Raw genomic sequence first — 288,358 nt, 5'->3', positions numbered from 1 at the left:
TTATAGCAGAAGCAGTGTTCTTCAATAGTTATTAACTAAAAAGGCACTCTTCGTTTGAAAACTTTTCCTTCCCAAAGTCTTGGTTACCTACCATTTTTTTTAAATTATTATTTTATTTAAGGAGAATCAGAAGAATCTTTATTTGCATCAGCAACTAGCCATAGCAAAATAATAAAATAAAATAAAATGTACTGAAGATAGAGGTTAAAAACTATACAAAATTCATTTTGGAAGTTTATATCAATAATCAAATAACAGATCTTATTCTAATTGCCCTCACTAAAAACCTTGCAGTTTTTGCTGTCACCTGATCATCTTGATCTGCTAAAAGAAAGGATACAGTACTGGTAGTATCTTCTGTTTTAAAAGCATACTCAGGGGCTCAGCTTTTCATTTAGAAATTCCTTTTGCACAAGTTGATAGCATCTTTGTAATCTGGCTAGTGGCAAAGGAAGTTTGGGACAATTCAAAACAGCATCTACTATATCCATCCAATGTATGTAAACTAGCACTGTTAAAAATGTACCCATGCCTCTCCTGGTGTTCTCCTCTGTCACCAACTTCAACAATATAATCACAGATCTGTGCAGTTAACACAGTGATGCTCACATTTACTTATGCTGGCATTCCAGACATCCAAAACACTGCTAGAAAAAGCATCCTCCATAAATTAGCTGTCTGAATCAAACGGATATGGAGGAACTATGAAAACTAGCTCAAAGAACCCACTAAGCTGAAAAATTATCTTCTTTTGTAGGATATTGGTATCTGAGTGTTATCCACCATGGTAAGCAAAATGCAAACAAGGATGATCACGCTCTTTAGGCGGTTACACCATCGCTCAGCATTTTAATTTGTAGTTAAAGGTGAAACTACACTGTCGTGTCAAGTCACCTACCAACCTCACAGGGTTGTTGTGGAGATTAAACAAGGAGGAGAATCATATATACCACCTCAAGCTCTCAGGAGAAAAGGTGGTCCATGATGCAATAAACAAAAGCAGTGAAGGAAGGCTTGCTAATCTTAATGTACCGTATTGTTTATTTAATACCTTGAAACAGATGTTAGCAAGTCTTCTTTCATTGCTTTTGGCCAATCTCAAAACCCAAGCAACTAAACCAACTATCAATTGTTCTACTGCTACTACTTATCCTAAGGAAATGATCCGTTTCAAAAGCAGAATGACTGGCCAGAACTTGCAGTCACTTGCAAGTCCTGAAATGTACTAAGTGGTACCTCTACTTACGAATTTAATGCGTTCCGAATGCACATTCGTAAGTAAAAAAAAAAGTAAGTTGAATCCCATAGGAATGCATTGGGAGAAAAAATCTGTAAGTCGAAGCAACCCTATCTAAAAATTCGTAGGTACGTAGAAAAAATCCTATTTAAACCGCATCCAAGATGGTGGACGGAGCTCCGTTTGTAAGTAGAAACATTCGTAAGTAGAGTTATTCGTAAGAAGAGGTACCACTGTACATATTCTAGAAGTCAAACACCCTGGGTATCCCATGCACAACAAAAAGTCTCAGAGAACCAGATGCATGATAGTATAATTTAGATGTGTTTTAAATGTAGAATTCTTTTCACGGGAAAATAAAGGCAATGCTAGGACTTTGATATACAAACTGAATACAGTGGTATCTTGGTTCTTGAACTTAATCCCTTCCGGGAGTTTGTTCGACTCCCAAAACCATTTGGAAACAAAGGTGCGGCTTCCAATTGGCTGCAGGAGCTTCCCGCACTCAAGTGGAAGCTGCGTCAGAAGTTCGGCTTCCGAAAAATGTTCACAAACTGGAACACTTACTTCTGGGTTTGCGGCATTTGCTAGTCTATTAGTTTGGGAGCCAAGCCATTCAACAACCAAGGTACCACTGTAATCCAAGGCCTTAATTTCAAGGATTGTCCTTAAAACTTTTATCTATGCTTTAAAAAAAACAATTAAAAGACTTCTCTTGCACTTATAAAGCAGGGGGTCATCTTCCAGGGAATTCTGCCTATCCTCAGCCCTCTCCGGACGTCTGCCTGTGATGTGGTCCCCTGAGAACCAAGGTAGCAACAAACCATGGTTTAGCTTTTCAAAGATGAACCTGTATGAGCCTCATGCACAACCCTCCCTTATCTCGGCTCCTCTAGTGATGAGGAGAAACTGAACTGGGAGAGAGCAGGGGGCTAATTCTGAGAAACGAAGGAGGAGGGATGGGTTTTCGGGGGGATAGGAAACATCTGGATAGTCCTTAAATTTTGGGCTTTACACAATAACTACTGGATACACATTGAATGCGGAAGACCTAAATACTAAAAGTATTTTATGAATCTTTAGCAAAAGCTTCTTCTTTAAACAGCTGCATAATGTTTGAGCCATTTTTAGCATATATATATTTATAAAAAAATTCAGGTAAGGCAATATGGAAGGTTCTAAGCTGTTAGTAAAGCTGTCTTCGCCTAGGCATTATCCAAACATGACAGGAATGCTTTTGCCCACCTATGAGCAGAGCTGCCACACACAAAACATATTTCTACTGCTCCTTCTCTTGAAATAGTGTGCAAAGGAAGTGTGAAGATGGATTGGATGATGGATTGGATTAGTGCTTGCATCAAATACTAATGTTCCCTGCCGAGAACTTGCATGATTCTGTCCAAGAATTAGCTCTGTTCTAGGAAAATTAGAGGCAATTTTTAAAAATGTAACGAAGTGGTACCTAATGAGAGGAAAACCAGTGTACCTGGTGTAAATAACACAAAAGGAGTAGAAAAATTCCTTCAGTAGCACCTTAAAGACCAACTAAGTTTTTATTTTGGTATGAGCTTTCGTGTGCATGCATGTAGCTGCTTTATATCAGCTTTATATCAGTATATTATAAAAAGATACACTGTATTTTTGTATATCTCTGAATAAGTATCAATAAATAAATTTATGCACCCCCCCCCAAGTAATTATGAAATAACAGTAAAAAGAGCAAAATAGACATTGACGGCATCTAATTCATGTGATGGGAAACTCTGTGTGATCAAATATAAAGCTTAATCTTTCAGTTCTCTCCCCCCCGAATCCCATGGCTCTATGGATATCAGTTTAAAGTTTCTCATGATTCAGAGTGATGAAAAACTGATGTAAACATGCAGATAGATAGATAGATAGATAGATAGATAGATAGATAGATACACACGCACGTTGGGAGAGAAGGAATGATACGTGCTGCCAGTTTATAAAAAGATATGCAGATCTCTGGGACATCAAGATTTAAATAGATTCCCTCTAGCGCCAGAAGGGCTTAAAAGCGATAACAAAGGATAAACATGCAACATAAACTTGTGCCACTAAGGAATAGCAGCAGCTTAGGGCTGATCCACACTTAGTGTTTGCCCAGCGCTTTCCAGGGACAGGTCCGAGATTTAAAATCTCTCTGTGTTTGAGTGCACTTTCTTTTGCCCCAGACCTTTCCCCACGAGAACCTGCTCTTTAAAGCTGAAGCGCAACAAACAGCCGTTCAGGTTTTCTGAGACTGCCTAATAAATATCTTCCCTAGTTTGGCCCCTAGTCACACACTTGGTCAGCAAGGGTCCACCTTAGCTCATTTTAAGAGACTGACAGGTGCCCTTGGGGTAGCAAAGCAAGAGAAGGTTGATACCCCGGGTATAGGGCAGTATATAAATCCAATAAATAAATAAATAAATAAAATAAAGGGGCCCCATGAATCTCCCAACCATGATTTGCCTGACAAAAAAGGCTTGCTCGGGGAATATGGCTAGAGGCTTCTGCTTCCATCAGAAGAAAACCAGTAGCACCCAAGGGATGACAGCAAACACAAAGTGTCAAGGGCAAAAAAACCCCACCAGAAAGCAATCCACAACAGACAGAATCCATCCCTTCCTAGCCTAATGGAGTTTGATGCCTAACTTTGGCTGGGTTGTGCCCGATTCCAAGAGACTTGGCATTTAAGAACAAAAACAGCATGAATAAATTATCAAAACTCCATCAGTGTGTAGCAAGCCTGCACTACTGTTCCTTCTTCAGAAATTTGCTGCTTGCCAAAAGGATGTCAACACTTCTCCCCAAAGACATATCAGCCCGGCTTGATACATTGCCAATAGATAGAAAAAACACTCACAGAACAATGCAAGAAAAATCCTATTTAATATAATTCTACGTAAAGAGCTAGCTGCGATCAGATCTGTTACAGAAGTCTTCACCAGCTACAGAGCTGTCATGTTTAAATTAGTGCCAAAACTAATTTTATGTTTCACCTAAAACAACAACAACCCTATAAAATGCCTAAATTGATTTTTTATTCCACATTTATAAACGTTTGTCCATTTCCTTAAACAGCTTCAGCTGGCAAGGCAGAATAAATACTTTGATTGGAGGTTTTTAAGCAGAGGTTGGATGGTCATCTGTCATGGATGCTTTAGCTGAGATTCCTCACTAATTTCTAACACTGCACAGAACAATATGCAAGTATAGTTATCTAATGTGAAATAATTTCTCTTGAAAGAAATCTCTTCTGTTACAGTATATTCTTAAGAAAGTTGCATATCTAAAAGTTCTTCTGATTAGCTGCATTCTAACTGCAGTCATCAATGCATTTCATGCTTGTGTGAAGCATTTTATTTTAATATATAAATCTTTTTTTAAAAATAGCAAAAAACATTCACAGGTGAAAAACTAAGAAGAAAAAGAAATGTCAACAAACCAAGGGACTGGCACTGTTCCATCTTGTGTAAATAAGTTACAAAGCAGCATTTCAACGCTCTAGTAAGGTGATTAGACTTGTACCAGAAGAACGATGAGAGAAACAGAGAACTGATCCCACAGAAGCTGCACTCATCCCAATGGTATTTGTGGAGGGAAGCAAGCAATGGTAGTGGTTACTGGGGGCAGTATGGCAGGTGGACTCCACCGTTTGATATTCGCCAGGTGCGATTTGCTACTGATGTGGGTCCAATTGCGACCTCTGGGCACCAGGGTGGCAACAGACATCTCCATTGAGCCAGCTGACTGGCACACAGCTCTCCATCATCACATCAAGGAAAGCAAGTGCAGGGCTGAGTGCCATAGATATTGGACTGTGATGCAGCCTTTGCAGAGGCCACCCAAATGGAACTCACCAACCACAATTTGTCTTGAAATATTGTTTGCTCAGGTGTGTCGCCTGAAAGGCTCTCCAGGTCCTTTCCAGACTTCCTGATTGCCGTATCAATGAATCCCTAGGAGAACTTCTTTCCAATGTTAATGCTCTGTGTAAACGCTGTCTGAAACTACCGGTATGTGGTGGTGGTGGTGTTTAGTCATTTAGTTGTGTCCGACTCTTCGTGACCCCATGGACCAGAACACGCCAGGCACTCCTGTCTTCCACTGCCTCCCGCAGTTTGGTCAGACTCATGTTTGTAGCTTCGAGAACACTGTCCAACCATCTCGTCCTCTGTCGTCCCCTTCTCCTTGTGCCCTCCATTTTTCCCAACATCAGGGTCTTTTCCAGGGAGTCTTCTCTTCTCATGAGGTGGCCAAAGTCTTGGAGCCTCAGCTTCAGGATCTGTCCTTCCAGTGAGCACTCAGGGCTGATTTCCTTCAGAACGGATAGGTTTGACCTTCTTGCAGTCCATGGGACTCTCAAGAGTCTCCTCCAGCACCATAATTCAAAAGCATCAATTCTTCGGCGATCAGCCTTCTTTATGGTCCAGCTCTCACTTCCATACATCACTACTGGGAAAACCATAGCTTTAATTCTACGAACCTTTGTCGGCAAGGTGATGTCTCTGCTTAAATTTTGCTAATCCTCAGGAATGTGACACGACATACCTTGACCTGCCGGAGCCACTGTAACCCCACCTCATGTGCGATGTATTTCTGATGCTTCACCCTTGTGACACGGACATTTGTAAAGGGGATGTCCTTCTACTCCATGCCAAAATGCTAGCCTGTAAAAAGAGGTGACTCACTTTGTTCTGGGTCCCTCACCTCCTTGCAAGGGGTGAACTCTGGGGGAACTCTTTCGCCAGATCCAGCCTCAACTCCTTCATCTCTGACTGATAATGAACTTGGGGGACTTTGAGTCCCTTAAAGGGGGAGTTAGACCATTAAAGGCATCCCTCCCTATTTTCTGGAATCAATTGTTACTTACTGGATTGCCTACAAATAAACCTTTTGTCAATTTCACTATAAATTGCCTCTGATTTTGATACCTACCTACATGCAGTGCTGGATTTACGTATAAGCTAAACAAGCTATAGCTTAGGGCCCCACTCTCTTGGAGCCCCCCAAAAAACTCTCTTGGAGCCCCCAAAATGTAAGGTAAAAATAAATAAAATAAAACCTACAGACAGCAACAGTGTTTTGTGTTGTGTCGGCTCCTATGATGGAAGGAGCTAGCCTGCTAGCCTGCTCCCCATGGGCGTAGCCAGGATCAAAACTAGGGGCGGCACGCCAGCCATGCCCCCCACCCCCAGCCACCCGATTGGCTGGCTGGCAATGACGTGCCTGGGATCCCCCCAGGAGGCGTGGTCAATGTCCACGCCCCCCAGAGGGAAGGGGGCCGTTTCCAGGCGTTGCCAAGGGGGCACCCGGAGCCACCCGCACTTGTGCTTCTGCCTCGCCCGCTCCTTTACCGGCAGCGGTGACTAAAACGGGACAGCAGCAGCAAAGCTGCCTCCGTCAAGGGAAACCTGGACCTGGACCTGGACCAACTTCAGGCCACACTCCTTCAAGTCACAGCGAGCACAGCACAGAAAGTGCTGCCCCACAAAATGAAGTGCCACAGAGCATTGTGGGGCAGCACTTTCTGTACTGTGCTCGCTGTGACTTGAAGGAGTGTGGGCTGAAGTTAGCCCAGGTCCAGGTCCAGGTCTCCCTTGACGGAGGCAGCTTTGCTGCCGCCGCCGCTGTTTTGCTTCAGCCGAGCAGGCTGAGGCGGAGCACAGCTGGCAGCGTCTCTGCCTGTCGTGCTGTGCTCTCCCTTTTTTGCTTCTGGGGGGGCAGCTTCCCCTCCTGCCCCGTGCTGGGTACGCCCATGCTGCTCCCTCAAATATCACTAGGGTGCCTACATTCTGCATGTGCAAATGGCTTTAGATACCTATTAGGTCCATAAATTACTATGTAGCATGTATTCAACACAAAAAAACAGTGACAATTTGTTGTTGACAAATGATAGCTGGACAGATAAAGGGCCCCATTACCTTCAGTAGCTGAGGGCCTCATCAAACCTAAATCCTGCCCTGCCTACATGCTGTTTAATTGTTGCAAGTAAATCAGATATTCGGTATTATAGAAATACTATGGCAGCTCCAAAATGTAACTATGTGATCATTTTACTTTTTCTAATGAGGCATTGCTTCATAAACTAATAACATCATGAACGAGTACAATAACTGTCAAACTGGGCAGTTTCAAAGTAGAATGTAATGTTTAAACCCTGCTCAGGGCATGAGTTGATGTGGGCACATCAATATCTCCCTTCAGAGCTTCAGAGCTCACAGGGAAAAAGAGGAAGATTCAAGTGCAAAGTCGTGATAATTTGTAAAGTGGTCAATCACTTCTCCCCACTTTCTTGCCCCTACCATTGAAGTTAATGAGTGCAAACTCCCTCTTCTTTGTTGTTCCGTTACAAACCTGTAAACTAGTTAGCTCAAGATAAACTCCTAGGGAAAATGCATTTGTATGCAAAGAACGGAAAGTTTCCTCCTGCCACCTGTTCAAAGTGCCAGAAGGACACTGTGGGGCCCAAGCTCTAGGTGCGATATTAGTTCTTGGCACTTCTACAGAAAAACATGTGACCGAGTAGCTGCAATTTCCACATGTGACTGTATTTGTAAGACATTTTTCCCCACCAGGTGCCGGCCTAATAAGGAGCTCATTTTACACATGCTGCTGAGCAGCTACTTGTTGGCAGAAATGTTTTAGCCACTATTCCCCGGACTACATTTCAACAGAAGGCTGGTGCAGTTTTCAATTACATATTTCCTTGACTCTGCGGGTTCCATTGGTCATTCACGTGCCCGCTCCAAAAGTTCTCCATTTATGTCAAACCTCTAAGAAAACTTCAAATTATGAAACATGAGATCCACATGGAAGAAGGGCCACCTGCTTGGTTGATTAAACTGTTCTGCTTTTAGCTATGCAGAAACTCATTTACTCCAAGAACAACAGAATGTATTAGGACTGTTATGGAAAATCAGTCACGCCAAAATGTTAATGATTTCACTTTTGTTCTTCAACAAGGAAGCGTTAACATTTAGTTTACTTGAAAAGTGTTTTTAAAAGATCTGCTTGGTTATACTAGGGATTACTGGGTTGTTCTTGTTCTTGTTTTTATTATGCAATTTGTGTTTGTATTTTTATATTGTGAATTTATGTTGTAATCGCCCTAATATCTGGAGGTATGGGGCAATATATAAATATCATCATCATCATCATCATCTTGCAGGTAGGAAGAGAAGAGGATATTTTCAACAGTTTTCTCTTCCCCCCGTGAGCCCTTTATGGCTCCCAGAAACTTGCTCCGGAGAATTTTTCCAGAACAGGTGACGCAGAGGGAGGGAGCCGTCAGTGAAAACCACCACTCTTCCTTCGGCCTCTGCAAATCTCTATTTGTGGAGAGTTAAGTCTAGATCCAACCCATAATGTTTTAGTCTTTTAAATGAAAGCTGTTCTGGAAAATTTATTTGAAAAGTTGGGTTGAAGAAATGTTATAGATACATCACTGGCAGGCTTTTAAAATGAAACCACCACAAAAATGGCCACATAAACCTAAGCAGAATCTGAACTGCTGATGAACAACAAAGTGTTGTCACGATTCTTCACCAAGACTATATGGATTTTTTTTGGGGGGGGGTAGTTGTTCAAGTACCAACAGATATGCATGATTACTCCAAAAGCCAACTGCTTACTATTAGACTAATGAGCATTATATTGTTCTGTACAGTATACAGTTGCATGCAACTTGCGAAAACTGTTCTGTGTTTTTAGTGCAACCGGTGGGAGGGGACTTGCTTTCTTATCAAGATTAAGGAGTGAGACAGGATTAGAAAACATCGACCCACTAAATATAGCCTCATGATAGCTGCAATTTAAAATCACTTCAGCACATAATTCAGGATAAGCCTACAGCTACAACTGCATCTTTGCTAGGGCTCCAATCACGATGCATATCTTCATTACGCCTAGTTAGGTTTTAGAGTTTTCATGCCAACAATACTGTTCTAAGAAAAGTCCTTTGAAACAATGTGCATCTTTGTTTCAAACAACTCAACATAATAGCAACAATTTTGCTACTAGATGCCCTTGACTTTTTGAAGCCATATAGCTCTTTCACAGAATCTTGTTAGCTTAGCGTCTTTTACGAGCCTATTGGCATGTTTCAGTTATAAGAATGCTCCTATCCAATGTTAGGGGTATCCCTTTTGTAAATTGTATTTCCTCACTGAAATATGTCCATATCAGTCCATTACTTCAAGTAGGAAGCATGAATGGCAAACCTTGACTCATTTATAACCTACAAAGATTACGCCTTGCAGGATAAATGTCAACAGTTTTTGATGTCAAACAAAGATAAACCTCCAATATGAAAACGAACTACTGAGGATTACTCACGTTTGTAGTTGAAAATCATAGGATCTGACCTCAAACAGTTTAAGAATCTTTAATCCAGGAGAGCATCTCTGCATGGGTGGGGTGTTTTTTGTTTTTTTAAAACAACCCTTTGGGCTGCAGGTAGTCTTGCAGTTCAGTTAAATCTTTTTGTGTTGGCATAATTCACCATGTGCTACCGGTGTAAACAAAAAGGACCATAAATGTACGGAGCTGGGGTACAAAATCTGCTGTGATCCCAAGTCTATGCAACAACCAATCAATTGTCTGGCAACTCTGTTGGCTAGAGCTTGGTGCTGACAACACCAAGGTTGCAGGTTTGATCCCTGTGCGGGTCAGCTACATATTCCTACATTGCAGGGGATTGGTTGGATTAGATGATCCTTAGGGTCCCTTCCAACTCTATGATTCTATGAAACGGAAACTACTGTTTGTAACTGGGTACATTTACCAACGTTGCCTATCTTCCATGCAGTGTTAGCTCTCAGCTTAGAGCATAGCGCTTCTTTTGTCTTCAATACAGGAATGCGCTTGGAGAAAAGTTCAAAAGTGCATCTTGAAATATCTAATACAGATCTGCACATGGTGAAAAGCTATGCTGTGAAGGGTTTGTTTTTAAAAAAAATAAAAAACACCCCTGTCACAGTGGCCGGAGCAGGCTACTTCAGAGAAACGACGCTACGCAGCTCTGCATTTTATTACTTTATTGGTGCTGCTTATTTACAGTGCTGAAGTCATTGCTATTTACACGGAACGATGGGGTCATTATGTTGCAGAACCTCCGAATGGCTTTTGGCGCGTCTTTCCCCAACACAAAAGCCTTGGAAGACCCATCCTCTTTCCCCTCCTCTTTCTGCGTAATTCCGGAGTTGGGGGGATGGGTCTCCCCCCCTTATTTGCCCCTTCCTGTCCCACCTGGGACCCTGGCTCCGCTACCTTGCCTGAGCCTCGGACACGACTTCCTGCTTCCTCACTGGAATCGGAGCTCCCTCTGCTTTCCCCTGTGCTCGGGGATGGGCTTGAACTCAGGAGGGGAGGGACTTCGCGATATCCCCTGTCCCTCACATCCACCCCCCTCCCAAGCTCTCCTTCTCCCCTCCCCAAGTCCCCTCCAGGTGTCGGTGACGACTCGAAGCCTAAGAACTCAGTACTTTCCGAACCCGTTGGTGTGAACACCTCCCCCCAGTCCTGCGAGCCCCCCCTTCCGCCTGGGAGGACTGGAATCCCAAAAAGTCCGTGGCGTCCGAGCTAGTGGGGGTAAAAATGTGCTGCCAATCGGCTTCTTCCTCTGACTGGGTGGAGCTCGGTGACACCCATACCTCGTCTTCTGGTTCCTCAAACTCCGCTTCCCAGCGCCATGGTGAACTGCTCTCCCGTGCTTCCCCCTCCTCCCCCTCCCTTTCCATGTGCCAGGGCTTGGGCCTGTGGGGAAAGAGGGCGTGAAATTCTTCCACCAAGAATTCCTCCTGTATCTGAGTGGCTGGGACCCATTCATTCTGAGACGGTGGAGCGTCCTCCCATGCCATGAGGTACTCCAGGCCCCCCACCCCTCTCCGTGAATCAAGGATGGCCGTGGCCTCATTGAGTTGCTCCCTGCCTCCCCTCTCCCCCCCTCCCTCGGGGGTTTGTTCGCTGCCTCTGAGCCTGCTGCTTTCCCTGTACGGCAACAGCAGCGATCTATGAAACACTGGGTGCACCCTCATTTCCTCTGGCAGTGCCAGTCTGAAGGCCACTGGGTTGACCTGTTGCGTGACCGTGAAGGGGCCCAACCGTCTGGGCGCCAGCTTTTTGCACCTCCCTCTGATGGGAAGGCCCTCCGAGGACAACCAAACCTTGTCCCCCACCCTGATGACCTCCCCTTGTCGCCTGTGGCGATCTGCCCCCTTCTTGTACGCTTCCTTGGCTCTCTCCAAGTGTTCTCTGAGCTGCTGGTGCACCGTCTCCAGTTCCTCTGCCCAATCCTCAGCCTGCGGGTCCCCCTCCTCCTCCTCCCCCTCCCTCTCTGGGAAAGATCGGAGGTCCCGCCCATAATTGGCCTTAAAGGGCGACACCCCTGTGGAGACGTGCACTGCATTATTGTAGGCAAATTCTGCCAGTGGCAGGCGATCCACCCAGTCTGTTTGCCTCTGGCTGACGTAGCATCTCAGGTACTGCTGCAGAATGGCGTTGACCCTCTCCGCCTGTCCATTGGTCTGCGGGTGTCTAGCCGTCGACAAGCTGACCTCCACCTGCAGGAGGTTCATGAGCCGCCGCCAGAACCTGGAAACAAATTGGCGGCCTCTATCCGAAATAACTCGTAAAGGTAATCCATGCAGTCTGAAGACGTGGTCAACAAACAGTTTGGCTGTCTCTTCTGCAGAGACCGCTCTGGCACACGGTATAAAGTGGCACATTTTGGACATAAGGTCCACCACCACCAACACTGCGGTCTTGCCTCTGGAAGAAGGCAGATCTGTGATGAAGTCCATGGACACCACTTCCCACGGCCTGTGTGGTGTGGCTAAGGGCTCCAGCAATCCTGCTGGTGCTGCTCTGACCACCTTTGCCCGCTGGCAGGTGTCACAGCCCCGTACATAGTCTCAAACATCTTCCCGCACCCCTGGCCACCAGAAGTGTCTCATGACCAGGTGAGCGGTTTTGTCCCTTCCAAAATGACCCGCCGTTGGGTTGTCGTGCAGCTGCTGGAGGACCTTACGTCTAAGCTGGGTGGTGGGCAGGTACAGTGCACCCTTGTAGAAAAGCAGCCCCCTGCGTTCTGCAAAGTCTTTTGCCTGCTCCCTCCCCCCTCTCAGTTCTCTGAAGATGCGGTTGGCAAATTCATCCGCTGCCGTTAGTGCTGTGAGTTCTGCCTCGCTCACCACTGCTGCTCCGCAGGACCATGCTGACGGGGGGAAAATGTGCCTGGGTGCCGGTGGCGCCTCCTCCTCCATGTACTCCGGTTTGCGGGAGAGGGCATCCGCCCTGACATTCTGCTCCCCCGGGATGTAGTGGATGGAGAAGTTGAAGTTCGAGAAGAACTCTGCCCACCGTATCTGCCGCTGGTTGAGCACCCTGGCAGTTCTCCAGAACTCCAGGTTCTTGTGGTCTGTGCACACCTGGATGGGGTGCTTGGCGCCCACCAGGAAGTGTCTCCAATGCTGGAACGCAGCGTGGATCGCAAGAAGTTCCCTATCAAACACCGTGTAGTTGCGCTCTGGCTGGGTCAGCTTCCTGGAGAAGAAGGCACAGGGTCTCCACTCTCTGTTGGCGTCCAGTTGCAACAAAATGGCGCCCACAGCTCTATCTGAAGCATCTGTCTCAACGCGTAGGGGCGCATCCTGTACCACGTGGAACAGGTTCTGGTCTGAGGCGAACACCCTCTTGAGGCTTTCAAACGCTGCTTGCGCCTCAGGTGTCCACCTGAACTTCTGCTTGCCTCTCAGGCAGTCAGTGATGGGAGCCGTAACGCGAGAGAAGTTCTTGATGAACTTCCTGTAGAAGTTGGCGAAGCCTAGTAGGCGTTGGGCATCTTTGCGCGTCCTGGGGCTGTGCCAGTCCAGGATGGCCTGCACCTTGTCCTTGTCCATCGCCAGCCCCTTGTCTGACAGCTTGTAGCCCAGGAAGTCCACCTCTTTGGTGTGAAACTTGCACTTCTCCAGCTTCACATACAGGTGGTTCTCCTTCAGGCGCTGCAACACCTCCCTGACATCTTTCACATGCTGCACTGGGTCATTGGAATAGATAAGGATGTCATCTAGGAAGACCAAGCAGTTCTTGAAGAGGAGGGACCCCAGGACGTGGTGCATGAAGGCCTGGAAGCATGCTGAGCCCCCTTGCAACCCGAAGGGCATCACCAGATATTCAAAAGAGCCCAGAGGCGTGAACATCGTGGTTTTCCATTCATCGCCTTCCCGGATCCTGATCAAGTTGTACGCCCCCCTCAGGTCTAGCTTGGTGAAAACCTTGCCCCTGCACGCCGCTGTCAGGAGATCATCCACTCTGGGCATGGGGAAAGCCACTGGCTCTGTTACTGAATTCAGCCGTCTGAAATCCACCACAAGACGGCGCTGTTGCGTGTCTTTCTTGTCCACCCAGAAGACCGGGCTGCCCCCTGCTGCCTTGCTTTCTCTGATGAACCCCCGCTTGAGGTTCTTGTCGATGAAAGCGCGCAGATCCTCCAGTTCCTGATCTGACATGGCGTACAGCTTGGCTGGGGGTATAGTTGCCCCTGGCACCAGGTTGATCTGGCAGTCAAAAGGCCTGTGTGGGGGTAGGTGGTCGGACTCCGCTTCGCTGAAGACCTCCTGTAGGTCCCAGTACGGCTTGGGGATCGCCTCACCCCCTTTGACGTGCATGGTGGCCACCGTGGCTATCGGAGGCCCCTCCCCTGGTTGGTGCTGCATGCAATGTTCCAGACAAAAGTCCGATCCAAACGTGATGCATCTCTGGTGCCAACTGATGGAGGGGTCGTGGCGCGCCAGCCAGCTCATGCCCAAGACGATGGGGGGGTCTGAGATGGTGGTGACGTTGAATGCCAGTGTCTCTGAGTGCCTTCCCACCGTCATTCTCATGGGGGGGGGTTGATGAGTGATGGCCCCTCCCAGCAACTCTCTGCCGTCAATGGTGGCTACGTGCAGGGGAAAATCCAGCTGCAGAAGCTGGATCTGGTGCTCTTCTGCAAAGTTTCTCGAGAAGAAGTTGGCTGAGGCACCACTGTCAATTAGGGCGAGGACCGTCAGGGGATAGCCATTTGGGAGCGTTAGCGTCACTTCTAGAACCACTCCTGCTCTGGGAGGGGTGGGCTGGCTCTGCTCCTCGCTGCGCGGGTGGGTGGGCTGGGGCTGTTGTCTGCTGACTGCGCCTGGCTGCTGCCCCTTGTCTCCTGCAGCCAGGCTTTCTCGTTTCCCTGTTGTGGTGCTGCGTCAGTGGGGGAGGGCACTACCGTTCCCGCCTTTCCTTGCCACTCCCTGCGATGTGGGCAGTCTCTGACGAGATGCTGGGGGGAGTTGCAGAGAAAGCAATTCCCGCCCCTTCCCTCCTTGCGTCTTGGCGCCGCTGGGGTTTGAAAAGCCCGCGCGCGCGCGCTATCAATCTGCATGGGTTCCTGGTCCTGGCTGGCCCCAGGCGTGGCTTGAAAGGGTTGTTGGGGGAGTGGCTTCTCCTGCGACCGTGGGAACCAAGCCCGCTTTGCGCGCATTGCTTGCTTGTCGCTCCACCGGGATTCCTGTCTCACCCCCACCGCCAGAGCCGCTTTGCTCAGCTGATCCATATTACTGGGCTTTGGACCTCTCGAGAGCTCATCCTTCACCTCCTCATGCAAGCCCAAGTAGAACGCCGCTTGCATTGGGGCTGACTCAAGTTCCCACCCCAGTCTGTGCACCAGCATGGTGAATTTCGCCCAATATTCGCGAACTGTCATTTTTCCTTGGCGTAAATTATGAAGTTCCTCCTTAGTCTGGTCCATATGACTATCGGACGAATACATAGTTTGCAAAGCTTCTAGAAATAGTTTGACATTTTTCATGCAAGGATTCTTTGTTGCGATTAACGGTCTTAGCCACTCCCTGGCTGCCCCGGTAAGGTGCTCCACAATAAACGCTACGCTGTGCTCATCATCAGGGAAGTCAGCATGGTGCAGCTCAAGAGCATACACAATCTCAGTCTCAAAGCCCTGATATTCCCTCGGGTCTCCATTGAACTTGCTTACTAGGGTCCCGGCTCTCCTTCCTGGCAGCACTTGGACTTGAGGGGCCCCTCCCGCCTTGTTTTTCTCTGCATCCAGCTTGTTTTGGAGGTCTACCGCCACCGCCCTTAATTGCTGCTCTCTTTCCTGAAGCGCTCTCACCTGTTCCGCAAGTTGTAGCCGGTCGTCCTGGACCTTCTTTGTTTCTTCTTTAGCTGCCTTTAGATCCCCCTGCGCCTGCTGCGCCAGCTGCTGCAGGTCTTGCTGGGCTTTCTCCGCGATCTGCCGCCATTTCTCCGCCTCTGACACACTCATCCCGGCAACTCCAAAGTAGCCCAAAAAAAAGATTCGGAGGTTGCTGTCACAGTGGCCGGAGCAGGCTACTTCAGAGAAACGACGCTACGCAGCTCTGCATTTTATTACTTTATTGGTGCTGCTTATTTACAGTGCTGAAGTCATTGCTATTTACACGGAACGATGGGGTCATTATGTTGCAGAACCTCCGAATGGCTTTTGGCGCGTCTTTCCCCAACACAAAAGCCTTGGAAGACCCATCCTCTTTCCCCTCCTCTTTCTGCGTAATTCCGGAGTTGGGGGGATGGGTCTCCCCCCCTTATTTGCCCCTTCCTGTCCCACCTGGGACCCTGGCTCCGCTACCTTGCCTGAGCCTCGGACACGACTTCCTGCTTCCTCACTGGAATCGGAGCTCCCTCTGCTTTCCCCTGTGCTCGGGGATGGGCTTGAACTCAGGAGGGGAGGGACTTCGCGATATCCCCTGTCCCTCACAACCCCTAAGCAATGAGAACTGGGAGTGCTCAGCATGAACGAAATGACGACTGTTGGGTATGGAAGAAGCAACCCAGAAGGGAATGGCCAACTGACTGGAACAATCCACACTGAAACATTTTGTCACAAGTCTAACTTGTATTCTCCTCCTCTCCTCTTCAGAAATAGCCATTTTTTCTCATTTTACTGCTACAAGGCAGAGCTGCCAGTCTGCTCCTCTTCTAAATTATGATGCCCAACACCTACTTAGATAAAAGTATATTCCTCCACTTTCTATATCCCCCCCCAAAAAGAACAGACGATGAGAATGATGGGAAAGAGGATCCAACATTTGAGGAAATGGATGTTACAACGATCCATTTAAATATCCATCTGCTTCCATATAGAGAAAGAGTCACATACGGAATACGGGAACAATAATATGAAATATCTTTCTTGCATCATTCCAGCCAATCTTGATACAATTTGTTCAAACTACTGTACTATTCCAACAACTGAGAATGATTGAAATTTTAGATCCTGCCATTATTACATGATTTACAAGAATTATCATTTATCATTTGCTTTTTAAAAAGTATTCAATCAATTGCATGAGTTGGATAGTTACAATGGAATGGTCTTGGGGTTGGGGTGCACATTTTACAGTGGTACCTCGGTTTACAAACACAATTGGTTCCGGAAGTCTGTACTTAACCTGAAGCGTACTTAACCTGAAGCGAACTTTCCCATGGAAAGTGGATTAATCCGTTCCAGACAGGTCTGTGGAATACTTAAACTGAAAATACTGAAACCGAGGCGTACTTAAACTGAGGTATGACTGTATTCTTATTTATTTATTATTATTACTTTGTCAAAATATTTTTAAAAATAAAATAATAATAATAATAAGTATTATACAGGAAGTATTGAAGTATCCATTTAATTCCTCTATTGCTACCTTCAACCATTCCTTCCATATTTTCCCATTCTCCTAATCTGCTTTTCCTAATAAAAGTTGAAGAGTCCTTTCATCACAGGGTTTGCCAGCTTTGATGTGTGTCGTAACAATTGTGGAATTGTCCACATTAAAATGAATTTAAGATTGAGTGTAAAGGTAGTACATTTTAGTAGCTGAGGCAACAAGGGTATGCCCGTCATTCACACAGATCACAATCAGGCCTGATATGGTTATGCCTTCAAAGCATCTGCCTTAAGGCAGATGGTACACGACATATTAATGAATGAAAACACGATTGCTTAGAAGAGGTGTTGGTAGACCGGCATATTACATTACAGACAGATTATGCCCAAGTTTCGCCTTACACCTCAAACAGACAGGGACTGGAGTCCACCACCAGCTCATGAGAAGGAAACCAAACTTCTGCCTACATCAATAAGCAAAAGGGCTTGGGCAAATAACTTTTATGCACACAGAAGTTTGTAAGGTAGACCAATGTACTTGACACTTGATATCTGAGCTGGTTACAGAAGTTTTCCCATTTACCATTCATATGTGAAAGCAGGCTTGGAGAAGCAGGATCTTCGTTCTGAAACACAATGGTCTGGCTGCTGCACATGAAGCTAAGCAATGGTTTGTTTAACCAAAGTGTGGTTTTAATGCCTGAATCCCAGAATAGCACAGTAACCATTATTTGTTTTCTGGTAACAAACCATGATGTGAAGCCATGGTTTGTCGTTGGCTTATGAACCATGGCTTGTTTTGACTATGGACTGGCATTGTATCTGAACCAAGCAGCCTTGCTTAGCCATGGTTTGTTTGCCCACCTCACCTAAGATGCCAAATTATTATTTCCCAAGTGGAAAACTTTGGAGTGAAGGAAAGACAGAGAAGATTGAGTAGTTAAGGAGGAGGTTTTGCCCATTTATTGCCCGGTAAGAGGTAGCTTGTAAACATCTACTTTGAAATATTTTACAACCAGACACATCTAAATGGCACGGCTCAGTGACTTCTTGCTAGACTTTTTTTTGGGGGGGGAGCAGGCTAAAGTCAAAAGGGGCGCAGGTGGCGCTGTGGTCTAAACCACTGAGCCTAGGGCTTGCCAATCAGAAGGTCGGCGGTTCGAATCCCTGCAACGGAGTGAGCTCCCATTGCTCGGTCCCAGCTCCTGCCAACCTAGCAGTTCGAAAGCACATAAAATTGCAAGTAGATAGATAGGCATCGCTCCGGCGGTAAGGTAAACGGCGTTTCCGTGCACTGCTCTGGTTTCGCCAGAAGTGGCTTAGTCACGCTGGCCACATGACCCGGAAAAACTGTCAGCGGAAAAACACTGGCTCCCTCAGCCAGTCAAGCGAGATGAGCACCTCAACCCCAGAGTCGTTCCTGACTGGACTTAACTGTCAGGGGTCCTTTACCTTTAACTTTTTAGGCTAAAGTCACAACAGCCTCACAAAAGCAAGGTTTAAGAAAACACCATAAAGGGACACAGCTTAACTCCAGAACGGCTGATAAACTTTTGTAATATTTCCACGGAAACAAAACTGTGCTCATCCTCAAAAACAGGTACCCTGTTACCAAGCTCCTTCTCATCAGCAGGGGAGCCAAACCACTTCAACAGGCTGGATGCTGGCAGGCGACAACGTGTTCTGCAGTGCTCCAGAATATGATGCAATGGGCCATCACTGCTCTCAGTCTGACACAGTGCCAAGTGAAATCAGGAAGACAGTAGGTCACAAGAGAAACAACGCATTTTGAGGATCTGCAAGAAAACTGCACCAGTCTGTGTTCACAGCTGAGGAAGAGGTCTCTTCAACCACCAATGGAAAGGTATAATCAATGTGAGCTTGTCAAAACATGCCTGGTTAATTGTCAACTTAAAAAATAGCATGCGAGTAAGTACAGTGGTACCTCAGTTTTCAAACGTCTCCGTTGACAAACGTTTCGGAACTCGAATGCCATAAAGCCGGAAGTAAATGCTTCTGTTCTTTAACACGCCTCAGAAGTTGAATGGCTTCCGTATAGGTTATTGTTCTCATTTTTCTCTATTAAATTTGCAGGCTGCCCTTTGCGCCTCGGTTTTTGAAAGTTTCAGAACTCGAATGGTCTTCCGGAAGGATTACATTAAAAAACCAAGATACTACTATATTGTCTTAAATCTGCTTATATATGTGCCTTTCTCTTTTTAAATTGTTTAAATTGCTTTTCTTCTTTTTTCAGAAAATAAAACTAAACTGTACCGATTTCAAACTCTTCAAATAAATGAGTAGTCCTTGTTTGTTTTTCCATTCCCCCACCCGCTTTTTAAGGCAGTGCCCTACTGAGGAGATTACTTTAGATACTGGAAATTGGGTTCAAACCCTGCTCATGCATTGACTAACCTGAGGCCACCCTGCCCCCCAGTCGGTTCCACAACTGCCAAATGGGGATGATAATTACCCTACCCTAAGAATTCTTTAAGTAAAGGAATGTATGGTATTTTCTATGCCATGATTTGGTAAGCAGGCAATGCTACAGAAGTACTAGAACAACAATAAGCTTTTCCCATACTGGCCAAATAACTGGATTTTCTTAATGTCAACATGAAGCTTTAAAAAGCAAGAATTCCCAACAGAAAGAGGCCAAAACTTTCTTCAATGCATGCAATTATCTCCTTTACTGAAGAAGAAGAAAAACTACACATAGAATGGAGCTAGTCCGTGTTCCAATTTGGCCAGCACTCCCTAATTTAAAAGCAATGGTATTATTCCGTGCATGTGAGTGAGCAGCAAGAAAATACAGCCAATTGCTGAATAATTTCAATCCAAAAGAAAAATGCCAAGAACATTGGAACCAAATGCTGACATTTAAAGGTGTTTTGCAAAGCTTCCAAATTCTGAGAGTGTTTTAGCTGAAATTAATTGTGCAAAAGCTTCTGGCAAACTCATCTGTTCTGAAAATGGGCAAAAGTGTCCTTGATCAAAGGCACTAACAGGCAATCAGCAGGAAAGATGTAGACTTTGAAGTCCCATCAAAGTATCAGAAGCAAAATACATGCCTGCATTTGTGAACTGAGAACTGCATCTTGTCATGTTATGCAAAGAGATCCAGCATTCCTTTATAGTGACAGAAGACAACAGAAAACCTCAGATGGTACATCACACATATCTTTCATGCGCAAGTAAATATCTCAGGGGTGCTGGCCACATTACTAAGAAAAAATAGCCAGATACAAATCTTTGTACTGAGAAAATGGCCAAAGACTAGGTTTGGAAAGACCCTAGAAACTTTGCTTGGGAACAACTACTTAGGGGTGTTTGGGGGGGGGGGTGTTTCTAGATGCTGCACATACTGTATACATGTTAAGAACAGAAATAGCTGTAGGAAGCAATCCCAAAGTACAATGCAGAGTGAAGAGCAACATCATAAGACATTGTGCCTGGAACATGAAGACAATGGGTACAGATTTGCCTTAAAAGTTTGAACGTTGTCTATCTTACAGTTCTACTTAGCAACTGCATGCTTGCAATTGGGTTTCTGGCCCAGTATCAGCGGTGAATCCGTAACTGAGTCCGCCATTCACACTGCGTGGTTTTAGACTGCGTTTGGCCCTTAAGAACCAGGATCCCAGTCTTGTAAAAATGACGGACTTTCTTGTGAGATAATTTTTTTCCTTAACGTGATCTGACAGATGATCAAAGTGCTTTGCTTCAAATAAGCTCACAGTCACAACCTATTACATGTCTGTTCCACAGTTTTCTCTTTTGCCAATTCAGAGTAATTGATTTTTCATATCTTGAAAAGGAGAACCTATCAACACATATCCTGTGTTGCAATTCAGCATCTTAAAAATGATATTTTTTAAAAAAAAGATATTCTGAACTAAAAATGGAGTTGATAATTGAAGTCCCTTTACTCTTCCCATATTTGGAGAATAGTCTGAACACCAGAGAACAGGAAATAATTTTAGATATCAGGGATTGTTGCCGTTTTAGTTATACAGTTTTATGAAATAAGTTTTTTTTTAAAAAAAATTGTTTGGGCAAAATATTAAGCCACCAATGATTCAATGTATAGAAAGGACTGATAAAGCATTAAAAATGATAGTCACATGTGACACAAACAGCTCCTACACAGTCCTAAAACATTAACAAACTGAAATTTCTGGAACTATGTCAACAAAAAGGTACCCGCCTGAGTTTCAGCGGACTGTTTTGACCTTAATGTGGGAAGCAAGAATAGAACTATGTCAAGAGGAGACACAACGGCAAGTGTTACAGCAACAATTCCAGATGATGATGGCAGAATATGATTTCTTAGAAGATGAAGCTTTTGAAACTGAAGAAGACGAATGTGAGAATGACAATGATGAGGACTGTGATGACTTAACACAAAATGAAGCCCATCACGAAAAAAATGATGATTTTACTCTACAAAAAGTTGGATGGAGTGCCTCCCCTTCGAGGGGGGCACGATTGGACTTACTGGAACTCCAGAATGACCACAGGGAAGAAGGAAAAATTAAGCAGAGAAGAGAAGAAGCTCAGGGGTCTGATATGGAGGCCTGGATGGCAAAAGACTGTAAACAGGGGGTGGGGTGAAGGGAAAGTGAAGTTGTGATTGTAAGGATGGGTTAATAGGACTATAACTGGACTGCTGACTATGGAACTTGCTGGATTGGTGGGGTGGAGCCAGTACTCGGGGGGGTGTAAGGTTAGTTTGGGAATAATTATAGGTTTAAAAAGTGAATTGATTCTGGAAAAAGGTGAAAATATGGAGGCCTATAGAGGGGTAAAAATTAGGCACGGGAAGAAAAAATGGGAGTTTGATTTCTCAGTGATTGGACAATAGGCGAAAATGATAATAGTTAGTTTAAAAGTGGTACAAGATATAAAGGTGTATGTTATAAAATATGAACTATGAAACTGTTGAAGATGATAAATAAGGGAGGAAAACCGGGGGAGGGGGGAGGGTGGGGAAGCCCACAAAATATGGTTTAACAATTATGAATTTAACAATTATGATGAATTTTTTTTTGTCTTTTTTCCTTTTTGTCTTTTTTTCTTCTTCTCTTTTTTCTCTTTTTCTCTTTTTGTATTTTCTTTTTTTTTTGGTATGACAATAGATGGTTGGATGGATGAACTCCTGCGTACTGCCCTGGTTCACTGGAGCTCCCTGGTGGCAGGGGGGGGCTTCGGGGGCAGGGGAGGGGGAGGAGGACAGAAACCCAATCATAAAATGGACCACTTCTGACTGTTCACCTGCGTGGGATACTTCTGTGGCAGGGGAGGACCCATGGAGGGGGGTGGGAAGAAGGTGGAAAAGGTGTATAGGTATGTACCATCTTTTGTAATTTGTAAAATCAATAAAAATTATGTTTAAAAAAAAAAATGAAATTTCTGTACTGCAACTCACTGAAGTTAATTGAACAAATTTTAAATCTCAAGTACTCTATAGTATCAGCACTTTCTGATCTGGTCATTTAGCTGAAGCGTTCCTCAATTTGGCAAGTCCAATTCACTATGGTTAATGAGGACAGGTTCTGGATGGAAAAATTCAGAGATAATATTCATTGCTGTACAGTTTAGCTGTCCCAGGGATTGCAAGCAGTCAAGAAGGAGTTTCTTAGTTCTTTGAAGGCAAGGAATTAAAGGGAAGGATTTGGTCCAGGAGCTAATTGAGAAACAGAAGCAACTTGGGCTCAGGATATGGTTCTGTTTCTTGCACCAAGCTCCAGATGCAAGCTCCTTTTGCTCATCAGAGCTGCATTTTGAAATGGAGACTTTCATTTTCTTGTGTCTATGTAGCATGAGACATCTAGGTACTACTCAGTACAAATAAAATAGGAAACTGCCTCCCTCAATAACTCCCTGTTGTTGAAACAGTTTTGACAGTTGTTTGTAAACATCTGCAGCATCTTGCAGCCCGCCATTCATTTTGTTCCTTCTCTAATGAGTTAACTGCTCTTCTTACTCTACCTCCTAAAGCCTGCATTTGGCTAGCTTTGCTCTTGCTGCTATAAATGTTCGATGAAAACTTTTTTTTGGGGGGGGGGTCTTGCACGTTCCACTCTGTTTGCAAATTTCCCTCCCATGCTTAACAGACAGCTGAAAACCATAGCTCACAAAATATGAGTTGTGAGTCCATCAGAGATTAATGAAACATGTCCTCCAGGGTCTGGAAGATCCCACAAACATAATCAAACACTGCAATCTCTTAGCCACAGGAATAATTTTTAACTTAATCTTTAGAAAATAAAAGCTTCCTTTATCTTGACAGTTGGTAAAATGTTCTTCACAGCATACCCATTTGAAAAGCTAAATGGCTAGTCATTAAATGCATTCTAAGCCATTAGCTTATTTATATAATAATGGAAAGTCCAAGATTTAGTTCAGAAGATGCTGTGGCAAGATTTCGCAAGGCACTCAGCCATGGGCTGATCCACATTTTTAATTCCTCAACTTTCCAGTAAAGTTTCATCACTGATGCATATACTGTTTTAGTCTAAAAGAGCAAAGGGATTTAAAATTCTGCAGGAAGAGTACAATATTACATTAGACCGAGGATACGACTGGCCCCTATTAAAGCAACGTCAATAAAATGTTTCCTATAGATAGCTTCCTTTGCTCTTCTTGGGGGGGGGGGAGAATGAGCTAAACAATTTGCTTTGTTCCTCTGCCCCTTTAACTTCTTCTCCTCTTTTTATGGCGGATATAAATGGCACCAAATTGTCAACTCACATATAGCCTCTGTGCTTACCTATACAAATAGGCCCATTTCTGACAAGCCATAAAACAATTGCTGCTGAACTCCCTATAACTTCCTTTGATATCCCAGCTTTCCTGCAGGGCTTCAAAGCCATCTTCTTTTACTAGCCTTGAGGTCCTGCTACAGGGGGAGGGGGGATCTTCAACAGATGCAGACGGAGAAAGCATTTCTATTTTCCTTCTCAAAGTTTTTTGGGGTGGTTTTTTTTTAATCCACCCCTTCAATGCCAGGAGTGCATTTGAAATAGTTATGTTCTTTGTTCCATTACAGTACAATATTAACAAAAAAAAAACACCACACACATATCTTTTTGTACTGCACCTCGTTTCTGGTTGCTTTTAGAACAATTCATTATTAAAATCATGTATTTCCAGTACAAGCTTGCATACTATCGTAATTGGTTGCTTTAACAATTAAAACATATCTTAAGATGCTGTCTTATACCATCTTACAAGTTCCTGTATTGTCAACACTCCCTGAGGTTTCAGATGGGAGTCCTTCCCTAACTGGTGATGGCTTGGAGACAACTGAGACCTTCCCCATTCAAAACAGTTTCTCAAACATTGGTTCTCAAAGGGCATGCCACGCAGGTGTGGCAGAAGAGGAAGGCAAGTGTGGCAGGAAGATTCAAGCACAATCAATTTTATATTTTGGGGAAGATTCCTGTTCTTCTATAGCTGCAATGTTTAATAATAATAATAATAATAATAATAATAATAATGTATTTTTTTCTACCCCACCCATCTGGCTGGGTTTCCCCAGCCACTCTGGGCGGCTTCCAACAAAAGATTAAAAGTAATAAAACATCGGTCAATAAAAACTTCCCTAAACAGGGCTGCCTTCATGTGTATTCTAAACGTCAGATAGAAACATTTGTGTAAACATTTTACACATTCTGGATGTCCCAGGATCATATTATAAAGTAGTTGTTCTCTATGTTATAAATCAAGCATTTCTAAGAGCTGTTTCTTTTTGTTTTCTTTTCTTTTTAAGAACAACACCAGCAAATCAACACCAGCCCTCGACACAGCAACCAATAACATGACTTGAACAGCCACTGACAGCTGCGGCAGGAACCAATCAAATGTCCACCCTATGCACTAGTGGTACCTCTACTTACGAATGTTTCTACTTACGAACGGAGCTCCATCCGCCATCTTGGATGCGGTTTAGATAGCATTTTTTCTACTTACGAATTTTTAGATAGGGTTGCTTCGACTTACGATTTTTTTCTCCCAATGCATTCCTATGGGATTCGACTTGCATTTTTTCCGACTTACGAATGTGTGTTCGGAACGCATTAAATTTGTAAGTAGAGGTACCACTGTATCCATGTATAAGACAACCCCCACTTTTTCACATAATTTTTAAAGAAAAAAAAACCTAGTCTTATACACGGAAAAGTGTGGTAATTTGACGTTAACCGTTTACCATGAACAGTCAGATGACCTGCACTTCACTCCTCTTAGTGTGAACAGGGACAATAAGCAAGGATCCCTGGGCTCAGCATTGTAGTCAAACCAGGACCCATGGTTTGTTTCACTCCAAGCCAACCATGACCTGAAGCCAAGGTTTTTTCTTGACCCACCAATTATGGTTTGTGCAAAACAAACCAGGATCCCTATTCCTGTATCCTTCCTGTCTCTTTCCCCTTTTGGGTCTTTCTCTTACCTGCCTACACTGTGCACTTTAGCTGCACGAGACTTGCAAGTGTATGCAGCCAAGTGAACATTTCAATGATCCAATCACTTGGGCAAGGTAACGTTGCTGGATTCTCAAAGAATAGGAACCATCAGCACTGATCCACGATGCTGTCTCAACAGTGAGACAGCAGTTGTGGCATTTAAACACCTAAGCATAGAATTCAGTTGCACATGAAACAGTTAAGTGCATAAAAACTTTTCACTAAAAACATGAATCCACATTAAAGCAAACTTATCTGGAAACATCGTGACACCCAAAATGACAGCGATGGAAAATAGTTCTTTTCGTTTTTCTGTAGACAATCCTACTTTTCATGATCGCATTCTTACTATTTTGAAATCCTGTTTTATTTTCATCTAAATTTTTGCTTTTGGTGGCGAAAAGAAGCTATACATCCCCATCTATAGTTTCCCTTTCTTTTTAAGCTGCTGAATCTGTTAATTGTAAAAAGCCAGAGAGTAATAAAAAAATTTCTTCCTTAAATGTTTTAAAAATATTTGCCTTTTTTCTTGATGACATAATTATATAAATTGTGTGAATTTTGTCAATCCATACAATCAGTGGCTTCATAAGTATAATCTTTTGCTTTGATATTTGATGTGGTATTACCTTCAAAATACAATATTTCTTCAAGGTTTTTAGTAAACTTTTATGTCTCTTCTAGCTAAAGTTGAGCAGCTTTTTTTTTATTCCTACACATTTCAATGGGAGGAATTTACCTATGTGCTTAATTCTCCCTTTTGAAATAAATGGACATGAAAAGTGCTTAACCGGCTGCACTGTGCACTTGGGGTTAGCAAGATTAAACCTCAAGGCAGGATTTAATCACTTATCAGCTGTAATGTGTGCCATTTCCATCATCTAGACCTGTCTTTTTGTTGCAAGCTACAAAGTCAAACATAAAAAATTATACCACCCATCAATAAAAACTCCTAGGAAGGAATACAAAGCCTACTAAAATATGAATAAAAAACAACAACATGATTAATAAAAATGTTTAAATATAAGCGTAGGAACTAAAAGCAACAAATTCTTAAAAACAAACCAACAGATCTAAAATTATGTCCAAATGGCCTCAGGAAACAGAGCCAGAAGAACAAAGTAGCTGCCAGATAGACCTGTCATTGAACCTACTCTCCATCACATCCCAAGGAAGGCCCTGTCTCATCTTAGAAGCAGAATCACCTGCAAAGAGCTCATATGAAAGTTCTTAATGCACAGGCACCTATGGGGAGACAGGAGGTCCTGCAGGTACCCTTGTCTTAAGCTGGGAAGGGCTTTAAGAGGTCAAAACCATCACACTGAATCGGTCCCCATTAATGGATTAGACTCAGGGGCCAGCAAACCTTTTCAGCAGGGGGTCGGTCCACTGTCCCTCAGACCTTGTGGGTGGCCAGACTATTTTTTTGGGGGGGGGATGAACAAATTCCTATGCCCCACAAATAACCCAGAGATGCATTTTAAATAAAAGCACACATTCTACTCATGTAAAAACACCAGGCAGGCCCCACAAATAACCCAGAGATGCATTTTAAATAAAAGCACACATTCTACTCATGTAAAAACACCAGGCAGGCCCCACAAATAACCCAGAGATGCATTTTAAATAAAAGCACACATTCTACTCATGTAAAAACACGCTTATTCCCGGACTGTCCGTGGACTGGATTGAGAAGGCGATTGGGCCGGATCCAGCCCCCGGGCCTCCCCATGGATTAAAAGTCACAGCAAGCAGTGTAGGACCAGCACAATACGGCCATAATTCCCTACCTCCGTAATTTAGCAGATATGTTCTTAACTAAGTGCAGTTTCCAAAAGGCAAACTCGTGAAAAGTGCATAGCATTAACTTTAAACCAGAGACTGGATCACTAAGGCCAGGCTCTCTTGATTCAGTTAGGGTTGAAGCTCACACAGCAAACCTAATCTGATAAAAAGCACTCTGGACCATAGATGCAGTCAGTGTAAAAATACTGGAGATGCTACGTTTTACAATGTCTTGTTCAAAATCACCTTAATGAAGTTCCTCAGTATACCCAGAGAAAAATAGAAATAGGTTGTGCTAGCTGGAGTCAGAGGAGACTTGCTAGTGCAAAGGGGCTTCTCCTCTTCCTCCCCACCCCATGACCCTTCAGATTGGTTCAGACGAAGGGGTTGGGAGAACTTTATTTTTCAAGGATTGCAAAACTACCGCAGGCTGGAAGTCAGGAATGGAAGTCCTCCTTCCCAGAGTGCTTCACTGTCAAAACTATTCCAAAATGGGGAGTCATGTAAGTGTGTGCTGAGAAAAGTGTAACAAAACGGAGAACAAAACTTAGGAATTCTGAACATCTTAACCTCAATTTTATATTAAAACTTATTAAGCTTCATTTATTCTGTGATTCTATTTGATTTTACAGCATCTAAAATGCTAGAGCTCAAAAGAGATTTCAACAGATGATCAGAACACAGATGATCCACACATTTTTATATTTGCATCATCAATAGTTTCTGCAAATTTGCAGCTCCCATCATTATTGGCGGCGGGGGGGGGGGGGGGGAGAAACCAAAACAAAACATTTTGCCCAGAACTAGCAACTATAAAACTATTAACTGTGCAAAATTCTCTGCTCCCCAGCAACAATGATAGCACCGATTCACTATGTTTTAATGCAAAACCAAACACACGGAATTGATTTAACACACTGTTCTGTTTTTAAGAAACCAAACCATAGTTATTTTATTATCCATTCCCCTTTGCTGAAATGAAAGCAAAAATTATCCCATGGATTGTCAGCTTGACAATATATTTTGTGCGCTGTGCTAACTTTTACTGCCCTGAACATCTTGCAGAGTTACTTTGCCAGGCAAAGAGTAACATTTAACTTTTAGTAGGAAATGTAACCATCAGGTATATCACGTTTATAGTGCTGTACGGCATACAAATCAAACTGAATACAAGCACAGCCTATTTTTCTGTATTCGTTGTCAAAATATATCATCAAAAGAGTACATGAAATATTGCAATTACCACCAAAAACGTGACGGGATTGTGAGACACAGTTAATTGATATACTGCACGGTCACAATATACCACAGAGTTTATTTGCTGGGAATCTTTATGATTCCGTAATGCAAATCTTTATGCTGGAAATTATTTTGTGGTACAGCACATTTATATTTTAAGCACTTAGTGTGTGATTAGACCAAATCAATTATGTGTATTAAAATGGTGAAATGAATTGATGTAGAATATAGCTGTGGATTTCGCAAAGAGTGGTTTTCTTTTTTACTGGGTATATATGTGAGGGTCCTACACTGTGTGGTGCCCTCTTAAAGAATAATGTAATTTTTAAAGGGGTTTTATGCTGCTATGGCAAGTAGGGATGGCGAATAAATTTGTTCATTCCACATTTTAAGGTGAACTGACCTGATTTCTCAATCTTATAATTGTATGTGGAGTCGAACACAGCTTAACTCACTTCTACAAATTTTGTGGTGCATTTTCAGTCCAAAAATGAGCATTTTAGAAGAACGTATATAAAATGCGTATAATTAAAATGCAACGTTTCTGTGTTTTTAAACAAACAAACAAAACTCATTGAGGAATGGACATAAGAGTGAGCAAATGCAAAATTTACACGGAAAATAAATAGGTTGGCTTGTCTATCCATCCCTAATGGAAACTATGACATATTACACTGACATTGAATTACGTCTTGAGCAATTGTATTTAATTTGCCATTCTGTTTAAACATAATTTTCTTCAGTCAGGACCCATTAATCTCAAAGGTCTTTCTAAGGATAGTCAGACAATCTTGTGTGTGTGTGTGTTTTTAATCTGCAAGTGGCATGCAAGTTAGTGTATTTGCCAAGAAATTGAGCCAGGGCTACATGTCCCAAATTAGGAAGAAGAGTTCGCAAAGAAGCCTGATGAGTAATTTAGAAAGACAGAACATATGAACAATGAAAGGCACTGCACACTTGTGGGACAACTCTCTTGAGCAGACAAAGATTATATAATCCTTAGCCAAACCAGAACTAATTCCAGTCAGCAACTGCGGTGTCTGGATGGACAAAAATACAAATGATTGGTTTCAAATAGGTAATTATATCACATTTACATTAATTTTTTAAAAAACAGTGCCCAGCATTTATTTAACACATGGATGCGCATGTGCCTGTCTGTGTGCATGCACCTCCACGTATACCAAACCACTGTCAGCTGTAAGAATTAGAAATATCAGTATGCAAGTTACATCATCAAGTTATGGCAACTGGTGTACAGGAATCTTACACAATGTTCCTTCTCCCCCACTGAATCCCTCTGCCTACCAACGTCACTTGGTGACAGACACAGAACTTGAACCTTGGTTTCTGATGTCTCAATCCCAGCTCTCTGATTAAAAGAAGGCAGGGCCAATAAATTCCATCACAATATCCAGGAACGCACAACGTGAATCGGGGACAGCACCGGCGTGGTGAGTTATCACATACCAACAAGGAGAGGGTTGGTTCTAAAGCATTCACAATCCTGGGTTCCAAGGTTTGAAAAAGTAGGAGGAGGAGATGCGCCCTTAGTCAATGTTATACCTCGTAGCAATTTGGTAAACTGCTTTTAAACAGACCCAAATCAATACAGTGGTACCTAGGTTCTCGAACTTAACCCGTTCTGGGAGTCCGTTCGACTCCCGAAACGGTTTGAAAACCAAGGTGCAGCTTCTGATTGGCTGCAGGAGCTTCCTGAACTCAATTGGGAGCCTCGGAAACAGCACTGGATGTTTGGCTTCCGAAAAATGTTCAGAAACCAGAATACACACTTCCAGATTTGCGGCATTTGGGAGCCAAACCGTTCGAGTACCAAGGTACCACTGTAGTGCTTGGGATCTGTCCCTCTACAATTCCAAAAGACAAAAGCTTGCCCCTTCAGTGCCACATTAAGCAATGCTTTGACTTAGCATGATGTGCACACCAGGCCAGAAACAGACAAACATAACAAAACATGGTTAATAATAATAGTAATAATTATTTATAATTTATTATTATTATAATTAATTACTACTAATAATTTATTATTTATATATTTATTGGGCGGCTCCCAATTGAGTATTAAAACAGTACAGCATTAAATATTAAAAGCTTCCCTAAACAGGGCTGCCTTCAGATAAATTTAACTTTGATTCAGCAAAACTCCTGAATTAACAAATCAAAATATGGCCTTTGCAGTGTAGAAAAGGGTCTGCGAAATTGCTTCTTCCTCCCCCGCAATCTATTTGCCTGTATGCTTCGAAGGTAAAATCATAGTGTGGGTTCTAGACAAGGATTACTACAAACTATGGTTTGGTGTAATGTCAGAAATGAGACAGTAAAGTTTGCATTTCAACAAAGATTGTCAGAAGGCTGTTCCACCCATCGTGGCAAGCATGGAAAAAGTTGCAGCCAAACTTGACTCCCTAGCGAGTTCAGCTGCACAATGTATGAATTTGCATTTGTTGGAGTCAGACTTACATATTCAGAGCAGGAGTGGGGAAACTGTGGTCTTCTAGATACTGTTGAATTGCAACTGCCACCACCCTCAAGTAATCCTGGCCACACCCGGTGAGAGCTTGAGTCCAGGAACATCTGGAGGACCAGATATTTTCTTTTTTAGTTTGTTTATTTAAAAAAACTTGCTTACCGCTTCACTGAAATAAAAGCCTCCATGTGGTTTCTCTACTCCTAGGTTCAGGGTTTACGTGGAACAACCCTCACACAAGTGTTTTCTCATGCAAAAAAGTGATGTACTAGACTTTGGTATCTCAAACGCAAGAGTATGAGCCTGCCACCATTAACAAAGGGGGCGAGGAGTGGCTGTATTCTTTGGGTTGCATTCAACATAGCACTATGGTTAAGGTCCCATCAGTGACTGAATTTGTCCTTGTACAACAGAATGTCCTGCCCTCTTCTGCCACCCTCCCCTATGCAGCTCCTGAATCTGTTTTTTTGGGGGGGCGGTCCCCAATTCTCTGGAGCTGATTTGGGGATGGGCCCAGGGCACCAACAGGGCAAAGTCCCAGTGCACTGTGATAATCCCTGTGCTCACACCATTATTTAGCTGAATAATATGGTCTTGTATCTGCAGTTTTGTGTTAAATAAGCCTAACAATAGCGAGGAACAATGCCAGCTGTGTTCACAACACACCACCCCAGACCTGCAGAAGCAACAACCCACCATGCCAAATCAAATACCAAAACAGAAACTGCAGGCACCAGTGGTGAAACTGGTGACAGGGACATAGCACGGTTCCTAATTGTGAGGGGAGTTGCCACAAGTAGAAAAGTTATATAGTACAACTGCATCTTACCCAGGGGTTTGGTTGCAACTTGCAAGGGTTCATGTACACACACAAACAAGTACACTTAACACCACCCTTTCAGAACTGCCCTCAGGTGAGCAGTGTTCAAAATTAGCCAGGCGCCAGGTGTGCTTGGCTACTGCCATGGGTCCAATTGTAACTCCATGGAGATTTATGGGTGCCAGGAAGGGGACCACAGTTTTAAAATCTCTGCCTTGGTCCATAGTTAATTCCATTTCCATTGTGTGCGCGTTTCTCCTCCTTGCACCCTGGGACAAGTGAATTGTTGTAAGAGCAAGCTACAGTCAAGCAATGTAGTTAAGATCATAGAACTGCAGCGGTGTAAGGGACCCAAAGGTTCATTTAGTCCAACCCCCTGGCCAGGGCCATCTTAAGCAAATCTGGCGCCCTGGTGCGAAGATCCCTCCGGCGCCCCCCCACCCCGTTTCCCGGTGCGGCTGCCGCGGGCGCAGCAGAGCGGCACCCCCCCCCCGGCGGCCCGGTGCCCTGTGCCACCCAGCCTTGCCGTAGGGCCGGCCCTGCCCCTGGCAATAGACAATCCGTTGCGGCAACTGCAACCCAGATTCAAGGTGCTGTTTGGTGCCTATCTTATATACCCTAGTTTCTAACACTGCACGTGAGCATCCCTAGCATTGTGGAGCTGGCACATCGAGCAACGCCCAGTAAGTACCAAGTGGCTGCTATTTTCTGCATTTTGGGTGCCAGCCAACACTCTGCAAGGGACTTCCCCTTCCTCTCCTCTTGCACACCCAAAATATGGCCAGAGAATCCCCTACCTCTCTAGGGCAGATTCTGAGGATGCAGAGGGGATTGGAGAGGAGAGGTGGGAGAACTTATCCCTCTTTGCCATATACAGTACTGTATGTCCTCTCGACCACTTCAATCTGCGGAACTTATCCCATTACAACACCACATTATACCTGTTCCACATCTGTAAGAAATTGAGCCTTTAGTGCAGTGGCAGCTAAACTTTAGAGTCCCCTGCCTATTTATATTAGGCAAGCACCTTCACTGAACTCTTTTCGGCACCTGCTAAAAACATTTTTGTTTAGGCAAGCCTAAGCAGATATCTAGAATGCAGATGAATTTTTAGTTTGTTTGCTTTAATTTTTTTGGATGTTTTGCTATTACTAATAAATTTATTCTATTTGTAAACTGCTTCGAGGTTGTTGTTTTAAAAAATCAAGTGGTATATAAATTATTATTATCATTATTTATAATATATAAAAAGAATAAAGTAATAAAAGGGAGTTCTACTGCACAAATGGAACAGCATTTTGATTCCCAGGCAGGTACTGGCTAAACCAAGACCTGTTACCCGTGTTTCCCCTTTTTTAAGACACCGTCTTATAACTTTTTTCCCTCAAAAAAACACACGGTGGCTTATTTTCAGGGGGTGTCTTTTTTTCTTTCTTTTTTTTAAAGTGCCGGTACAACTGGGTCCCACTGGCTCAGGATGCTCAGCGCTCTCTTCCACGCGCATTATCAGCACCACACTCTAGCCAACTGAGCTATCCAGGTTTTACAACATAATACTGTAACATAATGCACAACATGATGTACATAACATCCATTAAATGAAACAAGAAAATAAGGAGATTATTTAAATACAATACATAATACATAGCAAGCAATTGCAGCAATTGAAACTGGGATTTTTTAATGCTACGTGTGTCCTCTACCATTATTGCTGTCAACCAGGCTGGCAGCAGCTCTCCAGGATTTCAAACTTGGGGGTACCTGGGGGTTAAACCTGGGATCCTTATGCATACAGAGCACAGGGTGCTCTGCCACTTTGTTATGGTCCTTTCCGTTTTCTGCCTCTTCTATTCTCTCCCTTTCCCCTCCTACCCATCCTGAGTCAAGGGCTCTCCTTCCTTGGAGGCTTTTAAGCAGAGGCTGGATGGCCACCTGCCATGTATGACCTAGCTGAGATTTTTGCATTGTAGGGGGTTGGACTAGATGACCCCCGAGGGTCCCTTCTAACTCTACAATTCTACCGATTCAACAAAGGGCATCATTATCACCATCACCAAACTGGTCCAAGCAACTAAGGAGAACGTCTTGCGTACACCCCTGTCCTTTTGATTGGCAGCTAAGCTTCGCCTGGCCGGCTTCCGAGTTGCAGCACCCGATTCTGCAAAGCTCGCCGCGCCGATGGGAGGACGCCCGCCTGCCTGCCGCGCAAGAAGTTAGGCAGAGCCGCACAAGCTGCACAAACTCTGCAAAGAGGCGGGGGCGGGGGCAGTCCTGCCGAACGGGTTGAGTAACCCCGCCGGCGGGATACGGAGATGGCGTAAGGGAGCTGCCTGCTTCTGAGGCGGCCTTTCGAGAGCCTCGGGCGGCAGAGAGGCGCTCCAGGGCCGGCGGCTCTCCTCGGGGACGGGAAGAGCCGCATTTCCTGAGGGGAACAGCCTGCGGGCTGGGCTCTGGGGAGGGGTGGGAAGGTGCTTGGCCCCTGCTGCCCCCTCAGCTGTGAGGTAAACCTGAAACGAGCCCACGCTTTTCCCTCCGCAAGCAACGAGCCCCTCTCTCTTTCCTCCTGACGCTCGTGCCCTTGGTGCTCCGTGCGGGAAGGAGGGGGAGAGGAGCGGCGTCAGCTCTCGGCAAGGAGGCCAGGGCAGCTGAATGATGAGCCAAAGAGGAACCTGCGCGGCACCTTTTCTCTGTCGGGGAGGGGGGGGAGAGAGACGCGATCACAAACATACAGAGAGAGACAGACGCGCACACAGGGGGAGAGAGAGAGAAAGACGCACAGGGAGAGAGAGAGACGCGCACGCACACACAGAGAAAGAGACGGACGCACACACACACACACAGAGTGTGCAGCGCTGCTTCGCACTTTGTCAGCGCTGCAGCCGCCGCCACTTCCGAGCGCCAACCCGACCTGGCAGGCTTCCTCCTCCTGCCATGGCCGGCATTGCAGGAGCTGGGTCCTGCTGGCTTGTGCCCTCGGTGCTCCGTGCGGCACTGCTGCACGCTTTATCGGCGCTGCAGCTGCAGCCACCGCTTCCGGGCACCGACCCGACCCAGCAGGCTTCCTCCTCCTGTTGCAGCCAGCATGCTGGGTCCCGCTAGCTGGTTGGGGCGCTCAGTGGTCTTGCTCCGCACATCGCGGAAGTATGGCTTATTTTCGGGGTATGTCTTACATTTCTCAAATGATTAAAAACCCTGCCATGGCTTACTTTTTGACTACGTATTAAAAAGGGGGAAACACGGTAGCTTCAGCAAGATGGTAGTCTCGTGTGCCTTGAGATCATACCATAAAACTTGCATGTTTTAAACAAACCAAGATGTTTTTATTCTTAAGATTTGGCACCTGTAAACAAAAATATTCCCAGCGCTTGATCCATTTGTTTTATGGACGGAGGAGGGGGAGAACAATCTCTGCAAGGTGAAGAAACAAGGCGCAAAGCAAAAGCAATTCCTTGGATAGAGAGGTTCCCCTCTATTCTATTTAACACCATTTACATTAAGGAAGTACACTTTATAATTGTGTAAGCAAGCCTAGACTTCATTAAATACTAATGGATGTTTTAAAAGACAATCATACAAAACCAGGTAGTATAAATTTTCTAAAAGCCACTGTGCACTTTATGTTCAAGATGAAGAGTTGCTACATGCTTCCTGTTAAACAGGCAAAAAGATACACTAATGGCAACCTTAAGCATGTCTGCCAAATAGGTATTAAAGAACCTCATCTTTCAATAATGTCATTTTATGAATAAGACGGGCTTTAAGGGTTATTCCTACTTTTCTATGGACATCATAAGAGGTTCTCTTCCTGTTGTGAAGACAAACCAAATCCACCACTTTGCTGATTCATATAATCACCCTCACAAAACACATAAAAAGTAACAATGAATGCGGATACTCTTCCATTTGCCAGTATGTGCCATTATGTGCAGCAGCAAACAAACCCTTCCATTCATGCAAGATCAAGCCTCTCAATTTTCTTCAACAGAATCAAGATTGTAAACCAATTATAACAGCAGTGCATCCGTAGGAGGCAGACAACAAGTGTAAACAAAAGATTCATTCAATCACAACCTGTAATAAGTTGCACATTTATAAGATTCCCCACAAGACTTACAATGTCTTTTGATGCTAAGGGGAACATAACTACCTAAGGCAGGGGTCAGCAACCTTTTTCAGCCATGGGCCGGTCCACTGTCCCTCAGACCATGTGGTAGGCCGGACTATATTTTGGGGGGAAAATATGAACAAATTCCTATGCCCCACAAAGAACCCAGAGATGCATTTTTAATATAAGCACACATTCTATTCATGTAAAAACACACTGATTCCTGGACCATCCGTGGGCTGGATTGAGAAGGCGATTGGGCCTACCCCTGATCTAAGGGATATCCCAGAATGCTTTGAAGTATGAGCTAGGAAGTGCTTGAGAAATACTATCTAGTGCTAACATAACCCTTAAACATGTAAGTAGAAGTAATCTCTTATGGAAACACCTCTTTTTCTATTTACACATAAAGGAAATGCATGCAACTATTTCACAGTATAAGAGAGTTCTCATTGTTCAAAAAACAAATGCCAAACTGGACCCAGAATAACCGTAAGCCCCTCAGATGATAAATTGACACCAATGATTTTTCAGCCGAACAGACACATCAAGTACAGGGTTACTGATGCAGCTGCACACCACCAGTAAGGTATAACTCTTGGGGAGGAGTTGGAGAATTCAGAAGCGCCAAGCCTCAATATGGCAATATTTCATACCCTCTCAAAAACAAAACAAATCCTACCACTAAGTTGTTTTAAGCCAAGCAGTAAATAGCAAATTCAATGCAGTATTGCAAAGGGCAAAATGCACAATGTCCAATGATCAGTAATATTTTCATAGAGAAATATAGTCTCATATTTTACTGTAAATATTCTAAGTGCAACAGAGGAGTGTTTCTAGTAGTCAAGGATAAAATGTGAGCTGCTTTCACAAATCAGTTTCATGCAATCACAAAAACAAAGGTAAACCTCTTTCACTCATAAAGGACATTTTTGGGTACAGATTTTAACAGGAAGTAAATGTTGGGTTGCTAAAACAAATTGGAAGGATCACTAGAGAGCACCCATCCTCTGCCCTTTGACTCAAAGGAGGTCAGACATGGCCAGAAATCTTTCTGGCATCTCATTAGTTTTGTTAGGCCACAAAAGCTGAAGTCAACTGCACAGGTGAGTGGCATATTTAGTACAGCTTTAACTCTCTGCTACATGTCCCCAGTGAATAGAGAACAGTTCTCTTATGTTCTGAGTCATGCGTAATTACAATATGACTGAGTCCTCTTCCAGGCTATGTGAGCTGGCATTTTTCCTAGCAATTGTCACATGGAAAAAAATCGCACGCAAATAATAATAATAACCACCAAATCAGCATTACACAAGCATCTTAGTACAATGCCTGCAGGGAAGGAAACGAAAAAAGGAGACTCAGCAGCACCAAGTAGACATCCAAGAACTTTCTGCCGCCAGCAGCAGGTTTGCATCTCTTCGCAAACATGACACACTCCACACCTAGCAACAATCCCTACGTCTGCACTGGAGATGCAAGTTCCCTCAGGCTGGACAAATAATAATAATTAAGCCTAGGAAACCCAAGCAGATAGGTGGCGGTGGTTTGTGACAGAACACAAAAATTAGCTCTAAGATTAAGGCTGCAATCTTACGAGTATTTATCTAGAAGCAAGTCCCACTTATTTTAAATGGGTAAAAGTGCCCAGGATCATCCCATAAAGGAGAAAAGCCAAGCAACTTGCTGCCATCGGTTCTGTGTCTCACTTCTTTTACGGCGCAAAAAAGGAAAATAAACTCCATCTTATTGCATCCCGACATCTCCTGGAAATACATTTTTAAGCACACATTGGTGGGGGTGGAGCAATAAAGAGAACACAAGGGGAGTGACTCTTCCGCATGGATATTTTGAAACAGCAATAACAAAGGGAAATAATGGTATAGAAAAGCTATTGGACAATGAAAAAAAACCCCAAGACCAACAGGATAGCATAAATGAACCTGGAATTGTACAAGAAATACTTACAGGAAGAGGAGAAGCAAGCAAAATAATATTCAACAACTTTGCAAGTTTTCAAAAAGAAATTAAGCTGGGGGGGGGGGGAGGAGACACCTTATACTACCGGTATTTGGTGTCTGGGAAACATAAAAAGGTACCATTCAAAGTACAAGCCTTGTATAAGCCTTATACAAAGGCTTAACACGTTCTCTCCTTTCTCCTTTTTTTAGTACTTCTGTGTTTTCAGTGTTCTCAAGACAGCTCTAAGAAGAATAGATTCATTAGGACGCTATTCTAAGAGTTTGCAGGAGTTCTAGATGCCAATAAAGATTACAGATCAGACGGGAGATAACTACTAACCACCTAGTTTTCTTAGATAAACAAACCTGTTCACAAACAAAGTACCTTATTGTGTTTGTACTGTTACCTCCACTAATCCAACTAAAACAGCCAAGACAACAGCTCCGAGTTCAAAGAAAACAGAACTGGAAACAAAGGCTTCCTAAACCTCTGAAAACAAAAGGAAATATCAGTCTCATCCCATTTGAATGTTAGCACCACTTAAGCATTTAAAATGTTTCATTTAAGTGTATTCTAATGACCACACAAAGCCAAGACCACAACCCAAAAGGCAAAAGTAGAAACAGGAGCTAAGCACATATTCATCTCAGAACTTGTAACATCCCACACTTTTAGGTCATTCTTCCCTCAATTTACCTATATTTACGTAAGTATATTTACTCTTCAAGAACAAACTCTAGAATGTACAAAAGGTGGTGAAGGAAGGAAGAGTTAGCAATAAACAAACACCCTTAATCAAAATTATGCCTTCCAATGAGAGGTAGAAACCATAAAGACTGTTAATGAGAACAACGGGGGGGGGGGGAACTACAGCCCTCAAAACTGAACACAACCTTTGCCCAGTGAAACTGCAGTCACAGGCAACAGAGATTAAAGATCATTGCAGCAACAACCAAGCAAGGGACAGGAATAAATCACAGGAATAAATCGCATAAGTCTGGTATTGTTTCCCTGCCTGAAAACGCAGGAAGCCCACCAGCTGTAAACTTCAAAATCCAAGAGATTATAAAGAGAGTCTCCCTCTCCCTTGTTGCACCTGAGGGTCCTTTCCCATCAGGAAATCCTCTGCAAAGCTCGAGCCCTGGCTGTAATCCTTTGACCACCTCAGAACATGCAAGCAAAGTCAAGAGTTAGAAAGGCGATTGTTTCCTTTGCCCCCCCCCCTTATGCAAACACATTAAAAGGGGATTTATCAAGACACCTTTGTGCCGAAGCCCTACCTCTTTTTGGCCTCGGGAAGCTGTCATGCAAGTGAAAGACGACTTTCTCCACAAAGTGCTGAATGTTGCTATGCTCCGGTCCTCTGACGAACACCATCCAATCATGGGTAAAACCCTCCACCGTGGGTTTCTTCCTCACCTGGGCTCGGTGCCCAAGCTCCAGTTTCACCTGAACAGCACACTAGAGAGAAAGAGACGGAGAGAGACACACATACATAACAATGAGCAGGAGAGGGAAAACAAGGACCCACCACACCCCCCACACCCCAACTCTTGCAGATTTCAAGCTGGGGGGGGGGAGGACAAGAAGAAAACACACACAAAGAAAACAGCTTGTCCACTTAAGGTGGGTGCAACCTTTCGGAAGGCATCTCCACAGCTGGAACAGCTGCAATTGTAACGGAATGTAGCCAGCAAGAAGAGGGCTGGGGATTGAATGGGTAAGAAATTAATAGGAAGGGAAGCCTGGATCTCTCTCTTGGAGGAAATGCATCCTGACCATATTATATCTATAAAACCTAATAATCACCATCCTATGCCGGGCTCTTTGCATTCACAGTGGGGATGTCATTCTGCTTGGCATTCCGGTTGCACATTTTTAAAAATGTGTGCACTGCCCAGGCTAGAGCTCGCATCCAGAATAAGAGCAGAACAATCGGAAAGGGGGAAACGAGGAGGAGGCGCGGTGATTTAAGTAATGCAAATAAAGAGAAGAGAGGGGGAACGCTTCCACCTAGATATTGCGCGCACGCACACACACACACATACACACGCCTGGTTGCATGTAGGGGGGGAAAGGGGGGGAGTGCCCGGGGTGGGGTGCCGCCGGCTGTCAGAGAGGGAGCCACGCCGGGGCGAACGCACCATCCTGAGAGGCGCCTTCGGGAGCAGCGAGCCAGTCGCCTGCCCGGTACTCACGGCTCCCCCGGCGGATGGCTGCTTGCAACGGCGGCGGCAGCCAGGCTCGCCTGCTTGCTGCTGCTGCTGCAGAAATATGGCTGGATTATTATCCGCCTCCACGGTGCGCGCGGGTGTGTGCGTGCATGCGCGCGCCCGGCAGCTTCGTGCAATTGCACAGAAAGAGCTGGAGGAGGTGGGGTGGAGGGGAGGGGGGACGGGGGTGTGCAAGGAAAGAGAGGAAGCCGAGGGAAAAGGGAAAGGGGGGAGGAGAGGAAAAATTCCCCCGCCACCAACCTAATTGGCAAGCCCTAAACGGCGTCTGGGCAGCAGCAGCAGCGCTGCAAGGAGGAGGAGGAGGAGAAAAAAGGAAGGGGGTGCTGCGTGTACTCACCGAACTGGCCATGCCTGGGGGCCCGGGGGGGTCCTCTGCTCTGCCCGCCCCCACCCCTGCGGCTCTACTTCATGAAGAAGCGGAGAATGCGCGCAGAAGAGGGGAGCCCATGGCGGACGGACGCGGGCTCTTTATTTCAGATTTTCTCCTCCTCCTCCTCCGCCTCCTCCTTCCTTGTCTGCCTCTCCTGCTCGCTGCCTTCTTAGACGGAGCCCCCAGCAGCCCGGACTCCGGAGAGCCACCCAGAGCATGCGCCCTGCCGCCCGTTCCCAGCCCGGACACACACACGCGCGCGCGCACGCACGCCACACCGGGCCAAAAAAAAAAAGAGAAGGGGGGGGGGGGAAAGGGAAGGGAAGAGGCAGGCTGAGCCAATCAGAAAAACGCCGCCAGCCCGGATTTCTTTTTCTTTCTCTCCCTTTTTCCCAAGGAGAACCCCGCGCGCAAGAGAGGAGCGCAAGGCAGGCGGAGAGGGGCTCCCCGCGCGCAATGGCGCGCCTCCCGGGAACAGGTCGCTGCAAACGGAGGGGCGGCGAAGGAGGGAGGAGGGAGGGGGCCCCGGACTCCGGAGTGAAGGGCTGAGCTCTGACAATAAAAACCGGATTAAATCTGCTGGAATGTATCCAATGTCTACAACCATTTTAGCCCCCAGCTATCGGGGGGGGGGGGGAGAGATGGGGGTGGCCACTTGCGGGATGAGGCAAAGCGGCTGGAGTTTCCCTTGGCTGGGATTTGGGTGCTTTTTTTAAAAATGGGAGACAAAGATCTTTTCTTTTTAATAAGAAAGTGGAAAGTATATGTACACTATATGTGTGTGTGTGTGTGCAACATTGTAGTTCAGTAGTTACTAATTAATATTTAAGTGACATTGAGAATGAAATGTTTGCTGCAGTGCTATTTAAACAGCTGTTTTTAGTCAAACACTAAGGAGCAACTCCTTTGGGAGGGAAGGAAAATGCCCTCGCTGGAAAGAAAGTCCATGGGCGGGAAGTTCAAACAATGTGTAGTGTAATGTACTTTAATGAGATGCAACAGTCGTAGAAGTATTGTGTCTTTAGATCTCTATGTCATAGATGTCTAAGCTGATCCAATTTCACCACAAAAAGGAGGGGGGGGGCTTCCTTGAAAGTTTCTGTGGGGTAACAATATGAATGTTGGACTCAGGAAGTCCGGCTTCAAATTCTGCCTCTGCTCTAATAAAGCTCAGTGGCAGCTGCGAGTCAGTCCCTGTTGCTCAGCTTAGCCTACCTTATAAGGTTGTTGTGAGAATAAAAGGGAATGATAGAAATAACATGTATACCATCTCCCAGGAGGAAAGACAGGATGTATATTTAATAAAATAAATATGCTTCATCCAGCGTCCTCCAAATATTATTAATGATCTGGTGGTCAGTTTCTAAAAAGAAAGGTTATGAGGCTCAAACGTCTCTCAAAGCTCACACCTTTTGAGTTATTGTGTGGAAGTGGGTTGTGGTTGTTGGGCAGCAGGCAGGAAGCGCCCTGTGCATGCTCGGAGGCTGCCTGTAGAATTAATTTTCCTGCCCCACATAAAATATAGGTTCTGGAGTCAAGGCCCAGTTCATAATAAGACCTTGCTGGTTAAAGCGCGCTAAATGAGACTGGATTTGGAGGCTGTTTATCTTTGGATCCTGTTATGTCAACTCTCATGAGCAAACCCTCTTCAGAACACGTGCAGAGACGTAGCTGTCCCAAAATAGCAAATACAGCTAATTCTTGACTGTAATAGGTATAAACTGTGTTGTATTAGAAACTTGAGGCGCTTTAGCAATCAGCAAGTGTAATCCATCTAAAGAGGAGTAATCTGGTTAAGTTCCTGAGGGACAAGGAGCTATCTGCTTGTCCCAATACTCTCCAGATAGACAGATAGTCAAGGCTGCTTAATGTCTGGTCTGTTGAGGTGGGGGAAAGGGGAGACAGAAAATAGTGGCAGCACTGTTTTATTTCCAGAAGGGTTATCTTCCTGTGGGGCAAGAATCAAGACAACTTTCAGCCACTGCTTTACACTACCCAAGATTACATTTTAGTGTACTACCTAAAATTAACCCACAGTTTTGCTAAGATAGGAATTGCCAGTTTTCTGATCCTTATATTACTGTATTATTATTTTAATATATTTTTATTAAGGGTTTTGATCATTTTAAAACATTCTCCCTCTCTCTTTTTACTTCCAAAGCTACCATTTCTACAGTTGTTAAAATGTTTCACACCTTTAACAAATCTTTCCTTATCTCTGTTTTTTAAACGAGGTTCCATGGAGCTCCCAGGATACTTGAAAGCTTATCAGGGATGCCTTGATTAGAAAGTCAGCCGTGGTGAAGGACCTTGTCTGAAAGACAGACTGCCACACTGGCGGTTCTCTAGAATGCCTAGTTGCAGAAGGGCATGGGGTGTGAAATATACTCGGAGTCGAGAGTGAATTTCATGCTCTTTATTCAGCTCATATTCATCAAGGAGAAGAAGAGAAGACGAATCGCTCTTTTACCAAAACCATCTGCTTATATACAGTATTTACACAATGGGCCTTGCGTGATTGGCTACTTCAGGGCTACACCTGTGGGCCAATTATATTGTGGATTGACTTCTGCCTGCAGCCTGATTGGCTGCTCCTACAGGCCAATCAGGTAGCAGATTCACTTCTGCCAGCCGCCTGATTGGCTGCTCCAGCAGGCCAATCAGGTTGCGGATTCACTTCCACCTGGAGTTGGATTGGGTAGCTCCCGCTGATTCTGAATCCTATTGTTCTAGGATTCAGCTCAGTACATAACAGGGTGCCTACTTAGAAAATAAACAAGAAATAGGGTGAGAGATGGGGGAGTCTTAGGTGTGGATAAATTATATGATAGGCGCAATATAAATGTGATAAAGGGTCTTTATAGTTACTCTTTATTCTTCTCTCTCTCTTTTCTACCTATCTATATATCTATATATACACACACACTTTATTATTTTTCTTTTTAGGTGTATTTTTGTTGTTTTCTTATAAATGAGTTTTAGTTTTAGTCTTTAGTACGTTAAAAAAAACTTTCAATAAAATTGTTATATGTACAAAAAGAAAGAAACAAGAAATTTTCAAGCAGTCTCCTCTACAGCTCATCTTGATTTCTTTGCTGAAACTTGCAGGTTCTCTAGGCTGCTTTTAAAAGAAAGAAAGAAAGAAAGAAAGAAAGAAAGAAAGAAAGAAAGAAAGAAAGAGGAAAGTACCGATATATGGTGTGTGGCCCTAAGTTCAAGCAGAGCAACAATAAGGCCTTAGAGTTAGTGGAAGTGTTATCTCAGCCAGCAGCAAATTCCTTTAAGTGCTCACACAAATGTTCTACTACAGCTATTTCCATAACAGGGAAGGTGGGGAATCACAAGATGCATTTTTCCTAGTCTCAGCGGAAGCTCCCATGTGCCCTCATTTCAGACATCAATTTATAACATGGACAAACAAGTAGAAAAGCTTCCAAAATAGAATATAAGCACCAGCCCTTACAGTAAGGATGGGAAACCTCCAGATATACTTGGCACTCAGCTCCCATCATCCTGGACCATTGACCATGATGCTGGGGTTGATGACAGCTGGAGAACTTGGAGGGAGAGGTGGGGGGGGGGGAGTGAAGAAGTTGGAGAACAGAGATCTATGTGCCACATTGCCTGCACTCCCTAGGGAAGCCTGCTGCCCCTGGATGAAGCTGAAGAACCTGTATGATAACCAGCGTTGAAAAGCAGATTCCGCTGCCAGTCCACTTGGCTTCTTTATGTTCAACCAGCAGTGGGGAGGTGGCACAAACTTGCCCTTTGCCTCTTACACCAAAATGTCAGCCAATGGCTGCAAAGCAGGAATGAAAGACTTTTTAAAAGACTGCTAGGAACCCTGTGTAAACCTGCGATAGAAACTGAATTCATCATTCATTCTATAACAATGAAAGAAGCTGAAATTCACAATGAGTAAAATCCATTTATTCAAGATTAGAAAACTGCATAGGAAAAACATTCATATGGGATAATTTTTTTACTGCATTTATATCCTGTCTTTGTGTTCAAGGAGGTCAAGGTTCTTCCCACTCCTCATTTAATCCCCACAACAACCCTGTGGTATAGTAGAGCAGGCACCCCCAAACTCAGCCCTCCAGATGTTTTGGGGCTACAACTCCCATCATCCCTAGCTAACAGGACCAGTGGTCAGGGATGATGAGAGTTGTAGTCCCAAAACATGTGGAGGGCCCAGTTTGGGGGTGCCTGGTGTAGAGGATAGGCTGAGAGCAGGAAGAACCATGATTGGGCTGCACGGCTGAGTGGGGATTTGAACCTGGGTGTCCCATGTCCTAGTCCAACTCTCTAACCGCTACACCACACATGTAATCATGAACAGGATTTGGTTATATAGTTGTTTACATTTTTAAAATTCAGAAGCGAGTCTAGGAATTTGTGCAAGAACTAGAACTTGAGAAGGGTTCAATAATCTAAGTCAAGGGAACTACTTTGGACCTCATCGTATCAATCACTCCCATTTAGCCTAGGCTGCAGTTCACTGTGGTTACAGATACTTCCCCTTTACTTTAATTCAAGATTAACTGAACTCAACATTGCAGCTTAAATTTGCAGTTCTGTCTAAAGAAGTGTCTTTACGGTATTCACACTGACTCAAATGAGACTTCTCTGGAATGAAGTACCATGACTCACAGTGTATGTTGATCCTGTAAATTAGCACACCAAAACTCCCTTTTCATTCACTGAAACTACTTTCCCAAATGATTTATTAAGTTGTAGATTCAGGGCTAAAATAATAGTTTTTGCCTTGAATGCGCAACTGACAGAATATTTTTTAATCTCTTCTGCTTGCAACAACTCTGTAAAAGTGTGCTACTTGCCCTTCCCATCGATGGACTCCACAGGTCTTGCCCTTGGAAAGATCTACAATGAAAAACAAATAAGAAAGCACATGAGTTTAAATAAACAAAGGCAGGAAAGATTTTTAAACATACAAAGAGATGTTCGTGGAGAACCTGCAATACAGTCTTGGAAACAAAGAGAAAGAAAAATGCAAAGAATGTACTAATTGAATGAGTGCACCCAGTGATGATGGATCAGAGGGTGAAAATAGCATATCCAATATTATTTAAGAACTGTTTGCTAGCTTCATCCCGACATCCTTTGAAAGATCTTAATTTCCCTCCCCTTTGTTTTTTGTATGTAATAGAGGGCTCTTGAATTGAGACACAGAAATGTTTCAAGAGAAAATCACACATGATATAGTTGTTGTTTAGTCGTTTAGTCGTGTCCGACTCTTCATGACCCCATGGACCAGAGCATGCCAGGCACTCCTGTCTTGCACTGCCTCCCGCAGTTTGGTCAAACTCATGTTCGTAGCTTCGAGAACATTGTCCAGCCATCTCGTCCTCTGTCGTCCCCTTCTCCTTGTGCCCTCAATCTTTCCCAACAGGGTCTTTTCCAGGGAGTCTTCTCTTCTCATGAGGTGGCCAAAGTATTGGAGCCTCAGCTTCACGATCTGTCCTTCCAGTGAGCACTCAGGGCTGATTTCCTTCAGAATGGATAGGTTTGATCTTCTTGCAGTCCATGGGACTCTCAAGAGTCTCCTCCAGCACCATAAGCATGATATAGTATTCCAATATAAATCTATATGAGACATGCTTGTTTTGTTTTCATATTGAAAGAGGTATAGTAGTCTCTCATCTGATTTGCAAGCATTTTTAAAAAATACATTAAATAAAGTTTCAAACAAGAAACTCTATTTAAAATATTGTTATTGTTTTTAATAATAATAATAATAATAATAATAATAATAATAATAATAATAATAGTGATTCTTGGATGTGAAACAATGCCCCCATGGGAAAGGATACATTTTGCCAGCAGATGGCGTAAATAATCTTTGAGCTGTTGTCCTCACTTGACCTCTTCTGAAAGACCCTGAGTGATCCCAGATTTCTGTGGTCAATTTGAGATTTAACTTATTCAAGAGGTAGCCATGGGTTGGTAAAATTAACAATTGGGTTGCAACAGATTGCCAAAATATACTTATAGAATTCATTTTTGTTGGGATATACAGTAGACATGCTAGGAAAGCCTGAACAAACTGCGCTTTTGAATGTGGGCAGATGTTCATTCAATTGACATTTTGCACGCACAAACACATCTCAGGGCATGCAGGCTAGCAACTTCATTCCACAGTTGTCCCTGCACTTGCCTCACTCGCAGCATGAGCTCAAATTATGCTTTCTGCATGACCGCAGATTTGCATGGTCCACATTGTACAAATAACAGTGTAAACAAATAAGCGAAACGTCTGTGTTCACAGTTCTGTTTCAGTGTATCTGAAGAAGTGTGCATGCACACAAAAGCTCATACCTATGACAAACTTAGTTGGTCTCTAAGGTGCTACTGGAAGGAATTTTGTGTGTGTGTGTGTGTTCACACTGTCAGCTACATGCACTTCTGGCTCTCACACAAAGACCAGATGGAGGACATGGGAAGGGATATGCTATAAATAAGTGAAACCCCACAAGCAGTTCATGCTACAAAGATCCAAGCTACTTGGCATTCTTAATGCTTAATGCTACGCCCGATTGTGAACAAGGAGTGTCTTGCTTTGTGGAAACAGACTCCTCAGCAAACAACAATATCCTTCTGCAGTTTTTGTTCTTCACATTGGCGTCGTTCGCAGGTTACAGAATTATACCATCATACCAAGACAGGTATGAGGGTTTTGCTCCTTCCAGGTCCACTTTGCTCCAACCTAGCTCATATCTAAGCTGAGAACAAACCGTGGCTACAGCTCATGGTTAACTTCTTGTCCTTGTGTTTCAAATTCCAGCAAAAGTTAGCACATTTTCACAGTAGCTTGTTCAGCCTCTCTACACAACTGCATTTCAAAACCTGCCTTTTTTGTTCTATACTAAAAGGTTTTCTAAATCCAATTTAGATCTCTCTGCAGCTCACGGCTAATGGGGAGACAGTTTCACCACCATTCTGGGTTTAGATGACATACTAAGCCGAACCATGGCTTAACTCAGCGCAGTGCAGGGTTAAAAAGATGCAGAAGCAGCAGAGCTGCAAGCCCATCTCCAGGAGCCCACAGGCACATGGTTCTTGCACACCATGGCCTTGCCATGATGCGCAAATCAGGCCACTGTCACATTTAACTTGAAACTGCAATGCTATGTACGCATACGTAGGAATAAGCCCCACTCCCCGCTGAACTCACAGACTTGTGTGGGGCATATCTAAATGCAAAATCAAGATAAGCATCGTGTGTGTGTGTGTGGGGGGGTTACTTATGATATTATGGCCAGCAATAGCTGCAAACTGGCCCAACAGAAGGGTTGTGCTGTGCCCAAATTCATGTCACATCACAGATATGGATGAGCTGAAAGGGGGAAAATATATAAAGATTGCAAGGGCTTGGAAAATCTGAAACGACTCTTCAGACTCCATCTTGGAACCATAAACCTAAGTGGGTTTTGAACACCCCTTGTTTGTACTGCCATGTATTTGCAGGAGGGATGGGAATGCCAAGCATGGGCGTAGTAGCCAGGATTGCTTGGGATCTGCCAAAGTTGTTGAGCTACGCCCATGATGCCGAGGTATAGTATGATAAGAGGAACGTCTCATTTTTTTAAAAAAAGACATTCAATATAAACAGACCTTTTGTGTCAGTCTTCTCTTTAGTGTCAGTTTTCCTTTCCCTGACAATTGCAATTCTTTTCCTCCACATATTACCCTTCTTTAGCCACTCAGATCCTTGCATCTTTGCCAGCCGATTAAATGATTCTGAATACCCATCTCCAATCAGTTTCCCTTTAGGCTCAAGAACTACCATAGGTTGCTAATTATCTGCAGAACAGTTTTTTTTCTTCCCATGTTGGAAGAACCAGAATGTTAAACAGTTGTTACCTCCAAGCCAGCTGGCTTCCCTGCAGCTGCACAGTTGATGATCTTTACATCGACCTCAGCTGCAGCAAAGGTAGAGTAAGCCATACTAAAAACCACACATACATTTCCTGATGTGTCACGTTGTAGCTTCTGAAGAAAAAATTAATGGTATAGCAATCATATGGTAATGTAGCAGACTGACATCAACAAGGTCTGAACATGAATAGGTTTTTAAGTTTTGTGTCTCCTGCATTCCCTGGTGGGAGAAAGTGTGCATAAAAATCAAAGTTCTGCTTCTTTTGTTGGCTACATTTCAAGTGCCAAACTATTTCTCGACCCCACCCACCCAAATGGGTGGGATGCATCTACATGGAGAAAGTGCTTTAATCAAAGGCTATTGAAAGTACATATCTGAACTTCATGAGTTCCCCAAAGAGCCATACATTAACTAAACAAAATATAAGGGGAAACGTAATCTCGCTGTCGGTCTCTACAAGCAATAATAAGGCAGTAGTCATACTCCAGAGAGGAATGGGGAACCTAAAACTCCCCAGATGTGATGGAAGCATCTCCCAGCCCGCATGGCCAATGGTCAAGGAACATGGGCATTGTAGTCCAGCAACATCTGGAGAGAGATAGGCTCCCATCCTTGCTTTAATTATTAGATGAGACAACAGTTGTCAAAGAGGCTGCTAGCAAGTCTTTCTACACCCGTGGTTCCCAACAGGGGAGCATTTTGATTTTTAAGGGGCACAATTTGGAAGCTTCTTTAGACCAAGTTAATGGCCTTTTAGGCTTCCTTCGTGTGAATAGAAGTTCATTTTTGGAATAATAAGAATTATATGTCACCGGGGGGGGGGGAATCAGGATTTTAGAGATGCTTAGGTGCGGTATGGCTAAAAAAAGGTTGTGAACCACTGTTCTAGACTGATAGTCTAGTTTTAAAGAGGGGCACAAACCTTGGATCAATTCTATAACTGCTTGGTTTTTGACGGAAATAACACGGCTGGTTTTTAGTTGAGTTATTTGCAGTGCGGTCCTATTCACGGCATTCCGGAAACTGGAAAACAACTTGCCACCACCAGTTATCCCCACAGCAGAAGTGTCAACTTAAATAAAATATTGCGGGGGGGGGGAGGTACCCCACCCTACATAATGGATCACACGACTCGGCCCACACACACCATTTGAATGGCAATGGCCATCAACTTTATGGGTGGCTCAGCTCCTAATATTTGATTGGGGGGGCTGAAGGGAAGGGACCTTGGCCCCTGGGAATTGGCTCCTATGCCCAACAGTCCATCAAACGCAGGAGCTCTTGCACACCGAGAAAAGTACCTGTTCAACAACCTGAGAAGCTCTGCCCTGAACTTTAAAGTAGGAAAAGTGCCTTGCGCTGCCATTCAGTCATGTTTAATGGGACATGTTCAACCTATAAGAGACACCAGGGGAAGCCCCAAAAGAAAAAGACTCAGAAACTGAACAACAATGCGGTGTCTTCTAACTCCCCTTCCAGGAAGGCTAGAGACCCACTTTTTATTTTTAAATGACGGCTCAGATTCTGGACCCCCTTGCAGGCAGGGCCCCCGGTGCGACTGTTCTTATTGCACAATTGATAATCCGGCCTTGAGTGATTGAGCTGACATGTATGTTTAACAACAGGCTGAAGAACAGCAAATGTAGACATCCATCCGCTCAATTGCTAGTGTTGTCATATAAAGCAGTCTGAGCAAATTTTACAAGATGTCAGAATGGATTTCTTCCTTCCTGATCTCCCAGCGCAGTTTGTATTAAAAAAAATAGCCTAGTCTCCTGATGAACCAGATACTTCAGTTACAGAAGGTACTCTGGGCTGCCCCAAACTATAAAATGTACCTTAAGTGCTTATTGAAATCCTATGTCAAAATGTAGATGAAAAGTGCTTGGTCAAGCCATACGGATTGCACCAAAGAAGAAGCTGGGAAGGGAAGCAAGACTATTCTATCAGCTCTGCTGAGAGGTCATCTTCCTTTGGCGTTCTCTCAATTGTCACCCACAGCCAACCATTCTGCCAGGCTACCTGAATGGTTTTCATCTCAGCTGATCATTACAGGAGCTGTAGCTTTATGGACAGGCGTCCGACTTGCTTCACATCCCTTTTTCATTTTGTGCCTTCGGATTGTACATTCGCAGGCAGAGATCATCTTGTTTTTAATTGTTCTTTAAGCCAATCTGACAGCCTTTTCAGTTATATAGTAGGGTAAATAAATATCATTTAAACAAATAATTTATATTAAAAGACCAGTAAATAATGAGGGGTGCTGCTGGCACTTTACACCCAAAATGAGCTGGGATGCTGTAGCAGGAAGGGAGAAAGTTGGGAGAATAAAGTAGTGGGGCAGATCATCGTTCCCACATTATGTCTCATTGCCCTCCAGCTATTAAAGTTATGGGCACTCACTGTTTTTACTGGGTTAAGATCTGGCATCTCAAGCTATGAACATAGAACCATAGAATAATAGAATTGTAGAGTTGGAAGGGACTCCCGGGGTCATCTAATCCAACCCCCTGAGATGCAGGAATCTCAGCTAAAGCATCCATGACAGATGGCCATCCAACCTCTGCTTAAAAGCCTCCAAGGTAGGAGAGTCTGGCACCCTCCAAGGGAGTCTGTTCCACTGCCAGACAGCTTTTACCATCAGAAAGTTCTTCCTGACGTTTAGGTGGAATATCCTTTATTGTAACTTGAAACCAGTGGTTCGAGTCCTACCCTCCAGAGCAGGAGAAAACAAGTTTGCTCCATCCTCCATGTGACAGCCCTTTAGATCAGGGGTCAGCAACCTTTTTCAGCCGTGGGCCGGTCCACCGTCCCTCAGACCATGCGGTGGGCCGGACTATATTTGGAGGAAAAATTATGAACAAATTCCTATGCCCCACAATTAACCCAGAGATGCATTTTAAATAGAAGCACACATTCTACTCATGTAAAAACACCAGGCAGGCCCCACAAATAACCCAGAGATGCATTTTAAATATTTGAAGATGGCCATAATCTCTCCTCTCAGTCTCTTTTCCAGGCTAAACATATCCAGCTCCTTCAACTGTTCCTCATCAGGCTTGGTTTCCAGACCCTTGATCATCTTGGTCTGCACACCTTCCAGCTTGTCCCCTGCATTCTTAAATTGTGGTGCCCAGAATTGGACAGAGTATTCAAGGACACATTATTTCTTCTACCAACCCTCTTTTTTCCACTTGGGCAAACTTAGAATGAACCTACAGCTAATTAGAATGGATAATATTGGAAGCTATTTTTGGATTCGGTTGGCTTTGTCTCTCTTACATGCCTTAAATAAACTAAACACACACATAATGGGCAGCATGATCCTGAAATGCCATAGTAATGCAAGCACCATCAAAATTAATGAGCCATCCGATGGTATAGCAGACAGAGAATGAGATGGACTGGCAATCCAGAAACCGTTTGTTTTCTCCATTAACGAAGCTGTTTTCTCCTAATGCCCTAGGGGTGAGCATGCACCCAGTCTTCTGTGGCTTTAAGTGCTACAGAAAGGGAAGCATTTTGGCTGGTGAATAGTCTCCCATTAAAGTATTGCTGGGGAAGAAACTGCATTTGCCAAATGTTTTTTTTCCTAGACAACTGCAAAAGGATTGGAGTCCAGTTCCATTCTGGATGTGGAAACCCTCCCGAAGAATCACAGAATTGTAGAGTTGGAAGGGATCCTGAGGTGATCCTCTAGCCCCCGCTCTCCCTGCAATGCAGGAGCCTTTTGCCCAATGTGGGGCTCAAACCCGTGACCCTGAAATTAGGAGTCACATGCTTTAACAACAGAGCTATTAAGGCCAATCATTTACTTGTGGTTTAAAACACTGGTATAATTCCTTGTTGAATGCATTCCTATATTCTGCTCTTTTGCAACCAGTTGCAATGGTGTTGAATGACTGGACATCACTGAGACTATTGACCAGGCTTCCTGCATGGATGCTGTCTGTCTTTTTAAGGATCGGTGTCAGGATCTGCACCCTTACCCCCCCCCCCCAAGGAACAATGAGAGAAAGCAATACACATTGTGCCTGGTGGCTTCAGTATTACCAGAGGGCAGGAATGAAGGGGTCCATAATAGGGAGAGGGAATTGAAGGAGTTACCAGCAAGGATGCAGCTCGTATCTGCGATATTGGGTGGGAGGCAGGGAACATCAGGCAGGTTCCTCCTGACATAAACTTAACAGTATATTTATTAGAGGCATTTCTATAACCACCATTTGTACAAATGCATCAACAGGTAGTTCGTTGTAAGAATTTACACAAATAAATAAATATCCTGCAACACACACACTTAAAACCATAGCACTTTCCATTAGATAGACTGGTGACAGGGAGCGGCCGCCGAGACCACATAACACCGATCCTGAGAGATCTACACTGGCTCCCAGTTAGAGATGGGAAGGCCTGGGAGAGGGGAACCCAGAAAAATTGGGGAAAACCCAGGGTTTCCGAGCACAATTCAGTGTTGGTGCTGACCTTGAAAACCCTAAACAGCCTCAGTCCAGTATACCTGAAGAAGCGTCTCCACCCCCATCGTTCTGCCTGGATACTGAGGTCCAGCACTGAGGGCCGTCTGGCGGTTCCCTCATTGTGAGAAGTGAGGTTACAGGGAACCAGGCAGAGGGTTGGTGGTGGTGCCCATCTTGTGAAACACCCTCCCATCAAGGAAATAAACAACTATCTTACTTTTAGAAGACATCTGAAGGCAGCCCTGTTTAGGGAAGTTTTTAATGACTAATGTTTTAATGTACCGTACTTTTAATCTTTTGCTGGAAGCCGTCCAGAGTGGCTGGGGGAACCCAGCCAGATGGGTGGGGTATTATTATTATTATTATTATTATTATTATTATTATTATTATTATTATGTCCCTCAGCTTGTCCTAAAGTGATGTACAGCTAAGTAAATGCTACACCACCCACTTGGTATGACTGGAATCTCAAATCCATTGCCTTTGGATTGCTTACATTTGCCTCTACCTGAGATGAACCCCATGTGGCCTATCACTTGATATGACTGGTGATGACATTCAATTTTTTAAAGACTATATTCTGCTATTACTAACTAGCATCCCAATTCCAGGTAAGAAACAGCTGACAAGAAATACTGTACAGGCAAAGTAATAGCCAGCCCTTGCCACATATGACATTAGCTACAGATTATTTTTTTCCTTTTTCAAAAAAGTAAATAAAAAGGTTATAGGCCCCTGGAGACAAATAAGGAAAGCTGTTCAGAGTGGAAAGTCTGGTTGAGAGACCTACAGGGAAGTATTTGACTTTTCATTGCCTCGAGAACATCTATGCTCTGGAGAAAACCTAGTAAAACAAACACAAACCTGGCTCAAATAATTCATTTGCTTCAGTAATTGCAAATATGCGACTGACAGAAATTCATTTTGACCTGATTCTGATGACACTTTTATACTAGGCTAGTTGAAACGTAATTAGTAGCTCTCTACCTAAGTTAATTATCCCAATTATTTGCTGAATTAAATGCTAAGTACAGAAGAGACTTGAGAAGCTTCTGCTGTTGGGAAAATGGATCAGCATTTGTGGTTCTCTTGCTTTTAAGAGTAAACAGCAGCCTCACATCTCTATGCCCTGCAAACCTCCCCTCGCCCTTAGAGAATGGTCCAGCCAGGGATCTTTAATTAGAAGGTCTCAGGTAGCAGAATTAGAAAACCTCTGGCTCCATCCACAGAGCCAATGAGGAGTCAAACTAGATGTTACACTTCTATAATTGGAACTGTTCCCCATGTTTGTTTTCTTTCTTAAAGAATGTGGGGTACAGGGAAACACATCCAATTTATGGCACCATCTGTGGGGAAATTATGCCCTTGGTCCCACTTTTTATAAACACAAGTTTGTATATTTGTGCTTCTTTAATTTTTGTATCCATCAGAACTCCCGGCCACTATAACTCAGCATTTCGCAATGATACCCATTTCTGCTGCCTCCCATTCCCTCAGAATGCTTTAAAACTTCCTGATAGCCAGGTATGATTGTCATCAACAATGCAGAACAGAAGACACCATTAACTAAGGCTTGTCCACATTTGATCAATATTTAGCTGTTAATCCACTTTCCAACATTCAAATTACTTAGTATTAGTCCAAACTCATATACATGTCAATTTGTATATGAGGAGCTACTTCAGTCTTTCCCATTCATACCAACAGACGTTCCCTTACAGTCATATCCCTGCTTTCTAATCTGTTGATTCTGTTCTGATGATTAAGTACCAACAGGGCGTGTGTGCAGAGAGCTGTGCAATATCCAGTGTGTCTTTTTCTTTTTCTTTTGATCCCTCAGATTTGCACAAAACCAGAAAAGTGCACAAGCAAACCAAATTAAACATTTCTTGTTTGTGCAGGTTTTTGGTTTTGTGCAAATCTGAAGGATCAAAGAGGAGAGTGCCAGAAATGGTTTAGCAGCACAGTTGGAAAAGAAACGAAAGCTGTGAGGAAGTAGAGGGAGCAGAAAGGGGGGTGGCAGAAAGTGATCCACCCAGGGCCGTCTTAAGCCCATCCGGCGCAGTGGTGCAAAGGTCCCTCCGGCAGCCCCCCCCCCGTTTCCCAGAGTTACTGACCTTTACTGAGCAGCACTTTGCCCAGTGCGGCATGGTGGAGGCACCCTCCAGGCATTGCTGCTCCGTGCTGCCTCACCACTGGGGGAACCGCAGGCAGAGGATGGCAGCGGCCTCAGGACCCCCTGAGCCGGGAGCGCTTCCCCGCCCCACAGCACGGCCAACAGGAGGAGGAGCAACCCCGGCCACAGCCGCCGCATCGGCACCTGGAGTGACCCGGCGAGGGCGCACAGCCCTTGAGCCTCCTCTCCTCCTCTTGAAGCAGAATCAGCGAGACTCCTGCCTAGAGTGGCAGCAGAGGAGGAGAGGAGAGGAAGCTCAAGGGCCGCGTGCTACTGCCACCGTTTGGGGGGGGGGCCGCTGGCAGCAGCTGCTCCCAGACACCAGCTGTTCGGCGCCCCTTCCGTGCCCCTGGTGGCCAGGCGCCCTGGCACCTTGCGCCACCTGGCCCAAGCCTAGAGACGGCCCTGGATCCACCCACCCCCAAACTCCAGAACAACTCATCTACAACCCTAAGTGGGAGTGATTTAGAGTCTGATTTTTCTCAATTTATCATAAAGGTAAAGGGTAAAGGGACCCCTGACCATCAGGTCCAGTCGTGACCGACTCTGGGGTTGCGGTGCTCATCTCGCATTATTGGCCGAGGGAGCCGGCATACAGCTTCCAGGTCATGTGGCCAGCATGACAAAGCTACTTCTGGCGAACCAGAGTAGCACACGGAAATGCCGTTTACCTTCCCGCTGTAGCAGTACCTATTTATCTACTTGCACTTTGACATGCTTTCGAACTGCTAGGTTGGCAGGAGCTGGGACCGAACAATGGGAGCTCACCCCGTCGCGGGGATTTGAACCGCCGACCTTCTGATTGGCAAGCCCTAGGCTCTGTGGTTTAACCCACAGCGCCACCCGCATCTCAGCAATTTATCATATTATCCCTGCTTTGGTAAACTGAATTTACAGGGGCGGGGGAGGGGGGGAGGAAGCATTAATACTGTATTGGTATTGTTTGAGGAGAATATCATGTGCACTACACAAATGGGAATGCAAACAGGTGCAACCACACATTAAACTCTGGTGTGAACAAGCCCTACAACTGTTTCTTAAAGGGATATTTTGCACACAAAGGGAAACTGATATTTACATCAGAGTCTAACATGTACTTGACATTTCTTAACAGTTCAAGAGACGATGACACAAGCCTCAAAAACTCTTTTACCTCTTGCTAAGTTCCTTAAGTCTCTATCCCAGCCAAATTCACTCACAAGCTCTGGCTTACCTTGAGGAATGGGGCCTTCTGAGCGATTCTGTTCTAAAGAATTTTCGACATTTCACAGCTTTCCCTTGATAAATTTTTTTTAAAAAAATTAAAATTAAAAAAATCAGAAATCTTGCAATCACAAAGAAATTCTGAAATTTGCCTGTGGCATTTGGTCATTCTTGAGATTTGCCACTATATGTCTGAACTGCCTATGTCACGGTGCTTATTTTGGAAATTTCCTTCTTAAATTAATATTATGCTGAGATAGATAATATAAGTGAGGGAGGGACAAAATGTGGGATTTGACCATTAGCTTATTACATAAGAACCAGTTAGCTTATTGAACGAGAACCATACAAAAATTAAAGAGATGGAATAGTTTCAGAGCTAGCTGCCATCTCTTTCCTGAATATGGCAAAGATAATCTATTCACATATTCAGTTTTATACCTCAGTATACAAAAATTGTGATGAAAATTAGATATGAAATTGCATGTATTTAAATGATGAAAAATGAAATCTAATTTTATGAAAAAGGTAATAGAAATGAGATAGGAATTTGGTCATTAGCCAAAGATATGGATAGTTTACTTTTAAATATTGTGCTTCTTACCAGCATGACTATGAAAAGAGGGTTATGATTATCATACAAGTTGCTGCCAAAAAGGAGCATCTGTATCTATGGAAACCCAGGTTCCTCTAAGCCATTATTGATGTGAATGCTTCACTAGAGGCATTCTGGGAGCATTGTGCAGATATAAAACTAATCACTGAACTAGTGCTAAATATGGAATGCTCAAATCTTCCTCATTCAGAGGTTATTGTCCTTTATATTAAAAAGCAAAACAAAATAGAATGTGCTTTTTTTCTACTGAACACTGATTTATCCCAAAGTGTAGGTTTTGCCTTCCTAAGCATGGATTTGTAGAACTCAAAATCTTGATTATGAAAATGAGAGTCTGCACTGCAATATTTGCATGTCAGCTTATATTCTCCATTTCAACATCTTGCATAATTTCATCTTCATTCCTCTCCCCCACCTCCCCACCCCCAATCCCTGGGCTGGCTTTCATATCTTCCTTTCTTTTGCCAGAACATTTTAGGCAGATTGTCTCCATGTCATTTAGTTGAAGCCCGTTGGGATTAGGATGTCATTGATATTTGGAAACTTGCTACTGTGTTATTCACATTGTTATGTTGTTGGTGGGCAACAGTGACACACCATGGTGTAATTCTATTTATATAGACGGTAGAAAAATAAGATTTCTCATCACACTTCTCCATTAAAACAGGAAAATGTAAGCCATTTCTGATGGGAGTCAAGAGAGAAATGCTATCCTAGCAAAGGATCAACATCGTTGACCTTTCTCACCTTCCCATCGACATGTTTAGAGTGCATCTTACTTTGTGCAAAAATACTGAAAAAATAATGGAAAGGAGTATACCCACTCTATTGTCTTTTCAAAAATGTCCAAGTTGGAATGTAGAAGCCAGCAAAGGCTGATTGCCTAGTTCAGAAATGAACAGGGTCACTAATCCTGGCTGGTTGTTATGTTGCCAGTCCAGAACAGCCAGCTTAAAAGGAATTACACCTATATGATCAGTAGTGGTACTTTTATTCAGAGACCTGAGACACTTAGAAATAAGAATCTGGATTCAGGATAGGATTGACAGATGTACAATTTGATTTTATAGTTCCTTATTTGCATACAACCAAAAGCAGTATTTTTTCTTGAGAACGTAAAAACTCAACTAGTGATAAAACATCGGGCAGACAAAATGTGAAGAGGCGAAGCTTTCCACATAATTGTATTTCCATACTGGAAAAAGACTTAGAATCATAGAATCATAGAGTTGGAAGAGACCACAAGGGCCATCCAGTCCAACCCCCTGCCAAGCAGGAAACACCATCCAAGCATTCTTGACATATGCCTGTCAAGCCTCTGCTTAAAGACCTCCAAAGAAGGAGACTCCACCACACTCCTTGGCAGCAAATTCCACTGCCAAACAGCTCTTACTGTCAGGAAGTTCTTCCTGATGTTTAGGTGGAATCTTCTTTCTTGTAGTTTGAATCCATTGCTCCATGTCCGCTTCTCTGGAGCAGCAGAAAACAATTTTTCTCCCTCCTCCATATGACATCCTTTCATATATTTGAACATGGCTATCATATCACCCCTTAACCTTCTCTTCTCCAGGCTAAACATACCCAGCTCCCTAAGCCGTTCCTCATAAGGCATCGTTTCCAGGCTTTTGACCATTTTGGTTGCCCTCTTCTGGACATGTTCCAGCTTGTCAGTATCCCTCTTGAACTGTGGTGCCCAGAACTGGACACAGTACTCCAGGTGAGGTCTGACCAGAGCAGAATACGGTGGTACTATTTCTTCCCTTGATCTAGACGCTATACTCCTATTGATGCAGCCCAGAATTGCATTGCCTTTTTTAGCTGCTGCATCACACTGTTGACTCATGTCAAGTTTGTGGTCTACCAAGACTTCTAGGTCCTTTTCACATGTACTGCTCTCAAGCCAGGTGTCTCCCACCCTGTATTTGTGCCTTTCATTTTTTTGCCCAAGTGTAGTACTTTACATTAACCTATTGAACTTCTGTCTGCTACAATGAAAGCCGGGAGCAGCCGGGCTGGCTAATCTAAGAGAAATCACTTTAAAAGGTACCTACACATTTTGTTTCATAACTTTCTTTCTAAGAAACCTAAAGACTTCCTTTGGGTTTTTATAAATGGAAGCTCAATTTCTGAGGTCCCTAGTACATCAGTCACTGCCTCTCTGCGACCCTGACTAGTCTAACAGATGGTTTGGCACATGACTTTGATCTTCATTCGTGATGGAACAGTTTAAAAGGAGGTTTGTCAGTGACCAGGCTAGATCTGTCCAAACCAGCAGGGTATACTATATCCCTTTAAACTGTGATGCAAACTTTTGCAAAATGACATCAAATGTAAGAGAATGAAAAGTAAAGCCAACCAACTTTGTACTGTACCATTTCTCTGACTTATCTAAGAATGGGTTCAGCTCCAAATTCTCTTCTGGTTTTTCCCATGGGTGCTTCCTTTCATGCACCTACTCAAATAATGCTTTGGTCCTTACTATCATTATTCAAGGTGATAGGAAGGGTGGGCAGCGTTGAGCCTCTCCCCTGTCAGACTTCCACCTAAAGAAGTGCATTTCCCCCAAACATTTTTCTTCTAAAGGGCCTCTGTGACTGAAAGCTACCCTCTGTTTACTATTTATTTAAAACATTTATGCACCTCCCTTCATTATCAAATCCCAAGGCTTTACAATATACATTAAAACAACAAATTAGAATAACAAACACAGCAACCCACAACAGAAAAAAGCAAACGAACAGATAATGTATCACTAAAAGCTAGGTATTAAGATCTGCAAATGCCTGGCTAATTAAATAAGTCTGTTTAAGTGCTTTTGCCTGGCTGGAGTGCATTCTTGAGCCGTGATAATGCCTCTTTGCCTGGATGGAGCTCTGTCTGTGTTTAAAAATCTTTGAGTTTTGCATGGTTGGAATGTAGGCTATGGTATGCTCCATACATGTTCTGCCTCCAGTGCTGCCCACCATTAGCATGAAGTCCCTAGAAGGTTGTGCAAGAGGGAATGTGTCACTTGGGACGGGTGATCCTCTGGCATAAAGGATTAGGCTGTTTCTCCTGCCCATCTGACCTCCAGAGATGCAGGAGAACCCAGGTTCAGTTGAGCCTGGATAGCTCTGTTGGTTACAGCGTGCTGCTGATAACGCCAAGGTTTCAGATTTGATCTGTGTATGGGATAGCTGCCTATTCCTGCCTTGCAGAGGGTTGGACTGATCCTCTGGTCCCTTCCAACTCTGCAATTCTATGATTCTAGTTGTACCCTTAGGAGAGCTGGAGTCCACTGCTATGCCTTTTTCTCCAGCCTTTTTTTTTTTCATACGCAGTCCACGGCATGAGGCTGACTTGCTGTAATGCAATCCTCTGCTGCTGTGTGAATTGAGCAGTTGCGATTCTATTTTTTTCCCTGGTGGTGGGTGGGTGGCAATTTCACACTGAGAAAGTCCATGCATTTGGACCCATGTGATTGTGTGTGTGTAAATGTGGCCGTTATTTGGGGAAATGCTGCTCTATGTGTGTGAGTGTAAGGACACCGTGGTCCAAGTAAGGAACTTCTCTAAACTCTTCATGGAAGATTTTCCTAACTGAAACAGGAAAACACATTTTCCCTCTAGCTCTTCATTCCTAGCAAACCATGACTTTAGCGACACTCTAGCCTTCCCAGCAGTGATACTGCAGTGCGGAGAGGGGACTTAGTTATAGGTTTCTATAAAAGCTTTTTCATCCCCTAATGATATGTAATGTGTGCAACAGTTTTTGCCAGCTGTCCGCATGAAGGCCATTGCTTGTGTAGATTTCAGTTTTATACAGCTAACTGCAGTTTAAGTTAAAAATGGCTGCACCTAAAAGTTTACTGTGTTTTAAATTACCCTTAATCATAGTAATAATGAAAGCTCTTTTGGTCAATTTATATTTTACTGCCTGGATTTAGAGCTTTAAAATAAATATTTGTTTAAGTGGAAAGGTTTACTTTGACTGATTCCTATAATAAATTCTAAACTATGTCACTCCCATTCATGCTCACTGGTTATTTTGTTAACTACAATTTTACATCAAGCAATATTTGAGGGAATACGAACACACAAAGCTTCCTTACTACATTCAGTCAGACCATAGGTCTACCTATCTAGCCTGGTTTTGTCTTTCTCTGACTGGCAGCCACTTTTCAATGTCTCCTATCAGCATCATTATATATCATAAACACTATTCATTCATTCATTCATTCATTCATGAATTTGTTCTGCATTCGTTCATTTTTATTTTGCAATATTTATACCACTTAATCCAAAATATCAGACTTATATATTTCCCATCACTGGACTGGAAACCATGTTAGAAAAGTTAGAAACAGTTTACAAGCAGGCACCTTCAGCTGAGTGAATAGTTTTCTTCTATAAACGCATTCATGAATGTAAGCTCTATTTTCCCTTCACAAAACTGCCCATTGCACCACTTCCGAGTCCTCCCTCTCATTCCCCTTGGGGTTTTATGTGGGGTAGTGATCCAGAATGACACTTGGTGTACTCCTTTCAGACATTCGAAAGGTGGCAATGTGCTGTGAGCAATTATGAAGAAATAGCATTCATAAAGAACAGACGATACTTGCTCTCTGCTGGGTAGGAGTTCTTTATTTCCAAAGCCTAGGCTACGCAGCAGTGAAGTGTATGGTCACAAACCTCTGCAGTTATGCATGGACTCGTAATAATCGGTAGTGATTATACTATGTTTTAAATAACTGGGATTTGATGTGAATGTTCTATGGTGATCATTTTATTGTACGTATTCCACTGTTGTTGTTTTTACTGGAAGCCGCCACCACAGAATCACTTGACAGGCTGTGTGGAATATTTTTTAAACAACTAACACACAATATTTTGTGTGTTGTGTGTGCCTTGCAGTACTATTATTGCTTGCCATTTTTGTGGCATATTTCAGGCATGCAAAGTACTTCACACACATTATTTCAGTAGAAATCCCGTGAGGTGGGATGTACTATTACCCTCCAAATTACAAGTGGCAAACTGAAGCCGAGGAAGAGGTGCTTTTTTCCTAAGACCACCTAGTGAGCTCATGCCTAAATTGCAATTTTAACAACCAGCTTACACTTTTCAAAACCATGCCACACCAGTTTTCTGCTATAATCCGCTTCTCCCACATTCGATCCCCCAAAAGAGATACTCTTTTTTTAACAGAACCCCAGAAATCAGCAGAGCAAATGGGGCACTGCCCCCCAAATTCCAGCCTGTGCTCTGCCAGCCCCCAGCTGCCTCTCTTCTTACTTAGAGGGGAGGGATGACACTGCCTGACAGCTTCCCCCAATGTGTGTTGCCTTTGCAGATCTCATCAGGGAAGAGGATGAGGACAAAATTAAAATGAGTCTCCCTGCCTTCTGCAGGGTGCAAAACTTAGTCCAACTCTAAGCAACTCAAACCGCAATTTTCCTTTGTTCCTTTTTTTCTCAGACCTAGATAGCACTAGGGAGCAGGGAAGAGGAGGTTTGCTCCTGTTCAGAACAGTCCAGGATGCTTCGCCTATTTCCTAGCCGTTGTGAGACTATTCACTGGCTATTTCATAAGCGATCTACTCACAATAATAATAATAATAATAATAATAATAATAATAATAATAATAATAATAATTTATTTATACCCCGCCCTCGCCAGTCAAAAACCGGGCTCAGGGCGGCTCACACCAACAAAACCACAATAAAACATAAAAACAATTAATTAAAATACAGATTAAAATACAGTATTAAAATTTAAAATGCAGCCTCATTTCAAGTAGTCCATAAATCCAGGCCATGACGGAGGAACACACAGGGGTCAGACTAAGTCCAACCCAAAGGCCAGGCGGAACAGCTCTGTCTTGCAGGCCCTGCGGAAAGATGACAAATCCTGCAGGGCCCTGGTCTCCTGGGAAAGAGCGTTCCACCAAGTTGGGGCCAATACTGAAAAGGCCCTGGCCCTAGTCGAGACCAATCTAACCACCTTATGGCTCGGGATCTCCAGAGTATTGTTGTTTGTGGACCTTAAGGTCCTCCGCGGGGCATACCAGGAGAGGCGGTCCCGTAGGTACGAGGGTCCCAAGCCGCATAGGGCTTTAAAGGTCAAAACCAGCACCTTAAACCTGATCCTGTACTCCACTGGGAGCCAGTGCAGCTGGTAAAGCACTGGATGAATGTGATCCCGCGGCTGGGACCCCGTAAGGAGCCTCGCCGCGGCATTCTGCACCCGCTGGAGTTTCTGGGTCAGCTTCAAGGGCAGCCCCGCGTAGAGCGAGTTACAATAATCAAGCCTGGAGGTGACCGTCGCATGGATCACTGTGGCCAGATCAGGGCGAGAGAGGTAAGGGACCAACTGCTTAAGACGGCGGAGATGGAAAAATGCCACCTTTGCTGTGGATGCAACCTGCGCCTCCATGGAAAGGAAGGCGTCGAAGGTTACACCCAAACTCTTCTCAGAAGAAGCACGCAGAGCCAGACCTGCTGGTGGCTAGTATGTCTGACCAACTGTTAAGCCGGCCTTACCGTATTTTACCCTTTCCTGTCCAAATCCGCAAACTCACAACAATACTCCAGTTGAGCGTTATAACCTCCAATCGATGGTGAACAGATGGAAGCTTGGGGAAGCTGCAGGTTTTTCTATTCCACCTGCAAAATGGGAACAAGAACAACCTATTATTATTATTATTATTATTATTATTATTATTATTATTATTTGTGAATTGTTATTATTACTAATTCCATTTGTATACTACCCTTTATCAAAAGCTCCCAGGATGGTATACTACATTAAAAATACATTACAAAACATCAATGATAAAAACATAGTAAAAAGCATACTGACAAACAGCCTAATAATAAAATAGTTGTCATAATAATAGTCGTTTTCCCCACATTTTTACAGCCCATATTTAATGGCCATAGGCCTGGGTAAAGAGGAATGTTTTTGCCTGGCGCCTAAAGACATGTAATGATGGAGTCAGGAGAGCCTCTCTGGGGAAAGTGTTTCACCATTGGGGAGCCGCCACTGAAAAGGCCCTGCTCTCTTGTTGCCATTGTCTTAACCTCTCAGGGAGGGGAGATATAGAGAAGGGCCTCCGAGGACAAGTGCAGGGTCTGGATCAGTCTGTTTGGGGAGAGGCGGCTCTTAAGGCATTGAGGTCCTGAGCCATGTAAGGCTTTATAGGTCGACACCAGCCCTTTGAATTAGACCTGGAAACTAATCACCAGCCGGAGTGAAACCAGAAAAGAAAGAAAAGCTGTTTCTTGCTTTGAATTCATAATTTTAAAACATAATCTTAACTGATGGCTTGGATAGACCATGCCCTTTGAGGACACTGGTTTTCAAACACAGGAACAGAAATGGGTGTGTGTGTGTTGTTCTACTATGTTACTATGGAAACCAAGCCTGATGAGGAACGGTTGAAGGAGCTGGGTATGTTTAGCCTAGCAAAGAGGAGACTGAGATAGGAGAGCCATCTTTAAATATCTGAAGGGCTGTCACACAGAAGAGGGAACAAGCGTGTTTTCTCCTGCTCTGGAGGGTAGGACTTGAACCAGTGGCTTCAAGTTACAAGAAAGGAGATTCCAACTAAACATCAGGAAAGAGCTGTTTGACAGTGGAAAGGTCTCCCTCGAGAGGTGGTGGCCTCTCCTTCCTTGGAAGCTTTTAAGATGAGTTTGTTTGGCCACCTGCCATGGATGCTTTACCTCACGATTCCCGCATTGCAGGGGGCTGGACTAGAGGACCCTCAGGGGTCCCTTCCAACTCTAAGATTCTATTTCCTTTTTCCCATATAGGCTTTTATTTGGTTTTAGAATCAAAGTTTACATTCAAATATGAATTAACATCACACACAAAAAAGTTTTCCCTCCTTCCGTAGCATCTTATATCATCCTTTAAATAAATAAATAAACCCTCCATTATATCCTTATTTCTTGTTACAAAAGTTGTTACAATCCTGCTAATGTTTTTAGTTGTTTACAGTGTTCTCTAAGATAAATTATAAATCCCCCCCCATTCCTTATTAAAGATTTTAATCTTCCTGGTTTCTAATTTTCTTAGTCATTTCTTGCCAATTTGGCGTAACTTGGTCGACCATTCTCCTTTGGTAAGGATTTTATCTTCCTTCTAAGATTCTATTTCTTGTACCTAAGCCAGATGGGCGGGGTATAAATTAATAAGAAATAATAATAATAACAATAAGCGTGAAAAACGGCCTAGAAACGCCATAAACGAAATGAAATAAGTAAATGTATACAGTATGCCTGCTTCAGAACCCACTTTCTCTGTTCTTGGCTCAAGAGCTCATCCTTCACAATATCAGTAAATATTTCTTATTTCTTATTCTTCATTAAAAGCATCCTTTCCTCTCTGAGGCGATTCTTCCCGCCCCTCCCCCTCTGGAAGGCCTCCGAGCCCCTGGTGCCTAACGCGCATGTTCCCCGGTTGCGAGCATGCTCAGGACCAGCAGCGAAGCCGACGTGCCCTTACCATGCCCTGATTTGTCGCCGGCCGTGCGGCGGGGCGGGGAGAGAGAGAGAGGGCGTTACTGCGGCTGCGCCGCTCCGGCCAGTCGCCACGCTGAGAAGTTGCTGCTGCTGCTGTTTGACAGACGGAAGCAGGTGAGCCGCGCCTTGGAACGTTGGCGGCCGCGGGGTTCTAACCGTCGCAGGTCACTGACCCCGGGGTTCTAACCGCGGGGTCATAACCACGGGGCACTCATTGCGGGGTAACTGCGGGGTACTGATTTCGGAGTTCTGTCTGTGGGGTGCTAAGCACAGGGTTCCAGCCACGGGGGACTCATTGCAGGGTTCTGGAGCAAGGAGGGCAGCCTCGGAATAGGGAGAGGGCCAGGCCGCTCTCCAGGTTTTCCTGGGATAGGGGCTGGTGCAGATCCGGCCATTGAGTGTTTCTCCAAAACTTGAGTCTCCAGCTGTTCCGGGACTCCCTTCATCTCTGACTGCTGGCCCTGGTAGCTAGAGATGATGGGAGTTCGTACAATCACAGGGAAGCAAAATATCCTTTTGAATTCTATGCCCAGCACTTGGGACCTTACAAAAGGGCAATACTCTCGCCTACGCCCTAAAGGTAAAGGTAAAGGGACCCCTGACCATTAGGTCCAGTCGTGACCGACTCTGGGGTTGCGCGCTCATCTCGCATTATTGGCCGAGGGAGCCGGCGTTTGTCCGAAGACAGCTTCCAGGTCATGTGGCCAGCATGACAAAGCTGCTTCTGGCGAACCAGAGCAGCACATGGAAACGCCGTTTACCTTCCCGCTGTAGCGGTTCCTATTTATCTACTTGCATTTTGACGTGCTTTCGAACTGCTAGGTTGGCAGGAGCTGGGACCAAGCAACAGGAGCTCACCCCGTCACAGGGATTCGAACCGCCGACCTTCTGATCAGCAAGCCCTAGGCTCAGTGGTTTAACCACAGCGCCACCTGGGTCCCTAACCACGGCAAAAAGACTTGATACTGGTGAATTGGAAAAATAAAAATGTGGCGGCTCCCTTCTACGATTGGATTGTAGACTTCTACAAACTCGCAACATATGGACAACTTGCATATAAACGCAGACTTGCCATGGACAAATTCAATGATACTGTATTTGGAATGCATTCTTACAAATACTGTAATAGGTTAAGATCTGGTGAAGTACAGTAGCAACTTTGCAAAGCATACAGTTTTGGGTTTCCCCCTCCCGCTTTTACTTTCCCTTCTACACGGGTTCTGTTTCTCTTTTTCTCTTTTTTATTTACATATAATTATGTACTTTTTAACTTTGAATAAAGATGTCTGAATTATTATTTTTCAAAAAAAAAACATATGAAGGGGCCCTAAGGGTCATCTAGCCCAACCCCCTGTGATGCAGGAATAATGCAGGGAGACCCAAGTTTTGGAAACCCTGATTTAGAGAGAGGGGCATGCACTTGGGAATACAGTGGCATGCCTTGGAGCCCTAAGGAGCCAACTCCTGGGGCCAAAGATGCTTCAAACCGTTTGTAAATGCTTTTACATAAATAAACAAAACATGACCAGAAACTGTACGTATAACCGAGGATCCTACGGTGACATAGGGCAAGAAGGAACCTGTGCCTCCCCCCCATGGTTACCCAGGACTTATGGAAACATCTGGAGTCCTGCCACATCTGGAGGGCCACAGGTTTCTCAGCCCTGCCACAGAACATTGTGGAGTAGCGCAAGTATTTGGGAACCATCAAAGATATTCAAGGACCTTGATGCTTTTCCGTTTTCTATGCGCAAACGTCTAATGGAAACGTCTCATTGACAACTGACTTTTGTCTGGGACAGATCCTGTACATCAGGCCATTGCCTTGAGGGAAATGCAAGAGGTGCCAGATCTATAAAGGGCTTACTTTTAGACTACAGAAGCAATTTCATCTACTGTCTAGATGAGTTACTCTTCCCATATGCTGACCAGTTTCTCATTAAGCCCTTTGTGGGGCTTTTGGGGTGTGTGGCCAGAGGACCTCATCGTAGCCGACGGGGAAGCAGGTCAGTTTGAGGTTGCTGGAAGCTTCCATTGGTGTACTGACACCTCGTCGCCAAATACCGAGCCTCGACTTCAGCCACGAGAACGATGTAAAGAGAATCGTCCATAAAAGGGGCTGGGGAATACCAATCGTGCTTCCAGTTGGATCCATGCATATAATCGTATTTGTGAGCAAATGCTTGGAATTGTGGCAATTGAGCTGGGGATCCTGGGAACAGAATGAGTATCTGAAATGCATCCATCCAACAGTCATCTAAACAGAAAAGCTCCTTCAGAAGAAAGATGTACATTTTCTGATGATTTTGGCTGCCATCAGATTATATGTATTGTGTGTTTTGTTTTGTTTTGTGTTGTGTTGTTTTAAAAAAGAGAGAGAATAGCAGGAGGAAGGAAAGTGTGTGATATTTCAGAGCAACGATGGGGAGGGTAAGGTGCTAGGATGACTAAAATCTGCTTCACAGTTAGACTTTGGATTCTTGGCCTTTGTTGATGTGCTTCGATTGTCTCTGTTCCAGAAGCTGAATGGGCAGCAGGTGGAAGGAAGAGTCATGTCAGAAGAAATCAGGAAGAGACTTGATTTCCCTAACACCCTTATACAGTCACAGGTGAGAAACTGCATACTTTCCCTTTTTTGTTTTTGTTTTCCCCACCTGGACAATTTGATGCCATCGGCAAACCCAGCCACCTCACTTCCCACCCCTCACTCATTTATGGATAAGTGAAAAAGCACCCGGCCGTCCCCATGCAGATCCTTGGGGGACCCCACTTCCTACACCCTTAAGGCATCCTTTTTTCAATTGTCGATTCACTGTGGACCAGTTTCCTTTGCATCTGTAGCTTTAGGAAAATAGGGATCTCCCTTTACAGCAGGTTAGATGGAGTAGGCTGGGTAGCCCAAGACGATCCACTCTCCCAGGCAGGATCTCCCAGGCTTGGGGGGGAAAGGGGCCTTTTGAAATGGGAGATGCCAGAGGCTGACCCACTGAACTATGGTCCCTCTGCCAGCTTTGGTTTCCATGCCAGCACCAGGCAACGCCGACTGCACCGACTCAGCAAGTAGCCAAGCGGTTGTTTGGGGCCTCCTTGTTTCTAGAAGCGCCTTGAAGCAGGTTGCCATGTGCAAAGTCGCAGAGGGTGCTGGGTTGCGACCCTGTAAGACCACTAGCTGCCCAGTCTGACTTTGCGAGGGATCCTGGAATCCCATTATTTGATTACCTGTTGCACCCGCTTGGCACAGCAGGACGCCTCGAATTGCCGCTGCAGGGCCCCGATAAAGAACATAACACGGCAATTTGTGTTTCCTTCGTAGACGGTGGGCCATCTTGTCGCTGCTGTGCTGAAAGAAAACGTTTCGTCTAACAAGATAAGCCAGTCCACTAACCAGGTTTGTTTCGTTGCTTCCGCCTCCTCTTTCCCGCATCAGCCTGGCAGCTGATTTTGTGGCATTACATGATTGAGAATCAATCCTGGTAATGTCAAATCTTTATGGCTGAAGGGTAAGTCTTTGCAAGGTTTTGTGTGTGTCTTTTGAAATGAGGTACTTAATAGTACGAGGCTGCATAGCCATAAGGACAGGCTGTCTGGAGAGAGGCAGATCCAGGCACGCCATATAAATGCTGTGTAAGATTCGGCATGCTGATAAATTTTTCAGATAGTTTCTTGTGCTGTTGTTGTTCCTCTTCATGAAAAACAAATGGGGCTTATCTTTCACATCTGTTGCAGAATTTGACCCCTTCAATTAGGGTTTTTAAGAGATGAATGGTTTTTCTCCTTTATCTTCTGTTATTTTGCATTAAATGCCACAGGTGGCTTTCCCTGGGAGATGTTGGCATCCATCTGTCTAAAAAGACAATGGAGTACACCTCCGGGGGGGGGGGAGGCAAACTGCTGTGTTAGCAACACTGAAGTGACCTCCCTGGGCTTTAAGCCTGGGCAGTGCGCATGGAGGTCCTGGGCTGCCTAGACAACAACCCCCCCCTCGGCCTCACTGATGGGGTCCAAAGGAAAGCAGAGCAAGAGGCTGGGCACCAGCTTGGTTGCAGGAGTTGCCGGAAGGAGGCGTACGAGGTGCCACCCGAGCATCTTAGGGACTTTACTCCAGATTTGCATAGGATCTGCTCCTCAGCCTTTTGTTCTCCCGAAGATACCCCCAAGGGAGTGGAAGGGAACAGAGTTCTCCTTCTCCTAAATGGCTTTTGATGCAAGAACGATAAATTGACTGTCAAGGTTCTGCTCTTTCATGATGCCAAACATCAGCTGTCTGAGATGGGCGCAGGGCCGGATTTAGGTATGAGGAGGCCCTCTGGCAGCTCCTGAAGGTAATCGGGGCCCTTGATGTGCCCAGCTGCCCTTTGTCAACAACAAATGGTCGCTGTTTTTTTGAGTTGAATTATGCTATATTGGGACCCAGGTGGTGCTGTGGTTAAACCACTGAGCCTAGGGCTTGCTGATCAGAAGGTCGGCGGTTTGAATCCCTGTGACGGGGTGAGCTCCTGTTGCTTGGTCCCAGCTCCTGCCAACCTAGCAGTTCGAAAGCACGTCTAAAAGTGCAAGTAGATAAATAGGAACCGCTACAGCGGGAAGGTAAACGGTGTTTCCATGTGCTGCTCTGGTTCGCCAGAAGCGGCTTTGTCATGCTGGCCACATGACCTGGAAGCTATACACCGGCTCCCTCGGCCAATAATGCGAGATGAGCGCGCAACCCCAGAGTCGGTCACAACTGGACCTAATGGTCAGGGGTCCCTTTACCTTTTTATGCTATATGGTAATTTATGGACCTCATAGGTACCTAAAGCCATTTGCACATAATAAAATATGTATTTTATCAAAGTAAATGTTGAACTGAAATACAATTAAGAAGAAGTATGCAACCAGTCCATGCAGAATGTAGGCACCCTATACTGTATACAGAAATGAGCAAACCAGGGACATTTTAAGGAGCAGGCGAGCAGGCGGGGCCAATGACTTCCATCATACACACAACACACAACACTGTTGCTGTATGTAGGTTTTATTTTATTTGTTTTTTATCTTATATTTTGGAAATGTACATCGAGGATTTGTCCTTTAATTTTTTTGGGGGGGAGGGCACCCAAGAGAGTAGGGCTCTAAGCTAGAGCTCGTTTAGCTTATACGTAAATTCGGCATTGGGTGGGGGCCTAATGGGAGGGGTGACCTTGGTTAAAACCTTTTGCCACAACTTGAGGGAGTCCATAGAGCCAGCTGGGTAAGTTGGCACCACCAGTTGCAACTGGAGACGCCCCCCCAAGGAACCTCTGTCCTGTCCTTTTGTGGAGATAAATAATATTTTCCAGTTGCGTACCAATTTAAGGAAGTTGTGAAGGGAGCAGAAAGTTGCTGCATTGGTAAGTCAGCCGTCCTCAAGGAGTGTTCTTGATTTCAGACCCCTGCCTTAAACTTGCTCTGGGAAAAGTGCTGCAGTGACAACGTGGTTGTCCGAACCTCGTGTTGTGAGGCTCTGGTGACGCTCGTCTCCCAGGATCACGCAGAGCTCAGTTATGTTCTCAACGGAGCTCTCAACCTGATTCCTTCTGCCAGGTAATTTGTGGGGTGTTTGCATCATCCATGCCATGCCCCTCTTAATGTTTTGATCATCTTTATTCAGCACATCTGCTCCAGCTTAGCTGCCTTGTACCCATGTTTGCACCATACTCATTGCAAGTGGTAGGCTACCTTTGTTCTCGAATGGCTTAGCTGTCAAACAAATTGGCTCCCGAACACGGCAAACCCGGAAGTAAGTGTTCCGGTTTGCGAACATTTTTCGGAAGCCGAACATCTGATGCGGCTTCCGCTTGAGTGCAGGAAGCTCCTGCAGCCAATCGGAAGCCGCGCCTTGGTTTTCAAACCGTTTCGGGACTCAAACGGACTCCCGAAATGGATTAAGTTCGAGAACCGAGGTACCGCTGTATTTGTATTTCTGGCCTTCCTCCAAGAAACTTAGTAGATTGACCATGTAAGCTGCTACATAATGGTTAGCCTAGAACTTTGCTGCTGTCAAAAGAAAAGGTGTTTTGTTTTGTTTTTGCCCTGGACATTTCCTTTAAAAACTGGCTCAGCAGATTTTTCTGCGAACACTTGACAACCAATGCATTCCATGTGTGTAATGCATTACTTATGGCGTGATCATGTACATGCCTGTTTATAAGCAAGACCCATTGACTTCAGGTTACTGTGAACAGATGTTGTCGGATTCCAGTACCCAGAAGCCCCAGCCAGAATGGCCGGTGGTCAGGGTTGATGGGAGTTGTAGTCCATCTATGTCTGGAACGCATCGTGTTGGCTGGTGTATGGGTTTGGAGCTTCAGTCTGGCCCCAAGCACAAATTATTTTGCCACATGCCTGCCAAAAAGAAATGTGAGCCTCGGTGCCCTGCATTTCTTTGAATACTTAAACTGGGTGAGGTACTTGGCGGTGGAGGTGTGGAATCAAAGCAAATAGGGAATGGATAAAAGGAAGAAGACAAAGCTTAATAGGTGACATATTTCCTGCTCTTTGCATAGAGAACACAAAGTTGTTTTCTTGCCCAAGGCCACAAATTTGATTTCCCACCTGTGCTGTATTATGGGGTCAGAGCCAGAGTTTCCAGGTCTGGTACCGTTCTAAACATATTTTTCACCCCTTCTAAACTTCCGCAAAAATCACATTTTCAGCTGGCTTTTCTCATGCCTGGACCCAGTTAGAAAAACAGAACACCACCCCACAAACTCCCGAGAGACTTCAAGGCAACAGAGTTTCCCCTAAAGAATAGTTTGTTCTTTTTTAAAAAATATTTTTTTTAAAAAAAAGAGATCCAGCTCTTCAGACAGATTATCCAAATCGAATTAAGACTTTAAAAACACGATGTGGGAATGTGTGCCCTGTGGTGTTCTGAAATAGCTGAGATTAATAGATGAAGACGACAGATTTGGATATGTTTGCCGTGTGATTAAATTGACTTGCATAGGACACAGAGTACCAGCTCAATGACTTCCTTTGAAGGTGACCCGGAAACTACAACTAACTACAACTAACCCAGAATGCGGCAGCTAGACTGGTGACTGGGAGCGGCCGCCGAGACCACATAACACCGGTCCTGAAAGACCTACATTGGCTCCCAGTACGTTTCCGAGCACAATTCAAAGTGTTGGTGCTGACCTTTAAAGCCCTAAATGACCTTGGTCCAGTATACTTGAAGGAGCGTCTCCACCCCCATCGTTCTGCCTGGACACTGAGGTCCAGTACCGAGGGCCTTCTGGCGGTTCCCTCATTGCAAGAAGCCAAGATGCAGGGAACCAGGCAGAGGGCCTTCTCGGGAGTGGCACCCACCCTGTGGAATTCCCTCCCACCAAAGGTCAAAGAGAACAACAATTACCAGACCTTTAGAAGACACCCACCGCTGAAGCCACCTAAACTCTTAACTTTCTACCTGTTACGAAATAATAAACAATTTTGATCAAGCTAGAAAAACAAAATACATATATAGCTAGGTATTACCGAAATGTATACCTACTGTTTCACTAAAGGACCTCCGACTTTGTGCGCTTATTTACCAAAGATGCGTCGCGCCAGCGGTGGCACTTGTCATTATCAATGGCGTCGTGCACACGAAATTAACGCTTACATCAAAATATTATGTTACGTTTTGTATTGAGCTGCTATGAGGCAGCGGGGTCAGCGGCACCTTTGACACGACTGATGTTTCTCCTAAGTAGGTGCCTAAACATTACTTAAGTTGCATCTTAACCTGTACTTTAATTAATTGTTTTTTCTTTTATGTCTTACTGTAATTTTACTGTGTCAGCTGCCCTGAGCCCCGCTTTGACTGGGGAGGGCGGGGTATAAATAAAATTTATTATTATTATTATTATTTATTGTTATTTTTATTAGTTTAAGTGTGGTAGTGTAAATGTATTGTAAATAAATGAGCAAATGAGTATAAATGTATTGTAAATAAATGAGCAAATAAAAAGGTTGGTTTCTTTTCCCTCTCTTCTTTCATAAACAAGAGATAAGGCGTAATTGTGGTGTCTGACATAAGCATAATAAACGTTAATTTGGTGGCTAAACTAAATTTGGGGGCGCTGGGGCGGATCTTTGCACCCCAGCAGCGCATATGCTAAAGACGGCCCTGCCCCCAGGTTTGTGTTATTTCTTTCTTTCCAACATCCATGTACTACCAAATGACAAAAGTCCTCTGCGGGACTTTTAAAGTCCTCTTGCACAAATTGGATACCGCCCATCATGGAAAAAGTCTCTCCCCCCCCTCCTCCAGCCCCCTGCTTTGCGCAACAGTGTTGATATGAACTTGCACCAATTTTGCTTTCGATAGGAATGTCCACGGTTTGATAAAAATCCTTGTCAAACTGCTGCAGAGGCAGGCCTTGAAGGAGACCAGAAGTGAAAAGGATCCGTTGGGGGAGACCTATGCCATCAGGTATGTTTTATAAATGGTTCGGTTTCTGAGTGCTAATTCGAATGAAAATTACAGGTACGCTGTAACAAGGACTCTTGTGGCACAGAACAGACAGGCAAATTTATTATTACAGTGGTACCTCGGTTCTCAAACGCCTTCGTACTCCAGCAACATGGAACCCAAACACCGCAAACCCAGAAGTAAGTTTTTTTCAGAAGCTGAATGTGCTCCGTTTTGAGAGCCACACTTCCGTTTTGAGTGTTACGCTGCGGTCTGTCTGTTTTTGCTAGCTATTTTGTGTTCATAAACTGAAGCGTTCATAAACTGAAGCGAACTTTCCCATTGAAAGTAATGGAAAGTGAATTAATCCGTTCCAGACGGTCCGCGGAGTAAGCGTTCATAAACTGAAGCAAACTTTCCCATTGAAAGTAATGGAAAGTGGATTAATCCGTTCCAGACGGGTCCGCGGAGTACTTAACCTGAAGCGTTCATAAACTGAAGCATGGGTGTAATTGGTTCCGGAAGTCTGTTCATAAACTGAAGCGTTCATAAACTGAAGCGAACTTTCCCATTGAAAGTAATGGAAAATGAATTAATCCATTCCAGATGGGTCCGCGGCGTTCATAAACCGAAAATTCATAAACCAAGGTGTTCATAAACCGAGGTTCCACTGTATATTGCAATCAACTTGGCTAAACCTTTTATTTGGGTAACGGTGAACATTTTGACTCCATAAAATGCACCCCTTATCTTAAGAAGATCACTGAGAATCTGAAAAGTACAATTGCAAACTGTATCCAGTTTGATTTCGAATGTACATTAATTTTATATAAGAGGAATGCTGTCTATTACAGGCTACATTACCGTCGTTGCAGAGAGTGTGGGGTTATGATTATCATGGCGCAATCCAGACAAAGCTAAAAATCTGTTGACGTTCCATTGAAATTCTGCTTAATGCAGGTGCTTGGGGTTTTTTTTTGTAATTGTTTCCTTAGTCAGTCTGGAGCTGTAATGCAAGATCCTGCTACTATAAAAGCAAGGTGCATATAATGTTTTGGAATAGAAGCAGTGCTTTTTTTCTGGGGGTACTCAAGAGCACCTTTTTTCAGTGCAGTCATCAAAACAAAATGCCTAGTTGCCAGACGGCTCGAGCACCGTACAGTGGTACCTCGGTTTATGAACACAATTGGTTCCGGAAGTCTGTTCATAAACTGAAGCGTTCATAAACTGAAGCGAACTTTCCCATTGAAAGTAATGGAAAGTGAATTAATCCGTTCCAGATGGGTCCGTGGCGTTCATAAACCGAAAATTCATAAACCGAGGTGTTCATAAACCGAGGTTCCACTGTATATTTCAATACGACTTTTTGGTTCCTGAAATTCATTCTGAATGTGCAGATAAAACACAACAGATAGAATTCAACAGGATGTCTTGTTAGTGTGTGGAAACAGTCCAGATCCAAGGATTCCCAGTTATTCACCTCCCGGTGGTAGAGACGTCAGGCGGCATCCTGGCACCCGGGCATCTTCACTGGGTCGCAAGTGGCCGATTGCCCAGTGCAAAATGCGCCTGGCTAATTTTGAAAACTAAATGGCCTGGGAGGACACTCAGCCCACCCAAAATGCCTGGGTGCCGGCTCATGCGGTGCAGGAGGAATACCGCACAGACTGAAACCATGGCACATCGGGAGGGAGGATCCAGAAGCACCTGCCGGGGAGGGGGGGGGATACTCCTCAGGGGAAGAAGAGCCACAGGGATCGCTGTGGGAATGGGAAGCAAGGTTTCAGGATCGGGGAGAGGAGTACGAGTTCGGCGCTCCCTCCAGCGCTGAAATCCCGATCACAGACTGGGAACAGGTGTTTACTCCCACGGGATCGGACGGGACAGACTTCCTGGGGTTTCAGTCGTCACCTCCAGCATCTTCGCAGGGCTCAGGCTGGGAGCAAGTTTTCACCCCCACCAGTTTTGGGGCTTCCAATCACCTCCACAGCTGCCCGTCTCCTCAGGGGAGGAGGGGGGGCCTGGAGGGGGGTAGATGTAAGGGGGAGAGGTTACAGAGAACCTCCCCCTCTCATCAGGAGCAGTTCGTCCCCAAGCAGCCATGAAAGCGCGGGGTCTGAAGGGGCTAGTCAGGAAGCGGAGAGAGAGAAAGCCAGGTCTCCGGCAGCATGGGAGAGCCCCTGCTCCACAGGCAGGAAAGGAGAGAGACGGAAAGGGGGGAGAGGGAAAAGATGGAGCACAGACCCTTTCCCCCGGCACCGGAATTAAGGAGGAGGAGAAAAGGGAGGAGATTCGCTGTCCCGAGACTGCTATGTTGGTCCAAGTTGCGAAAAGGGGCAGTGCCGGATTCTGAGACGGAGTAAGCGGACATGAAACCGACAGCTCACCACACTATAAATAACGTGCACCGATAAAGACTCTTTTAAAGACAAGTATGTGGAAAGTCGTTACTCAAGAGTAGCTGTAACAACCTCTGACAGTACAGAAAAGGGCAGCCGAAACAATCTGGTTTAAAGCATATTCTATATTTCAGACTGTTAACTAGGTATTTTCATTGTGTGCCTTGAGACTTAATTAACTAGTTTTTTTTTCACTTTAAAGAATTTTTTTTGGTAAACTTATTTACTTGGGGTTTTTAAATTAAAATTTTGCAATAACATATCAACATACAATATAAAAACAAGATTCCAAAGACTCTCCTGGGCTTCCCTCCTCCTCTTTGTGGGTCCTATTGTTAGTCCTTCCCTCCTGCAACTTTTATAATAATCCAAATCTTTTGCATCTCCATTATGTCCAAAATTTACCATTAAACTACAAGTGTTATTCCAATCCCACTAAGAAATTTAGCTGTTTACAATGGTTTTTAAGCTTAAAAGTTTCCCCCATTCCTTACTGAAATATTGGTCTTCCTGATTTCTGATTCTTGAGGTCGTTTTTGCCATTTCGGCGTAGTCCATCAACTTGATCTGCCATTCTTCTCTGGTTCTTTCCATCTCAAGACTTAATTAACTAGTTAATTTGTTCAGGTTCGTATGTGGTCTGCTCTCTCCTTCGAAGGTAGCACTGCCCCAAAATGTCTCTCTTGCTCGGCCAAGGACTTTGCATCACTGTGTCTTCTCCTGCCTGTGAAATAGATAAGCAGAAACTTTTTTTTAAAGCTTGGTTTTATGCAACTTGAACGCAGTCACAACTTACCGTCATAGTATTTCTCTATGTTGGTGGAAAACATGCAAGAAATGGGGGGTGCCTGGACCTGCAGTTGTATTTGTTTGTAGGCTAGTCTGGCTTCCACATTTTCTCCTATTGAAGCTTTATTTATTAATTCCCCCCCCAGGAACTCTCCTCATCCCTTGATCACCGTTCTTGAGAACAGACCTGACTGCTGGCCGGCTCTCCTGCAGCAGATGACAGCCTTTTTCCAGCAGTGTCCAGAGAGGTAGGGAACCCATCAAATCTACATTCACTCTCCGGGGATGGGAGATTTGGAAAAGGCCACATTGGGGCAACATGCAGTGCCTAAGCCATGTGTAAGGGGAAGAGAGTCTAGAGTACCTCCCCCTCTCATCAGAAGTAGCTCCTCCCCAAGCAGCGAGGAAAGCGCGAGCTCTGGAGAGGCTAGTCAGGAAACGGAGAGAGAGTGCCAGGTCTCTAGCAGCATGGGAGAGCCCCTGCTCCACAAGCGGGAAGAGAGAGGAGGGGAAAGGGGGGGGGAGGGAAAGCACGGAGCGTAGACCTTTTCCCCCCGGTTCCGGAATTACGGAGGAGGAGAAAGGGGAGGAGATTCACTGTCCCACGACTCTTATGTTGGGAGAAGTCGCGCAGGGGGGCAGTGCCGGATTCTGCATCGGAATGAGAAGGCATGTTTCCAACAGCCCGTTACACTGTAAATAGAGTGCACCAATAAAGACTGTTAAAAGACAAGCATGTGGAGAGTCATTACTCTAGAGTAGTCGCAACAACCTCTGACACCATGTTTATGTGTCCTGTAGGTTCGTGATTGAATCCAGACTTCACAAAATAGAGAGAGAAAATGTGTGTGGTCTTTTTGTGTGTGTCTTTGTGATGATAGAGTTGAATGTCGATTTCCCCCCGCAGCAGAACTGTTACAGAAACAGAAATGGATAAGGAGATGGGAAGATGTACCCTCTAATTTTTTCCAAGAAGTAGGAAACTGAAACCCCTGCTTCTTGCTGCTATTATATTAAACCAAGCATAACACAGAGGTGCCAACCTTTTTGTGCCCATTTGTAAACTGGATAAACATTGTGGGCACCACACGTACCCCTTAAGTAAGCGCACCGCAACCTGATCTCTTGGCTGCAACAGAAGCCTTCTTTCTTTCTTTCCTTGAAATTATTTTATTTTATTTTTATCAATAGAAATTTGCAATCAAACAATTTGTGTCATCATTTTGTGAGATTCTCTGAATCTCGTGACTTTCCCCCATCCCCTACATGGGTCCTTATTACGATCATTAAGACTACATACCGTGTTTCTCACATTTTAAGACGTGCCTATAAAATAAGCCATGGCACGATTTTCTGGAGGCAATAAAATATAAGGCATCCCCCCAAAATAAGACATGCTGGTGTATTGTTAGTGGTGGGAGCAGGTCTGCATGGCGCTTCTGCAGCGCGCGCCTCACCGAGCGCTGCTGTCTCTCCCGGGTCCCGCTCAGTTGGGACTCCGCGCGGTGCGCGCTGCTGCCCTTGCCAGCTCCCGCTGAGGCGGAAGTGAAAGCGGGGAGGGTGTTTGGCCCCATTAATAGAGGGAGCCGAACGTAGCGGAGGGGCGAGTCAGCGCGGTGGCCGAGCTTTTCGTATAAGGTGAAGGCAGAGGGGACGGTGCTGTGGGGCGGAGGGTGGGAGAGCGAGAGACACAGAGAGGGCGGGGGCGGAGGTTGTTCCGGATCTACGGCCGCTGGGTGCGAGGCCCCGGGTGCGGCGGTCTCGGCTCGCTCACCGGGCCTGAAGGAGAGGAGGTTGGGTGCGGCTCCGTTAACGGCGCCTGAGCGGCTGCTTCTCCTTCCGCTCGCCTCTTCACTGGGTTCTGCGTTTGCTGAGGGATTTGGAGCGTCGAGGAGCGGCTGACTGGGCCCTGCCCTGGTCTAGGAAAGCGGGGAGCAAATTCGGGTTGGTTTTTTTTTGCGGCGCGGGGGTGGTGGTGGGGGGATATTTTACCCGCTTTGCTATCCTCCGCCTGTGTGTAACAGGAGCGGGTCTCCTTCACGAACACCGGCAGTGCCTGTGTTGCAGACCCGGCAGGAGAAGCCCGGGGCGGGGGGGGGGAGGGTTGGTTCCTCTTTCCTCGTCTGGCTCCCTCCTTCCCTTCCACCAGCGCCCTCCCCGGAACAAAGAAACGTGGGAAAGGGGAAACGGGCCGCCCTCCCCCAGGGTCCTGTCACAGTGCAGGTCGCCCGGGACCCTTCAGCTCCCGAGTCCTCGGGAAGCTCTAGAAGGTGAGAGCTGAGGAACAGCTTGCAAGCCCAGCCCAAGTTCCTTCTCCCCGCCCCTCCCGGCCAAACAATAAAGCTTCCCGTAGCTGCCGGCTCAAGCAAGGCATGTTGGATGACTTCCCGGTGGTGGTGTTAGCCCTGTTCGTGTTATTGCCGAACTTTTGTAGCCTTTGCTCTCTTCTCCACTTTTCCCGTGTAGCACAGCGCCGAGTCCCGACTGAGCGGGAGCCGGCAAACACAGCAGCGCGCGCCACGCCGAGTCCCGACCCAGCGGGACCTGGCAAAGACAGCAGCGCGCGCTGCACTGAGCCCAACCCAGCAAAACTCTCTGAAAGCTTAATACCAGTAAAAAATTAAAAAGCTTAACAAAAAAAATAAGACATCCCCTGAAAATAAGCCGTGGCGTGTTTTTTTGGAAGAAAAATAAATATAAGACATGTCTTAAAATGTGAGAAACACGGTATCAATGCGTTCTCTACTATTTTCATTTTTCCAGATTGTCTGTAATCTTGGTTACTTTACAAGTGATTCTTATAGTCCAGCTATGGTCTCCTAAGTAAATTGGAAATTTCCCCCGTTCCTTGGTTCCTGAGTCTCCCAGTTAGTTAACAGAATCCTTCTTTCAAGCCTAATTTCAGTGGAGGGAGGGGATCCTGCGGCCTAGCGGAAAAGCTTGGGCATTGGGCACAGATGCTGTGATCCCTGCGGTACAGTATCTGGCCTGTTCCTCAACAGGAAGGGGGGGTAAGAGAGGGCCTTTTGGTGGTTCCCTCACTGCGAGAAGTGAATCTACAGGGAACCAGGCAGAGGGTCTTCCCAGTGGTGGCACCCTCCCTGTGGAACGCCCTCCCATCAGATGCCAAGGAGATGAAGAACTATACAGCTTTTATAAGACACCTGAAGTTTAATGTTTGATGTTTTATTATGTTTTTATATGTGTTGGAAGCTGCCCAGAGTGGCTGGGGCAACCCAGCCAGATGGGTGGGGTATAAATAATAAAATTATGATGATGATTAAATGTGTGTTCTCCCATCTTCCCACAATTCTCCCATCTTCCCACAATCTTTCCAAGGGTTTCATCCAATGGTGGTTTTGTGTTAGAGAAAGAAGTTTGTGATGGTTCAGGGGAGCGGTGGGGGAAACTTTGTACGCTGCCCTGACAGTTGGATGCAACCATTATCTTAATTACGCTGAAAATGATGGGACCTCCGATGAAACCTCCATTTGTTTCTTCCCTGTTCTGTGCAAGTTCACCAAATCGTTTTCTCCACCTGCAGCGCGGAGAATTCATGTGTCTGTGTAATGAGACCTTTCCTACGATATCTGTACTGTGAACCTTGCCAGCTGAGGGAACATGCGGAATTACGAATGGCTCTGCTTGGAGTTTTGCTTCAGCCGCGTGGGCCTCAGAACAAGGAGGAACCTTGTGCCCTTGAGCGCCATCTCCTCCAGCTGCTTTGTGACTTGGTTCCACATTATCAGGTGAGGCATTGCTCTTTCCTACCTGACACCATCGAAGCACTTTGGTCCGTTGAGGAGGGGCTGACGTTTGGCTGCTTGAAGTGGAAAACAAGATGGCGTCGCCCCCGTTCCATGTTCAGAAGCTGAGTGGCCTAGCTGTTGTATCTCATTTCACAGTGAGGTGCCGTCTTACACCTCACCGGAGGGCAGCAGGCCAGCTCAAGGGGTACAGGGCAGCCCTTAGCCCACCCTGTCCCTCCCCCCAGCACCTTGGGGGATGTAATCCACTGGGAGCAGTCAAATACCATATTCCTTGTTTTCCTAGAGTGGACATGCGAGGGAATGTTTGGTCCAGCCAGTCGAAACTTCCTGTTCCTCCTGGCTGGAGCACCCTTCCTTTTCAATGTGATTAAAGGTGGGCGTGACCTCATCTGTCCAGGTAACAAAAGGACGAGTCACACAGCACACCTCCCTCTTTTGACTTTCTTCTTCGTTTGACCAGCTTGTAGCTAGGACAGCTCTGCTCAGCTAGCAGAGACAGTGGAATTATTCCCCCATATGGGGTAGATTGTGGCATCTTTATTCTTTTAAGAGGGATTCAAGGGAACTTATAATAGTGCGACGCTCACACGAGCCTGCAACCAGCTATCTGCTGTGCATGTAAAAAGGGGGATGTAAACTCTGCTAAGCAAAGGAACTTGCTAGCGCAAGTTAGGAAGGATATTAATAAACAATATATCCTCTCCTGCCACACACACCTGTCACCTCAGGTGGCTGCCTCATTCTGCCTAATGGCTCCAAAAGTGCAGGAAGCAGTATGTCAGACTACAGAAGTATATTTGAGGTTATCAGGTGTTCTTCAGGCAGGCCTGAGTAGGGGACATATATTTTCAAAATCTTGCATTTTCCAACAAATTGATGTTTTGAGCTCTTGAAATCGCAGGTTGAGAAATTGAGAGCGCTCCCAGCAGGGCGCATAGAGGGAGGTGAAAGTAGACAGAGAGATGCACAGAAGAGAACAGGGTTTCTGTGCTTTTTGCAGCTGCGTGGAAGTGGGAATGTTTGGCAGGCAGAGTTTTCTCCCTCCTGCAGCATGGCGACCGGCCAAAAGTCCCTTTCCTGCTCCTCTGTTACAGCTTCAAGAACCCAACTGTGTTTTGCATCTAGTCCTCCTGTGTGGAACAGCCCCCCTCACACTTCCCGTTTTCCACTTAAGGCATTTCTTCCTTACGGCTTTTTGGTTAAATAAAAAGAAAGCATGGGCTAGTCACAATCACTCGACTCACCTTGTAGGGTTGTTGTAACAATAAAATGGGGAGCTGAAGACCCACCTTTGCAATAAATAAATAAATAAATGAACGAGTTTCTCAGTCCTACTTATTTCCCTCCCGCAGCTAAAAGACCTGCCACAGGTCACAGAAAAGCTGCTGTGTTTGGAGCAGCTGTTCCGAAGTCTGCAGCGCCACCCCGCTTTTTGGAAAGCCCAGTTGCGCCAGCTCTGCCTGCAACTTTTATGCATCTGCGAGGTTTGCCTGCAGATCACTGGGGAGTGTTCGTCCGTGGTTTGCTTACTGGAAGAAAATGCTGAGCTGCTGAAAGAGGTAGGCTCTGGAGAGAGAGAGAATCTATTTATTTTTAAGTGTGCCATGTATCTCGGTTCCCAAGCTGCTTTTGCTTCACGTCTGCAACACTCCGGAACATACCAGAGCAATGTCACTCTTGTCACGGTAATAGAGCTTAGGACACCAAAGCCTTGTGGGACACTGAGGATTGTTAATTGTGTAACTAGGACAGTGATGGGCAACCTTTTGAACTTGGTGTGTCAAAATTCGACAAGAAAACCGAGCATAACTCAGGTGGTGTGTCACTTCGAGAAAAAAACCATAATTTCACGATATTTATAGTTTAAATAACAAAAATGTATAATTGTGATAAATAACTGTATTTAATAAACCAAAAACTAATTATTTAACCAAACTAAACCAAACCAAAAACCCCGTATTTATTACAAAGTGCCCAGAGTTGTTGAGCTTTTTGGGGGGAGCTGCTGATCAAAGTTTTGGAGGTTTTTTGGGGGGATGCAAAAGTTGCTTTGCTTTTTTGGGGGGGGAAAGAGAACAGATATAAATGACGAATAATACCTTCGCTGAAACTAACACGCACCACCGACATAGTCTGCCAAAGCGCCAAAAGCCCCAGCACAGAACGGGTTAAAAAACGCAAGCTGTTACACCCAATCATAGTCTGCCAAAGCACCAGAAAAAAACAGCACAGAAAGGGTTAAAAACCAATCTCTGGCTACCAGCAACAACAGCAACAAAAAAGGATCCGGGTTTTAACAGCTGAGACAAGTTGTAGCAGAGACAAACTCTAGGAGACAAGCTGTAGGAGGAGCGGGAGAACAAATGGGGGAAAAAACCCAACAACAACAGCGCGAATGGGCCGATGGGGCGCGTGCCAGCAGTGAGGGCTCTGCGTGTCACGTCTGACACGCGTGTCATAGGTTCGCCATCACTGAACTAGGAGAACCTTGGGCCTAATTCTGTGTCTATTTGCAAATTGATGTGTGCACATTTGTGTACGCACAAACATAGAGCCTTCTTCCCTTGTGGGTTCCTCAGCTGGTGCCCCCCCCCAACACTCCTCTGCCTCTAGCCAGCCCATGGCAGCTCATTTGTTCTATGGCACAGAGCAACTTCTTCTGTGATGCTAAATCGTGGCCCTAAACTAGCCAGCACCTTAACAAAGGAACCGGTTTGGCAGACTTCATCATCTGATGCATTCTGCCCTCACAGATGCAGGGTCTCAGTTTCTAGAAGGGGATCCTGACTCATAGAACGATGTCATATGTGAGAATTGTTCTTGTTTCTAGCAGAACTCATACAAAATTAACCGCCTTCTCATCAAAATCAAGGAGTGAGCCAGGAATTCTAAAACAGGAAAAAACACAATCTGTGCAGATGAGTTCAACATTAAGATTTTTAGACCCATTTTTTGTGAATAATTTTTATTAGTTTTCATTTACAAAAATCCAAAACAAACCTCATTATATGCGTTTTGAATCATAATACCAACTCAGATAACAATTAATCAAATATCCAATTATATAATTTGGATGACCTCCCGCTCGCTGGATTACAGGTTCAGTAATTCTCTCCCCTCCCCCCGCTTTATATAGATATAGACCCTTTCAAGACTCTTCCATCTTTCCCATGACACTATTGCAGAAACAGTCCTGGGAAGGAGCTTCCTTTCCAGCTTCTCTCTTCAGATTGCAGACATCCCAAGTTACCTGAGAAGCACAGGAGGAAAGAGTCGGCTGCAGTTGCTTCCATGCCCCGGAGTAACACCAGAAGGGCCGCTGGGTTATTTATTTTTGAAACCGGGCTTGGACACAGCTCACTGTATTCAACAGGATGTGTTTTGGAAAACAGGGGTGTAAAATGTTGGCAAGGTAGTTTATCTCCACAAGCTGTTAGACTGAAAAGATTTCACCTTTGGCTGTCTTCCCCTTGTTCTTTTAGGGCTTTCCATCGGAGGTGGCCATAATTGGATTAGGTTTGCTACTGCTTCAGGCTCCAGCCACTCAGCAAAAACCAATCTTAAAGCTAGGTAAGGCTTTGTTGTAAAAATATATATCTAATAAAAATCCCCCTTCCAAATTGTTTCCCTTCATTTTGTCTTCTTGTTGTCTTTTTTTAAAACCCAGAAACTTTCCTTGGCATATCAAGTCTACTATTTTTGGCTTTGCTGCCTGGTTTTATTAATCGGAATGGAAATTAGTGGTTTTATTATTAACATTATTTGAAGTGTAAAATTATTAACTCCCTGAAATAGTTAGTTTGGAGCAAAATAGTTCATTAGGGACAAGAAAAAGTTGATATATGTGTTATGTCTTGTGACTTCCATTTACATAGCCCGTGGGGGCTGAGAAGGTTTATTTTCATGTTTCCTTGGGTCTTTGGGTTTCCTTTTACTGTGTTTCTCCGAAAATAAGACACCGTATTATATTTATTTTCCCTTAAAAAAACACACAATGGCTTATTTTCAGGGGATGTCTTATTTTTTTATTAAGTATGGTACAGTTTAACCTACAGTGGTGCCTCGACTTACGAATTTAATCCGTTCCGAAGGCACCTTCGTAAGTCGAAAAATTCGTGAGTCAAAAAACACCCTTGGAAACGTGATTTCCCATACGAATGCATTGAAAATGGAAAAATTCGTAAGTCGAAGCAACCCTATCTAAAAATTCGTAAGTCGAAAAATCACGAGCTGCCCATGGAGGACATTTGGCGTGCCCCCTGCCCGCGACTCCCAAGCCTTCCCCCAGCTGTCAAAACGAAGGGGGAAGGCGCAGCTCCCCCCTTACCCTGAGAGTTATGGATAGTCTTGGGAGTTGCGGGCGGGCAGTGCGCCAAATGTCACCCCCCTCAGTGAGGGCACCCGGGGCAACCCACCCCTCCACCCTCTTCCTCCGCCCCTGGGCGGTCCCACTTACAACTTTGCTCTTGTTCTTGTAGCCATCAAGCTCCTTTCCTGCTCTGAAACTACGATGACTCTTGCCGTAGCCCCCATCCTGGCAATGCCCGCTCTGCAGATCTTGTCTTCCACCGCCGTGCAGGGCAGCGCGATCGAGGAAGACGGTGGCCCCACTCGGCAGCAGCTGGCCATTAATCTTTTAGAAATCGTGCAGCGAGAAGAATTGCAGGAAGAGAAAAAGCAACCGGTGAGGCTTCCATTCAGAACCTTTCGTTTTTCTACTGGTGGGAAGTACTGTATTTTTCCGTGTATGAGACAAGGTTATTTTATTATAAAACTATGTTAAAAATTGGGGGTCGTCTTATACACGGGTAGTGGAGAGGTTGGACGGGCGATTGGTGGCTGCCGCGAACAGGAGATTGTCAGCGGTGTTTTTGTGGGTGATTGGTTGTTTCAACAAGGTCCGCTGGCTATTGGCTGCTGCAGCAATTGGGCGGGTGATTGGTACTTGCTTTCGGCAAGCGTGCGGACGATTGGTTGCTTCGTCAATTTGTGAGCGATTGGCTGTGGCGGTCCTGCGGTCCTGCGGGTTATCGGCAACCCCCCCCCCCAAAAATCTCAACAACTCTCTCCCATCTCCCCTCATTTTCTCAATTTGGAGTCCCAAAGAAGAGGGGGCATCTTATACACAGAAAAATACGGTAAATCATTGCACGGCACTCCAGCATGTACCTTGCCCCTTGCTTCCTCCTCCTGTGTGAGACTTGAAGCCACTATTCAAGCATGGCTCACGATGGTGACTTAGCCCTTACAAAGTGCCTCCAGTTTCCCCATCAGATTGTGAGGGGGCCTTGCATTTAGCCCCTAGCCCTGAGGTTTTCCAGTATTCTCTTCTTTCTTCCTGAATCCAGCAGACCACCAGAAGTGGCCCGTGATCAATTTGGCCCGTGATCCTCCTTTGTTGAAGCCTTGCCTGCCTTTTGCCTCCCCTGCCTTAGAATGTGGTAGAAGTTCCCGAGTTCGGAATATAAATGATACCTGGCGTAATTTGGAAAGCTAATCTAGGTAAAGGGACCCCTGACCATTAGGTCCAGTCGTGACCGACTCTGGGGTTGCGCGCTCATCTCGCATTATTGGCCAAGGGAGCCAGCGTACAGCTTCCAGGTCATGTGGCCAGCATGACTAAACCGCTTCTGGCAAACCAGAGCAGCACACGGAAACGCCGTTTACCTTCCCGCTGTAGCGGTTCCTATTTATCTACTTGCATTTTGACGTGCTTTCGAACTGCTAGGTTGGCAGGAGCTGGGACCAAGCAACGGGAGCTCACCCCGTCACAGGGATTCGAACCACCAACCTTCTGATCAGCAAGCCCTAGGCTCAGTGGTTTAACCACAGCGCCACCTGGGTCCCTAGGAAAGCTAATCTACTTGGAGGTAAAATAAAATAAAAAATCCTTCCAGTAGCACCTTAGAGACCAACTAAGTTTGTTATTGGTATGAGCTTTTCTCTAAGGTGATACTGGAAGGATTTTTTATTTATTTTGTTTCGACTATGGCAGACCAACACGGCTACCTACCTGTAACTAGAACTACGTGGAGGTGTTATTCTGCATATCTAACTGCAGCCCTGAGCATGTCAACTCCAAAGCAAGTCCCAGTCTGCTCAGTGGGGGCTATTCTCTCATTCATGGATTGGATTTCAGCCTTAAGGACCAAATCTTACTCTGATATCTTTCCCAGTCTGGAAAAACAGCTATTTGTCTTGTAAATCTGGGTTCCCGCAAAATAAGCCTGTGGAATTTTCTCTACACCGCCCCCCACCCCAATATTATTAGTGGGCAGCAGAATGAGAACAGTGGAAGGCAGTAGGAATCCTCTGGGGGTAGTGATTAGGGGGGGCACATTTACCTCTAAGCAATCCCATCAGTCAAAGCGCCAACATTGCAGGTGGCTGGATCTTAATTTTCCGCATGCAATAATTGAAGGCGATAAACGGGGAGGGATAACATTTATTTATTTATTTTTTAAAAAATCTTTTGCACGAAATGGCTTTTTAAAAGGTCACATAAAGTACAGGGGCATTATAACTCCCCATTATCCAAAATGAATTTACATTACATTGAACAATATAATTAAAAACGACCGCGGAAGTGCTCCAGCAGCTCGTTCGTAAACCTCTTGGCCGATTCAAAACCCGAGAGCAAATTGTCTCCCGCCTTGAAGCCAGTTTGTATGTCACCCTAGCGATGCTGGGAATCGCTTGGCTGGTCTTAGGCATGGCTGCCCGTAGTTCGCTGCAGCCCCTGTCCAAAGGAGAGGGAGGAAGAGGAAGAGGCTCCACTTAGAGCCCCTCAGGTACCCCCCCTCCAAGCCTGCCTATTCTCCCTGCTGCTGCTGCTTCCTTTCTCTGCTTTGATGTGTCTCCCAGTTGGGAAACCCTTTTGCACACCGAGGGCCACTTTCCCTTGGGAGTAACCTTCCGTGGGCCACATGGCGGTGCTGGCATGGCCAGAGGCAAAAAGTGTGTGTGGGGGGGCAGTAGATGGAACCACATCCCAGCCATTTCACTGCCAGAGGCTTCTAGGAACCTGCTGAGATACAAACCCATCACCTAGGCAGCCGCCAGGCATCACCAGAGCTCAGGCTTGAAGAAGGTGCGGGACAAGGCTAGAGAGGGCATGTGGCCTGGGGAGAGTCCCTCAGAAAGCCCTTCATCGCATTTATGTTGTGCATATCGTATCATCCACACGGGGCGTAATTCCCCCAGCTGTCACCTGGGTGCTTAGAAGCGTGCTAAGGGGAAGGCACGCTTGCGCTGGGCAAACCCTCACCGATATCAACTCATGCCTGGAAACCTACTGTACTTTTCCGTGTATAAGACACGGTTCTTTTCTTTAAAAAAAGTTTAAAATTGGGTGGCGTCTTATTCCCTGATAGTGCATTTGGGGGACGTGTGATTGGTTGCTGCAGCAAGGGCTGGTGTAATTATCAACAGCAGTGTCGGTAATTTATTTGAAGGAAATAACTTTCACAGCAATGAGATGGTGACATGTTATTATTATTATTATTATTATTATTATTATTATCTGTATGCTTTTTAGGCAAATCGCTGAGGAACAATTTAGTTTTTTATTTAACTTCCAGAGTGCCATATTTTGAACATACAGACTTTCCTGGTTCGAACGTGCCTTTTCTTTTGCCTCAGGCCTCTTCTGACCCTTTCTTCCCCATGGCCAGTGCTTATGGTTCATTGCACACGACCTGGAAGCTCTTGGGGCTCCTGAGAGAGACGTCCTCCGTTTCCGACTGGCTGTCTTCTCTTAAATCCGTGCTGCCCATTACAACGCAAGTCCCTGCTCACGTGGTCCTTTTGCTGGCTTACCTCCTCGTTCAAGAAAACGGAGACTGCCTTCGTGACGTATTAGCTGCCACTACAGAACTTGCCAAAGCAGATTCATCCCAGGTAAGAATAACCTGGTCGTGTGATGGAGGCCCTACAGCCAAGGTTGGCCTCGTCTCATTCCCGTTTGGTCTGTGATGCCTTTACGCTGCAGTTCCTGGCTTTTAGGCACATCTCTGTCAAGGTAGGGAGGGATGGAGAGTTACTGACAGGTCAGGGCAGCTAGACGGCCCAGTGGCATAGCTGCCAAGTATCCCGTTTTCGCCGGGAAACCCCCTTTTTTCCTACCGTTTCCCGGTGGTCTCCCGTATAGGTTTTTATCCCGTTATTCTCCCTTAAATCCACTTCTGCCGGCGGCCATTTTTCTGGTGCCACTTTCCCTTTCTATGGGCACCAGAAAATGGCGGCGGCGGAAGTCGCTTCTACACGTGTCCGGAAACGCATAGACGCAACTTCCGGTGGCGCTTTGCCCTTCTATGGGCACCAGAAAATGGCGACGCCGGCACCAGGTTGCTTCTACACGTTTCCGGTCATGCGTAGAAGCGACTTCTGGCGCTTAGACGGGCTTAGGAGGGCAAAGTGCCACCGGAAGTTGCGTCTATGCAACTTCCGGTGGCGCAGCCTGCCGATCCCGGATTTTTCCATCCAGGACTTGGCAGGTATGCCCAGTGGTCTCATTCTGTATAAGGCAGCTTCCTATCCCCTTGAGTTCTACTTTCTTGGGATCTTCTAAACACAGTTTTGGGAGAAGCACTGGTAGTCCGACGTGTGGCCTCCTTTCTTAGCCAGTTGACGGTGCTTGTTTGTCTTTTGTTATAAGAATTTAAGGTCTCATATATATATATATATATATATATATATATATATATATATATATATATATATAAATGATATGTTCATAAATGCAAACACGTACATAAGTATATAAACCATGTGTCTGAAATAGTGTAGGAGAAGAATCCTGAAGCCATTTTGACTCTCCCAAATGGACTTCAAATAGGAGGAAGGAAATGGGAAAAGCTTTCCAATGGTCTTTGGACTGTAGGGGCTCACACCTCCCTGTAAATACAGTCTGGCAAGTATCTGTGAAGCCAAGCACACACTCAATATGTGTAAGAGATTCAGGAACTAAGTATTTATCATCTCAAAGGAATTGCCAGGCTATCCAGAAAAGCCAATCAGAGAGTAAGGCATTATCAGGTATCCTGGCAGACAGGAGGGAAGCAACACACTCAGATTTCTGTGATGTATGTATGATGTATGGAGGGGTGGTCTTGAGCTCCAGGGCAGGGAATTTCAAAATGTCTATATAAGGGCAGGCACACCTTTGTTCTGGGTCCTCCTCTTTTCTCCTGTGTGAGAAGGAGCACCCTGTTGCAACAGTTCAATAAAGATCAGGCTTCCTATCTGCTTTGCTTCTCAATATTCTCTGGTTGGCCTCTGTTATTTTCTCCTACCGATAGGGACCCTATCATAAGGACTCTCTATGGGCTCTTGGCTACCCCATAAGGGAAAAGGAGCAGTTTTTTCTTATAACAGTCTCTTCCAGAAATGGCCTTGCTCATGAAAGCTTTTTTCAGATACAGGGAGGTGTGAATCGGAGCTTGGGTTTGGCTGTTGTATAGATTGGCACTATTAGAATGTCGTCATCTTCATATTGACTAAAATTCAAACGGAAGCAACAGACTAAATTTTACAAGGGCGGGCATAGGATTAAGAAAGAGGTACAAAATACTTCTTCATATGCTGGTAACATGTGTTTTTGCTGGGTGAGTGGGGGAATTAAAAGCACCTTTTATAACGGCTGTTTATGCACCGTGAAGTTGCATAAAAGAGTGCCGCAAAGGCCAGCGATAATACAGTGAAAGCAAAACACTTCTTCAGAAATCCTACAGCTGATCGCTGTATTTAATTTCCTTGCTTGTCTTATTGCTTTTTAATAACATCCACTCAAAATGCAAAAAGGCCCAAACAATGATAACCAGGGAATCGTGCCATGCTGTTTGCAGCTCTCTGTGGGAACAGATGCCTGCAGATGGTTGGCTGGAGCTGCTTTTATCGTATTAATTCAAAACAGATAAATGGAAACTGCTTTGCAAGGAATGGGGATCTTGGGAATTTTCTTTTCAGCCTCAAATGGCTCAGGTTGTCTTTGTTCGAGGTCTTCCATCGGAATAAAAAACAAGCTTGCTTTCTCGGGGAGATAATGGGGGAAATAGAGGGAAGGGCTGAGAGCGTGGTGCCAGTGGCTGTCTGCTGTAAATTATTTGCATAGTCATAGATCAGGATATGGGTTAACCCCAGGTCAGCCCCATCGACTGCTGCAAAAATGCATTTTGGATCTGTAAACTTCAGGTATTTGGCTTAGTGGGAAGTTTTATGGCTGACTTGGCAGGACAGTCATAGATTTTATAACAGATTATTTTAAAAAATTATCATTTTAGATTTTAGAAATTTAGGTGATGAAATAGGTTTCTCGAATGAAAATTCACGGCAGATTGTGACCCAGGTTCTTTTGGGGCTCAGATGCTGAAATTCGAAAGAAGCCTTAAGGCACGTCCGTTACTTTGGAAAGTAACAAATAAGGTTTGGGTGGTGTGAAACTGCTGATTGGGAAAATAGTCAATAATTAAACGATATGTGTAATACATGAGATAATGGAAGACGGGTTTTTGGAAGGCAAGGGTTGGTACAGGCAATATGGCAGCTGCTTATGTTGCAATAAATGGACCCTGAGTTGTCTTGAGGTGATGATAAGCGCTCTTGGAATTAAGTTTTGTTTACATCTCTGGGCTTAACTTTCATGTAAATGCAGTTTGGGAATGAGCTGCATTAGAGATACAGTGGAACCTCGGTTTATGAACACCTCGGTTTACGAATTTTTGGTTTACGAATGCCGCGGACTGGTCTGGAATGGATTAATCCACTTCCCATTACTTTCAATGGGAAAGTTCGCTTCAGTTTATGAACGCTTCAGTTTATGAACAGACTTCCGGAACCAATTGTGTTCATAAACCGAGGTACCACTATTGCTGTTTCATGTTGGAACAATATATGGATGGATGGCATTTTAAATAGCAAGGGTGACTAGGAGATGTGAAAACTATGGATCTTAATTTATCAGTTGTCACTTGTGGTTCTTTTGAGATACTGAAGGGTTCATAGAATCATAGAGGTGGAAGGGACCCAGTGGCTCATCTAGTCCAACCCCTGCAAGGCAGGAACCTTTTCCCCCCACGTGGGGCTCGAACCGACAACCCTGAGATTAGGAGCCTCATGCTCTACCGACTGCCTGTTGTTCAACAGGACAGGTGACAATTTTGTCCAAAAATGGAGCGATTCCGTTTTTCTAGGGATGGGAGGCAACACTCCTTGGATTGCATCGAGGGAAATAAAATAGCTCTCACTTTCTTATTCATATTGAAAGACTGCCCCTCAATGAGGCCAAAATTAGATTCACAAAGGGTATGTGTGCCCCTGCACAGGGGCGAATCTCCATGCTCCGCTACCGGGGGCAGAGAGCAGGCGGGAGCGTGGCTGGTCCCCCCCCCCCGGGGTGTGTGACGTGCACCCGTGGGCGTGGCATGCATCCCAGGGGTATGGTACGCCGTCCACGGGGGTGTGGTGTGCTGCCCGCAGGGGCATGGCGCACGTTCTGGGGGTGTGGCGCCCAACGCGTAGGGGGGTGCATGGTGTATGTCGGGGGGGGCTGCTCCGATGGCACCCTGCCGGAATAGTGGTGCCAGGGTCGGTCCCTTCACACTCCTGTTTCTCCGCCAGTGCCCCTGCATCCCCCCCCCCGGAAAAACAACAACACTGGCTTCACTGAAATAAAATGGCTGCTAAGGCCATACTGACTTGGTTTGTTTGCAAAAAGACTTTAATACAGTCTTCCTAATCAGATGAATTGACTCATTGTGCCAAAAAAAAACCCCCCACAAAAACTGTTATTATTTTGCATGTGAATCCAAGCGTGCTGCAAGAAAAAGGGGGGGGGAGGGGATAAAATAAATTGTTGAGTGAGAGGTCATTTGTGCATTGTAACACAAGATCTATTACCATTATTAGCGTTTATGAGTATCTTGGGGATATTCACCCTTTTATGGGCTATCTCAACTGCAGCAATAAAATATTTGCCTGGTACATGACACCCTTCTGGGAAATTCATCAGAAGAGAATGCATCTTCAGTTCCTCGGCTTAAAAAATAAAAGACTAAGAATAAAGCAAATTGTGGCCTCATTTAGGTAGAAGTTGGAGTATTTAAAAGAAAAAAACAATTACCGGTATACACTTGGTTTTGCTGCCTGAGAAATGCCTTAAGCAATGATGACCATATTCTAAATCCTCTGCTCTTGGGAACCAGGGAGTGTTTGTTGGGTAAATGAATGAAATGCCATGAACTCCTATTGGGTGTTCTTTAGTTGCCAGAAAATCAGGAGTTGAAAGTGGAACATCTTGATTTTGACACAGAACAGAGAGCAGTGGATATGCGGTTTGCAGAACACATGTGATCCTTGAAAATATCTGCAATCTGTAAAAATTTTGAAGTCTTCAAAGAACTGTGGTGGTGCAAGAACATAAATCCATAGAGTTTAAGTCTTGTTGACTGGAGATAAGACAGTAATGGCAGGTGTTCTCTATTGGGGTAGCAACTTAGAAGCATTTGGTGCTTTTAACTTTGGCTGTATTGGGTATGTGATGGTGATATGATGGTGAAGAGAACACCAAGCAAGGATGAATACAGGGGACATCCCGTTTGCACAGGTCCTTGCACACTTGCGTGAAATCATCATCATCATCATCATCATTTATTTCTACCCCACCCATCTGGCTGGGTTTCCCCAGCCACTCTGGACGGCTTCCAACATAAGATTAAAAATACATTAAAACATCAGTCATTCAACATACCTGCCAAGTTGCTGTCAGAGAAATAAGGGACCAGGCCAGAAATAGCAGACCGGAAGTAGCGCTGCCGCCATTTTGGAACTGGGCAGAGCAGCATCAAAAGTCGCTTCTGAGCATGCTCCGCCCAGTTCCAAAATGGCCGCCGTGCCAGAATAAAGCGGGGAAAAACAAAAAAAATCCGTTTTTCCAGCTAGGAACAGCTGGAAAAATGGGGATTTCCCGGGGAAAACGGGAGACTTGGCAGCTATGGTCATTAAAACCTTCCCTAAGCAGGGCTGCCTTCAGATGTCTTCTAAAAGTTGTGTCATTCTTTATCTCCTTGATGGGAGGGTGTTCCACAGGGTGGGTTCTCTGTGCTCTCACATCTTGCAGTGAGCGAACCGGACCTCAGTAACCGGGCTGAACGATGGAGATGTTCCATCAGGTATACTGGGCGGAGGCCGTTTAGGGCTTTAAAGGTCAGCACCAACCCTTTGAATTGTGCTCGGAAACGTACTGGGAGCCAATGTAGGTCTTTCAGGACTGGTGTTATGTGGTCTCGGCGGCCACTCCCAGTCACCAGTCTAGCTGCCGCATTCTGGATTAGTTGTAGTTTCTGGGTCACCTTCAAAGGTAGCCCCACATAGAGCGCATTGCAGTAGTCCAAGCGAGAGATAACTAGATCATGCACCACTCTGGTGAGACAGTCCAGGGGCAGGTAGGGTCTCAGCCTGTGTACCAGATGGAGCTGATAAACAGCTGCCCTGGACACAGAATTGACCTGCGCCTCCATGGACAGCTGTGAGTCCAAAATGACTCCCAGGCTGTACACCTGGTCCTTCAGTTGCCCCATTCAGGACCAGGGAGTCCCCACCCCACCCCCACCCTGTCCCCCCAAAACAGTACTTCAGTCCGTTAGCCGCCACCCACCCTCTAAATCAGAAACCTACTGATGAAGCTTGAAGACACCCCACTCTGCCCCCTTGTCTGCCCAGCTTAGGGAGGGAAGTGTGATGCTCATGCACACGACATTGGGACGTCACATGTGTGACGTGCCCCCCCCCCAAAAAAATTCCCCTTGCAAGCTGGTGCCTCTGGCTCTAGAAAGAATTTCACTGCACGCCACTGATCTCTTCCGTATTGTTTTGGGTGGAGCGATTTTAGCTGCCTTCTTGATTGTCTCTGTTTTGCTTGTTGTTACCCAGCCTGAGACCTAAGGAAGGGCGAGTAAGGAATCTTACAAATAAAATAAATGACTTTTTTAAAATGAAATACTCTCTGGCTTGAAGGAAGATGAGTGATATCCGATGTCCGTCATCCTTAGAGCAGACCATTCTGCCATCTTCAATAAACATTTTTGCCTTCAGTGGGAGTGTCAGTTCTGCATAACATTGAACAGGTAGATGTTTTTCATTCCTCTTGAGTCCCAGGTGCTGTAGGTGGATTTAATATGCCAAGAAAATGCAAGCTGACAGCAGAAGGCTAGGCATGTTTACTTGGAAGTAAGGCCCACTGTCCTAAATGTGGCTTACTCCCTCCTGCGTACTGCCCTGGTTTGCTGGAGCTCCCTGGTGGCAGGGGGGGGGGGCTTTGGGGTCAGGGGAGGGGGAGGAGGACAGAAATCCAAGCATAAAATGGACCATTTCTGACTGTTCACAAACATGGGATACTTCTGTGGCAGGGGAGGACCCATGTGGGTGGGTAGGAAGGAGGTGGAAAAGGGGTTTAAGTATGTACCGTTTTTTTTTGTTTTTTTGTATTTTGTAAAATTAATAAAAAGTATGTTTAAAAAAAATAAAATAAATGTGGCTTACTCCCAAGTAAGTGTCCATTGGACTGTGGTCTTTGTTTTACATACCATACTTTTAAATATCTTTATAATGAGTTCTCTAACACAGTGGTCCTCAACCCCCGGGCCACGGACCGGTACCGGTCCATGGATCAATTGGTACCGGGCCACCCAAGGAACATTGAATACAATTAAATTAAAATGATTAAATCAAAACAATCTAAATAAAATATAAGCAATCAACATCCCCCCCCTCAGCGGGCCGCAGTAAAATTATCAAACGTTGACTGGTCCATGGCTATAAAAAGGTTGGGGAGCACTGCTCTAACTGAAGAGTTCTTAAACCGAGAGAGAGGTTGTCTGGTTATATTTATTTGTCCCAGCCAGTGGCATTGGCTGTTGTATTTGCTGCTGAACGAAAGACAAGTTGGAACCGTACGTGAAAGTTCCATTTTACAAAGCGTCAGATTCTGATACTAGTACAGGCTTATCATCCGAAGAGCCGTCATCGTAAATCTGTTTGCAAGACTGTACTGAGATGCTAGTTGGTGCTTTTGAAATGCAGATTCCCCTGTTTTGTTTTTTGTTTTCGAAAGAGAAATCTGGAAAAAAAAACACCAAAAAACAAACAGACCTTTTGTTAGGCACTTAATGGGGAGGGTGGACCTAACTGCCGAAACCTTAGCGATGGCGAGGGATTGAAAATGCTGCGTTGCTAAGCAACAAATTTGCTGGCTTTCTGAAGGTGCTCAGATGCACTGAGAGTTAATGAATCGGCAGGGCGGCTGTTGGAAAACTGTTGGAAAACCCAATGGAGACCAAATGCTCATTTAGCCTGGCAAGGATTCAGCCCTGCCTTACTTATGTTTTAAGTTGAGGGGCGGATCTTCTTTGTGGTTGGGAAAACGAGTGTTATTTTTGAACAACAAACCATAGAGGAGCACAGACATTTTCCTTTCAAAAGGAGATACCTGCAAGAGACATCTCTGGACTGGTTCGTGCACACAAATATGGGTATAATTTTCTGTTCACGCCAACAGCCTCGACCGTCTCTGGGTATACGGCTTCACACGGACATGTGTATTTATTTAAAACAACTTTATCTTGCCAGCTAGCCACTCAGAGGATAAATATACCTTTTGGCAGGTATTCAAACGCTGCAAGACTAATGGGTTGTCTTAAATTTTCAGCCAAAAGTGTAAGCTCCCAAGATCAAAAGGATTTAAACTCCCAGCCCCGTCTTTAAAGACACAAAGCAAAGAAATGTAGCCTTAAAAATCCTTAGTTTTAATGCAATATCGAATCCAACATTTTATGCAGCTAGGATATTGCAAGATAGTTAACAGAACTAGCAAGTAGACTTCCAAGGTTTCCTTGCTAAATTTTTATTCTAAAGTCAATTTTCAGAAGGAACTGCTAATGTCTCTTGCCAAGTTGAACATCCTGGGAGTAGTCTAATGGTTTTGGAACCATCCGACTTTGGAGTGTTTCGTTTCTGTTTGAAGTTATGCTAATTTCAAGCAAAATGTTTATCATCGGAGAACTTTCGGAGATCAAAACAAGAGTTGTGTAAATCATCACATCCCGCTAATGTGATTAAAGATAGATGGAAGGGGGTGGGGGAAAATTCCAGAAAAGTTTTTAATCAAATAAAAACAATGTGGATTTGTGAAGAGCTCACTTTCTTTCTACCAGACTTTCCTTCTCAGCTCTCCTCTTCTGCACCTGGGCTGAGCTTTCTCCAGCCTAATGAATCCCAGGTTTGCCCCGCTCTTACTGGGAGGCAGCATCCAACTGGCTCCAGTGGAAAGAAATCGGAGGAGGCTGTTGAGAAAAAACTGCCCAGCAGCTGACTCTCAGATCCTCATGTGGGAAGATTCTTCCTTCTAATTAATATGCTCACTTACTTCTCTTGCCTCGTGCATGCCCATCACGCCCTGCTTGTGGGATGTGATCCATGAGAGGCAGTCCAGTACAACATTCCTTGTAATGTTAGAAAAGACATGTGAGGGAATGTTTCGTTCAGCCAGTCGAAACTTCCTGTTCCTCCTGGGCAAAAGATTTTGGGCATAATATTGAATATGATGCGTGGTTGAAATTGTGGAATCAAACATTAAAATTTACTGCATGTACCGCCCTGAAAGAGAATGTTTGGAAGATGATGTATAGATGGCATTTAACTCCAGTGAAACTATCTAGAATGGATAGAATGAGTAATAGAATGTGCTGGAAATGTAATGAGAAGGAAGGTGATTTTTATCATATGTGGTGGAAATGCGAAAAAGATAAAGAATTTTGGGAAATGATATATAATGAACTGATTTTTTTAAAAAAAATATACTGTTCCCAAAAAACCAGAAGCATTCTTCTTTGGAATAATAGGACAAGAGATTACAAAGGAGGACAGTATATTATTCTTGTATGCGACAACCGCGGCTAGGACATTGTTAGCCCAAAAATGGAAAACTCAGGACTTACCGACGATTGAAGAGTGGCAGACAAAAATGATAGACTATGCGGAATCAGCGAGACTGACTAGCAGGATTCGGAACCAGGGGAAAACAAGGTTCCAAAGAGACTGGAGTAAATTTGTGGACTATATGGAAAAGAACTGTAGAAGTTTAAAGACACTTGCAGGACTGAAATAAATCCTACGAACTGACATTAAATGGGAAGTAAAAAGGAACTGCGAGATAATAACTGAATAGAAAACCAAATGAGGGGAGGGAGGGAAGTCAAGCTTGGCGGAGCATTGTTTATGAGAGTTTGGGAGAGAATTGTTTAAAAAGATGGATGTATGTGTGTGATCGTTTCTGTAATGTTTGTTTGTTTAATGTTTTTTAATGTGTTTTAATTGGAAAAATTAATAAATTGCTTAAAAAAAAACTTCCTGTTCCTCCTGGCTGGAGCATCCTTCCTTTTGCATGTGATATGGTAGAAGGTGGGCATGACCTCACCTGCCCAGGTAACAAAAGGATGAGTCACGCAGCACACCTCCCTCTTTTTGACTTCCTTCTTCATTTGATCAGCTTTTAGCTAGGACTGCTCTGCTAGCTCTCAGCTAGCAGAAGCACTGGGGCTATTCCCCATATGGTGAATGTACATATTTATAACAAAGTCTGCCTTCAGGGATCCAACTGTGAACTGATGTGAGTAAAGTTTTTTTATTGACGTTGAATAAGATTGTGGCGTCTTTATTCTTTTAAGAGGGATTCAAGGGAATTTACCAGGAATGTACAATTCAATCTGAGACAGATTGAATTGTATAATAGTGAGAGGCTCACACGAGCCTGCAACTAGCTGTCTGCTGTGCATGTAAAAAGGGGAATGTAACTCTGCTACATAAAGGAATTTGCTAGCACAAGTTAGGAAGGATATTAAAAGACAATACGTCCTCTCCTGCCACCCTGAACAGTACCACTCATTTAGCTATTTATCTGTTGTGAACTACACTGGGATCTTTGGAAGAAGGGTAGCACACAACTTTAATAAATAATCATGAATAATAATCACAAAATGGAAGAGAGTTCTGGTGGTAACAGGTCCCCCTGCCTCTTCACGAGAGCCAGTGTGGTGTAGTGGTTAAGAGCGTTAGACTCGTAATCTGGTGAACTGGGTTCGCATCTCTGCTCCTCCACATGCAGCTGCTGGGTGACCTTGGGCTAGTCATACTTCTTTGAAGTCTCTCAGTCCCACTCACCTCACAGAGTGTTTGTTGTGGAGGAGGAAGGGAAAGGAGATTGTTAGCCAGTTTGAGACTCCTTAGGGTAGTGATAAAGCGGGATATCAAATCCAAACTCCTCCTCCTCTTCTTCTTCTTCTTCTTCTTCTTCTTCTTCTTCTTCTTCTTCTTCTTCTCGCTGTTAAATTGAGTTAAAATTACAGTTTTGCTGACGGTTGATAGCTGTATAGATATCCGAATTAGATCAGAATATGCCCTATTTTCAAAACAAGATTACATAGTCTAAGTCAGGCATCCCCAAACTGCGGCCCTCCAGATGTTTTGGCCTACAACTCCCATGATCCCTAGCTAACAGGACCAGTGGTCAGGGATGATGGGAATTGTAGTCCAAAACATCTGGAGGGCCGAAGTTTGGGGATGCCTGGTCTAAGTAATGCCGAATTTATTTGCAACCAACTCTAAAAATACAGTCTTTTGGCACAACGGCAGCAAACTGCATTGGATTTCGTGTGAATTGAGCAAAATCTGCTTCTGCTCATCCTTTGCTGCCTCCTTGTCCCTTTTTCAAACTGTAGATTGTAAACATCCTTGGGACAGGGACCTTTCTTTGGTTATGTTGTAAATCCCAATGTTCAGTGGCAGCCAGTCATCATGAAACTGCAAGGTTCACTGTGATGTCCTTTCTCATAACAAACAGGAACTTTTGGGTGCTTTCAGAATTTATTTAATTTCCATGTGTGCTCAGGAACTGGCAAAACTTCCTTAACATTTCAGAAAGGTTCAGAACCTCTTTGAGTTAATGGTTCTTGAAGGAATTTAATTTAAGACTGTGCAGACTCTTTTCAGTATCTGCATGCCCACTGGCCAATAAGTAAGGGGTTTGGTTTGAATTTGTTCTTTGGTTTCGAGCCAGCTGAAACGCCCAAACTTGGGATCACTAAGTCAGTTCTAAAGTTACAGTAATTGAAGGTAACCGGGGAGCAGGGGAACCCTCCCTGAGTAGCAAAACTCAGGACAGAGCTTCACTCTGGAAGCAAATAATAAAACTGAGATGGAAATCTTTGCAATACTCTGCTGGAAGATGAAGGAACGGAATTGTTAAAAAATGAAAGAGCCTTGGAAAAAATTGTCTGTACAATTCGCCTACCACTGAATTTTGTTGTGTTCCAGAAAAAATATATTTTTGTGTTAGTATTTTTGCTTCTGTTTATAACTAATTGTTTTATGGAGACTTGGAGAACGGCTCAAAATGGCGGTGATGTTTATCATTGTTGTCCACACACAGAAGCATAGCACCCCATGTTTTCTATGGGTGTCGTTTATTTTAGGTGCCAAATCTGATTCCCGTCCTGATGTTTAAGTTGGGGACGCGGCTGGAGCCCACCCTGTGCCGGGAAATCTTGTATACTTTGCCTGCTTTGGGCGTTCATAAGGTCAGTACGGAATTTTAACTCTTCTCCACTGGAAAAGGTGCTTTGTTTCTTAAAGGCGGATTTTGCTTTTGTTATAATTTTGGGAATAAAATGTTGAGGGCAACGAAAGTGCCTTGGTAGAATGTCATTTACCATCACTTAAATGGGTGGCTATGATCACAGGTGGTGCTGTGGTTAAACCACTGAGCCTAGAGCTTGCTGATCAGAAGGTCGGCGATTCGAATCCCTGTGAGGGGTTGAGCTCCCGTTGCTCGGTCCCAGCTCCTGCCAACCTAGCAGTTTGAAAGCACGTCAAAATGCAAGTAGATAAATAGGAACCGCTACAGCGGGAAGGTAAACGGTGTTTCCATGTGCTGCTCTGGTTTGCCAGAAGTGGCTTTGTCATGCTGGCCACATGACCTGGAAGCTATACGCCGGCTCCCTCGGCCAATAATGCGAGATGAGCGCGCAACCCCAGAGTCGGTCACGACTGGACCTAATGGTCAGGGGTCCCTTTACCTATGATCGCTATGGGTGATTGTCAAAGATGTGGATCTACGTAGCCTGAATGCCTTGTAGCTGGGAACATTCGGATTGCAATAAAGGGAAGCTCAGAAATATCTCTAATTGTAGGAAATAGAAGTAGCCCAGAGCACTATATACTATGGGTGTAGTGCATGTTACACCGTAGGAAATGTAAATATGCCTTCAGGGGAATAAAGGTCTTTAAAAAGGTTCCCAAAGAGGTGATTTATTTACAGTCAGGTGTGTCGACTGAATAGGCCTGCATGCCCCCCCCCCCGAAAATAGCAGATTAAAAGATTAGTCATTAACCCAGTGACAACGCAGAACTGTTGCCAAAGCCTCGCCTCAGCACCTTCTCTGGCACCTAACATTTCCGCTTCTGCCTCCTGCGCTGCTATCCTAATGCTAAATTGTGCTGCCGTCAAGGTGAAAAAGTTGCTGTCTGGATGTAGCCCTAGATGTTTGGCACGCAGAATTGATTGGCGCTTTTGTATTTGCTGCAAAATTAATCTCTCCAGACGTATTCTGCATTGTAAATGAATGTGGGGAAAGTTCTGTTTTTACAAATGAGCAAACAATCTCTTTCAGGTCTGCGTGGCGCAGATTTTACGTGCCCTACAGGTGTTGGGAAAGACGCCAGAGCTTCAAGCTGTTGCATTACGCCTGATGACATCTTTATGGGAGAAGCAGGTTGTCAAAAAGATTGAAAGCAATTGATCTCTGTCTCGAAAAATCACATTTTGGGGGAATAATTGATTGTGCTGTTGCCTCTTGCTTAACAATGGCTGCTAGGAACGTTGTTGAGAGTGGCTGGGGCAAACCTGCCAGATAGGTGGGGTATACAGTGGTGCCTCGCTTAACGAATGCCCTGCTTAACGAAATTTCCGCTTAACTAAAGGTTTTTTTTCTAGCGGAGGTTGCCTCGCTAGACGAATTCGTTTTACGAAAAATCCGTCTAGCAAATCGCAGTTTCCCATAGGAATGCATTGAAATTCAATTAATGCGTTCCTATGGGCAAAAAAAAAAATCAAAAAAATTTCAATGCATTCCTATGGGATTCGCTAGACGAATTTTTCGTTATAAGAAAATACCCGTGGAACGAATTAAATTTGTCTAGCGAGGCACCACTGTACATAATAAAGTTGTTGTTGTTGTATACATAATAAAGTTGTTGTTGTTGTTGTTAAGAGCTAATCCTTCAGGCCACTCTAGGAGGGGAGTATGCAGAATAATTTGTTCTTGGAAACTTTTACAATACAGTCATACCTCGGAGGTCGAACAGAATCCATTCTGAAAGTCCATTCGACTTCCAAAATGTTCGGAAACCAAGGCGCGACTTCTGATTGGCTGCAGGAAGCTCCAGCAGCCAATCGGAAGCCATGTCAGACGTTCAGTTTTCAAGGAACATTCACAAACCAGAACAATCACTCAAAACGTTTGAGTCACAAGGCGTTTGTCCAGGGTACGACTGTACTGTTGTCATATGTGTACACATGAATTAATCTTTTTTAAAAAACAAACAAACAAACCATTTTTTCATTGAATTGCCAATGCCAGAGCCCAGTATTCTTGGAGTTCTATTGTGCACTTGGTTAGCAGGTGTTGTGGTCCATTCTCCTGTGCATATCCTGGGGTTGCCATATTTCAAAAAGTAAAAATCAGGACACCCCAAAAGTTGTTTAGCTTTTTAGGAAGCCCCCCAAATTGTTGAGCTTTGTTTAGGAAAACCCAAAACTTAAGTGTGTGGTACCATTCATAATTCTGGAGAGAACAGGGACAGACCTTTTCTGACCTGCATCCCAATTGTGTGCTGGACTGGAGCAACTACTATTTGCAGAGCTGATTCGCAGTAAATATATGTAGAGGTAAAATATCTGGTATATACTGGTATTCTTCAGCTGCAATCCCATTAGTGGTCCCTTCCAACTCTACTGCCCTGTGAGCTATAATAACAAGATTCCTGCCTTTGCAGGGAGTTGTACTAGATGACCCTCGTGGTCGCTTCCAACTTTACAATTCTATGATTCTATGAACAGGGGCAGAGGAACCAGAGACCAAATAGCACTGGATTATGGAGAAAGCTAGAGAGTTCCAGAGAAACGTCTACTTCTGCTTCATTGACTATGCAAAAGCCTTTGACTGTGTCGACCACAGCAAACTATGGCAAGTTCTTAAAGAAATGGGAGTGCCTGATCACCTCATCTGTCTCCTGAGAAATCTCTATGTGGGACAAGAAGCTACAGTTAGAACTAGATATGGAACAACTGATTGGTTCAAAATTGGGAAAGGAGTATGACAAGGTTGCATATTGTCTCCCTGCTTATTTAACTTATATGCAGAATTCATCATGCAAAAGGCTGGACTAGATGAATACCAAACTGGAATTAAGATTGCTGGAAGAAATATCAACAACCTCAGGTATGCAGATGACACAACCTTGATGGCAGAAAGTGAGGAGGAATTATTTTAATGAGGGTGAAAGAGGAGAGCGCAAAATATGGTCTGAAGCTCAACATCAAAAAAACCAAGATCATGGCCACTGGTCCAATCACCTCCTGGCAAATAGAAGGGGAAGAAATGGAGGCAGTGAGAGATTTTACTTTCTTGGGCTCCTTGATCCCTGCAGATGGTGACAGCAGTCATGAAATTAAAAGACGCCTGCTTCTTGGGAGAAAAGCAATGAGAAACCTAGACAGCATCTTAAAAAGCAGAGACATCACCTTGCCTACAAAGGTCTGTATAGTTAAAGCTATGGTTTTCCCAGTAGTGATGTATGGAAGTGAGAGCTGGACCATAAAGAAGGCTGATCGCCGAAGAATTGATGCTTTTGAATTATGGTGCTGGAGGAGACTCTTGAGAGTCCCATGGGCTGCAAGAAGATCAAACCTATCCATTCTTAAGGAAATCAGCCCTGAGTGCTCCCTGGAAGGACAGATCGTGAAGCTGAGGCTCCAAGACTTTGGCCACCTCATGAGAAGAGAAGACTCCCTGGAAAAGACCCTGATGTTGGGAAAGATGGAGGGCACTAGGAGAAGGGGATGACAGAGGACGAGAAGGTTGGACAGTGTTCTCGAAGCTATGAAAATGAGTTTGACCAAACTGTGGGAGGCAGTGCAAGACAGGAGTGCCTGGCATGCTATGGTCCATGGGGTCACGAAGAGTCGGACACGACTAAACAACAACAACATGAACAGAAACAAAAATAGTGACTCTCATAACAGCCCTGTAAATTAAGTCAATGTTATCATCACTCATATTGCAGACGGGCAGAAAAAAATGATCCGCATAGCAGGCCATCAAACAGGGGATTCCAACCCATTGGCCTAGACCAGACATGTTCAACTGGTCGACCGCGATCGACAGGTAGATCCCCTGGGTGATCCACGCTCCCACCTGCTGTCCACCCCCGGTGCCAGAGCATGAAGCTCTGCCACTGTGTGACATGCTTTTAACACTTTACGACTATAGTTCTGTGAACGCTTGTTGTCATTCTAGGTTTGCTTAAGCTGCAGTATATTAAATACAGATGTACATGAAATCACGTCTTAATATGCTTTGCAGCAGGGGGCATGGCACTTTGCAATGTAAATGATTTTAGGGAGCTGCATAAAATAGAATATTATCCTGGTAAATTTAAATTGCTAAACCTTTCCCCTTCCATCAAATTATTTTTAGGATCGTGTTTACCCAGAACTGCAGCGATTCATGGCAATGTTGGATATGGCTTCCTTATCTGTTGGCAAAGATACTCAGTGGGAGAAGGTGATTGCTAAAGCTGCTTCTATCCGAGATATATGCAAGCAAAGGTAAGCAACGGCGTCCCAAAAAGTGGTTGTTTGGGATTCGGTTTGTCCAGAACTGCAGAGATTTGTGTGCTCCCTTGGATTCTTGAGGCTGAACCTGGGGCCTACTGCCTCCCCACTGGACTTCCATTTTCTGGAGGGCAAGATGGACTCTTGGAAACACAGGGTGGTCTTCAGAAAAAGAAGATGAAATTATGACTTGTTTGGTTTTGGTCCAACAATGGATTCAGGTTCACATTTTGGGATTTAAGCCATTAATCCGTTGTTCAGTTAAACTTTGCAAGACTATATAGATCAGTCACGTTCAACTTCCAAGAGGCAGCGATCTACACCCACTAGAAATAAACTGGTAGTGATCTACCCATTGAATTGACCAGAGTTGAGCTTTTTTGGGTGAGGATGAGCCAAAGTTGTTCAGCTTTTTTGGGGGGGGAGGGAATCAATCAGGATCCCGCAATCGGCCACGATCTACCACAGACACCCCACGATCAACGGTAGATCGTGACCGACCGGTTGGACATGCCTGATATAGATCATTGGATAGAAGGCAACCATTTGAGCCTATAGTTACACTTCTAGGTACAGTAGATTAGAACAACTAATGCTGACCAAGTTCCATAAAATAGCGGGAAATATATTAGTAGTTGATTGTTAAAAATTGGAATAAAAACATTTATTATTGGAGGAATGGAAAAGGAAGATACAAACCTTCCCTTCTGAGCCACTATGGACTGTCTATGCTTAAGCCTCTGAGTCCTCTCCATGTGCTGAAGGACAGAGGGGTGCACAGTATCAACCTCTGTGATTGACAGGCTTCGTGCAACTTTTGGACTGGCTAGACTTTATTTTTTAGGAGCCTAGGCTTCTGAATTTGCTTTGTCCAAAGAGCAGGACCGTCTTTAACACTCCAGTTGCCACGGCACTCCAGTGTTCCTGGCTTTTGTTCCAGCATCTGGTTTGAAAAGTTATGCCAGCAGCCAAGCAAAGTTGTACGACTCTGGGCCATACAACATGGGTGTCTACCTCTGTACCTTATTTCTTGAATGGCCATTCATTGTACCACATCCAGGATCTTGGCAAAGCCTCTTCAACTCTGTTTCTAACCATCCTGGACACAGGCCTTTTCAATTGACCCAAGCTGTTTCGGGAGACAGTATTTGACTAAGAAGTGGAATGATTATGGCGATAATGATATCCCTATCTGATTGAGATGTTGCCATGTACTTCTATGGATAAATCAGCAATTGCTATGAGATGCGATCAGATCAAATACAGTGGCACCTTGGTTCTCAAACTTAATCCGTTCCGGAAGTCCGTTCCAAAACCAAAGCGTTCCAAAACCAAGGTGCGCTTTCCCATTGAAAGTAATGCAAATGGACTTATTATTATTATTATTATTATTATTATTATTATTATTATTAATAATTTCCCCAGCCACTCTGGGCGGCTTCCAACAGAAATATTAGAATACACTAATTTCTTAAAGATTAAAAGCTTCCCCAAACAGGGCTCCCTTCAGGTGTCCTCTAATCCGTTCCAGACTTTTAAAAACAACCCCTAAAACAGCAATTTAACATGAATTTTACAAGACCATTGATCTGTAAAATGAAAGCAACAATCAATGTTCTGTACTATAAAATAAATAAGACAGTATTGTAGATGAATAAATAAATAAAATGATTCCCCCCCCTTACCTGCACTGATGATAGTCACTGTTTGGATGGGGAGCTTTTATCCATTTCAGTCGCACAATCAATCAATCAATCAATCAATCAGTCAAACGAAAAACAAGTCACAGTCACAAAAATGAAAAAGCCACATACACAAAAATGCAAAAAATAGCAAAAACAAAAGCACCAAATATCACCTCAGAACACTGCAATCAAAACGGAAGGCTTTAATTGCAATTGGGGAGGGGGGACACGGACTCAAATGAGTGGTGCAAGGGCAGAAGCGGGAGGGGGAAAGCCTTAATTACTATGTGGGGGACTCAAATTAGAGGCGCAACAGTGAAAACGGAAGCTCAGGTGCACGTTCGGCTTCCGAGGCAAAGTTCGAAAACCGGAACACCAACTTCTGGGTTTGCAGCATTCGAGTTCCAAGTTGTTTGGGAACTAAGCTGTTTGAAAATCGAGCTTCCACTGTATCTGACTGTTTGCTTTCTCTCTTTATGGCGAAAAGAAGTATCTTTGGAGGATGTTAATACAGTGGTGCCTCGCTTAACGAATGCCCTGCTTAACGAAATTTCCGCTGAACGAAAGGTTTTTTCTAGTGGAGGTTGCCTCGCTAGATGAATTCGTTTTACGAAAAATTCGTCTAGCGAATCGCGGTTTCCCATAGGAATGCATTGAAATTCAATTAATGCGTTCCTGTGGGCAAAAAAAAAATTCAAATAAAATTCAATGCATTCCTATGGGATTTGCTAGATGAATTTTTCGTTATAAGAAAAGACCCGTGGAACGAATTAAATTCGTCTAGCAAGGCACCACTGTATGTGGAACTCAGGCAAGGTAACCTTTTTTCTTCTTTCTAATGGAATATTCTGTAACTACCAAAGGTAATTCTTGCTTTTGATTAGGCCTTACCAACATGGAGCGGATATGTTGGCTGCCATTTCCCAGGTGCTGAATGAATGCACAAAGCCTGACCAAGCCACTCCCGCTGTCCTCGTCTTGCAAGGTCTTCACGCCCTTTGTCAGGCGGAGGTAAGCTTCCCAGAGCTCCTCCGCGGACCGTCCTTTCTCCTTCGCTTTGCATGTTTTGTTCACCTTGGCTTTCGAGGAGCTGCCGTTGGGATAGAATGCCACACTCCCTTCTGGTTAAAAAAACAAGTCTCTCTGTTTTCCTCATTCATTAGTCATCCGCAGAGGCATGCAATGCGGCCGTTTTACTTCTCCAGATAATAAGTTGCACCGAGACCTGCCAACGGCGTGACTGTCATTTTATGACTACTTTATAGATCTCAGAGGAAACCAAATTCCTCCCAAAGCATTATATTCCCTCCCTCCATTCTCTGTACAAGGTAAACACAAAGTTCTTTTCAGCATTTCTGTTGCAGAGATGTGTATTGGTGCTTATGAACTAAATATTGTTGTGGTTGTTATCTGTACTTCCAGACCACTTTTCCCCCTCCTTCTTCTTCTCTACCTGGAATGTCTTATCTTTGAGGCCAAGATTTTTTGGGGGGATAACAGCTGTTATCTTCATAGCTGCAGCTCTTGCCTCTGTCCTCAGTGGGCATGGTTTGCAAAGCCGATAGTATGTGGACTTTGATTGATATGCCCATGATGGATGCAACCTTCCAAATAAAGGCATCAGAACACAGTGCCCAAAATAGCAGGACTAGTTTTGGTGCAACATTTTTTTAAAAAATCTTACTGTCTCTCTTCAAATAAATTAGTCACATTTAAAACATTTGGGGCTTTAAAAAAAACACCTGAATTAAGAACAACCCTTTGGTTTTATTTGGAGACTCCTAAATCCTGTGATTGAAACCGTAATTCTCTGCAGGCAAAGGGTGGAACCCGATGCTGATTGCCTGCAGATGAAAGTAATTTGGCAACAAATCGGGGAAAGGGGACAATTTTGGGCAATTTACCCCAACAACACCTCCCAATCCTAAAAGGCACCATTGTTTGAGACGGAACTACCCTAGCATTTGAGGGGAGGAAGGAACTGATGACGCAGAAGAATAGGACTCCCTGCTATCCTTGATCTAGATCAGTGTTTTGCAAACTTGGGTCTGCAGCTGCTTTTGGACTACATTTCCCAGCACCCCTGACCACTGGTCCTGCTAGCTAGGGATGATGGGAGTTGTAGTCCCAAAAAAGGCTGGAGACCCAAGTTTGCAAAACACTGATCTGGATGGTGATGGGGGGGGGGATACTTGCATGTATAAGAAGCATGCTAAAAACCAAGAGATTATTGTTTTAATTTTCAAGTTTTGTATAATCAACGAAGCGTTGCAGCTGAGATGCTGAAGCTAAAATCATAAAAGGATGCCGTGGTGTTTTATAAACATTTGCCACTTAAGAAGATCTCCGAGGGGGAAGGTACACTGCAAGAGTTCCCTCTTGGAGCTTTTTTTGAGAACGTTTGTAGCACAAGATCTAAAAAGCAAACTCACAGAATAACTTTCAGCTTGAGTTAAATATAATGGCTGTCCTATATTAGAATATAATGGATTACATGAAGTAGGAAACACAGCAGATGAATTACTGATGTTGCTCCCAAGTACTGGGCTTGCTTTGGGGTGATTTATGAAGACGGCTAAATCTTTTTGTGCTTTTGTATAATGGAGCCTTTTAATGAGACTTACAGTGCTCACTGGCTTGCATCTCAGGCCTGGATATTATACACCGCAGCAGCTCTTGCCAAGACCACATCTACTAATTCTTGGCAAATCTTTTGTTTTCGCCCCCGCCCCCAGCAAAATTCAACAGAAGCCAGCATACTTTCTGTGAGCCTATGCATCCTGCTTCATAATAGATTTCATGTGTGAAATGCACCGGGCAAGCCAAGTAAGATTCAAAGATGAAAAGACTCAGCATAGTTTGGAAGGAGTTTTTGTTTTGTTTCTGCTCCGTCCCTTTTTCTCTGGAAGCAATTCTGTGCCGTATTCTCCCTGATTCCACATTTATTAGGCTTTGACTAAAGAGAGAGAACATGCGGAGCAGAATAGCACAGGGGAAATTATGAAGATGACAAATTATGCCGGTTAGTGAATTTGACAACTAAACGAAAATGGTTCCTTGGGCATTCTTAAAATAACTTGGCTATTAAAGCTGAAGTGTTGTGTTTTTTCTACGTACAAAAGCAGACATGCAGCTGTTTCTCCCCCCTTTTCTTGAAAAAAAATTCCTCCGAGGATTTACAAGGCAGCCTTGCAAGATTTTATATTCCTTTATGCTTCTGAGAAGGGTTGGGTGTGCCATTTAAGGAGGGCAGCAGCCTCGGACCACGTTCTTCAATATTTCTGATTATTATGAAGCATGCAAAATGACCACATCATTTGCTCCATAAAGTTGGCATTTGAAATTGCTGTGAATCTTTCCCCCTGATATTGATGTATATTGATGTATATTCTTTCCTCCCCCAAAGTGAAGCTGAACTGGAAGCCTTGCTTTTCAGCTATTCAGCGCCTCCAACTTCATAATGCAATTGCGTCCTGAAAATTGAATGCATGCAGTTGCAAATTGCACGGGCAGTTATTGCATATTTCCAGGAATGCAGATCTCTCTGCTGGGGCTGTTTGCTCCTCTCTTTCAACCTTCTTACAGTAGATCTTCTTGCAAAGAAAGGAACCAGAGTTGCCCTCTTTGCAGAGCATCAAAGCCTTTCTCCCTTTTTAGCTGCTCCCACTGAACAGCTGATGGACCGGAGGGGATGCAAAGGGCTGGATAAAATCTGGCATGCAGTATATGACCTGTGTGTGCTACTGGCATAGGTAAAGGTAACTCTGGGGTTGCGGCTCTCATCTCGCTTAATTGGCCAAGGGAGCTGGCGTACAGCTTCCATTTCATGTGCCCAGCATGACTAAGCTGCTTTTGGCGAACCAGAGCAGCACATGGAAACGCCGTTTACCTTCCCGCCGGAGCGGTACCTATTTATCTACCTGCACTTTGATGTGCTTTCGAACTGCTAGGTTCGCAGGAGCAGGGACCGAGCAACGGGAGCTCACCTCGTTGCGGGGATTCGAACCGCCGACCTTCTGATCGGCAAGCCCTAGGCTCTGTGGTTTAACCCACAGCGCCACCTGGCATAGCCCATCCTAATAAGCTTAGGAATGGAGAATGAAGCTTACCGGTGTAAAGGCAGTGGAAGTAATAGGCCACAACTGCTGGAAGTTGGCTACAGATCAAGGTTGTGACGGATACCTGGCATCTCTCAGATTCAGACTTGGAACCTGGAAGGGCAGAAGCCGTTAGACAGAAGGCAAAATTTATTTGTCAAGATGGTGCTATGGAACAGTAAAGATAAGGCCAGCTCTTTATTTCTTCTGCTAGCTGAGAGTAAGGCTCCAGATCCCCCCATTTGAAACGTCAGGTGCTTCGCAATCCTTCACTCTCTGCATCTTTGCTAGTTGAAAAAGCTATTTTCGGCACCTCCAGAAAAAGTTTGTGTAGCGGAATGTAGAGGAATGTAGCGGAAAGAGTGTGTAGCTGCAATGTGTTGGAGGGAAATGGATGCAAAGCAAGTTCCGTGATGGAACCTGTGGTTAATTGCTCCTGAAAATAAATGCGCCAGTGTTAGCACTGAGAATTGGACACAATCAGTTTACCCTGGATAAAGTAAATGAATCTTCTAATGATTCATACCTCGAATCGTGCATCGAAGCATTCAAAAGGAGACTGGCAAGCACTCTGAGACCGGCGAAGTTAAAACCTTGTTAATCCTTAGAGATGGAAATGATCTATTCATCCCAAAACGGCAACAAAGGACGGGACAATGGGCACATAGTTTAAAACAAACTTACAAAGAGGGCTTGCACCCGAAGCCTTTGAACAGTGTCTGGAGTTACAAAGATGCTTTCTGATCAGCAACTGCTCTGTTGTGTCAAAGCTAATCGGTGTCCCCCTTCCCCCCAATATTGTGGAGCCAAAGCCCTTTCATCTTCTGCGGTTCCTAGAGGGTGTTGTGCTTTCGAATAACAGCAATATACAATTGAGCAATAACTATCGAGACTCGGGGCATTTCCTGGGGATTCATGACCGAGGGAAAGAGTTCACCGCAGGCCGTTTATCACAAGGCAGAATCGGCTGTTCCCCCGGAAATGCCCCATGCCAAGATCATTAGTGCTCTTATTACCTTTGCATTTGTTTACTTTTTCAAAAACTTAGGTTGGGAGGAAAGCATAATTTTGTTTCCCTGCCGTTTTCTTTGCAACGCTACGGGGTAGCCGGCTCTCAATGGGGCCGCTGCTGCGTTTCATTATTCCGGAGAATTCGTTTCTTGCAGAAGGAGCCAATCAGATGTCTAGAATTTTACTCTTGTTAAGGGTATAAAGATAATTTATTATGGAAACGCTCTCCAGTGTAGTCGAGAGCCCCCAAGAAGCTAACTAGAATGGCCAGCTGTGTACAGTGATTTTTTAAAATCAAGTGTGGATTTTCGCATTACATTCCAGCGATGTTGCACTTAAATTGGCGGGGGGAGCAGAGGGCAGAGGCTGTGTGCAAGGATGCTGTCTTTAAAAAGCGGCCGTATTTTTCATGTTGCCGAGACGGCACTTTCATTTCCAGTTGGCGGAGTTTTTATTTGGGGCGTTGGTTAATGTAGGCATTGGAATGTGAGACAGGATGAGCCCCCCCTCCTTGCAGGACGAAAGTGCCTTCAATTTGGCTGATGCAGAAGACCGTTTAAAGTTTTTAAAAGTAACAACAACAACAACAACAACAACAACAATTTTATTATTTTTACACCTCCTGTTTGGCTGGGTTGCCCTCCCAGATGGCTACCGCTTTCTGCCCTTTCTGTCGCAGAGTTGGATGACGAAAGCCTGGCCAAGAACGCCACTTACGATAGTTATCTTCGTGAATTCAAGTCTTGATTTAGCTTTCTGGTTACCTTTTGTAAAGGATGTTAATCTTGGGGCAGTGTTTGAACTTGGGAAACGTGGAGTCCCGAAATGTCACTTTAACACCCACCTCGCAATTAGTTAGAAGGACAAAGCCTGAGTTTAGAGCTGAGTTTGCGGTGATGTGAACTAGAAGGAAAGCAGCCAAGCAGAGAGAAAGGAAGAGGGAGCCATGCCGGATCTCTCTCTGAATCCGAAATGGCGGTTATGGGAGAAACAAGGCTCTTTTGGGGTGCTGGTACTGTGAACCCCTCCATCTTGGGCTCAGGTTGTCTCTAGTGGTCAATAAACCACATATTCTAAAGACACCACAGTCTCCGCTGTGCCTCATTCCTAAAAGGAAACCCGAAGCCTGGGGAAGCACCTGGAACCTGCGGGATCCCACACTCCTTGGAGATTGGGGTGCAACAATACATTGCAAACAGAGTGGCCACGTGCTATGCTGGCTGGGGCTGTTCTAGTCCAAAACATCTGGAGGGCACCAGGTTGGGGGAAGGCTGGTCCAAGTGAAGGACACCTGAGATCTCCTTTTGATTTTCTTGCACTTCTCTTTGCGAACTTAAGCTCTGCATCTCTCGGCCAAGACCTCTGAGGAAGCAGTCAGATGTTTCAAATTTTCTCTGTGACTTACAAAGTGTTGCCAGATTTACCAATAGGAAATCAAAAATTCCTTTTGGTGAAAGCTTCTGAATGGTTTCAGAAACGTTTCGCAAATGAACCTAACAGTTTTGTAGTTGTCAACAACAACAACAAATTAATTCATCTTCAGATAATAACAAAAGGTTACTTTCTTTCAAGCATTGTCTGGTGTGTAAAGGAACATGAGCAGGAACAGGGGGGGGGCTTGAAGTTGCTTCTTGGTAGCTGGCTCCTGGGGAAGCCCATTATGATGGAAACTATTTCATTTCTATTTAAGTCATTACTTCTGAATGCATATCTAAGACATATAAATTAGCATATTATTTAGCATATAAATTAGCCTTTTATAAAAATCTTTGCTGCTTTTGTCCTGCTTTTCATTTTGCATGTCCTTCTTTTAGGTGGTGTGTTGATGGCCACCTCAATTCAAAGAGCTTCTATTGGTTGGTTGGTTGGTTGGTTGGTTGGTTTATCAATTTTCCAAATACAGTGGTACCTTGGTTCTTGAATGTACCGTATATTCCGGTGTATAAGACGACTGGGCGTATAAGACAACCCCCCAACTTTTCCATATAGTTGGGATATACTTGCCGTATAAGAAATACGACCCGGGGTATAAGACGACCCCCAACTTTTGAGAAGATTTTCCTGGGTTAAAAAGTAGTCTTATACGCAGGAATATACAGTAATCAGTTCTGGGAGTCCATTCGACTCCAGAAACGTTTGAAAACCTAGGCGCGGCTTCCGATTAGCTGCAGGAACTTCCTGCACTCAAGCAGAAGTCGCATCGGACGTTCGGCTTCCGGAAAATGTTTGAAAACCAGAACACTTGCGGGTTTTTGGCATTCGGGAGCCAAAACGTTCGAGAACCAAGATACGACTGTATAAAAAAAACAATTGGTCAAACATTTTCCAATCTACATTCCCTTGATAGTCGACTTCCCTTCCATGGTGTCCTTAAATTATCTATTGCTGCTGCATATTATAATTAATCTATTCCTCCTTTCCTCAACCTTATTCTCAGAATCCCTTTTACCTGCTAGTGTTATAACATATTTACAATTAAAAAAATAATCTACAAACATTTCCCAATCCTCCTTGAAGGTTCTCTCTTCTTGTTCTCTAATTTTGCTAGTTAAACTTGCTAATTCAGCATATTCCATCCATTTCAACTGCCACTCCACTTTCGTAGATCATGCACCTTCTCGCAATTTGGGGGCATATAAGTCTCTCGCGGCAGTCATTGCATACAGAAACAAGTTCCTTTGATTCTTTGGCACATTAAATTCAAAGACCTTCTAAACCCTGTCTTTGGTCTTACATAAAATACCATAGCATTTGAGGCTTAACAATCTAAAGCAGGAATCCCCAAACTTCGGCCCTCCAGATGTTTTGGGCTACAATTCCCATCATCCTTGACCACTGGTCCTGTTAGCTAGGGATCATGGGAGTTGTAGGCCAAAACATCTGGAGGGCTGCAGTTTGGGGATGCCTGATCTAAAGTGTGCATTTTTTCAGGACAGTGGTCAACGTGGCTAGCCTGACTCTGTGGTCCTCACCAGCTTAATCATACCTCGGGTTGTGAACGCTGTGGGTTACGCATTTTCGGGTTGCGCTCTACAGCAAACCCGGAAATTCTGGAACGGGTTACTTCCAGGTTTCAGCACTCGCGCATGCGCAGAAATGCAAAATGACGTCATGCACATGTGCAGACGCTGCGCTGCGGGTTGCGAACGTGCCTCCCGCACGGATCACGTTCGCAACCCGAGGTATGACTGTAAAGACATTTGGAAAATGCACATTACTTTTCCATATTGATTTTTTATATCTTTCTCAACTATAGTATAAAGTCAGAGAATGTGAACATTTCATACAATCGACATTTGTTTTTCCCCCTGTCGTGGGGTAAATTGATCTATCATTTCTCCCGTTAATTTGTAAATGCATATTTATGACCCCTCTGAAACACTGGATCTCTCTCCCCCCCCTCTCCCTCTCCCTCTCTCACTTCTGCAGATGAATTGTTCTCTCTAATTCTTGAGAATAGCATTCCTGAAAGTGGGGGTGGAGAAGTGTCATTTTCACTCAACATATAATCAGATTAAGTTTCAGTAGCTGTCATTATTAGTTACACTGGAATTGTATTCATGGATCTGCCTGTTCGTTAAAAGGATTTAACTCAATAGGCATTCCTGAAAGCCTTTTCTTTACAGTTTTTGAAATGGTCCCCTAAAGTGTTTTCACAACCTCTGAAGTGGCTGCTTAATTCGGCAATTACTTTTCTGATGCTGATTCTATTTTTCCCCCCTTTTACCCCAAAATATATACACACACATATATATAATATTGCTACACTGAATTTCATCAAGCCATCCCCATTATGGAATGAGCTACACAGGGGGTGCTGTCAGTTCGTTTCTCTGCACAAATAAATATTTGATTCATTCATTTGGCAAAGGCATCTGCAGCTTTGCTCATAACGTTGTATACATTATGAAACTTTCTCCAGCATTGACTTCCTTGGTTTTGAATATAAAGCAGATGTGAGACTCGTAACATGGCCCCCTGGTAAATCTTGGCTTGACCTTTGACTTGAGGACTTGCAACTGTTGAAGGAATTTATTTTCTGCGGTATTCTACTCACCATCCATTTAGGCACCCATTGCCATTGCAACGTAAACCTCAAACAATGCAGAGCAATAGCAGATAACTAATCCTGGCAGAATATAGAGCGATGTCTGAAAAGTTGAAATTCCTGAAAGGAACTTTGTGCACTTATGTCAAAGATGGATCGCAGGGGAATCCCTTGAAGTCTTCATTACAATGGTTTGCTCCCCACAGAGATGGGGATCTTGGAAAACCAGGAGACACACTTATGGGAGAGAAGAAGGGAGAACTCAGCATTCATGTCTCTGATGCAAAAGATTTGATTGTCAGATTCATTCATTCCTACTATGACCTTATGTGTGGTGGACTTAGCTCGTTGCAATGGATCAGTCTGGCAGCTCTGTAAACTTCCTTGTGTCCCTTGAAAGGTTCAACTATTTGTGGCATGAATGGAAGGTGGCATACAAGCAAGCCTATCTTCACTAGTTCTAATGTCTATAATTCTAAAATTAGCATTGTTTCTATTATTACGGAAAGAAGGCATTGGTGCTTTAATTCCAGTAACAACATGAAACCTTCAAGAGCAAACATTAGCATGAGAGAGAGAGAGAGAGAGAGAGAGAGAGAGAGAGAGAGAGAGAGAGAGAGAGAGAGAGAAAGAAAGAAAGAAAGAAAGAAAGAAAGAAAGAAAGAAAGAAAGAAAGAAAGAAAGAAAGAAAGAAAGAAAGAATTGGAGAGAGAACTCTCAAAATGTTGAATTGGTACTGAGTTAAAGTTCTTCACCCAAATGTTCACATTAAGCAAGGGAATTCAGTAATGTTGCTTAGATTATGTTAGCTGCTTAAGGGTTTCTTACTAAACAGTGATCATAAACAAACAAGGACAGCACTTACAAGGCTTTGAGATCTATTTAGCTTTTGGAATTCACTGTTTTATGACATATTGTTCCAAAAGACTTGAGTTATGAGGCATTTTGCATCTGATGAAGGAGTTCCTAGCCCCTGGAAGCTTTGTAATAAATTTGTGAGTCTTCTAAGGTAGCACAAGGCAGCTTGGGTGGTCCTTGCCTGTGGAGTTTTGCTGCTCTAGATTCACGGCCTTCAGCTTTCAAAAGGTCTTCTGCTCCCTTGTACCTGGCACTGCCTCCCAAGACACCTGTGTGATGATGCTCCCTGTTTCAAAACCTTCAGATCCTTCCTAAAAGCTCGCCTTCCTGTAAATCCTTGGCCCCATGGCCTGCTGTAATCTAGTATAAATTCGGCATATTCCCCCCCTGTTTACCTCTCCGTCCAACTCTCACCTCTCCCTCTCTTGCGTCCACGTGTAGATTGTACGGGGCAAGATCCTGTTGTCTTGCACTTTGTAAAGCTTCATGCACATGGATGGCCCTGTATAACTTAATATACCTTTTAATAGGTTGAACACGGTTGATAGCTCCTTCATGTGAAGGAAGCCTCATGCAATTTACTGGATAGCAGTGTGAAGTGGTCTGTATTCAGGGTTTCAAGTTTTCCACACTGCCCCTCGTAACATGGAAGAGAAAGAGTTTGTTGTTTATTGTTTATGGTCCGTTCAAGTTTTGAAGGGTTCCTTGAAGAGACAAACATTCACATGTACTTAAACAACCCCGGAAATGGCAAATATCCCATTTCCGGGGTTGATGTGAATTGGGAGTCGTACATCAGCGTCATCGACTGGTTCCATTCCTGTTCTATAAGGCACTCAGTGATCAAGTGCTTTATTCTATTGCTAACCTATTTATTAATCCCTGGAGCAATAGAAATATATAGAGAAGTCTCTCTTCTTTCTCTTTGGCGATCCCTCATAGCTGAGTAAGATTGTCTTCCATAAACATGGTTTTAACAATGGGTCCATAAGTGACTGTGGAGGCTAATTCTGGATCCACACGTCCTTCCACAGTGGGGACATTGGTTTCCAAGCGGGAGTTGACCATGGTGTGGATTTGCCAAGCGTGTTCCTCTTAGCACGTTTCTCCCTTGCGTCCTGAGTTCGAGTGTCTTCAAAGCCAATGACACCTTTGGTAAAGGCTGTTCTCCAATTGGAGCGCTTGCAGGCCAGAGTTTCCCAATTGTTGGTGTTCATACTACATTTTTTTAGATTTGCCTTGAGACAGTCTTTAAACCTCTTTTGTTGACCACCAGCATTACGCTTTCCATTTCTAAGTTTGGAATAGAGTAGTTGCTTTGGAAGACGATAATCAGAAGTACACCATCCGCTGCTCCGATACGGATATTTGGAACCGTTGCGCTCATGTTGCCCTTTGTTCTCTTTCCAGGTTGTCTGCATTCGCTCTACGTGGAACGCCCTCTCGCCAAAGCTGAGCTGCGACACCCGGCCACTCATTTTGAAAACCCTGAGCGAACTGTTCTCTCTTGTGCCTTCCTTAACGGTGAACTCAAACGAGTACGAGGTATGCCAGAGGACCCTCAGGGTCCCTTCCAACTCTACAACGCTAAGTGCCTTAGCCTTGAGGGACGCCTCTTCTTCGGATATGCGGTAGATGCTGTCTAGTATTTTAGGAATAATTATTTTAAAATTGTCCAGTAGCACCTTAGAGACCAACTAAGTTTGTTCTGGGTATACAGATACACTGAGATACACTGAAACAGAAGTCACCAGCCCCTGGTGGGAGGGTTTTTTTCTCAGATAGGTAGTAGGAGATGGGTGATGGACTAACCCATTTAAGGGACGTTCCTATAGCCTACGCTCCTGAAAACCTGAAATCAGCAATTGTGAGCTGCTGCGTCAGGAGTGGGGGACCTTTAGCCTCCCAGATGTTGTTGGACTACCACTCCAGTCACCCCTGACCCTTGGAGTCCAGCAACATGAAGAAGACATCTGTTGACGTCAGGGCAGTCTCGAGCAGGTCGCGCGCCCTGGTGCTGAGGGGCGGAGATCGCTCCGGCGCCCCCTCCCTCGCAGGGCGCAGCATGGTTTCTGCGCGGCTTTGCCACCGGGGGTCTACCTAGAGCCGGCCTTGGTTGACGTCGGCTAGCCAGGCAGGGGCTGCTCTGCCACCACAGCTGGAGGAAGCAATGCTCCTGAATGCCAGTTGCTGGAAATCACAGGTGGGGAGAACGCAGCTTATTTATACCACTTGATTGCAAGGATTGCATCTGTGGCCACTGGGAGACTGCAGTGCTGGGACTAGATGGGGCATTGGCGGTGGCACCAGATTGACGTATCAGCTCAACAAGCTCTAGCTTAGGGCCCCACTCTCGTGGGGGCCCCAAAAAACTTTAAAGGAAAAACATACTGGGGGTCCATTTCCAAAATGTAAGATAAAAAACAAATAAAATAAAACCTACATACAGGAACAGTGTTTTGTGTTGGGTAGGCTCCTATCGTGGACGCAATGGGCCCTGCCTGCTCGCCTGCTCCCTAAAATATCATTATGAGTCTTTGTAAATTGTGTTTCTAAAGGAACTTTTGTTATTGGCATTGTTAAGTTTGTTATGAATAAAAAAATCATTTTTAGTTAGAGCTTAGTAATTATTTCACTATTAATATACTTCTTCTTAATTGCATTTCACTATTAATATACTTCTTCTTAATTGTATTTCAGTTCAACAATTACTTTGATAAAATACATAGTTTGTTATGTGCGATATCTATGAGGTCCATAAATTACCATGTAGCATATATTCAACACAAATAAACAGTGGCAATTTGTTTTGGACAAAGGACACCTGGACATAGAAAGGGCCCCCTTAGCTTCAGGAGCTCAGGGCCTCATCCAATCTAAATCTGGCCCTGGCCATTGGACTGATCTATTCTTAACATTTGAACAGGGAAGTCACAGGCTCCCCCTGCCACATATTATTTCACAGGTCAGCTATACTGAGGGCCCCTCCCTCTACATCATTTTATAGTGCAATATCTGCTTTTTGGACTGAATAAAAATGTTCACACCTCCTGGTTCTGGTGAGAAGCTGAGAGCAATGTTTTGATAAGTGACTTGCATGCTTTTAGCGGGAGAAAAATCTCTTAAAGTCTGTTAATGTCACTGAGACTACAAACAATGTGAATAGTCTACGAATTGCTCCTTTAGGAGCACTAAAAGGCCAGTTCCCTTCCCTCCCACAGAAATGGCACTCGTCTGCGTTTTTATTGTACACCATTGGATATTGGCTCTTGAGAGTAATTTTTGACCTTTTGAAATTCTCCCCCTTAGTATGCTAAGGTCCATTGGTCTGCATTTTTAACCCAGCTAAATTGCTCGAACCATTTTAGTTACCGTAAATTGAGCTGAAAAAACACCCTTGGAAACTCTGAGCCCTTAACTCCTATTCTGAGGAAACTGCCCAGCCATAAACACCTATTCTCTGAGGGAAACGTAATAGAAGGCTGAGATATTATTATCGGCTTGTATTGTGTACCTTGTTGCCCAGATAAGAAGGGGTGTGTTCTGGCGTGGTAACCCCTTTTTCTAATTTTTGTAGAAATTCAAAGTTCAAGTCGTCAGCTTCCTGTGGAGCCACACACAGAGCAAGGTGAGACACTGGAAAAGGAGGTTGGTGCCGTTTGAGCAAAATGCGTGTCACAGACTTGGCACGGCTCCCGATGCCATGTGGCTGAGGGGGTGTTCAGGGAGGCAGGAGAGGATATATTGTTTAATAATATCCTTTCCAACTTGTCTTAACAAGTTCTATGATTTAGCAGAGTAACATTCCCCTTTTTAAACTTACACAGCGGATAACGTTTTTGCCAGGCTTGTTTAAGCCTCTAAAATAAGTTTTCTGGTAATTCCCCTTTTATTCCCTCCTAAAAAGATAGACACAACAGAGTCTTGTACAAAAGTATAAAATAGTTTATTCACAGATTCATTCAGTTTACAAAAGGATCCCAGAAGGCAGACTTAAGTTACAAAATATATTCACCTTGAATCTATCCCATAAGGAGATAGTTCCTTTGTCCTCTCTTGGCCAAGAGGGCATCTCAGACTGATGCTTCTTCAACGAAAGCAAAATGGAGAAGAGAGAGATATGGTGGCCAGCCCTGTGCTTTTGTTACCTGCACAGGTGAGGTCACGCCCAAGTCTGGTCACATGTAGAGGAAGTTTGTCGCAGCCCAGGAGGAAACAGGAAGTTTATCTACTGGCTGGAGAAACATCCCTCTTCATGTCTAAACATGTCCACTCTAGGAATGTTGTATTTGACTGCTCTGTGTTTCACACCCCACAGTGGCCAGGCGGGAAGTCGCCCCAGGTGTCATCACTGAGGGGGGTGACAAAATACCAGGTGGCACTCTCCGCGGGGCCTGCAGCACGCCCGAGCCACACGTCTCTCCCGTAGGGCGGCTGAGTGGGAGGAGGCAGGCAGGCTCCTCGGAGGCCCCACGGCGCTCGATCAGCTTGCTGCTGATTGGCTGTTTAGGTTTAAGCAAGGAGTTTCAGGTTCAATCCCCGTAAAGGACAGCTGCATATTCCTGCATTGCTGGGGGTTGGGCTAGATGATCCTCAGGGTCCCTTCCGACTCTCTGACCTTGTACCACAGGGATGTATGATGTGATTGTGACTTCTTTCATCTCCAGGATCCACTTGTAGCCACATCAGCGTACAAATCTCTCTCTGAATTTAGCTCAGAAGAACACATCGTTCTCCATCTTCCCGAACAGGTACACCTCCCTCCCTTCCTTCAAACGCAGAGGAGAAGTGATTATTTGTCAGAAATGCAAAGAGCTCTCCCTTATGCTAGAAAGGCTGCGGAGAGATAGGCTCATATTTCCATGCGTGGTGGAGTTGCACATTGGTCTACACCTCTGGGGAAAGACGTTTCACGTTTTTTCCAAAATTATGCAGCAATCCTTTCCCTTTTCTTGCCTTGTTATCCTCAGACTCAAATTTAAACAATAATGGATAGATTTAGTATTTTTCCTGTTGTCGGCAGCCCAATTAACAATAGCCCAATACTGGAAACAACCTATAGAAATCCCCATTGAAATCTAGTTAAATAATATTTGGAATGTGACTCTTGCAGAAGGGCAATTAAAGACATTTCAAGAATAGACACTTTTGACGAGACGTGGCTTATTTTCTTTTCCTTTATAAACGAGACAGAAGGTACTTTTATTCCACCCACAACACAAGAATATCTGTGGAGAGGATACTTGAATTGATAATGCGTAAATAAACATATTGTTTGTCTACTGTGTATTGGATATGAAACCTAATACAGTCGTACCTTGGTTTTTGAACAGCTTAGTTTTGGCGCCTGAACGCCGCAAACCCAGGAGTAAGTTTTCCGGTTTGTGAACTATTTTTGGAAGCCAAATGTCCAACGTGGCTTTCGCAGCTTCTGATTGGCTGCAAGAGCTTCCTGCAGCCAATCAGAAGCCGCATTTGGGTTTCCAAACGTTTTGGAAGTCGAATGGACTTCCGGAACGGATTCCATTCGACTTCCGAAGTACGGCTGTAATAATGTATCACTGAACAAATTACTGTATTTTTTTGTGGTTCTTGAAAATCAATACAATTTATTGGGGGGGGTAAGAAATGGAAAGAAGAGCAAGATAATGTGGAAGAATAAAATTAATAGAGAGCTATCAAGAATTAGCAATCATAAAGAAAAGGAAAACATGTATTTGTTTAATGGATGTCTTGCCCTTGATTGGAGTTGTCCCATTTCTTTCTTGCTCATACAGGCAAGACCAGAATTGCCCCAACCAGAAGAGGGGGGTGTAAATGAAGAGGAGGAGGAGGAAGAGGAAGAGGTGGATCTCTCTGTTCCTGGTGCCTCCTATATCAAATTGTTGATGCTGACTCCTCCTCCCGTTCTGCCAGGTATAATGCATGCAGAAACGAACATTCTGGCCAGACCTTTGTATAACATTGCTTCCCTTCTGAGGAGTTCCTTAAAATTGCTGCTAAGTGATGAGAAGCAGGTGCCAGACATACAAATGTTGTACTAAGCAGTCGTCTTCGATCTCTGACGTTGGGGACAAATGGCTGGAGAGGGTGGACTTCACCTTTGCAGATGCACCTAACGGACCAAAACAAAATGGTAGCACAATAGATCTCGATCTGCTCCAGTGAGCCGGTTCTTAAGCTGTTTTTCAGTAAATGGCCAAAGCTGGATCTTACTAACTGTAACCGGCCAATGCATTCCTTCTGACATTTGCAGGTGTGCTTATATTCCTGTACCAGACTGTGACATTTTTATACTGCTAATGAGTTAGCCTCAAAGAATGACAGCAGAATACATAAAATTTAACGAACCTGGGCAAAAGTCTTCAAGAATATATGGTATAGCGTGCAGAAAGCTGGTTGGAATGTTTGGGAGAGGAAGCCCGGGAATTTTCTCTTTAAATTATGCAGAAGTGTAAGCTAACAAAGTCCCTTTTGAGGTGTTAAGCTGCGCAAATTGCCCAGCTTGTGTAGCTTCTGCAGGCAAAAGATGACAATGCAAGATTCGTGTACTGTGTAGACGGAAATGGCAAAATCTGTAAACAAGCTATCCTGCAACACTTTGTTCTCTGGTTGTGTTAAATAATTTTTCGTCTCTTTAGTGGATCCTGCATTATATTTGTAGGAAAGTTAACAGGAAAATATTGGGGCCATTTTCATTATACTTCCTGCTGGCCATTATACACTCAAATGTAAATAAATGTTAAGGGGGGGGGAGGAATTGAGAACATATTGGTGGGCGAGAGGGAGAAAAGATGGGGAAGGACTGGGCGTAAAAATCAAAAAGTGTTTGAGAGTCTGTTAACTGATTCTGTGACACTTTGCATGTTTCTGGTTTCCCTGAGAGAGCATGTGAATGCTCTTTTATTCCATGTTTGCTGCGGTTTAGCAGGAAACCCAGCACTGTATTTGGTACAGGAAAAACCTGCATCAAAGCCACAGGGCTAATTTGAAACAGTTGCTATAAGCTCCCCTTTTGAGGAGCGCGGGGAGCAACAAGTTTTCATTGTCTAGTAAAAAGCGCTAGTGGCCTGTTAAACCGACCAAGCGTTGCCAAACTTTGGCAATTCATGATAGCAAAAGAGTAAACCTGCTGTGGACTCTCTCGCTTATTTATCTGTGCTACTACGTTTTGCTTTGTGAAGTGTCTTAGCATGTTGAGAATTCTTTACAACTGTAGCAATGAACTCGGAGAGCGTTTTTTTCAATATTAAAAATAACCTTTATTATACATCTGTTTACATTAATTTACATGTAACTTAGACAATACACACAGTTCACATCACAACACCCACACACCATAAACACCATAAACACTAACTTCCGATTATTCTCTTTGTGCTGTTTTATACTTTGTTGAACTAAGCACATTTCATTCTTCTCATTTTACTTTCTCATTTAGCATCAGTAAACTTTTGCTCTATACATTTTCAGTATTCCAAGATTCATTCTAGGTCTCGGAGAGCGTTTTAAGGTATTTGATCAATGTTACCTATCATATTTGCTGAGTATTGGTAACCTTTTTTGGATTAAAATAAAAAAATTCCCTCCAGCAGCACCTTAAAGATCAACTAAGTTTTTTATTTTGGTATGAGCTTTTGTGTGCATGCACACTTCTTCAGATACACTGAAATAGAAGCCCCCAGATGCTTATATGTAGAGAAAGGGTGGGGAGGGGTATCACTCAGAAGGGTGGTGGAAATGGGTGATTGACTGACTGATAGCTGTTGACGACTGTAAACGACTGCAAATGGTCTTGCATGAAAAAGCAAAGGGTGAGATGGCTGAAGATCGCTTTATCATGTATAATGAGATAAGAATCCAACATCTCTGTTCAAACCATGTCTTTTTTGGATTGTTTTGTTTGTAAGTGCCAAGAATCCTCATGGGAGGTGCTGGCAAGGCTGCTGTATTGGCCAAGGAAAAGGTCGCTCTTGCTCCCGTTGTCCCATACCTGTGGCCAAACAAAGGGTGCATTGACCAACATAGAAATCAGCTCTGGCTGTTTGTTTTTCCTTCCAAGCTCGAACATCTGACACCATTTATTGAAGGTTTCCCGAGGTGACGTTTTGAGCGGGAGGTGAGCGTGGAGCTGCAAAGGCTTCCCTGGGAGTTACAGAAACCATGACCTTGCAGCTGTCAGCTGAATATGGAGTTACCAGTTATGTCAGCACAACATTCCCGGATAATGGCCGTGGTTCTACGTTGGTTGGGTGGTTCTGGTTTCCTCAGTCAATCACCTTGTGTTTTCTTTATGTCTGCCCCGTTCTCTCCCCTCAAGCGTTTGAAGAGTTTGCGGCATCGCTCGTGAAACAGGAGATGGCCAGCATGCCTCGTGGAATATACCATTCCGCACTGAGAGGCGGTGCTTTCCGGTCGGACCGAGGGAAGGCGGTATCAGGCGTGCCAAGCTTCATGCTGAAAATGTACGAGAGAAACAAGCAGCCCGGGCTGAAGCCTGGCCTTGCAGGTGAGATTTTCCTGGCCAGAGATGAGAGACCTTCGTGTCGTAGTAGAATATCTCAGAATGGGTGAAGGACACGTCTGCTAGGTTTTTTTTATATGCCGCCTTGATAACAAAGTGTCCTCAGGACAGCTCATAAAATAAAAGCAGCAATTTAAAAAGAAACGCAATAAAATGTGTGCTGGAATAGCTGTAAGGATGCACAATTAAAATAACTCCTAAGAGCCAAAGCAACATTAAAAAGAGCAAAGAGTGGAGGACAGAAGAACAGAACTGAGAATAATTCTTATACAGTGGTGCCTTGCTTAACGAATGCCCTGCTTAACGAAATTTTCGCTTGACGAAAGGTTTTTTCTAGTGGAGGTTGCCTCGCTAGACGAATGCGTTTTCGTCTAGCGAATCGCGGTTTCCCATAGGAATGCATTGAAATTCAATTAATGCGTTCCTATGGGCAAAAAAAAGTCAAAAAAAATATCAATGCATTCCTATGGGATTCGCTAGATGAATTTTTTCGTTATAAGAAAAGACCTGTGGAACGAATTAAATTCGTCTAGCGAGGCACCACTGTAAAAGAAAAACTACAGCAAGATTAAAAAACCTGGACAAAAAGAGATATGCCATAATGATATAGAAGTAGCTGATTGTTGTGCCTTTGTGGAGAAAAGTATCAGGGGCATTTGGAGAAAGGTCTCCAAAATAGATCTCAGGGTCCAGATCCATGGGAAGAGGCAATCCTTCAGGTATTGGTAACTTCGTCGTCATTTCTATAATGCTTTATATTTTAAAGAACAAATCTCAAAGTGGTTTACAACACATCAAATCGTCGAACAAAACAATCCAGAATAAGACAAATTCTAGCTTCAAGAAAAATCCAAGTGATGTTTTGCTTTCCCCGGTCGAGTTGCCATCCAGAGAGAGACTCCACATGGTCACAATTGGGCCCACGCCAGTCGCAAAACGCCCCTGGCACCTGGCTAATTTCTAACCCTTTTTTTAAAGCAACACTTTCACCTACAAATCAGCAATGAATCCCATTTCACTGTGTTCACTCTTAAGTTATCCACCTCTTAATTCCATCATTCCTTTTTAACATCCACACCTCGGAATAAATTTGGCAAGTTCAAGAATCATGCATTTATAGCCTGAATGGAATGGAATGGAATTTGAGGTCCTCAGTAATGTTATTTTCACATCAGCCCTCTGATACTCCCCCCCCCACCGTTCCTTACGCACACATTTTTCTGCTGCTCAGGTGACCACTGGCATCCAATCACAGCTGTCAGGTTATCTTAACACTCAGTGCTCAAGCGCCTGGCAACTATTGCATGCAGCAAGTGCATGGGAGAAGTTTCGTCCGGAAAAGCCAACTTCTCAAACGCCCGCTACATATCGCGGCCAGCTTAATTTCCATGCGCTGGAATTCCCTTCCGTGCAGAAAGCTTCCGAGCCTTTGAATCGAAGGGGCTGAATAAATGAGCCTAAGCTAAGCACCAAAGCTGTGAAGTTTTGGGGGAGCAGCTTACCCCTTAATACAAGCAAATGGAGGAACGCAGGTCCTGCGGTTTCGTCTGCTCGAAAGGGCAGCTCAGGGCTCACCTGAGACAGGGTCTAACCAGCAGTTGCAACAGCCCAGTGTAGAAGCCAATGTCTCCTGAGATGGACCAGAAGCTGCTTTTTCCTTTTCCAGGACTGAATTTTTGAATTCTACAGAATCGCATTCTTTCAATTCTCGAACCTCAGTATTCTCTGTTTTGCAGTCATATTAAAAAACGTAACTGAATTGTTACAAGCCATCTTAGCGTATTCATTTCCCTTTAGCTGGCATATTGCTGAGTTACGATCTTCCAATCCACGTGGGGAAGGATGGGAAACCTATCAGCCGATTTCTAGCCAGTAGGGGACGCAGTTTCCACCAGATGTTAACCGCTCTCCTCCACGAGGTAAGCAAGCGCTGCAGTTCGCCTTCTGCTTGCGTAGCCGTTCTGCGTTCTTTCATTCCCCAACCTGAGTTTGCCTTTGCCCTGTGCTCTAATTAGGAAATGGTAGCTGCAAGCTGTGTGCGGTGCTGTAATTTACTCTTAATTAAGTAAACTTGCTGCGAAGAACAATTAAGTAGAACAGGACGTATAAATACATCTAATAAAATGCTCTCTGCGCCGAAATGTTTTCTCCGAAGTTTGCCGGAGCAAATGAAGGCTGACGTTTTCCCTTCAACTCTGCCTAATCTGGTTACAGTCCTGTCAGATTTGGGCTTGTCTGAGAAACAATTAGGGGATTGGAACCTGGGGAGTGACCTCTCCTTCCTTGTTACTGTAATAATAATGCAGCATATCTCTTAATTGTTCCCAGCGCCCTGGGATATTGCATTAATGTAGCTGGTTTTGTGTCTTAAAGGTTTTGTAAACCAAAGCTTTAATCTCCTGTAGGAAATGTGAGGTGGGATCAGGGGCAGAAGGAGGCAAGGAATTAGAAATGAACATCCAATTAATCGTTGTAGAATATAAGCACGGCCTTGTTATCAAATATTTTCATTAAATAGAGCGTTTATAGCTCTTACAGCCACTGATCTTCAGAAACTGCAAACAGCAGGAACGCAGCCAGGAGAGGAACCAGTATGAGCGAGTGCAGATCTGTCGGCCTTTCTCTCAAAGTGCATCCAAGTTAATACGGTTGCATTATAACATTATGGGCAGTGGCGTATCTTGGGTCACACGCCATAGATAAAGGTGATGCAATCGTTTATATCTTTTCTGGCATTTGCGACGTCCTCAATGGCAAAACAGGAATATTTCTTCTGTGTCACGGAGGGTCTCTTTCATTAATATTTCTGTGAAGGGGTTGTATTGAAAGCTCAGTACAGTGGTATCTTGGTTCTCAAATTTAATCTGTTCCGGAAGTCAGTCCAATTCCCGAAACGGTTTGAAAACCAAGTGCGGCTTCCGATTGGCTGCAGGAGCTTCCTGGAAGCTGCAGAAGCCGCGTCGGACATTTGGCTTCTGAAAAACGTTTGCAAGCCAGAACACTCACTTCTGGGTTTGTGGTGTTTGAGAGCCAAGTCGTTTGACTACCAGGGTACCAATGTATATGGAAACTGCCTTCAGGATGAAGCTACATTCTGGAATCTAAGCAGCTCCAGTTCATTATTCCCTTTACACCCCTTTGGCCTCTATCCAAGTCAATTTAAACATTATTGGAGACTGTTTGGGTGCCTATGGAGCCCGAACCCAAGCTGAACCCAAGGACAGAGCTCTCTGGAATGAAGTATCGGTAGCACCCCTTAGACCAGGCATTGGCAAACTCGGCCCTCCAGATGTTTTAAGACTACAGTTCCCATCATCCCTGACCACTGGTCCTGCTGCTAGCTAGGGATCATGGGAGTTGTAGGCCAAAAACATCTGGAGGGCCAAGGTTGAGGAAGCCTGCCTTAGACGTTAGACACCGCATGTTGTTGTTTAGTCGTGTCCGACTCTTCGTGACCCCATGGACCATAGCACGCCAGGCACTCCTGTCTTGCACTGCCTCCCGCAGTTTGGTCAAACTCATGTTCGTAGCTTCGAGAACACTGTCCAACCATCTCGTCCTCTGTCGTCCCCTTCTCCTAGTGCCCTCCATCTTTCCCAACATCAGGGTCTTTTCCAAGGATTCTTCTCTTCTCATGAGGTGGCCAAAGTATTGGAGCCTCAGCTTCACGATCTGTCCTTCCAGGGAGCACTCAGGGCTGATTTCCTTAACAATGGAGAGGTTTGATCTTCTTGCAGTCCATGGGACACCGCATAGCCGCTACTGAAAATAGTGGCCCCATGTCTCCATTGTCTTCTCTCTCGGCCAAAATGCATGATGTGGGGAATCTGGCCACTCCCTCCCCATTGGCTGCTGCTTGTGGTGGTTGTGAAAGTTGCATTGCAAAGATGGTCCTGCCTTGACTGAGAGAGGAAGGAGAAGAGAGTCGGAGCTGGCAGTTTTCAATGACGGTCCTACATCTTCTGCAGTGTCTAGCTCGAGCTCACCTCAGCCAGATTTCTTTAAAATAGTCCCGATACAAAAGGGGATGTGTCCCCCTGTTCATATTTTGATAGGGAGGACTGCACTGGTGGAAAGTATTTACACACATCATGATTTAGTGTAGCTCTGGCCTCCTTTGATGCGCTCTGCAAAGTGAGGAGGGCTGTGGTACGAGAGCCATGGACTCTTGGCCTGACCTTGTCATTCTTCGGAGCCACCCTTGATTTTTGTCCCAAAGGCGGAATGCTCACGTGAAATGTGTAACCACCTTCGAATGGAACGGGTTCTAAACGCTGTGATTATCCTGCACACGTGTGTGTTTCTTCAGCCTCTGACCCTTCCTTCCTTGGTGTCATGGTTTATATTTATATTTCCTCTTGCTTTTCTCGAGGTTGAGAAGACTTCAGAGAATTTATTATTATTAATAATAATGCAATCACTGTTTCAAACACAGAGCTGGAAAAGTCTCTTATTTCAAGCAAACACAGATAAGGCTTATTTTGGTTATTACAGCTGTTCTTTCCTGTGTAAATTAATTATTCCCACTTCTTGTCTTGTTTTTGTTGGAGTGGTATTTTGAAGTAGGGCATTTAAGTTGAATTCCAAACTCATGCAATGTTTTTTTTTTTAAAAAAAAGCATACACACACACACACACACACACACACACCTCTGAAATGTAGATATATAAATGCAGATATAATATTGGGTTGCTTAATTTGAATTTGAATATATTTGAATATTGGGTTGCTTAATTTGAAACATACTTGGTTTGGGGAATATTATTCCCCAGTGCCCGACTTTGTATGTCTGTAGAATGTTAAACATTCCTAAAAAAAAGAAAAGAAAACCTGGCTTGGCTAGTAGATGCCATGTAGAAGAGCAAAATGTCTATGGGGATTATAAAAGGAATCCAAACATGTGGAGAAACAGAAAAGCGCCGTTGGAACTCTGGAGCAACGTTTAATTTTGTTATACAAATCTCCTTGGAAAATATGTTCATGGTTATTGAGTATAAAAGTTTTCTTCAGCACCACAGAATCCAGCCCAGCCCCATTCCTGCATCCAAGCAGCCTTCAAGGGAGCACCTGCAAATTCCTAAACAGCACCTTGTCCTGTGGGATTCAGCCCTCACCCAGGTTGCACTCACTCACATGAACAAGTTGGCCATAGTTGCTGTCTTTGTACCCGGCAGCCCCAAATAGTAATAATAATAATTTATTATTTATACCCCACCCACCTGGCTGAGTTTCCCCACCCAACAGAAAATTAAAAACACGACAAAACATCAAACATTAAAAACTTCCCTGAACAGGGCTGCCTTCAGATGTCTTCTAAAAGTAGGATAGTTGTTTGTTTCCTTGACATCTGATGGGAGGGTGTTCCACAGGGCGGGTGCCACTGTGGAGAAGGCCCTCTGCCTGGTTCCCTGTAACTTCGCTTCTCACAGGGAAGGAACTGCCAGAAGACCCTCGGAGCTGGACCTCAGTGTCCGGGCTGAACGATGAGGGTGGAGATGCTCCTTCAGGTATATTGGAATATTGTGAAGCTCCTTGACATCTGACAGGAGGCGGGTGCCACCACCAAGAAGGCCCTCTGCCTGGTTCCCTGTAACCTCATTTCTCGCAGTGAAGGAACCGCCAGAAGGCCCTAGGACCTGGACCTCAGTGTCTGGGCTGAGACGCTCCTTCAGGTATACTGGGCCAAGGCTGTTTAAGGCTTTCAAGGTCAGCACCAACACTTTGAATTGTGCTCGGAAACGTACTGGGAGCCAATGTAGGTCTTTCAAGACTGGTGTTATACGGTCTCGGCAGCTGCTCTAAGTCACCTGTCTAGCTGCCGCATTCTGGATTAATTGCAGTTTCTGAGTCACTTTCAAAGGTAGAGCGCATTGCATTGCATTGCATTGCAAATGTAGAGCGCATTGCAGTAGTCCAAGCAGGAGATAACTAGAGCATGCACCACTCTGGTGAGACAGTCCGCAGGCAGGTAGGGTCTCAGCCTGTGTACCAGATGGAGCTGGTAGACTCTTTGAGGGATCTCTAGTTTCAGCTCCGTGATGCTCAATGTGCAATGTGGGCTTTCCTTACAAACAACCCATGTGCCAGGAGCCCCCACCCACTGAATACACGTCTCTCCCATCATTTTTGGGATCCTGGGGCCAAGTAATCATCTGAGCTGAACCAACGTAGATAAACAAGGTTGGAGCAAAGAGCAGAGGCATATCCTCCAAAGTTTTGGAATGGGGACCAGCTTGGGTCAGCAACAGCTATGTTCCTCAGGAGTAGTCCCCTGGATACAGTTTAATATCTGTCAACATGAATAGAGAAAGCTATAGAGCATTTGCCACATTTTTTATGGTTTCCTATGAGAGAGATAGAGATGGTTTCAATAAACAGTGGTCTGTTTGAAGTTGTGTATTATTCAAGTTCCTATAATGGTTGATGAGAAACCAACCAGCCCATCTCTAACTCTCTCCGAAGCGGCAGCGTGCTGTTTTATTGTTTGGTAAATAAGACCTGGCAGACCGCCTTTGAAAGGACATTCCAGTAGCATAGACCTTTGGGTGAGCTATTCAAATTGAGGGTGTCTGGAAAGGATCTAAACCAGGCATCCCCAAACTGCGGCCCTCCAGATGTTTTGGCCTTCAACTCCCATGATCCCTAGCTAACAGGACCAGTGGTCAGGAATGATGGGAATTGTAGTCCAAAACATCTGGAGGGCCGAAGTTTGGGGACGCCTGATCTAAACCAACCACACCCACCCAAAGAACGCTCTTAAGATTGGGCGCTGCTGACTGGACCAGATTAGGCAACAATTATCTTTAGGCATTTCAGCAGTTAGAAGAAAGTCTCTGAATTTCCTCTTAAATGGACTACTCGGAAGAAGGTTCTGTAGCATTGTGGGGTTTTGCCCTCAGAGTACCAATGAGGCTGCTTCAGACATAATATAATTTAGCATGGTTTGTTTTCTCTCCCCTCCCAGCATGTCCATGAAGGGCGTGCTGAATGTTTCACGTCTACAGTGGTACCTCTACTTACGGATTTAATGCGTTCCGAACACACATTTGTAAGTCAAAAAAAATTGTAAGTCGAATCCCATAGGAATGCATTGGGAGAAAAAATTTGTAAGTCGAAGCAACCCTATCTAAAAATTCGTAAGTAGAAAAAATCCTATCTAAACCGCATCCAAGATGGCGGGCGGAGCTCCATTCGTAAGTAGAAAAATTTGTAAGTAGAGTTATTCGTAAGTAGAGGTACCACTGTATTTTAGATTAACTTTGGTGTATCACGTTATCCAACCCTAGACACACACAAAATGTGGTTAATCTATGGTTAGTGGAAACATGCCAAGTTCAAACCATAGTTTATGAAACTCGTGTTAAGGTTAAGTCCAGTTTAGTGTTTGGATGATGACTGACTAAACTATAGTTAATCTAAAACTTAGGTCAAAACTTCTGATCTTTCCATAGCTGTGGCAAAGGAAAAGTAATGGGGGAAATTTGTGAGCCCTTGGCTTACAAACGCTAGCTTCTTGACGTGAAACTAAAGTTTAGCTGGTTTAGCATTACGTCTGAACACATTGTTCTTTGGGTTTTTCACAACGTTGTGTGAGCACTATGGTCAAATTCCATAGAGTGCCCATATGTGCATTGCTTGATACTGTGTGGCTCAGCCAGTCAATCATAGAACCATATGGATGGATCATGAAGTTTGAATCCTTCCTATTCTTGTCGAGATACCTTAATTGTAATTGATAGATGCCCTGTAAATGTTTCAAGAGGTCCTTCCTGCAATTCTCCTGCCTTAACCACCAAAATTCACCCAACCAAATGTCTAGATCAAAGCATAATAGAACCGGCAAGATAATAATATGGGTTGCCATATTTCAAAAAGTGATAATCCAGACACAATCCGGTTAAAGACTTGAGGAATGAGGTCACCACTCCTCTTTTATTGTCCGTCCTGGGTTGCCCAGCCACTGCCCCAGTGTCCTTTCTCTGGGCAGATCAAGATGAGCAGGTGACAGCAAAGGTTGCAAGGTTTTTAGCTGGGGCAATCAGAATAAGATCCCTTATTTGACTATTGATTCAAAACCCTAAAATATATTTTATAGAATTGACTTTTTGATTTTTATTCTTTGTATATCGTTTTGTTGTTTTATTGCTATGGCTGACCGCTGATGCATATAAAGATCCATCCATTCAAGACACAATCCGGCTCTGCCCGGGAAATTCCAGACGTATGGCAACCCTAGCTCTGTTCACAAGGGAGTAAGTTGGTGAGCAGAGCCAGAATATTGGGATATTCGATTCAAAAGATGGCTCCCGTGAAAACGTAGCTGCTGCCCAAGAATCTAGACAAAAGCATGAAAGTAAAAATTGGAAAGAGGTTGTTATAGCAGATAAAACATCCAACAGAGAGAAGAAGGCAGATTTTAATAGCAATCCACTTTGGCATTTTCTTTCTTTCTTTCTTTCTTTCTTTCTTTCTTTCTTTCTTTCTTTCTTTCTTTCTTTCGTTGTTTAAACTACTAGCCTAGCAGAAGAACAAGAGAGAGAGGCCATCTGAAGCCAACCTGGAATATTTTGGGTCCCACCCCCCTAAATGTATTGAAGTAATATTGTCCTGGAAACTGCTGAGATCTAATAACTTGTTTTTAATAGGCTCCAAATGGCTGTCATGACAACTTTCGATGTTTTTGGTTGAGGCCAACAGTAGAAATAATTGGATACTGGAAACAAAAAACTGATTCTTTTGCCTGCCATAGAATATTATGAGACATTACAGTGCACAGCAGTCATTTTAATTACAGTTCTCTCTCTCTCTCTCTCTCTCTCTCTCTCTCTCTCTCTCTCTCTCTCTCTCTCTCTCTCTCTCTCTCTCTCTGTTTCTTTTTCTTAAGCTGTTGGCTTTGAAGTTGCACCGCAAACAGAAATGATCCAGAGCGATGGTTTTCTTTTAAATTGCTATAATAATGACAACAGCCAGGATGAAATGTGGAGTTGTGTGTATATTGTGAATGTGTGTGTTAATGCTCTTCTATCGTCTTTTAAGTTATGTAACAAGAGTATCACCTGGTAATTCTGTGTTCAGCCAAAATCAAGGATTTGATTAATATTCTAAGAAACGTTTTCTGTTTGTTTTCATTGTTGGATAACTTGTTGGATATGCAATATAGATTATGTTTTAAACTGTTAAAAACTCTTCGTAACTTACAGGTCAAATTCCAGCATAATCTTCTAGGTTACATAAATTGTATTTACTATGTGAGCTCTGGCTGGAATCCAAAAAGCTGCTTTAGGTACCCTCAAGCCTTAGACACACTCTGTGAGATTTTTGATTTTTAAAAAACTTTGAACAGACTGCTTTTGAAAGGCCTCTCATGGTGCAGTTACTCACAAGTAATCTCACTGAGTTCAATGGAAATTACTCCCAAGTAAGTATGCATAGAATCATACAGTTGGAAGAGACCACAAGGGCCATCCAGTCCAACCCCCTGACAAGCAGGAAACACCATCAAAATGGGTATAACAGGAGAATTCCCTGGATGCTAAGATCTTTGATGAGAGAACCCTAGCAGAGATTTAAAGTCACAAAATATGCAGCGGAAATATAGGTTATTAGACCTTTAAAATGTGCCCTTCTGAGTTCCAAAACATCCCTCTTCCCTTGGCAAGTTTAAGTTTAAACTTTGGTAAGTTTAAAATAGTTTACTTACAAACCCTCCAAAGGTCAGGTTCATGTGCTTTTCCATACAGCATTCAGAAAAGACAGGCAGTAAAACATGGCTTACTTATAGTAGTGAAAGTTCCTAAATCATTGGTCTAGGAAAGCCGCTCCCCTTCCCGGGGGGCGGGGTTTCAGGCAGGCCACATGCACTCCCCACGTCAGTTGGGGGGCGTGGCTTAGCCTCCCGCATCACTGGGAGTCCCAGCCGTGTCATGCCCCTGCCCAACCAATCTGGTCGACCGGGAGGCATGGCCTACGCTATTTAAACTGTCGCGTGGCCGGGGGGGGGGGGCTCTTCCTTCTTGCCCCCTCCTCTTAGGCACTGGTAAAACCTGGTTTAGGGGAGGGGAGGTGGTGGCCTTCACCTGCCCCTCCTCTTGAAGGGTATCCTGTTAAAGGGATCCGGGGGCGTGGATCCTGTCCGAAGCCCGGGTATGGGCTAGGGCCATGCCACAACCCCATTGGGGACCCTGGGGGAGCTTGCAGTTTATGTACATCAACAGGGCTCCCCACTACTGGTGGTTGACCCTTATGAGACTACCTGCATGGTGGGTCAGATGTAGTTGATTCAGTTCCAATGCCTAAGCCAATACTGCTCACATCTGTAACCAATAAGTTGTGGCCTTAATTATCCCATTAACCCAAAATATTGGTGTCCATGTGTTTTATTATCCAAGAGGCCTTTGCCATGCAACACAAGAAAGGCTTGTTAGAGCCATGTGGTCTGAGCTTGGAACAACCAGCTCAGACCACTTTACATGCAGAGCTTCTCAGGTAGACTGAAGGGCATAGCTGCCAAGTTTTCCCTTTTCTCACGAGGAAGCCTATTCAGCATAAGGGAATTTCCCTTTTAAAAAAAGGGAGAACTTGGCAGCTATGCTGAAGGGGGACACTAGGCTTGATGACCTTCCTCCCAAGGTGAGGGGGGGTGAGCTTGCTAAGCCTGGCAGGACAGCTTACTCTATGGCATTAACCCCTTCATGCATTAATTAGACTTGAGCATGTTGGTTATATGAGGCTGGTTATCCCACAGTTCTTGGGTGGATCACCGTATCCACAAAGCCTATGGAAGTGAAAAATCAGATGTATCTTTACTAGTGCAATTTCTTTTTAAAACTGCACAGTCCAAATTGTAATTCAGAGTGCAAAAGCAGAAGTTCTGGTGCCGTCAGTCGGCGAAACTTCCATTCTAAATGTGTGTTTGTGTGAGTTCTTTTACTACAACATCCAGTTTTGTTCGGTTGTTTCATATGTGAACGTGGAACGTTTTCCATGCAGGTCAACATTCAGCCTTCTGAGTGGCATCGCTCTCTGCTACTTCCCCAGTCCTGGGCCGGATTTATGGAGAGAACCTACCATGCAATTCTACAAGTAAGTGGAGTTGTCTGAGTGTTGTTCTTTCGTTACATGATCTCAACACGCAGCATGGAGTAAATATGGGAATGTGTCTACTATATATAAAATCAAAAGGAAACAAAGTGAGGGAATGGCTTAAGTTCTCATATATATAGGTTTGAGGAGAGTTAATGCCGGCTACTTTGTTTGTATGCTCCCCCGCAAACTACCGGACTAACAGACCCTTATTTAGAAACTGTGTAGGCTCCAGTCTAACCCCATTGATCTCAATAGCACCTAAGTTCAACTATCCTAGTCTAGATCCAATTTCTTACATAGGAATAATGTTGAAATAACTTTGTAGGACCCAAGTTAATCATACCTTTGGCAAAATTAAAGACATTGTTTATTCAAACCATAGTTCATAATTACCTTGACATTATGGGACAATGGTCAAAGACACAGAAAGCAGCTGTTTTTCTTAAAACGAAAACAAAAGCCCTTTTTTCATAGTTTCCCCCAGTTAGATTTAGCCAAGAATGACATTTCATCACTGGCAAAGAAGCAGTTTTCAACTTACTTTTCCTCAGCGTAGACCCATTGAAATTCCTGGACCTCAGTCATGAGCATTGATTTCCACTCAGAGGTGGAAAGTTAGTTGAATACAACCCAAAAAAAATCAAATACCAAACTCTGGTTTGATCTGTTTCTCATCCAAATTGTGAGTAGTTTAACATGATTGAACTCCCTCTCCGTAAAAAAATAACCATCCAAAATTAACTTTTCAGAGTATCGTGACTAGATTTGCAAGATCACCTATTTTGTTCTCGTGTGAGTTCAAATAGAACTAAATTGCAGCTAAATCCACATTTAGTAATCTTCAGAAAACGGGTTATCTCTCGTCATAAGATCAGCACATGTTCAGGCCTTCACAAGATTTGGTTAGCACAAGAATACCCAATCCTCATTGATTAGAAGGAAAAGTTGCTGGTGTGGATTTACCATAAATCTCTTACACCATAATGGAAAGCATAATCTGATTTTTAGAGCAGTATCAAATGGTATTCATGGAACATCCTACTTAATTAAGTATGATGTATGGCAGAGAAAGATCCTTATTCGCATGTGCTTTCCCACAAAGACTTAATAATGCACATAAAGCAGTCATGTTTAACCTTTAGGTCACAGCACTACATTCAGACTAGATTCCAAGAAATTGTTTCTTCCCGTTTCCCTGCTGTCTTTGCTCTGCAAACTTCCTTTCAGATTTTAGAAGTGTAGTGTATAAAAAAAAACTCCTGTGATGAATTTCAGCAAGATCTTAAAGCAAAAATAATTATTATTGCTAGGTGAACTGCAAGAGAAGGAACGCACAGCAAATTCTTTCTCGGTGATAGGTTTTGCTTTTCCCAAACCGCTGCATCGCCAGTGCCCAAACATACACGCCCGCAGAATCCTCCAATTGTTGCGAGGGTTTTAAAGGTTTTTAGGGAAGTGCCTCGAGACAAGGTTTCATCCTGGCCTGCAGCATAGACGCACCCTCATTCCTCAAAAGGAAGAAACTTCCACCACTTAACACACCGTTTATGACGCTGGAAGGACAATTTGATTTGATAGCAGAGTGGACCTGGAGGGAAAGGTTACATCCGCTATTCAGGCAATCCCCATAGAAACCCCTGGATTGCTCCCCGTGTAAGAGGTCTCTTGCTGATTCATGCTGTGCTTGCGCAGGGAAGGCAGGCCGAGCTGGAGCTGCAGTTAAAACACGGCAAGGAGGGACCCGAAGAAGTGCAGTACAAGCAGTTCACAGCCTGGCTCTGGTAAGAGAATGGCGGTCTGCTCCCCGTCACTCGAAAACAGTGGTGGGAAATGGGGAAGAGCCTTGCGGAGGCCACTTCAAAAGCTTCCGAGTGGCGAGTTTGCACTGGCTGTACAAGTGCCGCTGATGGAAACCAGATACGGCCTTTCGCTTGAAGGGAAACGGCAAAGACAAGGCAATGTAGCTAGGAAGGGCTTCCTTGACCAGTAGCTCTTCTTTTTATGTGCTGACTGGGAGATTGTGGTGATGGGGAAGGGGGCTTTGCCTTGGCGGAGAAACCTCTTCCAGAGCACGCAGTGAACTTAGGCAGAGAAAAGGGCATTTTATAATCTGAAATTTAACTTGTAGGTGATGCTGATATCCATGACTACTACTACTACTACTACTACTACTACTTCTTATTATTATTATTATTATTATTATTTATCAAGAAATGCCCAGTGTGTCTGGATGTGTGGAGCAGCTGTTGAAAGCAAGGCTATCCTGTCAGCAATAGACCTTACCAGGGCTATTTTTCTAGGAAAAGAGGTGCCGGAACTCACCACAAACACTTCCCTGGTTCTCTTAGAATGGCAATGGCGCCCACCTGAGAGGGGCCAGAACTGAATTCTGCCCATCTGACTGGGTTGCCCCAGCCACTCTTGGCAACTCTCAACGAAACATTAAAAACGCAATAAAACACCAACCATTTAGAACTTCCCTAAACAGGGCTGCCTTCAGATGTCTTCTAAAAGTCAGATAGTTGTTTGTTTCCTTGACATCTAATGGGAGGGCATTCCACAGGGCGGGTGCCACCACCAAGAAGGCCCTCTGCCTGGTTCCTTGTAACTTGGCTTCTCGCAACGAGGGAACCCCCAGAAGGCCCTCGGCGCTGGACCTCAGTGTCCGGGCAGAGCAATGGGGGTGGAGACGCTCCTTCAGGTATACTGGACCGAGGCCATTTAGGGTTTACAAGGTCAGCACTGACAGTTTGAATTGTGTTTGGAAACATCCTGGGAGCCAATGTAGATCTTTCAGGATCGGTGTTATATGGTCCCAGGGGCAGAATTTTTTTTAAAAAAGTGACCACTGGCTTCCTAGGAGGGATCTCTTTATTTTCATTACGAACAGGGTGTTATGCATGGAGCACTTTTTAAGCAGTATATTAAAAAAACCCAGAATATTTATTATGTTTTTTTTAAAAAAAATTATTGAAGAAAAAGAATTTTTAAACAATACAAATTACCCATAACATAGCCAATTACAATTCCCCCTCCCCTCCCTCCCTCTCCCACCATCTCTCCCCCTCTAAGGATTTCCCTCAGCTCCCCTTCCTGATTTGTTTGTACATATTGTTTTCAGCATGTTATAAAATTGTACAAATCATTACCTTATCCATCATATGTTAACATACCTCTTCATAGTGCAAAAAGAGTGTTGAGGTTTCTGAGTTTAGTTTTGTTTTGTTTAACCAGACACACCACTAAATTGGTTGTCGTTTAGTCGTGTCTGACTCTTCGTGACCCCATCGACCAGATAAAATACATTTTAGAGGGTCATTTCAGGAGCCGCTCAAGGGCCTGTGAATGAGCTGCTCTTTTTATTTAATTGCTGCAACCGTATCACCTGCTCAGACTTCACTTCAAAGCTAATGCCCACTTCTCCCCTCGCCGCCTTCTGCAACAGGGTCAGAGATATGCTGACGGATGTGATCAAGGGCGCTTCCAAGTAAGAGATTTATTTACGTGGGGTATTCTTTCTTACACGGTGGGGAGTATTATGGTCCTCCAGTGGTGTATCGTGGGTTGCCAGCGCCCAGAGCCACACAGAGGTGGGTGGGTGGGTGGGAGGCTAACTTCCTGGTTCGCATGGAATAGCCGTTTTCAATAGAGCCCAGAGATAGAAGCACACAGTTGTATTGTGGCAGCACCGGGTGTTGAAATTTTGCGCCCCCTAACAATTTTGCACCTGGGGCAACTGCCCCTATGAGGCCACCCATGCTATGCCACTGTGGCCACCTGCTTTGGGTTCGCCGCCCCCCCCCCGTGTCATGTTGCACAGCATCTTCTGAAGGTGATGGGCACTTGAAGACTTCCTTCTGAGTTTAGGTCCTGTGAACTCAAGGGGGAAAGACCCTTTGTCCAGCTTTTCTTCTTCTTCCAGGGCTAATCCAAATCGGGGTGCCCTTCAAGAAAAGCATTGCCCCCCCCTTCCCCATGAAACGCTTGCCTTTATAAAAGTGTTCATAGAATCCATCTCTCTATGGAAGCGTATTCATGAATGTTCCACTTTATGACTAACGAACACAAAATAATGCTTGTTCTCACATGTTTTCGAGTCTCACAGAACTTAATAATTCAGGCAAAACAGTACTTCTTGTAGGTCGCAGTACCAAATTTAGAGTATAGTTCGTGAAACTGTCCATTACCCTTCAATTTGGACATGTGACCTTCTTAAATTCAGAGCTATGTGATCATTTCCACCACTACCCAACCCCATTTTTCTGTTTGTTTTTCACCACTGATTCATCATTTTCAACAGGGAAAGTCCAGTGGTCAAGGGAAATTGTATTCTAGCCTTAACAGGCCTTGCAGTTGCGGTAGCCAAGCACGAGAAAGGGCTTTCTTCAGACAGCGAAGAACAATTCAATGTGAGTTAAAACTATTTGACTGCTTTGTCATGATGTTCAATGAGTGCGCTTGAAGTAGCGCCGAGGAGGAGGAACCCCCTTTAAAGGAATCTGTACCTGGCAGTTCTCACCTGATAATATTTTTTCCGTCTTGGACAACTTTTTACATCAAGTGCCCATTGATGTCTAAGACACATGCACACTCTTAGTTTTTATTTTCTAGAAAAAACCTGACTGATTATATGCAAAATTATGAGTGGGGAGAAAAAAACTCCCTCATATTTCTGCAACATAATTGTGTAAGTTCTGTATTAATACAGAAGCATTTTTTATATTCCTTACTGTTTCTGTGCTGGTTTTTTGAGGAAACCTGGCATGTAGATGTATAAAATATGGGCATAAAAATACATAAAATATGTGATAATTGTTTGTGCTTTTAGCAGAACTGGTAAAACAGTTTCTCATCAACATCAGGGAGTTAGACGGGAATCAGAACAGATCTGTATGGATAAGCTCAACAGGGAGATTTTCAGGAAATTTCACCCCTGATGAGAAGTGTTTACCTTTACCATTTCAGATGTTTCTGTTCAAAATTAATTTGTATGAAATCTCACTGGAAGTAGTCAGTTGACTTTTTGGGGAACAAAGGCCAGCATTCAATTAAGTTGTACCCAGAGTAGACTCACTGGAATTAAAGGATCTTAAGTTCAGTCCATTCATTTAAATAGGTCTGCTTTGAAGAAAACTTAGTTGAATGCCACCCAAAACTTGGCAGGCTAATCAATTAAAAAAAACATTTTGTTCAGTTAAAATGGCACTCTTAAATGTTTTTTTTATCTGGAAGTACGTCACACTGACAAGAGTGGAACTTGTTTCTGAGCAACATGATTAGGATTGTTCTGTTAATCTCTATCAAACAGAATTTCAGACGTTTACACCTCTTCGTTGCTGAGAAATGAAGGTGGAGGAGTCATATGTTGGATTATAACTCCCATGACACCTGATCACGGGTGATGCTCTCTTTTGCTGTTCGAACACATCTCCTTTTGGAACATTTATTTTATTTGTGTGTGTATGCTCAGAGGATTTTCTTTTTAGCACTCCTAATAATAATTTCTAGCTTTAAGAATGGCTCTCGTTTTAGATAGCAAAAGGTTTCTCAGGCTGAGCACGTATGTCTACCTTTCCTGAATCACCTTTTCAAGCTAAACATAGGAGGTGGCAAATATTTAATTGGTCTTGGTCTTGCTAGTGCTCACAGTCTTTCCGTCGCTTCAGACCGAGGTGGACTTTCTTCTGACAAACCATTGGATCGGCATGGTGATTGATACCCTTCTTAGCATCATAGACAGTCGCTATCGCCCCAAGGGTCGAGTCTTCCCATGGTTCTATCAGGTAGGCCCAAGTATATTTTACCAGTAAAGGCTGAAACGATCCGACCTGTACATTTTTAGGAATGGGGAATGAATAGATCTGGATCTATTATCATCTCTGGTATGTGGGGCCCAGCATGGAGCACACTCTCTGTTTCCCTTTAAAGTTTGAATGGGAGAAAAACGGAGCTCACTGCATGATCTCCATAACGCATCCCTCATTTTCATCTGAGAAACGTTGGAGGGTATGACACAGCAGTGAGGGAATGTGCCACTAAAAAGTAAAGGTAAAGGTACCTCTGACCATTAGGTCCATTCGCGGACGAATCTGGGGTTCCGCGCTCATCTCGCTCTATAGGCCAAGGGAGCCGGCGTTTGTCCGCAGACAGCTTCCAGGTCATGTGGCCAGCAGGACTAAGCCACTTCTGGTGAACCAGAGCAGCGGACGGAAACGCTGTTTACCTTCCCACTGGAGTGGTTCCTATTTATCTACTTGCACTTGACGTGATTTCGAACTGCTAGGTGGGCAGGAGCAGGGACCAAATGACAGGAGTTCACCCCGTCACAGAGATTCAAACCACCGACCTTCCGATCGGCAAGCCCTGGGCTCAGTGGTTTAGACTGAAGGGAGAGATTTGCCAATTGTATTATTGAGCTAAATCTGATCATATAGTTGCATTGTATAATTCTGATTGTATGGCTTAGCCCCCCCCCCCCCCCCCAATATCCCTGGGATGTCTTGCTTAAAATGCTTTCCTCTTTGCCTCTTCGTGTCTGTACCAAAGTGGGCCAAAGTGTAATGAAAACATTCGACAGCTAGCTACCAAGGCCAGATGACTGTCTTGTCTGATGCCACCAGTCTGACGCACAGAACAGGCAAGATAGTCAGGAACTCAAGCCCCCACTCAAGGCTGCTTGAGGATGCTACCGGGGTAGCATGAGTCAGCATGTGTTTACAAGAAGAACCAGACACAGGAAGATCCTTATATGTACTTGTAACTTATGACCCCCTTGCGTTCTCATTTACCAAGAAGTGTATAAGAATCTTTGCAAATTTGTGTTTCTTTACTCTTGTCGTGAAGCTGATCACCAAGAGTCTCTTAAATTTAAGAATTAAATTCTTTCTCTGAATTCAACCCTCGGTGTCATTATTGACTGTCTCTGTCCCTGCCTGGGCGCAACTTAAGGACCCTTATGAGCTAATAAGGCTGCAAGACCATAGCGCCACCCGCGTCCCATGTGCCGCTAAGGATGGGCAAATTTGTCTGCTTTGGTTTCTCTCCATTTCTAATGTTTCCAAACCTTAAGTTCAGCTTGCATCTTTTTTTAAAGTTCTTGTGAAAATTTATTCACACTTTAGTGTGAATTTCTTCTCATTTGTATGCAATTTTGCCTAACATGTGGGGACGTGGGTGGCGCTGTGATCTAAACCACTGAGCCTTGGGCTTGCCCATCAGAAGGTCGGTGGTTCGAATCCCTGCGACAGAGTGATCTCCCGTCGCTCTGTCCCAGCTCCTGCCAACCTAGCAGTTGGAAAGCACGTCAAAGTGCAAGTAGATAAATAGGTACTGCTGTGGAGGGAAGCTAAACGGCGTTTCCATGCGCTGCTCTGGTGTCGGTGTTCAGTTGCACCAGAAGTGGTTTAGTCCTGCTGGTTACATGACCCAGAAATCTGTCTGTGGACAAATGCCAGTTCCCTCAGTCTGAAAGCGAGATATGCGCCGCAACCCCATAGTCGCCTTTGAAGGGACTTAACCGTCTAGGGGTCCTTTACCTTTTTACCTTTTACCTTACAGTTGGGCTGCCACCAGCTGTAGCTCGAGGGTCCGCTGTGGGCCTGGACAGCAGCAGCTGTGTTCTATTGATGGGTCAAAGCCAGAAGCTGTGAGTTGCTGCCAGAGACGCTCGTCTGGTTGTTAACTGTCTGAGGCTTCTGTATTCCAGTTGGTTCCCAAAGGTTGACGCACTGTACACAGTCGGAATACTTGAATCCGAAATACGCTGTGGTTTTATGAACCCATTGCGAACAGTATGTTTCCCACATTTTTTATATATGTGGGATAATTCCGCAGATTTGGCACAAAGGACACCTGCCGCCACACTGCTTGTTTCTGTACGTGGTTGGGCACTCTTGTGAAGTTTGCGTCTCTGAAATCCTCTTGTGGTTTTACTTTGCAGAAGGGGACATCCTTTTGTGCTGTAATGTGGGTTTTCAAATTTCAGCACTCTGCTGCTTCTAAGTTTTGGAAAGCAAGTTATATATTTGAAAACTGTGCTTTATTTGTTGTGAATTGCCTTGAGTTCATGGGAGTTGGTGGGTGGGTTTACAATTTTAAGAATAAATGATTTTCAACAAGCTTTAATCTCCTTGCATTTTAGACGATTCTGTGAGATTTGCAGATATTTCAGTCCTTGAATCATTTCATGGGAAATTCCAATAAAGCTGTAATTATGGAATTTATTAACGTTCGCAATTATATATCTATAAAAGGAACAGGGTCATACAGTCCCATCTGTTTTTCCAAGTGCAGATTTGCATGTCTTTCCTCTGTAAAAAGCATAAAGGTAAAGGGACTCCTGACCATTAGGTCCAGTCGTGACCGAGTCTGGGGTTGCGCGCTCATCTCGCATTATTGGCCGAGGGAGCCGGCGAATAGCTTCCAGGTCATGTGGCCAGCATGACAAAGCCGCTTCTGGCAAACCAGAGCAGCACATGGAAACGCCGTTTACCTTTACCTTCCCGCTGTAGCGGTTCCTATTTATCTACTTGCATTTTGACATGCTTTCGAACTGCTAGGTTGGCAGGAGCTGGGACCAAGCAACGGGACTCACCCCGTCACAGGGATTCAAACTGCTGACCTTTTGATCAGCAAGCCCTAGGCTCAGTGGTTTAACCACAGCGCCACCTGGGTAATATTATTTGCTTATTTCAGGGTCCAAAAAACAAAGCAGTAGTAAACATAGCCATGGATAATTCTGTTACCAGATGCAGCGCAAATACAGTTTTGTTTCTTTTCAAGATTTCCTAATGATGTAAAGGGCAAAGTCAGTAACTTTTGGGGGTTTTGTTTTGTCTCCAGAAATCCTACTCTGGTGAAAACACTGCTAGTGTTATTGCTCGTTCCTGTGCAGCGACTGCTTTGTCTCTCTTGGTGCCGGTTTTTATTGCCTCCTACAAGGAGAAGGTGGAGGAAGTCGTGAATTTGATGGTTGCCATGTTACCTGGGAAACCAAATGCAGATGAGTCTCAAGCTGTTCAAATTCACATGGGCCTTGCTTTGGGGATGTTTGTCTCACGGTTATGTGAAGAGAAAGTCAGGTATGGATTACCTTGTGCGGCAGGTGTGTAAATAACTCCCTCCCCCCCCTTCCCATGTGAGACATTTAAATTATGCAGAGCAACATATTTGGATTTCTGCACTTAACGACTCCCAAGGTGCTCTGCAAGACGATTTCATTATCTCTTGGCTTCCTGGACCTCCCATCCTCTTCCTCTTTGTGTTAATTTGTTAATGCTACCTCCCCCCCGCCCCCCCGACTCGCCAAATGTGCTCTGAGTCTCCCATCGAATCTCCTAGCGAGGGTGTTTGGTGCATGTCGCGGGAGGAAACAGGGCAAGTTCTGTTTCCCAAGTGGAAATTTTTGCTCTGAGAGAATTAGATAGTTGGATACCACCCCAAAACATCAGGTGATTTCACCTTAAGATACCTGGTTTCCACCCCCAGGCACCACATCCCCAAAAAACACTGGTTGCGTTTCCAGCACTTGTCTCAGGCCTCTCTCTTAAAAAACAGAAGCAAATCAGGGCGCTGCATTTCCAAACTGATCCCAGTATAGAAAACAGAGAAGGCAACGAACCTTTCTCTCCTAGCCGAGATGCCTGGCCAAAGTTAAAGAGGCGTTAACTAGCCCTGCAAAGATTAGCCCCTCCACTACGGTTGCCGTTCCCGTTGGCTGCTTATAGTCACCCTGTGACTTGTACCCACATTCGGTATGTAAATTGGGCTGGGATATAGAAGGATACCCAAACTGCGGGAGGCTGTGGAAGACAGGAGTGCCTGGCGTGCTCTGGTCCACGGGGTCACGAAGAGTCGGACACGACTAAATGACTAAACAACAACAATATGAACGACTCGACAACCAAATTTTTTTACTTACGAATGGGGCAAATGGGCGCACGCTTACGCATTTCTCGACATCCGAACGGAAACCGCGGCGGTTTTAGATAGGGTTTTTTCGACTTATGAATTTTTAGATGGGGTTGCTTCGACTTACAAATTTTTTCGTTTCCAATGCATTCCTATGGGAAATCGCGTTTCCAATTGCGCTTTTCGACTTACGAATTTTTCGACCTACGAAGGTGCCTTTGGAACGGATTAAATTCGTAAGTCAAGGCACCCCAATCCTAGTAGCCCAGCGGCTGTCATTGGATTAACGCGCCTTAATAATTGCCACTTATAGAGCACCCTGAAGGAAAGGGAAAGGGAATGCAGCAGTGTCCTATTTGTATCACACAAGTATTTTCTTCTTCCTCTTTTGGTTTGGTCCAGTGATGTCTCTGGAAAACAAATGGATCTGCTGTTGGTGAAGTCCTTGGATGCCTTAGAGGGCTGCTGCTTTGACACAAGCCTGGAGTACAAGTAAGCATGTCGTACAGTTGCCTGCATTTTGACTGGATGCGTTGGGCAGTGTTTCTCAACCTTTTTTGGGCCAAGGCACACCTGTTCCATGAAAAAAATCACGAGGCACACCACCATTAAAAAAGTTAAAAAAATTAACTCTGTGCCGCCCTATATTGACTATATAATTATGACTGTAAGAAACACTTGCCAATTGCTGTGTTGGTTGCAATCTCCTGTAATAAGGCTTCACAAGCCGCTGATTTCTCTGCCAGCACAATCCTTTGCTCAGCAAGTTTCAGGTTGAGCTCATCCAGCCAGCTTCTTTAAGTTTGTCTAAAACCACCCTCCCGTGGTGGTGGCTGTTGAGACCCCGTCGTGACCCGGCCGGCTTCCTTTCTAGCGGGTTAGTGCTGTTTATTGGCGGCCGCCAGGCACGTGACAATGCAAATCACCCTTCTCGTCGCCGCACGTCGCGGCACACCAGCCAGCGTCTCGTGGCACACTAGTGTGCGGCGGAACAGCGGTTGAGAAACGCTGCTATAGGGGTTAGTGTTGGACTCGGACCACGGAGCGCAGGATTCTGTGGGCACCAAAACTGGCGTTTGTATCTTACTCATAGGAGCCCCACCGAAATGAATGGACCTAACTTACTTGTGTTTGTTAATTTCAGTGGGTCTACTCTAAGTAAAACTCACTGGTCCTACCACCCTGAATAATAAGGTGAATTAAGGAGAATTCAGGGGTCTTCCCCACGACCCCAAATTGAAGCGTGATACCAGTTTTTAAAACCTCCAGCCAGCTTCCCACAAAGCCTTGTGTTAGTCTGTTTCTGCGTTGTTCTGTATTTCCAAATACCGCTGGGTTTCTTCTCCATATGCTTTGGAAGAAGTGAGGCTTTGCAAAATATTACCTGGGGAGGTCTGGGTTGTTGTTGTTTTGTTAAAGCTCACCAGTGGAGTGGATTTTTCTTTGAAAAAAAGTTTTGCTCCACTTGATCAACAGCAGCAGCAACAACTACAGCTCTTCATAGCATGAACCAGCGTACTGGACAGCCTCACGCTATTCAGCCCGTCGGAGACCTGTAAAACCTTCTCGGGAGGCCAGGCACAAGCAACTCCCAAGAAGAAAGACTGTGCAAAGCTTTAAAAATGTAAAAGGAAGGGTACACACTACTCAGCCACCTCTCACATATCAACCAGTTTCAAACTTTATTTCCGTCACAGACCAGCATAAGATAAAACATACGGATAAACTGAACACATAAGACTTAAAACAGGTAAGGGATAAAAACTAGTAATTAAAAGGTGATTACATCATACATACTTTAAAAGATAGAAACAGGGACAAACAGCTCAAAGCAGCTATAAGGAAGGGAGCGTGAAGGAGCACAGGTCTTGCAATTGGGGCCTAGTTTGTGACGCAAGCCATCCTCCGGCGAATATCCATCACGGCCGAACCGTGTGTATATGGGTTGGTCTGGCTATGGACAGATGGAGTTGGTGTGGCAAAGCCCAATTCATCCTAGTGGACGGACTCCCGCTGCCTTCTTGTCTGAAACTGGCAGGCATAATCTACTCTAGAGGCGCTCCTGTGCCTGTAACTTTCATCCACTTTGGCTAAAATGGAAAGAGGTTGCAGATTCCCACCGATAGTGAAAGGGAAAACAGTTTGAAACACACAGAGGATATTCAAAAACAGATTTTAAAAATGCACAAATGCAGATTTAATGTGAATATTGGGGCTTGTGCACACCCCTGTTTTTGTTTTAATGTAATTGCTTTTCTTTGTATACATATTTCAGTTTCACCCACGTGTGCCTGCATTTTCAGGGTACATGTGCAGGGAAACAAGTTTGTATATCTGCCCCAAATATTACAAGGTGAGCTCTAATAAGTACCTGTTAAAACTATGGTTTGTGGAGCAACTCGGATAGGCAGGCAAGCAAGCGCAGCCACACACTCTGGACTTCAGGCACCAGTCCTTGCAATCTGCATTTAAGGGAATCAGGTGTATTTATTTGGGCCAGTAAAAATGACTCTTCAAATGAGGGCTTTCACAGCAGCGGAAGCGCTTCATGGAAGCCATTATTTCCATACAGCATGTGGGAAATTGCATCCATACAAACCTTGGGCTGCTTCACCCATTACATTTCCCCACACTGAAGTGTAAGGAAAACCATGTGTTCCCTATTATATGATTCCCCCCCCCCTTTTTCGCCATGAGCACACCGGTCAGGAAATGTGCTTCAAGCAAGACAGTAAGAGCTGTTTGACAGTGGAATTTGCTGCCAAGGAGTGTGCTGGAGCCTCCTTCTTTGGAGGTCTTTAAGCAGAGGCTTGACAGCCATATGTCAAGAATGCTTTGATGGTGTTTCCTGCTTGGCAGGGGGTTGGACTGGATGGCCCTTGTGGTCTCTTCCAACTCTATGATTCTAAGACACTCTTAATTTTGGTTCGTGAGTAAGCCTACTGCCAGTTGAGGCAGCCCAAGCCTGGCAGAGGGAAAACAAACCTTTGAAATTAAGTTTGACTGATTCCCTGCTTTTCAACAGTGTTCGTTCCACCAGGCTGCCTTATTTGGTGCAACAGGGACTAGCTGGCCCACTGCACCACAAAAGCATTTCACCTTGCTTTTTGGCCGCTTCAGAATTCACTGAAAATCTGAACCTTGTTGGGAGCAGAACGCAGTACCCAGCCCTGCAAATGCATGCAAATATGTGCAGATTCTGTGCTCCCTTGGCCCAGGGTTTAGATTTGTCTTTGTCACTGAGAATCTGCAACCCTCGCTGTCATCCAAGAGAAGCTTGGTTTGGGGTTGGATTGGCACGACTCTGCTCCCGCCTGGCAAAGGGGAAGGGGCATATGGCAAAAGGAAGCTGCGTCGGCCCCGTCGCTTTGCAGTGCCCCCTGCTTCAAGTCGGGAGTTCCCGCGCAGCCCGAGATGAAAGCCCCGCGGCCCTCGCCAAATTAGCTTCCCCTGCCAGCCAAGAGCAGATGGAAGGACTGAGACAATGGTGCAGAGATGAAAGATGAAAGATCTTTCCCATCCTGTTTGAAGTGTGGGAAGAAGGGAAAGAAATAAAGCCTCTGTTACTATGGACACGGCGTGGCATCATCTCCTAGGTGGAAAAATATTGTTAGTTTCGGAACTTCTTGCCCCGTTTCAAGGTAGAGTCCGTGAAACTCTGAAAGGGGAGGAGAGCGCCAGTGTTTTGACTTGGCAGTGGGACGTCCGAATTGCACAACCATCCCGTGCGCAGCATTTCATCGCCGCTACAAGTGAATTTGCCTAATTCCTTCAGCCCCTGGCCTCCACCTCGTCCTCTGGCAGCAGATTCCATAACATAATTATGCGTTGTGTAATTTTACACAAGCTTTTAATTTTGTCTGACCTGAATCTACAGCGTTAAGAGAGAAACACCCCCTTTCCCCACTCTCTGTAATATGTTGGGAAAATCTTCTGCCTTTCCCCCTTTGTTGCCTGTCTTTCTAAACTAAAAGGCCTGTTGAATTTATCCTGATCCAGGCGGTCTCTCCTTGATCTTGTCACTTGCCCTTTTCAGCACCTTCTCTAGTCCTACACATGATCCTTTTTAAGAGGAGACAGCCAAAACTTTAAGCATCCTTCTAAATTTGAGAGCCAAAGGCACCAAAACGTCTCAGTCATCCAGCTTTGCCCTCTTCCAAAGCACTCGTATTTCAATCCCACCTTATCCCATCCTAGTTTCTCTCCCCCCCAACCCCCCCAACATTTCATGCCTACTGAGCATGCTCAGTCCTCATTGGGACATTTTAGGGGTTCCCCCCCCCCCTTAGAGGGGTTTTTTCAACAGCTCACATTTTTCAGTTCTTCAAACATCCTTGGCCAATGAATTGATATTTTTTAATCTGCCAATTAGCTCCAGAATCCTTGAGGAATTTTCTGATTGCCTAAAATACAGACATATCTTGCATGGGGTCTGTTGATAGTGCGCAAAAGAGCTCTCTAAGGTGCACTGCTGCCATCTGGTGGGGGCAGAACTTTCAATGTGCAGTTGTAATATTTTTTGTGCTCCTCCACGATGAAATAGTTGTGCCAGTGGGCATTTTGTCTACAAGCCCGTTCATTCACAAATGCCTCTGTAGCACATTTGCTGTGAATATGTGGAATATGTCAACAGAAAGGGAAATACCGTACTTTCCCGTCTATAAGACGCCCCCATGTATAAGACACCCCTTTGATTTTGGGGACTCAAATTTAAGAAGATGGGGGGGAGATGGCACAGAGTTGTTGAGCTTTGTTGGGGGGTTTTCCCAAAAATCACTCACCCACATGTTTTGCAAAATCCTCTTCCTGTCTGTCCCCTCGCCGGCAGAAGCTGCCAATTGCCCGCCCAACTGCCGGAGTGTCAGCCAATCAACACCACCCATTGACGCAACAACCAATAGCACGCACAATATCCACTGACAGCTGCACCAGCAACCAGTCAAATGTCCACCCTATGCCCTACCCAGGTATAAGACGACCCCCACTTTTTAGCATGATTTTAAAAGAAAAAAACCATGTCTTATACACAGAAAATTACGGTAATTTTCCTTTCTAACGGCTGATATAGATACAGGAGTGCCTATAAAGCCACGGCAGGTTCAAAACAGTTCTGGCATTCCCTTGTGGGCCAGTCACAGAAAGGGACTTTGCCAACTGCAGGGGCCACAGAACGTCCCATTTAGAGATTCCTCCGCCATTGCAGGGGAGCAAGGCGTCTCCTGTGCTGCAGGGGGCTGCAGCAATGTCTGATTTGGCTGCCACAAATACTTTCAAATATCTGAAAGGCTGTCTGTCCCATGGAAGATGGAGCAGACTTGTTTTCTGCTGCTCCTGAGGGGACGACCCAAACCTATAAACCACAAGGCTAAAGCTCAGGAATGCTACTAAGCTTCTGCCTACAGTATCAACTTCCTACACTTTTCAGTGATCGCTGATCCATGGCTGTTTGATGTACCTTTGGGGACAATTAATTTGGGATGTATTCATTATTGGTTGTTTATATGCAGGCCTGCCATTTCCATCTCTGTATTGTATTTGAATGTAATGGATTTCATTTTATACTATTGCCAGCTGATGAAGAATTATCATTGAAACAGTTCATTATCCCGGAAGAACTGTTCTGTCTTCTGCTGTGCTTGGAGACATTTGGAGTGACATTTGGAGCACCGACCATCTCACTCCTGTGTTGCTGTTCTTATAGCACGTCGCTGTGGAAAGGTGTTCAGCCTCAATTTCAGTGATTCTTTATAGTGACATAACCATTATAGTGACATAACCAGGTGGCGCTGTGGTTAAACCACTGAGCCTAGGGCTTGCTGATCAGAAGGTCGGCGGTTCGAATCCCTGTGACGGGGTGCGCGGTCCCAGCTCCTGCCAACCTAGCAGTTCGAAAGCACGTCTAAATGCAAGTAGATAAATAGGAACCGCTACAGCGGGAAGGTAAACGGCGTTTCCATGTGCTGCTCTGGTTTGCCAGAAGCGGCTTTGTCATGCTGGCCACATGACCTGGAAGCTATACGCCGGCTCCCTCGGCCAATAATGCGAGATGAGCGCGCAACCCCAGAGTCGGTCACGACTGGACCTAATGGTCAGGGGTCCCTTTACCTTTACCTTTACCTTAACCATTCTAATTGTTCTGCTTATGGAATAGTTACTTGACTCTTATTAGTTTGTGACTCCCCGTACATATTGCATGTCTTCTGTCTGAATTTTGAAACAGTTTGATGGTGTTATATCATTGTTGTCAATATATTATTAGCCTACGTGTTGCTTGATGTTGTTCAGATTATAAAGGTCAGGAATGACATTCTGATGGCAAGAGCTATTGGGCAGTGGAAAGGACTCCCTTGGAAGCCAATAGACTCTCCTTCATCGGAGATTTTTAGATGGAGGCTGGATGGCCGTTTGTCAGAGATTCTTTAGCTGTGATTCCTGCATTGCTGTATGCCAAACAGATTCCCCCTGAGGGTCCTTCCAGCCCTACAATTCTATGACTCACATTGCCACAAATTCAGGGTTCTTTTGGGAGGGGAGTGTTAGGGAACCTCAGGCCTGGGGGCCAAATGTGGCCCCCAGCCCTCTCTGTCACACACACACACACACACACACACACACACACACACAAACACATTAATTATTGAGTTTTACATTGCAAATTAAAATTCAACCATTAAATATCATCATCATCATCATCATCATCATCACCATCTAGAATTCCCTGACTCCTTTCACTCCCCTCCACCTTTCCATGCTTACCATTTTCAATCTTTTCCCAATGTTTCACTTATTTTCTCTATTTTTCTTAAATAACCCAATTTTACCTTAAGGTTTTTTTTAAAACATTACAAGTGTTACTCAAATCCTGCCAAAGTTTTTAGTTGTTTACAGTGTTCTCTTAGGTATATTGTGATTTTTTTTCCTTTCCTTCTTAAAGTTCCCCTCTTCCTGGTTTCTGATTTTCCCAGTCAATTTCGGCGTAGTCCATCTTCTTCATCAACCAATCGTCTCTGGTTGGGACTTTATCTTCTTTCCATCTCTGGGCCAGTAGTATTCGCACTGCTGTTGTCACATACATAAATAACCATTTCTGCTCCTTTGGTATCTCTGCACCTAAATTTCACAAACATTATTTTAAACATTTTTTTCGACTCATTATATATCATTTCCCAGAACAAATTCAGTTTTTCAATGAAGTCTGTTTATGCTTGGATTCGTAAAAGGGTTATCACTGATAATGCAGTCAGAGGCTTATCACACACAGAATGCTTTCCCAAGAAGCTGCTTCCAACATTCAGCCATGAGTAACTTTGTGTGTTTGTACAAAAAACACCCACACACGTGGAGCATGTAAACTTGCCCTTAAAAGTTCTGTGCATCTCTTAATATCAATCCATAATATCAATTTCTCATGTATTGTTTGTAGTCAAAAATGTTTTGTGGCTGTATTCCTGAGTTGTGAAAAACCATCCCCCCGTTGTGTATAGAACTAACGTACGGTTCCCAATACTTTTTAGTCTTATTAGACTCTCCTATTTCTGTTTTAAGCACTGGATGCATCTTGGGTGTCGGGCTTGTTCTGTCGCTGATGTGTCGCAGCAGCCAATCAGAAGGCCAGCCTGACATCTCTGCCTCCCTGCATAAACTGAGCAAATACTTGGATGGGGCAGAAGACCAAAGCAGAACGTTTCAGGAGGTAACACTCTCCAGTCTCCCATTTCTCCCAACCTCCCACCCCAAGTCACATGCAGTTCAATCGTTCATTAAAAAACAAACTCACCGACTCTTTCTAAAATTCTGTCTTACTCTTCCTGTTATCCAGATTCTTGCCTATGCGGTTGCCTGTGTCTGCATTTCCGCTTTTAGTGTTAAGATCATCGAGGCCACGGAGGCAGAGGAGATCATGAACAAGCTGCAGAAATTAGCAGAAACCAATCAGCAGGTTGTATCGAGAGCTTGCCATCCATTTCACATTTGCTCACAAATAGAAGTTTCTGCAATATGTAGTGTTGGAATTGTAGAATTGTAGAGTTAGAAGGGGCCACAAGGATCATCTAGTCCAACTGCCTGCAGTGCAGGAATATTTTGCTCAGCGTGGGGCTCAAACCCACAACCCTCAGAGTCTCATGCTCTGCCGACAGCTGTCAGACCAAAGGCCCGTCCCAGAAGCCTACAGCACCTGGTATTCCCAGGTGGTCTCCCATCCAAGTGCTAACCAAGTCTGACCCTGCTTAGCTTCTGAGACCAGACGAGATCGGGTGTGTTCAGGGTGGTATGTTTTATCACATACTATCTACAGTCGTACCTTGGAAGTTGAACGGAATCCGTTCTGGAAGTCCCTTTGACTTCCAAAACGTTCGAAGACCAAATTGTGGGTTCTGTTTGGCTGCAGGAAGCTCCTGCAGCCAATCGGAAGCCCCGCCGGATGTTTGGCTTCCAAAAATAGTTTGCAAATCGGAACACTCACTTCTGGGTTTGTGACGTCAGGGGACTTTTGGGAACTAAGTATAACTGTTCGAAATCAAGGTACGGCTGTATTACCTTTCTTACATTTTATGTTAATGCTGTAATGAGCACACAAGTAGAAGAATAGGGAAAACAGACAAACTGTGTCAAGTAAACATATAATAATAATTATTAAAGCTTGTCACAGACCTACTGTTTGGCTCTGTGCTTTTTGCAGCTTTTGGTTCTGTCCTGATGTTCAAACAAGAACATGCAGCACTATACTTGAAAAGGAGGGGATTTTATTTTATTTTCTTAACACAATGCATACAATTGCAACTGGCCTTTCTAAACGCCTGCCTGGCTTACGTTTTTGGTTCTGTTTCAGACACCTGGGTTTGCCTTAGCATTGGGGAACATTGTTCACGGATTGTCTGCAAGTGGACATGGCAAAGCGGAAGACCTCGGCAACAGGCTGTTTCCTGCATGGATGAAAATTGTTCTTGCAGAGGTACGGGGTTGTGTTTTGTTGCTGTTGACAGTTTCAGGCGACAATCATCTGAGAATAGGGTGCCCCATTTTCATAGGTGACCAAGCTTTAGAAGCTGTAAATATTTTGGAAAACAACTTTATTTGCTGCTTTAAACCATACCCCCAGCGAAAAATAAAAAATATAAAAAAGTATAACTGAAAGCCATAACATATTTTAACCTTTCTGGTCTGCAGAGATTGCTTTTGCTTTCAGTTCAGTGGTTTTCAAACATATTGGCTTCAAGAAACACTCCACGTAGCCCTTGTCTGCCAAAGATCCCTGCATTCAACACTCAATTCATACACCCAGCATGGCATATGCTCCCTTCCTGTCCTTTTTGAATTGAAAGAACATCCTAGAGCAGACCTGTCATTGTAATGTGACCATAAAATCAATAAAAATCATTTATTAAAAAAAAAAATAGCCCAGAGATGGAAACAACAGGAGTTGCCAACAAAAGAATAGTGGCAGATGAAAATGATGGACTTTGCAGAACTGGCAAAACTGACGGGAAGACCATGCAGGGTGTTTTCCATCCTGGGCATCCACTAATTCAGTGTTTCCCAACCCTGGGTCTCCAGCTGTTTTCGGACTACAATTCCCAGAATCCCTGACTTGCTAGCTAGGGATGATGGGAGTTGAAGTCCAAAAACAGCTGAAGATCCAAGGTTGGGAAACACTGCACTAACTTACCAACATTCCACAAATGCCTGGAAAATAAATACATTCTGCACACTGTTCTGCACGATCCATTTGTGTTTTGTTTCAATTTCAGGGAGGTCCTACAATGCAAAGGCTTGCAGCAATCCATGGGCTGGTTTCTGTGGTGGGTTCTGAAGGAGCCATGATACAGGTAGAGTACCTGATGATTCGTGCCTGACATATGTCTATTTTTAAGTGCCGTTGAGGCCACTTTGTAAGCCGGTTATTTTGCTTCAGAAGAATTTCCGCAATCGTGTTGTGCTGCCAACATGCATACCCAGCCAGTGGAAACCTGAATATGTTAACATCATTTCCTCACAACCCTTCAAAACAGATGAAAAACTCTCCCTGTTCTAATACACTGTTGTTTTGTAAAATGGTGGCTGGGCATTGGGTTGACATGGGTGGCACTGTGGTCGAAACCTCCGAGCCTCTTGGGCTTGCCGATCGGAAGGTCGGCAGTTCGAATTACCTGACCTGTTGCTGGCACCCTTGTGGCACCCTCACCAGTGGCAGCTCCCACAAACTCCCATCAGGGATGGAGAGCAGCTTTTACCTTTCCGGGAAGGTTGTCTTCAAGTCTTGCATTTCCCCCACGAAGTATAAATGAGGAGAAATCCGGTGATCCCCTGCCATTGGTAATCAAGACTGTTTCTATGGGAATTTTAGTATTTCTGGGTCATGCTTCTCAGCATTGGAGTGGCCAACTTGTTGGCCTCCGATATCTGTATGTGTACCCGTCCATCAATCTCTGTCTTTCTGTCCTGCCTTTCCCCACCCTATAGCTCCTTAAGCAATGATTGCATGGTTAGGCTTTGCCTTCAGCTGCTTATAGAGGGTTTCTTGCCTGCCATCCACCTCCCCCTTTTTCTTTGACAGCTGAAAGCTGAGTCCATCCAGTCTTCCCAGTTTCAGAGCAAACTTAATGAGGTCATCAGAATCCTGAGTCAGGTGAGAGACTTCCATTGGGCTTTTCACATTGATACGCAAGCCAAGATGTGCTTGGTCTTAGAGCAGGGGTCAGCAAACTTTTACGGAGATAGGCGAGGGACACCCGATCTCCAGGGTGGGTGGGTGGGTGGGTGGCTCACTCGATGGGTAGGCAGGCGCAGGTGGGGGGGGTGAAGGGCTTGGAGGAAGGGGCTCGTTCAGGATCTGCTGTGCCTTAAGGCCGCATAGCACACTGTGCAATTTAAAGGCGCCCCAGCACCACCAAAGACTCTTGGGAATTGTAGTTTACCCCTCGTGGAGCTACAGTTCCCAGCAACCTTCAAAAACTGCAGCTGCCAGGATTCTTGGCGGGGGGGGGGGGTATTTGGTATCATAGAATTGGAAGGGACCTCCAAGGATCATCTAGATCAGGAGTCAGCAAACTTTTTCAGCAGGGGGCCGGTCCACTGTCCCTCAGACCTTGTGGGGGGCTGGACTATATTTTTTTGGGAGGGATAAAGGAATTCCTATGCCCCACAAATAACCCAGAGATGCATTTTAAATAAAAGGACACATTCTACTCATGTAAAAACATGCTGATTCCTGGACCATCTGCGGGCCAGATTTAGAAGGCGATTGGGCCACATCCGGCCCCCGGGCCTTAGTTTGGGGACCCCTGTCTTAAAGGATGACATTGGTATAGTGGGCATAACAGAGACCTGGTGGAACAGCAATTACCAGTGGGACACTGCAGTGACATGCAGTCAGTGGAAGGACTAAATAGGCTAAATAAACATTCAAAAAAACTTTCTGACAGTAAGAGCTGTTCGGCAGTGGAACAGACTCCCACGAGAGGTGGCGGACTCTCCTTCCTTGGACGTTTTGAAGCAGAGGTTGGATGGCCACCTGTCAGGGATGCTTTAGCTGAGATTCCTGCATTGCAGGGGGTTGGACTAGATGACCCTTGGTGTCAGGGACTGGGCAGAGGAGGAATGGTGGGGAGGAAGAAGAAGAAGAAGACAGTATGGATCTACAACAGGGGTTTGAGGGAGGTGAGGGGAAAAGCTGGAAAATCATGAGAGAGCCAGAATAACACGTCATGCGAAAGCATTCCAGACCCTCCATCTCCTAGGACCCAGCGGGGCTTAAAAGTAGGTAGGAGAGCAAAGAGCTCAAAGACAAAGGGCATGTAGCAGCACCTGTAGAGGAGGTGATGATGATGATGACGAATGAGGAAGTGTTAAAGAAGCGGGGTGGAGATTCACTCGAGACAACGCCATTATCCAAGAGGCTGTGGTCTATAGCCTCTCTGTAAAGTACAAAATGAAAAAGGACTGTAAGAAACTTACCCTTGTATTTATACTTTCCTGGACATCCAGCCGGGAGCCGCTGACAGTATCCTGACACTTGGGTCCCTTCCAGCTAAGATAATTCTAGATAAATAATTCTCTCAATGAGAGATCTGCATTGGCCCCGAGCACAATTCAAAGTGCTGGTGCTCACCTTGAAAGCCCGAAATGGCCTCGGCCCAGTATATCTGAAGGAGCATCTCCACCCCTCTATTGTTCTGCTTGGACACTGAGGTCCAGCTCCGAGGGCCTTCTGGTGGTTCCCTCACTGCGAGAAGTGAGGTTATAGGGAACCAGGCAGAGGGCCTTCTCGGTAGTGGCACCCGCCCTGTGGAACGCCCTCCCATCGGATGTCAAGGAAATAAACAACTATCCTACTTTTAAAAGACATCTGAAGGCAGCCCTGTTTAGGGAAGTTTTTAATCTTTAATGCTGTATTGTTTTTAATATTCGATTGGGAGCTGCCCAGAGTGGCTGGGGAAACTCACCCAGAGGGGCGGGGTATAAATTATTATTATTATTATTATTATTATTATTATTATTATTATATTATATAACCTGGGAGCAATTTGTCCTCCTTTGTCTTCTGTTAAAAGCAGGAGTTGCTGGCCACAGCAATAGCCTCTTGGCAAGGGAGGAGGGGGTTGTGAATGTTGCAACTTCATATAGCCAACCCATTCTGGTTATAGGGAATACAAAATATAACTTAAGTTTGTAATCTTACTGACACGTTGCTCAGTAATGCCTGCTCAGGCAGTGGAAATGATTCCTTTGGCTCACATGTGATGGTTGCACCGGCAGATAATCAGCTTTTCTGGCGTGATCGGCCTTCAGACAAACGCAGCGTGGCTATTGGGACATCTGCATCTCTCCACTGTTTCCTCAACCCACAGTCGAACATCTGGTGAGCATTCTTGCAGAGAATTCTATTATGGGTGGTATAGATGCTGAAGATGAAACAAAATAAAAAAATTCCTTCCAGTAGCACCTTAGAGACCAACTAAGTTTGTCATTGGCATGAGCTTTCGTGTGCATGCACACTTTTGACTACAGAAGACCAACACGGCTGCCTACCTGTAACGAGATGCTGAAGATGTTGTTGCAAAGTCCACCAGACTGCATTGATTGCATCCAAATGTGAATCCAAGATGGATTTGACCGTTTGCCTCCATTCAAAAGAACAATACTTTTGCTAAATTTGCTCTTTCAAATGGGGGTCCATTGGCAAATGAAAATCTTGGGTCGTATTCTGATGCAATGAAGTTGACCTGAGTTAGGAACTAGTCATTGGATTGTCTCTGCACATTTCCAAATAACATGCCACCACCTCCTTTTTCAATCCACTTCTGAAACTTTGTCATGGTGCCAAGGTTAATTGCAATTTCTGGACCTCTCGAAGGCATCCATTGTTGAGGTCTGTCTAAAATTGAATCTAAAACTGGCACAAATAGTCCTCATTTGATGGTAGCAACAGAGTCTGGATCTGCATATTGCAATTGCTACAGTGATCTGCAACCACCAGCCCTATTCATAATGTTGAGCAGGAGTTCTCAAGTGAATTGAAGCAACTATCATATAGTTGTTTTCCCGCGTCAATCAGGACACTAGACATGGAAGAATTCAGGACAGGATAGTTTTGACTCACATGGCTTAATGCAGTGTTTCTCAACCAGTGTGCCTCCAGATGTTTTGGGACTACAACTCCCATCATTCCTGACCACTGGTCTTGCTAGCTAGGGATGATGGGAGTTGTAGTCCCAAAACATCTGGAGGCACACTGGTTGAGAAACACTGGCTTAATGTTAGGACTGCAGAATGCAAAACTCACCACATGAATTCCAAACTTTGGGGCAACCACCATGGGCTTTTCTGTGCATATTCAAACAAGTGTGATGTTTCTAGTCTACTTTTGAAATGTCACTGATAAAAGGTGGTGACGGGGGCAGATGGAAAATAGAATTTCACCCATCCTTTAGAAGCTGCCCAAGAAAGAGAAATCTCTGTTGCTCAATGGTGGAACATGAATTTTAGATGCAAAAGACCCAGCATCTCACGGTTGGATTGGACATGTTCTCTGTCCGAAATCTCGAGCCACCGAAGTCAGTGTGTACACGCTGAGCTAGGTGAATCCAAGGTTTGACTGGGTGCACAAGGCAGGTTCCTATCACCTTCTGAGTTCTGAATGTACAACGTGGCACAAGATTGACATGATGGGTACAATTTTGTTTTCACAGTTCCGCCAGACTTTAGCTACCTGCCTGAGAAAAGTTTCCTGAGGGCAGCCATCGACTTTGTTATCGAAAGTGGGAAGAAAGGTAAACAGCAAATGTCAATGTTGGGAATACCGTGTTTTTCCGTGTATAAGGCGGTCCATGTATAAGACGGCCCCTATTTTTGAGAACTCCAAATTAAGAAATCAGTATTTATTGAACCGTGGAGCTTTTTAGATGGGAGTCAGCCAAAGTTGTTGAGTTGTTTAGCTCAAGGTGTGTGATCGTTTTTTACTGGTGCACTTTGAGAATGCCTAAGCTCTCACACACATTTGTGAGGAAAACTCTCACCATACTTAACATCCCCGTTTTGCTTCCTTTTTGGTTGGCTGCTATAAAAGACAATATTTTATTTGGATTGCTTATAAAAATAGATCCAAGCCTTTTTATATCTTGATTTGGTTTTCTTTTCTTTTCTTTTTTACTATATGTTGGAATAATACCTCTAGTACACCAAACTTCTGCATTGCTTTTTAAATGTCCTTGTTTACTTTGAGGGCTGAGATAGGTTGTATTCATTCAATGCACAGATAATTCTTTTTATTTCTTAATTCTAGTAAAGGGTTGCCTCCTTTTAGTTTTTGGAGCACAAAATGGTTCAGTTTTCCAAAAGAAGAAGAAGTAAAATTTAGTTTAAATTCCATGAAAAAGCTTCCATTGCTGGTATTTGTTCTTCTGGTGCCTCTAGTTGAGACATCTGTGTTGTGTTTTGGCATTCTGTTGCAGGCCCTGAACAAATTCGACCTCACTTGGTCAAAGCAGCTATGGCTCCCATAGCATTGAATGGAGCAAGCTACCTGTACCCACCTGTGAACTGGGCGTCAATTCTTTCCCCTCTCCTGAGGCTAAATTTTGGTAAGTTGTTTAAAAAGCATTTTTTTAAATAAATAAATAGCGTGCACCGGACTCTGTCCATGGTTCCTTTTGTGAATAAGATCTATTTGTGAAAAACCACATTTTTGTCGTATGGTTATGAAGCACTTACCAGTAATTTGTTGCAAAGGCTTTGTGTCTAGCGACTGCATTTGTGAAATGCCTCCAAAATGTAGCATAGAGTGCTCCAGTAATTATGTCCATTGCAGTGTTTAGCACTTACGTTTTGTGGTTTCAACTTAAATTGAATTTTATTGTTATGTTACAGAACAGTAAGGACCCAGGTGGCGCTGTGGTTAAACCACTGAGCCTAGGGCTTGCTGATCAGAAGGTCGGCGGTTCGAATCCCTGTGACGGGGTGAGCTCCCGTTGCTCGGTCCCAGCTCCTGCCAACCTAACAGTTCGAAAGCACGTCAAAATGCAAGTAGATAAATAGGAACCGCTACAGCGGGAAGGTAAACGGCGTTTCCATATGCTGCTCTGGTTTGCCAGAAGCGGCTTTGTCATGCTGGCCACATGACCTGGAAGCTATACGCCGGCTCCCTCGGCCAATAATGCGAGATGAGCGCGCAACCCCAGAGTCAGTCACGACTGGACCTAATGGTCAGGGGTCCCTTTACCTTTACAGAACAGTAAGCACCCTTGAGGGTAGGTCTGTAAAAGCAAAAAGACACACACCCTGCCATAGAAATACATAAAAGCAACAGAGGTCTGCTCTGTCCAGCAGTTTCAAGCTGTTTTAGCTTTTGAGCCGGGTCAGCCTCACAAGAAGAGAGGTGATCTTCTAACTGCAGACAGTTTTCTCTATTTCCTGATTTGAGGGCGGTTTCAACCAAGGGGTGGTGGTAAATCACCCCAGCAGAGACTTTATTGTTGCTTCAGGTGCAACCACCCCCCCCCCCAAATCTTCTACTATGTTTTCCCAATTCAAAGTGTATAGGAATGTCATGGAAATCGTGTGACGTCCATTGTGGTGAATGGTGGTTTTCAGTTTAGGTTTGATATTCTGAATGTTTTCCTTCCCTCTGATGTCAGCCTTTGCTCTCCTCGTGTCTTTTAGGAGAAGAGATACAGCAGCTGTGCCTCGAAGTAGCTGTGACCCAGGCCCAGTCGTCGCAGAACGCTGCCATGCTTTTGGGGATGTGGGTAGCCCCGCCTCTCGTCTGCAGTCTAAGCGTACGTTTCATCACCCTGCGGGCCGCCACGCCCAATGGCTGCTCTCCTCTCTCTTTGCCAGGCTCATAATCGGCACATATAAGTTTCTGTAAAAGGGGGTGTCTAATGTCCCAGACAAATGGGGTGCGGGGAATCATCATGGTCAAGCCATGCCCATCTGCCAGCACCGGATGTCAAAGATGATGTGGGGTACCAGCAGGAGAAAAGGCAGGTGGGCAGGGTTGAAAAGGGCTTCTGAAGAACCAATAACCAGCTTATCATAGGGAGTCCAATGTTCAGCGCAGGGCTCCCTTAGAAATCACTTGCAGAGATCCCTTCCTAGCAGAAGCATGGTCCGGGGGGGGGGCAGTTGCCTGGGCGCAGTTTTGGGGTTGGCTCCAGTGCCTTTTTCTATTTCCTTTCCTTCAAATAATAATCTATTATTGAACAAATTTAATGGAGTATTATCAGTCCAGTCCAGTTTCTATGGACACGACTGAGAAAAGATTAGGGATTTGTAGGTACTTTGTTAGGGACCCAGGTGGCGCTGTGGGTTAAACCACAGAGTCTAGGGCTTGCTGATCAGAAGGTTGGCGGTTCGAATCCCTGCGATGGGGTGAGCTCCCATTGCTCGGTCCCTGCTCCTGCCCACCTAGCAGTTCGAAAGCACATCAAAGTGCAAGTAGATAAATAGGTACCGCTACAGCGGGAAGGTAAACGGCGTTTCCGTGCGCTGCTCTGGTTCGCCAGAAGCAGCTTTGTCATGCTGGCCACATGACCCGGAAGCTGTCTGTGGACAAACGCTGGCTCCCTTGGCCTATAGAGCGAGATGAGCGCCGCAACCCCAGAGTCGGTCACGACTGGATCTGATGGCAGGGGCCCCTTTACCTTTACCTAACACTCACAAAATATCATTAAAAGTTGCGTGGTTGGGTTTTAAAAAAACAAAACCCTTTAGCAACATTACTATTTCTTAGAGACTAACTAAGTTTGTTCTGGGTATAAGCTCTTGTGTGCATGCACACTTCTTCAGATACACTGAAACTGAAACTTCCACCACCCTTCTGAGTGATACCCCTCCCCTCCCTACCCCCTCCCCACCCCTTCTCTACATAAGCGCCTGGGGACTCCTGTTTCAGTGTATCTGAAGAAGTGTGCATGCACACGAAAGCTCATACCAAAATAAAAACTTAGTTGGTCTTTAAGGTGCTACTGAAGGAATACTGAAGTCACTGTTTCACTAAAATAGAAGTCACTGGCCTGGTGACTTCTGTTTCAGTGTATCTGAAGAAGTGTGCATGCACACCAAAGCTTATACCCAGGTGCTACTGGACAATTTTTTAATTTTTATTTATTTACAGTGGTACCTCCGGTTGCGGACGGGATCTGTTCTGGAGGTCAGGTCGGATCCCAAGGTTTCCGCAACCTGAGGACTGCTTCTGGGTATGTGCGCGTGGTGAAACCCGGTAAAATACTTCCATGTTTGCCATGTGCTCATCCCAAAGTTTACGTAACCAGAGGGTTATGTAAACGGAGGTTCAACTGTATTTCGTCTGCGTCAGACCAACACTGCTACCTACCTGAATTACTATTCCTGTAATAGAATATAACCTTCATTTACGTGTAGTATGCATACAGTCACACCTCGATTCCCAAACACCTCCGTTTTGGAACGTTTCAGCTCCCGAAGGCTGAAAACCCGGAAGTGAGTGTTCCGGTTTCCAAATGTTTTTCGGCAGCCAAAAGTACGACGTGGCTTCCGTTTGAGTGTGTGAAGCTCCTGCAGCCAATCGGAAGCCGTGCCTTGGTTGTCGAACATTTTGGAAGCTGAATGGACTTCCGGAATGGATTACGTTTGACAACCGAGGTTTGGCTGTATTCTTACAAAGAGGACGTTTGTCAAGAATATGAAAGTAAAACAAGCCATTGGGTCTAATAACATTTTTCCTAATGCTATGAGACATTCCTTGCTAGGGTTCCCTAATACCTTAATACCTGCACTTCAGGCACAAGCCAAGAGATACCTTTTCACGTCCTTACCTGTGTGGATGAAACATGTAGCGGAAGACAGATTGCAGGCTTTCACAGAAGTCTTCATGGTGCAGCATTTTGAAGCCAAAAACCAGCCGCAATACCTGGATCTTTGCTGGAGTATTTTGCAAGGGCTCAGCCAAGCCATGAAACTGCCTAGCTCGGCCCAATACAGCTGGAGCTGCCTTTGCAGGACTGCGGAGAGGATATTTGAACTTCTGCCAAATGGGATTCGGGTAAGGAAAGTAAATATTTAAAGTATTAGGACGGTGTTTAAAAAAAGGGACTCCTTTTAAGATGGTAAGAATGACTGAGGAACCGGGACAGCTACAGGGAAAAGCTTTGGCCATGAAATCTGCCGCTATGCCACTGCACGGGATAGTTAAAAACAGGGCTTGTGCACAGAAATACTGTGTTGTGGTACAGCGTCCTGGTGGGTTTTTTTTTTTTTAAAGAAATGTGACCAATTTGAGAATAATTTAAACAGCGTTAGGAATGGAATCGGCTTCACAGATGATTGTGGAGTTGAAATAGACGATAAAATCTGGTTTCCGTTGCAGCAAAATGTCAACGTTGCCATTAGCTAGCTTTACTGCGTTTCGCTTTTAGATGACGCACTGCGATGGGGTCATGGTAGAAACTGAAGCGCAGGGTAAATAAAGAAAAAGGTTTCCTTTGGGACCCCATGCGGGTAGTACAAGAGGGGAAATGGACTTAAGGGTCTTCTGGCCTCCTTTTCCATTGATACCGGTAATGTTTATGCACAGTGAAATGCTTGGTGCTAATCTGTCGTTGAAAAGACAGGTGGCTGTTATTCCAATTTCCATCAATTTGAAAGTGTTTAGTTGGTGGTTAGGGTGAACGAATATATATATAGATGCCTTCCACGTTGAATTTAGGAACGTTGAGAAAGGAAGCCTTGGGGGGTGCTAAAGTACACATTCGTTTTTATCTTTGCAGCAAACTGAAGTGAAGATGTATATACACGCAGCGAAATGTCTCTCGGAAATGGCAGACACAGAAATTGACCGAATTACCCAGGTTTCAAAGGTGACTGCAGTCTAGCTACTGTATCTAGATCTTTTTCCAGAAATGGAATGTAAAACCTTTCTTTATCATGTTCTAGACTGCATTGATATTGCAAAACATTGGAGCATACTGCACATGTCATTTTGACTTAATCTTCCCAGTAGTTATTTTTATTTTGCAAAAGTGTTTTATGGGCCATCTTTACAACTACACCCTGTCAAAGTGGAAACTTGTGGAATAAATCAAATTATATCCAGCCCTAAAGAAGATCAGCAGAGACCTCTGCTCCAGAAATACAAAATGTCTCTACTTCAGTGTGAGGGAATTCTTCTCCTCTTCACATAATAGCCAGTGAAAGTTTGCATCAGAGAGTCGGTTTCCTATTTCTCATCTACTTCATGGCTTGTTTTGCAGAACAATTTAGAAAAGGTCACATTTGCCAAAGTTTATATAGTTTCCCAAGGCAGATTTCCTTTGCTGAGATGGAACGACGTGATTAATATTGCCGCTGGCTGCCAGCAGAAAGAAACCATTGTGTGGCTGCTTCTGCAGAGCTTCTACCATGCGAGAATTGTGAGCCACGAAAACACAGGTAAGAGCTAATGGCAAAAGAGATTGTGTGGCCCACAAGCTCTCTTCCTTGCTTATCTATAAGAAGGGCCCAGTAATAAAATCTCTTTATCCCCATTTACTGCTTGTCCTCTGCACGCTTGCAAGTTCTTCTATGAGAGGTCTGCAGAAATTATAGCCAGCCAACCAGTTTTTGCAATCCCAGGCAAAAAGTGCGTGGGGGGGGGTTTCCCCCAGCCGCTGGTGGACTGCAGTTTGCTCAATGGGACACAAGTTGTGTAGGCTTGCCCTATATGAGAGTGTAAATCCCATGCCTATATCATTCACGTAGCTCTACGTGGGGCTACCTTTGAAGGTGACCCGGAAACTGCAACTAATCCAGAATGCGGCAGCTAGACTGGCAACTGGGAGTGGCTGCTGAGACCACATAACACCAGTTCCGAAAGACCTACATTGGCTCCCAGTTAGAGATGGGAAGGCCTGGGGGGGGGAACCCAGAAAAATTGGGAAAATCCAGGGTTTTCCCCCCATTTTTCTTGGGGGGAGGGGAATTTGAAAAAGCTAGGGTCCCCCCCCCAATTTTTCCAGGGTGTGTGTGTGTTTCACGCCTTCCCATCTCTACTCCCACTATGTTTCCGAGTATAATTCAAAGTGTTGGTGGTGACCTTTAAAGCCTAAACGGCCTCGGCCCAGTAGACCTGAAGGAGCGTCTCCACTCCCATCGTCCAGCCCAGACACTGAGGTCCAGCTCCGAGGGCCTTCTGGCGGTTCCCTCCTTGCGAGAAGTGAGGTTAGAGGGAACCAGGCAGAGGGCCTTCTCAGTGGTGGCACCCACCCTGTGGAACGCCCTTCCATCAGATGTCAAGGAGATAAACAACTATTTGACTTTTAGAAGACATCTGAAGGCAGCCCTTTTTAGGGAAGTTTTTAATGTTTGATGTTTCATTGTGGTTTTAATTCTGTTGGGAGCCACGTAGGTGGGTGGGGTATAAATTATTATTATTATTATTATTATTATTATTATTATTATTATTATTATTATCAATTATTTCAGGTCTCACTTTTTGGGCGGGGTGGCTTTGTTTTACCAAACGGTTTGGAAACAATGATGGTGAAATGGTGAAAATATTATTTTGTTTCTGCAGTTATGTTTCTGCACCCGTCAACTCTAATTCTGAATGCCTTCACTCTTTCTTAGTTGACAGCATGGGCGGTACTGAAACTTAGAATAAGGATGGGGAAGATTCCCTTGTTATCTTTAAAGTGCTTCAAAATGCATGTGCGTTTTTGCCGTCACAGGAGTCTTAAAGAGAATGGCATGGCTCTTGGAACTGATGGGATATATTAAAAACATTTCCTTGAAGACAACATCCATACAAAATGTGGCTCCAAAGGAGGTACATTCCAGAAATATATAAATTTTTGTTTTTCATAACAGTGGGAAAATGACTTTATTCGTAATATATGCCCCTTCCTGTGGAACATGTGGAGATTTCTTCCCCTCGTAAAAGTCATCCTATTACTTTCATAATGAAAATGTCAGATTGCTGACAAAACATATCAAAATGGTTGTTCAGAACACATGTTTAAAATTTGGAAATTGACCATCTGGCTTGCCTGAATGTAAAAACAGTGATGGAATCTCAAAAGATATACACTGTAGATATACATCTACTGCAGTTTTTTTTAAAAAAAAAAGAGTTTTTGAGCACTTATAAAGCCATCTGTGTAATTTGCTAGATTCAAATAATTCAGATGGATTGAACTGCTTCCTTGCTATTTCTGTGTTGTACACCAGCAGAAGCTCTTGGAGAGACGCACAATAAAATTCCTGATTCAAAGACTGCTCTGCTGTAGCAAATCTTAGGGATGCGGCTTTTGTGTGCACTCACTTTTGTGTTTGCGCACCTAACAAAAAACTGCCAAGCAGGCCTCTTCAATGCCCATTTTACAGGTGTGCTGTTCCATGGCTGTTCAGGAGGTTCATGGCTGAGTTGAGGTTTGAACCGTGGCCAGATTTCAAAATAAAACAACAACTGGCCACTGAAATTCTTTTGAACTTCTGAACTCCATGGCTGCCTTGGCTTTGTAGCCCTTTCCAGGCGTTGCAGAGCCCGTTAGCAAAATCTGCATCTGTTTCCTGTCTAGGCGGTCAGCTTCCTGTTGTGGATCTTTGCTGCCTCCGTGGTGGCCTGGGGTGACCACTCTGCACCGCTGCTGCTTGGCCTCAGTGCCGGCTGGGAAAAGGAAGAAAGCTCAGCGTTGCCTGCAAATTATTTGGGCAAGCGCCCAGGAGATAATCTGGCTGCGCAAGAGACCCTCACTCTTTTCCCAGGCAGCCTGCAGAGTCTGTTGGCTAAAGAGCCTTGGAAGGAACAAACATCAAAGGTATGTACCGTAGCTGGCGTTCTGGGTAGAGGAATTCCTATAACCAGTGGACTCATACTGAGACTTACGTATTTATTATTGATTGGATTAGTGTAAATGTTATGAGTAATGTGCAGATAGAACGTAGGGCATATCCATGTGTCTATATTATTATTATTATTATTATTATTATTATTATTATTATTAGGTCTTTTTGTACATAGCTGTTTTGGCAATTTGTAGCCTAAGTCTTATTCAGCGCACTTAAGGTGATATTTGCATAAAATCAGCATACAAGATTATTACCTGGAACCAAACACGCCATAAAAACAGACATTATTAAAAGCGACTCATAAATATAAATGAGAACTCTGTCAGATGCGAGCAAAATGGGAGAATGAAGATGTCTCAAAAGCCATCTATGCAAACCTTAAGCTCCGGAGAATGTTTGGGAAGTTTCACATTTAGTCATGGTGTTATTTCTTTGTTAAATGGAGAAAGCAAGCGTAAGCAACGGGGCTTAAAAACAGATCAAAAGTGTGGAGAAGGGAAATTAGCTATTTCCTTCCTTTAATATAGTTACCACTACACTAAAGTTTCATTGCATTATAATCTGACTTTCCCTTCTATTTCCTGTGCATGTGGGGTTTCTTGCACTGATATTGCATAAAAAGTACCCATTCAGATAAAAATGTACTGTAATAGAAATGTGTACCATATGTAGTAGAAATGAAGGCTTGCACGACTTTTTACATCTGTGTTTGAGCTAATATTTCCCATAATATTTGCTATTTTCACTAATATATGCACTCGTATGTGCATTTTTGTTCTGGTCTGGAGAACTGCATTGCAAAATTCAGAGAAGTGTAAATCTCAAAGAATGGCTCTCTTCCAGTTTGCATATTGTTTGGCAAAGTGTGATTTAAGCAAATTTGCATTTAAACGCAAACTGCAACTAATTTCTCCATCATCCTTACCTGGGGAGCAAATTGCCGCCTCTGTGCATTTATGCTAAGCCATGATTTGGTTAGCATTGCATATATGAACCAGCTCAAAGCCTGAATATCTTAAGGTTGAGGATTGTGGTTAAGGATTGGCTGCAAACCAGGACTTGGATTTGAAGTACAGTGGTGCCTCGCTAGACGAAATTAATTCGTTCCATGGGTCTTTTCTTATAGTGAAAAATTCGTCTAGCGAATCCCATAGGAATGCACTGAATTTTTTCCTAATTTTTTTTGCCCATAGGAACGCATTAATTGAATTTCAATGCATTCCTATGGGAAACCGCGATTCGCTAGACGAATTTTTCATAAAACGCATTCCGCTTGAAAAATCCTTTTGTTAGTGGAAACTTCGTTAAGCAGGGCATTCATTAAGCGAGGCACCACTGTAGATTGCAAACTGTGGGTAAGTGTTAACACCTATTTTGGAGCAGACTATAGTAAAGCACATTTCTCTTTCCTTGCAATGTGATAAGCAGATCTCCCGGGTAGCACTCTGGACGTTCTCTACCCCAATGGCACTTATAGAGTCATAGAGTTGGAAGAGACCACAAGGGCCACCCAGTCCAACCCCCTGCCAAGCAGGAAACACCATCAAAGCATTCTTGACATGTGCCTGTCAAGCCTCTGCTTAAAGACCTCCAAAGAAGGAGACTCCACCACACTCCTTGGCAGCAAATTCCACTGTCGAACAGCTCTTACTGTCAGGAAGTTCTTCCCAATGTTGAGGTGGAATCTTCTTTCTTGTAGTTTGAATCCATTGCTCTGTGTCCGCTTCTCTGGAGCAGCAGAAAACAACCTTTCACCCTCCTCTATATATGACATCCTTTAATATATCTGAACTTGCCCAAAGTAACTTTTTAAAATTTCAAAACAGCCATTGGGTTACCATTACACGTCTTTGCATGTATTGTATAGTTTGGGCTTCCAATCAGAGCAGGTGTAAGCTTAACGGTGGTAAAAAAAAAAATTTCAACTTGAACTTACTTGCCAATGCTGATTTAAGGCATGCCGGTAAGTAAATCATACTAGCGTTTTAACTTTTGATTTCTTCCTAGTTCATTGACTGGCTATTTAACCTGATGGAGAACTCAGACGATGTGCTATCCCAGCCTTCTAGGAATCTTTTGAAAGGTATTGTTGCATCTGAGTACTTACAGCTTTTCAAATTGGATAAATATCAACATTACGTTTCAGAAGGAGGGTTCCGCCATTGACTTTTATAAACGTGCCTTGTTTAGTGATCAGTATTTGGGGTGTAATTGCACGCTTCACTTAAATAGCAACTCACATCCCCAGTAAACAACTTTCTTCCATATGCAAAGTACAGGGGTGCCTTGACTTACGAATTTAATCTGTTCCGAAGGCACCTTCGTAAGTCGGAAAATTCGTAAGTCAAAAAACGCCATTGGAAACGTGATTTCCCATAGGAATGCATTGGAAACGGAAAAATTCGTAAGTCGAAGCAACCCTATCTAAAAATTCGTAAGTCGGAAAATCCCTATCTAAAACCGCCACGGTTTTTTTCTGGATGTCGAGACATTCATAAGCGCGCAGCCATTACCCCCATTCGCAAGTCGAAAAATTCGGTTGCCGAGTCGTTCGTAAGTCAAGGTACCACTGTATTAATTCATCCATCAGCTTAGGTTAGAAAGGAACCTGTCTTAAAAGGAGGTATTGGCTCCACTTTCAGTGGCAAGTTGGATCGAGTCGAGTCCAGCCCTTAGTGACCCACAATACCTTGATTTGGGTCTTACATAAAGAGGAATGTGGATGCTTAGGTTTTAGCATTGGCAAATGGAATGCTTATATGTTTTCCTCCTTTGTCGTGTCAGCATTCAACCTTGCTGCTGCCGCACATTGATCTGTTTAACAGATTGCACAGAGAGTCTGAATGAAATAGTTTGGGGGGGATATTCCCCCCCCCCACACACACACACACATCAACGTATTCTTAAAAACGTATCCTCGCCTGGGCTGGTTCAGTCCAGCGGAGATCCCTCCGTGGGCCGAATTGCGCATGAGCTCTTCCAGCGACTGCGCAGACACGAGTTCCAGTGCTGCGGAAGCAAGTCCCTGCGCCACACTGCGCTGGTTTAGCACAGCGGGTGGGGACTCGCCAAGCGGGCGGCTCAGTTCGGGGGCAGCTCGTGGGCCAGTTAAACGCCCCCCGTGGGCCGCTTGTGGCCCATGGGCCTTAGGTTGCCGACCCCTGCTTAAAAACATAATTGTGGAGGAGCAATTGCGGTGTTGACTAATGCTGTGAATGTTCCTTATTTCCTCAGCATCTCTGCTGGCTCTGCGGTCTCTCCCAGAGTTCAGGAAGAAGGCAGTATGGACAAAGGCTTATGGCTGGTAGCCCCCGGGTGCCGTCTTCGCATGTGGAGCTGTTGCCGAGACGTGAGGTGCCCAAGAGGTGTTATGTGGTTACACTATGGTGTGTTGCGTGCTTTCCGTTCCAGAAAGATTGTACCCGGAGAGAAGGTTTTGACAGTGTAGCAAAAGCTTTATGATACATTTGGGTGAGAATCGTCTAATCGTCTGTTCCAGAAAGAGAAGACCGTGCAACCCAGTATCGTGATGCATTGGATGAAATTGTCTACAACTTTGTGATAAAACTTTAAAGAGCTGCTTGGAAATCTTGCCTGTTTGGAATACATGTCAGAAAATTTGCTACAGGGTATTTAATAAATGCAAAGAGTTTGAATCGGAAGAAAATAACTAGTTCTGTGCACCCATTTACTTGAGGTTTTGTATGTATTATTCAAATGGTAGGCCCCAATCTGCTGTGAAACAGTTGGGAAATGGGACTCATTGGGGTTCTGCTTTGGAACGGTAACGAGTAATGCCTTTGGGCACTCTTAAAGTAGCAGGTTGGATCCTGGCTCATATATGCATGTGTATGGTTTATAACAGGGGTTGGCAAGGCTTACCCGGCATGGGCCGGATCACTCCCGTGGAGAACCTCCGAAGTGCGGCGTCGGAAATCGCTTCTGCGCATGCCCAGACACCGAAAATCGCGCCTGCGCAGATGCGATTTCCAGCATCTGGGCATGTGCAGACGTAATTTCTGGAGCTGTGAAAGAGAGCCCCTTTCGCTGGTTTAGCGCAGCGCGCAGGGACTCGCTAAGCAGGTGGCTCGGTTCGGGGACGGCTCATGGGCCAGTGAAGTAAGAAGAAGTAGAAGAGTTTGGATTTGATATCCCGCTTTATCACTACCCAAAGGAGTCTCAAAGCGGCTAACAATCTCCTTTCCCTTCCTCCCCCACAGCAAACACTCTGTGAGGTGAGTGGGGCTGAGAGAGACTTCAGAGAAGTGTGACTACCCTGTTTCTCCGAAAATAAGACGTAGCCATAAAATAAGCCGTAGCAGGATTTTTAAGCATTCAAAGAATATAAGCCATACCCTGAAAATAAGACATAGTGATAGGCGCAGCAGCAATGCCGGCCGTGGCAAGAGAAGGAGGAAAAAAATAAGACATCCCCTGAAAATAAGCCATAGTGGTTTTTTTTTGAGGAAAAATAAATATAAGACGGTGTCTTATTTTTGGAGAAACACTGTAGCCCAAGGTCACCCAGCAGCTGCATGTGGAGGAGCGGAGACACGAACCCGGTTCACCAGATTACAAGTCTACCGCTCTTAACCACTACACCACGCTGGTCTCAAGTGACCCTCATGGGCTGCTTCTGCCCATAGGCCTTAGGTTGCTGACCTCTGGATTATAGCATGTGTTGGTTTGCACCCTTCTGTCTTGGGAGACAATGGAGTGTGCCTTTAGGGGTGAAGTCAAACTGTTGAAAGGTTTCAGCACCTGCTGTGGATGGAGAGACCAATAAGGGAGAGACATTGGGGTTTTTTTGGGGGGGGAGTATCTGAACATATGGGGAAAGAGAGTATCAAAAGAGAATAAACCACCAAATCTAGAGGCCTGCCAGGCACACAGCAGAATGGAAAATGAGCAGAAGCTTACATTTTCTCCAGCCTGATTTTATTTATAAGGCTCCCATGGACCGTGGGATTAACAGTGTTTTATCAGCTCAAGTATTTTGCCCTTTTCCCAATCCTTACCTTTGACTTTTACACCACTTTGCATCCCCTGGAGCAGTTTTTAAGGGGTTCAGGGGGGGGGGAAGCAGGTATTATAGTTGAAATGCAAAGTCTGAATTTCACCTGTAATATCACATGGTTTGTATCTAATGCTACTGTTCCACTAGCGCAACGGACTTGTGCATCTCCAACAAAAGTACAGTACTGCTCTCCCCCCAACTTAGGAGGTTGTAGGACCCCCTGGAACAGATTTTGGGACCGCACAGGGGGGAGAAGATGAAGTGGACATTCTCCCAGTGGAAGCAGAAGTCCTCTTGCACGACTGACACTCCATCCATTCAGCACTACGGAACATCAATCTTCTCTTGGTTTTAGATATACTCACTGCTGCATTTTGCATATACAATTATAAATCTTTAAACTTCTAGGTTTCATTACATAGATGTGTTGAAAGAGACAAAGATATCCTTTTTTTTACAATTAAACAAAAAATACGTTTCCAGTGGCTAGAGGTTCGTGAATGATTTAACCGGAAATTCCAATTCCGTGGGAAAAGTTAAGACAAACATTCCAAATCTTAAATATTCGCACCGATATCTTTTACCTGTGTTGGCTTATATAACCTTTGAGGCCGTTTCCACTAGGATGGTAATCCAAGTCTGGCCCTTACTGCTTGCGCAAATGGGTGGCTCACATTCTACGATGTTTCTCCATTTGGGGAAGGGTATAGAAATATTTGTGTACATAAATAACTAGCGTGTTGGGCAGAGAAGGCTAGGCTTAGTGCCCTTTTCCCTCCCCCCAGGACCCAGGCAGGGCTGCTGGTGATTTTTGCTCTGGGGCCCCTTTACAGCCCCCCCCACACACCTTGAGGGCAAACCCTCAGAATCAGCTCTATTGCAGCCGAGTGCTCTGTGGCGCCATTTCCCCCACATTCCCAATCCCAAATGTGCTTTAAAAATCACAATTCTGGTACCAGATTCATGGTTCTGCTGCACACACAAACACTTCTCGCGCCATGTGTGCAATGGGATCTACGTATCGAGAGTGTGTGTGGCCGTCTTTAAGCCAAAGATATCCAAATTACTGTCTCAAGGTAGCTCGTTTTAAAGTCATGGTCTACTGCACTTAGTTTCCCGAAGGGCATTTACCACTGGGACTCCTCGAGCCACTTCCCTCACTCCTTGAGGAAAAGGTAAGCTAGCTGCTTTTTGCCTTCATGGTCCAGCTTCCCAGTTGAGTCTTCCGTTCCACGTAGAGGCATCGGACAATGAGGTACGCACCTAAATTCAAACCAGAACAGGCTCTGAGTGCAAGACTGTAGAAACCAATATGGAGAAGGCAACAGCATCTTGTTCTTATAAAGCCCATTGAGGTCCCTCTAGGGATCTTCCAAGCCCTTTCCCCCTCAAAACATGGGCTAGAGTTGTAGTTATATTGTGAACTTCCCTGAGACCTGCGGGTATAGAGTGGTATGCAAACTTAATACATTTAATAAATAATAGCAATGCAGCGGTACCTTGGTTCTCAAACTATCCCTTCCGGGAGTCCGTTCGACTCCCGAAACTGTTCGAAAACCAAGGCGCAGCTTCCGATTGGCTGCAGGAGCTCCCTGCACTCAATCGGAAGCTGCGGCAGACGTTCGGCTTCTGAAAAATGTTCACAAGCTGGAACACTTCCCGGTTTGCAGCGTTCAGGAGCCGATTTATTCAACAACTAAGCCGTTCCGGAACCAAGGTCCCACTGTAATAATAATAGAGATGCCCAGATATGGTTGTTACATTACACAGCCCCAGTTCTTCACTTGTGGCACACTCTGTTCTTTTGATCCTGGCTACTTACCCCTCTCACGGTGAGCGGCAGTTGCTTCCTTCGCCCCGTGGAGCCTCGCCATTGTCCTACGGCCTTCGCCGTTCCCTCCCGGTCGTCACGGAACATCATGGGCACCGCCAACCCCACAGTTTGAATTGACCAATCCGTGGCAGCATGGGGGGCGGAGCTAGGGGAGTGGGCCTGAGGGATGCAGTCTTCCCTCAGGTCCACCCCCCAGGCAGAAAAGCGGGCTGCTCTCAGCAGCACAGTTGTCCCAAGAAATAGAGGAGGGCTCTAGGCAAACAGCTCCCAATTCAGTCCCTCCTGGGAGACTTGAGCTATAATACCCCAGGCTGGCCAAACTCAGTTTTTTTGTTGGTTTGCCAAGAAACTAAAAACTTACCTCCCAACAACATCGCCATGTATATTTTTAGTATGTAGGGGAAGTAGACGGGTATATCGAATGGTAAGGGCAGCTGGGTTGAGTAAGTGCCGTAGGTTTCAAAGTGAGGTAGCGATTCATTTATGGCAAACTCTGGAGGGGAGGGGGGCGGAATAGATAAAAAACGGATTTAGTGGCTTGTAAGTGAAAAATCTCCCAAAGAGCAAAATTAAAGGTCTTAGGCCTTCCTTTATAATAAAAAGCTATAATGGATAACTCAAAACTAAGCCCCTTTGGATTCAATGGGCATTAAAAGGTAAAGGGACCCCTGACCATTAGGTCCAGTCGTGACCGACTCTGGGGTTGCGCGCTCATCTCACATTATTGGCCGAGGGAGCCGGCGTATAGCTTCCAGGTCATGTGACCAGCATGACAAAGCCGCTTCTGGAAAACCAGAGCAGCACATGGAAATGCCGTTTACCTTCCCGCTGTAGCGGTTCCTATTTATCTACTTGCATTTTGACATGCTTTCGAACTGCTAGGTTGGCAGGAGCTGGGACCGAGCAACGGGAGCTCACCCCGTCACAGGGATTCGAACCGCTGACCTTCTGATCAGCAAGCCCTAGGCTCAGTGGTTTAACCCACAGCGCCACCTGGGTCCCTTTCAATGGGCATTACTCCCGAGCAAATATGCCTAGGGTGGTAGCCTTAGAAATCAGGCAGGCAACTTCACGTGGCCCCCCCCCCCGCCTTTACCTTCAGCCAAGACCGACAGAGGATACAGAGGAATCCATAGCGTATAATGGAGCCACGTCAATTCTCGAAAGTAGGTCCCTGTCGCTGCCAGCATACAGTAAGTATATCTAGAATAAAAGGCGGGTGAAACGAGGGTGAGCCACGTTCTGATTTTTCACTGCTGGAGATGCTGATTAGCTGAAGGTCTCCTTTTAAGCAGCAACTTGACTGCTGAGATAGCTCAGTTGGTAGAACTTCAAAGGTATCCTTTCACTGATCCCGATCCCCAAAATGTGAGGAAGGTGGGAAGCCAAAGAACAAGGGGAGGCGTTGTGGTGCCTTCGAGATGTTCCTGGGCTCTAACTCCACAGCCAGTGCTTATTGGGACTTCACAGAGACACAAAAGAGACTCTTTTGTACGTACTGCTGCTTTGTTTGCAAGCTAAATCACACAATCCCAGCCCAATTTGCATGGGGTTAAGCCCCACTGGATTCAATAAGACTTAATGTCTGAGTGAGACTGCAGTTAGCCACCTGAAAACTCATTGCATTAATTTTTAAAATACTTGTTTAGCAAATAAAATATTCTACATTTCAAATTTGACAATTAGTCATTCTACCTACGACTTCCCCTCCCTCCCTCCCTCCCTCCCTGATTCTTTCAAAAATTCAATTTACGCTGCAGATTATTCTGCACCTTCACCTTATCACAAAAGAAAAACAAAAAGTTCACCCCCAGTGCTGTTCTTACTCAAATCCTATTTGTGTTTTAACATATTTACACTGAGTTTTTACGTCTTCTACAAACATTTTCCAATCTTTAAAATCAGTCTCTTTCTGATCTCTAATTTTACACGTTAAACTTGCCCATTCTACATATTCTACCCATTTCAGCTGCCATTAAAATGACCCCCGAACTCTCGAGCTTCTGAAATCATCTTGTCCTCTCTCCCAGTGGGAAATAGGCAAAGCAGGCAATGTCTAAACTTGATTGTCCACATAAAAGATAACCACTCGAATCTCTAAGGGTTGCTGTATTTGAAAGGCGAGAGCACCCACATCTTCTCTCAAGAGTTCAATTTTGCTTGGATTTACTAGGTAGTTGAGTTGCCCTGCGCTTTCTTTCTTTCTGGGGCCTCAGGTAAATAGCAGGAACCTTGAAAAACCAGTTTGCTCACATTTTTTGCTCTTCCGGCAGAACCATGCCCCCTTCTCTCAGTGCAGCCTAAAGCTGTAGCCTTCAGCCTTATCAGACTTGGGACCCACCTTTATCCCAAACAGGGATATGAGGACCAATTTCTTAGCCTTCTTACCATTTATACACGTATGGTGATAAAGTTGCTGTTGCAACCTGCCTTAGATCAGGCCGCAATTTGGTTGGGGGTTTCAACCAATGGCCCAAAGCAACCCATTTAATCCACACGGTTTCTGGTTATCTCTCTTATCTGTTTCTAAAAACCTAGGAAAATACACAATTTGTAGACTGCAGCTAGCTAGCAGCAAGGCCAAAGCGATAAGTCATGCTGGGAGTAAGTGAGGGGGTGGCCCACTCTTTATCCTTTATTCCCAGGATTTGCTTTTGCTGGAGAAGCAGACCAGACACTAAAACGTAATTGCCTGGGAGGCCAAAAGAAAACCCATTTGGTTTACTTTGGAGGGATGTGAACATGCCTGTGTTAAGTTCTTACCTGACCACATCGAGGAAACTCCAAAGGAAGAATAAGATGCACACAACACATTTCCCTTGAATTTCTTCTTGACTGGCAATCACAACAAATAAGACGATGATTCTTTCTGCGATCTGGAAACGAGGGAAGGGCAGAGGATAAGGCGATGGATTGGGTTCTGCTTCGGTGGCTGTAGCCTCTGGTTTGTGTGACAGGAAAGGTACGTGTGAGATTCTGGGTGCTTCCGGACTGCTGGTATTTTGGGTTGGGACTCAACCACATATTGGCAAAACCCATTTCCTCGAGAGATTCAACTTTTAGCGACAGAGACGAGGGCAGCAAAATGCCCTGGAAAGTGTGAGCTGGCACTTGGCTCAACACGACGCCATCTAACCTCCCCACAAACAAATCGGGAGAAATAGCTCATTAAATAGCCAGCACCATCTAATCTCCCTGCAAATAAAAACCAGGTTGAAAGCTCAATAAACAGGTCATCTAGAAGCAGCCTGTTTTAAATGAAGGAGGAAAAAAAGGCTCGCATAGCAGCAGCCGTGTTGCAGAAAGAAACAAGGCGATAGAAGCATTTCATACAGATGCCCACACACAGACAATCACACATTCTGTGTTTTACGGCTGCCTCTTTGTAACCACGTCTTTCTATATCAACCTATCCGGACCCTGAGATCATCTTCTGAGGCCCTTCTTCATGTGCCTCCTCCTTGAGAGGTCCGGAGGGTGGCAACACGGAAACAGGGCCTTCTCTGCAGTGGCTCCCTGTCTGTGGAATGCTCTCCCCAGGCAAGTTCGCCTGGCGCCTTCATCACACACCTTTAGACATCAGGTAAAAATGTTCCTTTTTAACCAGGCCTTCAGTTGATTTGATTGATATCCTATGCCCTTTTAAAATGTTTTGGGGGGGCGCTATTGGGTTGTTGTTTTTATTATTATTAGGTATCTTGTGGTTTTATATCTTGATTTTATTCTGTGAACCAGTATAGGGTGATATATAAATTCAATCAACAACAACAGCTGTTGCCTTTGGCCACTGGATTTGCATGCTCAACAGACTCTCGCGATAGCATTGGAATTAATTTTATTTTGCATCCTTATATCCCGCTTATTATCAAAACAGTCCATAAGCGAGGTAGAAGAAATAGCCACAATACTCCCCCCCCCCCGCCAGCAACATATAAATCTATGTTTAGGGAAGCTTTTAATATCTGAGGAATTACTGTATTTTAACATTTTGTTGGGAGCCGCCCAGAGTGGCTGGGGAAACCCAGCCAGATGGGCGGGGTATAAATTATTATTATTATTATTATTATTATTATTATTATTATTATTAGGAGCTAAATGAATGTGCTGCCAGGTGAAACAATAAAATCCCCCCCCCCAAAAAAGAAAAAGAAACATAGCAGCATGCTTCAAAAATGTCTGGGGAAATGATTTGTCAGCCTGGCCACCCGGTGCTTTCAAGTGGGAGGAGGACTGGAGAGAGGTTTTCATCTGTTGCCATCTGGAGCCCACCCCCCGCCATCTGCAAAGTCTCCTACCTGTTGCCCCCTGAGTAAGAGCGCCACCTACTTCGTCTTGCCAAGGCCTATCCTGATTCACGACATGCAACACTTCCCCGCCAACCCACACATCACACCTCATTTGGCCTGTCCTCTACTCCCAATCGATTCCCAATTTTCCCATTCAAATCATTTGCACTATGTAAAGGCCCAACCCTGCGCTGCCCATTACTCATCCAATGTCGTCCGTTCCTCTCTGCGCCCACACTTCTCGCGTGTCCTCAATACTTGCAACGCAACATCGACTCAATCACTCTGGCGTTTCCCTCTCAAACACCAAACCAACGGCTCTGTCCGCCCTGCTAACATGTGCCGCAAAAATCACCAGGTAACACACACACACACAAACCACCCGGTAACCTGGCTCTCGCCCAGATTGCTTTCTCCCATCCAAGACTCTCAACCAATTCAATTCGGGCCTAACTACATAGGAGGTTAATTTGGTGGATGCAATGGATCCATTTCGTTTTCTAAGGCAGGGGGGTTCAGAACTGGGACCAAAGCATGTGAAATTATTATTATTATTATTATTATTATTATTATTATTATTATTGTTATTAACTACCTCACATTTAGAAGACATCTGAAGGAAGCCCTGTTCAGGGAAGTTTCTAATGTGTGACATTTTAATGTATTTTAAATTTTTGTTGGAAGCCGCCCAGAGTGGCTGGGGAAACCCAGCCAGATGGGCGGGGTACAAATAACAAAGTTTATTTATTTATTTATTTATTTATTTATTTATTTATTTATTTATACCCCGCCCATCTAGCTGGGTTTCCCCAGCCACTCTGGGCGGCTTCCAACAGAAACTTTAAAATACACTAATTTCTTAAACATTAAAAGCCTCCCTAAACAGGGCTGCCTTCAGATGTCTTCTAAATATCTGGTAGCTGATGGGAGGGCGTTCCACAGCGCAGGCGCCACCACCGAGAAGGCCCTCTGCCTGGTTCCCTGCAACTTGGCTTCTCGCAATGAGGGAACCACCAGAAGGCCCTCGGAGCTGGACCTCAGTGTCCGGGCAGAACGATGGAGGTGGAGACGCTCCTTTAGGTATACTGGACCGAGGCCGTTTAGGGCTTTAAAGGTCAGCACCAACACTTTGAACTGTGCTCAGAAACGTACTGGGAGCCAATGTAGATCTTTCAAGACCGGTGTTACGTGGTCTCGGCGGCCGCTCCCAGTCACCAGTCTAGCTGCCACATCATTTATTGAACTTTCTTGTTCCAGTGAAAATGTTCCATTGAAAATGTCGCAGCATCATTCCAAAGCTCCTTTTAGCCCTGAGCAGAAAGATCCCATCAGCTTTGAGGGTCTTGCTATTTTCCCCCTCCCTCACATCAAAAAGGAACAGGTAGGTAGCTGTGTTGGTCTGACATAGTCGAAACAAAATTTCCTTCCAGTAGCACCTTAGAGACTGATCGGCCTTCAGACAAATGCAGTGTGGCTATTGGGACATCTGCATCTCTCCACTGTTTCCGCAACCCACAGTCGAATATCTGGTGAGCATTCTTGCAGAGAATTCTGTTATGGGTGGTATAGACGCTGAAGATGAAACAAAATAAAAAAATCCTTCCAGTAGCACCTTAGAGACCAACTAAGTTCGTCATTGGTATGAGCTTTCGTGTGCATGCACACTTCTTCAGATACACTAAAACAGAAGTCACCAGACCCTTATATATAGTGAAAGGGTATTTTTTTTAGCTATCTCACTCCTTGCTTTTTCCTGTAAGACCAATTCAGTCATTAACAGTAGTCAACAGGTCTACCACACCTATCAGCCAATCACCCATTCCCACTACCCTTCGGAGTAATACCCCTCCCCACCCTCTCACTATATATAAGTTCATATGAAAGCTCATACCAATGACAAGCTTAGTTGGTCTCTAAGGTGCTACTGGAAGGAATTTTTTTATTTTGTTTCGACTGAAAAGGAAGTTGCCTATCTCGCAGCACTTTTGCTATTTCAGATGCTTGAGTATTCAGCTGTAAGTTTAGTAAACCACACTGGCCATAACCACAAAATTATTAGATATACTAAAATGAAAAAAAATGGATGTGTCAGTTTATCATTTTTTTGCTGGAAGTCAGGATTTCCTTTGTCAAATGACTTTGCTAGATGGAAAGAAATGCAGACCACTTCCTGAAGATAAAAGGTTCAGGTCATGGAAAACTGATCAGCTTCTTAGCTTGCAGGACTCTCTGTAAGCTTTCAACACATTAACAGCTGCCTGAAAGCGGGTGGGGACAGAGAGTGCGGTTGCAGCTGAAGAAAGTAGGCTTGAAACATTTGGAGAACTCGCATTTCAGATATGATGACCCTGGTGGAGTTTCCTCAACAAACCGCATAGTCTCAGCTTAACCTTCCTCAGGAGGAGAAAATGAAGCAAGGATTATTTGCAAGTTGACAGTGGTGGTGTATGCTGAGATAATATATATATATATATATATATATATATATATATATATATATATATATATATTATTTATACCCTGCCCATACCCTCCACCTCCATCATTCTGTGCCCGGACACTGAGGTCCAGCACCGAGGGCCTTCTGGCGGTTCCCTCGTTGCGAGAAGCCAAGTTGCAGGGAACTAGGCAGAGGGCCTTCTCGGTGGTGGCGCCTGCCCTGTGGAACGCCCTCCCAACAGATGTCAAAGAGGAAAACAACTACCAGACTTTTAGAAGACATCTGAAGGCAGCCCTGTTCAGGGAGGCTTTTAATGTTTAATTATTGTGTTTTATTTTTCTGTTGGAAGCCGCCCAGAGTGGCTGGGGAAACCCAGCCAGATGGTCAGGGTATAAATAATAAGTTGTTGTTGTTGTTGTTGTTGTTGTTGTTGTTGTTGTTGTTGTTGTTGTTGTTATCTGGCTGGGTTTCCCCAGCCACTCTGGGCGACTTCCAACCAAATATTAAAAACAGTACAGCATCAAACATTAAAAATTTCCCTAAACAGGGCTGCCTTCAAATGTCTTCTAAAAGTCTGGTAGTTGTTTTTCTCTTTGACATCTGGTTGGAGGGCGTTCCACAGGGCCACCGAGACCATATAACACCGGTCCTGAAAGACCTTCATTGGCTCCCGGTATGTTTCCGAGCACAATTCAAAGTGTTGCTGCTGACCTTGAAAGAGCAAAACCCTCAACCGATAGGGCTGTGTACACATTTCCATTTACGCTTGCTCCAGCACACTCCCGCCAGCATGTTTGGCATCTGTGTACACATGGCTTTACCAACAATGCAGAGCTATCCTGGAGTTTCAATTCAAAAGGAAAACTTATGCCATGTTGACTCCGCAGTTAAGTGGAGGTGTATAAAGCTGAGACAGCCATTGCACATCTATTGATGACAGCTTTGGGCTGGGGGTGGAGGGTTGCAGGAGTGCAGAAAACCAAAAGGTATTCCTGCCGTTTGTTTGGTGTGTACAGAAACCTGTACATGCAACTTGCAGGGGGGAAAGAACCTCGCTGCATTTTAGAACAGTGTTTCTCAACCTATTTTGGGCCACGGCACACTTGTTCCGTGAAAAAAATCACGAGGCACACCACCATTAAAAAAGTTTTAAAAAATTAACTCTGTGCCGCCCTATATTATAATTATGACTGTAAGAAACACTTGCCAAATATTGCTTTCCGGCGGGTTAGTCCTGAGTATTGGCGGCCGCCAGGCTCGTTTGCACTGAGCTTTGGGAAAGAGGAGGAGAAATATTGCTTTCTGGCGGGACAGTGTTGTTTATTGGCGGCCGCCAGGCACGTGACAATGCAAATCGCCCTTCTCGTCGCCACACGTCGCGGCACACCAGCCAGCGTCTCGCGGCACACTAGTGTGCCGCGGAACAGTGGTTGAGAAACGCTGTTTTAGAACACTAGAACCTCACCAGAACAAAGAGATTTTTGCTTAAGTAATGAAAGGATGTGGTCTCTAAAGTTTTCCTCCGCTTACTCTTGGGTCAAAAATAAATTTAAGTCCGAAAGCTTGTGCCCTCTCTTCCGAAAGCAGAAATTGAAAGCCTGTGCAGTCATTTTACAAAATGTAAACAAGGAGGTTTTATTTTTTCATTTGTGCTCTGTGGAATTTCCTCCTGCTGCTGCTGCTGCTCCTCCTCCTCCTCTCCCCGCTCCCTCTAACTTGACAGCAGCTCAGTTTCCGTGAAATAACACAAAAGCCATAGAAGACCAAAAGAAGTGCATTTCCAAATCGCAGCTTCTCTAGGAGATCACAGATGTGTGTGCCATGTTCTGCTCCAGATGGCAAAGAATTCTTTCCCTTGCTCCCCGAAGATGAAAAATGAAACCCAGACACGGTGTAATCCACAAATGACATTTTTTAAAAGGGGATAAGATATAAACAAAGCAGTAAATGTACGACACGCAGCCTTTCTTGTGGGGAGAGAAGGGGCCTTTCCTGAATCAGATCATGGAAAATCAAGGCCAGCCCAATAAATTTTGGTGCCTGAGGCAGATTGTCCAAATAGTTCTTGGGTGGCTTTAAAAGAGGATTAAACAGATTTGGGGGGGGGGTATCAGAATATCAGTGGCTGCTACCAACCTTCACTGTTGAAGACAATGTGCCTCTGCATGCTATTTGCTGGAAATTACAAGTGGTGAGAATGCTGCTGCTTGAGAATTTCATAGAATCATAGAGTTGGAAGGGACTGTGGTAAAAGCTAAAGGAGCCCTGGACGGTTAAGTCCTGTCAAAGGCGACTCTGGGGTTGTGGCGCTCATCTCGCTTTCAGGCTGAGGGAGGCGGCGTTTGTCCACAGACAGCTTTCTGGGTCATGTGGCCAGCAGAACTAAGCTGCTACTGGTGCAACAGGAACAGGACACCATGAAGGAAACCAGAGTGCACGGAAACTCCGTTTACCTTCCTGCCACAGTGGTACCTATTTATCTACTTGCACTGGTGTGCTTTCAAACTGCTAGGTTGACAGGAGTTGGGACAGAGCAATGGGAGCTCACTCTGTACTGCAGATTTGAACCGCCGACCTTCCGATCAGCAAGCCCAAGACGTTCAGTGGTTTAGACCACAGCGCCACCCACACACCTAGCAGAACTGAACCCTCCTGCTCAGGGCTGGACAGGGCCGCCTTAAGCAGGTTTGGCACCCTGGCGCCGTGGCGCGCAGATCGCTCCGGCGCCCCTGCCCCGCCCCGTTTCTTCCCGTGGCTGGTGGGCGGGCGCAGCGCATACCATGGTTTCCGTGCGGCTCTGCCACGCAGCGCCCCCCTGCCAACCCGGCACCCTGGCACCCCGCGTCACTAGAGTCAATGGGCAAGCCGACCCTGGGGCTGGATCCTGAGTTTCCTGGGTTGGCCCAGGGCAGCCTGGAGTGGAGGACAGTCCATAACCCCACTAAGCACTTCTACGCCCCATTCATTTCAATGGGAGAATTAACAGTGCTCCTGTTGTGAAGTTCTGGTTTCCCACGGTCAGTCATGCTTATTGTCAATGCTTATTAAAATGCAGGTGTTCATTAAAATGTAGTTAAGGAAGCCCCTGATTGTTCCCTGCTGTGCAGGTTGTCAGGGTGTTCCCTGCTAGGCGTTACAGACAGCCTTCACGAGGGACAGCATCGAAGGGGGTTGGACTAGATGGCCCTTGGGGATCCCTTCCAACTGTGCAGTTCTGTGCTTCTTTAAAACACTCTGTTCTATATCTCCAACACAGGGTTCGTGGAGCTCCAGATATTGTTGAGCTCCAATTCCCATCAGCCCCAGTCAGCCTGGCAAGTGGTCGAGGATGATGGGATTTGTCATCTAGAAACATCTGCATGCTCCCAGTCAGGGCCGGCTCTAGGTAGACCCCCGGTGGTGCGGGGGGCCAGGTCGCCAGGCTGGTAGGCAGGGCGCCGCGCGGAAACCATGCATTGCCCTGCGAGGGCAGGGGCGCCGGAGCGATCTCCGCCCCTCAGCGCCAGGGCGGCCGACCTGCTCGAGACTGCCCTGCTCCCAGTTTAGCTCTAATGGCGTTGACATTGCACAGGCTCTCCATATGCTACTCTAACCCTAAATCCTGCTGAAACCAAAGGTACCAAAATGGATAGTGATGTGCTTAATGGTGCAATCCTGCACAAGAACTCCTACACGGTGCAGTGGCGGGAGTCACTGCCAAGTAAGCAGATATAAGATCTCATTTGCTGCCTTGGGACTAAGCTCCACTGAATCTTGCTGCTGTTTTTGTTGCCGCTGTTGTTTGCTGGATTGCACTCAACCAGTTCTCTGCTTTTCCAGTTGTGACTGCGCCACAGGGGGGGGGTGTTAACTGGAAACATAAGCTTTTCTAATTTCTCTTTCATTGAAGAGGAAGGGTATATTCCTAAAATTCTTCTGAAAGGTCAGAACACGTTCCGTCTTGTGGAATGTTGATCCTATCGCCCATTCAGAGTGTTCTAACAAACATGAACTTTACCCCACGAATTCTTATTCCATTGAATGACTTGGCTTGCTGGTCTCTAGCCAGTATTTTGAAAGGCGGATTTGCAGTGACCCAGTGGCTTACGCAGTAGCAGCACACTGGTATATATGCCAAGAGCGTGCATGATATTTGTCTAGTTTATTGTTCTTTTCAAAATATGCCCAGGCCTCTTTTTCTGCTAACCGGTGTTCAAATAGTCACCCTCCTGAATGATTTGGTGACAAGATCAGTAGAGTGGGAAACCCGAGTTCAAATCTCTACTCAGCCAAGATTTAGGACAGGCATCCCCAAACTGCGGCCCTCCAGATGTTTTGGCCTACAACTCCCATGATCCCTAGATAACAGGACCAGTGGTCAGGGATAATGGGAATTGTAGTCCAAAACATCTGGAGGGCTGAAGTTTGGGGGTGCCTGATTTAGGACCACGGGTGACCTTAGGTCAATCACCAGTTCTGGATTGTATCTAGAGTTGCTGTTCCACTCCTGCAACAGACTTGTGCAGTGGAAGTAACCCTCTTTGCTCATCTGCAGAGCAGATTTTGGGGGCCATGCAAGGAAAGGAAGGGGAAATCCTGTTGCATGTGTGGAGCTCTGCTTCCACCAGGTTTGAATATAACCTCTGTGATGCCTACATCACAGGTTGCCGTGAAGATAAAACGGAAGGAGGACTATGTAGCTCACCTTCTGGTCCTAAGAAGAAAGGTGGGATATACAGGTAATAACCAAATCTCTGAAGTTGGCCACCTTGACCAGGACTGGCTCCATGTTTCTGGGGACCCTTGGGCACAGGATATCAACGGGCCATTGGTCCCCCCCTTTCCTCCTCAAACCACAGGCCTCTCTCTTGACCCCACCCATTTAAACTAAAACAAATTATGACAAATATGGCACAAGAAAAAACAAACTTTACTATGTAGCTTGTTGCCTTTTAATTTTTTTTGTCAACTGTATAATTTGAAGGTAAAAACAAGGAGCGCGTACAAACTTATCTCCCTCTTTCCCTCCCTCCCTCCCTCCCTCCCTCCCTCCCTCCCTCCCTCCCTCTCTCGCCCACACGCCTGGGTTTCTTCCCTCTTCCCCTTTCTCTCTTTCATACACACAGACCACACGTCTACCTCACTTCGCGAGGTTAGCAAATGTTCCAATTCGAGAATCGGAATTTCTTGTAGGATTTTAAACCCCCTGAACTGACGGCTACCCAATTGTTAACCCTCGTCTCCTTTCATGCAATTATTAATTATGCCGTACCTGCAAAAGCCTTGGGAGAAAATGGTCTTCCGCAATGCTGAGCCGGATATGCAAAAGTTCCAGGATAGAGAAAGATTGGCAAACGCGCATCACGAGCCCAATGGAATAGAAGGTATCTGCGACCGAATCTTCGCCCCACGGAAAGGAAGAGAAAACACTGGATTATCATTCTGTTGCAGCCTCTTCCTATTGGGCTCTCCCACTGCCACTCCTCATTAAGGGATCAGGGAATTAAAATGGCCCCTGTTTCCTGCCACTAACTGTGTTCAGGGGAATGGTACATTTTGCCAGAAGACACTGGCATCTTGACTGTGAGTCTTGAAGGACCTGTTCCCTGACTTGCAGATCTTTCTCCACCTAGACGGTAGGACCCTGACTGACTCCAGCTACAAAAGCTGAGGCTGCTGAACAGACTCTTGGCCTGGAAGAGTGTTGTTGTTCCTGTCCTAGATATTAATTTTTATATCTTTATTTTGGATCTTATTGGGATTTATGTGGACAATGTGGTTGTGTACATTTTCATGTTTTATTTATTGTCATGACTACTTTTGTTATGTTTGTGCATATGTATTTTTTTTTCCATGTTGAGCATGATTTTGGCAGTGGAAAGGCAGCGTACAAATAAAACGTTGCATGTGTGCATTCTGAACATGCTCCGACCACAACTGAGTGGCACACAGTTACTATTTATAACAAAGAACGTTGCGCAAGATCTTTTGCAAACTTTCTGAAGGGAAATGGGCTGCATTTAGGCCGTGGTCCTGGTTTCCACGGAACAGCATTTGGGTGTTTAAATTTGCAAAAGGTGCAGGAAATTAGCACAGAGACAATCTAGAATCAGCGTTGCCTTATGCGTTTTGACTGAATCTAAAGACAATTCTAGACCAAAGACTAGACTCAAATAAATCTTCCCTTTCGATTTTCTAACTCTTTCTCTCTCCTAATGTCTTTCTTTTTTGGTAAACATCAGGTCACTGCTATGAAGGCAGTATGTTTTGCAGAAACATGTGTACATACGTTTGAGATCACATGTGGTTCAAGTAATGAGGTTGATTCCCCCCCCCCATCTCTGTTTGTTATTAAGTTTTGTTAAGACTTTCTCCAATACAATAAAGAACAAACTAATCTAAACTGAAAATAATAAAAAAAGAAAGAAGAAAATAAAAGAGAGAGAGGAATACAGCTCGTCTTCAAAGACACCGCTAATTATCTTCTCTTACTCCATTCCCCTACAAAGGAGAGTCAAGTATCTTCATAGAACATCATTGGGGATAGCTCAGTCGGTAGAGCATGAGACCCTGAATCTCAGGGTTGTAGGTTGTGGGTTCAAGCCCCATGTTGGGCAAAAGATTCCTGCATTGCAGGCGGTTGGACTAGATGACCCTTGTAGTCACTTCCCAATTCTATGATTCTATGAAATATCTAAACTTTTATCTGGTTTCAATGCAGTTGAAGACTGCTTCTTTCTATAGCATACTGCACAATGTCTTTAGATCATTCATTCCCACATTTTACAGAAGGGAATTGAAAGCTGACAGGCCTCGGTTTTTCTTAAGCCATTGGTGGATTCGAACCCGGCCCCCTAGCACTAGCCCTTCTCTGTGGTTCCAGTCCAACTGACGCTTGTGAAGAAATCCCATTTGTGGCCCATGTTGCTGCTTGCTACTCTCTCCGTCAAACCCCGTTTCCATGGAGAAGCTGCTATTCAATTGATCAAATCGCAAAACAGCATAGACTTACCTTCTCCAAAAATCAGGAACCTGATGATCATATTGATAAATATCCAGGAATGTCCGCAGAACTGGATTAAATAATAGCAGAAGATGTAGGGGTTCATTGTGCAGCTGTAAAAGCAAGAACAGGGAATTCAAATAGCAAAGCCTAACCGGAATGACGGGAGCAATGGGCATTTGCTACTAGACTGTATCTAGAGCTCTCTGTTGGCTAGACAAGATAAACCTCTTGCACCTAGGAAGAAGATAGAAAAGGGATCACCTTGTTGGAATCACATATCAGAATCTTGGAGCAATCTCTGTAAAAGGGAATCGAGCATGGATGGGACCCACTCTGCTTCATTCAACTGCCACTTCACTTGGTGGCCATGATCCAGAGAGCCTTGCATGCAGAGCAATCCCCTTGCCTGCTCCTCATCACAGAGGGAGGCAGGTGAGTGCAAGAGGATGCCAAGGTCATTTTCTACCACTCTGTTTCCTTTTATAGCACCCATGAATGCAAGCAGCCACAGGCCGCTTTATTGCCGCTGGTGTGCTCTATGGAACTGAGCCAGCCAAAATAGCGGTTTTATCACTGCCGTTCATATGTGGGCCTTTTTCCGTCATGGCGGTGGGAGCAGCACACAAAACGAACAAACCTAAAAGTGACTCAGCCACTAGAGGCCAATGAACATTGCATTTAACATTTCAGTTTTCACCAGGTGGAGGCACTGGCGGAGCTTCATTCTCCAGCACCGGGGGCTGAGAGCAGGCGGGGGCGGGGCTGGCACGCGTTCTGGGGGCGTGGCACTCATTCTGGAGACGGGGGCGTGCCGCCCGTAGGGGCGGGGCATGCACTCTGGGGGCGGGGGGCAGCCGCCATGGCGCCCTCGGGATCGCGCTGCCCAGGGCGGAGCGCCCCCATCGCTCCTCCCTTCCTAAGCCCCTGGGTGGAGGCAAAGTACTAAAAAGGAGGGCATGATTCACTGCCAACTTCAAAGGCCTGCCCCCAGATATAGTCAAGATTAAACAACATTTTAAGAGGGCTCCTTGCCATTATTTTCTTTTTATGCTCCATTATAAACAGTGTCGGAACAGTCATTTCCTATTTCCCCTCTTTAAGCAAAGAGATTTGCTTGGCATGGTTTCTATTTTTTATTATTATATTCATTGCAGATATTTACATATTATTTAATGCCAAGACAGTATCTGAGTGGTTTAACAACACCAACAAACACGACAGAAAGATGGAGATAGAATATGATATGACATGATGATGTGAGATACACCTATATCGATATGCTTCAATGAAACTGAAAAACTACAATACCAAATAAATCAATAGAAATCCCCCCAAAGCCAAAGCAAGGCAACACCAGGTGAACTAACTGAGGTTCACCTGCTTTGTTGAATTTGCTGTGGCATTTTCTTTCTTTCTTCTGAATAAATTGCATTAGATTTTATAAAGAGAGATACAAAGATTATCTTTTTTTAATCAAACCAAGACATTTATCTAGGTAAAATAAAAACATAGATCCAGAGGAAAAGAAGGGGAAGGAAGGAAGGAAACTTTCCTGTCTTTGCCTGTCAGCTATATAAACATCATTCAACACATCCACTCCAATATAACACCCAACACGACTACTTTCTATAAACCAGTGATGGGCAACCTTTTGAGCTTAGTGTGTCGAAATTCGCCAAAAAACCGAGCATAACTCGGGTGGTGTGTCACTTCAAGAAAAAAACCACAATTTTATGATATTTATAGTTTAAATAACAAAAATGTTTAATTACAATATATAACTGTATTTAATAAACCAAAAACTAATTATTTAACCAAACCAAACCAAAAAAAACCCCTTATTTATCACAAAGTGCCCAGAGTTGTTGAGCTTTTTGGGGGGAGCTGCTGACCAAAGTTTTGGGGGGTGCAAAAGTCGCTTTGCTTTTTTGGGGGGATGTCCCAAAACTGCTGCACTTTTTTGGGGGGGGGGAAGAGAACAGAAATAAATGGTGAATAATACCTTCGCTGGAACTAACACACAGCACCGACATAGTCTGCCAAAGCGCCAAAAAACCAGCACAGAATGGGTTAAAAAACCAATCTCTGGCTACCAGCAGCAGCAGCAACAACAACAACAAGGATCTGGGTTTTAACAGTGGAGACAAGCTGTAGCGGAGACAAGCTCTTATACGATCTGGTATAAGCAAAAGCTGTATGAGGAGTGGGAGAACAAATGGGGGGGCAAAAACAGTGCGAATGGGCCATTAGGGCGCATGCCAGCAGTGAGGGCTCTGCATGTCACGTTTGACACGCGTGTCATAGGTTCGCCATCACTGCTATAAACCAACAATATCTTCAGGAGTTTGCTATGGCATTCTCAGATGGCTTAAGAAAGATGCACAGGAACTTCTGAGTCCATTGTAAGATACCACACTTTGTCTCTTCATGATCTGGGACAGCAGACAGTCCGCACTGCTCTGAGACACACTAAAGTGCCTCCTCCCCTGGTAGGACCAGTACTTTGAAAAGTCCCATTTAGACATCAATTCATGCTTTTATCTACGGCCTCACCCCCACTTTATGGTGCCCTCTGAAGCAGCTTCCTTCACTGGTTCCAAGAGGAGACTCCTCTGGGATCCTCTCTTTCAGATTAACTCACCTCCCGTGGTGGTTGCAAGGATAAGACGGGGCTTTGCCTTCGTGCTCTGGCCTGAGCTTCTTGGCGGATGGGTTTCACCCCACTGGAGATCTCAACACCACCATCAAAAAAGGCTGTCCTTCTGAGCCCCTGAGATCAAGCTCCTCGGTCCTTTTCCTTGATCTCGGTGCCAAAGTGCCGATGAAGCAACTCTCCACCGAAACCAGAAAAAAGGAACTGCCCTTCCTGTGCGAGGCGAGCTTATTGGAATGAAAGCCTCTGTCCTGTACATCAGGCAGTCTCTGCCTTCCCCACAACAGCAAGAGGACGCCGAGGAGGTTCCTGCCTAGATGACAGCCGGCTCCCAGCATGTCCTTGCTTCTACCGTCCTGCCCTTACCTTGGTTCAGTTGGCCCTGCTCCAGCTGCCCAAGTGAGCCGAGATCTTCTGAGCTGTGTGTGTGTGTTCCTCTTCCTCACAGCTGCAACAGCTGGGCTGAGCACAGAGAGATCTCCCCTCCTCCTTGCCTTCCCTTCCCTTCTTCACCACGTCAGGCCAGCATTGCAACACACACAAACACACACTCACATAGCGATGCTTTCTGAAACAACATCCAAGCTCAGCAGCAAAAAAAAATGTTTTATTCCGTTCCAAAATGCACTTTCCAGAGTTGCCAGGAGGTTGCTGATAATAATGATGGAATTCAAGAGTCCTTCGTGTCAAGAAAATATCCCTGGAATTGTAAAAATCTGCCTAAAAGATAAGCTGCTTAAAAGTCAGGTCTGGTCATTCCCTTTCCATTCTGCTCACCTTTTAAATACCTTGGGGTTTTTGTTTTGTTTTAAACTGCGCTTGGAGCCCAGCTCAAAATTTGCAGACATGGCAACCCTGTCATTTAAGCTATTTCTATTTTTAAAAAATAACATGCATGCCTCAGACACACATCATGCCCTCCAACATTTCTCCGATGAAAATAGGGATGTGCTATTCAATTATTATTATTATTATTATTATTATTATTTATTTATTTGGGGGGAGCCACACCAGGGGATTCTGGACAGGATCAGTGACCACAGAAGGTGGCATGTCTGTCTGGGGTAGGGGAAAGAGACTAGAAAATTGGTAATGGGCAGTAGAATTGAATAGCCTGGCACAGACCATGGCTAGCTGGCTTGAACCCTGAACAGCAGCACCCCACACGACCACATTTCTGTTACAGGTCCCACTTGCCCTTTCAAATTTGTTCACGCTACGATACAAATTTTTAGCAAGAGTACAGTAGCTGTAGTCTCATGTTGCCCTCTAGCGTCCTGTATAGGAACACAATTGAAAATTGTAGAAAATTGCAAGCAAGCTCTACAACCCATTGGGAAAGGACTTCTTTCCATTGGGAAAGGAGGATCTGTCCTGGAGTGTTAATACAAGGGGGCTTGTGAAGAAGGCGCAGCAGAGACTGTATTTTTTGAGAATTTTAAGGAAAAACCATCTTCCACAAAAGCTGCTGCTTGCCTTCTATCACTGTGCCATACAGAGCATGCTCACGTACGGTTTATGTGTGTGGTACGGAAGCTGTACTTCTCAGGACAGAGATTATTAAAACAGCAGAGAGCATTATTGGCTGCTCACTCTCCACCTTAGAACAAATCTATACCACCAGGTGCCATAGAAAAGCACTAGATATATCAAGAGATCCAACACACCCTGGTCACCATTTCTTTCAGCTCCTGCCATCGGGACGGAGATATAGAACAATGCAGGCAAGAACGAGCCGTCTCAGGAACAGTTTCTTCTCTAGAGCGATTTTGGCCTTAAATGGAAAGCCTGGACTTTGAAGTCATCTTATTTTACTTGTTATTTTGTATTATATTTACTGTTTTTAATTAGGTTTTTGTAATTTTGGATTATGCGGAATGCTTTATCTGAGTGGATGTAGCAACCGAGTAATTTCGTTGTTCCCGCAAGGGGACAATGACAATAAAGGTATCTTATCTTTTATCTTTTATCTTTTATCTTTTATCTTTTATCTTTTATCTTTTATCTTTTATCTTTTATCTTTTATCTTTTATCTTTTATCTTTTATCTTTTATCTTTTATCTTTTATCTTTTATCTTTTATCTTTTATCTTTTATCTTTTATCTTTTATCTTTTATCTTATCTTATCTTCTTTAGCACCAGAAAATAATTTTGCTAGAAGTGAAGCATTAAAAAACACACACCAAAACTCCCCTCCCATTTGACTAACAACAACTGTTTTAATTGACTGCATGTTCTAGTGATAGAGCATGAAGACTGTTTCGCTCTCGTTTTCAGAGGTTGCATCTCTTACTATGGACTTGTAACCACACTGGATCCGTGTCGCCTTCCGTCCCTAAACACAGGTGCAAAGCTTCATAGTTTTGCCCATCCCCAAGTGTGGCCTTGGCAGCAAATGCTGATCCCAGTAAGCTAGTTCATTTCTCCTCATTTGGGGACATTTGTATATCTCCCAATGGAAGTAAGAAGCTTTGGTGGTCTACACCAGGAATGGGGAACCTTCAGATGTTGCTGAACCCCATCTCCCATCATCCTGACCATTGGCTAAACTGACAGGTGTAGATGACCATTGGAGTCCAACAGGATAGGGAGGGCCAGAAGTTCCCCACCTTTGAGCCAAACGGTCTATATTGGTCCATAGAGGTCTGATCCACACATGATTGCTTGCATCTATCAAGGGCCCTTTATGGGTAGAATCATAGAATCATAGAGTTGGGAGAGACCACAAGGGCCATCCAGTCCAACCCCCTGCCAAGCAGGAAACACCATCAAAGCATTCTTGACATATGCCTGTCAAGCCTCTGCTTAAAGACCTCCAAAGAAGGAGACTCCACCACACTCCTTGGTAGCAAATTCCACTGCCAAACAGCTCTTACTGTCAGGAGGTTCTTCCTAATGTTTAGGTGGAATCTTCTTTCTTGCAGTTTGAATCCATTGCTCCGTGTCCGCTTCTCTGGAGCAGCAGAAAACAATCTTTCTCCCTCCTCTATATGGCATCCTTTAATATATTTGAACATGGCTATCATATCACCCCTTAACCTTCTCTTCTCCAGGCTAAACATACCCAGCTCCCTAAGCCGTTCCTCATAAGGCATCGTTTCCAGGCCTTTGACCATTTTCGTTGCCCTCCTCTGGACACATTCCAGCTTTTCAGTATCCTTCTTGAACTGTGGTGCCCAGAACTGGACACAGTACTCCAGGTGAGGTCTGACCAGAGCAGAATACAGTGGTACTATTACTTCCCTTGGTCTAGATGCTATACTCCTATTGATGCAGCCCAGAATTGCATTGGCTTTTTTAGCTGCTGCATCACACTTTTTAGCTGCTGCATCACACAACATCTGAATAGCCTCTGCCCATAGAAGCCGATTCCTAGGGCCCAAAGGGACTAAATATATGAGGGGGCCGCCTCCTCCCAAGTTGATGGGCATTGCCATTCAAATGGTGTTGGTGTACCACATCTTGTGATCAATTATGTGGGGCAAGGCTTACCTGGGGGCCTCCCCAGTATTTTATTCAAGCTGGGACCTCTGCTTCTGTTGTTTCAACTGCATACATTCATGACAGGGGCATGTGGAAGATGAAGAGACCCTCCAAGCGTCCCTATTTTCCAGGGACAGTCCCAGATTTACAGAAGCAGTCGCGGTTTCTGTAGCTCTCAATTGCATCAATTGCAGCTCTCTCCAGAGCACCCAGAAGCTACAAAAGTCAACCAGGGGGAAATTGGGATTCCATTTCATAGGAAAACATTTATTGCACAGAAACATATAGAAAAATAAAGGCATTTGAGGAGTTAAAGCTATAACACCTATATAAATAATACCTGAATATTAAATGCCTGTTTAATAAATACATTTTTAACCAAAATATAATTTAAACAAATAAATAGAGGCAATGACATTTTTTTTTAAAAAAAATATATAGCAAGAGTCTAAGAAGGTAACAGTTAAATAAATATCAAGTAGCTTTTTTCTCAACGGTAACTTGAATCTTGTACTAGGCTGGCTTCCACCCCAATGGAACCTTATAGCCAACAATGGCGGTTGGGTCTGCTTGCATTGAATTGAATGGGAGACTGAAATGGATGGTGAAGACATCTCTTCTTGAGTGCTCTCTTCGGACAGAGTCTATTGTATGGCAGCCTCAAAGTTGTTTGGTGGGCTTCAAAATTTTCCATCTGGGAAAGGCCCCCCCCCCCAATCTTGCTAGGCAAATCTTTTCCCCAGGTCCAGGTCCACCTTGGACATAAAACTGATTCCTATTGATGGAACTTGGGTGAGAGATCGTCTTTCCAGTCAGATGCATTTGAGATATGAGATTCGACAGGTGATGGAGTTGCTCCTCTATGAAAAAGGTGGGTTTTCCTTCCATGCTACTCTTTGGCGTGACTTGATGAGACGCTGCATTCAGTCAGTTCCAGAATCTCCATTTGGACCTTCCGGCTTCTGAATTTGTGAAAGCAATCGTAGAATGTGTGTAGATGACAGGAATGTTTCCGATGAGATAATAAGTACAAATTTTAAGTTCAAGTTTTTCCTTCTTATCCATTGCTTTATTTTGCTAGAATAAGCAGAGGGTGAGGTGAATACTTCCCATAGACGAGACAGTGCATTTTGAGCAGCTCAGAGACTTCTTTGAACCACTGCCTACAATGCAAAAGAAAATGGACATTTTATCATTCTTGATGGACATGTAAAAAAGCATTGATTGATTGATTGATTGGATACAAATACATACACTGATACAGAGAATTATTAAGATCACCTTTCAACTGAAACCAGAATGGATATACAATTAGAAAAGGTCTATGGAACTTTGTTTCAATATAAGTTTATGGCAGCGAGACAATTATATGCACAAAGATGGAAAGATTCATCATTACCAACAATGGAAGAATGGTTGTTAAAATTAACAGACTTATCTGGGATTGCAAAATTGACATGTTTGATTAGAGAAAAGTCCTTGTCAACATTGATTAAAGATAGGAAAACTCTCAGACTTTTTGCATGAAAAAGAAATAATGACACTTGGATTTGGGGGTTGAAGGTAATGTGTCTTTATAGAAAATGGTTTCGTTAGGTGTTACGGTATATTGGAGTGAATGAAGTGAATATTGTTTTTATATAATGAACAGATGAAGAACCAGAAGTTCTTTAGTTTCAGAACTTTATCTTTTCTATTTTCCCTTTTAAACATTTTCTATCTCTTTCTTCTTATATCTCTCTTTCCTTTTCCTCTTTCGCTACGTTTTTATCTTATTTAGACTAATCTTGCATAAAAAGATAATTGATATTAAGTTTTTATTTTTATCTATATACTCGTAACAAAAAAAAAAGAAAAAAATTAAGGAAAAAAATGAAACTTTTAAAACCATTGTCCGTACAGTAATTATTTTCTTCCATGGGGTGAGGACACTTTTTCCAGTTCTGAGCTCTTTTACGGATCATATTTCAAAAGTTACAAGACAACTCTGAACACACAGGCCAAGGAAGCAATAACCTGTTGTCTATGGAATGGTCTACCTCGGGAGATGATGGGCTCTGCGTCACTGAAGGTATTTAAGCAGAGGCTTTAAGGCCATCTGTCAAGGATGCTGAAATTGCAAGATTCCCAGACTCAGCGGGGTTTGGACCAGATTACCTCCAACCCCAACTGTATATAGGAGGTACTGGTAACAAAGAACAGGAAGCTATTTCCACCAGAGCCTTCCCACCCATGATGTGGGTTGAAGCTCCTGCCTCAGGCAACAGAAATGCAAGAGACAGCACTCCACCCAACTACACCTTTTCCTTCTTCTCTTCCAACTACCCCACCACATATGCCACTGAGCAGCGGTGCAAGCTTTTCTCCCACTGAGTTCAGTGGTGGCAGTGGGGCATGGCAGGTGGGGCCAGGAGGTGTCGATTCCTGTTGCAGCAACGGGGAATGATGACGTGGAGGCCGGGCACCCACAGAAAAAAATGTGGGTGCCTGGGCCCCCAGTGCCCCTTAGAGCTGGTGCCCCTGTGCAAAGCTAACGGGAATTAAACCCCATCTGAAAAGAGTGGGGCTTAGGACAAAGGAGAGATAGTTCCAGCTGGGGCATGAATAAATGCCTTGCATTTAAGACAACTTGCAAAGAAATGGTTTGCCTGTGTTGTACAGTCATGATAGTTGCCTTCATTTTAAAAGAGGAACAAGGCTTCAGGTATTGTCAGTCAAAAACATGCCTTGCCCACCTGGTGCCTTCCAGCTGCTTCAGACGACAACTTCCACAAGCCCTAGTCATGGCGACTGAGGCTGGTGGGAGTTGGAGTCCAAAAAGATTGAGAGGATAATTCTGTTGAATTAATCATCGAAAAGACTAGATGGTTAAATGAACCAAAATACAGGCTAATCTAAACGAATTACATGTACCCGTGGCATTACTTTTTCACGAAATGTATCCTTTTTGTATATAATGTGCCGATCTTACCTTAGTCTCAGAGAGATTTGAGCAGTTGATCAAGAACAATCGGGATGCTCCACGAAATAGTCTTCCGCACAGCCTCCCATGCACAAAGGCTGTATTGTTTGTCTCTCAGGAACGTTTGGAGTTTCCTGAAGTATATCATCAGGTTTCGTTTTACACGGGGGTCTTCAAGTCTTGCCTCTCTCCCGGTGTGTGCAACAGAACACCTCTCCCACCATTGACTTTGTTGGTGCAGGTCCATTTGGAAAAGCTCTGTGACCGTTGTGTTCCAGTTGGCTTGGGTGAAATTCAGCTGAAAGACATGGAGGGTCTCCTTGAAGATCAGCCCTATCGCCATCCTTGCATCCTCTCTGCTGGGTCTAGAGGTGCTTCTTATGGGGGAGCCAAAGTCTGGCACACCGGTAATTGGGCACTCTGGGGAAGACGCTGGTCCTCCGCTCATTGCTTCCAGAAGCTCTTTGGTCTTCCTTAGCACACCTTTTTGATGTTGCACAATTTCACCACAGTTCAGAGTTACAACTCCAGAGGCAAGCAGAATCAAGAGGCCAACTTGTTGCAGACCCATGGTGGCCATCGCAAGTCTCCTTTGGTGGGCTGTATGGAGAGACTGGAGGGCTAGAGCTTCTTGAAGACCTTCTTGAGATCATTGTGCTGTGGAGCCATGCCTGTGAGTTTATGTACTGGGCTGCAGGACAGTTTCTCTACCTCATTTCCTGAAACTTTCATTTTCATTTTGTTATTTAAAAAGTATCTGGTACTTTTGGGCATTTTGGGGCACAATTACATACATAGATACATACAGTGCTTTCCCCCCCTTAAAAATGTTTAGGGGTACTACTCATATTGAAATACTGCCCCTCAATGAGGTCAATCTTAGATTCAAAAAAAGTTTAGGGGTATTTTTATCTTCTTTTTTGTAACAAGTTTATTTGAATGGGGGGGAATGAATTTTTTTAAAAAAATTGTTGAGGTATTTTTGGGTAGGAGAAAAGCCCAGTTTTTTAGGGGTTCAGGGCAAAAATGTTGGAGGAGACAAACTTGTTGAGCTTTTTTGGGGGAGCCAGTGGTCTATCAGTGATCTACCGCAGATGTCCAGCGATCTACCGGTGGATCATGATCTACCTGTTGGATGTGCCTGATCTAAACTAAAGATACCAAAAAACCAACGGCAACAGCCCCCATTCAAAAAAATTGCACTGGACATCAGTATGCTTAAAAATTGTTTAATTGGGCAGGGAAGTGTGTGTGTGTGTGTGTGTGTGTGTGTGTACATCATCAGTGCTATTTTTCTAGAACAAAAGAGGCGCTGGAACTCACCATGAATGCCTCCCTTATTCTCTTATAATGCCAATGGCGCCCACCTGAGAGCTGCTGGAGTTCCGGTGAGTTCCGGCTGAAAAATAGCCCTGTACGCTACTATATCCAACAATTTCTATCTCCCTCGTGATGCTCTTTCTGAGATTTCCTTATTTCATATTTGGATTTCCTGCAATGTGGTTTTAGAGAGGCAAACTAATCCAACCAGTTTAACATGCTCTGCTTGCTGTAGTTTAACTTTCCTTTTATAATCCTGCAACAAGGCTTCACAGGGTGGTCTTCATCACTTTTTTTTTTTAAGTACAGTATTTGTTTAGTATTTGTTTAACATTTGAAAAGCAGGAACATTTAACTGTAACAGAGCCAGGAAAATCAGAAGAGTAGAAGAAAAGCATTTTCTCTTTCAATTAGGAATGCTAAATTCCCACTATGCTCAATGGAATAAATTGGGATCTGGCAATGGCAAATTAAAATACAATACACCCCAGATAAAATCCAATTAACAGGGTATGCATATAGCTTAGGAAAAAATTAATCAAAATGTTTTGCAGTGTTTTATCAAGGCTAGGTATTTATTAGTTTTTCTGTCTGTACCATCTCTGCAAAATAATTACACAATCCATCCAGGGAGCCGTGTGCCCACATATGTGTGGTTGGGAGCTGTGGCTTAAAGAGTTTCTTCCGCACGTGTTTCAGATGATGACTCATGGAATTTGTTTTCAGAATAAAAGCATTTGTAATCTGCTGGAGTGAGATGTCATCATTTCTGTTTTCTGCTTGTCAGTTTTGGTTTTTCTCACGGTTTCAGTCCATATACTTCTTGACTGTGCTTAATTTCTCTCTGGTCAAATTTCACTTTCAGTGTGTCAGATGCTGAGTTTGGGGAGGCCTTGTGGAATTTCCACAGCTTGAGAGAATTCCTCTGCCGGAAGCAGCAAAAGTCTTCAGTCAATAAAATAATAATAATAAAATACTATCGTTGAAGGTAGAGGAAAGCTAAAGCAAAGAATGAAATGGGAACTGCACCAGTTCAGAAGATGTTGGTTACCCCAACTGAGCATGGGAAAGTGCACCTCCTTAGCTGTAGCTCACTTTTATTTTCAGAAAGGTAAGCAATTTATATCAGCTGCCGTTTAGATTTTTCAAGCTAAAGTGTTGTCTTTTGGGGATCCCAATATGGGTACAGTGGTACCTTGCAAGACGAATGCCCTGCAAGACAAATTCTTCGCAAGACGAATGCGTCTTGCGATCTGATGGTGACTCGCAAGACGAATTCGTTTTGCAAAAAATTCGTCTTGCGAATCGCGGTTTCCCATAGGAATGCATTGAAATTTGATTAATGTGTTCCTATGGGCAAAAAAAGAAATTTCAATGCATTCCTTTGGGAAACTGCGATTCGCAAGATGAATTTTTTGAAAAACGAATTGACTCGCGGAACAAATTAAATTCGTCTTGCGAGGCACCACTGTACATGCATATAATAGTGAAAGGGGGAAAGAGGAAAGGAAAGGAAAGAAGGAAGGAAGGAAGGAATGAAAGGGCAAGGGAAAGGGGAAAGGGGAAAGGGAGGGGAAGGGAAGGAGGAAGGAAGGAATGAAAGGGAAAGGGTAAGGGGGAAAGGGGAAAGGGGAAGGGGGAAGGGGGAAGGGGAAAAGGAAAGGGAAGGAGGGAGGGAGGAAGCTTGTTTCAAGAAGCATGAAAAGGGAAAAATGGGTGGGAACAGAGGTTGCTGAAAGCCTGCTAAACCATACCAACACGGGCAACTTGAGCTCAGGGCTCATGTTAACTCTTTCATGCACACAAGTGTGGGTCAATTACTGTATAGTACAGGCATAGGCAACCTTGGCTCTCCAGATATTTTGGAACTACAACTCCCATGATCCCTAGCTAACAGGGCCAGTGGTCAGGGATCATGGGAGTTGTAGTTCCAAAACATCTGGAGAGCCAAGGTTGCCTATGCCTGGTATAGTACAACAGACTGGCCCATCAGCAGCCATCAAGTGGGAGCCAGAAACCAAGAATCAGACTTGGGATGGGTGGGCTTGAGTCAGGAAACTATCCAGGGGTCTGAATTTGTCAGTGGCAAAAGGAAGTGCTATTGCCGTGCCAAAGAACTCCAGACTGTTGTAAACCTTCCTGTTGGGTCAAGCCAACAGTGAGCCTGGGCAAGCATCTGCTAAGTCTTCTGCGGGCATTCAAAGTAAAGGCAGGGAGAGGGCAGTGGGGTCATGTGCACAAACACCACCCTCAACCTCCCTGTTTCCACATTGATTGCAAAGATTGGAAGTGGAAGGTTCCAAACTCACACCTGTGTTCTTTTGAGCACTCTGCTCTTTTTGCAACATGGCAAGCTTCCCTTCCAGTCTGATCAGCAGGTTTGGGTAGGTGATCTAGATGGAACCAAATTGGGAGGGCAAAGCTTAAATGCCCTCTGCTGCTACCAAGTTCCCTATATGGATTGGTGTCCTGAACTTAACTATTCAAACTCAAAAACCATTCATACAAGGGTTAATTGCATGAATGGTGGCATGTTTAGTTGGGCCTCCAAATGCTTGAGGTATGTAATTTGGGCAGGAGAGGCAACCACTCTTGACCATCTAGTGACAATACCATGAAGAATGGTTAAGAGCTGCATTTTGCAACATTCCATAGGCTGTTCTTGTTAGTTTTCAGTTGTTGGGCTGTGGCAAGCTAGTTCAGAGATTGCTCCATTAGTTGGTAAAGTTAACAGTTTAGAAGAGAACAGACCTGTGTTCTTACCTTCTAAGTCCCGGACTGCAGAATCCGGGACTGGCAGCCGTGTGACACCGGAAGTTGCGTTGACGTAACTTCCGGTGTCGCTTTGCCCTTCTATGGGCACCAAAAATGGCCGCCGCCAGCTTCGAAAGTCACTTGTACGCATGTCAGGAAGTGCGTCAACGCAACCTCCGGTGTCTCTTCGCCCATCTATGGGCACCAAAAATGGCCGCCGCCGACACCGGAAGTCGCGTCTATGCACTTCCGGACATGCGTAGATGCGGCTTTTGAAGGCAGCGGTGGCCATTTTTGGTGCCCATAGAAGGGCAAATCGGAAAGAAAAAAAATGGCCGCCGGCAGGAGAAAATAACGGAGAAAAATGGGAGACAAAGTGATACGGGGGACCACCGGGTAAAGGTAAGTAAAATCGGGGTTTTCCCGGAGAAAACGGGGTACTTGGCAGCTATGCCTGTGCTCAGAGCAGAACCACTGAAATTAATGGGCACAACTAACTTAATGTTAGTGTGTTTGCTGAAAGTTTTAAGCACCTGGAAACAACTGATTATATGTAAAGTAAGTGAAAATTGATGGGTCTGTTGGGAATGAGTGTTGCTTTTGGGAATGAGTGTAGCTCTTTGCAAGTATATTTTGTTTTGGTCCTTTATCTCTTAAGTAAGGCTTTATTGTCACATTGCATCTAATTATTTTTAACTTTCTGAGACAATTCAGAACCAAAGAAGCAGAACAGTAGCTGCTTCACTTTCTAAAGAAGGTCCCTGCAGGAATCCAGCAAAATTGAATGATTCGGCTGTTCTCTTTGAGCTACAGATTCATTCAGCTGCTTTCATTGCATCACTGATTGCAAGTTGAGCTGAAGGAAAAGAAATAATTAATATTCCATATTTATTTTGAAATATTTGTCTTTTAAAATCATTATTTCAGCTCCAATATGTGGTTTGTTGGTTTGCTTTTTTTTAAAAAAAATAGAGCACCCTAGTTATCAGGACCAGTGGTCAGGGGTGATGGGAATTGTAGTCTCAAAACATCTGGAGGGCCATGTTTGCCTGTGCCTGACTGACTTTTGATACAGACACCCCAGAAAATAATTGAAGCATATTTTTCTACACAGCTTTCTGGTGATTTGATTAGAATAACTGACTTTGTTTAGGGGTTGCAATGAGAATTATCAGCATATTGCATTTCCGAAACTATGTACCTGTTTCAACAGTGTTTGATTTCCAATGAATTGTGTCCAAAAAACAACAACAACATAATATATAAATATAATAATTTATTAAATAAAGGCAATAAATAAATGCATATATCAAAGTTGACCAGCAACTTGACTACAATATAAAAATGGGAGGGTTCTTGGACCCTGTTGGAGCATCCTCTCAATGGACCATGAGAGCAGTGAGAGATTCTGGGGAAAGTGATTAAGAGAAACTTCCAGCTTGACAGTTTCTTCCCAAATTCACCAATTCCATTCTTCTCATTCCATGTTAGGCTTCAATGTGGGGCTGAATGTTTCAAAATTCCATCTCATTGTTTTCTGCTAGTTTTAGGGAAACAGTTAGTAACAGATGACGAAGAGCAGGAAACAGCAGCTGTTGGGCTTTCTAGCAATGTTTCGCTGCGACAATGGAGGGAAAGTGGAATCTTCTGGTCACTCTCTTTGGCTTGCAGTTTCCTTCTGCTATTTTTGTTGCCTCACCAATGGCAGGTTAAGCTGAAAGGAAGAAGAGAAGACATGAACATTCCTCACGCGTTTGAAACGTTTCTGTGCTCAGCTGCTTATGACTAGAAGGGAGCAAACCAAGGTTGAGATGATTCAGAACATTGACCCATAGTTTCCTTAAAAGGTATTGATTGGCTTTAGAAAGATACATGTGGGAAATGTGTGAGTCTGGATTAAAGATTGGTCAACCAATTCCTCTGCAATGAATCTTCTTTTGATAGATGCGCTCCCTTGTTGCTGGTCCTGCCTGAGAATACAATGCTGTGGACCACACAGGTGGTCCCTCCATGATGCGAACAGAGGGTGGGTAGTATGTGAAAACCCACACAATCTGCCCCACCCACGTTGTTCTTTTGTGCAGTGTCCCCATCCACATAGCATCACCTGGCAGATAAAGTATATTTCTGCAGCAACAAGGAAGAAAGCCTAAGTCAACAGAATTCTGAGGAAATCAAAAAGTTATTCAAGAAGAATTATGAACATTTCTTAGAGTACCTTCATTATGAACATTTCTTAGAGTACCTTCATTAGAGATCCTTTTGATGAGTCGATCCATCAGCACAAAACATTGCCTGATCTGGATCTGGACAGTCACCCAAGCACACATGTTGTACTCTTTATCTTTCAGGAGATCGTGGAGTATTTGGAAGTATCTTTTCACTCTCAGTCTGGTGAGCAGAGTTTTCTGACCTCTTGGAGATGTGGGGCTCTGCACTCCATGCTCCAGCTCTGCACTCCAACATGTTTCCAGCTTCTTAATTTGCTGGTCCAGTTCAGTCTGGAAAGCCGTAGTGGAATTGCCATCCCAACCCATTTCAGTATGGTTTTGTGTGAAGACGTGCAGAGTCTGCTGGAGGATCTCTTGTATAGCTGCCTTGGCATTCTCCGCCTGGACTTTATCGATGTTCAGGAAGATTTCCTGATTCGTTGAGACGTCCATTTCCTCTCCTATGCATTGAATAGGAATGGTTGTTCCCATTTTGTTCTTCAGAAGCTCCAAGTTGGCCTTGTTGGCTTCATGTAGCCAGCTGTGAAACTGGTTACAGTTCAGAGATGAGATTTTGGAGAAGAAAAGCATCACTAGGCCTATATGCAGCAACCATCCTTTGGAGATCATGGTGGAGATGAAGGAATGTGGTCTTTGGTAGAGCGCTGAATCTGGAAGACTGTGTCTTGAGGAAGATGTTCTGAAGTCTGTTCCATCTTTGAACCATGTATTTAAATGGTTGGGGAATGCAGTTTTCTTTTGTGCTTTCTAGTTCTTTGTGGTTTTCTACCCCTTCTGAAAATACCCTACTTCCACTTTCTCTTTCTAAGTACAATTTATAATTATGCAGACAGGACCAGAAATCCTGCTTTCTGTTGGGATGTCAGTATTTGGAAAACTGACTTTTATTTTCATCAATTCAGACCTAGAATTGATATGATAATGATTTATGCTGTTAATGAAAAATCAAATTTTCTTGCCTGTTGACTCTCTTCTTTTCAAATTCATTTTATCAGTTTCATCAGTTTGCATTCGAAATTGCAGACTACTTGAATTTTGCATATCAACCCAAAGATGAGGCTAACCCATGAGGAAGAACATGATCTCATATTGCTCTCAGAAATGCTTACGGCTTATTAAAACATACATGAGTATCATTTGGTTCATCACTTGGCTGAATGTGTGGCTCCACTCTGTTGTTTTTGTATTTGAAGTGATATGAATATCCTGTCTATAGTATTTGATTTGTGGTGTGTCACTTTTGCATCACTACAGCCCCCATACCATAAGCAGTTGTTACCCTAGGCAGACATTTAAACTGCTTACAATGTATGCAAGATTGCTTGGGACTGGGCAACACTCAGTTGAGCCTTTCCATATAACTTGTATTCTTTCTGGGTGTAAGGTTCTCTACATACCTTTGGAAATCCTAGAAAAGCAGAGCCTTTGACCATGATATCTGAGCCCATTGCACATACCACTGAATTATTGGGGACTCTTTATGGATCATTCATTCTAGCCAAAACACCACCATAATCTATTAATTGCCTTCTAAACAACTATCTCAAGGCTATTTAGGCATAAGATTATACAGAAATAGTTAAAAACACATACGAAGGCAAATACATTTAAAAGAAGACTAAAACCGGAACCAATGTTAATTGGGTCCTCTAATCAGAGTTCAGATTTGCTGATTAGGAATCCAGCAAGACTGGGAGAAAAGCCTAGCCAGTGGGAAAGATCATACTCGTGGTTGTAGTTGAAAGGTCTCAATCAGTTTATTGATGCACCACACTTCAGTTAAGGCATATTGTTCTCTTTATATGAAGATGATATTATGAAAGCTGAAGAAAATAACGCAACTTAAACAGCGTAATGTTGAAGAAATGCTTCAAGGGAAGTGATCGATCGATCAATTAATAGATAATATATTTCCTTTAGAAATATTGCGTTTAAATGGCATAAGAATATGGCAGAGAGAGAGAGAGAGAGAGAGAGAGAGAGAGAGAGAGAGAGAGAGAGAGAGAAATTGAACATATTTTATAAGGATCAGGAACTGAATAGGAAAGGCTGAATTTAACATCAATTTCAATATTCATGGGGGTAGGCATATTCAAGATACAAACCATGGATTTAAAATAATCTATCCTTTCCACTCTTCAAATGATTACTGAGAGGGGGAGTGATCTACACAACATTTAGAGCACTGTGTTCTGTCCAACCCTAGTTCTGAGTCTACTATAATGTGCCCCATTGATTTTGCCTCAATCAATGAAAAACTAGGAGACACTTGACATAAACATGTGTGTCCAGGATGGCACCTTCAAGTCAAGGGTCGAACTCAACATTAGCTACCCATCTGTGCCTTGAAGTGCAGGGTGCCTTTGTAAAATACAAATTGCAAGCATGGGTCCCCCTTCCCCAGATCACAACCATTGGGTAGAGGGTTGTAAAAATTCTCTTTATGCCAGGATCCTAATCATTTTCACATCATGAGACATTTCAACTCTATCAATTTGATGCAATAGATGTAAACAGCGTAAGGGACCAAGAAGAATGTATTTCACATTAATTTAAGTTCCTTTTCAACAACAAAACACCTGTTTTCAAAATCTTCAAAATCACTTATGGTCCTGTGTGATTTAAAAATTCATAGGGAAGGGAAAAAACCTGAAACTAGAGTATTTTGAAAAGGAGGAAGCCCATTCCCACCAAAAGTGAAAAAGACAAAAGAAAACTTCAGCCACTGAGCATTTAAATACAGGGACATGGCTCAAAGATGGAACAGACTCCAGAGCATCTCCCTCAGCGCTCCAGCAAAGACCACGTTCCTTCATCTCCACCATGATCTCAAAGGGGTGGCTTCTCTGTTTTGGCCTAGTGATGATGCTCTGCTCCACTGAAATCTCATCTCAGGACTGCAGCCAACTTCGCAGCTGGCTAAATAAAGACAACTTGAAGCTTCTCAACAGCAAGATGGGATCCACAATTCCGCTCCAATGCATCGGCCATGTGGCCAATTTCTCAAACAACGAAGGAATCCACAGCCACGAAATCCAGGGGGAGGAGGCCAAAGCAGCCGCACAAGAAATCCTCCAGCAGACCCTCCACATCTTCAGGCAAAACCACAGCGCAATGGACTGGGGCGAGACTTCCATAGCTGGTTTCCAGGCTGGGCTGCACCAGGACATTGAGAACCTGGGGCGGTGCTTGGGCGCAGAGGGGGGCAACAGCATCCGACAGCAGGTGAAAAGCTACTTCAGGAGACTCAACCACTACCTGAAAGATGAAGGGTACAGCCTGTGTGCCTGGGAAATTGTCCAGATGGAAGTCCGGCAATGTTTTCTGCTGATCGACCAACTCCTCAAAAGGACAGGGAATGCAGGTACTTTCAGAAAATGATTCTATATTTAGGAACAAATAGTGAGAATTTTGTAGATTTCAGAATAATGCCCAGGAGTATCCATTGGTACAGGGATTGGTGAGAATTGTAGTTTTCAAAGGCTTCCACTTAAATGAATGAGCATTCAGAAATACAACTCCTGTGCGTCCACGCAGTAAGGATGATTTTCATCACATTCAGGAGCGTGTAGAATGAGGACCTCTTCTCTTCCTAGTCAAGTTCTCCCCACTGCTTGAGTTGTGCCCCGCTTTGCAAGGGTTTCTCTGTTAATTTCTTGAAAACATTTATTCCACCCAGAATAGTCTGTTTCTGCTAGCTTGAAATACATTTGGTTGGAAAAGGGCATCCCTGGTTTTCTGAAACCGAGAGCATGGCAAAATAAAGTTTTATTACAAATTGCTAGGACAGAACATTCAATGCTGCTGAGTGACAGATATCCTCCATAGGGCAACTTAGCCCAGAATCTTCATGCAATGTTTTATCTGGTCTTGCATAAAGGAATGCAGTACAATCCTGACACATTGCATCCATCTCTGTTAGGGGCAATTCAATATCAAGTCTTAATACTATCTAAATAAAGTTAGAGAGTTGCATAAATGTCATAGGCACAAGAGGAATATTTTCTCCTTTAAATTGTTCCCAGGTTCACTCGTTCGAGGCTTTGCAGAAAACCATCGTTCCATTTTCTGAATGTTCTGAGAAGCCAGTATTCAAAAATCTAGTTTCTTGTGGTTCAGAATGTTCCATATTTGAAATAAAGGCTTTTAAAGGGAAACTATCACAAACTGAACAGGGGATGTTTAATTAATCACTTCTTTTCTTTGTTCCAGCTTAACCTGCCACCAGTGATGCAATGAAAGCAGCAGAATGAAACTGCAACTTGAAGAGGGCATCCAAATATTTCAGCTTTCGCTCTCTTTCATCGTCAACGCATTCCTCGAAAGCAAAAGAACTGCTTCCTCTTCTTCATCATCTCTTCAGCACTGTTTCACTACTTTTAAGATGTGGCTTTTAAATATGCAGGGCTACTATGAAGCCTTGCAGAGTAGATAATGGTTAAAAAGTAGGAGAAAGCCCCAGAAATTGTGCAGCTGGAAGAGTCTCGGACACAGCCTCTCCTCGTACTGCAGCTCGTCTCAAGTATCATTAGATGGATGCATCAGTTCCTTAAAGTGATCTTTGCCCAATTCCCACTTGTCACCTCCTATCCTGCTCTGGAGGGGGAATGTGAGATTTGAGAGCCAGGCACAGGAAGAGGAAACGTGTGAAAATCACTTTCAAGACCTCCTCTAAGAGTTGGAGTTTCCATGAGCAGAACTCGGCTCACAGTCTTTAAAACAATTCCATAATTTGGCATACCTTGTAATAGCAAAGAGTTCGTGATTTGTTATTCGGAAAGGTTGCATGTGGTGCCAAAGTTTCCAAATCTGAGGGTGGGGGAAAGGATAGCATTATGCTGCAACATTCCAACTCACATTATTCCTTTAGAAGTCTACAAATGGATGCTAGTTTTTAAATTATTTCTTATCTTGCAATGCTGTGAAGATGATATTTATATTTTAGAACTGTTGTTACTATTTATTTATTTTTATTTATTATATTTATTAGTGCCACCATTTAATGTTATTTATTGTATACTCTGGCTGACCATTATTATTATTATTATTATTATTATTATTATTATTATTATTACCATTCATTTATTTTTTCTGTTTATTGCAAATGTTTTTATTAAAGACTGCAGCTCCTGCCCACATAGTTCATTTGGATGATTTGGCAAATATGATTTGGCAAAGTATGGGAGACATTCTAAAAGAGAGTTCAGCTGTGGATTCTGGTGACATAAGATGTCGGATTACACAGAAGGTAGACAGAGGAAACATGACCCATTTGTGAATGAGGTTTTGGGCTTCTGTAGAAGGAAAGTCTGCACCTCCGATATCAGACATGTGGAACTTTTTTCGAGCCCAAAGACCACATTCCATTGTGGGCAACTTTCTGGGAGCCAGATGTTGGTGTGGGCAGGGCCAAAGGCGTTGATGAGGGAACCCGTTGTGGGGGTGTCTTGTTGCGCCCCCTCAAAATTGTGCACCCGGGGCCATGGCGCCTCTGCCCCCAGCCCCCACTATGCCTCTGCTGTCCAAGGCCCTTTCAATTCTACAACTGTATGGTTCTGTGATTCTATGATTCATGCCACCACAACACAACCATCGAACCAGGATATTCGTTTGCTCAAGTGCTAATGAGCAGGAGACCCAAATCCAATATACCTACCAAAGGTTCCCTCCTGAAGCCAAGAGCAGCAGATCATCACCAGGTAAAACAAATCTGGGATTGATGGAAAAGCAAAACATAAATTCTACTATGATCACAGAACCAAAATGTTGTCAATGGGGCACATAGTCATATGTGGTGGGAATGTCCAAAAGTTTAACAAATACAGTTTGAGATATCTCTAGAAATTTAAACATTTTAAATTAAAGACTCACTGCAGATGGTGACAGCAGTCATGAAATTAAAAGACGCCTGCTTCTTGGGAGAAAAGCAATGACAAACCTAGACAGCATCTTAAAAAGCAGAGACATCACCTTGCCAACAAAGGTCCGTCTAGTTAAAGCTATGTTTTTCCCAGTGGTGATGTATGGAAGTGAGAGCTGATCGCCGAAGAATTGATGCTTTTGAATTATGGTGCTGGAGGAGACTCTTGAGAGTCCCATGGACTTCAAGAAGGTCTAACCTCTCCATTCTGAAGGAAATCAGCCCTGAGTGCTCACTGGAAGGACAGATCCTGAAGCTGAGGCTCCAATACTTTGGCCACCTCATGAGAAGAGAAGACTCCCTGGAAAAGACCCTGATGTTGGGAAAGATGGAGGGCACAAGGAGAAGGGGACGACAGAGGACGAGATAGCTGGACAGTATTCTTGAAACTACAAACATGAGTTTGACCAAACTGCGGGAGGCAGTGGAAGACAGGAGTGCCTGGCGTGCTATAGTCCATGGGGTCACGAAGAGTCGGACACGACTAAACAACTAAATAACAACAACAAATTAAAGACAGTATTCAGTTCTCTCCAAAACTTGATTTACTTTTTATATTTGTGGGAATGAATGAGGACATTAAATCCAAAGTGCTGTTTACCTTCCTGATTCTCACAGCAAGACTACCTATAACTCAACGATGTAAGTCATTTTCTGATACCAGTATTACAGATTGATGGAATAAGGTTCGGAACTTTGCTCTTCAAGAAAAAACTTACATGGCATATCAGATCCCTAAATGGAAAGGCAAAAGCCAGGTTCTTAATAGTAGCCTGGTGAGAATTTTTAGATCTCATTAAAAACCATCATTAAAAACCATCAAATACATCCACTTCTTCCTCCAGCTATGGACTTCTGGGACAAGTAAGAAAGAAACACAACCATAAACTTCTTACATGCCAGCTTAATCCTACCGATCCTTTCTATACTGTACAGTAGTTTTATCAACAACAGTCATTGCCTTACATTGATTTTTCTGTTAGTGCATTAACAAATGGTCTTCAGTATACCTGAAGGAGCGTCTCCATCCCCATTGTTCTGCCCGGACACTGAGGTCCAGTGCTGAGGGCCTTCTGGCGGTTCCCTCACTGCGAGAAGCAAAGTTACAGGGAACCAGGGAAAGGTTGATTAATTATTGTATTTTAATATTTTGCTGGAAGCCGCCCAGAGTGGCTAGGGAAACCGAGCCAGATGGGTGAGGTATAGATGATGATGATTATTATTATTATTATTATTACAAATTATTTGTTCTGAAACTCCCAATCATAGCTGCCAAGTTTTCCCCTTTCTCGCGAGGAAGCCTATTCAGCATAAGGGAAAATCCCTTAAAATAAGGGATAGCTTGGCAGCTATGCTCCCAATACAAATACAAAAAAGAGAGCCAAAATGCTAACTGCTCCCCAGAATTTCAAATTTAAGGATACAAAGCCATGATGGGCAATTGCACCCTAGAACTGTTACAGAGACTTTAGGCTTTCCCAGGTTATAAAGAATACAAACAGAAAGTGGGCAGTCACAAAGGCCAAATCCCTAAGGCTCGCTCCTAGACACACTCCTGCAGCTGAGAGGAGTGAGACCATAACCAACTTGGACAGCTAATAGCCATGGAGATGTGATGGCAGAAGAGCCACAGCTGGAAGAACAGTCATCACCTGACTCTCCAGAAGCCCCAGGAGCAACATGCTCTGAAGGTATGGAAGAAACCTTAAACCCCCAAGAGTGGGTGGAGCATGTCACCCCACAGAAGCAAGTATTTAGCCCTCTAAATCTGCCTTCCCACTGGAAAAATCTAGAGATATTTTCCTGTTAGGTTTTATTGGAGAGGGGGGAGAAATGTAATGTATGCATTATTAACTGAGTAAAGAAAAAAGGTAAAGGACCCCTGGACGGTTAAGCTCAGTCAAAGGCAACTATGGCATAGCTGCCAAGTTTTCGCTTTTCTCGCGAGGAAGCCTATTCAGCATAAGGGAAAATCCCTGTAAAAAAGGGATAACTTGGCAGCTATGAACTATGGGGTTGCAGCGCTCATCTCCCTTTCAGGCCAAGGGAGCCGGTGTTTATCCACAGACAGCTTTCTGGGTCATGTGGCCAGCAGGACTAAACCACTTCTGGCGCAATGAAACACCGTGATGGAAACCAGAGAGCACAGAAACGCCATTTGCCTTCCTGCAGCAGTGGTACCTATTTATCTAGTTGCACTGGTGTGCTTTCAAACTTCCAGGTTGGCAGGAGCTGGGACAGAGCAACAGGAGCTCACTCCATCTTGGGGATTTGAACCGCCGACCTTCTGATAGGCAAGCCTAAGAGGCTCAGTGGTTTAGACCACAGCACCATCCGTGTCCCATATTAACTGAGTAATATGAGTAACAGTACCGTATTTTTCACTCCATAAGACACACTTTTTTCCTCCTGAAAAGTAAGGGGAAATGTCTGTGCGTCTTATGGAGCGAATGTGCCACTGGCTCCCTTTCCGGCCCCGGCCCCTTGCCCAGGCTTCCATTGTTGAATGCAGATGGAGACTGTTTGTTTCCCCAGTGACATGTGACTGGCTGATTAGATTATCTGTCTGGAAACTGTAGAAACGGCTCCCTTTCCTTTCATAAAGAGGCTGCAAAACTGTGAGTTGAACCCCATAAAAACAGGGTTTTTTCCCCTTTGCAAAGTAAGCTCAACAACTTTGAGCTGATCCTCAAAAAAACTGGGGCTTTCCCCCTTTGCAAAAGTAGCTGCACAACTTTGAGCTGATCCTCAAAAACCGGGGCTTTCCCCCTTTCCTCCTCTAAAAACTAGGTGTGTCTTATGGTCAGGTGCATCTTATGGAGAGAAAAATACCGTAACTGAGTACCTAGCATATGGCCACTTGAAGAGAAACATCTGTAGCCGAGAAGGCGGCTCATGGAAAGTTGACTCAGATGCAGCCTGGTGGAAGATGTTTGTTACTACTCTGTGCAGGCTGGGCTGTCCGGCATCTTCAAGAATAGAGTTTGCTATACCGTTAACTCAGTTTGTGCTAAGGAGCAGAGGACAAATCAGGACCTGTGGCAAAAGTGGGCAGGACAATGAATTTAATGTTTGCCTTTGTGCAGGAGGTCACATTCTAGCCATACAGACATCGGAAGGCTGTGGAGGTCCGGCAGGATTCATCCCTGCTTCTTTTAGACATATTTGCAAACTGCCATTCAAACAGGCCTTTGGAATGTATTTTTGTCTTTAACCAAGCAGTCTTTATTTATCTCTATGAATTGTAAAGCTAGAAGGCATCCCAGGTGTTCATTTAGTCCAACCCCCTGCAACGCAGGAATATTTTGCCCAACGTGGGGCTCGAACCCATGACCCAGAGATTAAGGGAGTTGTGCTCTACTGACCGATGCATTTCCTGAAGTTATGATTATAGTGTAGCACTTTTATGCCTTATGCTGTTGATTATTATTATTATTATTATTTTCAATGAAAGTGTGGTTTATAAATATCCAAATATATTCTACACACACACCTATGTATTCAGGCAAGCAAGAGGAATCATCACGCAGTTCAAGGACACCAGCAAAGCACTCAAGCAGTGGGGTCCATGAGAGATATCTAGGGAAAGGCCTGAGGGCCAGATCGAGAGGCCCTGGGGTCTCTGGGCTTGAAGTTCCCAATGACACTGGGATAGGAGACATAGAATTTCCTTCCCATACATGTCTTGCCCAAGTTGGTCTTGCTTCCTCTGTCTCCAACCATTCACAGCCTAACTCTCTGATGGAATGTCTCCCATACTTCATATCACTGAAGTAGGCAAAATCACCCAAATGACCCAAAAGGCTAAGATGTGCATTTTTTTTTTAATGGGAAGACAGTTGAAACTGTCAGTCAATGAAAGGTTACAATAAATAACATTAAATAAAGGAACTTAATAAATATAGGTAGGTAGCCGTGTTGGTCTGGGTCGAAGTAAAATAAAAAAATTCCTTCAGTAGCACCTTAAAGACCAACTAAGTTTTTATTTTGGTAAGAGCTTTCGTGTGCATGCACACTTCACGAAAGCTCATACCAAAATAAAAACTTAGTTGGTCTTTAAGGTGCTACTGAAGGAATTTTTTAATAAATAAAATAAATATGAATAAATATAAAGAGCAAAAAACATTTTCGCGATATAAATAACATAATCTTTCTTCAACGTGGATCCTTTGTCCTTTGGATCTCTAACTTGTGCGTAAGACTTCATGGCGGCATTGCATTTCTTGGTTACAGAAGAAGAGGGACAGGAAAGGGCAGCTGTTTTGATTTCTAGAAATCTGTCTGAGGAATCGAGCGAAAGCTGAATGGTTGTAGTTGTAGCTCCATTCGCCTCATTCCAGCGCAACTGAAGCTGAAAGGAAGATGAAAAGTGGTTAAAATCCTGCATTCATTCTGAAATGCCTTGCTTTTCAGTTCAAAATATGGAAAATTATGAATCATTGCCACTAATATTTTTAATACGGGCTGCTCAGAAGAATCAGAAAACAGAAAGGTACGTTTTCTGCAAGCTTCCAAGACCTGATTAAAGTAACTGTCTTTCTTGGTTGTGATGACATGAGAGAATATGTATTTAATAATATGTGTGAAAGTGAATCTTTCTATGTTTTTCGGCTTCTGGTTTTGCATGGAATCTGATTTTTCTGTGATATTGTCCCTTGTTGCAAATGAACAATGCTCTTACCAGTATTCCAGTTGGTTCCCTCCATGTTGCCAGAAGGATATTGTTGACAGCATGTGAAAACCACCACAACCTGCCTCACCAATGTGGATACAAACAGCCCACTACACCACATAAAATCACATCAGAGATCAATCCAATTTATCCTAACAGGAATTCAATGGGAAGAAAGATCACTACACTTTGCCCCCCCCCCACGCTGTTCTTTTGTGCAGAGCGTCCCCATTCACATAGTATCACCTGGCAGATAATATATATTTCTGCAGCAACAAGGAAGAAAGCCTAAATCGCCCAGAATTCTGAGGAAATCAAAAAGTTATTCAAGAAGAATTATGAACATTTGTTAGTGGTAAGTGAGTGCAGGTTAGAAATCCTGAAAAGGTTGCTGAGAAACCAGCTATTTTTCTTACCCAGTTCTAATCAAGTCTTAGGTATTTTTAAAAAAGTGTAGAGTACCTTCATTAGAGATCCTTTTGATGAGTTGATCCGTCAGCGCAAAACATTGCCTGATCTGGATCTGGACAGTCACCCAAGCACACAGGTTGTACTCTTTATCTTTCAGGAGATCGTGGAGTATTTGGAAGTATCTTTTCACTCTCAGTCTGGTGAGCAGAGTTTTCTGACCTCTTGGAGATGTGGGGCTCTGCACTCCATGCTCCAGCTCTGCACTCCAACATGTTTCCAGCTTCTTAATTTGCTGGTCCAGTTCAGTCTGGAAAGCCGTAGTGGAATTGCCATCCCAACCCATTTCAGTATGGTTCTGTCTGAAGATGTGCAGAGTCTGCTGGAGGATCTCTTGTATAGCTGCCTTGGCATTCTCCGCCTGGACTTCATTGATGTTCAGGAAGATTTCCTGATTCGTTGAGACGTCCATTTCCTCTCCTATGCATTGAATAGGAATGGTTGTTCCCATTTTGTCCTTCAGAAGTTCCAAGTTGGCCTTGTTGGCTTCTTGTAGCCAGCTGTGAAACTGGTTACAGTTCAGAGATGAGATTTTGGAGAAGAAAAGCATCACTAGGCCTATATGCAGCAACCATCCTTTGGAGATCATGGTGGAGATGAAGGAATGTGGTCTTTGGTAGAGTGCTGAATCTGGAAGACTGTGTCTTGAGGAAGATGTTCTGAAGTCTGTTCCATCTTTGAACCATGGCCTTGCATTTAAACATGTAGTCGCAGAAGTTTTCTTTTGTCTTTTTCTGTTTATGTGGGATTCCCCTTTCTGAAAATACTCTTCTTTCACTTTCTCCCCTTTGAATGATTTGTAAAATCACAAAGGACCAAAAATGCTATTTTCAGTTGGGATATGCATATTTAGAAAACTTACTACTTTTACATTTCATTTTTGACCAAAAACACCCCTTGAATTAATGTGAAATTATTTTTTTATAATGAAAACAAACTCCATTGATATGTTACCTATTCTCAAATTCATTTTAGCGGTTTAAACGGCAAACTGCTGGAATTTCTCATGATGTAACATAGACTGGCCAGCAATATCAATCTTTGGCTGCTCCATGCAAAAGAATTTTAAGAGGTACGCAGTGGTCCCAGCGATGCAGGGTTTAGAGTTTTTCCCACATGCATGGACATCATTTGGTTACTCTTCCCTTGATGAGCAACAGCTAAATGTGTGAACCCACCCTATTGTTTTTTAATTGAAATGATTTGAACATCATGTCTGCAGTCTTTGATGCCTCATTCTTACAGCAACTGTATACTAAGCAGCAGCAGTCATTCATATACAAACATTTAAGCTGCTTACAGATCATGAAGAGGGATAATAGCTAATAAACACATACCATTCAATGCCTGCAAGGAGTTTCACAATTACCTGCCATTCACATAAAGGTCTCGGGACAGCACACAACACAATAAAAACAATAAGATACAATTTGTTCACAACTGCACAGTTAAAACACAATCAGCCGGAGAATCAACAACCATCACATCAGGTGTAGCCAATATGGTGCCCTTAAAATCTTGGTACACTCATAGGAACTTAAGAAAAGCCTGCAGGATCAGGCCAATGGCCTCTCTAGTCCAGCATCCTGTTCTCACAGTGGCCAACCAGATGCGTGTGGGAAACCAGGGGGCAGAACACAAGAACAACTCTCCCCTCCTGTGGTTTCCAGCAACTGGTATTCAGAAGTGTGGGTAAAAAGATAAACCATTACGCACCTGTTGGGACTAGGTGTAGTCCAGGAACAGGGGATTTGGGGGCTACCGCCAAGAAGGTCCTCATGTACTGCTGCTCCCACCCTGACATCTGAGGATGGTGGAACAATCAGCTTTGCCTACCAATCTTAAGTCCTGGGCCGGTCTGTAACGGAGAAAGTGATCTTTCATGTATTTGGGACCCCCAGATCCAATCTGTCAACAGTTAGACTGTATATTTGTCTTGGGTGGGAATAAGCAACCAGTGCAATTTTTTACAGAACTGTGTAAAATTTGACCTCCTGGCTGCCCTGGTCAATATTCCAGCAGCTTCGATTTGCAGTAATTGCAGTTTCTGATGCCTCTTCAAAGAGGCAGGGCACAACCATCCAATCTGGAGTTTGCCAGAGCATGGACGCTACCAGAGCCTTGATCGCAACTGGATCACATAATATAGATCATCCTGTTCCATGAAGGGCCATGGCTGGCAGGGTCTTGGCCAGTGAGATCACTAGAGCCCCACGTAGGCAATGCTGTATCAGAGAACACAACTACACTTTGGACCCGATTTCTCCAGTGGGGGGCAACCCTGTCCTTGACAGACCTCCTCACCACTTACTTGGCATATAATGCCTCCATCTAATCTGGACTCAACTTCAGTTTGTCTGCCCTTATCCAGCCCTGTACATCCTCTCCTGATTCGGATGGAATGGGGAGATTGAGCTCAGTGCCATGTGCATACTGACGACACCCCACTCCGCCAGCTTCAAATATAAGGTGAATAACAGGGAAAACAAAATGGAACCCTGCGGAATATCACCACGGGACAATTCCCATGGCGTTGAGCAGTTGCCCCCACCCCCATATCATTCACTGCTCTGCACTGCAGCTGAACTTCATTTTTTGCATTCACAGAAGTTCCTTTTCAAATATTAGAAAAATAAATAATCTACTCTCTAAATCTTTTGGTCCTGTGTGATTTAAAAATTCATAGGGAAGGGGAAAAACCTGAAACTAGAGTATTTTGAAAAGGAGGAAGCCCATTCCCACCAAAACTGAAAAAGACAAAAGAAAACTTCAGCCACTGAGCATTTAAATACAGGGACATGGCTCAAAGATGGAACAGACTCCAGAGCATCTCCCTCAGCACTCCAGCAAAGACCACGTTCCTTCATCTCCACCATGATCTCAAAGGGGTGGCTTCTCTTTTTTGGCCTAGTGATGATGCTCTGCTCCACTGAAATCTCATCTCAGGACTGCAGCCAACTTCGCAGCTGGCTAAATAAAGACAACTTGAAGCTTCTCAACAGCAAGATGGGATCCACAATTCCGCTCCAATGCATTGGCCATGTGGCCAATTTCTCAAACAACGAAGGAATCCACAGCCACGAAATCCAGGGGGAGGAGGCCAAAGCAGCCGCACAAGAAATCCTCCAGCAGACCCTCCACATCTTCAGGCAAAACCACAGCGCAATGGACTGGGGTGAGACTTCCATAGCTGGTTTCCAGGCTGGGCTGCACCAGGACATTGAGAACCTGGGACGGTGCTTGGGCGCAGAGGGGGGCAACAGCATCCGACAGCGGGTGAAAAGCTACTTCAGGACACTCAACCACTACCTGAAAGATGAAGGGTACAGCCTGTGTGCCTGGGAGATTGTCCAGATGGAAGTCCGGCAATGTTTTCTGCTGATCGACCAACTCCTCAAAAGGACAGGCAATCCAGGTACTTGTATGCTTTTAAAAATAATGTTTGTAGTTAGACCTAAAGAATGAGAAATAGTTTAAACTATTATGGTTATGTAAACAAAACACAACTGTTAAGATAGCTCAATGCCCCGATTAAGGCTGCAATCCTAGGCACCTTTACCAAGGAGGAAGCCTATTTGGAATCTATAAAAATTGCTTCTGAGCACACAAAGATAGGACTGCACTGTATCTCTCTTTTTAGGTGAGAAGTTTCTTCTCATGAAAACTCTAGGGTCACTTCAGAATTTCAGTCTGCATCATGTTTGTGGGCAGGCTTTATTATCTTTTGTGTTTTACACTAAGAGTTTCTTCACTGACTCCAAACTCAGAACTTGTAATCAGAGCACACTTCAAAATTGGCACAATAGGAAAGAAAGAGGAAAGCTTGGAAAACTCAGATATCAAGAGGATAAAAACTTTATAAAATAATGGAAAAAATTTACAAGTTCTTTAGGAGACCACTGTAAGCAGATGGGGAAAAGAGCAGGATTTTGGCACACTTGTAGTGTAAAAAATATTATGGATAATATGGTTTGATATAATAACCAGAGTACAAACTAATATGTAGTTGTAGATATTTTAAAACAAGACTCCATGGACGGGATGGGGGGAAGTTGCAAGATTCAGAGAATCTCCACATATAGTGTTACTTTATCAATGTGTGTTTACTTCTTTTTTTAATTTGTAAAATTTATAAAAAAACATCTGTTTAAAAAGAAGAAAGCTTGGAGAAAGAAAGGGTTATGAGAAGGTTTTGTAATGTTTCATTTCCTTTTTTGTAATTTTGATATGAAAATAAAGCTTTTTTTAAATTAAAAAAAGAGAAGGTGAGCTGAATTATGGGATGTAGCCTGCTTAGGAGCAGACACACAGTTCAATGCAGCTAAGCGACAGATGTCATCCATAGGACAGCTTTCATGTTTTGTACGGTCTCGAGTAAGGATGGTCAGTATGCCCTTGACAAATGACTTTGGTTACTTTTAGGTAAATCTCAATCTAATGCTTCGTAAATATAGATACGTTAATTAGATTTCATAAATAATACAATTTTATCCTTTAAATTACTACCAGACTCCTAACAAGGTGAATTATTCTAACCAGGTCACCAAAAGCTTTGCAGAAAAACAGAGCAACGTTATCCGAAGCTTCTGAAAAGTCAATACTCAAAAAGCTTACTGCTTGTAGTTCAAAGTGTTCCATACTTGAAACAACAGCTTTAAAGGGAAATGCAGTATCTGGTGGGTTTAGGAAGTCTACTCACTATGCAAGGAAACCTTGTAACCCGACAGTCCTAACACTGGGAAACAGCCAGGAGAACTTCAGTAGTTGTCTTTCTTTATGAAGAACAGGGCAGCCGCTCAGCTTAGCAGATACTGCTTGCTACAAACAGGGAAGGCTAAGGTTCCAACTAGTTCCCAGTTAATTGAGGAGGAAACCCCACCCAGAGAAGAGAGGTGTGTCTCTTAAAAAGAAAGGCCATGTCTCCTACAGGGAAAGCATTTCAAACGGCATAATTAATCTATTCTCTTCTTCGTTCCAGCTTAACCTTCAATTGGTGTTGCAACGAAAACAATGGGATGAAGCAGCAGAATGGAATTGTAGCTTGAAGAGAGCATCCCAGTTATTCAGCTTTCATTAGATTCCTCCAGCAATGTATTCCTGGAAAGCAAAACAGCTGCTTCCTGTTCTTCTGCACCTGCTACTGTTTGCCAGCTGCAAAGTAGTGTCTCTAGGCTGGAAGTCTGGGTTTTCCTCGGCATCAAGAGAGTTTCTCTTCGTGCAGAAAAAGCACTCTGTTCCTCCAGCAACGTGTTTCTCAAAAGCTAAACAGCTGCTTCCTCCTCTGTTTCATTTGCTACTACATTGTTTTGATAAGTTAAAGATAGTGAAGTGTGAGTTTGAAACGTGAAAATGCTACAATGAAGCCTTACACAGAAGATAAAGGTTCAAAAGGAAAAAAGAAAATATATTGGACAAGGACTTCAAAAATTGCGTAACAAGAAGATTATCCGGTACTGTTTTTCCACCCTTCGCAACTCCTCTCTTGTATTGCATTTCCTTACATTGATTTTCCCTTGCAATGTGTTCTAGGTGGTATTCTCCAGGTCACATGGGGTGCTGGAACAGGCATGGCCAATGCTACAAAAAGACCAAAGATTTGCCCCAGAATCCTCACAAACATGGTGAGCTTCTAAGGCTTCTAAGGTGTAGGTGTTCCTTGGCAGAATATTAAGTTTATAAAAATAATGGATCATTATTCTTAAACATCTTTGTTTGGAAGGGCTGGTGAACCAGTGGAGGCTGCCAATCTCAGAAACTGGTCAGGACAGATGTGGGGGGGGGGAGCACAGGAGGCTATACAGTGATGGGGGAATTGGGGGGGGACATAACATTTCACCCCTTCCATAAGCAAGAGTTTCCATGCAACAACATGGAATCTCCAATGGTACCCATAATTTAACGCATTCTACAAAAGCAATAAGTTCATGATTAGATTGGAAAAGGCTACATACCGGTACAAGCACAGATTTTTCCAAACCTAGGACAAAATTCACAGTACTGTAATAATTTATTTGCTAAAGGAACTCTGTGATGTATGCAGGTCAAGCAGTCAGAGATGCAAGCATCTTAACTGGGACAATTATTCTTCTAAGAAGTGTGCCAAATGAAATGCACTATAGACGTATGTGATTTCTGTTATTTAAAAAAAATATTTATTTTATTTATATTACGCGTGTGTTACGTTTATTTTATATTTATTTATTATTCATTTGGCTACTCCACGTCCTTTATTATATTTTTTCACCGACTGGAAATATCAAATGTTCTTCCTATTAAAAGCTGCAACATGGGTCAACGGAATGATTTTGCGTGTTTGAAGGGCATGACGTGTGGGAGCCATTCTGAAGGAGATTTTGGCTGCACATGATGGGGACCTCATACGTCATGTGACGCAGAAGATAGGCAGAGAAAGCATGACAGTTCTGTAGGCTTTGTGTTTCCATCATGTGTAAGGTCTAAGAAGAAAACTCTGTGCCTCCTCAACAGTGAGGTGGCTGACCTGATAATAAAGGCACTCCTTGCGCAAATTCCTTCCAGAGGGATGCTCAGATTCCTGTTTTAAGCATTACAGAGGGAAGACTATTTCCTTGTTCTTTGTCTCCCTTTCCCCATGTTTGTAGCCATTCACAGTACGCGTAAAATGGATTACTGTAGGCTGCAATCTTAGTCCCCATATACCCAGGGGTAAGCCCAATAGAATTCAGGAAGACTTATTTCTTTTCTTTTTTAATTTTTTAATTTTAAAAATATCTTTATTTAATACTGAACGTAAAATACAAATCAACAAAAAATAACATAACATAACATAAATCATCCAACTCAACACAACACAACATAGCACAAATTGCAAAATTTTAAAAAATTGTTCAAAATTAAAAGAAGAACTTATAAGAAGGAAAAAGAAAAAGAAGAAAAAGGGGGGGGGGGAAAGAAAAAAGAAAAAAAGAAGACAACAGAAGAAACCATAAACAAACATAAGATAAAAGGAATACTTATTTCTAAGTGGACATGGTTAAGATTGCAACTGTAATCTTTTAAAATATATTTTAAAACTTAATGACAGTTTGATTTTTTTTTTAAAAAACTACTAAAGATAAATGGGGTCGGGGGAAGAGTGAAACAGGATGGATGCGGCATTTTCTTTAATTTTCAAGATTTTATTATGAAGTTAAAATAACAATCTGGTAAGAAATGTGAAATAAAATAGATAAGAAAAGAAACAGAGACAAAACACTATTTTAAATAGCCAAGGCTTACCCTCAAGTATTCTGGGGTGCTGAGGGTTGTTGCGGAACCCCTATTTCTCTCAGAGAACTACAGAATTGATCAATCCATCCCTCTTCACAGGGATCTCTGGGAATTGCAGTTCTGTGAAGGGAATTGTGTGGTTGTGTCTCCTAACAACTCTTAGCACAGCTACCAAAATTATTAGGAGGGGAAATCGTGACATTTTGAAGCAGCAGTTTGGGACTTCATATGTATGAGGTGTCCGAGAGAGAGAAGGAGACCTACGTGGGGAAGGGGTTGAGGACAAAAGAGGACATAAACTTCCATTAAAATTGCATGTGATAATTTCATTTATAATGCAAATTTAGCAGGGGGGGGGGACGTTGACTAAGTGGTCTGTGTGCTTCAAGGAAAAATCCACCAGCCCCCCTGCTCTTAAGAGCTTTTGACCTTTTAAAGCAGGTAGCCCTTCAAATATAGACTGTGCCTTTAAAACAGAGGAATATGGCCCTCACAACAGGAAGAGGTTCCTCATCTCTCTTGGGTGACACCTGGCTTGAGAGCAGCACATGTGAAAAGGATCTAGGAGTCTTGGTAGACCACAAACTTGGCATGAGTCAGCAGTGTGATGCAGCAGCTAAAAAAGCCAATGCAATTCTGGGCTGCATCAATAGGAGTATAGCATCTAGATCAAGGGAAGTAATAGTACCACTGTATTGTGCTCTGGTCAGACCTCACCTGGAGTACTGTGTCCAGTTCTGGGCACCACAGTTCAAGAAGGGGGCAACCAAAATGGTCTAAGGCCTGGAAACGTTGCCTTATGAGGAAAGGTTTAGGGAGCTGGGTATGTTTAGCTTGGAGAAGAGAAGGTTCAGGGGTGATATGATAGCCATGTTCAAATATATAAAAGGATGTCATACAGAGGGGGGAGAAATGTTGTTTTCTGCTGCTCCAGAGAAGCGGACACGGAGCAATGGATTCAAACTACAAGAAAGAAGATTCCACCTAAACATTAGGAAGACCTTCCTGACAGTAAGAGCTGTTCGGCAGTGGAATTTGCTGCCAAGGAGTGTGGTGGAGTCTCCTTCTTTGGAGGTCTTTAAGCAGAGGCTTGACAGGCATATGTCAAGAATGCTTTGATGGTGTTTCCTGCTTGGCAGTGGGTTGGACTGGATGGCCCTTGTGGTCTCTTCCAACTCTATGACTCTATGGACAGCAATGCCACAGCATGACATTTTTCGCAATAAATGACGCGTTGCCTCTTTCTGCCACTAGATGGCTGCACCCCTACATCCCCACCCACCCCAAAAGTGATGCTTAAAGTTGCTCCCTTCTCCTAACTCTACAACTGCTGCAGCCGGTCGGGGGGGGGGGGGGGGAGAGTATTATAGGCTGGAGGCTCCGCTTGCTTTATGGAGTCCTCCTCCCGGAATCGGATCCTGGCGCAGAAACCTAGCGCCCCTTTCTAAGCCCGGGGTTTCTGGCCCCGTTTTCAGGCGACCAGGTGTGCGAGATGGGAAGCAGCCCACCTTCAGCCCAGGTGATCCCGGAGGCGGCAGGAGCTCGTCTGAACGCCGGGGGGGGGGAAAGATCCCAAACCCAGGAGGACTGAACAAAAATCAGGAGGAGGATGCAATAGTATCTCACACATTTAAAAAAGCGGGCGGGCGGGGGGACTTAGAGCGAAGGGGGCGTGGCCAGGAAAGAGAGCCAATTAAAAAAATGTTTCACAGTTATCCCGGCCTGTTGCTAGGGGACTTCCATCCACACCAAGCGCATCTCCGGGTTGCTGAGGCTCCATGGATGATTCTGCTCCATGGATTCTGGCTGCTGAAGGAACCCCTCAGGGTAGACGGTACTGTTGCAGGTAATACTCTGCATTTCATTTTTCCAGGTTTTCCCCTCCTCTTTTAATTCCCTTAACCATGTTAACTTAGATAGCCGCCCGCCTCCATTTCTCCCCATCTCCTCGACTTATTGCGCGATAGTCCTTGGGTGGAGGAGACATCCCACGCCAAGAGTTTCTTAAACGAGCACCGCAGCTTCCAGGTCCGTTTGCAATTCCTGGGCAGAGCTTTCCTCTTCCCTACAGAGACAGTGAAAGGTACACACATTTAAAGCGCACACACCCAGTCCTGGGAACTCTAGTTTATTAAGGGTGCTGGGAACTGTAGCTCTGTGAATTCTCTGAGCTGAGCTGTGCTTTAAAATACTATGATGAATTCCCTCTTGTTTAAGAAAGACTCGGTGTCCAGTGGGTTCTTGAGCCTGGCATGAGGGAGTGGGGCACCCCACCTTGTCCTTCACTTCAGCAAAATGCCTTGGGCTGGTCCTGGTTCTGACACCCTTTATATTTTGCTTTCTCTGCTCCTTGCTCAGCAGGCTGCTGAAACAGGACAGACCACCCAATTCTTCTATTATTATTTTTTGCATCTGCTAAAACCTTTTCATTAGGCAAGCCTACCTAGACATGCACATCCTGCATGTATTTTGACATGTAATTATATATTGTAATGTTTTTTTTAAGCTGCTGGTTTTATATTTCGGGGGGGGGGAGATAGATCAGCTTGTGTTTTAACACCTGCTTTTGTGCGCATCTGTCTTGTTTGTTTTTATTTTGCGTAAACTGCTTACATGGTTAAGTGCTATCTAAATCCTGTTAAAGGCCTGAATGGAACACTTGCAGAGTGGCAGGTGAGTGTAGTTTGGGGAAAGCAGGCCTTTGGGACAATTTGGGATCTAATTAGACCTGTGGGCCGAAGCGCTCCCACCACTGCCCTAGGGTTGCAATTGCTGGAATCTAAGGGTGCAAGGCATGATTTCCCTTTTTGATGTAGCGCTAGATTCGTTTGCCTGCATTATAAGGCAACCAGTGGGTATTCGCTGAATTATTTGAAGCCTTTATTGTGTGCTGATGGTGCAAAGTTTATTTTCCAAACCTGAATCTTCTCTTCCAGTCTTCACGATGCAGACAGAAAACTATCATGCTTTTCTGGGTGCAATAAACACTGGCAAATTCAGAAGTTTTATTAACTGAAACACCTTTTCCATATTACAACAAGGAGCTTCACATATTGCTGTTCTCTCCCATGCATTCATTGAACACAGGGGGACGGGGACATGCCCACCCACTCCCTATATTTGTGCATTTGGCATTAGAGTGAAAGGAGGCTTGAATATGTGCAGCTGCATATTATATTTCCATGCCTAGGAGGCGGGTGGCGCTGTGGTCTAAACCACTGAGCCCCTTGGGCTTGCTGATCAAAAGGTTGGCGGTCCGAATCCCCGCAACGAAGTCATCTCCTGTTGTTCGGTCCCAGCTCCTGCCAACCTAGCAGTTCGCAAGCACGCCAGTAGATAAATAGGTACCACTGTGGCAGGAAGGTAAACGGCGTTTCCATGCGCTCTGGTTTCCGTCACGGTGTTCTGTTGCACCAGAAGTGGTTTAGCCTTGCTGGCCACATGACCCTAAAAACTGTCTGCAGACAAACGCCAGCTCCCTCGACCTGTAAAGCGAGATGAGTGCTACAACCCCCTAGTTGCCTTTGACTGGACTTAACTGCCCAGGGGTCATTTACCTTTTTTTTTTTTACCTTTACGGTATTTCTATGCCACCCATCTGACCAATTTGCCCTAGCCACTCTGGGTGACTTCCAACAAATTAAAACACAGTAAGGCATCAACCATTAAAAGCTTCCCTTCAGGTGTCTTCTAAAAGTCAGGTAGTTGTCTATAATATTACATAGTAATACATAGGGCTCACCTGCCTGATTGGGAACTAATTGCTAATTAGTTGCTAATTCCTGAACTAATTTTTGGATTCTGTGATTTAAAAAAAACTTTATATCCCTCCTCTCCTTGCCTGTTTCTCCTCCCTGCCCACCATTTTGCTACTTTCCCTCATGAAATGTTCCAGTGGAAAGCCACGGAATGAAAGTGAAGCCAGGTGTGTTCTTCAGCTTTGAGGCTAATGCAGAAAGATTCCCAGCTGTGGGGAAATTCAGAAATGACTGTGAAAAATAAGTAAAGGTAAAGGGACCCCTGACCATTAGGTCCAGTCGTGACTGACTCTGGAGTTGCGCGCTCATCTCGCATTATTGGCCGAGGGAGCCGGCGTATAGCTTCCAGGTCATGTGGCCAGCATGACAAAGCTGCTTCTGGCAAACCAGAGCAGCACATGGAAACGCCGTTTACCTTCCCACTGTAAAGGTAAAGGTAAAGGGACCCCTGACCATTAGGTCCAGTCGTGACCGACTCTGGGGTTGCGCGCTCATCTCGCATTATTGGCCGAGGGAGCCGGCGTACAGCTTCCAGGTCATGTGGCCAGCATGACAAAGCCGCTTCTGGCAAACCAGAGCAGCACATGGAAACGCCGTTTACCTTCCCGCTGTAGCGGTTCCTATTTATCTACTTGCATTTTGACGTGCTTTCGAACTGCTAGGTTGGCAGGAGCTGGGACCAAGCAACGGGAGCTCACCCCGTCACAGGGATTCGAACCGCCAACCTTCTGATCAGCAAGCCCTAGGCTCAGTGGTTTAACCACAGCGCCACCAACTAAATGAGGAAATGTAAATTAATGCATCACTCTGTGATATTTCTTTGCCACATTTTACTCCGAGTAAATGATCTGAGGGATCATTCAGTGTGCAACTTAAGGGTTTAATTCTGCTAGTGTTTATGTCAACTTGCCAAGAGGGTAACAGGAGGAGTTGCTTCACCACCAGTAAGAGCAGCATGCTATTTGCTGAGGTAGCATATGTTCTGATTGGCTGTGTGGTTCTAAGAGACTTTTCCTACGTATGTTTGGTTTTATATCTTGCTGCTACACGCAAGGCCTGAAAGACAGACAAAACCTCTCGGTCTGTTTCTCTTCCAATCATGGCCTGCTTTGTTCAGTTTCTTCCGTAAAGTGGTATCTCTGGACTCCATCTGTGTTATTTAAGCAACTTTGCTAACAAAAGCTCTGTTCCATTACTTTACCTTCCTGCAAATAGAAACTGTAACTTCAGAAACATCCGTTTACCAAAGCCTGGCGCTGAGCAACACAGACATCTTTGTCTAGGGAACAGCTAGCCCCTCTCCTTTTTTTCTGGTACAAAAGTGGGCAGCTTTGGGTTCTCACCAACCCCCACACCAGGAGAAGCCTATATTCTAGGAGTATATAATAATGGCATGGCATCCTTGAAACTCAATCTCTGTTTTTTTATTTAAAAACATCTACTCTATTAAATATTAAATCGGGAAGACCTTTGTGCCATTTAAATGGCTTAACATTCCCCACCCCCACCCACCTTGCCTCTCCTGGAAGCAATTAACAAATGACAAAGTTGAGCCAAATCAATACTAAAGCCTTTCGTAAATGACTTGAAATCAGATAGCAGAGATAGGTGCCCAACGTGGGCCAGAGAGCAATGAGGTTGCTAAAGATATAATAGCACGTCATTGGCACAGTTCTAGAGGCTATGAGGACAGGTGTCTCGTTACCTCAAAGGGCCCCTAATTTGTGCAAATCACCTCTATGGAAAGTACAGTTTTAGACTACAGTTTTGGACTACTGCAATGCACTCTACGTGGGACTACCTTTGAAGGTGACCTGGAAACTACAACTAATCTAGAATGTGGCGGCTAGACTGGTGACTGGGAGCGGCCGCCAAGACCACATAACACTGGTCCTGTGTTGGCTCCAAGGATGTTTCCGAGCACAAAACAAAATGTTGGTGCTGACCTTGAAAGCCTTAAATGGCCTCAGCCCAGTATACCTGAAGCATAGCTGTCAACTTTAGGATTTAAAAATAAGGGGTCACTTGCCGAGTGCTGCTGGAAATCGCCTCTGCGCATGCCCGGACATGCGCAGAAGCAATTCCCGGTGCCCAAACATGGGCAAAGCGGCACCGAAAATCGGTTCTGCGCATGCCTGGGCATGCGCAGAGGCGATTTCCGGCAGCACTTGGCAAGTGAGTGAGCAGCCAGCTGCCGAGTGAGGCATTTTACCGGGCGGCGGCTGGCTGCTCGCTCGTGGGGGAGGGGGCAAGTGGAGCCCCCCTGGCCGGCAGGGAGGGAGAGGGGCTGCTTCCTTTAAAATCTGGGAGATTTATGGGATATTTTACAATCCGGGCTGCCAGTGGGAAACTGATTGAAATAAGGTTTCCCGCAAAAAATGGGAGGGTTGACAGCTATGACCTGAAGAACCACCCCCATCACTCAGCCCGGAGACTGCGAGATGTGAGGTTACAGAAAACCAGGCAGAGGGCCCGCCCTGTGGAACGCCCTCCCTTCAGAGGTCAAGGAAATAAACAACTATCTGACTTTTAGAAGACACCTGAAGTTTAGGGAAGTTTTTAATGTTTGAAGTTTTATTGTGTTTTTAATATTCTGTTGGGAGCTGCCTAGAGTGGCTGGGGAAACCCAGCTAGATGGGTGGTGTATTAATAATAATAATAATAATAATAATAATAATTACAGTTTTATAAGGAATGATTATGTGCACCGTTAGGGGCCTCAGATCCTGCCCAGGTGAGAGTGTGAGGTGAGCTTATGCATCCTGGCGAGAGAAGGGGGCGGTTTGTATGATGGCTTTGAGCTGCAATTGGTTGTGGGAAAGGTGGTGAATATTAAATCAAATATTGCTATACTTTTGTGGCTTTCATGCTGCAAATTATTGCTACCTGATTTTGCCTAAAATGCAACCTGATTTTGAATCCATAAGACCCCTTGGATTAGATGGAACATCTGTTGCAATCTTGAGAAGTTTAAAAAAAACCACACCAGAATGCTAAAAAACTGTCAGTCTACGTTTGATACAACCCTTCTCTCTGCCAGGTGCATGGGGGGGGGGGATGTACTGCTCACGCCACCCTCCCCGAGTCAGCCCTGCAGCAAGGCTGGGATCTGATCAGCCTCTTTGCGCCGCAAGGCTGGCTCAGAGAGGGTGGCATGAGAAAGATGCCTTTCACCCTTTGATCCCAGCCTGTCAGGATGCAGTCAGTGGCTCCTTGCTGGTTGTCCAGGAAAGTGTAAAGACAAGGGAGTTTCTTACCGTCCTTTTTTATTTCAATCTTTCCAGAGAGAGGCTTGGATAATGATGTTGGATTATTTTGGATAATGATGTTGTCCCACCCCCGTCTCTCCCACTTCCTCATTCATCATCATCATCATCATCACCTCCTCTACGGGTGCTGCTAAGTGTCCTTTTTCTTTGAGCTCTTTGCTCTCCTACTTTCATGGCTCGCCTGGTTTTGGGAGATGGAGGGTCTGGGCTGCTTTCTCATGACGACATGTCAACTAGGTGTTGCTCTGGCTCTCCCATGATTTCCCAGCTTGCCGCCTCATCTGCCTCTGAACTGTGACCTCCCTCAAACTCCTATTGTAGATCTATACTGTCCTCCTCCTCCTCCTCCTCCTCCTCCTCCTCCTCCTCCTCCCTGGAAGGGTCAGGATGGGCAGGTGGTCTTCACCATTCCTCCTCTGCCCAGTCCCAGACACAGCCCCTTGAGGGAGAAGCTGGGATTGAAGGGAGGTACATAAAGCACCAGGCTATGTTTCGAACCATAAATCAAGGCTGCCATCTTTGATTCATTATGTAGGAGAGTGAACTGTAAAAAGTCTTGCGCAGCCTTATCTTGTGTTTAAACCCACCTTTTGTGTCCTTTTGCAGTCAGGCCAGGCTAGTTCAATACCAATGTAAAAAAAAAGGTTACATTTTTCTGCAGTTTACTTACCTGCCAGGGCTGAATGGCATATTTTGAACTACAACACCTTTTAAAAGCACTTATTATTGAACCACCAGCTTCGAGTGCCTCCTCAATCCCCTGTATCACTGGAGGAAATTGAGCAATGGCACCTTTTCAGAAATCTAAACCTGTAACAGAGTTGTCATCTAAACATTGCCACAAATGCTTATTGTAAAGCTGCAAAGTGGATGCTTACGATCTCAGAGATGAATGGAAGAGTGTTTCATGAAGCTCAGTCAATGGCTTTAGAATCCATAAGTAGTGTTTCTTTAAATTAACAATTGAGATCGTACTTCGCAGCACATTTATAGGATCTGACTAGTTCAGATAAGTGTTGCTGGTGTAACGCTGAAAATACTTTGAAGCATCGGGTCCTGGGGAATCTTCTTTCTGATCAGAAATTATTTGTATTAACTTTGGTTTGGGCAAATCCTTGATATCTGTGGACATTCAGTCTTATATCACTGTGGTTATAGATGGAACAGCAGAAGTGGGTTCTGCATACCTTTCTATTATTATTATTATTATTATTATTATTATTATTATTATTATTATTTATTGAATTTATATACTGCCTATACCCAAAGGTCTCAGGGCAGTTCACAGAATAAAATCAAGATATAAAGCCAAAAAATCATAATAAAAACAAAAACAATCCAATCGCCCCCTCCCACACAAAAAAACACCTTTTAAAACAGCATAGTGCCTAAGAGACTTACCTTGGAAGGACAAACTTTAAATCCCTGCCCTTTCTACATTTGAACACAGAGGATATCACGATGAGTCTTGTTTGGATGCATGGAGTGCCTGTATTAATTCTGATGTTTAAATCAGCATTGATGGAATATCCTTATTATTAGTCAGCTGGCGATTCCTTTCGTGTTTTCTTGCTTTCTGCTCTAGAACCACCCCATATAGAGCATAGTGCTAATAATACCAAGGTTGCACAGGACAGCTGCCTATTCCTGCATGTCAGAGGGCTGGATTGGATAACCCTCAGGGTCCCTTCCAAGTCTACAATTCTGTGGTTCTGTGATCCTCTTCTCACAGGCCTTTGGCTAATTAAACCAACCACCTACGGCCTTTTAAACTGGGGGGGCATGGGCATACCCAGGATCAAAACTAGAGGGGCAGCCCGATTGGCTGGCTGGCGATGACGTAGCCGGGATCCTCCCAGGAGGCGTGGCCAACGTCCACGCCCCCCTGGAGAGGAGGGGGTGGTCACATGGTTCTCCGCAACTCCTCCCCGCCGGCCTCTGCTCTTTATACCCTGGAAAAAAACAGTGTGCGCTGATGGTAGGCTGCTGTGTGTGTGTGTGTGTGCGCGCTCTCTTTCCCTCATGCCCTCTTCCTCTTCCTCCTCCCGCTCGCTTCTGCAGCGTTACAAGCCTTGCCAGGGACGCAGCTTTCCAGCCTTTTCCAGGCAGCTGGGGGCAACTCCCACCACTGCCTTCCACTGGGGTCTTACGCTGTGCCCACTGTGGCAAGATCGTGTACCCGACCGAGAAGAACAAAAGCGCGTGCTGCGAGCTGTCTTTTTCCCCTTTTTAGCTTCTAGGGGGGGCAGCTGCCCCCCCTGGGTACGCCCATGTGGGAGGTGATATTGTATTTGTTTGTTATCATGTTGTGCATTTATGTGTATTTTATCTTGTAACCCACCCTGTGATCCTCAGATGAAGGGCAGTATAGCAATTTAATAAATAATTATAATAATAAATTGTATATGCAAATAAAAATGGGAAAGAAGCAGCAGTAACACAAGTTTATCTGTGGGTGAATAATGCCAGCTACATAAATCTATTATGTAAAACTTTACTCGCTAAGGCTGCAATCAGAAACACAGTTACTTGTGGGGTAAGCCTCCTTGAAAACAGTGGGGCTGCCCTGCAAACATGCACACGATTCTTCTGTTATGGATGCCAGCGCTCCATCTTGGCTTCTGAAAGCCAATGCAACAAAATGTAATCATTCCTAAAGTGTGTTGTCATTTGATTCACTGTTGCAGTACGTAAGTATCTGGAACAGATTGTACCACCAGCCTCTGTAAAGGAATACAATATTACACGTCCGCAATCTCTTTACGATGCCCTTGCTGAGAAGCCCTGGAAGGGAACCGAGTTACACAAAGCCAGAGGGAGCTGCCGTGTACTGTCGTTCCATCTAGCCCAGTATTGTGTGCTTGCCATCATCACCACCAGCGATTCTCTCTGTTCAGGCACCAACCCTGCATTCTGGCTATGGCACAGGCTCTTCCCACCGTCAGTCCAGATCCTGATTAATCGGAAAGTTGGTCATACACATAACACCATGCAATGATATTGGGGGGGGGGGGAGAGATGCAGTGAACAGGTTTGTACATCTGCCGCACCAAGCCTCTACTGCTTGTCAGGAGGTACATCTGTGGGATGTGATCCATGAGAGGCAGTCAAGTACAACATTCCTTGTAATGCTAGAGAAGACACGCGAGGGAATGTTTGGCCCAGCCAGTCGAAACTACTTCCTGTTCCTCCTGGCTAATCAATATGATTAAAGGTGGGCATGACCTCACCTGTCCAGGTAACAAAAGGACGAGTCACGCAGCACAGCTCCCTCTTTTTTTGACCTTCCTTCTTCATTTGACCAGCTTTTAGCTACCGGTAGGACTGCTCTGCTACGTAGCTGTCAGCTAGCAGACAGTGGAATTATTCCTCCATATGGGGTAGATCCACATGTACATATTTGTAACTAAGTCTGCCTTCAGGGATCCAGCTGTGAACTGATGTAAGTAAACTTCTTTTATTGACTTTGAATAAGATTACGGCGTCTTTATTCTTTTAAGAGGGATTCAAGGAAACTTACCAGGAATGTACAATTCAATCTTAGACAGACTGAATTGTATAATAGTGAGAAGCTCACACGAGCTTGCAACCAGCTGTCTGCTGTGCATGTAAAAGGGGGGTGTAACTCTGCTAAGTAAAGGAACTGGCTAGTGCAAGTTAGGAAGGATATTAATAAACAATATATCCTCTCCTGCCACCCTGAACATTCCCACATCTGCCTTCGCTCATCTGGCAGAGATGAAAACACACAGGTAAATGTGCAGGTGAACCCGGTACTGTGGTGGATCTGCAGTGCACTCTTCTTCATGTTTACCTGGAAGCAAGTGTACCTAGCTCACTCACAAGCAAGTGTGTAGAGCAGAGAAAGGGGTCCTGCTGTTGAGGTCAAGCTCCAACGAGCCTCAGACAGCATAGCCTGCTGAGACAATGATATAAATTGTACTCAGCTTACAATGTATATCATTGTCCCTGACCTTTAGGCTATGCCTGTGAGACTCCCTGGTGTATGGTATGGTACCATCCATGAAGCCCTCAGTGAAAGGAAGATGAGAAACAGGTAGCTCATACCATCAGCTCTCAAGGGGGAAGCTCATACTCTGAGACAATGTTGTGATTTGCTATGGCATCCCTTTATTATTTTAGTATATTTTATTTTTTATATTGAAATAATTTTTTAAAAGATTTACATGAACTACAAAGAATGTGCAATGTCTCTCCCTTTTTTCTTTATTGATCAGATTATAAAGTCTTTTGGTTACGTTCAATGCAAAATGTATGATCTCCAAAGGTAGGGGAAAGATGGTAAACTTACACACTATCTTGTCATTTTTGTATGTGTGTGGGATTTTCATGTCAGTGTCAATTGAGTAGGTTTTCTTTCTGTATATTTATTGGCTTACATTGACGTTGAGAGAAGCTTGGGGGCAGGGTGTTTTTATTTGCCTATTATTGCCTCTGATGAACTGTAGGGAGATTTGCTTGTGGTTGCAGAAGGAGGGGGATGAAATATTAGGTCATGTTTGCCATGTTGATCTGTATGCTGTTGGTAGATCCCTGCTATCACTGTTGTCAGTTTGAGCTGTGTGTCAAATAAAAGGGAGGCATACCGAGGCAAAGGTGTCCTCTTTCTTTTGTCCTCGCGTCAGTTTGCTTGTTGGTTAACTTTTCTAATAAAGCCATTTCCCATACAATGTGATAACAATGGTCCATACTTACTCCAGACAAGTCTCTCCAGTGTCTGTCTATGACGTTTCTGGCTGCTGAGAGCAGGCTTTTTATGGTGTAAGTGAACATTATTGTCTTGGGAAATATTTAACAGGGTCAGTTCTGGAGTGGGTTCCAATATCTGCTTAGTTATGTTATAGATTTTTTGTAGGACTGCTATCCAAAAGGGTTGGATTCAAGGACATTCCCACCACATGTGAAGGTATGTGCCTGTGGAGGTACAGCTTCGCCAGCATTTTGGTAAGGGTCCTGGATGCATTGACACCAATTTCCTCGGTGTCAGCTGCCATCTATAGATATCATATTTTTCCGTGTATAAGACACCCCCATGTATAAGATGATCCCTATTTTTTGAGCCCAAAATTAAGAAATAATTAATTGCAGCATTCCGTGTATAAGGCAACCCCCAATTTTAAACTTAAAAAATTTGGAAAAAAATATAGTCTTATACACGGAAAAATACAGTAAGTTTCAAAGTGAGTTTCCCTTCTTTTGGCTGAGAAGGATTTAGAGGGAGGTTTGGACCAAATTGTGGTCAACTGGGTAGAGTTTCTTTTGTAACCTTAATTTTAATGGTGGCTTGCAACAAAAGAGAGTTAGTGCACCAGGTTCCCCATCCCTGCAGTGTAGAGAAGTAGTCACATTGCTGCAGGTGACCCCTTCCTTTCTCCTTAAAACGTATTCTACAAACACCGATGAGGTGGTTTCAGAAACAAGCCGAACAAAGCCAGCCATCATCATCTACCACCCCAGTTGCAAAACAGCCCATCAAGTCTGTTATTATGTGAACAACAGGCTTAGTGGGCACCATCATTGCATTATCTATGGTCAGTATTTTTTTACTGGCACCAGAAGTAACTTTATTTATTAAATGTATTTGTGTACCCTTCTTCAGCCAAGGGACTGCAGGATAGTGAACAACATAAATACATAATTAAATTGCACTGTTAACAATGGGCAAGTCATTTAAAACATGCAGCCAACCAAAGCATTACAGAAATTAAAATGCCTGGGATTTAAAAGCTAGCGTGGGGGAGGGGGTGCAATGAAGGTGCCAGGGACACCTCAGGCCACTTTTTAATCATTTGCAGCCAAAGCTCATTGCTATATATCTTACAAAATGCAAGACAGCTAATCCAAGAGTAAGCTAAACAGATAATACATTTTCACCTCTTTAGGGAGGGTGTCGCATAACTGGGGTGCCACCATCAAAGATGGTCCATCCACAGACAATTAAGAAGAGGTTTACACATTCACCTGGAACCCAGGTGGCGCTGTGGTTAAACCACTGAGCCTAGGGCTTGTTGATCAGAAGGTCGGCGGTTCGAATCCCTGTGACGGGGTGAGCTCCCGTTGCTTGGTCCCAGCTCCTGCCAACCTAGCAGCTCGAAAGCACGTCAAAATGCAAGTAGATAAATAGGAACCGCTACAGCGGGAAGGTAAACGGTGTTTCCATGTGCTGCTCTGGTTTGCCAGAAGCGGCTTTGTCATGCTGGCCACATGACCTGGAAGCTGTACGCCGGCTCCCTCGGCCAATAATGTGAGATGAGCGCGCAACCCCAGAGTCGGTCACGACTGGACCTAATGGTCAGGGGGCCCTTTACCTTTACCTTACACATTCACAGAATGCAAGTGTTTGGAAATACAGGCTGCCAGATTTCTGGAAATGATAAACGTGGCATGACTTGGTTTTTTGGCAATTCTGTGAGCACAGCTACAAGCAGCGAAAACGAGCCTGTCAACTCCAACTCCCAGCATCCCTGAACATTGGCCACACTGGCTGAGGCTGATAGGACTTATAGGTCACTTTAAACAAACAAACCAAAAAATGCTGAGGAGTATTTTTTTAAAAAATAATCAGGAAAACTGCACAGGCGTGCCTTGGATTTTTTGGCAATTGCCCTGAAACCAAAGCCCAATATAGCCCCGTTTTTTTCTGGTAAGCTGACAACCCTAGAAAACGGTGCTTTTTGCAGGAAAGGCAAAGATTAGCGGCTGTCCTTCATTTTTAAATCACCCACACGCACACACACACACACACACACACACACACACACACCTGAAGCATAGTAAGCAGATTACAGCTACACCAGCACCTATCATGTTGCTGCCTTGGGCTCCTTTGGGAAGAAGGGCAGCATGGGAAGTTAAATAAAATAAAATAAAAATGGATCAGGAAATTCCCAAGCAACTTACACTGACTTCGCTGTAGGCAGGAAAATCTGATTTGGTAAATCCATTCTTTGTTGCAGAGCACACCTGGAGAATTCACCTCCCATTAACTTATTATGTAGAACAGCAGCATCTAATAAGACGATCACCGTGTGCCGTTTTCGAAGTCACACACTCAGACACAGAGAGGCTTTTGGAAGGCACCTTAATCCCCTTGGAAGCGTTTGCAGCAAGCAGACAGGAAAGAGGGCAATATGTTGGCATAGCAGGTTCTTAACTCATCAGCTATGCCAACATCTTGCCTCCTCTCCAGCTCTGAACAAAGGAAATCCTTGTCCAATGGCTACCACAGGAACACACAACCCTTTATTGAAGGTTGCTTGGCCTAGAAAGAGAAAGAAGATACATTTACCGTACAACAGCAAGCCAACAAACCTGTAAGCATTAAGTACAGACACGGAGACAAACCTAGTTTATAGCCAAATGGCGTTAATGGGACCAATTATGTGTCTGACGTGGCTTAATCATTAACTGTTAATGGGATGCTTTCTAAGGTTCTGACTTTGAACTGAGAGCCTGATAACAGTTCCCTGCCAAACAGGTCTGTCTACGCCACAAGGTCCAATAACTAAGTTAAGGTTATAAATTCATAAGATTAAGTTTCAGAACTGAAGTTTGGCTTTTTCTGTCCTGCTTCACCAATAGGCACAGATGCAAAGCGAGATTAAGGTTGGATTGAGGAGCAACTATGAAAATAACACCAGGCAGCAAACTCTGCTTTCTGAGACTAATACAAGTGTAACACACATCTGCTCTTATCCATTTCCGGTCGATAAATTCCTTTCCCCACCTATGGGGAAATCAATAAGTCCCTTTCCCCTTCCACTTCATTTTCAGAAACATTGTTTGCATAAGTCGGGGAGAAAAATAGCATTCATCTAAAATATTTAAAGTCTCTAGGGGGTAGGAAAAAATGCCTGATAGAAGAAAAAGATAATCATATAAACATATTTTAAACCCAAACAGAAATCAAGTCACAATAGGGTCCAATCCTACAGGAGAGACATGTTTTTGTAAGATATATGAAGCAACTGATTGATGATGCTCCATGTATTTACCGAGGAAGTTTCAGGGAGGGAGGTAATGGCCTTATTTAACCAAGTAATGATACACCATATTATAAGACATCTCTGCTGAATATTGAGGAAGCAGCCCTAAACTCCACTAAATTATATATGATTTACCTCTGAGTAGACAAGGGACCCAGGTGGCGCTGTGGGTTAAACCACTGAGCCTAGGGCTTGCTGATCAGAAGGTCAGCGGTTTGAATCCCTGCAACGGGGTGAGCTCCCGTTGCTCCGTCCCAGCTCCTGCCAACCTAGCAGTTCGAAAGCACATCAAAATGGAAGTAGATAAATAGGGACCACTCCGGCGGGAAGCTAAACAGTGTTTCCGTGTGCTGCTCTGGTTCGCCAGAAGCAGCTTTGTCATGCTGGCCACATGACCTGGAAGCTGTCTGTGGACAAACGCTGGCTCCCTCGGCCTATAGAGCAAGATGAGCGCCGCAACCCCAGAGTCGGACACGACTGGACCTGATGGTCAGGGGCACCTTTACCTTTTTAGACATGGTTAGGATTCCAGTCTTAGCCAACTAAAACTAAACACTCTGCAGCAGCCAAGCATCAATACAGTGTACCGTCTGTATTTTAAACTGCCAAAGTATTTTGTGTGTACCAAAAAGAATTAATGAACATATTAAGTATCCAATGGAAATAGGTTTCTCTTCTTTTCAAACATCTGCACCTTTCCCAGAGAAGTGCATTGCTTTGATTATTCTTATCAAGAGAAGAAGTGTTTTGGGTGAAAGCACTTCCACCTGCGTGAGTTTGAATGAAGGGAGGGCGACAATACGGAACGGCACTTCCCAGCGGAAAATATTTTCCGGCTTCTCCTCTGCAGTGGCTTTAAGTGCCCCATTCATTTCCACCTGCCTGCTTCCCAAGCACCGTGCACCCGCAGGATATGTGTTGACTGCATTAAATTACAAATTAAATTAAAAATCAGATTTAATTAAACTACAGATATGCAACAGCTTCTGAAGTTTCAGGGCAGCACAAAACCCAGAGATGATTCCACATGTATAGACTGGTGATATCCTCAAAAAAAATGCCAGAGGTATGTTAGTTAGTTTGATTTTTGCTTTCTAAATGCAAAAATCCTTCGGGGACTGTTCTATCTCAGTGGTTAGCACAAGAGTGTGCATATTCAGATGTTTTACAGTAAAGCAGGGCTTGTATAATTATTGCGGCGAACCATTTCCATAAGGCTGTGTCTGCACCCAGATCGGCTCTCCTGGAAAGGTTTTCCCAGCGTCAAACACACACACACACACACACACACACACACCATCTTAATTCTATAAATGGTGTCAGTCCTGGGAGCCCTTGCATTCTGCTGCTGGCATTCCGCTGCCGCCATTGTCAAAACCTGCTTAGAACAGATTTACACAACAATGGGATGGTCAGAAAAGTGGGAAGGGGGGAGAGAGAAATTAATTTTCTACTATACAGCAAAACATCTCAGAACTGCAAGTTGCTGGAACCAGTCACGCTTCCAGCATAAGAGCGAAGGTTCTTTACTATGCTTGAGAACATGGTCAGAATTCAAATGTCTCCATCAGAATACACTGGTTGCGATTCTAAAAACACACTTGTTATGGATCACGTTCCACAGAACACACTAGAGCTTACATCTGAGTAAAACAGAACACTGAACACAATAGGACTTGTTTCTTAGAGGGGTTTTTTCTTCAACCCCCCCTCCTATTAATTCATTTATACCCCACCTTTTAAAATTACCTCACCAAGCAGTTATATCAGTAAAATTATCAAACACAGTAAATAATGTGCTGGATATGTCATTTATGTTCCAACTGTGGGAATGTTCAGGGTGGCAGGAGAGGATATATTGTTTATTAATATCCTTCCTAACCTGTGCTAGCAAGCCCCTTTACTTAGCAGAGTATACCCTTTTCACGCACAGCAGATAGCTGGTTGCAGGCTTGTGTAAGCCTCTCACTATTATACAATTCAGTCTGTCTCGGATTGAATTGTATAAAGGTAAAGGTACCCTTGAGGGACCCAGGTGGTGCTGTGGTTAAACCACAGAGCCTAGGGCTTGCCAATCAGAAGGTCGGTGGTTCGAATCCCTGCGACGGGGTGAGCTCCTGTTGCTTAGTCCCAGCTCCTGCCAACCTAGCAATTCGAAAGCATGTCAAAGTGCAAGTAGATAAATAGCTACCGCTAAGAGCGGTAAGGTAAACGGCGTTTCTGTGTGCTGCTCTGGTTCTCCAGAAGCGGCTTTGTCATGCTGGCCACATAACCTGGAAGCTGTACGCCAGCTCCCTCGGCCAATAATGCGAGATGAGCGCCGCAACCCCAGAGTCGGTCACGATTGGACCTAATGGTCAGGGGTCCCTTTACCTTTACAGTTACCCCTGAGTGTAAGGTCCAGTTGTGGACAACTCTGGGGTTGCGCACTCATCTCGCTCTATAGTCCGAGGGAGCCGGTGTTTGTCCGCAGACAGCTTCCGGGTCATGTGGCCAGCATGACTAAGCTGCTTCTGGCAAACCAGAGCAGTGCACAGAAATGCCGTTTACATTCCCGACGGACTGGTACCTATTTATCTACTTGCACTTTGACGTGCTTTCGAACTGCTAGGTGGGCAGGAGCTGGGACCAAGCAACAGGAGCTCACCCCGTCGCAGGGATTCGAACCACCGGCCTTCTGATCGGCAAGCCCTAGGCTCTGTAGTTTAGACCACAGCGCCACCCGTGTCCCTTTGAATTGTATAGCTCCTGGTAAATTCCCTTTAATCCCTCTTAAAAGAATAAAGACACGACAATCTTATTTAAAGTCAACATAAGACGTTTACTCACATCAGTTCACAGTTGGATTCCTGAAGGCAGACTTAGTTACAAATATTTACATGTGGATCTACCCCACATGGAGGTATAATCCCAGTGATTATTCTAGCTGAGAAGCTAGCATAGCAGTACTATCTAAAAAGCTGATCCAACGAAGAAGGAAGTCAAAGAGAGAGTCCTGTGTGACCTTTCCTTTTTGTTACCTGGACAGGTAAGGTCACGCCCACCTCTAGTCACATGCAAGGAAGGATGCTCCAGCTATAAGGAACAGGAAGTTTCAACTGGCTGGACCAACATCCCCTTGCATCTAGGAAAACAAGGAATGTTGTATTTGACTGCTCCCAGTAGATAACATCCCACACCAACTCCCTGAAAGGCAGGATTCCAGGGACATAAAATGTTCAACAAATGCTTATCCAATGCAGATTCAGATCAACACCTGAGATTGCAGGCCGATTCGTTGTTTTTAGGGAACGGTTGGGCATGAAGACCCCTCATTTGAATACTCCACTGTGCTACAGTCACTTGGGAAATTCAATAGGCTTGGAAGATCTAAGAGGCAGTAAACTCGGATATTGATTCATGGCTCTAGTGAGGCAGAACCCAGAAAAACAAGCCTTTTTTTAAAAAAAATGCTCATCAGTATCCACCCTTAATCTTGAAGGACAGTCTAGATCAGGCATATCCAACAGGTAGATTGTGATCTACTGGTAGATTACTGGACGTCTGTGGTAGATCACTGGTTGATCATTGGCTCCCCCCAACGAAGCTGAACAACTGTGGCTCCCCTAAAAAAAAGCTCAACATTTTACCTCCTCCCTGAAAAAACTCAACAACTTTTGACCCAAACCCCCAAAAAGGGGGTAGATCACTGCCAGTTTTAAACTCTGTGAGTAGATCGCAATCTCTTGGGAGTTGGCCACCCCTGGTCTCGATCATGGTTGGGCAGAAGGGAAACCAGAATCTACCGGTGGATCTCGGGATAGTTTGCGGTAGTTTGCCAAGGATTCCCAAATATTTAACAACATTACACATGCTGCACGTATATCTAACTTAGGTTCTGAAATGGAAAGAGCTGGTGGTGACCAGTTGTTTTTCTTCCTGCATGGAAGGTCTGTGATCTGATAGATTCCTGTGCTCCCATTTGGGATGGTTAAATTACGAGTGTCCCTGATCAACAGTTCTTGAATAGATGGCCATGGAATGCCAGAACAGATTGTCACAAATTGATCTGAAGATGCTGTTTGTATTGGAATGTCATTTTTACCCAGCCCCAAGTAACTTAACTCTGAGGGGGAAATGGATCATGAATATTTCTTAATTATCCAAGGGCTCATTTTCTTTCACTCACCACCCCCAGTCACTGATCTTACTGTTTGACGGGCAACAGATAATTAAATGAATTAGACGGCGCTGCAATTCTGGCACCAAAGACTGTGGGGTGGAAAATCTTCCAAGTCATACGTTGATTAGTAACAATAAATTGATGTCAAACAAAAATACAACATTAGGGAATACTAGAAAAATAAACATGCTAAATTCAATTACTCCGTAAAAAAAATTCTGATAAGACGAAAAATCTGGTGCATGTTACCCTAATTTGCATAGGTAATTTTTCCGAAACAATGTTTTCTGGAAAACTCATTAAGCCGCTTGATACACTCAAGAACTATTTGGGGTGCTGATTTTCATTCCCAGTAGGAAGCAAACAATAAACTAAGAATTGATCATTTTGAGGACTCTTCTCTTCGCAGCTTACATGGAGAAAAGCCATTAAGTGTGATGATCAACCCAAGGATGCTGTTTTCATTGCTTTGCCGTTTTAAGTGTATTGTTCTATTGTGTATTTTAATTGTGGATATTTATATTTTAATGTATCTGTAATTGGTTTTTATACTTTGCAAAGAACCTGGAAGTCTATTTTGCCATTAATGGGTGTATGTATATAATGCAATTATAGGAAAGCCATGTAAAACACTGTCTTCCCAGTACTAGAAACTCATAAATTTAAGCAAGGCGCCAAACAGCTCCTTATACCAACGTTATGGTTGCCAAAACAGAATGCCTAGTTGCCTTTGGGGGGGGGGCAATAACCAGGGGCAAAATGCGCCTGGTGAATTTCGAACGTTGCATCATCCTACAACTAAACTGCACAATGTAAATTATACCCCACTTTCATGCCCTCTTCCCAACTTCCCCCCTATATATCTGACACTAAGTTGATGGAGGAGGTGGAAAGATGGCAACACACTAAAGAAATCCTCCAGAACCTTGCCAATGGGCTTGTGAAAGCCTTTTGATTCTTGCCCACCAGACAACAACTCCATCATATGATATCACAAGCTCACATCTTGTCATACAGTTGGTGAGTGCTAGATGGGAAAATGGGGTGTTGTTTGGGAAAACAAGGTCAAGAGCCCTGATGATCATGAAAAGCAAGTTTCACGGCACTCTTGATATGACCCATAACGCAAAGCACAGGGCAAGTCTTGTTGCCTAATTCTACACATTCGAAAGAGACTTTGAAACTACTTCCTGAATGTATTTGATGGATTGCAGCAATATTGCTCCATCGTACATCTTATAGTGGTGCTCTGTGCTCACCTTTTCATTTTTTTAAAAAGAGATCCAGTTTCCTAAAGAGTCCTCCCCACCACCCACCCGGCAAGAATCAGTTGTGTTTTTTCCCCACATTCATAGTACCATAAGATGGCGTTATGGCTTGGTTGGTCCAGCAGGAATTGCAAAACCAGAACTCACACCACTTTCTAAGTTGGTAAGCAGGAGGTTCAGACTGCATGGCCAAGGCCAGCATGAAACCAAAAATTACTATTATTTATTAAATTTGTATGCCACCCTTCAACTGTAGATCTCAGGGGGATTCACAACATAAAAATACAATGTAAAACCACCAAATACGTAATCATAGCAAGAACGAAAAAAGCTCCAAACATACCAATACGCACATTTAAACACATTTAAAAACCTAAATGACACGCCAAAGACCAGCCTCCCAAATCAGATCCTGTAGGGCTCCAGCTCCCACCAGCCCCAGCGAGCATGGCCAACAGCCAAAGATTATGGGAAGGGTAGTTCAAAATGTGTGAAGAGCACCAGGTTGGGGAATACTGTCATTGACTGTCAAAAGAGGAGGGAAACAAGATCACCTTCACATTATGTAGAAAAATCATATGCTTTTCTGAACACGGCATGATTTCCATGCAAAGCTTCACCGTTCTGATCTAAGCACTTTGCAGAGCAGGCAGGCATGCCATGAACCCAAGAGACTATCCACCTTTAGGGAGAGGAAGGAAACACAGAGATGCCATTTTCACCAGCAACCACATGCGTATCATCATGTTACGTTCCAGTCTCTCATTATGGATCAACAACCACCTCAACCTGTTTTGAAGTCGCTCCACTGGTGATCTTGAAATAGTGTTCTGCACACTTCGTATAAAGTACTTTTACATTGCAGTGTAGCCGACACAAAATTCCAAGTATGTTAGTACTTGGCCAATATTCTATTCTATTCTATTCTATTATTTTCTATTCATCACACCAAGCCAAACCATGGCTTAACATGAACTTGTTAGTCCTGGGAGAGGAGATAACAGTAACTGTGGTCCTTCCTGCAGTCCCTGAAGACTCCTAATGAACCGTGCACTTTTTAAAAGAATAATCAACTAAATAAATAAATACTACTCTTGAGGAAAAGAGACCGGAAGGCCTGAAGTATAAAAATAATCACCGAAGTGCCTGTATGGATTAACAGGGTTACTTACAGCTTGAACTCAAAATACTTTTTGACTTCCCTGAGTTGTTGATTGCGTTCTAAGAGTTAATCCAGGCCAGCACTTTATATATATATATATATATATATATATATATATATATATAAATCTTTTTGCAATGAGTTTCTGCACGTATGTATGCAAAAATGGTAGGAAAAGCCGTGGAACTGAAACAACTAGAATGGCGCTAGAATACCTTTGCTTGACATCTGTACCTCCAGCTACACTTATGTGTGATTTTTCTCTTTAAAATTATTATTATTATTATTATTATTATTATTATTATTATTAACAACTGTGTTAAGAGTAAGAGTCAGCCATTAACTACACTGTGATCACATGACTGCTTTTGAAGTCAAGAAACAGGCCTAATAATATATAGTTTGCTACTACTGTTTGTTACATTGCAGGGGTTGGACTAGATGACCCCTGGAGTCCCTTCCAACCCACGATTCTATGATCAATTAAAATAAAAGCTGCAATTAAAACAGGCCTGAATTTTGCTCACTTGAAAATCTCTCACTTGTCAATATAATTTGCCACAATTTGCATGAGGAGTTCAAAGGGCTACCTCACCACCATGCAACCGCCTACGAGAAGCATTTTTGTATCAAGCCCACTAGGTTTTTTAATCACTTCATTAGCAGATCGAGGCTGCATTTTTTTAAAAGCATGCTTACTTGGAAGTAAGTCCGACAGAAATACTTCCTTCAGAGTAACCATGGAGATTTTGAGCTTAGTGCTAACCAACTTCGCTTCAGAGTAGCAGATTGCCAGGGTAGCAAGAATATCAATTTCAAAGGGATTGGATGTGCAAATTTCCCCATGAAAGACATAGATACCACCAGTGCTTTTTTTGGGGGGGTAGTCAAGAGTACACAGTACTGGTACCATATCTCTCCCCCCCCCCGAATGTTAAAGGTATGGCACTTGCTGTAACAACTTCATAGTGAATACTGGGCCCCCTTTTTTGGATATAACAAAAGAGATGAGGATATAACAAAAGAGACTGGAATTTTGACACACACACACCCAACTCTTCACGTGGGCTTAGGCTCACTTCCGCATGGGGCCCCCGCTGAATGCAATGGAACTTAGTTCCAGGTAAAAGGTAAAGGTAAAGGACCCCTGGACAATTACTGGTAGGTCCAGTCAAAGGCGACTCTGGGGCTGCAGCGCTCATCTCGGGCCAAGGGAGCCGGCGTTTGTACACATCCATCGGATCAGGCACTCAAACAGATTCATTTTCAAAACAAGGTACCAGCAGCCGAAGGAAAGTCCGTCTAGCCTGTCAGTGGTTGTGAAGGCATCCAATGACTGCTCCGTCAACAAAACAGATGGAATATTGCTGTGTGGTTTATTTCTATGTACACTGCTTAGAAATGCTAATGATTAAACGATATATAAACACAATAGCTAAATAAATACAGTGGTGCCTTGGTTCCCAAACGCCGAAAACTCAGAAGTGTTCTGGCTTCCGAATGTTTTTCGGAAGCCAAACGTCCAATGCGGTTGTCAGCTATTGTTTCCGGGGTGCCTGCACCAAACAGAAGCTGCGTCTTGGTTTTTGAACATTTCGGGAGTCAAACGGACTTCTGGAACGGATTAAGCATTTGTTATTGCTATTTATTTTGCGTTTTTATTTTTGAGGCTTTTTCGGTTCATTTGTTTTTGTGACTGTGTGGAACCCAGTTCAGCTACTGATTGATTGATTGATTGAGTGACTGCGGAAATGGATAAAAGCCCCCCATCCAAACAGTGACTATCATCAGTGCAGGTAAGAAAAAGAATTCATTTTAATTTTTATCATCTGCAACACTGTCTTATTTATTTTATAGTACAGTACATTGATTATTGCTTTCATTTTATGGATCAATGGTCTTGTTAGAGAAGAAGAAGAAGAAGAAGAAGAAGAAGAAGAAGAAGAAGAAGAAGAAGAAGAAGAAGAAGAAGAAGAAGAAGAAGAAGAAGAAATTATTCATACCCCACTCATCTGGCCGGGTCCCCCGGTACAGATAGTAAAATTCATGTTAAATTGCTGTTTTAGGGGTGTTTTTTTTTTAAAAAAAAAAGTCTGGAACGGGTTAATCCATTTTGCATTACTTTCTATGGAAAAGCGTGCCTTGGTTTTGGAACGCTTTGGTTTTGGAACGGACTTCGGGAACAGATTAAGTTTGAGAACCAAGGTCCCACTGTATGTTGGAACAAATACATCCTAAAGGTGCCGCTTGACCAGCATTTTTTCACCTGACCTGCTACTGATTTTCAAGAAAATAGGCTGGATCCAGTGGTTTGCTACCTTCCATTCAGGATCCATTCAGGGAGAGCCTCAATCATCTGTGTGGGGTGCAGAACTGCTGTTGCATCTCATCCTGAGGACCCCTAAAGGGCAAAGTAAGACCCTGGGACTTTCTATGTTTGAACCCCCTGACTGGTATTAACAGTGGCCAGTGCGAGGGGGGTCAGTTTCTATTGTTAAATTTCTCCATACGGTCATGTAAATGAGCAACTGTTAGCTTGGAGAAAGAATAATGTGAAATAGGCTTGGAGCTGGAAGACATCGCCAACTGTGGCTGCACTTTTTTAGGAGCTACAGTACAATCATGAACACAGCTGTCGCTGTGTGAAAGTCCTGGTGCAGGCGAATTTCCTCCCCTGATTGCCGTCACACGCGTGGAAGTAATTTAGCCACTTTGATTCATTTTAATTTATTTACATATTAGATTTATATACTGCCCTTTTTCATCAGATCTCAGGGCAGTTCACTCAATAAAATACAGGATAAAAACAAGTAAATAAATCAAATCAAAATGGCAAAAGAATAATCCCTGCTTCCCAGGCTGTAGAATATTAATCAGCCAAAGGCCTGGTTGAAGAGGAAATGTTTTGCTTATCTCCTAAATATATATAACAGAGGCGCCAAGTGAGCCTCCTTGGGGAGAGCATTGCACAAATGAGGAGCCACTACTGAAGACCCGTTTTTGTGTTGCCACCTTCCGGACCTCTTGTGGAGGAGGCACACTCAGAGGGTGAATGCAGAGTCCAGGGTGGTTTATATGGGGAGAGGCGGTCCTTCACATATTTATGGCTGGCAGTTTTGGTCCCCAATAATTATTTGACAGCATAGAAAATATTACATTCAGTCAGAAGTGACCTTTTTTAATAACAAAAAAGGTGTACGAGGGACACCTTGAGTGTCCTTGAAACTGCACCATGGGATGGGGAAATATTTGCCATTTAGTCTGCAAGAAGCACACATAATATAAATTGGTACAGAAAGTTCAAGATGGCATAGGGATGGGCAATGCAAATTTGTTTCTAATTCCTGCCCCGCAACATTCCCATATCAGTTTGCATTTTTTTTAAAAAAGGTCTCCACCTTTTTCATTGTATGTTATTGTGCCTAATGTACATTTTTTTTTGCAATGCAATTTTCTCTAATATAATGCATTTTTAGGTTATTTTCACTAATAGGCATTTTAATGCGTATTTCACTCAAGTATGTGCCTTTGGCTGGAGAACTGCACCACAGAATCTGGATAAGTGTGAATTTCAAAGGATAGTTGTGTTTCAGCTGGTACATTGTTTCAGAAAACGCGAATTAAGTGAGTTTGCCTTTAAATGAAAACTGAATTGAATTCCCACCAATCCCTGTTCAGAAATCTAAGGGGCTTTCTTTTCAAGCTGTCTTTTCTCCCACTGTACTCAGAGTCCCCTCGTAGAGTATAAATGTGTGGCTTGAGCCATATCTACTATATCTATATAGCTCTAGCATTATGAACTAGGCTTTTCCTGCCTCAAATGTCTTCATCTAAGCAAAAGCTCCAGTCTACCATATTCTTGCACCTGAAGCTAGTAGTTAAAATTTCTGCAGCCAGCAGTGGTCCGGACAAACATCACGGGAAAGTGAAACATGTACCAATACAGTGGAACCTCGGTTTATGAACACCTCGGTTTACGAATTTTCGGTTTACAAACGCCGCAGACCCATCTGGAACGGATTAATTCACTTTCCATTACTTTCAATGGGAAAGTTCGCTTCAGTTTATGAACGCTTCAGTTTATGAACAGACTTCTGGAACCAATTGTGTTCATAAACCGAGGTACCACTGTAACACCCACCCCAAAAGTCAAAGATTTGGAACATGAGCATAATTTGCTTTACAAGTTCCTTTCTTTGAATACACTAATCATGGAGAAAACAATCTTGTAGCTTTTGCATTTTTTGTCAACAGTCAGTGGCTACAGATTCTCTTCAACTGCTTTGTGGCTGATAGCATGAAATTCTAGTACAGTATTCCCTTCCAGGTTCTGGCAAAGCGGACTGATTATTGTTTGTCAACATGAAATCAGATTCCAATCTCTCTATTTGTCGTTACCTCACTTGGAATCTAAACCACCTCACAGGGCTTTTGTCAGATCATAACGTCGCTCTATAGTCCTGAGAAGAAGGGTTGAATCGAACCCATCCACACAATGAAACCTCTTCATGAGCTATCACATACTGTATCTAACTTTGAAAATTTAACCACAGTTTGCCCAAAATACAATCATTAGTGGGGAAATTCTATAGTTTAGACAGCTACGATTTAGCGAATCACTGAAAGTTAATTTTGTTTTAAAAACTGCTACTATTTTAAAGAAGTTGCCCACCCTACGCCTTTGAAACAAGGTTTAATACAACCATATACGATGGACATTTAAAGAGTGCTGTATTGGTTGGAATGATTCCAGTCCTTGATTGTAAAACAAGCTTTCCTCCAACTTTGTGTAGCTGTTTAGCAAATACGCACTTCCAACCAATTCAATCTAGATCTTTCCAAACACACACATGATTTTCAAACTTTCAAGTATTCTACAGGCTGACATCACCTGTAGGCAACCAATTAGGCAACCAGATGATTATGTTTCAATATTCCAATACTCTCCTTATATGATACCTGCTAGCATTATCAGATATCCTGAAGCTGGCATTTTTAAAATAGGAAAAGCTGCCAGTGCACATTGCAATATTGCAAACTAAATGACCATTTTAAAATTAATTCTTCATATACCAAAGGGAAAGTTAAAACCTTTACTGTTGCATTGCTGCTAATCTCGTAAAGAACTGTTTCCACAAATGACTGATCTCCTTCACTTGAAAGTAAACAAAAGAGAGAATGATGTGGCACTTTGAAAAAGACTAAACAGATTTATTACACAAGGAGTTCTGGTAAAAGTTATGCCAAAATAAAATGCGGTAGTCCTTAAGATTCACAGGACTCCCATTTCTCAAACAAGCATGGCCACACATATTTATCAAAAGAAAGAATTACTTAGTATAAAATACTTGTATTTTCCAACAGAAAACTCCATTAGAACTGCAACTGAATTGAGATATTTTAAAAAAAGATGATTAGGCTGTTTGTGTATGTAATGACAGTAGCTAGGATTCTTTATGCACAAAAATGGAAGGAAGAAGTTCTCACCAAAGAAGAATGGATATGAAAGAAGTGGCAAAGCTTAAGAGCCAAAATAAGAGAAGCTGATGATGACTGTTTTATGAAGGAATGGAAGCCTTTTTCAGGTTACCTAAAGAAATATTATAGAATGATGAAGTCACGATCGGGATTTGAACTATGAGCAACAGAAGGAATTGGAGATTATTGTATTTTTGTTATGGTATAAGAGATAGAAAACAGGTTGCAGCAGAAGGGGAGAAATAAAAACACCATGGAAAATGGGGTGAGAAGTCGAAAAAACAAAATAAATTTTTTACTATCTATTGGAGTACATATATTTTTGGTGGGTTTTTTTTTGAAAATTTAATAAAATATTTTAAAAAGAGATATTTATAAATATTTCCCTGTGTATCTCAAGAATGCCATTTCAGTTGTGATATGTATATGAAGGAGAAAGAAACATAAAGTGCTTATTTAAAACATAAATAAATATGGAGAAAATGAAAGTTGTCAAAATGGGACATGCGGTCATGGTTATTGATAAATCACTGGATAAACCTGCACAGGAAAAGCTCTTATTTTAAAATAAGAATTGATTAGGCCCTTCACCTTCGAAAATAAATCAAAATCAAATCTTGCCTTCTTTAAAAGAAATGTTCAGACATGCTTTAACGAAAACAAAAGGTCAAGGGTTCTTTCCCCAGGCATACTGATTCTAAAAACTGTATTTTTAGAACTGTAACTGTTCCACCTGAGTTACAAAGCGAACAAATACCCCAAACTTGAAACTTTAAATCCTAAACACCGAAGACATGATGTTTTTGAAATTAATAGGCATTTAAGTCCTCTTGTATTCAATGGAAGAATTAGACACATGTGTCAAGCTGCAAAATTGCTCTTTTGGAAATTGCGGTAGTTTCAAAGTTTCAGTTAAGTCACCTAAGTTAACTTTTTCACCTATGTCTCTTTGACAAAAGGTGTAAAACTGAGACTTCCAGGTATAGGCCAGTATATAAATTCAATAAATAACAACAACAACAACAACTCAGTTTTAAAATTGCTCAATTAAACCCAAAGCCCAAAGTTCTGAATTTAAACCTCTCCTTTAAAGGCTGAGTCTCAAACATTCGGTTTTTTTAACTTGCATGTTTTGACAGTGTAATTTTCCAAATCAAATTAGTTTTGAGCTTTAACCCGAGTGGGTGGGGAATAAATGAAAACTTTAATTTTCTTGTTAGCTGTGATAACCTCAATCTTTCATTTGGAAACAACAGTGGATTTGAAGTTTGCATTTAAAAATGCACTCAAGATCAGACTGTGCCAACAAGAGTCCACTTGCCTGGCAGTGTCATCAGTTTGGAAAATGAGATGATACTTTCATGGCCAATTTTGAATGAGAGAGTTAAAGATCTGTATACATACGGGATCAATTAACTATGCAATGCATTTTATTTCTGCACAATCAGAGAAAGCCTGAAATCACTCTTGCTTCCATTTTTAATCAGAACTTGGTGATTGAGTTCATTCAAGAGTGAAACCTGGTTTCTTTTGAACTGAATAAGTCCTGAGACACTGAGAAAGATGTATTAGCTAAATATTTTAATATAGAAGTAAGAATCGGACATAGCTGCCTGATAGCCAGAAATTCAGACTTCAAATCCATCTTGCATGATGAACTTTATTCTTTAGTATTCAAGGTTAACAAAAAAACTGAAGCAAAGCCCATATAGCTCTTGCAGGCCTAGAACCAAATTAATCTGGCTACATTTGTTCTGACCAGATCACTGCCAGCTTCTATTTTATTCTAAGAATATACCTGAGAAATATATCTCTTAAAAGTACACTTTTGCTACATGAATGTATACCACGCTGAAATCCCACCTCAATAAAGAAGTTTGCCAGCCATAGGAAAACTTAACACCCAACTATCCACGTTCCAAAGAACCCTTTTTGGCCAGAGGGGTTGGTAAGGTTAAGGAAAACGAAAGCAGAGGCCATTATCTCACATTATGAAGGAAAGGGGAAGAAGAAGAAGAAGAAGAAGAAGAAGAAGAAGAAGAAGAAGAAGAAGAAGAAGAAGAAGAAGAAGAAGAAGAAGAAGAAGAAGAAGAAGAAGAAGAAGAAGAAGAAGAAGAAGAGGAAGAGGAAGAAGAAGAAGAAGCATGATTGGCATTAGGATTAAAATGTAAGGTGGCTGTGCCCTGAAAGGAAAGGTTTCAATATGAACAATTTGGAAATGGCCTCTCCAAATCCTACGGATAAAGGCATTGTACCCGCATGTCCGAAGACGAAAGTCACGCCCGCGCTTCGCCCATATTAAAAAGAGCGAAGATCCTTAAACTTGCATTTAGGCACAGAGAAAAGGAGGGCGCGAACTTCGCATTTTCTGGCATATCAGGACATTGGCTCGGCCTCACGCTAGCCTGGTCATCTATCTAGCCCGCGCTCAGCCGATTCTGGCGCGCAACGGGGCCTAACAGCCGGATCCTGCAGCGCAGTTGTAATCCTATATGCACAGGCCAGGAGCGAAGGAGAGCGGGTCGCCTTCAGCTCGCGGGACTTAACTTCTGGGCAAGTCGGAACTGCGCTGCAAACGAAGGGAAACCCGCGAAGCTCCTCTCTCTAGACAATTTGTACACCGCCTTTCCATACCGCTGACACGCGAGGCGGTTGACAAGCTCCGTCGGCTCCAGCGAGACACGGATCCCGCTCCAGTTGCCATCCCGAAACATTGGAGGATGGGGGGGGGTGAGACGCGGCCATTCGAGGACGCTCGCCCGGCCAGGTGGTGATGCCTGCGTGCGCGCGCGCGCGCGCGTTTCGCACCCTGCGATTTACATAAGCGACCAGAGCGCAAGAGCTGGAGCTCTGCCGAAGTCTGGGGGTGGGGAGGGAGACGAGGGAGTGAAAAGAGCCCGGACTTCTCCCTCCCTCCCTCCCTCCCTCCCCCAGGTGCGAGATCGGTTTCCCTTACCTGCTGCAACACTTCTCTCGCTCCGAAAGGCGACCGGCTCTTGCGGAACCACCAGATCGGCGAGGCGAAGGAGGACACCCTTTCCCCCTGCAGGAGCCGAAAAATCCTCCTTCTTTGGGACTACTCCCCCCCCTTTCACCTGCACAAAGCTGGTCGCCCCAGTCCCTCCCTCCCGCCGCCTGTCCTGTCTCCCCTCCATCCTGGTCCAGAGCGAGAAAGTGCGCCAAGGCAGCCGCCTCCTGGGTGCCTCTCTCTCTCCGCCTTGCAGCCAGCCAGGATGGGGGCCGGTCGTGCGCTCCGGCAGCCTCCCCGCCAGGGACCCCTCTCCTTTCGGCCGGACGATCGGCCTGGGGCTCCGGAGGCTTCCGGCGGGCCAGAGAGCGCGACCCCTTCCCCTTCCCCGTCCCCATCGCGGAGGAGCTCCGCAGGGACGGCGAAGCGAGGCGCGCGCTCTGCCTCCCTCGCCACCTGCTGCTCTACTGCAGCAGGTCGGCCAAAGGGGAGGACTCTTCAGCGCGCCGAGGCCAATCGGCGGAGAGGCGCCCGGACTGGACACCCCCCCCCATCCCGGTGTGGCCCCGCCCACCCCAGTGGAGGCCCCGCCCCGAGAGAGGCAGGCAGGCAGGCGGGCGCGACGCGCGCGGGAAGAAGCGTCCTGCTTGCGCAAAGCGGGGCCGGAGGAGAGGCTGCGCGTTGTCCCAGCGAAGCAGCGAGGGCGAGGCTGGTTCGGGGCGGGCGGGCGAGATGCATCTGCGCATCCTTGTAAGCCGAGTGGCGGGGGGGGGAGGGAAGCCCCCTCGGGCCCCAGCCCAGCGCGCTCCTGCTCGCCTCTGCCTCGCCAAGCGCCCCGCGGGGAAAACAAATGCCCAGCCCGAAGGGGTGCTAACTTGCATCAAATATTGGGGCCCCCAGGTAAGTCCCTCCATGGGCGTAGCGAAGGGGGGGCGGGGCGGGGGCAAAGCTGCCCCCAGGTGTTGGTTGCTATGCCACCCCACTCTCCACAGGCAAACCTGGCTGACACAGAAAGTCCCATGGAGGATGCCCTCTGGGCTTCTGCCCCCAAGGCCTCCCTGCCGCCTGCACAGCCGCAAAAGCAGCAGGCTTGACCTGAAGCATAGGAGCCAACTCCTAGGGGCCAAGGAATTCTTGCTGCCCCCCCAAAAATTGTTTTGAGGGGGCCTCCTCCCTCCCAGAGGTGATGAGCATTGCCATTCAAATGGTATATGTGCACCGTGTCTTGTAATCAATGATGCAGGGAGGACTTACCTAACCCCCCCCCCAAAAAAACCCCACATTTTATTCAAGTTGGCACCCCTGATCTGAAGGAAGCAGCCTGAACTTGAACAGAAATCCCAATGAGCTCTGTTTGCGTCAAGACTGTCCTGCAAACAGGGCTGGGGGTGCGCACATTTTTGGTAGGTGATCCCAGCCAAGAAAGGCAAGTGGATCATTGTATCTGTTATGCACTGATCATTCCCTTTGCCTGGTTTTATTTGGGTCAGGCTAAAACTCGCCACAGATATAGAAGGCAAATTCTCCAATGTTGTTTGTTGGCATGGAAGAGAGGGAGTGTAGAAGCCTCGGTTTTTGGCAGGTTGATCTGGCTGTCTTAAAAATGTATATAAGAGGCAAGATTTAGGTCTTCCTCGATGTTCTCCCTCCCCCCATGTGTGTGTTTAAATTAACAGCGAAAAATAGAGATTTGATACTGGCTTTCAAAATCATTTGTTGGGGGTTTAAAAGGTCAGATTGGAATCCTGGTGTTTTGTGAGATGTGCCCAAGCCTTCATTTCTGTTCTAGGGTGGAAGTTTTTGACAACAAAATTGTTGTAAATAATGCCAGGTTGCTAAGACTTTTGGTTGGGATTCAGTCACAGGCAAATTCAGTTTCGCCAATTAAGGTTGGTTTGGAGCAAAAGCTGAAAGCTGTTTGATTAGTAAGTTCACAAATTTATGTCCAAAATGGGAATAAGTAGATTAGGCATTGCTAATGTTGGAACACAGTTCCCATCTCCCTTGACCATTCATCTTGCTGACTGTAATTTGTGGGGCTGGAGGACACACTTTTGGATCCCCCATGACCAGTCCCGGATTCACGTACCGTATAAACCAAACAAGCTATAGCTTAGGGCCCCACTCTCTTGGGGGCCCCAAAAAAATTAAAGGGGAAAAAGCTGGATGTACTTTGATAAAATACATATTTTGTTCTGTGCAAATGGCTTTAGATACCTAAAGGTAAAGGGTAAAGGGACCCCTGACCGTTAGGTCCAGTTGCGGACGACTCTGGGGCTGTGGCGCTCATCTCGCTTTACTGTCCGAGGGAGCCGGCGTATAGCTTCCAGGTCATGTGGCCAGCATGACTAAGCCGCCTCTGGCGAACCAGAGCAGCACATGGAAACGCCGTTTACCTTCCCACCACAGCGGTACCTATTTATCTACTTGCACTTTGACGTGCTTTCAAACTGCTAGGTTGGCAGGAGCAGGGACTGAGCAACGGGACCTCACCCCGTCATGGGGATTCGAACTGCCAACCTTCTGATCAGCAAGCCCTAGTCTCAGTGGTTTAACCCACAGCGCCACCTGCGTCCCATTTAGATACCTACCGGTATTAGGTCCATAAATGACCATATAGTATATATTCAACACACACATACAAACAGCAACAATTTGTTATTGGCAAAGGACAGCTGGCCATATAAAGAGCCCCATTACCTTGGTAGCTTAGGGCCTCATCAAACCGAAATCCAGCCCTGCCCATGAGCAGTGCTTTTTTTCTAGAAAAATTGTACCAGTGCTCATCCTGCAAGGGAGGGACCTCACACATCGCTCCTCCTTTCTTAAGCTGGGCAGAAGCTTCTTGGGCTTTGGGAAGGAGGTAAGAGGCTCTGATTTGCGGAGAAAAACGTGCCAGTACTCCACATACCACCAGAAAAAAGCATCACCCATTACAAGAGTATCCAATCCACCTACACAGTTTGGCAGGACGTTAAATTCAGAATGTTTTTCTTTTGTCAGGAAAGCAGCATTGGCTGCTGCTTGTGGATGCTGTTGTAGCCAAGTGGGCAAAAATAAAGATGTGGCCCTTAAATTACTTTTGGGCTGAGGGTGCTCTGCTTTTCCAGATAGCCCTAGTTCATAGTCACAGAACCTCTGGCTCTCCATTTGCGATTGATCACACTGGCTGGAGCTGATAGGAGATGGAGTCTAACAATCTCTAGAGAGCCACAGATTCCCTCTGCCTGCTCTAGTTCAACAAGACTGGCAAGCTGAACAACTTTGAAATTGGCAGTGGAAGGTGAAGCTCAGACTTTGCCGGATTCAACATAAAATTTTTGCTCTGCCTCCTATTCACGTTCTCTCTCTCTCTCTCTCTCTCTCTCTCTCTCTCTCTCTTTATATATATATATATATATATATATGGTATCTGAAGAAGTGTGCATGCACACGAAAGCTCATACCAAAATAAAAACTTAGTTGGTCTTTAAGGTGCTACTGAAGGAATTTTTCTATATATATATATATTCTTCATTTAAAGATAAAAAGTAATATATAATTGTAAGTGCGCAGGGTAAAAAAAAATGTGAAAGGTGGGGGGGTGAGAGCAAAAGGACAAAGAAAAACAACAACTCCAATGCGACCTTAATTCACACACATTGTGACTGTAATTCAGAGGGTGAATGTTGGAAGATGTCACATCCCATAAATAGTTGCTGGGTTTTGACTCGAACTGGAGCACTGTATTAATTTTGTGTTCATCAATATAACCAGTGTTTAATAATTTGTTAAATTCTGAATATGAAATGCAATGAGTTTAATGGACCTCACTGGCAGCAAAAACAATTCATGGTATACACCACTGGAAGGTTAACCATCTCTTGCTACTAAGATAGTTCCTACACATAGCCAAGCAGTTGGCAAAGGGAAGGCTGGAGCTGAGTCTGACTTCTTGAAACACGAGAAATACTTCTGAGATTTCCATTTCCATTTGGCCCTCAATAAGCATAGACAGGCAGTGGTGGGGCTACAGAGTCCACACCAGGGCAACATAAGCACCATTATTAGTGTGGGAATGTTAGGGATGTGGATTAGGATATATTATTAGATAGATCCTATCCAAGCTTGTGTTAGCAAGCTTCCAATATCAGCAGAGTGACATTCCCCTTTTGTGTGCAGCAAAACGTGAGCGTTAGGATTGTTAGAACCTCTACAACAAATATACTTCAATATTATACTTCAATATTATACTTCCTGGCAAATCCCCTTTGTCCCTCTTAAAAGAAATACACGACACAATAGTATTAAAATAAGATAGAGTTTACTCACATGACATCCTGAGTTAACAGCATAATCTCAGAAAGGCAGGCTTACTAGAAAAGTTACAAATATGTACATCTGGAGTCTACTAAGTAAAGTGAGGCTCCATCTGGTCTCTCTCTTGGCAGCAGGCCAAGAGGGAGAATCATCCTAACTGGAGATTCTCTGGAGATGTGTTCCCATTGAAGAGGAGATGGCTAAGAGAGAGAATGGCTGCTGGCTAGGGGCTTTTGTCTGCCAGCTAATCCATCTCATCTGCATATCTGGAGGAATAGGAACTTAGTCAGGTGTTCCCCCAGGTGAGTTCCTCTTAGTGGACACTCTAGGAACTGTTGTGACTTGTCTGCCCCAGTGTTCCATCCCACAATTAGAACCAACCAAACTGATACAAAATGTAAAAGGCTTTCAAATTCTCAAGAAGTGCCCTTTTGGCAGAAATTTCTGGGTTTCTGCTGAAACCGCTGTTCTTCCATTTGTTCTGGAATGAGGTCTCTCTGGCTGCGAACACGCCACACATTTAAAGCACACACACGTTCTCCAAATAATCCCAGGAACTGTAGTTTTCCTCTCACAGAGCTACAATTCCCAGACACCCTTTACAAAAAAAATACAGTTCTCAATATTCTTTTTGGGGAGTATTTTAAATGCTTGATGGTGTGTCTGCCACCTCTCACTTGATAAAAACCATGAATTCTATCAAAGTTTTTAAAAGATAAACAAAAATTAATATCAAATATCCAGTATCTTTTTCAAATATCAAAGGTAAAATAAATTAATCTAAATATAAACACAAACCCAAAAGAGGAAAAGAAAAGAAAGCAGAAAAAGAAATAAAAAGGGGGGAGAGAAAAGAGATTCTCATCCAACATTTTCTATTTTCACACCCTGGGAGTTTGCCCTTTCTTTATTTCCTTTTGTTATGGGCGAGTGTGGGTGCAATAGATTCTTGTTTGATTGTTCATATTGAGTCAGTTTGTAAAAAAAATTGTGATGACGTACAAAATCTGTAGACGAAAAGTAATTTTTTAAAAGTAAGCATGGTGTTCTTTAAAGTTCTAAAATTTGCACAGTTACATAAGGCTTCACAGCTCAATGAACATGATCAAATCACCTTAAAAAACTTATTATATATAGTAAGTTCATATCATATATAAATTTTGCATGTCAGAGTAAAGCTGTGTTAACATGACCAGCTTAAAATGCAGCTAATTCTTTTTATTTGTTTGAGTTGAAGCCGGTTCAGGGGAAAACGCGTCAAAAGGCAGCATTTCCTAAGAAACAGCTGGGTATATTTGCATGCTTTATGTGGGTATTGGAATGGCTGTTTATATGTTTGGCAGGTGTAAAGAGGCCCATAAAACATTTTTAATCCAATTTGCCATATTTTTCCATGTATAAGACACCCCCATGTATAAGATGACCCCTATTTTTTGAGCCCAAAATTAAGAAATAATTAATTGCAACATTCCGTGTGTAAGACAACCCCCAATTTTAAACTTTAAAAAATTGGGGGGAAATATAGTATGTCACTTGCTGGAAATCTGAACAAAATTAGTACTGCTAAAAAAGTGCTCAGTTGAAGCTGGCCTTACTTTTATATCATCTGATTTTATTAACACTGATCTGAAGTTCAAACGGACCCCCTTCCCCAGTTATTTTCAAGACATATCATTTTGCTCACCTCTGGAAATCCCTGTATGCAGAAAACAAAACAAAAAACTCTTCTGTTTTGTTTTCTGACAACCTTAAAAATGCAAACATTACATTTGTATGAGCAAACCTCTTAATTATACAGGATAACCCTTTGTAGTCTGGGTTTGAAGGAGGAAGGAAAGCACTTTAAAGAGAGAAAAGAAGCCAGCAAAGAAAAGAACTTTCAGTTCAAACCATCAGCTCTTCAAATGCTTCTCTCCTAGGAAACAAAAAAAATAAAGAACAGATTCCTTCTACAGGACCTCCATTAAACAAAGTTATAAGAATGTCTGTATCACCTGTTTTTATTGCAGCCATCATGATGTGATTACTCCAATTTTGAAATAAGGGGACACAATTATTTTTGCATATGTGTTCAGACATTGGCTACCTGACAATGCATTGTAGAAAATAATTTTCCTAATTTCCCCCTCCCCCCTTCGTTTGTTTGTTTAATTTTTAAATTTATTTAACAAAGATTAAACAGCTGTGTAGTGTCAGTGTATCTGCTAAAATCATCAGAATCGTAACAAACATACAACGATACACAATAACCTCCCTTGCTTGGACACGAAATGAAAAGATGTATTCTATCTGCAGCAGTCCTTGTCTGCAGAGTTGATACAAAGATAAGAGGAAAGGAGGAAAAATGCTAATTAAAAGAAGTGCTTGATGCATGTCAAGCTGTGCTGTAGACTATGGCCTGTATGTCTCAATATTTGTATAATCTAAAGTCACCCTACACTACGTAAAAATAAAAGAAGAAGAAGAAGAAGAAGAAGAAGAAGAAGAAGAAGAAGAAGAAGAAGAAGAAGAAGAAGAAGAAGAAGAAAGAGGAGGAGGAGGAGGAGGAGGAGGAGGAGGAGGAGGAGGAGGAGGATATAACTGAGATGGAAATTGAAGGTAGCAAGAGGGGAAACAAGATTATCCTCTTTTTATTTTATTTTATATGTCTTTATGAGCAGCACTGATGGAATGAATTTTTCAATTAGAAAAAAAAAGCTTATAATGCTACAAACCAGCATGCTAATGCAACCAAAAATACCCCATTCTGTTTCCTTTGTGCCTACATATTTTCATTTAAGAGGAATTTCACTAGGATTTATCGGGAGTTACTGTTTTCATTCCTAACTTAAACTGGTCCGACTTCTCTGCTGATCCCCTTTCACAAGTTCACCAGAGATAGGTAAAAACATCTTGTCCTCGTTCTTTCAAAGAGCCCATTGGCAGAGTTTGTGGCAGAAATGCTCCCCAGGCGCTTCTGGGCCACATGTCTAGGGGTGCCCACTCCCCTGATCCACCAGACATCAGCCACGACACAGAAGTCTGCAGAACCCACTTGGAAACTTGAAAAGAAGTGTAACTTCGTCTTTACGTCTTTACGTGACTTCCAAGTTTTTTGCGCACCTGTGTGCTGAACTGCAAATCTGCTCTGTAGACATACTGCAAAGGCCAGTTCTCACATGCTTGTAACGTCACTGAATGACTCATCACTTGATGACTCAACACACGGTGACTCATAGATGGTATGTGAACTGGCTCCATTGAAAAATCACTGCCACACGGGCGGCACAGAAGATTTATGTTTGGGCTTAGTGAGGTTTACAGCAACTTTGAGAACCTTTATTCCAGAATCTATGGCCTGCAGCAAGAAGCTTGTGAAAGCACAGAACCTCTTCCATCTCAACCAGGGTCACGTTAAAGAGCTTACTGGGTGAGCGGTGGTCAGTTTTCTTTTGCCAAGAGAATCTATGAAGTATAAAGTGGTGTCATTCAAATGCGTCTCCACCCTCTCCTGCCTTGGGTGGTTTTGCCTCTCATCAATTGAGCCAGGATCAGTCCAGCAGCACTTAAAAGGCAGGTGGGGCTGGCTATGTTAGGAACATGCAAAGTCTGGTCAAAGGAATGAGCTGTCAACTTCTGTCCAAGGTTTCATAAAATGAAAATAATTACCATGCAGATCAGATGAGAACCGGCTTAGATCTTGCAGTACGGGGGGGCTGAAGGGGGAGCCAAAGTTGTGTCCTCCAGATGTTTCTGGAATACAACTCCCATCCCCCTGGCTGGGGCTGATGGGAGTTGTAGTCTGACAGCATCTGGAGGGCTCCATGTTCCCTACCCAGGAAGTACAGTACTGTGTTTGTTTAAAGCAGTGTTTTCCCAGGCAATACTACCACTCGGGGGGGGGGGCTGGAATGATCCAGAGGGGCGGGGGTAGCCTTGGGTGCAGTTGGGAGGTATTGAATAAAAATAAGGGGGCAGTGGAAGCATAAAGAAAGAAGATAAAGACATTGTGCAATGACGCGTTCCAATGTAACGTAGAATTAAAGTTGTTGTGATTATTTTCCAAATAAACACAGAAAATGTAAGCTATAACCAATCTGTGGTCAAGTCCCCTGACAGGTCTTAAGAATGTAGATTTCCAGGAGGGGATCTTATTAATTTCTTTTTTCTTTAAAAGCATGTGGTAGGCCAAATAAGTTTGGGACCCTCGGGTTTAAAGGGAGACCAACCCAGAGTTGGCACTGAGCAAGCTTGGGCAGCTACTAGCACCCCTCAGCCTGGCACACTGAGAATGCCAGGGCAGGGGCTCTGCTATCTAGCCATCCCATAAATTGCCAAAATTCCCCCCCACCTAGCATCACCACTAGGAATTGTAGGTGGTGTTTGGAGAGCCACCACAGCCAGCTCAGTCCACCAGCAGCCACTGAGACAAGGAAGACATTCACCAGAAGACTCTTTTCTGAAGGCCCTCTGAAACCTGGAGCTCACCTTGCTTAAATCCATCTATCTTAGAAAATTATATCTTTTGCTTCTGAAAGCAGAATGCTCACTAGCTGTTTCCAAAAGGTAGCGATTGCTTTGGCTTCATCCAGAAGTTCTAAGAAGCAGCAGAAAGCTTTGCTTAAGAAAATCAATGGATTATATATTATGCTAGCATGAAAATAATAACTACAAGAACAATCATCATCAGGAGTACTTAATGGTTTTATAAGCAGCCACTTCACTGCATTAGTATAGCACTATTCATAATACAGAAAAGATTTATAAAATGTGCATCATTTGTAAACCGCCTTGAGGTTTTATTGCAGTCAAGCCTTATACAAATTTTGTGAAAATAAATATCGAGCCACAAAGCTGGCCCAGGACATTTTGCTGCCTGGTATTTGCAAACTGCTAATATTGTACCCACATTTGCCCCTAAAAGCAGAAGGGCATAGTCCCCCTTGTTGGTCAGGTTGCTTTGGCACCCAAAGCAGAAAACCACAAATGTCTGTCCTTGAGAGTAACAATTTCCTCACCCTAGTTTGTTCATCTATATTTAATATCAATTCAATAAGCTTATTAAGGGGTTACTGCCACATTGTGCTAAATTGGCAGCCGGTTGTGTGAACTATCTACCTCTGGGCCTTCAATCAATATCAGCTGTTGATTGATTTTGCGTTTGATTTTGTATATTTCAGCCTCCCAACCTAAAGATGCCTGAGCAAGTGGCTGCATTGATCCTACCTATGTAAACCCTACAGGATTGCAGCAAAAGGCTTTGATCATGCCGATCCCTGGATGACTCAATTTCTCTGAATGTTGGATTATGCGATCCCTTCCGTCCATCCTCAGATTACTCTAGCATTCAGGTCGCTAGCCTGTCCTTCAACAATAAAAAATTCAGTACAAAGTCTGATGTACAAATTTGGAACAAATCATGACTTGTGTCCAAAGGGAATTTGAGAGAAGTGGTTCATTAATTCACAGCTCCTTAAATAAAAAAAAGAAAACATTTATCTAGTTTTTTCCCTTTTTTGCCCACATCATCTCTATTCATGCCAACCCCTCAGTCAAGGCCTTAAAAATCCACCAGTAAAGGAAATCTGAAGTCTAGTTTTTGAGGAAAACATAGAACATATGATTAAACTAATTGCATAAATTGAGCATATGGATTGTGTGATCCATGCTGTGTGTTGCCAAAAAAATAGAATATCAGAAAATTATATTAAGGACCCACATTAGAGTGAGTACAAACTCTAATTTTGCTGTCTCCTATGATACATCTTTTCCCAAATCCTGAGCCTCCCTGGAAAAAAGGGAGGGAGGGGAGAAGTAAGCATGAGTCAATATATATATCTTTTAAAAGCTAAAAAAGAAACATTAAAAATTAACAGCACTAATGCCAGTTGGTTAAATATAACTCACATTTAAAGGTTAAAAGCACTTCACTGGGATTTTGCTTGCCATTAGCCTGTTGGGCATCAGATTTTATCAGCAATGATGCCCAAGGTGTTTTCCTTTAAGTCCAGCATGAGTTGGAGGGGAACAGAAACTGGTTCATGGACAGCTCTCTTCAAGAGGGCGGTGGCTTTCATTTCAAAGGAGGTAGCTGTGTTGAATGATTAATTTAGACTCCATTTCACTTCTACGTTGGCCAAGTAGCTACATTATGTTCCCAATATTCTTGTTCTTTTTAAATTAAATTGCAGCAAATCGGCTGGTAGATTGCTTACTTTATTAATTGCAGCCAGGAATCTTGCAGCACCTTAAACCTCGTGTGGAGCTAGCTTTGGTGGGCTTGAATCCCCTTTGCCAGATACATGGAGTGCTGTCTTCAGCTGACACCGTATATAGACACAGATATGCAGGGAGGGGATATTAACCGTGGGTTCAAATGCCATGAAATGCAAAAGGTATACTTTTAATTTTTTAACGAGTGTAAAAATTAGCACAGTGACCATTCACGCCAACAGCAGAGCCATCTTAGCGCCACTAAGCTAAGAAAATATTTCAGCGAGACAGGAAACCCTTGTCCTTATTTCTCTCCAAATGGGTAAAATCAAATGTTCTAATAAATTACAATTTAGCAGTTTCTCTTTGCAATTCCTTTGTAGGAGATTTGTAACCTTGGGATCAGAACGGGGAGATCCAAATACTCCCCTGTTGTTTTCTGAATGTTGCCATTGCTGATGTCAAATTTGTGTTCATTAGGGGTTTTTCTTGCCCTATGTGGAACGCAGAAGGGCATTGCTGGAAGGGGACAGCCTAGACACGGGAAGAGGACCAGGCAACCTCAAGTGAGTGGCTCTCAAGCCCTCTGGCGTCCGTTCAGGAGAGCCACATAGTCCACTCCCCATTGCACTTAAGCTGCGCATTTGTTACTGACGCACGTAAATGTTGGACTGGGAAGAGGAAAACAGATACTCATAGACCAAGCTGGTGGAGTGGGAAAGCAAGCAAGGCTCATTTCAAGTCTCTCCCCAGCTGTGAACTCACTAGATGGACTTCAACAACGCTGTCTTCTCATCCTTATCCCCAGCCCATGCAATAGGGGACTAATACCGACCTGCCTTACAGATTCATTGGAAAAACAATTATTATGAAATGTTTTACAGCCCCCTTCAACAAAGGACTCTGTGTACCTAATTTGGCGCTCTCCCCTCCCCTATTTTCTCCTCATAACGACCCCATTCTCAACCAGGAGAGAATGACTGAGCCATGATTCATGGCTGAGCAAGGATTTGAACTCAAGTCTTCCGGGTTCGCATCCAGCACACTGACTTCAGTCTCCCCGGCTCCCGTGTAACATGTGAAGTATGTACATTCTTCCGTGCTATCATAACTGCCGAGGCATCTCTTAAAAGCTTTAAATTTCGACTCATTTCAATCTATACATATTCCTGCACAAACCCATGTATTTTTATTGCATTTCTCTGTGTTGCTTTCCTGTGTGGCAAAACATCCTCAAGGCAGCTGAGAACCCCAAGGTTGTAGGTTTGATCCCCGTAAGGGACAACTGCATAGCCCTATATAATCTGAGGGTCCCTTCCAACTCTTGGGTTCCATGAAAATTATATTGAATCACATGCTTGCACCTTGACGTGATTCCCAACATGCACGCCGTGTTTTGTTCTAGAGGGCCAGTCCTCTCATTCAGTGATCCAACACACCTGGACTCTATTGATTGCAAATGGGCCACACCCAATCATATCAACAGGCTGTTTAGTTTCCGCAGTTAATGCAGTTTCCAAAGGTAATAGCCAAAACAAATACTCTCAGGGCCCATATTACCAAAACGCAGTGATTGTATCTTTACAGCTGTAACCACTCCCTCATTTGGAGACAGTGTCAGCTGATAACCTGTCCCAGGTTCAGGTTATTTTAAATAATTAGAACAAAAACTGAAATGAAATAACACAGCAATGTGCAGACATATGCCTGCAGCGGAATGAGGTGTCTCGGTCCCCGGTGTCTACGTGCTAGCCAGGTTACTTACAAGTTGCATTTTATCAAGGTTGTGCTATAATAAAATATAATTTGAAATTCTGCACCGGGGAAACTCACATTCTGTGCAAGGAAATCCCAATTAAAAGCTTATTTCTGTAAATAATAAGGATGAGGAGGGTGATCATTTATTTATTACATTTCTCTTATTTTGCACCATTCCCTATGGCATGTTTCTATTTTCAATAATTGATTCTGGTTTGGCTATTTCTGGGAAAGGGCAACTTGAGATTTCAGCAGACATTGCCCACTGGCCCCAAATATGCCTTCAAGAATCTTCATGATGTAAAGGGCTAGAAACATGCTTTGTTTTTAAAAAAATCAGAAAGCTGAATTCTGTACATGACACCTCAGTCTCTGGGCTTGCAGCATTCACAGGCCTTTGCTCTTGTAATATACTAGAGCAGCAGATCCCAAACTTGTTTCACTACAGACCACTTGGAAATTGCTGACGGTCTTAGTGTCTACTTTAACGATTTTTCTGCCTGCTGTAGCAACTGTAATGCACTGGGCTGGATGATTTCGAATTGCCTTTTTATTGCTTATTTTATTTCCTATATTGCCGTTTTATTGTGTTACCATTTGCATTCCACAGACTTCAAACTGCAATACAATGAAATTCCATAGAAGAAGTAAAAGGGGCAATAAAAGTACAATTAAAAATCAGGATGAATATTTAACAGAAACATGCTGCGGACCATCGAAAAGAAGCTCACGCAGTGCTGGTGGCCCAGGAATTATAGCTCAGGAACTGCTGTACTAGAGGGCATGGTTATCTAAATTTGAGAAAAGGAGGAAATAACTCAGCTGGTAGAGCACGAGGCTCTTAATCTCAGGGTTGTGGGTTTGAGCCCCACGTTGGGCAAAAGATTCCTGCATTGCAGGGGCTTGGAAGCATCCTGGGAACCAATGTAGGTCTCTCAGAACCTTCTCCGTTAGCGGAAGTGAAACCCTCTGCAGTTCTGGCAACTGAGCAAATTGAGTCCATGCTTTCAGTGTGTGTATTTTTTTAACCTATCTTGAGTTATTTATTTTTATCCTTTTTTCAAAAATTCTGCTGTGTGTCCACAGAGTTTGAATGTGTCACATGTAGCTAGTTACAGGTAGGTAGCCGTGTTGGTCTGACGTAGTCAAAACAAAATTAAAAAATTCCTTCCAGTAGCACCTTAGAGACCAACTAAGTTTGTCATTGGTATGAGCTTTCGTGTGCATGCGCACTTCTTCAGATACACTGAAACAGAAGTCACCAGACCCTTATGTCTAGTCAGAGGGTGGGGAGGGGTATTACTCAGAAGGGTGGTGGGAGCTACTTCAGGTGAGCTCCTTCAGAACAGTGGTCCCTCCCTGCTTTACCTGGAGATGCTGGGGATGGACGCGGGATCTTCTGCATTCAATGAAGATCCTTTGCCATGGGGCTGTGTGGAGCCCCAGGGAGTAAACCTATCGGTTACTGGAAATGGTGGGATTGACATTTGACTCAGCCTGCTTAGGCTTGTGCCGACTATTTCTTTCAGGAATACCGGCAGGGCTTGAAGGGCTTACGTTTCTGACATTTGGTGGCTAAACTGAGGGATGGTAGAAGATTAAAATATAATTGGATCTGTTTATATTGGGTTAATTCCCACCACTAACAACAAAATGTGGTGGGAATTATATTCAGGCAACAAAAAATTGAAAGCTGCATGATCCATAGGTGAATGAAAACCTTGCATTCAGATGACTCACACTCTCTCACTTTTTTGGTAATTTATGAAACAGCCCTTAGAAATTATGAAATACAAGAACATTCGTTTGCAAAGAGGCACTGTGTAGCTGTTAAGGATCTCTTCCTACCATATGCTTCTCATGCAACAAGGAAAAAACACACCACCTCAAGCAGCCTGATGCTATGCACATTTACTATGAAGAAAGTTGCCAATGGCCATACAGTGGTACCTCGTTTTGCGAACGCAATCCATTCCACGGAGGTGTTCGCTCGCTGAGGTATTCGCTCGCCGAAGGCACACTTCTGTGTCTGCGCATCCAACGCCGCGGAACCCGGATGTAAACACTTCTGGGTCCGCGTCGTTCGTAAATGGAGGTTTTCGTAAACGGAGGCAGTCGTAAACGGAGGTTCCACTGTAATCTCTTTCCGCTAGCCAGGCTTCTGGGACTGCTGGGTGTGATAACCCAACAACATGTGCAGCCCTTAGAGCAGGCACCCCCAAACTGCGGCCCTCCAGATGTTTTGGTCTACAACTCCCATGATCCCTAGCTAAGAGAACCAGTGGTCAGGGATTATGGGAATTGTAGTCCAAAACATCTGGAGGGCCAAAGTTTGGGGATGCCTGCCTTAGAGACCTCAGCAATGAAGCAGCATGTAAATATCTTTTAAAAAGCAAATAAATAATACATCTGGAGGGCACTGTGTTGGTTATCTTTGGCTTAGGGCATATTTACATTATTAACTTGTATCTGTTTTGTTCCAGTTTTATTGTTACCATTTCTCTCAAAGAATCCTGGACAGTGTTATCTGAAGGCAGTTCTGAGACAGTTGTACCCCTAAAACTACAGATCCCAGAATTCTATAGAGATGCAAAAACTAATAAGATAATTTAAATCTATAAAATAAAAAAATCCTTCAGTAGCACCTGAAAGACCAACTAAGTTTTTATTTTGGTATGAGCTTTCGTGTGCATGCACACTTCTTCAGATACACATGCACACGAAAGCTCATACCAAAATAAAAACTTAGTTGGTCTTTAAGGTGCTACTGAAGGAATTTTTTTATTTTGCTTCGACTCAGACCAACACGGCTACCTACCTGTAATTAAATCTATAAAGTGCATAAACACACACACACACACAATGTCAGATTTTCTTTTTGTGACAATCTCCCAGCAGAACCAGACTCCCGAGTAACAATTCAGCAAAACGATCCATGCACCCGATATTTAATTATCTATTTATATACCCTGTATATTAAAAATACTTATATACCGCCAACTCATGAAAAATCTCAAGGTGGTGTACAACAATATGGACAAGAAAACATTAAACCCCACAATTTTTTTTGAAAATAATCATTAAAATGGCTAGCTCGTGGAGAAAATTTAAACAGCCGCCTAGGCTTGTTGGCATAAAATAGTCTTCAAGAGATACCTGTGGTCAGTAGTGAGGTTGCCTGCCAAATTTCTGCTGGAAGGGTGTTCCAGAGCGATTCTAAGGGCTTTAGCTTGCAACTGAAGCCAGTCTGGCCTCTGTAGCACAGGGAACAACTACCGGTAACTGCTCCTCTGGGTTGTTTTATTGATCCAGCTGGGGTTTAATGGCTGAGTTGTTAAGATATCCCAGGCTCAAGTTGTTCAGAGCTTTGTATATTACTACAATATGATCTCTGACCTGAATGTGGGAGAGGGGAGGAGAAGGAGGAGATGTCGAAGGGGAAAGTAGACTTTTGGGAGGTCCATGATCATTCATTCTGGTTTTTTAGCAGGAAATTGAACTGATGTTGCCTCAAAGCAGGTGTTATCCCACACTTCCCTGTGCTTTCCCCCCTGTCTCTTTCCTTATCCCCAAAAGTCCAATATTTGGGAAAAATGGGTTTGTTGTGTAACACCTGCTCATCAACTCTAATTGCCCAACATGTATCTGCCGGTGTGTGATTAAATCCCACTTGAAAACAGCGACAATAGGGAAGTGCCCTGGGTAAAAATTGGGACTGTGCATAATCTCTCAGATTTAAAGGTTGTGGCAGAATTGGTGCTGTGTTACCCGTTTAGTTGTGTGTACAACAACTAGCCACAAAAGTGGCCGTTCACAGGTAGTCTCCCAAGGAGCTCCATTTTTTGTTTGGTTACCTTGCTAGTTCCTTTGTTTTTATCCAGGTTTCCGTAACCGAAAGCCTTTATGGAGATCTACTCTTAACTTGCACATAGGAATCACAGAAGCCTCTTCACAAATATTTTGGGCTAACCTGTTGCTTAGTAAATGGATCTTTGGATTTAATGCAGTTAGAAAGGGACTGCAATTTAATTGAAGTCGAGATGCCTGGGCTTGTTTTAATTTCTACCCAGTGTTACTGGGGATTCAGGTGATACGGTTTCTTTGTGTGCCCGGGCAAATGTTTTGCTACGAATGCCAACTTTAATCACAGGCAAATGCAAAAGGAGCTCAAGATGCAATTCTTACTTTAAAGGGTTTCCTGTATTCACGGCTCACCCGTGATAAAAAGCTTATTCTTACAACCCGGGGCACTTCCAGACTGTCGCTGTCTTGCGGGTGGGATTCAAGAACATATTGCCAAATCTGTGAATGCTTCAGTTGAGATTCCTGCATTGCAGGGGGTTGGACTAGATGACCCTTAGGGTCCCTTCCAATTCTATAATTGTATGAATTCAAGTTGTGCAGCTGAAGTGGATCTGGCACTCTCATGCAACAGACTCACTCCACGCCACATAAACCTGGACTTAATAATAATAATAATAATAATAATAATAATCACAATCATAATAATAATAATAACCATAATTTATTATTTGTACCCCACCCATCTGGCTGAGTCTCCCCAGCCACTCTGGGCAGCTCCCAATCAAATATTAAAACAATACAGCATTAAATATTAAAAACTTCCCTAAACAGGGCTGCCTTCAGATGTCTTTTAAAAATAGGATAGCTGCTAATTTTCTTGACATCTGTTGGAAGGGCATTCCACAGGGAGGGTGCCACCACCGAGAAGGCCCTCTGCCTGGTTCCCTGTAACTTCACTTCTTGCAATGAGGGAACTGCCAGAAGGCCCTCTGAGCTGGACCTCAGTGTCCGGGCAGAACAGTGGGGGTGGAGATGCTCCTTCAGGTATACAGGACCGAGGCCGTTTTTGCGATATGAAAAGTTTATATTAACTTTAAAAGGGGGGAAAATGCTGTATGTAGATACCCTGTCCTCTCCCTATTTCTAGAGAATGCGCTTAAAGTTAACAAGGCTCTCAGATCTTAATATCTATGAAGACTGCAGAATTTCATTTATACTGTGTTAGTTTTATACTGTGTATACCGTGTTAGTTTTATGATGTTGGCAGTCCTGAGCCCAACTCTGGCCAAGGAGGGCGGGGTACAAATAATTTTTTGTTGTTGTGGTAGTGGTGGTGGTGGTTGTTAAAGCCCACCTTTAATCTTTCAGATTAATCTAATCAGGCTTTGGTACAAAAACATGCTAATGCAGGAGCAAAAAATAAAAGACATTCTCCGGACCAGCCAGAACATGGGAAGCTCCATTAAATTAATTAATTCGGAATGTATAATTGACTTTTTAAATTAAAAAATGGATATGATGTGGCAAGATTTGATATGTTATTAATTGGAATGTTATTAATGAAAAACTAATAAATTTTTTTTTATAAAAAAAACACATGCTAATGAAAGCTGCTATCTAGAATCTCTTCGGCTATTCCATTTGAATACTGGCCCCAAATTTCTGTTTCTTGAAAGGCTTCTTTTTATCATATGTGGTGATCTTGTAGTAAGGTTAAAGCTTACTGGAAAATGGTATAGAATGAATTGAAAAAGATGTTTAAAATAATGTTTGTAGAATAAACCCCAGAAGCTTTCCTTTTGGGAATTATAGGGACAGAACTACCCAAATTGTATAGAAATTTATTCATGTATGCGACTACAATGGCAAGAATGTTTACTTTCCCAAAAATGGAAAGAAGAAGAAGTCCCAGCAAAAGAAGAATGGATACAAAAACTTATGAAATATGCAGAAATGGCGAAACTTACCGGGAAAGTAAGAAATCATGATAATAAACTTTTTATAAAAGAATGGAAATGGTTTATTGAATATTTACAAATAAACTGTAAACAGATAAGAACATTGGCAGGATGATTGTAATCACCTGCAGCTTTATAAGAGTATTTATTTAAAGTAGATGAATAAATGAGTAAATTAAGTTATTTGGAATATACAGAAAATAGAGAAAATAAATTTAAGGAACCGCAGAAAGAGGGAGAAGGAAGTCGAGTTTAAAAAAGGTAAAATTATTGTAAAATTATTCAAATGTATAAAATTGAAAATCATAATTAAGAATTTAAAAAGGGTTTGAATAATTGAGAGGGTTATTTTTGGCAAATAGTAATTTCAGCAAACACCCCTTGCCTGCTTTGCGGAGCTTTGGTTGAAATGGAGAAGCTGTGTTCTCCAGAAGCTCATCAAATAATGCTTATAATTGAAATTGATCCAAACTGGAACCAGCTGGGTTTTGTAGCAAGATAAAGCAAAAGCCACCTTAGGGTGATGGGTGAGTAAATAATAATAATAATAATAATAATAATAATAATAATAATAATAATCACTTCAAGACCTTTGTCTCAGGATGCCTACAGACTCTTGTGGTGGGCTAATGTTTTGGAGTTCTTGTTGGGGCTGTTAATTTTGTTGTTATTGATATTAATTTTGTATCTTTATTAGGCTTTGTATCTTTATTATATTATTATGACTTACATGAGGATTGTACTTTAGTCACTGAGACAATTCCCTGGAAGACTCATTTCAATTAGCTGAGCCAGAGTTCACACAATCGATTTCAGTGAATGTTTCTAAGATTGCAGCCTTCATTTTGATATCACAGGTTTATTTTACTTGGGGTACGTTGAACAGTGTGTGTGTGTGTGTGTGTGCAGTCATCCTTGAGTGTCCCAACACATTATCCAAATCGGGATCTGAGTTTGCACATCGTTTTAATTGCTGTTATTTAAGGCTTTAGAGAACAAACCATACATTCTGTCTGTTTCATTCGGGAAGGAATAGATCAATACAGTCCCTCTCATTAGCTCAATTTAAAAAAGAGAGGGGGAGAAAGAGTTGCCAGTGTTGAGCCATTGCATCCACATTAAATCCTGGAGGGGAAAGATCAGGTGTCTTTCTTTTATGGCCACATAACAAAAAAGTGGGGGCGGGGGGGTCGTACAGACAGGCTTGCTTTATGTAGCAATGTCTTTTGTGCAAACTCTGTGTGAGCAATTGTACAAGGTGAGGTCTTTGGGTGAAACGGGATAGTGCCTTGAAATTCAAAGCAAAAATACAGAGCCACTGTCGCTTGGCACCATAATTAAATGAGTCTCTCAGCTCAAGAGGAAAGCTGGCCTTTCAGCAACCCAACCCTCCGCATGGTAGTTTCGGAGATATTTCTGGTACCCTAAACAGTGGCCGATCGGCAAGATTGTAATTTAGGTCACGTCTACCTGCACTACCAATTTGATCTAGTTTCGCACTGGTTTAAGAAGAGGAGCCTGCTGGAGGCAGACAAGAGAGGGGGGTGGGTGGGAAGAGACATTTCCAGAGGATTGATGGTGGCGCAAAAGAATCATCGCCGCCTCTCTGCAGTACACATGCCTTTTCCCCACTCAGCTGCCATCTTTGATCAAAGAAATGTCACAGGTTGTTGTGGTCCTTGAAACCTTTCTAGCCAGAGATTATAGCAGCAGAGCAGGACAAAAGAAATCGGTATGTGTGGAACCCACAACACTGACTCTGTTAAACTGCCTTCCATTCTCAGGGAAGGGAAGTATTGTCTGCCTCCTCCTCGATGGCCATCAAAACCAGTTTCCAACTAGTGTCCTTCAGCCATTGCTGCAGATGCAAACTATAAGATTTATCCTGTAAAACCTCATAAACCCATTTTTGTGAAATAGTAGTAGTAGTAGTAATAGTAATTTATTTTTTATACGCCGCCCATCTGTTTGGGTTTCCCCAGCCACTCTGGGGAGCTTCCAACAAAATATTAAAAATACAAGACATTTTAAAAGACATTTATTTTAGATGTCTTCTAAAATAAACAAAATATCACCACAATGAAATAGAACAGATGATGTAAAAGTATTCAGGTGGCTGTGTGTTATTGAGTCTGCATTATCAACATCATGCGCAAATGGTGTGAGAGCAGCTGGAGTATGCTGTTTTTCAATGTCGTGTGTGAGAGCGTCACAAAGAGATAACTGCAGGCTTGCTTGTATTGTAATCAGCAACATTCCTTGCATGAAACTCATTCATCCCAGAGGAAGTGGTACAAAACTGAAGATGCAAATGAGCTCCTCTTAGTCAGGGTTTCTGAATATTGTATCTTCAGAAGCATCTATATATCTATATCCCTATATTCCATATTCTATATCTATATTAATAGCTTACATTTTTTTAAAAAAGCATTGGGAAGCTCTCCCTTCCCAAAAAGCTTTTAAAGCACATTCCATCATCATTTGCCATCTCCTTGTTATCTCCTAGTGTGGGCAAAAGATTCCTATGCTGCAGGGGGTTGGACTAGATGACCCTCGGGGTCCCTTCCAACTCTACAATTCTATGATTCCTGGAAGCCAGTGAAGATTTCCACTTCCATAACTGGAGTAAGGGGTATTAAGAGAAATTTGCACTAAAATGCTCTCCTGGGGTCTTTAAGAAAGCAGACTTATGTGGAAATGTGGAGAATTGAGACTGCAAACATGAGAAATTTAGAGAAACCAAAATGAACATACTCATCCATTCATAGGGTGCAATTAAAGCTTGAATCTTGCTTTTGAAAATGTATGACTTCCCACTGAGGAAAAGCATAAAGTGATTGTGCATGTACAATTTACAAAAGATGTATTTAAAGATGAATGAACCTTAACCTTTAGAGTCCTTGAAATCAGGCAATAAATATAACAGCCAAATAGTCTACACCCCAAGTATTACTAAAGGTACTGTAATTATTGGAGATAAATAGCAGCAATGTCCTACATGTGACAATGTAGAACGATTCTTGAATTCCTGATTTTTCTTATCACAGCCAGGTTTATGGGTTAATCAAGTGTGGGTAAATTGATATTTAGGGATCAACTTTCTCTCCCCACACAACTCAAGATATGGTTGAAATTTTGCATTTGCTGGCTCTTCAATATGTATCTTTGGTGTCGGTGTGTCACATTGCCTTCATCACTGCAAATGATACGGGACAGAAACCTAAATAGTTGCATTTTAAAGGGACTTTGCCGTCGAGAAAATGCAGGCACTATGTTCAACTTCCAGGATCAGGAAAAGCAAATAAACCAACCGTCACCTGCACAGACTAGAAAGGTTCCAACAGGAAAATAGCCACATGTATATATTTGCGTGCGGTGCAGTCCCACAACTGCACAGATAATTATCAGTTGCCCCTCCAACGGCTGCTGTTTGAATTTTTTCTCACGTGTACATTAAGAGCAAAGGCACATGCGACTTTACACCTGAGGTGCCCCGCGGTGCTCAAGTGCATGCATTTACATGCATAAGCACTCAGCTCAAGCGGCATCTGCTTCCATTCAAAAATCTCATGTCTAGGGAGGCTCAGGGAGTGGGAGGTGCTAGCAACATTTTAAGGGGCCTTCCCAAAAATCTTTCCCCAAAGCAAAATCAGGGACAGGAGCCCCAAGCCTGGCAAATAGACACATGTGGTTCTTTAGTCCATGGGTAGGCAAACTAAGGCCCGGGGGCCGGATCCAGCCCAATCGCCTTCTCAGTCTGGCCCACGGACGGTCCGAGAATCAGCATGTTTTTACATGAGTAGAATGTGTGATTTTATTTAAAATGCATCTCTGGGTTATTTGTGGGGCATAGGAATTCGTCCATTTTTTTCTTCAAAATATAGTCCGGCCCCCTGCTAAAGTCAATTTTCCATGCCTGCAATACAGGCAGGGTGGGGGGGAGGGTGGAAGGAAACCCCCTACTCCCCAGCCCAAAGTCCCAATCTAGATCAGACCCTTAGCATTGCCAGTTTGTGGAAGAAAATTCTGACACTCAAGAATAAACCAGGTGATCAAAGTAAACCTGTATAGTTTGCCCCTCATCCTCTTGCCTGAAGGGAAATTAAAGGGAGCTAAATGGAGCATAGCCATTCCTCCTCGGCATGGAAACTGAGGTGCAAGGAACCTCAGGTCAGGGTTAGCACCAGGAGAGGTCACTTCTATGTCTCAGTGACAGACTCCTACCTAGATAGAGAAAGAACAGTTTAATTGTGCACCAGGAAAATGTGCACCACTAATATGAGACCCTGCCTGCCTGCAGACTGTCTGGCCAGAGTGGTGCATGCTCTAGTTATCTCCCGCTTGGACTACTGCAATGCGCTCTACGTGGGGCTACTTTTGAAGGTGACTCGGAAACTACAACTAATCCAGCATGCGGCAGCTAGACTGGTGACTGGGAGCGGCCGCCGAGACCACATAACACCAGTCTTGAAAGATCTACATTGGCTCCCAGTACGTTTCCGAGCACAGTTCAAAGTGTTGGTGCTGACCTTTAAAGCCCTAAACGGCCTTGGTCCAGTATACCTGAAGGAGCGTCTCCACCCCCATTGTTCAGCCCGGACACTGAGGTCCAGCGCCGAGGGTCTTCTGGCGGTTCCCTCGCTACGAGAAGCTAAATTACAGGGAACCAGGCAGAGGGCCTTCTCGGTAGTGGCACCCACCCTGTGGAATGCCCTCCCACCAGAGGTCAAAGAGAACAACAATTACCAGACCTTTAGAAGGCATCTTAAGGCAGCCCTGTTTAGGGAAGCTTTTAATGTTTGATGGATTTCTGTATTTTGGTGTTTTGTTGGAAGCCGCCCAGAGTGGCTGGGGGAACCCGGCCAGATGGGCGGGGTATAAATAATAAATAATAATAATAATAATAATAATTATTATTATTATTATTATTATATCCATTTTTATATACCAACTTGGCATCATAAGATCCAGGACACACAAAAGAACATGAGAGGAAAGATGCAGAGCAGACTCTGCCCTTACCTTTGTGTTGTCGTGCCTCCAGCTTCTAGTGAGCCTCCCTAGCTATCGAAGGGTTTTAAGAAGCCAAGTTCAGGTGAGTTGAGTAAATTTTAAATGTCAAGGAACTGGATCCTCCCAGGGAGAAAAGTTATGGGGTTTTTTTCCCCTCTGCGGGACACGCAATCTTTACTCAGCCCAAGTCATTGTCATCACACCCCCATTGGCAGTCAATTTTGTGTTCTCTTTCTTACTAATCCCATTTTGTAGTTATTCTATCTAAGCTAATTGGGGCAAGGTATAGAAATGGATGAGGGGAAAACCCAACCCTACGGGCATTACTTTCCTTCCCTCTTTCTTCCCCCATTTCTCTCCCCTCACCCAACTTTCCGTCCATAGAAATATCTACGTAGGTAGAGCACAATGCAAAATACCACCTGAAGTGACTCATATCCTGGGTTCGCTGGGCACACCTCACTTTACACCCACAGCCACGTTAATAAGGTCAAATTCTGTGACAGGTTCCGAGCAGTTTACACTTGAGAAGAAATGGGGGTGTTCTCTGCTACTGGGTAATTGGGTCAAGTGTTCTGAGAGAGGTAGAGGGGTTTTGTGTGTGCGTCAGTTTTCACCAAGTCCATTTTCCTTTTCAGTTTAAAGTACTTCCTCCAAGTCTTCCTTTGAGGTTCTTCTTTTTTAAAAAAAAACACAGGAAAAGACAGATCCTAGATATCATTACAAGGATTTGCTCACATACCATGGAGGTGGTTCTACTGAGCTCATGAGCATTGTGTGCAGGATTTAGCATTTAGGTTTCACACCAAACATAACTGAGACCATATAATACCGGTCCTGAAAGACCTACATTGGCTCCCAGGACATTTCTGAGCACAATTCAAAGTGTTGGTGCTGACCTTTAAAACCCTAAATGGTCTCAGCCCAGTAGACCTGAAGGAGCGTCTCCACCCCCATCGTTCAGCCCAGACACTGAGGTCCAGCTCCAAGGACCTTCTGGGGGTTCCCTCCCTGCGAGAAGTGAGGTTACAGGGAACCAGGCAGAGGGCCTTCTCGGTGGTGGCTCCCGCCCTGTGGAATGCCCTCCCATCAGAGGTCAAAGAGAAAAACAACTACCAGACTTTTAGAAGACATCTGAAGGCAGCCCTGTTTAGGGAAGCTTTTAATATTTAATAGATTATTTTAATCTGTTGGAAGCCGCCCAGAGTGGCTGGGGAAACCCAGCTGGATAGGCAGGGTAGAAATAATTTACGATTATTATTATTATCATCATTTCAATATTAAGGCAAGCATGGGACACCTTTGGTCATCCAGGTTTTGCTGAGCCATGACCCCCATCATCCCCGACCATTGGTCATGCTGGCTGAGTTGTAGATCAACCTGAATGAAAGAGAAGTAACCGCTCTCAGTTTGAAATCTGTCTCCCAAATGTGGGGGAAACTAGACAGCAGTTTCTGATAACAACCATCTTTCTAATTTGTGGAGCCCGGCTTTTATAGACAATTGATAGCTATTCATATGCTGCTATTTTGATTCATACCAAACCTCTAAAAAGAAGGTGTAAGCCTCGGTCTACTGTCTAGACTTCCAAAATGATCTGTGGCTGAAGAAAATTGCATAAATAGAAGATCTTAGATAGCAATTATTCTCTTTCCCCCTTTCCTTGGTCAGAAAGGAGGTTCAGGATGGCAATTCTGATAAGTTATACTCACTGTCTTAGAATAACAGCAGCTCAAGGGCACAAAGTGTTGGGTGGCCTCATGTTACATAAATACGTAAACAGGAAAAGTGAGTGGTGTTCATGAGTTTTCTCAGTTCCCATTTAGAAAGGTCTTTCCCTCCTAAAGATGTAGTTGTGGCTTGCGCAGGTAAAACAGCACAAAAATAAGTGTTTATGGCATATTGGAGATTTAATGGAAAGGTGAGGTGTGAATGTTTTTTCTCCTACAGAGAAGCAGCTCAAGGCATTTTGCAGCCTGAGGCAGAGTAGCAAAGCCAGCCAGGTTTGGGGGGCACTTGGGGCAGAAAATCCCACAAGCAGTAAAATATACATCAAGTAAAAACACACTAAGCAGCTGCGGCTCAATGGATTCAAATATGTTGTGCCCACCCCACCAACACTCTGAAATGGTACAGTCCCGGGAAGCCTTCCCTTCCCTAATTAGCGTGTGTAGATTTGACTAACAAATTGAACGGCACAAGCCCTCTCCTTCTTCCTCTCTGCCTGCGCCAAGTACAGGAGATATACCATCATATAAATCTCTCATCACCTGAAATGCTTTTCAAGTCTTCACATTTGATGGGTGTTGTCATTTTATTCCGAACACTGTGACCCTTAAGAGTTTGTATTAATTGTCTGAAAGGTAATGAGTGTGCTGTTTTACTGTTGGCATGATGGCTGATGAGGGAGACTTCATCAAGTGGGGTTGAGTCATTTTTTTTTTGGAGGGGGGGGAGTAGATTTACATTGAGTAATTAACTACTCTGTGACCCACTTTCTGATCCCTTAAGTTCTGGCGCTTGGCTGAAGGGAGGTGAAAAAACAAAGAGATAAGGGAACAGGCCCCACAGTGTGAGTAGGCTTCCAAAAAAAAGTGAACTGCAGCTTCTTGCTAAAAATGAAAAGAAAATTTATTTTGTTTTGTTTTGTCTCTGATGTTTTTGATCCGTTTTATATTCGTTTTATGGATTTCTTTTGCAGGCCATCTTGGAAATCTAGATTAATAATATCATTGTGGGGAGAAGGAAGATTCAGAAATAATGGGGTGTCCAGGAGGGGGGGAAACACCCTTATGGATCTTAGGGAGGGTATAAAAAATATGTTCAGGCACTAGAAATTCAGCCAGCTGATCTGATATAGTACCAAGGGAAGATGCCTCTTGAACTATCATTAAAAGCTTACGTCTCATCTCATTAGTGGGATTATGATCCACGGGTTGGTAATAATTGCAATTACCTAATTGTTGAAAGGCCTCTTGTTCATATACTACTTTATCTAAAACCACAACAGCCCCTCCCTTGTCCGCTTGTTTGTCAGACGTAAACTGTAATATATCCAGAAAACAGGTCTTCTTTCGCCCACCTGTGTTATTTCCATCAGGGTGATGGCTTTGATTCGCTTTCCTGTGATTGATCCATGCACATGGCTTTGTGTTTCGATCTCAAGACCCATTGAAGAACATTCCATCCAGTTCATCTTTGATAAGCGGCTTTGAACATTCTCCTTTGTGCTACCCTCTCCGTTGTGGCGGCATGGTGTTGCTGTTCCGTGTTTGGACTCACGCCACTTGTTGAACAGTTCATTAATCCAGTCTATATAACGTTTACTGTGCATGTATTTGTTTAGATACAAAAGTTGTACTTTTATCCATTTCATGTTCACAGTATTTTCAAGTCTTGACTTGCACCTTAATATGTTTGTTGTTTGAATGGTTACTAGCCTATCTCTATTCTAGCTATTATTCCAGTAAATTTGGTTTTATATTAACTAGCCAGTTTGTGGTGTTGTTTTGTTTTGTTGTGCTATTATTTTTGTCAGCACATTTGATAGTTTGTTTATATAATTCACTAAGGATGTGACCATCCCAAATGTTTTGGGGATGCAAACTGTTGAAGAAAAGCAAGGGCATTTCCTTCTCCTGAACTGCATGTTAATGCATGTATTACCTTGAACCACAAAAAGCCACTGTTTGCCTGGGATCCAGCCACCCCTGGCTTGTAGTCTTTGCGTTTTCTAACTCCACTCCTAAAAGTGGAGCCATTTTGTTTGTTCTCTCCAGTTACGATGTCTGCTGTTTCTCTTTTTATGTCTACTCATCCGGTAAATAGTTCCTGCATGAATAAAACCTTTTAACTCCAGAAACTTTAAGTGATTGTTCCAATCTAGTTCACCCAAGCTGCAAGGTCTGCCAACACAAATAACCTTGAATGAGGGAGTGCATATGACACCCCTGATAGCATTAGGAACACATGTCATCCTGCAAGTGCATCTGGAGGCACCCTAAAGCTGTTGATGGCACTACAAGCAGGATCTTTAAGGCACAGGTTGTTAGAGTGATAATAGAAAATTCAAGGTGAGCTTTTGTGATAAATCAAAAGTACTGTAGCTGAGTAAACTTCAGTGTTGGAACCTCTCCTCTCCTTTTTTTTTCCTTTCTTTCTCTCTCTCTCTCTCTCTCTCTCTCTCTCTCTCTCTCTCTCCCTCCCTCCCTTTCTTTCTTTCTTTCTTGAAATTCATTATGTCCTGTTAATTTATTGGTTTTTAATCAAAACTACCATCATGCCATCTTAGACAGTGTTTTGTTTTTTTGTGGTTTGGATTATGAAGGTAATAAATATGAAGTGCTCTGCACATTTAAACATGTTGCTTAAATATTAAATATTATTATACACAGGTAAGTGGTTTCATGATTTCTGCCTAAATGGTAAAGATTGTATCTTTCACTGGATAACAATCAGGGAAATGAGCACGCTGGTGCTATGCTTAAAGAGTACCTGGGTGTCAAAAGGAAGAGTATCTTCTGTTTGTTGTGTCTCAATATATTAACTAAAGGAGAGCTACAGAGAAAGTAGAAAAGGGGAAAGAAAGATGCTACAGACCTGGTCAATGATTTTATTCCTCCAACCCTGACCCACAGCCAGAAAGCTGCGGTGAGGTATTGTCCAAACTCTACAAGACACCATTCACACAATCGTGTTAATGGCTGTAAAGAAGCCCAGTGCCCTGGTCCAGACTGAGACCCTGTTAAGGTGACCATGTACTGGTACTCCTTTGCCCTCCACTGTGGTCCTGATCTGGATCCAAGGCACTTGCTCCTTATTTTTCAATGGCCTTTCCCACAATTGCCGATTTGGTGAATGGAGTCTTGCTGGGTTGGGCGAGGTTGAAAATGTATCATCCTCAAAAAATAAATAAAAAGGATGCGGATATCTGCCTACAATTTATGTATGCTCCTTATAGGTATAGGTGCCAATTTAGAAATGTAGTTGCTCTAATATGAATTCAACACATCTCACTATATACAGTAGGGAAGACTGTGAGTGGGTGATTCAAGTGCTAGTTGCTAAGGGGCAGCTTCAACAGCCCCAGCCCCCCCCCCCGCTCTCCTTTCATATCGTTCTTTAACCGAGACATGGACAACCCTTTGAACAGAAGACCATTTGGGAAAGGCACACTTCCCTTATAAGTTATCAGAAGAGGCTCGCTAAGAGCTGCATCGGCTGGCTGGGCTCCCCCCTGGGTGGGTGGGTGGGCAGGTGGTACAGCATAGCCCTGTGAATCCTCCATGCCCTGCACCCACCTGGCAGCAGCAAGTGTTGGGCTGGTGCAGCGGGTTTTGTTCACCCTCCTCACCCGGCCCCTGGTTCTGCCAGGTGCACGTGCGTGCGCATGCGCTCTGGGCACCAGCAAAGGACGCACGACCACTGCACCACACCACCTTCCCAGCAGCTGGGTCGCTGTTGCTTACCGAAAGTTGACAGGGAGAGGATCCAGGGAGGGTGACGCAGTGCAGGAGCACCATATTGTCTCTTCTACTGTGTTTGCACCAGGCTGACTACCCTGCTGCCTTGCGTGTTCCCCCTTGACCCTTCAGGTAAGCCACAATGACCCACTTTCTGGGAAGGGAGCATGGTGGCTCCAGACCACCTGACAAGCTGCTTCTGGCTCTGTATTAATTCCCCTTCTGTCAGCAGCAGAGCTAGCCACTTGGGCACCCAGAGCGGTGCACATGCCGTGCACCCGGGGGTTGGGCGATCCGCCCAGGGGGGGTGATTGTCATGGCAGTCCCTGTCACGGTCTGGTCGGCGGGTGGTAGAAGCCCTGGCTGAGGACGTCAGGACCAGAGGCTAGATGGTGGTGTAGATGCAGGAACAGGTGCAGGGCTGAGGGTCCAGCAGCAGGCAGTCGCAGGGTCAAGGAGCAAGGCAAAGGCGAAGGTCTGGGAGTCGAGAAGCAAGGCGTCAGCAAGGCAAAGGTCCATTGGTCGAGGATCAAGGTGTCGGCAAGGCAAGGGTCCAAGGAACAAGTCGTCGGCAAGACAAGGGTCCAAGGAGCAAGAGGCCAGATGCAACCAGGCAGGGATAGCGTTGCTGTGGCAAAGAGCTGAAGGGAAATGCTGAGCTTTTATCCCTCCCAGCTCCTGCCACCAGGTGCAGTGAGATATCAAGTGGCCTCACCTGAGTGGTCACTCCGTGCTTCTCCAGCACAAGCTGAGGCCTCACCTGAGTGGCCACTCCTTGCTTCTTCAGCACAAGCTGAGGCAGGCCCCAGCCCTGCAAAGCACTACAGGCCCCAGAGCCTGACTCCTGCCCATACTCCTGACAGTCCCCAGGGGGCATTCGGCATGGCAGCGATTCGCTGGGGGGGCAAATCAGCACAGCAGCGATCCGCTCGAGGGGTGATCGGCGCGGCAGCGATCCACCCGGGGGGATTTTGTCACCCCCCCTCTGGGATGATACCCATGGCAAACCACCCCCACCCCACCTCCTTCCTACGCCCCTGCACCGTGTTGGCTGAAGGTCATTGGGACTGTTGGTTGGAAGGCAGAGAGGGCAACAATAGGTGAAGCCGTCAGCCTGTGACAGGCTGAGCCAGCTGGTTCCAGTTTTGGCCCCATCCTCTTCCAAGGCAACACAGAGACTAAGGAGGAGAGAACCATGATGCTTGAGCCTCTGCCCCCTTGACATCAGTGGAACTAGGTCATTACCTTTGGTGGATTCAGGTTTTCTGCTATTTTCATCCTCTTCCTGCAAGGAATGGTTGTAGAGTTAAAGCAATGCCTTGGCACATCCTTAAAAAATAATTTCCTACATGCCCAACAGCTCCTAAAAGTATTCATCTGATTTTTTAATTTTTTTGCTTCAGCAGCTGGCATAAGTAAGCTTCCTTGAAAACCCTAAAAATTGTACCTGCCTGAACCACAGGTAAACTATTGAAACAGGGGCTGAAGAGGGGAAATCCCAGCAACTAAATTAAAAGGGATGAGTCAGAATTAAAGAGATGAGTCAGAGAGAATGAAAGTTAAATGTAAGTGGGTGGTTATAAAACAGAGGTAGGTTTTTGAATAAGGGGGAGATGTGAAAATGCATTTGCCCTCCACATGGTGCATTGCAATGACATTTCAGCCTCATGAAAGGGTCTCAATCAAAGTTGTTAATCGCCCAGAAGCATAGCTGGGAACTTGGTGCTGCAAATTCCTTAAAATGAAGAGCAGAAAATCTTCCATTTTCCTATCTTTACAATCTCCAAGAGTGCAATCCTATACAGAGATTCATTGTGGTCGATCATCTCTTCCTTCCAAGTCCTTGCAATGCAGGAACAAGCACCCAGACCCCAGACCAAACCTGTGATTTTGGCATTATCACCACCCCACTCTAACCAACTGAGCTAACCTGTCTACTCAGAAGTAATTCCTATTAGGTCCAGTGGGACTTATTCCCAGGTACACAAGTACAGGATGGCTGCCTCAATATGCTGCTAAAACTGAAATCTTATGCCAAAATAACTCAGAGTATGTCCCATTGAACTCAATGGAATTTATACCTGAGCAGACATGTATAGGATCGCATGCAATCTGCTTTCTGTTGATAAACTGTATTTCCCCCGGGGCTTGGTGTTGTATGGTATTATTTCGTTTTTTACTTCCATACGATGCTAATCACCGGGAAAGGCTGAAAACAGGTTTAAAATTAGAGCAATCAGCCTTGTAAACGACTTTTTGTAGTGTTCATTATCATCATGAGTGCAATTTATGCACCTTCTGGCAAAATATCTGTCCCTTTCTCCCCAAAATATACAAACCCACAACAAGCACTTTCACGCAATGCTTGTTTCAGGGATCACTGGTCCCCCCCCCCCAAGCACCTCGGACCCTGAGAATAAAGACATATAAGTTCATCTCTATCTATATACAGATAGGCATAATAAAACCCTGCTGAAATAAAATACAATTGTGTGTGTGTGTAACTAAAAAACATTGCCTACACAATTTGTACATAAATACGCATATGTATGCACATGGTAGGGAAATCTCGATGCATTTAATGCCAGGCTCCCAATTACCTTTGCAAATCAGATGTTAGGCTGATTCATAGATCAGCTCTGACTTCCTTAATCTGGTAGTTCCCCCCCCCCCCTCCTGGAGCACGAACTAGCTCCTGGGCTCTTACAACATTTTCTTATGAGCCGAATTCTCAAGATGAGTGGACGATTTCCTTTTGGTTCCCACAATTTATCTCATTTTTCCCATGGCTCTGGGATTTTTCGCTGAAGGTAAGTCTCAGCTGCCTTTGCGTTACTAATCTCTTGGGATATTCTTGGTCAAGTCTTTGCTCTTGGAGCTGAAATGCCAGTGGGCATTGCTGTGCTTGTGCCTGGCACAGAGACGCTCAGGTTTTTCATTAGACTTTTACAGTGCAATTTGCCTTATATAGGTTTGCTTGGAAGGTAGCTCCACTGGGTCCAATAGCCTGTGTGTTGAGGATTGTCCCCTAAAGGATAAATAAGCTGACTCATTTAGAACAAGGTAATAAAATCAGGTGCACTCGCATTGCTTTTTTGTGCAACGTTTAGTCTGGAAGGGATTGTACAGTATAATATGTACTTAAAGACCTATTGCTTAATTAAGTAGGGTATACTAACCTTTGAATCTCAGAGATTAAAAAGATGCTATCCTGCCTTGATGAAGCATAGGCAAGGTGCATGTGTGCCATTTAGATGTTTCGCAAGCTGCTATTCCCTAAGGAATATTTGCAAGACATAATGGCCTCAGTCTAGATAAAGATTAGCTGAGGTGATGCTCCATTGAAAGCCATAGGATGTTCATCATAACCTGTCTAACCCCCATTACATTCAATGGGACAGCCTGTTTGCTTGGATTTACATCTGGCAGTGTTTAATGCGACTTAACTCTCAGCTTGAGTGTGCGCAAGATTGCAGTCTTAGTCACAACTTGCCGCAGAGGGTTCTAAGAAGTTTAATCTGAATAGCTGATTTTGCCCTGCGAAAACTTGTTCAATCATTAACCATTTGTTTCATGATCTTAACATTAAGAGGAGCCTGTGGAGGAAGAAAGTGCAATTCTCCCTCTCCTGTTTTACTTCCTCTAAGGCTTCGAGATCATTTGAACTCCCCCCCCCCTGCCCTTGCCAGTCTCGATCCAAACCTTGAAATTAGCTGGTTGGAAGAAAAGCACTGGAGTGATGAATATTGTGTGTGTTTTAGACTACCCCACAATCTCACAAATTTACATGATTATAGAGCTGTAGTTGCTGCCACTAGGGCTGGGAGATAAATTTGGTTCACTTCTATCCAATTCAGACTTTCCCAAATGATGTGTGAAGTGACACAGAGCTATGCTTCGAAATCTGCATTTCTCTGAATCCTACGGTGGAGAAACCCCCAACCAAATGAAATGCATATAGCAAGAGGGAATTGTGCCTATGTTAGTGAAAATAACATTGGTGTGAAGCAGGCAAATTCCCATAGGAAAAGGTGCCTATTAGGAGAAATTCGCATTAAAACGTGAAGTTTTGTGAGGACTTTAAAAAACAAACTGCAGACTGATGCAGAAATGTACAGAGCTGAACTGAAGGCTGCAAAAATGAGAAACAGAGATTGACAGATTTGTCTGATTTTGACCCTTAAATTAGAAAAAAAAACACCCACTAGAACCGAATGGATCTTCTCCGTATACTGTAGTAGCAACAGCAGCTGGTCCTTGTCTTCTGACGTGACTCCTTCTTGTTTGCTCTCATCCCTACTCCTATTTTGCCTCTTAGAGAGATATGGGCAGTGTTTATTAAATTATTTATTAGTGAATAAGCAAATACATGCACTAGAGAATCTCCACTTTTTTTTAGAAATTTAATTTTGTTTGGGAGGGTATAAGGATGCACATAAATATACAATCCCAATTAACCTTTCTCTCTTTCTGTTTTGTTCCCTCCTCCTTCTTCTTCTTCTTCTTCTTCTTCTTCTTCTTCTTCTTCTTCTTCTTCTTCTTCTTCTTCTTCTTCTTCTTCTTCATTATCTTGCATAAATTTGCCTTTGGGAGATGGTCTTTGAAAAATGCCATTAGGTTTGAGTTGCTTAGAGTTGCCATTCTTTTTTAGACTAGCAGCTAGCTAGCTATGGAAGACTTCGCATTGGGATCTTTAGAAAGAGAAAGAAATGCACCTCGTTGCAACATTTTATTTTGTATAATTACTTTTCTGTCTTTTTCTCTTTTTAATCCAGGATGGATTAAAATGCAACTTGAGCGTGGCATGGGAACGTTTGCCTTTTCTCCCTTTCAACTCGAAACACATTTTCCACGTCCAACATTTAATTTAGCAATGAGTTAATTGCAGGCTTTCGCTCATGCTGATCAGTTGATATTCTAACCTCCTTGGGAGACATAGCTCTTTGTAGGTGGTACGATTTTTATCATTGTTCTTATTTGGGCAACTTAAACATATATATATATTTATATTCTGGGAGTAATTGGGTTGTATAATGTTAGTCATACTTAGAGTAGAATGGGCATGACTATGGCTGCAGCCCTAAGCTCCTCGTTACCTGGGAGTAAGCCCCACTTGGATTTTCTTCTGTGCAGACATGGTTAAGATTGCATTATAACTTAGGTCCATTCATTTCAATGGGTCTACTCTGAGTATCATTTAGTTGGATGCAACCCATTATATTACAGCTAGCACAGTTTTACGTATTAAGTTTTTGCTTGTGTTTCTTTCCCAACTTTCCCCCCAAGGAGGACATGGTCCTCCTTTAATCCCCACAACAGCCCTGTGAGGTAGGTTAGGCTGAGACACGGTAACTGGCCCGGGGGCACCCAGAGAGCTTCATGACCTAGTGGGGATTTGAACCCTGGTCTCCCAGGTCCTAGTTCAACACTCTAACCAGTGCTCCACACTGGCACAGACACGGGTACAGGGCCGGGTTTAGGTTTGATGAGGCCCTGAGCTACTGAAGGTAATGGGGCCCTTGATATGTCCAACTGTCCTTTGTCAACAACAAATGGTTGCTGTTTTTTGTGTTGGATATATGCTATATGGTAATTTATGGACCTAATAGGTATCTAAATCCATTTGCACATGCAGAATGTAGACACCCTATAGATGTTGTTGTTTAGTCGTTTAGTCGTGCCCGACTCTTCGTGACCCCATGGACAATAGCACGCCAGGCACTCCTGTCTTCCACTGCCTCCTGCAGTTTGGTCAAACTCATGTTCGTAGCTTCGAGATCACTGTCCAACCATCTCGTCCTCTGTCGTCCCCTTCTCCTTGTGCCCTCAATCTTTCCCAACATCAGGGTCTTTTCCAAGGATTCTTCTCTTCTCATGAGGTGGTCAAAGTATTGGAGCCTCAGCTTCACGATCTGTCCTTCCAGTGAGCACTCAGGGCTGATTTCCTTCAGAATGGATAGGTTTGATCTTCTTGCAGTCCATGGGACTCTCAAGAGTCTCCTCCAGCACCATAATTCAAACCCTATAGATAGAAATGAGCAAACTAGTGATATTTTAGGGAGCAGGCTAGCAGGCGGGGCCCATGACTTACATCATAGGAGCCGACACAACACAAAACACTGTTGTGGTATGTAGGTTTTGTTTTATATCTTATATTTTGGAATTGTGCATCCAGGTTTTTTTCCTTTAATTTTTTTTGGGGGGGCAGGAGAGTGAGGCCCTAAGCTATAGCTTGTTTAGCTTATACATAAATCTGGCACTGCACGGGTAGCATGGTGTTTGCCGTAACACTAAAAAAAAGAAGAAGAGGAATTTGCTTGTTCTTGTTTGCAATGTGATTATTACTAGGGTGTCCAGTTGCCAAGTGGAACTGCTTTCCTGCACTGCTGTACCTACTGAAATCCCCTTTTCTACAGAACTACTACCACACACACAAAAAGGAGCCCTGTTTTCTATTGCATCTGGAGACACTAATGGAAGCACATATTTTGGTCAGAGAACCACATCACGAAATTCAGAGAAGCACACATTGCAAAGGATAGCCATGTTTTGGTTCCAGTATGGATTTGAGACATGTGAATCAGGTAGGTCTGTATTAATATGCAGACGGAACCAAATTGCATTCCCATCTCTAAAATGGATGAATTTATAAATTTGTAACATTTTTCTGCTTTGAGAACTGGAGAGGGAAGTGGCCAGAGAATACCTGAGAATGTTAACTAAAGCCCCAAAATCGAGAGTAAGCGTGTGGCAATGGCCAAGATTTTGAATCCTTTGTTCAGATCCCACCCCCACCCCCCGACTCCGTTATTGGGGGATAATAACACCGGCTTCCCTTGCAGGAGTGTTGTTCAGATTCCTAAAGTAATGTACATGAAGTGTTTAAAATGTGTTATATAAACAGCAATTACTGGTACGGTATATGTTGGACGAGTCAGATAACAAATATGAGACACTGATCCTGCAAAGCCTCTGAGCTTTTCCCAAGACATTTCATGATTCTCAAGTTAAAAGCAAAACAATACATATATTTGCATCTAGTTTTCTGACATCTTCACATATTTTCAATATGTGATCTGCTACATTTGCTCTCTTAGGATAATTCAAGACATGGCTGAGTTCTCTCGGGTCCAAATCCAGCACCCTGACTTCTAACGGGTTATCCCGTTAGCATCGTTCTTTTCCTAGCCACAGCACGTGGTTTTGTTTTTTTTTTTTGCATCTTTTCTGGTCATGCAATATCTATTTTCTTAATACATAGAGAGGCTGCTGACGTTTCCCCTTATCACTTGGATCAGTTTTCAGCTGAACAGTGTTGTACATTTCTATACATTTCTATACATTTCTATTCTTTTATATAGCTGCTATTGTTAAATACGAATTATGTCGTATAGCTGCACCTGAGGTAAGCAGATAATAGA

General features: G+C 44.0%; 5 protein-coding genes across 12 annotated transcripts in view; 2 read left to right on the top strand and 3 right to left on the bottom strand.

Annotated features, from left to right (window-relative positions):
• MLLT3 (MLLT3 super elongation complex subunit) overlaps positions 1–40,623 on the bottom strand; it is a 101,602-nt gene extending 60,979 nt beyond the window's left edge. For 4 of the 5 annotated variants that reach the window (XM_060269012.1, XM_035097431.2, XM_060269013.1 and 1 more), the window contains exons 1-2: positions 40,364–40,623; positions 39,073–39,253 (exon numbers count right to left, since the gene is read on the bottom strand). In XM_060269012.1, the coding sequence (XP_060124995.1) occupies positions 39,073–39,253; positions 40,364–40,375 (193 nt within the window). In that variant the 5' untranslated portion in view covers positions 40,376–40,623. Of the gene's footprint in view, positions 1–39,072; positions 39,254–39,936; positions 40,253–40,363 lie in introns of those variants that run through there. The other variant, XM_035097432.2, reaches the window with a different exon arrangement.
• A 24,706-nt stretch (positions 40,624–65,329) lies between these two features.
• Positions 65,330–171,839, top strand: FOCAD (focadhesin). Of its 2 annotated transcripts, XM_035140663.2 has the most exons (44): positions 65,330–65,386; positions 67,792–67,881; positions 68,586–68,660; positions 70,680–70,834; positions 73,605–73,709; positions 77,023–77,124; positions 80,421–80,625; positions 81,999–82,205; positions 84,129–84,216; positions 85,125–85,330; positions 88,288–88,545; positions 100,167–100,271; positions 101,364–101,465; positions 104,451–104,581; positions 107,157–107,283; positions 117,697–117,831; positions 119,864–119,914; positions 120,954–121,037; positions 122,064–122,202; positions 124,607–124,795; positions 126,608–126,729; positions 135,801–135,893; positions 137,589–137,677; positions 139,342–139,383; positions 140,197–140,305; positions 141,563–141,679; positions 144,738–144,976; positions 146,208–146,297; positions 153,351–153,498; positions 153,625–153,744; positions 154,636–154,758; positions 155,555–155,632; positions 156,361–156,432; positions 158,562–158,664; positions 159,995–160,075; positions 160,757–160,885; positions 161,964–162,079; positions 164,065–164,325; positions 165,050–165,139; positions 165,533–165,710; positions 166,988–167,085; positions 167,837–168,076; positions 170,115–170,190; positions 171,342–171,838. In XM_035140663.2, exons 2-44 carry the CDS (start codon positions 67,825–67,827, stop codon positions 171,413–171,415), a joined length of 5,409 nt encoding a protein of 1,802 aa, XP_034996554.2. In that variant the 5' UTR covers positions 65,330–65,386; positions 67,792–67,824; the 3' UTR covers positions 171,416–171,838. The 2 variants fall into 2 exon arrangements, with proteins under 2 accessions (XP_034996554.2, XP_060125000.1); XM_060269017.1 differs by lacking the exons at positions 65,330–65,386; positions 67,792–67,881; positions 68,586–68,660; ... (1 more) ...; positions 73,605–73,709; positions 77,023–77,124 and adding an exon at positions 77,838–77,977 and having other exon boundaries at positions 171,342–171,839.
• Positions 171,840–172,769: 930 nt separating this feature from the next.
• Positions 172,770–191,815, bottom strand: HACD4 (3-hydroxyacyl-CoA dehydratase 4). Of its 3 annotated transcripts, none has more exons than XM_060269018.1 (7): positions 191,689–191,815; positions 188,676–188,779; positions 186,936–187,063; positions 177,722–177,834; positions 176,055–176,161; positions 175,320–175,451; positions 172,770–174,387 (listed from the first exon to the last, which is right to left on the bottom strand). In XM_060269018.1, exons 2-7 carry the CDS (start codon positions 188,770–188,772, stop codon positions 174,305–174,307), a joined length of 660 nt encoding a protein of 219 aa, XP_060125001.1. In that variant the 5' UTR covers positions 188,773–188,779; positions 191,689–191,815; the 3' UTR covers positions 172,770–174,304. The 3 variants fall into 3 exon arrangements, with proteins under 3 accessions (XP_060125001.1, XP_034996913.1, XP_060125003.1); XM_035141022.2 differs by lacking the exon at positions 191,689–191,815 and adding an exon at positions 191,311–191,678; XM_060269020.1 differs by lacking the exon at positions 191,689–191,815 and adding an exon at positions 191,223–191,292.
• An 11,735-nt stretch (positions 191,816–203,550) lies between these two features.
• Positions 203,551–205,152, bottom strand: LOC118075235 (interferon alpha-2-like). The gene is made up of 3 exons (XM_060269075.1): positions 205,137–205,152; positions 204,060–204,722; positions 203,551–203,555 (listed from the first exon to the last, which is right to left on the bottom strand). The coding sequence occupies exons 1-3, from the start codon at positions 205,150–205,152 to the stop codon at positions 203,551–203,553; spliced, it is 684 nt and encodes a 227-aa protein (XP_060125058.1).
• A 1,305-nt stretch (positions 205,153–206,457) lies between these two features.
• Positions 206,458–223,971, top strand: LOC118075234 (uncharacterized). Its single transcript, XM_035097135.2, has 4 exons — positions 206,458–206,490; positions 206,869–207,436; positions 217,972–218,547; positions 223,856–223,971. Exons 1-4 carry the CDS (start codon positions 206,458–206,460, stop codon positions 223,969–223,971), a joined length of 1,293 nt encoding a protein of 430 aa, XP_034953026.1.
• The last annotated feature ends 64,387 nt before the right edge of the window (positions 223,972–288,358 follow it).

The sequence above is a fragment of the Zootoca vivipara genome, chromosome 16 (assembly GCF_963506605.1).
Source record: "Zootoca vivipara chromosome 16, rZooViv1.1, whole genome shotgun sequence".
Lineage (NCBI taxonomy): Eukaryota > Metazoa > Chordata > Lepidosauria > Squamata > Lacertidae > Zootoca > Zootoca vivipara.
Note: the sequence above shows the minus strand (reverse complement) of the source record. Positions and strands in the feature narration are given on the sequence as shown.

What these genes read in the sequence shown, in the direction of transcription:
- FOCAD (XM_035140663.2), top strand. Translation starts at nt 67,825, where the DNA reads ATGTCAGAAGAAATCAGGAAGAGACTTGATTTCCCTAACACCCTTATA. An exon ending in TAGCAGAAACCAATCAGCAG is followed by an intron (nt 153,745 to 154,635) that starts GTTGTATCGAGA and finishes GTTCTGTTTCAG; the next exon opens with ACACCTGGGTTTGCCTTAGC. An exon ending in TGTGAGCCACGAAAACACAG is followed by an intron (nt 165,711 to 166,987) that starts GTAAGAGCTAAT and finishes TTGCCGTCACAG; the next exon opens with GAGTCTTAAAGAGAATGGCA.
- HACD4 (XM_060269018.1), bottom strand. Translation starts at nt 188,772, where the DNA reads ATGAACCCCTACATCTTCTGCTATTATTTAATCCAGTTCTGCGGACAT. An exon ending in GTTCCTGATTTTTGGAGAAG is followed by an intron (nt 187,064 to 188,675) that starts GTAAGTCTATGC and finishes CGTGGGGCGAAG; the next exon opens with ATTCGGTCGCAGATACCTTC. An exon ending in TTCTCCCAAGGCTTTTGCAG is followed by an intron (nt 177,835 to 186,935) that starts GTACGGCATAAT and finishes CCTCGTTTCCAG; the next exon opens with ATCGCAGAAAGAATCATCGT.
- LOC118075234 (XM_035097135.2), top strand. Translation starts at nt 206,458, where the DNA reads ATGGGTCCCCCTTCCCCAGATCACAACCATTGG. An exon ending in CCCCAGATCACAACCATTGG is followed by an intron (nt 206,491 to 206,868) that starts GTAGAGGGTTGT and finishes TCAGCGCTCCAG; the next exon opens with CAAAGACCACGTTCCTTCAT. An exon ending in CAAAAGGACAGGCAATCCAG is followed by an intron (nt 218,548 to 223,855) that starts GTACTTGTATGC and finishes CCCCGTTTTCAG; the next exon opens with GCGACCAGGTGTGCGAGATG.